The following is a 241,588-nucleotide window of genomic DNA, read 5'->3' on the forward strand; positions in this document are numbered from 1 at the left end:
CGCATTCAATAGGTGAAAGATTTTTATGTTGATGTCTAGTAGGTAGAGCCAAATATATAGTGGCTCACCTTTGACCCAAAGCTTTTTCTTTCGTCTAAGCAAGCGTACAGCAGAGACAACATATTGTTGTATATTACGTGGAGAGTAAGCAAGATTAAAAATTTATCAGTTGTTCCTTTTTTTTTTTTTTTTTTTAATTATTCAAAAGTTTCTAGGCTGAAGAAGTGCTCCATGTTGGTTCTGTTGATGTCACCCATGCTGTGAAGACTGGCTATCCTGTTCATCCTCGAAGAATCCAATCTCCTGGAAAGTAACTGTTCTAACTATACCTGAGAAGGTTCTGGAAAACAGGTCCTTGGTTGCAATAACACATTTTCCTGCAGAGAGCTTTAGATTCAACATTCAGTACCATATATATATATATAAAGTACCTACCACTGCATGGAATGCTAAATACAAAGAAAGGAGTTATTATGAGAGCATGAAGAGAACTGATTCATTCAGGAGTAGGTGAAATATACAAAATTTATACCTGACCTTCACATAATACTGTATGATGGTTTAGCCAGAAACCAACTGTGTGGCTCCAAAACCTTTTCCAGGATAGCATTATGCTTGGTATGACTGGGTAAAATTAGCAGTATGACCAGATGGGAAAATCTCATCTCATTCCCAAACCTACTGTCACTCTTCCAAATTAGGCAAGGCTGCATAAAATCAGCAACTCACCAGGAAGCAAAATAATGCAGAAGATAGTATTGTATGCAGTAGAAGTTACTAATTGGGGATTCTGCATGTACAACACCTTTTATATGCTTAGTATTCACTCTCAGTACTGGAGGGTCCCAGTAGGTCACGTTTTCAGGCTATCTTTAAAGGATACGTACAACAGAGATTTGCAAACAAAGGAGATAGTAATGATGCAGACATCTCTTATGTATATTCATTAGGGATATCCTGAAAACCTGATCTGCTGGCATCCTTTGACGGCCTGGAATCCAACTGCTAGGATGAAGAAGAAGTCGCTCTTGTCAAGCTTGGAAGTGATCGCTTTGTCTATGCAACACGGCTGCTCCTCTCCCTCCCATTGATGCTCTGCATACTCTGGTCTAGGGCTTAAACTGATAGCTTATGATGAGATTGGGAGAAATGTAGGCAAATGTTTACAATGTAGTGCTGGGAGACTTTACATGCGATAAGGAATACAACATACCCTTGAACCATTCCTTACATGACTGGAATGCATTCCAAGCAGCTTTCAGACATATTTGAGTGTGTATGGTTGTAATACATTTCAAACTCACTTCATGGAAAGCTAAATCTTTCATGTACATGAAAATGTGATCCTTCTGTCTTGAGTTTTGCCTCCCCCTCAGCGGGTGCAGTGCTTGGAGAGCAGCAAGTGGCAGAAAGATCAGAAGCAATTCCAAGGGGGAAGACTGAAATCCAAGACACAAGTCTTGCATTATTCTAAACATTACTTATCACAGCATTTTATTTTTAGATTGCATATAGACAACATATGCAAAGCAGTATAAAGTAAGTACAGAAACATCAAGACAAGGGCACAATGAAATGCTAGCATAAATCACATAGGTACAAACGGTATGGGCATCCCTTGGGCCTGAAGAGACTCGGTTATATTTAAGAAAAAAAGTAAAACATCTCTCTTATTACAAAGTAACCTACTTTTTTTTTAATACTACACATGCAAGTGCCTTTATATTAGCCAAAATGTTATTGCAGCAGTTAAATACAGCTTGAGGTGAAAGCATTTTGGCTAGATCAAGGCTTGCTGCCAAGGGTCTTTCTTTATTCATTCAATTTTCTATATCATTTTCCCAAGGGAGCTCAGAATGGTTTACATGAATTTATTCAGGTACTCAAGCATTTTTTCCCTGGGGCAGTGGGAAAATTAAGTGACTTGCCCAGGGTCACAAGGAGCAATGTGGGTTTGAACCCACAACCTCCGGGTGCTGAGGCTGTATTTAACCACTGCGTCACACTCTCCCCTAAGTCTAAGTGAATGCTGCGGCCTTTGGGATAGAAAACCCTGGAAAAAAAAAAAAGAGCAAATCAAACTGTGGTGGTACTCATGTGTCTCACCGCTTCTCTAGAATACAGATTCTCAACCTGGTCCTCGGGACACACCCAGCCAATCAGGTTTTCAGGATACCCACAATGCATGGGACAGATTTCATCCAATGGTGGCTTGCTGTGTCCCAGGGACTGGGCTAAGAACCAGTGCTCTGGAGCATTGGCATCCTGACCACTGCATGAAGCTAGTGCCTACCAGCTGTACACAGCACTTTCTAACATTTTCCTCGGAAAGGCTGAATGGCGCTAGTTTGTAGTGTTACATTGCTGTGAAGGTAAAGATAAATAAAATATGAAGTGATGCTTTAGGTATAATATAAATGAGTTAATCACAAGTGCCAAGAGATGAAGCCTTTTTCGCATGTTAACTCAGATCCTTCATAAAACAAAAATCTGGCCCACAAGTCATACAAAGCATTCTGTTCTAGTGCAAATTCTGTATTGCTGTTATATCTTCCTTTGTACACCATTGTGAAGAACTCTATGTACACAAAGGTTGAAAATAAACACAAAGAGACAATGATTACCTTCAGCATCAACACTTATCTACATAACAGAATATTCAGCTTCTCTATTGCCCCTACTGCCAGTTCCAGACCAGGTTATTTAGGGCTAGATTCACTAAGCAAACCGATCGGTTTGCAACCCCTTTGAGACCCGATTTCCCTCCAACCTGATTCACTAACCTGTGTCCCCGATCATCCTCTGATCCGCACATGCAAATGAGGGGGAACGGCATTCAAATGATGGCAGGCAGTGATTCACAAACAAAAACCCTGCAACACCGACTGGGCTGGATGATCGCAAACAAGCGCTGCTCAGGTCTATTCTGACTGCCCTGCCTTCTGCCCCGAACTCCTGCTTTCAGTCCCGATCTCCTGCAGCCCTGACTCTCCTGCCTGCACTGATCTCCTGCCTGTCCCGACTCTCCCGTCTGCCCCAACTCTCCCGTCTGCCCCAATCTCATGCAGCCCCGATCTCCTGCAGCCCGACTCTTCTGTCTGCCCCGATCTTCTGCAGCCCCGACTCTTCCACCTGCCCCGATCTCCTGCTGCCCTGATCTCCCGCCTATCCTGAACTCCTGCCTGCCCCGACTCTCCCGCCTGCCCCAATCTCATGCAGCCCTGATTCTCCCGCCTATCCCGATCTTCTGCAGCCCCGACTCTTCCACCTGCCCCGATCTCCTGCTGCCCTGATCTCCCGCCTATCCTGAACTCCTGCCTGCCCCGACTCTCCCGCCTGCCCCAATCTCATGCAGCCCCGATTCTCCCGCCTATCCCGATCTCCTGCAGCCCCGACTCTCCCGCCTGCCCCGAACTCCTGCAGGCCTGACTCTCCCACCCTTCCCTGCAGTGCAAGCTCGTGGTTTTAACCCATGGGCTTAAAGCGGGTTAAAACCACGGGCTCACAAAAATGTTAAAAACAGTTAAAAAAAAAAAAAAAAAGATTCTCTGCCGAGCTTGCGTTGGGATCGCTATAGAGCAATCCGGGCAGGAGGATGGGGGCGTGATTGTGGCGATTTGTGAAGCAGTCCCCCAGACATTGATCGGATCCGATCCGTGCCCTTAGTGAATCTAGCCCTAAGTCTAGTATTCTTCTGAGGAAGAACGTAGACCGCTGGCTGACAGAAGGTTGAAGGGTTTAATGCAAGCCCAATAGGGGCACTTCCTACCAGCCACTCATGAATACAAGTGACAGGCTGAAACACTGAATGGTGTTGGCACCAGGACATAAAAATATAGAAGGACCTCAACAAGCAAAGAATGGAATAAGTGCACAGAAAATAACCAATGCAGATCTGAAAGAAATGGCTAGATAAAGAGGCTTGTTTCATTATTCACAAAATTAGAAAACTCAGAACAGATATTAACCAAGGCAGTACCTGACGAATGGATTTGGAGCCCATGATATAGGGGTTCTAAAAGGCATGGTTCCCGGATGACCACAAAAGGAACAGTAAAATGGGGAGGGGTGTTAAGTCAGCAAGGACTACCGAGTGTGTGTGAGAAGGATAAAGTACCTGAACAGAAAGTTCCCAGCGTACATTTCTTAGGTAAGCTGCGGAAAGAATGTGGAATGCTATAGTATTTATAGACCTAACCTGGCACTTTCCTTCCCCCCAATCCGAATTAGCAGCATGCTCTTATTCATGTGCTATTATTTTCTTGTTTCAAGGCAATAATGGGGACATACTAAGAGCTGATTTATTTGATTTTTTTTTTCAATTCCAATTTTTCCTAAAAGCTCAATATATCAGGCCCCAAAGCCTTTTACTACCGACTCGCATTTTACTATGAAAAGCTATGAAGAATGTGTTTTCTGAGAATTTGTCATGACTGAATCTTTACTTTTCAGTGTTCTGTTCAGTTCTTTTGAAAATATGAAAAACACAAATTGTGGTTATTATATTTTACAGTACACAAAGTGTAGGAATGAGTGCTAGAACAGTGTTTCTCAACCCTTCCGCGAGGTGTTCCTAGCCTTATGCAGGAGACCTATTATATGCCAATTTCTCATGCCAATTCATTGTGGTAATTGCTGAAAACTTGGCTGGTTAGGTGTGCTCAAGGAGAGGGTTGAGAAGCATAGAGTATATTAATAAAGAACCATATTAATTTTTTTCTTTAAAGAAAAGTTACAGAATGTTACTGTAAATGAACCTACCATTTAGCAGAAGAGGCTGCATTTCCGGAAAGAGTAACTGTCATAAGTAAAGTCTTCCTGTCCTCTAGTCTGTAAAGTGGTCCTGTGATATCAAAACTGGGCACCTCACGCTAGCTGCTGCCACCAGTGGGTACCAGTAATCCTGCCACTAACAACGAGGGTGCCAGCTGCTGGTCCCTCATTTTAAAAGGGTCATATTCCATTTCAAAGTAAATATTTCAGCAGCTTCTTCAAGAATATGGCATTGCCAATGGCATGAAATAAAAAAAAATGCCTCCCACTGGTACACAAATGGCACTGAAGCAGCCCAGCCTTTTCAAACACATAAAGTTCCTTCCCTGGCACTGTGCAAAGCCCTCCTGCTGGATCCACAGGGCAGACACAGGAGAATGCTACCACTGTGAGAACCCAGATGAACAAATGCTCAGCCACGAGAAGGGACACGTACAATACAGCCATTATAATATAACGCTGAAAGAGCAAGGAGACCGAGCTTCGTCGTCTTTAGACCGGATGCCATTTTGAAATTCAAAATAAAAAAAAGAAAGAAAAGGAATGTCAGGAATGAGAAGAGAAAGCACTTTTTGATTAGACCACGTCAACTGTGTTGATGTTAATACAGAGTGGCAAAATCGTGTGCTACCTTTAATTTATGGAGAACTCTCGTCATAGTATCCCGATTTTCCTGCACAATCCAACATGTGGCCCAAAGAAAAGTAAGTAAATCTGGTATACAGTATGAAGGTGATATTATCACTTTTGTAATCTGTCCTATGAGGGGTGATACTGGCAACACTCCCATCTCCTGCCCACTGGGAAATCTATGATATACACTGTGGCATTGCAAACCTGAGGCATTTCAACAAACTACTGCAAGTGTAAGAGCTTTGTTCATTTCCTCCGTCTCTACTGGTCAGTTTAGGTAACAAGTTAGCTTTGATATAAGGCACAGTTTGATAGCAGGTGCTAAAAGTCAAGAGAAAGGAGGTAATAGCCAGCGGTCACTAGCCACAGTTCATTGCTAACCCAAGTGAGTTAGATGGGAACCTTCTGCTTCCAAATTACTGATTGGTTAGCGCAAGCTCTGCTGATTCTGGTCTGCACATGGGAAAGGTTGTCTTTTCTCACCGACAGACAGCTGGCTCTTGGCCTGCTTAGTTCATCTTTTCTCCCAGAGCGTTCTGGTTGGTCGACAGCAGGCCTCGACTCTCGGCATGCTCACTGATGGCCATGTAACAGAAGTAATACTGCTCAGGAGTTTGGATGGTAAAGGCCCTCTGGGTCCTCATCCTGCGTACTGTCTGATACACGTTTAATGTGCCAACATCCTGCAGCTGTGAAAGGCAGATATCCAGCGAGCAAAACGTACCTGAGAAAACACAGAAACATACGCTCCAGAAGTCCAGCCAGCACAGGAAGCACAAGTAGATGGGCCCTGCAGAACTCCAGAACAGGAAAGAAACACATAAAACCTGTCTAGAATTCTGGGGTGAGGACTGGTGGGATTCCTAGTGCTCAGCAGAAAAGAAATGGGAGTAGTGAGAGCAAATATATGAATAAAGAGAACTCTGCCTATTAACATATGAACAGACACAAGGCACAGAACATAAATACATAGAATGCCAATGCACAGAGAATCCTGTTCTTAGTTCAGGTCATTACTTTCTACTGTGGTATACAGTCCTACCACACCCCAAGTCTCTCCGTCATCAGTTTTGGTTGGTGACGTACCTGTCCTGCCAATTCCAGCACTGCAGTGCACCACCATGGGAGGCCCTCCTGGGTGACCCTTCCAACGCTGCCCAAGAGTTTTCACAGCTAGCTTCTGCTGGTGCTTAACTGCCCCAAGGAATTCAATGAGAGCAGCTGCCGAAGAGGGCACACCATAATCTGGCCAGCTCAGATACTGGAAATGGGATACCTGACGTCTTTCCCGGCTCTGTGTGCAGAATATGCATGTCATGTTATTTCATCTGGATTATCTGTAAGCTAAGAATCATTTAACTCTCTTTTCTATACTTTTAAAACTGTGAAGGCACACTGGTACAATAACTCTTTCAGGGATTTCTAATTAACTTTCGTTTGGCGGTACAACAGATCCTGAAAATCAGTGTTTTCCCAGGAGGGCACTGAAGAAACAAGAATGCACTTAAGAACTTCACATTAAGCAAACATGGAAATTGAATGTTCAAACTGTGAAAACAGAGAAAAAACAACAATTAAAAAAAAAGTTTATAGCACACCACCAGTATTTTAGCTCCACATCACCATTACCAATTATTCAGTCTACTGTTCAATTGGACATTATTCCGTGTCACGTTCTTTCACTTTGTAAAAATGTAATTGCATCCTTTGTCTGTCATGTCTTGAATGCTTCATTAACTAGTGGTATTGTGCCAGACCCTTTGAAGGAGGTAAATGTGATGCTAATAATTAAGCAAGTTTCAGACTTATTTCCAACTTACCATTTAAGGCCAAGGTATTGAAAAATCAGTTTTGGTTCAGCTAAGTTTCTTGATAAAAATAAAATTTTGCATCCTCATCAGTCAGGAGGATTTCAAAGTAATCACAATACAGAATCATTGTTATTAGAGATAACAGATACTATTCTAACCAAGGGAGATTTGGGGTTTGATACCCTTTGGGTTCAATTGGATCTAACTACAGCATTTGACACGGTTTCTCACAATAAGTTACTTCTTAGACTTTCTGATGTAATAAAATCAACAGTTCTCCAATGGTTTTTATCCTTCTCAAGATGTTCTTTCTCAGTACATTGGAAAAGCACTCTTGTCTCCTAAAGGTGCCTTTGTTTCAGGCATCCCACAAGGATCTTTACTATCTCCAGTTCTCTTTAATTTGCTCTCAAAACCTTTTGCGAGACTCCTGGGGAATAGACTTTCATTTCTTCATGGATGACAACCAGATTCTTGTGGTTTGGGATGACAATCAGGAGGTAGCCATGGCTGACTTTAATATCAGACTTGGTCAAAAAATTGACTGGCTGTCAGTGAAAAATCTTGTTCTAAATGTTAGCAAATCTTTAGCAACGTGGATTTCTCAGAAACAAAGGGTTTTGAAAGTTGTGCCTGTTTTAAATGGTCAACAACTTTCTCTTTTTTTCTCATTTAACTATTTTGGGTGCACAGTGTTATGACCAACTGAGTTTTAAGCCCCAAATTAGCCTTGTAGTAAGGGTTTATTTTTATCACTTACACTTGTTACGTCAATTAAGATCCCTTCTGACCAAAGAGAATCTGACCAAATTAATTCATACTTTCAAAACAAGTTGTCTTGACTTAGTCTTTTTCTTGGTCTTAGTAAATGCTTGCAGGTTGTCCAGAACTTTGCAGGTAGATTGCTTCTAGGGGGCTAAAAGATATTACCCCAGTTCTGTATGACCTATAGTTGTTGCCTATTTATAAATGTATGGAATTCAAATTGCTCTGCCTGATGTTCAAAGCATATAACATTGGTCAATCTGAATATCTGACAACAAACCAAAACAAAGGAAAAAAACCAAAGGTCCAACTGTCTGCAGTAAAAAACAATCCAGAACAAACAAACCGAAGACTGCAGACTTTGTACACGATGCAGGCAGACTTTATTATGACAAGTGAATCTTAAATTAAAAACCTTTTACCAGGCAAGGGACCCAACATGGTCCGTGTTTCGGACAACCTTCATCAGGGGTCCATTTTGATAAAAGGGGTCCATTTTGATAAAAGGAAAAAATATATGATATATCCATTTTGTCCAAGGCTTTTCTTTTGATATTTTTTCCTTTTATCAAAATGGACCCCTGATGAAGGTTGTCCGAAACACGGACCGTGTTGGGTCCCTTGCCTGGTAAAAGGTTTTTAATTTAAGATTCACTTGTCATAATAAAGTCTGCCTGCATCATGTACAAAGTCTGCAATCTGAATATCTGTCATAGAAACATGATGGCAGATAAAGGCCAAATGGCCCATTCAGTCTGCCCATCCGCAGTAACCATCATCTCTTCCTCTCTCTAAGAGATGCCACGTGCCTATTCCACACTTTCTTGAATTTAGACTCAGTTTCTGTTTCCACCACCTCTTCCGGGAGACTGTTCTACACATCTACCACCCTTTCTGTAAAAAAAGTATTTCCTTAGATTACTCCTGAGCCTATCACCTCTTAACTTCATCCTATGCCATCTCATTCCAGAGCTTCCTTTCAAATGAACGAGACTCAACTCATGCACATTTAATGTCACATAGATCAAATATATTGTCAAGATATCTACAAGCTAGACACTTGTGCTCTTCACAAAGGGATCTATTCAAACTGCCAGGTTTGAAATTAATGAAATTGTCACCTACAAATAGGGCTCTCTCTTATGCCAGTAGCAACATTGCATGTTACGGTGTCAGGTCAAAAGCGCGCCGGGACAAAGGCACGCCCAGACAATTGAGCGCAGCGCGGAGGCACGCGCCGCTCAAAATTACTGTTTTTAGGGCTCCAATGGGGGGGCGTGGGGGGGTACCCCCCCACTTTACTTAATAGACATCGCGCCGCGTTGTGGGGGCGTTGTGGAGGGTTGTAACCCCCCACATTTTACTGAAAACTTCACTTTTTCCCTGTTTATAGGGAAAAAGTTAAGTTTACAGTAAAATGTGGAGGATAACAAACCCCCAAACCCCCATAACGCCAGCGCGATGTCTATTAAGTAAAGTGGGGGGGTTCCCCAACAAAACCCCCCGTTGGAGCCCCTAAAAACTGTAATTTTCTTCGGCGCGCGCCTCCATCTTGCTCTCAGTTGTCGGTGTGCGCCTTTGTCTTTCGCGCCGTTGTCTATGAACCCATGTTACTGATCCCAGGGCAAGCACTGGCTTCTCCCATGTCTTCTGAAGAGAAGACTATGGACTTTCCTCCAAGAACTTGTCCAAACTTTTTTAAACCCAAATAGGAGAAGGACCCCAAGACACAAAAAAGCTATTCCAGCTACTAAAAGCTCTCACAAACACCACACCCTACCCAGCCAACAGCAACTCCCCCCTTCCTTCAGCCACCCTCTTAGCCACATACTTCAAAAACAAGATCGCAAACATCAGAGCCACATTCAATGGAATCCCCACTCAAATAGAAGAGACCTCATTTCCCCCCACAGAAAAAGAACCAGTCACAGCAGATAGAACCTGGTCCCATTTCTCACCCATACAATGGTCAGGCTTCAACAATCTATATAATAAATACAGCCATGCAGCATGCGACCTTAACCATTGCCCCCCATACCTACTGAAAGCCTCAAGTACACTATTCCGTTCCTTGCTTCTACAATGGATACAATCTTTACTATTAGAGGGTCATTTCCCACAAGAACTCAGCAAAATCTCCGATACTAAAAGATCCCAAAGGAGCAACAAACCAACCATCCAACTACAGACCCATAGCCTCAATCCCACTGTATGTCAAGCTGATGGAAGGCCTCGAAGCCAAAACCTTAACCCCATACCTAGATAAACACAACTTACTCCACCCTACACAGTCTGGCTTCAGAGTCAACTACAGCAAGGAGACCCTACTAGGAACACTAATGGACACTGCCAGATAACACCTCTGTACAGGCAAAAAAACCCTGCTCATACAACTAGACCTCTCTGCAGCCTTCGACCTGGTTGATCACAACATTCTCCTACAAACACTAGACTCCATAGGAATCTCAGGCAAGGTACTTTCATGGTTCAAAGGCTTCCTACAATCCAGAACCTACAGGGTTAAAACAAAGCAAGAAAAATCAGAACCATGGTTCAACCCCTGCGGAGTTCCCCAGGGATCACCCCTATCACCCACACTATTCAATATATACATAGCCCCCTCAGCTCCTACCTAGACAAACATGGCATAACCTCATACAGCTATGCAGATGTCATCACTATTCTCCTCCCCTTCGACCACCCAGAACCCACCATGACAAGCACAATACACTCGAAACAGTAGCAACATGGATGACAGTAAAAACATAGTAACATAGTAGATGACGGCAGATAAAGACCCCGAATGGTCCATCCAGTCTGCCCAACCTGATTCAACCTAAACCCTTCAATTTTTTTTCTTCTTAGCTATTTCTGGGCAAGAATCCAAAGCTTTACCCTGTACTGTGCTTGGGTTCCAACTGCCGAAATCTCTGTTAAGACTTACTCCAGCCCATCTACACCCTCCCAGCCATTGAAGCCCTCCCCAGCCCATCCTCCACCAAACGGCCATATACAGACACAGACCATGCAAGTCTGCCCAGTACTGGCCTTAGTTCAATATTTAATATTATTTTCTGATTCTAAATCCTCTGTGTTCATCCCACGCTTCTTTGAACTCAGTCACAGTTTTACTCTCCACCACCTCCTCCACCACCACCTGACAGAGCACAAACTAAAACTTAACCCTGACAAAACAAACTTCATCCTTCTGGAAAAAAGTAAAACTCCTACCTTAACAAATCTAGTAATAAACTCGATCTCATACCCCATCCAACCCACATTAAAACTTCTGGGAGTACTAATTGACAGAGGCTGTACCATGCAACCACAAATCAACAAAGTAATAAAAGCATCATTCGTGACCATGAGAAATCTAAGACAAATCTGAAAATTCTTCGACAGGAAACAATTTCAACTTTTGGTACAATCTCTTATCCTTGGACTAATAGACTACTGCAACATACTATACCTCCCATGCCCAGCGACCATGATAAAACAATTACAAACAATACAAAATACAGCCCTAAGACTCATCTATTCATTGAAAAAATATGACCACATCACAGAAGCATACCATGACTCACACTGGCTCCCAATACAAGCAAGAGTACACTTCAAATTCTACTGCTTACTATTCAAGGCTATGAATGGAGAAAGCCCAACCTACTGGAACAACCGACTAATTCAATCCTCCTCAACCAGGCACAGAAGAACCTACTCAGTATTCACACACCCACCATCCAAAAATGTCAAACGAAAAAATCTATATGACAATCTAATAGCCACCAAAGCAGCTAAACTGGACAGACAAATCACCATTCTGCTGTCCTTGACCACAGCCTACAAAACCTTCAAGAAAGAAACTAAAACCCTACTCTTCAAAAAAATACATAAAACCTATTTAACATGACCAGTTCCTACCCAAACCCCACCAACCCACTCTATACCCTTAATATACTCTAATATGCTTCTAATTACCCAACAAACTCTATTATGCTTCTAATTACCCAACATTTATCACTTCAAGATATCGACAAATCTTTGGTAATTCTTATGTAACTCTTATGACATCTTTTATACCATGTCACTATTCTTGTAACTCTTATGCTATGTCACAATTCTTGTAACTCTTATGACATCTCTTATGATATGTCACAATTCTTGTAACATCCTGAAAACTCTTATGTAATCCGCCTTGAACCGCAAGGTATTGGCGGAATAGAAATCACCAATGTAATGTAATGTAATATATTAATCACTGTTATCACATCCTGTGGCAACGTGTTCCAGAGCTTAACTATTCTCTGAGTGAAAAAATATTTCCTCTTATTGGTTTTAAATGTATTTTCCTGTAAATTCTTTGAGTGTCCCCTAGTCTTTGTAATTTTTGATGGAGTAAAAAGTCAATTCATTTGCACCTGTTCTCCAGCATTCAGTTGTCTCTTTTCCAAGATGAAGAGCCCAAACCTCTTTAGTCTTTCCTCATATGAGAGGATTTCCATCCCTTTTATCATTTTGTTACACATTTTAATATGCTGGGCCCTATCAGGGGACTTCAACCATATTTGAGGACTTATTGTCCTGCTTGTCCTTGGAGAACGTATCAAAACCATTCAAAAATAATAGATGTGTTTTCCAATAATGCTCTGTGCTCCTTTACCATCCTTATTCCATATACTTATTTTTGCTGCTGCAAAAGGAGAGATTTACTTAACAACTATAACCAAGACAAAAGTGAGATCGATAGTGTAGGACCAGCACTAAAGAAGATTCTCAGTTTGTTTTAATCTCACATAGCCTCCCGTAAGACAATAATTTAACTCCTTACCCTGTCCCCACCCAATCAAGAGGATTTTTATCCATGAGTTATTCAGCAGCAGGTATCTTCCTCCTTCTCAGAAAGGAAATTATTGTGGCTCTTAATTCCCAGGTATTCATCCCTCCTTCACCAGAACGTGCAAAGAATCTACCCCTTTTCAAGAAAGAGAGCGGGAAAGGGACACAACAGAAAAGTATGCTTGCAAACAATTCTAGAAATAGTTACAAGACTAAAAGTCATAAGATGAGGACAGCAATTAACCCTTTTCCTTGGGGGACACTCATCAATCCACCTCTATGTTACTGACATAAGGAAGAATTAACCTCTGCACATCTGACTTCTCTGTCCCCTGAGAAGAACTTACCTCTGCATTCCTCAGCTCTAGGGTGCTCTTCTTGTAATGTTTAAAGTTCTCAATTCCCAGGTTGGTTACAATGAGAGATCCGTATTTTCCTTGTGAGTCTGCTTCCAAAGGCCAGTACTGTCCACACTTCCTCCTGCCTCCCTCCTCAATCCTGCCATGATAAAAACAAAGAGAGGCAAAGAAAAAGAACAACATAGAAGGAATAAAATCATTAGATAGCTCACTTTTTTCTGCCCCCCCAACCGAAATTTTAAATATTATATATAAATTGTTTAAAAAAAAATTTTGGAAAGCAAATAATTTTAGAGGCTAACACATACAGCAGGATATCATTAAGGTAACTCTAAATGAACATAACCCTTTATTGTTTCAGACTATGGGCTCCTTTTACTAAGGTGCACTATCATTTTTAGCGCACGCAGGAAATTACCGAGTGCTACGTTTCTAGAACTAACGCCAGCTCATTGCTGGTGTTAAGGTCTAGCGCGCAGGGCAATGTAGCACGCGCTAAAGCTCTAGCGCACCTTAGTAAAAGGAGCCCTAGGTCTCCTGGGATCTTGCCAGGTACTCACGAGCTGGGTTGGCCTCAGGATACTCGGCTTGATGGACCTGCAGTTTGTTCTGTTATGGCAATTCTTAGGTTCTGATCTTTTTGCTATGTCATGTTATTCTCTTCTATTTTCCCTTGTCTAATATAATCTTAATCTTGGAGTGACCTTCAAATTACAGACTGCCCAAGTGGTATATGAAACCATAGTTGGATCTTACTGACTTGTGAACTGTGATGCAACACCTTGTTGGATCCCCCTCAATACTGTTAACTCCGTTTACCTTGGGCCAGGGGTGTCCAACCTTTTGGCTTCACTGGGCCGCATTGGTCGAAAAAAATGTTCCTGGGGCTGCAAAAACGTGCAAACTCTGCAGCAAGACAGAGGAGGGAGCTGGCAAGATGGTAAACACCTGGGGGGCAGCAGAGGAAAACACTGCATCGTTCTCGACCAGGGCCGCACAAAATACTTCCCTCCTCTGACGCTGATGTTCACACTGGCCCTCACCCATTGCGGCAATTGGCCTATGAAGCCGCATCCTGTCAGGACTGGGCAGTAGGGTCAGAGGAGTTGGAGAGTGTTCAAGCCATCTCATAGCTTAAGTTATAAGTTGGTGATGTCAAGGCACGAGGCGTTTGGTGCCCTTTAGTGCCGGTGCCCTGAGCCAGAGCCTCATCTGATCCACAGGTTAAGCTGCAGGTAAGCAATTTTGCTTTCTTCAAGGACAAGCAGGAGAATCGGCAGAGAACCAACATGTAAAAGTTTGCCTACGTTTAATCACAGCTAGTTATTCATCCTCCAGTCACTTGATCCAAGTATTTGAAAGAATAAGATCATGCATCATTATTTTGGATCTCTCCTCTTCTACTTTCTCCATCCCAACACTCACCGTGTTGTCATGACTATTACCAGCACATTCTGCTCCCATACCATGCGCCAGAAGTCAGAGTACGTGTTCTCCATAGGACCTGCGGAGATGGACATTTTCCATGAAAAATACAGTGACATCCCAAAACACAAGCCTAACTCCTGTTACACCACTCCTTCAGTCTTCCTTTGAAAACTCTTTATTTCTTTATGTATACTGAAAAGTACTTTTATACCGAGTGCTGACTCCAACATATACAGATATCTGATATAGTATAGTTACTCACCTGTGGCAGGTATTCTCCAAGGACAGTAGGCAGATATTTTCACATATGGGTCCACGAAGCCCAGCACAGACATGTACCAAAGTGTACTGTCACTTTAAAACTTTAGTACTGCCCAAACTGCTCATGCATGTGTGTCTTCCTGCCCGATGATGGCTCACGGGACTGTCAGTTCCATGCAAAAGCTAAGAAGCCAGCTAGTAGGAGGGTTGCGAGAATATCTCCCCGCTGTCCTCAGAGAACACCTGCTACAGGACAAGCAGGCAACATTTTCTCACATATGGGACTTCCAAGTTGCCAGGCTCATGCCTCTGGGAAGAGGGTTAAATATAACTGTCAATGAGGCTGATGAAATCCCCGAGAATAGAGGGAAAACAGCTTCTAAAGAGAAAACATTTTTGAGGACTGCCTGACCAAACTAACTGTCTCTTCTAGAGTGTTGATCTAAGCAGTAGTGAGTAGTTAAAGTATGGACTGAGGACCAAGTGGCAACTTTGTAGATGTCTTCAACAGGAGTGGGAAAAAGAATGGGCAATAGAAGTGGACATCTCTCATATTTTATGCAGTTAGCCCAGCTTGAGAATATGCAAAGGAGATATAGTCTGCTAGACAGCATGAGATAGTCCGCTTAGTAACTGGAACTCCTAGTCTGTTTGGGTTGTAGTTCAATGTGGTTTGGTGTGGTCCAGGTAGTAGGCAAGAACCCCCTTACAGTCCATGGTGTGGAGAGTTGACTCACCAGGAAGAGTAAGTGGTTTTGGAAAGAAAACAGGACTGGTTGAGTTGGAATTCAGAGACTATTTTAGGTAGGAACTTTGGATGAGTATGTAGGACAACCCTATTGTGGTAAAATCTGGTATAGGGTGGATTTGAGACTAGTGCTTGTAATTCGCTGACTTGACATGCAGAGGTAAGAGCAATGAGAAAAATCACTTTCCAGGTGAGATGTTTTAGTGAAGCAGATGAGAGAGGTTCAAAGGGAGGCTTCATCAGTATAGAAAGTACTACATTCAAATCACAAACAACAGGCGGTTGCCTGAGTGGAGCCTTGTTATGGTAAAGATCTAATCTGGAGACTAAAGGATGCACAGAGATGGGTTTACTGTCCAAGTGGGCTTGAAAAGCACTACTTGCAGCAAGGTGCACACATAACTGAAGAAGTTTGAAGTCCAGAATTGGAAAGGTAGAGGATAGGTGCTTGGATTAAGTGTATGGAGGTAACACCAGATAGTGAACTGTTTCCACTTGTAATGATAACAGGATCTAGTAGATGGGTTTCTGAAGGCTTCAAGGATGTCTAAAACTGGAGCTACAAGAGGGGTGGTAATTATGTCTGGGAAGCAGAGCTCCTTTGTTCTGAGTAAACAGAACTGTAAACAATCAGAGAGTGATAGGTTCTTGTTGACTGAGTTGCAGGAGGAGAGGAAACCAGGGTTGACATGGCCAATGTGGAGCAATGAGAATCATTGAGGCATGCTCTTGGCGAAGTTTGAGTAGTTTTCCCGATTAGCAGCAATGGAAGGAATGCTTCAGAAGGTGCCATTTTGGTCCTTTATCAATGTCTCAATGCTAGGTGTGGGGCCCTATTACCTTACATGAAGGTCTGGGAGTGGGATTTGGGACGAGGGCTCACTGATCTTGACTGGGAAGGGATATGGTCTCAGATGGTGTCTATGGGTATGTCAGCCCCTCATAGAAAATGGCTACTAGGTGCTTTTGTACGGTACTATACGCTTGTGTTATTTGTAAAGATGGGAAAGGGTGGTGCAGGGTTTTGTTGGAGGGACTGTGGGTTGCTGAGGACCTATATGTGGTAGGATGGCCCACGGGTTCAGGGTTACTTGGCATCTTGTTTTGTTTAGATTTTGAGGAGGGAAGTTTCAGCGTCATGGGAAGTGGCCCTTCTTTGTAGATTTGATCCTAATTTAACTGATGGGAAAGTGAGTTTTTGCAAATTGTTCTTTACAGCTGTAAGGCTTGTACTGGCCGCCGGTTGGAAGAGGCTAGACTCGCCTGACTGGCATTTGGTTGCATCATTGGTATACTATGTGTAAACTCACAGCCATTAAGCATGGCACTCTGCATAAATTTTACCACATTTGGCAGACATTTTAATCATGGGATATACATTGAAGATTTCCAAGCACTCCTCCTATTGTATGCAAATTCCTCGCATGCATATTCATTGTACTTATCCTGAACGCTTTACTGTCTAGGGGGTCCCCCCTTGACAGATTTAAGAACCACTGGTCTATAGAATGAAAGTGGCAGTTATATTTTTTTCACACATCCTTATGCTTCCTAGTGGTACGTCAGTGGTTATTTTCAGATTTGTCTAACATCGCAGGTGAAAACCGTGAAATGTAGTGGGATAGAACATAAACCAGTGGTCTCAAACTCGCAGCCTGGGGCCACATGCGGCCCATCAGGTACTATTTTGAGGCCCTCAGTAAAGTAAAACAGTTTCTTGATTATATGTCTCTTTAGCTATAAAAGATTTAGCCAAAAGGAAAGATTTATAAACTATAAAGAGTTTTACCTCATGCAACATTGCCATTTCTTTAATAAGACATTCACTATTTTTTCTGAGGCCCTCCAAGTACCTACAAATACAAAATGTGGCCCTGCAAAGGGTTTGAGTTGGAGACCACTGGCATAAGCCCAAGAGGGAATTAGACCGCAATTTATCTGCTTACTAAGGCACATGTGCTAATTACCTTGTGTGCCAATATAAGCATTCTTCTGTTTGTACCCGTCCATGAAGCTGGCGTTGATGTAATCTGTCTTCTACAAGAGAGAGAGAGAAACAGACAGATAGAGACATGGACAAACACCGTTACACAATGAAAGCTTGAATCCAGTTCTTGTTTTGCCTCATTTTATTAAGAAGTTTCAAGTTTATTAAAATTTTTGATTAATCACTTAATCTTGCTTCAAAGCGATGTACATACATAAAAGAAAATATTTAAATTACAACTTTAAGATAAAATTGCATTTTTTTAAAATTAATAATAAAACATTAATTAATATATAACCATTAAATAAAAGGAACCGTATACAAATTAACAAACATGAATGAAGGGAAAAAGGGGAAATGAAATACAATTTATAATAGAAAAGAAGGTAGGGAAAAACATAAGGATGGGAGTTCAAAGAAATGTCGAAAGCAGCATTATTGAATTCAATGGAAGAACTTGTTAATCAAATGCATCTTTAAAAAGGAATGTTTTTAAGTTAATCTTAAATTTCTCAATATCATGTTCTTTCCTTAAATATATTGAACATAAGAATTGCCACTGCTGGGTCAGACCACTGGTCCATCGTGCCCAGCAATGCTCTCACGCGGCGGCCCCTAGGTCAAAGACCAGTGTTTTAACAGAGACCAGCCCTACCTGCGTACGTTCCAGTTCAGCAGGAACTTGTTTGACTTTGTCTTGAATCCCTGGAGGGTGTTTTCCCCTATAACAGCCTCCGGAAGAGCGTTCCAGTTTTCCACCACTCCTGCCCCCGCCCTTTCTCTAGCTTTGCTTTAGGAGTTTTTGTACTGCTAGTCACCTATATGCAGGAATGTGGATGTTTATTATACTTTATCCTCTTTTCACTCCTCTACAAGAGCTGATAGTGTAGAAATGTACTGCTGATTTTTTTAGTTATTTTACGGTAACATTGGTTTTTTGCTCCAGCTTGGGTTATATGTATTAGCAATTCACTTTTTACTGAACATTTTTATGCTTGGTAAAATTGTGGAATTATCTCCCTGGCATCCTGAGGACCTGTTCTGACCGGTTACAGTTCAAGACAATGTTAAAGACCAAACTATATGCAGAGGCTTTTCTCTAAAATCTTGTTAATGGAATTTGAACTGTGATCATCGCGCTATAATTCAATGAAGAATGACACATAAGATGGAGGAGTTGCCGTACAGCGAAAGATTAGAGAAACTGGGCCTCTTCTCCCTCGAACAGAGGAGACTGAAAGGGGACATGATCGAAACATTCATGGTACTGAAGGGAATAGACTTAGTAGATAAGGACAGGTTATTCACCCTCTCCAAGGTAGGGAGAACGAGAGGGCACTCTCTAAAATTAAAAGGGGATTGATTTCGTACGAATATAAGGAAGTTCTTCTTCACCCAGAGAGTGGTAGAAAACTGGAACGCTTTTCCGGAGGCTGTTGTAGGGGAAAACACCCTCCAGGGATTCAAGACAAAGTTAAACAAGTTCCTGCTGAACCAGAACGTATGCAGGTAAGGCTAGTCTCGGTCAGGGCGCTGATCTTTGAACAGAGGGCCGCCGTGTGAGCGGACTGCTGGGAACGATGGACCACTGGTCTGATCCAGCAGTGGCAATTCTTATATTCTTATAGTTTTTGAGGTTACCTTTAGGCGGGTTGAGTTAGTATATGATTGTACTGTAATTGAAAGCGTTTTCCATTTATGCTGTCTTGAGAATGTTTTATTCTGTTAACCGCTTAGTTATAGGTGGTCTAGACATTTTAGAACTAAATAAATAAAATAGTGGCCCTTTAACTAAGCTGCGTTAGGCGCCTTCTCGTGCCTAACGCAGCAGAAACAGTCTAACACGGCGCTCCCTGTCCTGTGTTAGTTTTGCTATCTGCTTGCTAAGCAGGTGGCATTTATTTTTCCACGTTGTTTTTCAGAGGGAGTGTGGCATAGGTGGGGAATGGGTGGAGCGTGAGCATGGAAGTGGTAACTAATTAGCATGCGAGAACTGGTTACTAAAAAGTTAACGCAGGAGTCTTTAGCGCCTCCTAAACATTTTAAAAAAATTATTTTATTGATTATGACAGGAGTTTCCATGCAACATATTACTACAAATTGGAAAGATCACACAAGACTTAATTTTAATTTCTGGTGGAATTCACTATGTCACATATATAGAATGGAACGTTCAATAGCAATACAAAATGGAAATTATAAAAGGTTTAATGAAATATGGGGGCCATTGACATTGTTTTGTAATGAATAAACACCATTTTATTAACATTATTTATGATTAGAAGGGAAAGGGGAGGGTTTATATAAATGAAAAAAAAAAATAAAAATGTAAAAAAAGAAATATGACAAAGATTGATTCAATTAAATAATTGTATGGAAAGGGAGGGGGGAAGAAGGGTTTAGATATATATACCTTTGTTATGATCTTGATAGATTTATCAAGTGATGTTAGTAAATCTATGTATTACTTATATTGTACACTTGTTGAAAGTTTAAAAATGAATAAAGAATTATAAAAAAAAAAAAAAAAAAATTAATAAATTAGTGCAAAGTCATAGATGAAACTGAAAAAAAGGTTCTTTTTACAAATGCGCTAGAAATGGGATTATTGCGTGTGAAAGAGCCAGGCAAAGGTACACTAAGTCCATTTAGTAGCACAGTTTATTGCCTTTGTACTTTTTTTCATGTGATTTGGTCCCACCCACTGCAGATGTCATGCTATTGCCACTCTAACCATGGTAAAAGGACTTATAAAAAGATGCTGTTCCAGGCACTGGATTCCTTCATTTAACTTTTATCCAACTTGATTTGCGATTTCAAGTACTCAAATAAAGACAATAGCAATTTTAGATACATAGTAACATAGTAAATGACGACAGATAAAGACCTAAACGGTCTACCCAGTCTGTCTGCCAGTCATACCCATCAAACATTCATGATTAAATTAACTCGTCTCTTCTTTTATACGCCTGGAAAACAGACTGCAAACTGGCATTGTCCTAGGCTCCAAATGCTGAAGTTGCCATCCAAGCCCTCTCCAGCCTATCCAACCATCCAGCCCGCAGGATATCTTTCACAAGACTGGCCAACAAGTTGATAATGTGGTTTTTGAAATGTGTATTTCTGCTACATCTTTTTTTTACAAAACAGAATAGGTATTATCCAGCTCAGACTAGACTTGCAGGGCTAGGGAGGTTTTTTTCTCCTCCCTGCATGCTGATATAATAAAATGAATGGTAAATTTCCTTTCCCTAACTTTTTAAAAATCATTCATTGTCACACATTGGAGTTCCAGTTTATAAGTTCCCCTTAGAGGCATTCTAATGCTAAGATTAGATATGTTATTGTTGATTGACAGATTACAATGATTATCATTGTTTTTATCTTTCATATTAATAGTTCTAGTGCATAAGGCTTACGGGTCTTGAACCAGTGGGTTATTCACCTCTAGTCAAGAGTTGTGTAGAAGGAATAATCTATATTTTTTTCTCTCTCTTGTCTCCACCTCCTGCCTCACAGGGCTGTGCTGTAGCTCCTCAGGTTTTTTTTTTCCCTTCTACACGCAAATTGGAAGGTGTCTTTCTGCTCTGCTCTGATCGTGGTTTATTATTTTCTGTTTTTTTAAAATCTGGATTTGAAGGCTTCTTGATGTTGCCCAGGCAGGGTTACCATATTTTTCACACCACGCCCCATTTTGCCTCAAGCCCCACCCCCACAAAGCCTCCTCTCTTCTTCTGGATGAGCTCCAGCTGCGTCTGGAGGGCCTGGAGCATGCGCGGATGTGTGTGGCGTTATCCACGCATGCTCAGAGGCCCTCCAGATGCGGTTGGAGCTCATCAGGGCTTTCCAAAACCCGGACAAATGCCGGGTTTTGGAAAGTCCATCTGGGAGCCTGGACAGTCCTCTATAAAGAAGACATGTCCAGGTTTCCCCGGATGTCTGGTAAACCTATGCCCGGGAGAATACACAGATTCTCTTGGCAGAAGTCTGCAGCTGGGAGAGCAATCCTTTTACAGGGCATCTACCTTATCAGCCTGCACTAACACTTTTGGTGGCTCAGGGCCCATTCCCCTAGTTACAAGGCTCACTCCTGGTTGTTACCGGAGCTTGAGTGCAGGCTGTGTGGGGCCTCATGTTGGTCCTGAGGGTTCTATCTGGGGTCTCAGACTCTATCAGGGTATGACCGAGAGCCCGAAGACACAAGCATATGGATGATGTCTACATTCTAGTCTGAAGCAGAAGTCTTCTCCATTCCCCAATTTTAAATTGGGATGCTTTTGCTTTAAAAATTTATTTATTTATTCAATTTTCTATACCATTCTCCCAGGAGAGCTCAGAATGGTTTACATGGGTTTATTCAGGTACGCAAGCATTTATCCCTGTCTGTCCTGGGGGGCTCACAATCTATCTAATGTGCCTGAGGCAATAGGGCAGGAGCAGCTCTCTGGGAAGGAGGCAGAGTTGAAAACATGATTGACAGTTTTCTGCAAGCAACTTATGAGTTGAGATATTGAGCCCTATCGTTTCAGGACCACTAGACACATTGCACTAGAACAGCTTTTACTGCTTTATATAAGCATTAGGAGGTTTTCTGAAGTTCTCCTTAAAATTAAACAACTAAAAATTGAGTTTTTTTTGTTGGTTTTTGGTTGTTATACTTTTGCTATCTTTGTATTATTCTTCCAGGTTCCATACGATTACATGTTTTGGTTTTTTTATGGAAGTTTTGGTCTGCTCTCTTTTGCTCCTTCTTAACTCCTGCAATCTATGATTTCCTATGAGCATCGGAGCATCTGCCTTGCTGGCCCATGGTAGCAATCTCTAATACGGCTTTGTAAAAGGAGCCCTAAATCAATTACTGTATAAGCTCGGGCTAAAATTGCATTCCTTACTGCCAACAGGTCGCCTGACTAGGATATACATATTTTGAAAAAAATGCACAGAGATGTTATGGTTTTTCTTTCCTAAGAAATGGGAGAATGGTAATTAACACCCCCCACCCCCTTTTTATAAAACCGTGAAAGTGGTTTTTGGTGCCTGCCGGCACGCTGAATGTACTGCCCTGCTCCCGCAGCACGGAGTATTCAGCACGCTGACCAGCGTTAAAAACCGGTTTTGCGGTTTTGTAAAAAAAAAAAAAAAAAAAGGGGGGGGGGGTAAGTGAATTTGCTGGGATCTGTAATTGAAGACTGATCACCTGGTCTTGATGGTTCCTTTTAGGTCAATGTGTATATCATGCATATATAAAGAACTTCATAAGCCAGAAAAGGCTGAATTCAAACACACCCATGGCAGTTTTTCAACTTTTTCAGGGGAACTCTAATTAGGATCACTGATCATGCCAGATCTCTGCCTGTTTACCTCATATCGGTTCAGCTGCTTCATTTTCACCCTAGTTTGGTCAAGGCAAGGGACATCTCCATAACGGTTCTTTTCCTGGTTAAACGGTGCTCTATAAAAGAAAGAGAGTAGCTGGGCATCGTCCACATCTTTACTACAAGGCTCTTTTACTGAGGTGCATCAAGCAGCCAGCATGGGTTTTACCACAGTCAATGTTAGTGCAGATGTGCGCTAACATTTAATGTGCTATTAAACCAGCTGGCGTGGTGAAAAACGACTGCTGTCCGCTTAACGTGGGAGTAGGCTGTGACTGAGACAAAGCAGTGGAGTAGCCAGCTATGACAACCAGCATGCAGGTCATTATTGCACACTAGAGAATGACACGGGGACAAATTTTTCTCCGTCCCCGCGGGAACTCATTTTCCCGCCCTGTCCCCGCAAATTCTTTTCCTGTCCCTGTCCCATTCCTGCAATCTCCATCCTCATCTGCGCAAGCCTCAAACACTTTAAAATCATAAGTTTTCAAGGCTTGTATGGTCAAGGCAGAGCACATCTTTTTGATAATGCGGCCTCCAGAATTGTACACAGTATTCGAGACCCCATCTGGAATACTGTGTGCAATTCTGGAGGCCGCAATATCAAAAAGATGTGCGGAGAGTTGAGTCGGTTCAGCGAATGGCCACCAGGATGGTCTCAGGACTCAAGGATCTCCCGTATGAGGAACGACTGGGTAAGTTGCAGCTGTACTTGCTCGAGGAACGCAGAGAGAGGGGAGACGTTCAAATATGTCACGGGCTGTATCAAGGTGGAAGAGGATTTCTGTTTCCTTAAAGGACCCACGGCAACAAGAGGGCATCCGTTGAAAATCAGGGGTGGGAAATTTCATGGCAACACCAGAAAATATTTCTTCACCGAAAGGGTGGTTGATCGCTGGAATAATCTTCCACAACAGGTAATTGAGGCCAGCAGCGTGCCAGATTTTAAGAAAAGATGGGATTGGCATGTGGGATCTCTTCATGGAGGTAGTTAGGGGGTGGGCCATTAGTGTGGGCAGACTGGATGGGCCGTGGCCCTTTTCTGCCGTCATGTTCTATGTTTCTATGTTACAGGAATGGGGCAGGGACATGACAGCAACAAAACTTGTGGGGATGGGACGGGAAAATTGAGTTCCTGCGGGGACGGAGAAAAATTTGTCCCCGTGTCATTCTCTACTGCACACTAGGCATCATGACTGCTAACAGCATGGCTGCACTTACTGCCACATTTAGAGGAGGCAGTAAGTGCAGTCATGTTACTAGCAGTCCAGAAGTGCTGCCTGCTGTCACAAGTTCCCCAGCAGTGCCCCTCCTCCCGTCCCCATTGTCTGATTATCCTGAACACCAGCTGCACATCCAGTCTCCCTCCCGATACATCCCCCCCTGTCCCGACACTCCTTGATCACATTTCCCCTGATGTCCAAACTCTCCCCACAGTCAGGATCCCCCATCCCCCAACACCTCTCAGTCTGAGCCCCCCAGAGGGATTTTCTGCTTATATGGAAAGATGTCCCTTAGCACAGTACCACAAGACTACTACTAAGAGTCACAGTGACAATTTTGGATCCCAGCAGTCCCAGGTGGGAACAGAGGGGTACCATTCCTGCTCAGGGACAGATGTGGTTGCAGGGTCAGATGTGGAAAATATTTTTTAAAAATTAGACACCAATTTTAAAAATTCTTTACCAGCCAAGGAACAGATTTTTGTTTTACCGCTTCTTTTTTTATTTTTGTTTTCTTTGCTCTTTCCTCCCTCTAAAAGTTTCTTCCTCTGATCAATTTCTTAGACTAGGTGGCCAGTGATTTGGATAGAGGGGGAAGCGCTAGATGTGGTGTATTTACATTTTAGCGAAACCTTTGAAACTGTTCCACATAGGCGTCTAAAATATAATAAACCGAGTGCCCTTGGTATGGACCTCAAAGTGACGGATTGAGTCGGGAACTGGTTGAGTGGAAGGCAACAGAAGGTAGTGATAAGTGGAAATCGCTCTGAGGAAAGGGATGTTTACCTGGGGTATGCCGCACCTTCAAAAAATAATAAAAAGGATGAAGTCGATCCAGAGGGCTGCTACAAAATTGCTTAGGGGTCTTTGTCATAAAGCATATGGCATTCCAAGGCCTGCAAGCCAATGGCAGCCTGTACAATACACACTCTATAAGATATGCATATAATATATTTACGGAATAGCATAGACAGAATTTTGGTATTTCCACTTGTATATTGTTAGCTTTTATACCGCTACTAATGACTGGGATGTCAATTCAGAGTGGTTTGCATGAGCTTCTATAAAAGGTGTTATAATACTTGAACTTCTGTGGAGGTGTTATAATACGCGGGCTTTATACAGAGTTACAGGGGCTTCTGTAGCGGTGTTGCAATACAGTTATTAATACCAGCATAGTTATGGCATAATCAATCATCCTACTTATGTTACCGGCACTTTGATCGTCCTACTTATATGTATATGTTCATATCAAATCAATCGTCCTACCTATCTTCACATCTAATATTAGGTTTACTATTGCAGCTAAGTACACAATATTTACACACCTCCTAAGGAGTTTGGCCTATTCAACTAAATATAGTCTACATACATGTATCTGTATTGTGTTTTATTAGTATTATCTTCCTCAGTCTAGTTTTCTGGACTTCAGCCCTTGGTCTATTTATATCCTATTATGTTCTTCCTATTAAGTTCTTCCTATCGAGGGGGGGCTAGCCAACTGTCTCCTCTATGTAGTTTTATTGGCTAAAGTAGTCTATGAAGAGGATGGTCTTTATCCCTTTCTTGATCTTTTTCTAGTTTTAGTCCCTTCGGGAGGGCATTTCACCAGCTTGGGGCCATCACCGAGAACATTCTTTACCTGACGCTTTTGTATTTGTATATGTCATTATTCTAATCATTCAAGCCAGTAATCAGTATGTCAGTGTTACTGCCCACTTTACAGAATTACTTCCACAATGCCATCAGAAAGAAGAAAAACTGCAGATCTCGAGTGGGCAAATTACAGCTACGTCACCCCTACCTATGTATCATATATAATGAAACATTCACTTCAGCTGCATGTAATTATACACTGGTACTTGTTCACTTAACGTCCCCAGGGTCTGCTTGCAAAATGAAAAATCAAAGCACAAAGTCCCTCTGACAGGAATCTTTAGGACGCTGATTTACAACACTCCATCAGAACGAAGAACTTCGGCCTCCCATGCATGCATACTGTAAAGGAAACACTCACTTTGAATAATCAGGGTGCGTGAGTTCAAAACAAAGGAGATCAGTAAAGGATACTAGTTGAAAATAAAGTAAACTGACTCCAACAAAGATATAGTCTCTAGAGCAGGGGTGTCAAAGTCCCTCCTCGAGGGCTGCAATCCAGTCGGGTTTTCAGGATTTCCCAAATGAATATGCATGAGATCTATTAGCATACAATGAAAGCAATGCATGCAAATGGATCTCATGCATATTCATTGGGGGAAATCCTGAAAACCCGACTGGATTGTGGCCCTCGAGGAGGGACTTTGACACCCCTGCTCTAGAGACTATAGCTTTGTTGGAGTCAGTTTGCTTTACTGTAGAGGAAAGGCAGAATGTGAATAAGGCTTCGCTGCAGCCCCTTACTCTTATACTCACAGGGAGCAAGTGAAGGTACCAGCTGGTTTCTCTCTCCGGATATCTTCATACTCCTCGTGGAGTCCCTGTTTCTGCATGAGTGTGACATGCTCCAGCACTTCTTCCACAGTCATAGATTCAGGTCCCGGGACATGCACGGATCCGTTTTCACGGGCTGATGTCTGAGGCACCAGAATTAGTTCATCCAGTGGGTCTGGGTGGCCATTCTGCTGTGGGAGGAAACGATGGTTCCAGCATAGGGGATCGAGTTTGAGGGATCCACCAAGATATTCAGGCAAGCAATCCAACGGAAAGTACTGCTTCAGCTCCAGCATCTTTACCATCTGAACCTGCAACACGGGAGAGACAGAGGAATGTAAGGTCTCACAGCCTGGCTTGCTACTCCTTCCCAAGGTGGAGCTGCATGTCTTTACTCACTCTCTCCCGCAGCTTCTCCTTCAGTAAGAGGCTGATGATAGAGTATGGGACCCTGAACCACATAGGCGCACCCACAATGAAGACCTTCTTCAGGCGAGCAGGAAATGCGCCCTGTGAAAGGATAGTCATTCTTTAGGTCACCTGTGCTTTAAACATGCCCAACAATGAGTCACCAAACACTCTCTTCTCAAAGTAGAAGTGTTGGGGGTATCATAAAAAGAAGAATGCACTACATGCCAGAGATATTAAGAAAAATAAATCCTGATTGCTCTCTATTCTGGTCAATCTGAACAAATACAACCAATTCTTTTACTCCTATGTTTCTCAGAATTATTAAAAAATACTCGGGTGGGGGGGAAGGTCCAAGGGTTGGCTGTTTTCACCCACTCTTTCAGGCTGTCAGTCCAATTAAAACTGGGATTGAAGCCCAAGTTAAAAACACTTTTTACCAAATAATTTTTTTTTCCTGTATTTCGTATCCCATCCTACGTCTCCCAGGCCAGCCAATACAGCAGTAATACTTGTTTGGGGTCCATGCACCAGGGCTTCTTCTAAGTGTTACCATTGTGTATTTATTGGGCTTTTCTCTTTCTAGAGGTTCTGAATATACTTTCTACAGTATTCCTACTCTTTGGCAGCTGAGGAGCAGATCTGATTCAGAAATCAATCCAGGTCCTCCATATGATAGTATGCACAGCACTTCCCCTCAACCACTTGGCTGGTTCCAGTAGTTATTTTGGAAATTCCAATTAAGTTTAAACATGTCCACCAATGTACTCCACAGATTGTTACATTTCTAACTACATCTTCTCCTTTGTTTTTTAATACAGAATTTTTATTGGCTATAGGGCCACTGCAGATATGATAGGCAGAAATCAAAAAGTACTGTACACACACCTATTGGAGAAATTTCACCATAGTAGTTTTAAATTACTTATACACTTCCCCCTACCACTTCATGGTTTTAGGACTCGCGATTTTAATTATTCGCGATTTCCTAAATCCAGAATCACCTCCACCTCCCTGGACCTTACCTGGTGGTCTAGCGGTTTTTCGGGGTAGGAGCGATCTTCCTACACTCCTGCCCCATGCAGATTACTCATCCAAAATGGCTGCCATGAGTTCCCGTAGTCTCTCTGCCAGAGGGAAGGCAGGAGGGAGGCGGGGGTGGGTCAGAGTCAGCCCAAAAGTTATTTGCAAATTTTCAATATTTGCGGGCTGGCTCTGCCCCTAACCCCCGCAAATATTGAGGGAGGAGTGTACTGATACATACCCAAGTTAGATAAATATTTTTGTAATACAGGAAGATATCAAGACAATACATCTACATAACATTTAAATTTCAGCTTTGGTTAGTAAATTCCAGAGGGAAATAACCCTAATACAGTGCAGGCTAATACAGTGCAGGCTAAATAAGCCTGCACTGAGACAGGTTATTATAAATTCATCAGTGGGTATCTGAAAGCTCCTAACATAACTTCCCTATTTTCACCTATATAATATGAGTCATGTCACCATCCCATGAGGCTAAGCAGGGCTTTGGAGGTCAAAACAACAAGATAGAATCACACAGAGCAAGAGGCACATAGAGTATAACCAATGTGAATTACTAATCAAGTCAAGCTCTTTATATTTTAAAAAGGAGCTTTTCAACGCCAGGCACATTGCTCTCAACTTGTAAAATTCTGATTAGCTGCAGAGGTTACAAGATGAACTGTTCAGATACTTTACTGACTTCTTGCAGTATCTTGGAAAACTAGCTATGTCTCTCAGGGACATAAAAAACACTGGTTTACTTCACAGTCTAAGCTTCATCATCAGCTTTGAGACATTGACCCTGCACCCTTCAAACAAGGCACAATTTTTATAGGTGCAGTTCTGGACAAAATACTGCAAATGTTTGTTTGCAATCAACTGCAATCCCTGATGCTAGAGAATGACAGAGACAAAAATTAGTCCCCGTGGGATTTCAATATCCCTGTCCCGTCCCCGTGAGTTCTGTCCCTGTCCCATTCCTGCAAGCTCTGCCTTAACCACACATGCCTTGAACACTTGTGATTTTAAAATGTTCAAGGCTTGTGCAAATGAGGTCAGAGCTTGCAGGATTGGGGCAAGAACAGGGACAGAGTTTGTGGGGATGGGATAGAGAGATCCCGCAGGGATGGAGAAAATTTATCCCCATGTCATTCTCTACTTGATGCTTCATGTTCACAACATTCAAACTTCTATGACTGTTATAGCTAAGGCCTACTTACAAATGCTGGGTCATATGTCTGCTGCGGTACATATGTTCCTGTTTGCCTGCCTGAAAATGAGAAGGCCTCAATGGAATCTCAAGTTTCAAAGGAACAAGCATACCCAGTATATGTCTACTAAATTTCTCCCTTCAGCTCCACTAAGAACTGTGCTGCAGGGGTAGATTTTCCAACACAACTGACCACAGGTGTTCTGTTGTTCCATTGGGATAATCACAATGTCCTAAAAACAGATGCTTCCAATACTGTATGAGAAGCTTTGTCTCACTCACCACCCACCATACTCAAGAAACTTGGTTTTGACTTCTTCATATAAATCATATGGAACATCATTTCATTTTTCATCCACCTTCTTTGAGATTGCCTAGTATTAATTCAAATGGGCAACCAAGCTGCCATGTTTTACATCAACATACAAGAATCTTCTGCCCAAGGTTTTGGGACTTTGTCATCACCAATCACCGCCATACTTGGCCTCTGTTTTACACTTATCCCCCTATCCTGCTGTTTGCAATCTGAAGGCAAAAAGCTTTGATTTGTATTGTGTCCAGAACTGGTATCACAAAAGTGGCCTCTGGAGCCGTTTTGAATTTCAAGAGCTCATAGACGTCCACCCGTGGCTCCATTTCCTGCTGAAGCAGGAATGGTACTTCTCTTGCCATGTGCTGAATGCATCTTCAGTAGCAGATGTCCTCATGAAGGGACCCATTCCAAGCTGGAAGAAGGGACAAATTAGACAGAATTCCTGCAGAGTACTCCTCTGCTTCCAGGGAGGATTTAGGAGGGATCAAATCCAGATCTAGAAAGTTTTCTAGGGTATTTTACGAAATTTCATAATATGGGAAGGAACATGGCAACGAATAACCTCCTTGAGACTCTGCATCTGAAGTAAAAAGTAGATAAGACCATCAGATCCTGAGAACATATCTCTCTGCAAAGAAATTATGCCGGTGGATGAGATGGTGCTGGACTGTGTTGTGGATGCTGAAAATTTGACAAATCTCTGCAATTCATCTTAACAAATTCATTGAACATCTTTGTAGGAACAAATGAGGCTTTCTGGAAGCAACAATGACATGGAGATTTGTCTGTTAGCATTATCAGAACTGGAGGTAAAGACACTCTAAACTGGGTAACCATTCCCTATTTAAGTGTTCCACCCCATTCATGAACATAAGAATTGACGCTGCTGGGTCAGACCAGTGGTCCATCATGCCCAGCAGTCCTCTTACGTGGCGGCCCCCAGGTCAAAGACCAGTGCCCTTACCGAGACTAGCCCTACCTGTGTACGTTCTGGTTCAGCAGGAACTTGTCTAACTTTGTCTTGAATTCCTGGAAGGTGTTTTCCCCTATAACAGCCTCCAGAAGAGCGTTCCAGTTTTCCACCACTCTCTGGGTGAAGAAGAACTTCCTTACGTTTGTATGGAATCTATCCCCTTTTAACTTTAGAGAGTGCCCTCTCGTTCTCTCTACCTTGGAGAGGGTGAACAACCTGTCTTTATCTACTAAATATATTCCCTTCATTATCTTGAATGTTTCGATCATGTCCCCTCTCAGTTTCCTCTTTTCAAGGGAGAAGAGACCCAGTTTCTCCAATCTCTCACTGTACGGCAACTCCTCCAACCCCTTAACCATTTTAGTCGCTCTTCTCTGGACCCTTTCTACGCTGAAGTCCTAACCTGTTAAGCTTTCCTTCATCAGTGAGAAGTCCTTTTATCATTTCTGCTGCTCGTCACCAAATCTTTTCTAGTTACGCTATATCATTTATGAGATGAAGAGACAAGAACTGCACACAACACTCAAGGCACGGTTGCACTATGAACTTATACAGAGACAATTATATTCTCAATGTTCGCCACTCCTTTTTGAATAGTCTCTAAAATTTTATTTGCATTTTTGGCAGCAACTGCACACATGTACTGAAAAGTTCAATACGTTGCCCATGTTCTTTTTCTTGGGTGGCGATTTCTAACTCAGAGCCTAGCATTTTGTACCTGGAATTGGCATTGCTTTTTTTTTTCATTTGCACAACGCTTTGTACATGTCCACATTTCCCCTCCCCTTTTACAAAACTGCGCAAGAGGTTTTTAGTGCCAGCCAGTGCGCCGATAGCTCTGCTCTGCTCCGATGGTCATATTGGAGCAGTGCTGAGTATTCAGCGTGCCAGCCAGCACTAAAAAACTCTTGTGTGGTTTTGTAAAAACGTGAGGGGGGGGTGTTATTTCTTATTTAGCAAAGACTCCTAGTTCCAAGATCCTTCTGTAAATCCTTATAATACTGTCATTTTAATGACTTTAAATAATTGTGTTATCCACAAATTTGATCACCTCACTTATTATTCCTATCTCAACATCATTTGTGAATATGTTAAACAGCACAGGTCCCCCTACAGACCCTAGGGACACTACACTATTGATTCTTTTTTCATGTAGAGAGCTGATCATTTACTCTGTTTTCTGTCTTTTAAGCAGTTTCTGCTCCATGAAAGGGCATTGTCCCCTACTCCATCAATCTAATTTCCTAAGGAGTCTCCCATGAGAGATTTTGTCTAAGGAAACATTCTGCCCACTGTAAACTCTGGTCTCAATTTACTAAAGGCATTATCAGGTTAGTATATGCTAACTCACATTATTTACTGCTGGTCCCATTTTATGAACAGTGCATGTTAACTGCATTAGCATGTGCTGATGAGGTAGCATACTTTAGTAAACCTAACCTTCTGTTTGGTAATCTTTTTCCTGCCCTTCTATATGTTAACCAACAGAGGGAGTCTGTGGCTTGTTTTGGTCCACTATACAACCAGCTGCTACATAAAGATACATAATTAAAAGAATTTTGAAATATACTAACAAATAGCCCAACACTGACAAACCTAGAGAGCATATAGTCAGTGGCCCTTCTAGGATCAATATAAGTCAGCATTCATGAATCTTCCCTAGTTAAATCTCAATCAATTAAGATATTTGGGATAACATACTCACAGGGTTTGGTGGTTATGTAGATTGTGTGGGCATAGAGGAAGTCTGGATGCTGGACTGGATGTTGGTCTTATGGGAGGTGAATGAGTAAAAGACAAGGTCTGAGATGGCTCGTAAGTGGAAGGGGTAGAAACTGGTGCAGTGGAAGGTTTTAGAATTGCTTGGGAAGGATGAGTAAGAGCAAAGTTCGGATGTTGGGAAGGACACATTGGAGAGGAGAGAATCGGTTAGGATATAGGAAGCTGTAAGCCCAGTCATGGTACATGGGCTTGTTGTGCCACCGGGGCTTGTGCGCATCTGAGAAGCTGAAAGTTATGCCATCGGTAGTTTCACTATAAGCAGGGCCTCCCAAGGTGAACAGGTTTCAGTGGAGATGTCAGACTAACGATATACCCACCCTATCTGGGCAGTGATGGAGGCGGAGGACCACATCTGATGTGACAACGGCAACAACATCGAATTTATACTGTGCAGAAGAAAGGCCCAGCAATCTACTTCTGTATTCTGGCCACGAAAACTTGATGATGTTCATCAAGTTGCTAGGACTCGAATACAAGTCGATGGCACTTATCACGCTTGTATACATAGGATTGTAGATAGCTTAGCTTAAAAGGAAACATCTAAATCACTAGACTGGATGAGCTGTTTGATCTTTACCTGTCAGAAGAAATACATGTTCCCCTCCCCCCCTAAGACTGCCAAAGTGATAGAGTGGCCAGTTCTAAGGAAAGATGCAATGTTTTTGTTAGGAGTTGTGCACATCTATTGATAATTCATTCAGGGGTCCTTCAAGCAGCAGCCCCACTGCTAGAAGTCCCAATGAAAGGTACACTTTGAATAATTAAAGGCAGCGTTCACACATAAGAACATAAGCATTGCCTCTGCTGGGTCAGACCAGAGGTCCATCACGCCCAGCAGTCCGCTCATGTGGCGGCCCATCAGGTCCAGCCCTGTATAGTAATCCTCTATCTATACCCTTCAATCCCCTTTTCCTTCAGGAAATCATCTAATTCCTTCTTGAAACCCAATACTGTACACCAGTTCCAATTCTTGCACATCCCAATTTGAAGCACCATTCATAACCAATGATGATGTATCCAGATTTGCCATGAATACCACATTATCTTAGAGCAGGAGTCAGCAACCTTTGTAAAGCAAAGAGCCATTTTATCCTAAATGTTTTGACTCAAGATTTACAAAGAGTCACAATGGGTAGAGAAGGGGATTTGAGATATTCCAGGTCTCTCACTCTCTCTTCCCTCCTCAAGGTCTAGCTTTTCTCCCTTCTTTCTCCCCTCCAAACCTTCACAGGTCTCTGCACCTCTCATCCTTCCATTCCTCCCTCCCCCCAAACCATATCCTAGGCTCTTTCCCCTCTCTAGGTCTCGACCCTTTGATCTCCCATCCAACCCCATGATTCCCCCTCCCCCCAAGGGCCTGCCTAGGTACCAGGTTCGTTAAGACCAAATACAGGGACTGTCTATAAACAATAGTCAGTAAGGGACTATGTATATAATGAAAAACTGACTATGAAATAAAGTCATTACCAGTGAGCAGGAAGCGAAAGACTCATTAGATGTACGCTCAGAGAAGTGAAACTCTGAAGAGGGGGTGAAAACTCTCTGAACACTGGTAAAACATATATTAATGGATGAATTCTCTTGCAAGGTTGGCGTAAATTCTCAAATTTCTTATGCCAAAAATCTCACTGGAGTGCTGGTTTGAAACACTTATCTTGTAAGTATGACTCTTGGGGGTCTCAACGTGGCCCCATTTCATGTTCTGCTTCAGGAGACCCAGAAACCTTATTTAAACGATGTACTCATTGAGACTCTGTACAACAGTGGTAGCTTTCCAGCAGGGCAATTTTTGAGACTTACAATTGCACCTTGAAAATCCCACTCTCTTCATGTGATCAATTGTTGGTGCGCGCATTTGACAGAGTGGAATTGTCGGGGCGCAATTGTCCTGCATGCTATTGATGGTGTACTGGTTACCACAGTCAAAAATATGTAAATTTGATTCATGCATTCCCAACTTACCTTCAGCAGATTGAGAATTTTCTTGCTGAGGTCTAGTTCAAAGTTGGTGTACTGTGAGCCAGTCATATCATAAATGAACACCAGCCCATTTCTCTGAGTTTCAAAGCTGTGCGAGGAGATATAAAAGAAAGCATCACGGGTTGAACTCAGTCATAAGTTAATGAAGAAATAAGACTCGGAGATAGCGGGGGTGGCTGGTGAAAGAGCACATGACCACAGCCCTCCATCTATCACCACTTATTAATGAAGATCAGCAGAAAGCACGCTGCCTGAGATCTGGTGCTCCCTGGAGTATGAGGGGTATTCAAATTCTTGAGTTTCATTCTGTGACAAAACTCAGCTAAAAACAGGAGTCGCTCAAGTACCACCTCATTCTAATTAGCCAATTAACAGTACTCAGAAAACTAAAAGCTCACTGACTATTTCACATACCAATTCTAAATAAATCTCATTGTTTCTATTTTTTTTTTTTTTTTACGTTATTTTTATTGCATAAGAAAGGAGAAGGTTTCACTTTAACAAGATTATCATGGTAACAACTTGTAACTCTCATTATTATACCTGGGGTTCACCAGCTTTTTCTCAGCATTGGAGAAATAAATAAATATGTATGTATATGTACACACACATATTTATATAAAAGAATCCTTTTTGTAAATGAATGAAGCTGTTCTAGAATTACTGCAAGCACTGGATGAGCTGGCGTGACTTGGGGCATGTATGGCTTTGGCTCCACTGAGCCACAGCTCAGCCAGCTTGGAAAACCAAGAATGAGCACAAAGATTGCCATTTATGTTTGATCCTTATGTGACTGTCCTACTAGGCTTTCATTACAAAATACGCATAAGAATGCTTTATCTCACTGTACTTCTAAATAGCCTCTTTCTACATACAAACAAAGAGAGTGAACATAAGATGCGTCATGCCGGCCCCACGTCCTTTCTCAGACAGAGGCCAAAGTGGATCACGTGAAAGTGCCCAGCAGATTGCAATGGGAAAGTCCATTCTTTGCGGCTCACTCTGAGGTGTGGAGACACCTGACTCCAACAACACATAAATCAACCTGCCAAATATTTTTTGAAATTTACTCAAACTTTTAACCTCAATCATGTTCTCTGGCAACACAACACACAGCTGACTGAACAGATATTAAATTTTGAAAATATTTGGTAATAGCTTCATGGAATGAACATCGCTTTTCATACTGGGTCATGTGATCTTGTCTGAACCAATCAGAAGGGCTCTTTCAAAATTATAAGATGATCTCACCTCTCCACGGCTCTGTCCAGCAAGTAGAAGAGTGCCTGTAGCACTACATGCTGCACACTTTTGTGGGGGTTGTGCAACTTGGCAGTGAAAAGTGCGATGGAGGCTCCAGACGGATCTCGAACACTCTAAAACCAAAAGCCAAGAGACAAAAACCATATTAGGGAGAATTTAGGAACACACTGAGCAAGCATTGCTAATACTGTAAAGAGCAACTCGTATGAAATGGAAAATTCTGTACATGTCAGCTGAATAGAAGAATCCCCCAGCAGCATTGAACACAATGGGATCAAAGCAGTTTAGTGGGATCCCAGCATGCTTTTCACCTTGACTAGTTCTCCTCCACTGTTATGTTATACTATTTGTGGTCTTATATCCCGCCAAATCCTCCAAGATTGAGTTCAAGGTGGGTTACAAGAAAACAGTTTTTACATGATAAAGTACATTTTTATACAATTACAGTGGAATTTGTTATCAGTCCAAGCATGAATAAACATTGTGGAAAATAGTCCGATTTAGTGCCTTCTGGGCTTTTAATGTATTCAGTTTGTGAGCAGTGTATTTATATCATGAGTCCTGAAGTGTAAATTAACAATTGGGGTTGGGCTAGTCATCTGGCCATGATTTTTGGAAGAGCCATGTTTTCAGGTATTTCAGTGGTGGTGGAATGGATCTCTATGGGAAGTGACTGGTGGGACTGAAAGCAGAACTCCATTTATTTCCATCAGCAAATCAATCTTTAGCCTGAAACATTACCTTTTCAAATTACTATTAGGATGTTCCCATCATAACTATTATTATAATGCCACCACTTATTATGCTTCTTAAAAATTCATCACTGCTCCCCACCCCCCACTCATATGTTTCTATGTGAGAGAGTTTTCTTTTACTAAAACTCCAGGAATAAACTAGCCATTCAGGTCTACACACCCCTATCCATGCTACCCAATGATTTCCTTTTGAATACATAAAATCAGTTTAACTTGGGTTAGCGTCATCTTCTTAATATTCCTAAAAAGAGATTAGGTTCTTACCATGCTAATATCTTTTCTCAGTAATTGGCTTTGCAATAATCTACTCTCCCTCAATATCAGTAAATCAAAGGCCATGCTCGACTCGGTTTACAGCAATTAAATAAACAGGGAATAATTTATAAATTATAAATAGAAGATAATAGCAAAATTTCAAAAGAATTAATTTTCTAAATGTTTGGCAAATAGAGTAGTTTTTAAAGATTTACGGAAAAATTGAAATGAACTGGAACTCCTTAAAAAAACAAGGGGAGATTATTCCAGAGTTGAGAGAGTTTAAAGACCAAAGACTTCAAGGTAAAGCAGTTTTGGCAGAGAGTTTCACAAAAGACGTACCAGTATGTAAAATGCTAAATCCCTTGTGGATTCCAACTAATCACAGGAAGGGGGAGGAATAACACTGCGCAACAAATTTTTACTTTTTTTCTGGGGAAAGTAGAAAATGAGGTTTACTTTATAGAATTTGACCTCCTGTGTCTGAAAATAGCCTCAGTTTTCTCCTACCACGTATAGTTTTTGAGCAAATCATAAATATTTATAGCATGAGAAGTCATAATGTAACGCATGGCGCCGATTTAAGAGTTTCTATAAATATTATTTTCTAGAATCGTTTTGCTATTGAAGTGCGTTTATAAACGAGATTAGGAGCATCTCTAATTAATGTCCAACAATAGCCAGCCAGCATTGATGAATTCCATCTGCCCTGATATCGTTTCTCCTTCGTAGCAATGTCTTGGTGAAACCTTTCCCTGTGCTCATCACTAACACTACCAGGATTATCGGGGGGGGGGGGGGGAAATCCAGATGCGAGTGGCATCTGCGGATTCAGTTATTCACAATTTTTAAACAAAATTTTTTAAAATTTTCGGGCTATTTTAAGCCCTGTAAGCCCCCCCCCTTAAGCCCCCCCGGCTATTTTAAGCCCCGTAAGCCCCCCTTTAAGCCTTACCTGGTGGTCTAGCAGGTTTTCGGGGCAGGAGCGATCTTCCCACGTTCCTGCCCCGTGCAGATCGCTTATAGGAAATGGCTGCCTTGAGCTTCCGTAGTCTCTCAAGACTACGACGGGAGCTCAAGGCAGCCGTTTCCTATGAGCGATGTGCACGGGGCAGGAGCGTGGGAAGATCGCTTCTGCCCCGAAAATCCGCTAGACCACCAGGTAAGGCTTAAAGGGGGGCTTATGGGGCTTAAAATAGCCGGGGGGAAGCGGGGTTAGGGGCAAAACCAGCCCGAATATTATTCGCGGTTTTTTAATATTCGCGGGCTGGCTCTGCCCCTAATCCCCGTGGATACAGAGGGAGAAGTGTATTACAGTGATCAGTTGTGGATCAGAGCAGGACATAGGCTACTAGATATCCTTGTTATCAGAGCAGGGTTCAGCTCCATTGCAAAGAACGGTCACCCACAGCCAGCACACTGGCCTTACAAGTGTTTCTTTCTAGATTTCTTTGCTAATATTACTAAAGCTCTCTCATTGCTACTTACCAGAATGGTAAACTTCCCACTCAGAAGCTCCGAGCGCAGTGGCTCTTCATGGGGTTTAAGCCTCACAATCCCTTCCTTTAACCGTGTTATCTGGGGAATAAGAAAACAAATGCGCGATGAAAGGTTTTCTTCGTGGGCTCAGAAAGAAAGCACAGTTACCTACCTGGAAGAAGGGTTGCTCTGTAGACAGAAGGCCAAATCACACTAGTAGGCGAGTTATTTAAGAGCCCTGTAAAAGATCTGCTTTCTTAGAGCTTAGAAAAGCCAAAAGGAGTTCCTGTGCAGCCACCACCTCACATGGCCACTCAATCTACTTACAAAGCTTAGGTGTTAACTCCATGGAAAAGTGAGAGGGCTTGTAATTTATCCTATGGAGACCCTCCTGCAGACGTATACAACTGCACTTTGCCCATTGACAAGCAGAGTGAAATTAGCCACATTAGTGGAGACTCCCACAGTTGAAGGCTGTCTAAGAGTGATATGAGGGGCAACCTAGGGATTGTCAAGGGAACAGGTTTTATAGAAGTGCTTGTACAAATATGCTTTAGTGAACTTGCCAAAGTTTAGAGTGACAGACTTATAAGTGAGAGATAAATATATAATAGTAACATATAGTAACATAGTAGATGACGGCAGATAAAGACCCGAATGGTCCATCCAGTCTGCCCAACCTGATTCAATTTAAATTTGTTCTTCTTAGCTATTTCTGGGCAAGAATCCAAAGCTTTACCCGGTACTGTGCTTGGGTTCCAACTGCCGAAATCTCTGTTAAGACTTACTCCAGCCCATCCACACCCTCCCAGCCATTGAAGCCCTCCCCTGCCCATCCTCCACCAAACGGCCATACACAGACACAGACCGTGCAAGTCTGCCCAGTAACTGGCCTAGTTCAATATTTAATATTATTTTCTGATTCTAAATCTTCTGTGTTCATCCCACGCTTCTTTGAACTCAGTCACAGTTTTACTCTCCACCACCTCTCTCGGGAGCGCATTATAGGCATCCACTACCCTCTCCGTAAAGTAGAATTTCCTAACATTGCCCCTGAATCTACCACCCCTCAACCTCAAATTATGTCCTCTGGTTTTACCATTTTCCTTTCTCTGGAAAAGATTTTTGCATAATCCTTTGCATACTGAAATCTAACGATTTAGCCATTTCCTTCTGGCTTAAAGACTGTTCTGACTCTGTTGAAATCAATGTAGGTATGGAAAGGGGAAAGGAGGGGAGGGAGAAAGAAAGAACAAAAGCAAGCAATCTGGAACCCATCTCAAATTATACATAGGTCACAGCATTTTGGCCATTTTTAGTCCTAAAACTTCCCTTGACCTATGTACAAGACTGACTTATTGACAGCATATACATTAAAATAAGATAACCTACATAAACAACTAACTTATTGCACTTCTTCGAAGGGATCAACAAACGGATGGACAAAGGAGACCCCATAGACATCATATATCTAGATTTCCAAAAAGCCTTTGACAAGGTGCCCCATGAACGTCTACTCCGGAAACTGAAGAACCATGGGGTGGAAGGAGACGTACATAGATGGATCAGAAACTGGTTGGAGGGTAGAAAACAAAGGGTAGGAGTGAAGGGTCACTACTCCGACTGGAGGAGGGTCACGAGTGGTGTCCCGCAGGGCTCGGTGCTCGGGCCGCTGCTATTTAATATCTTCATAAATGATCTAGAAACAGGAACGAAGTGCGAGATAATAAAATTTGCGGACGACACCAAACTATTTAATGGAGCTCGGACTACAGAGGACTGCGAAAAGTTGCAAAGGGACTTGAACAAATTAGAAGAATGGGCGGCGAAATGGCAGATGAAGTTCAACATTGAAAAATGTAAAGTATTACATGTGGGGAGCAGAAACTCGAGGTACAACTATACAATGGGAGGGATGTTATTGAATAAGAGTACCCAGGAAAGGGACTTGGGGGTAATGGTGGACATGACAATGAAGCCGTCGGTACAGTGTGCAGCGGCCGCTAAGAGAGCGAATAGAATGCTTGGTATAATCAAAAAGGGTATTACAGCCAGAACGAAAGAAGTTATCCTGCCGTTGTATCGGGCGATGGTGCGCCCGCATTTGGAGTACTGCGTCCAATATTGGTCGCCGTATCTTAAGAAGGATATGGCATTAGTCGAGAGGGTTCAAAGGAGAGCAACACGTCTGATAATAGGTATGGAAAACCTGTCATATTCTGAGAGATTGGAGAAGCTGGGTCTCTTTTCCCTGGAGAAGAGGAGACTTAGAGGGGATATGATAGAGACTTACAAGATCATGAAGGGCATAGAGAGAGTAGAGAGGGACAGATTCTTCGAACTTTCGAAAAATAAGAGAACAAGAGGGCATTCGGAAAAGTTGAAAGGGGACAGATTCAAAACAAATGCTAGGAAGTTCTTCTTTACCCAACGTGTGGTGGACACCTGGAATGCGCTTCCAGAGGACGTTATAAGGCAGAGTACGGTACTGGGGTTCAAGAAAGGATTGGACAAATTCCTACTGGAAATGGGGATAGAGGGGTATAGATAGAAGATTACTGCACAGGTCCTGGACCTGTTGGGCCGCCGCGTGAGCGGACTGCTGGGCACGATGGACCTCGGGTCTGACCCAGCAGAGGCATTTCTTATGTTCTTATAACCAACACAACTTCAAAAGAAAATAAGAATAGCCTTACTGGGACAGATCAATGGTCCATCAAGCCCAGTAGCCCGTTCTCACAGTGGCCAATCAAGGTCACTAGTACTCAAGCATTTTTCTCCATCTGTCCTGGTGGGCTCACAGAGGACACTGACTAGGAGAGTAAAGGCACTGAAAGAGAGGCTTTTTCATCCCAGGCTTCACACATGGCACTGTTGTTGGGGAATTGTGCTCTATAGGGGGAAACCCCAGGTACCATCATGGCCGCAATCCCTGAGGGTTTCATGCGGCCCTTATTAATCATGAATTCAGGGGAAACCCCTGTCTAGAATGTCCAGACAGTCCCTGTGGATGCTCACGATCTCCTTTCTGGGGTTTTGCGGCAGCACCATAGCTGCCCTTTGCTTAAGACACACTCGTGCTGCTCCTTGGCTCAAACCTGAACTTTTTTCCTGGCCCTCACACCATCTGGGCACTAACACCCCCAAGGGCTAGAAGAGGCTAAGTCAGCGGCTAACGCCCCCCCTCCCACGTGCCACATAGGACATGGACAATTCTTAGATGGCCATCCATCGCAAATTAGGTATGGATCCAAGGTATCCTGGTCTGAGGAGTCCATCACACCTGTTTTTAAGCAAAATCAAGGTGTTTTGAGGCAGACAGAGGCTTTTATTTTCAAACTGGGAAATCCAAGATGGCTGTCAGAGCAGCAATTTTAGCGCCAAAAACGGCCCAGGGGAGCTAAAATGAAATTTTAAAAAACTAACAATTTGGGGATTTTAAAGGTGGGGGACTCTGACTCTAACCTCGGAAACCCTCAAAAAAACTGATTTTGGGTTTTTTTTAGCCTGTTACTCATTTTGCTATGCTGTGTCCTGGATGCTGCAAGTGATGAAGCTGCAAACAGCTTACAGGGAGAACTTCTGCCTCAACAAGCCTGGAATCCAGACTGCTTCTGTCTTCAGACTGCCTTTCGGGCCCAATGAATCGGCTAGAGACCTCAACCCCCAACGAACCTCGTGCACACAAATGGGGGGAGGAAAGCAGTAGGCCACAATCCTGGAAAAATCACCGTGGAGCCACTCAGCCTGCGCTCAAGCCCACTACGGATAAACCTGGGGCTAGCCAAGCGCCCAAGGGATCGGTCCCTGAGAACCCCAAACCTTTAGTGGAGGTTGTCCAATTGAGTGCACTGCAAAGCAGTCTGCCCCTTGGAAGCTGACCCTCGACATCAGAGTTTGAATTCTCTCACAGCCAGAGATGGTCCAAAGTTGAGATCTTCTGCAGCATCAAATTTAATTGATATATAGGAATTGGAGGACAGCCCAGAGGGATGGGAGGTGGAGTAAAAGAATGCTAATGAGGCTCTCTACCAGAATTTTTGCGAGATGGGATTGACTACCCACAGGTTCAGGAATAAAGAGTCTGTCATCATACTAGAATTATTGTTCCTTTACTTTGCCTGTTTTTTTCTGCTCTTACAGATGGCTTCCAGAAGAGTTAGAACTGACCGTAGTTAAGAGTTATGGGACCACAAGCCCTTTTGTCAACATTTATTGTAACCTGCCCAGGGCACAGTTGTAAGGATGGGATAAAATTGAATTAAATTCACAGCTCTCTTCCCTTTTATAACTCCCCCCCCCCAACTCCCACCTCAGTTCTTGCAGCTAGGTATCATTATTTGATGGCTTGGGCACCATCTCTCCCGGGGGCTGAAAATGTTGCCTCTGTACAATGTGTCAATGCTTCGGTTTCAGTTAAACAGTATCACGGAACTCAGAACAGCAGGAACTGGGCTGTCTCACTATAAGACAGTGAAGGAATATCTATTTACTTGTCTGTTCAAAATTATAGGCAGTTATACATATGAAAATCCTGTGTTCCATATGTGGCAAGACAAATTAGGATGTGCTGGAGAGAGCTTTGATGGTAACTCTAATAGTTGGGACATAAGGACAGTGCTGGGTGGGACGTCTTCGATCTATGTCCAGAAAATGGCAAAGAAAGAACAGGATCACGAATTTTAGATTTAATCATGAATTGATAATAAGTGTGACTGTTGGGCAAACTGGATCGACCTTTTAGGTCTTTATCTGCTGTCAAATACTATGTTATGTTACTATGATATCTTGGGCTGACATTAAGTTTCATGTTTCCAAGTCTAATCAATCCCGCCCATTCAGAAATCCATTTTGAGTGTTTACATTAATCTAATCTAAAGATAATGAATGATGAAATGACGTTAAATAGGAAAGACAGATAGAGAAAAAAAGTGTAGCTGAAGAGTGATGGTGCCCCCATTTACCAAATCGGAAGGCGGGCAAAAGCAGACAGTCACGAGTAGGGCAGGACATATGGCGATGTGACTCAAACTGGAGCTTGGCAACTCTTAAGAAACCTCAGTTAAGACATGTAAAGGTCCTCTTATGTAGAAGCCTAAATATCATCTGGGCTTCACAGCAGATCTTGCTATGATCAGTGAGAGCTGCCTCACTTCAAACTATTAACCCTTGAAAATTTGGGGTCTTAGAATCATTTGATTTCATTTGCTGATCCTCAGGAAGCATCGCTCAGACAAGGGCAAAGAATAATGCTTAAGAGAGGGGTGCTGGGCATTCTCTACATATAAGCCTAATGGAAAAGCTTGGTATGCTATGGTGCACCCACCCTGTAGGAGTGGAACAGCTCAATCGCTCGGAAGACGTCAAACTTCCTGGCCATGAGGAACTTGACAGCCACATTCCAGGAGAGGGGCGAAACATGGTGATGTGCCGTCCACTTGTTAATCTCTTCCAGAAATCGCTTAGTGGCCTGAAAGAAAGAAAGAAAGAAAAAAAAAAAAAGGACAGATTACATTAGAGAGAAAGCATTCTAAACCAGACAGAAGCCATTCTTGGAAACTGTCAGAAAGATCAGCATAAAACTCTCTCACAATGAAGTTACAGTTAATAACAAAAACCAGAGATAGAAAACAGACAGCATACGTCAAGGAGTGCTGGGCTTTTTCCTCAACTGATTCCTGTCACATTGGTTTACTAATCTTTTCTAAAGCCTTGCTTTACTAATAATTTGATGGGTACAGAGACTGACACCAAATCAAAAGAAAAAAAAAAAAGAAAGAGAGAGAAAGGTATTTTTAATCCTGCTGGGGGTAGAGGAAAGAAAAATTTATCAGCAGAAAACTACAGTAGATATTCATGCATGCTATGATTAGAGACACCCATAAAGCAGTTAAAGGAGGCCCATACACACTGCAGCATACTGCACACTCTGTTCTGTGCATGGTTCCCTTGTATTCTGAAATCACTCATATTCCAAAACAGTACTCTACTAGGACATTTTCATGCTTCTCTTCTTAGAAATTCTTTGTTAGAGGCAGCCCACTGCCATATGAAGGGATGTAGATTTGATTTCCAGCAGATACTCTGCTGACCAGATTGGTTAGGGCTAGGGATGCTGCAGAGCAGTGGCGTAGCAAGGGTAGGAAGTGCTCGGGGTGGTGGCTGCCCTCCCCCCCTCATCTCCCCTCCCTCTACCACTCCTTCTGCACCCCCTCCCCACTTGCGTTCGTCCTTTCCCACACGTATTTCTGTAAATCTTCGCCAGAGTGAGTGGCTTCTCCAGAATGCCGCTCTTGCCAGCGTTAGACTTCCCTCTAATATCACTTCCTGGTCCCCCGACAAGGAAGTGATTCAGAGGGGAACCAGGCCGGCATGAGCAACAGGCAGGAGAAGCCAGAAGTACGGGGTGGGGGGAGGGATGGTACGAAAGTGAGAGAGAGGTACTGGCACCCCCATCAGAGATGGCACCCAGGACGGTCCGCCCCCACCCCTTACTATGCCACTGATGCAGAGGCAGACTTTATTGTCCCATGGAGGAATGAGATGAAACAGGGAATCTGTCATTACATAACAGCGACACCTAGAGGCTGGATTCAGAAAGAACACTGGAGCACAGTTCCAAATTGAGGATTATTACTGCAATGACTAGACTAAAGTTCAGAGCAGGACATAAAATACTCATAATCTAACCTAATATAGCACTTATATTGCACTAACTCCCTGGAAGCAGAAAGCAGATTATAAGGTATTAGAAATATATAAGTCAGGTCATACATTGAGATCTGAAAAACATATGTTACTTGATGTGTGGTGCAGTGGTTAAACCCCACAATGCTCCTTGTGACCCTGGGCATGTCACTTAATCCTCCCATTAGATAGTACCCCAGGTACATTAGATAGATTGTGAACCCACCGGGACATATAGGAAAAAATGCTTGAGTTCCTGAATAAATTCATGTAAGCCGTTCTGAGCTCCCCGGAGAGAATGGTACAGAAAACTGAATAAATAAATGTGGGAATAAGAGGGAAGATACACTATGTACATACAGCAAAGTCCTCCTTTTCAGTGGTAGGTCCTGTCCTGTGGAATGGTATCTCTGGAACTTTACATTTCTGTGAGAATATGCTGAACTTTAGGAAGTTATTAAAAACTGCCTTTTTTATTCAGGCCTTTAATGGCTGGGTGAGTAGAGACCAGAGACCTTTTTGTTTGGGAAGCATCAAAGACACTGAGCCAATAACCAAAGCAGGGAACGACCGGCAAAGGAGCAAATAGATGGCCCTTGAGGATAAAACATACTTCACGTTATTATAGTTGTTTACCAAGGAGTCCCTGGTATTTCATGTCCCTCATAGTTATATGACTGTCTCTTTGGCTGCCACAAACACCACCGTTGCTTTTCAGATTGTGGACTAAAAGCAAGGTTTATCTTTCAAATCCTTTAGCTTTGAAATCTGATATGGTCAATGGTGAAGGAAACAGTATATTTGGGGGGCCAAAGACCTGGATAGAAGATAAAGAAACATGAGAAAAATCTGGGGAATGGCATTTAGAAATCATCAGCCTCTTTGGGCCAAACCAGTTCTGGTCAGGGAGGGATGTGAGGGGAGGGACATTCTTCTAAACATGACTAAATTCCTGGAAAGCAGGGTTTGAAGTATCATTGGTTGCAGGGTTGAGGCAGGATGTTATTATTGGCTCTGAGCTCAGAAGATTGGGAGGGGAGTATTGGCCTGTGTTAATCTTGTATATTTAAGAGTTAACTTCTATACCATAGCCACTAGCATGATATTACAAGTACAAAAATCCTACCCAACTCATTCAGTTTCACTGTGCTACTTTTTTTCAATTCAGCAGGTTCAGATGGAAAGATTTTTAGGAGAGCAGATATGACAAATACTGGGTTTGCATCACAAAATGGAGTAAGACTGATTATCAAATTCTTTTAGTGAAAGATAAATAAAATGCACTATAATCATTTAGCATGACTGCTGTCCTATTTGTATGTTCTGCCCTAAAGTGATATTCACATAGGTCATGTTCAGGAATGCCAACAGGCCGTGGCTTGAATACAACTGAACAGGAAATGTTTTCTACTGATGTCTGTTATTTTAATAAATTCAGGATTATGAGTACCGTATTTTCCCCTCCATAAGACGCACCTGACCATAAAACGCACCCTAGATTTAGAGGGAAACAAGACAAAAAAACATTCTGAACCAAATTCTCCCTTCCAGGCTCTGCACCCTGTCCCCTCTCTGGTCTAGTGATAGGCCAGGACAGGGCACAGAGCAAGCAGGCCTAGTGGCAGGCAGGCAGGACCCATACCCTCCACGTATCCCCCAGTACATTAAATCGTCCCCCCAATACCCCCCATGTACCTTAAATCATCCCCCCATAAAACCATATGCCCCCAGTACCTTAAATCATCTCTCCACCTATCCCCCATGTACCCCATCCCTTTTTTAATCATCCCCCCATACCTTTAATCATACCCCCTCGGTACCTTTTTAAAATCCTCCCTCCTTAGCTCTCATCTCTCCCAGCCAGCGGTGCACAGGTCAGAAGCGCAGAGATCAGGAGCAAGCCCTCTGCGCTCCCGCCTGGGCCCGCGCCGATCTCTGAATGGTTGCAGTCAGTTCTCGCGAGAGCTGACTGCAGCCATTCGGAGATCAGCGCAGGCCCAGGCAGGAGTGCGGAGGGTTTGCTCCTGATCTCTGCACTTCTGGCCTGTGGCGTCACTGGCCGGGAAATATGCTGGACCACCAGGTACGACAGCAGCGAGCAGGGGAGCGGGCAGGTTTTAAAGATGCAGCAGTGGCAGGGTTTAAAAAAAAAAAAAATGAGGTGGCGGCAGGGGTTTAAAAATATGCGGCGGCGGGGGAGTTAAAAATATACTGTGGCGGTACCGGGTTAAAAGATGCGGCGGCAGGGGGAGGTTTAAAAGTTGTGGCAGCAGTAGCGGGCTTAAATTTGTATCTTCGCTTCATAAGACGCACTTACATTTCCACCCCTTTTTAGGGGTGGAAAAAGTGCGTCTTATGAAGCAAAAAATACAGTATTACTCTGTGTTAATGTAATTTGAAAAAAAAAACCCCAAAACCTAGAAATGTCTTTACTGGACAATCAAGAGAATATATAAGTCAGTGGTCTCAAACTTGCGGCCCGTCAGGTACTATTTTGAGGCCCTCGGTATTATAAAGAATGATTCTTTACGGGAAACTTGTGCCTTAAGTGTCTGGCGGTTGTGTCCGGCGGTTGCATTCTGAAACATTGCCCACTTCACTGCTGTAACCTCACGCAAGCACTTTCCTGCGTTTGTACATGATTGTCCTCTCCACTCCACCTCACAATCACATACAGACGCAGGAAAGTGCTTGCGTGAGGTTACAGCAGTGAAGCGGGCAATGTTCCAGAACGTAAAGTAACCATTGGAGGCAGTGCAGCTTGTGCATGTGTCCAGTGCTGGAGAAGGTGAGAGCTGACGCAACCACAAGTTTAATGGCGCAACCACAAGTTTTCCATAAAGAATCATTCTTTATAAAACCGAGGGCCTCAAAATAGTTGGTCCAAAATCTTAACTCTTGCAGTTGATACTTTGATAGTTTTTCACTTTCTGTATGTTGCACTGCTTTAAGCTGCGTATAGCTGAAATTATCAGAAGCAATTAAGGAAAAAGATTTATAAACTACATTTCTCCCTCCGAATCTGCGGTTTCAGCATCCGTGGATTTGGTTTTCACGATTTTTTAATATTCGCGAGCTGGCTCTGCCCCTAACCCCCATGGATACAGAGGGGGAAGTGTATAGTTTATGAATATTTCCTTAATTGCTTCTGATAATCCACATTTTGGATTTGTAGGTACTTACCTCATGCAAAATTGTCATTTCTTTAATAAGACATTAACTATTTTTTTCTGCAGCCCTCCAAGTACCTACAAATCCAAAATGTGGCCCTGCAAAGGGTTTGAGTTTGAGACCACTGGCTTAACTGTAACCATGACATCCTGTTTGTCTTTGGGAAGCAGAGCTCAGCTTGTGATGTCATAATGTCTCATTCCACCAATAAGAGCCAGCCTCATCAGTGATGTCACAATGGCTTGATTGTCCTGTTCTCCCCTCTGGCCTCCAACCCAGCCAGCTGATTAAACGTTCCCCTTAACTCAGTGGTCTCAAACTCTTTAATAAGAAATTAACTATTTTTTTCTGAGGCCCTCCAAGTACCTTCAAATCCAAAATGTGGCCCTGCAAAGGGTTTGAGTTCGAGACCACCGATTTAAGTATACAAAGCATGTGAAACCATTTAATCAGAAACTGTTTAACATAGCTTACAATAGGCTAAATGAGGTGAAGCAAAACTAAATTCTCTTTGCAGCAAGGCTGTCTCTGGGTAAGAATTGTCTGGATACACTTATAGACTGTGTTAAAATCACCAAAATAAGAAAGCCCAAGTAGTAGATACTCCCCAGTACAGAACAGCCAGGGCCAGATGTACAGGATCCATTTTCCCCCTCGAACAAACCTTAAAAATACTGGGAGTCACACTGGACAAACATCTATCCCTCGAGAAACACACCGATATCACAGTCAGAAAAAGTATCTCGGTGCTCTGGAAACTCCGCACCATAAAAAAATATTTTGACGACACTTCATTCCGCCTGCTAGTACAATCCTCCATCCTCAGCATACTGGACTACTGCAATATCATTTACTTGAGCTCCACAAAGAAAACCATCAGGAGACTCGGAATGATCCAGAACACCGCCGTCCGCCTCATATTCAGCCTGAAAAAATGGGAACACATCACCCCTTTCTACCATAAACTCCACTGGCTACCATTCGAATCCAGAATCCTATTCAAATTTGCCTGCTTTTGTTACAAAACAGTTTTTGGTTTATTCCCAAGCTACATCACCCCTCACTTCACCCTGAATCACAGCATCAAGAACTTCCGCAGAATTCAACTTTTTGCCTTCCCCTCCTTACAACTATGTCACTCAAAAAAATTCCTTGACAAAACCTTCGCCTTCCAGGCCGCCAAGCTAAACCCATGGCTAGCCCAAATGGTCCTCAAGGCCCCCCAACTACCTCGGCTTTAGAAAATCACTCAAAGCCCACCTCTTCCAAGACCAGGACCCTTAATGCCCCTTCTTTATTAACCAACACCTCTCCCCCCCTACCAAACTACCCCCCCCCCGACCTACTCTCCCCTACTTCTACTTCGTTGTTCACAACTTTGAACATTTTGGTATTGAACCGCTTGTAACTCTGTTTAATTGATGTGAACCGCCTAGAACTCTTCTGGGTATGGCGATATACAAAAATAAAGTTATTATTATTATTATTAGAACTCCAAAAACCCAGTGGAAAACATCAGGTTGGGAGCGATTTCATTCGCTGGGCGACACTCAACACAAATGGCGTGCAAATTATATGCAGGCTATGTGTGTTAAGTATCCTGGTGAAAGGGGGAGGTAACTGTGAATGTACACAAAAGCTGAGCATTAGGCGCAGTAGAGTACAGGCAGTGGTGTAGTGAGGGCGAGTGCTGTCCCTCCCCCGCCCTATGCATGCCCCCTTCCCTCTTTAGCTTTCCTGGCACAAGCGGCATCACGCGCTTGCTGCCCGCGTCGGGTCTGTCCTTCCTCCGACGTCACTTTCTAGGCACGGGACCCAACAGTCACGTCAGAGAGAGCCGACACCGATGCAGGCAGAAACTTTGTGATGCCGCTCACGCTGGGAAATTTAAAGAGGTACGAGGAAAGGGAAGGGGGGCAGAGAGGAGGACATTGCCCAGGGCGGACCCCCCCCACCCCACTGAGTACAGGGCTGTGATCGTTGGAGTTCTGGCGGGTAGGAAAAAAAAAAAATACAAAACTTCCAGCTGCATCTGAAACCTCTTTTGTTACAGCATGTTTGGAAGATTTTGAGTTCCACACAGTGATTTTGGACAAAGCTGTTAGGTGTGGGACACACACACACACATCAGAATTTAAAATTCAAGCAAACTGCTCCTACCAGAGAAGTCACTAGAAGCTTAGATTTTGCTTTGGCATTTGATAAAATAAGGTTTCATCATTCACCACCCAGAGAGAGAGAGAGAGAGACAGTGACAGAGAGACATAAAATGAAAGACTTTTATAGGGAACAACTGATGAAAATTTTTTTGGGGGGGGAAGACAGCTTTAGCTCTATTACTAGTTCTCAGTGGAATGCAGAGTTTGGTGCAAGGATTAATGGTGGCAGAACCACTTGGCAATAGTGATCACAATGCAATCATATTTAAGATAATGTTATGCTATGTTAATCAGGTTTTCTATTCCAGCTCCAGACCTACCAGAAAAGTTTGCCCAGAGTGCTCATTTTAATACGACCGAGCTCCTTGTTATGTATTTGAATAGAATTCTCGGTGGCTGGTATTGCGATAGGCAGAAATGCACCCAAAGGCTGGCTAACTTGCAAGTGAGACTGGTTACAACCAATTTTACTTGCAGGATAAGCTTTTGGGCACTGGGGCCCCAGTGAGCGCCTTTAGCACTGAAGACCAAAAAGGAAAGCAGACATTTTCACTCTAAATTATACTTTTATGTCCAGTAACTATGATTGTAAGCATTAAGTGGAAATCACTCCTTACTGTGTTTTAAAAACTATTCACATGTTTCTCAAGGTCTGAGTCACTAAAAGTGTCCCTGAGGAAGGATGGTTAATGGAGTAGTTAACGATAATGGAGTAAATATTGAGCCAGCAGCATGAGCATTTTGCCGACCGCTATAGGCATTATTTCTGGATATTTAGTGCCGGGCCATGTCCAGGCTTTGGCACTGAATATCTGTTTTATATGGCTTTGGATTAAATTGGACTGAATTTATTACATTTGACATACCACTTGTACAAAAGTAATAACTACAAATGGAATATGACAGTCCTCTAGCAGCAAGTGGAATTACAAGATATTCAGAACTTAAACGGCCATGGGTTGCCACGTAAAGCTAGAACTTTATGTAATCCCATTTATTACCCTGGCTGAAAGTGCTGCATTATCGGCACTTAAGCAGCTAAGTGCCAATTCTACCTCTGGAACACCCCCAAAATAGATGGCTTTCACTTAAGTGCTAACCATGAAGCGACAACTTCTTAAGTGCTGTTGACAATTAGGGAATACGGTAGTCCCAAACAAGTGATTTAACCAGTCAGTGGCCATTCCTGATAGGATAAATCTTTTGAATATTGACCAGAATTTTTTTTTTTCCTAGTTTAAATAAATGAGCACTTTGCAGGAATAAATGATAAATAAATGGGGAAGTGTTTTTCAGCACAAAACAAATTCTGGCATAAGGGATCATGGTGTAAAGCACGGCTCCCTCTAAGTTGAGCGGAAGTCTTCCACCTACACTCTTGCCAGTAGAAGGTGCTGTTTCACTATCACGTTTTCAATAGCAAGGGTAGGGCAAGCTCTGCAGGACTCCAGGGAACTTGGCTGTCCCTAGTGACTGAAAACACAGTATTGGAGCAACACCCCCTACTGGCAGCAATGCAGTTGGAGGACTCCAACTCAGCTTAGAGAGAACAGTGAAAGACATTTGATAAATATAAAGGTAGATGACTACACAAAGAGCTTCCCAGTAAATGTGGTGGAAGCAGAAACAGTAATGGAATTTAAAAGATGCAGGCAACCAGCACAGAAAATTGTGGAAGCTGGTGTAAAGCCAGAAATCAAGTCAAGTCTGGAGAATTACAACAGGAAGGAAGAATGTGAAAGATCACAAGTCTACTCTTATCCACCATCATATTCTCTGTTTCCATGGTAAGATATTGACAATCATTAAACAAGAGAAGGTCCTGGGAGAGGGGGGCAATGGCAAAGATTAGAGAATGACACGGTAACAAAATTCATCACCGTTCCCGTCCCTGCGGATAACCGCGGGAAATAATCCCATGTTATTTTTTTGTGTCTATTTCAGCCTAAGTCCTTCTACACCAGCATTCTTCACAGCAAAGCTTGAGGGTCAGTGGTTGTGGCCATTCATACTCTGATTCTTATGGGAGCCAAGGATAATGAAGCCATTGTGACATCACTGATGTGATTGGCTCTTAGGCACTGGTGGAATGAGGCATTATGACATCACAGTATCTGCTCTGAAATGTTGCTGCTCAATCTCAGCATTCTTCAAAGCAAAGCTTGCGGGTCAGTGGTTGTGGCCATTTATACTCTGATTCTTCCCTCTCTCCTTAAAGAATGACATGAAGATGGTTTACCGCAGTTATCCGCAAGGACGGGAACGGTGATGAATTTTGTCACCGTGTCATTCTCTAGCAAAGATGACTTCACTGTTGCACAAATGTGTAAGGAAAACCAGAAGAATAGTATAATTAGAAAACAAAGATGAGGTGTGTATGTGTAAAGAAAAAGTAAAGCTGGTTTCTTAGTCTTGTATTTTACTCTATCCCCAGCACACCTACTAGGGTCCCACCCTCTGGAAGACTTGGCTAAAATGGGAACAAGACTGCTGGCATCTCAATAAGACTCTCCTTCCAAATTTCAGTCAAATCCATCCACGATATGAATGAATGACAGCAATGGGCTTATTTAAAAGGAAGTGCTCATACTTTTCTACAAATCTATAATCCTCATCTAGAGCAGGCTTGTCCAACCTACGCTCCATAGGCCAGAACCCAGCCTGCCAAATGACTCCTCATGGCCCGCAGAAACTCAGCCATTTTAGGAAAGGAAGCGAGACCGATTTTTACCTCAGGATCCAGGGCTGGTGCTAGTCATGATGGGGCTCAGAGCAGATTCTAGTGAGAGGGCCCCATAGCTTGCTTGAACGCTGCCCCCTCTTTCAATTTTAGGCAGGTCTGGGGTCCCCTGTGACAGGGGAGGTCGAGGGCAGTTGCCCTGTTTGCCCACCCCTAATTTCAGCCCTGGCAAGATCCCTGTTTCTCCACTGGAACTCATTCATCTGTGAACTTGAGCTGCATGGTGCTGGAAGTACAGGTTGGTCTTGCAGCTCCCTCTTTTGTCCTGTGTGTCCGTCATAATTAGATTGTAAGCTCTTTTGAGCAGGGACTGTCTCTTGCAGGTCCAATGTTCAGCGCTGCGTGCACCTGGTAGCGCTATAGAAATAAAAAATTGATCTTCTCTGACATTACAAGGTAAAGAATTCCCAAAATACTGGTCCAGTGATCATAAACATTTTTCCCTATACCTATCCAATCCGACTTATCCTTTTTTAATTCATTTATTTATTGATTTTATAATTTTTGACATTCTCAGTCAAAACACAGGAAAGAACAGGGGTCCTTTTACTGAGGCGCGCTGATTTAGCGCACGCTAATTGTTAGAATATAATGGGCGCCTTAGCTTTTAGCGTGCACTAAATTGGTTAGCGCGCCTTAGTAAAAAAGGACCCCATGCTGCCCATCAGGATAAAATCAAAGTGATTTACAATCTTAGTAAAATGAGAGTCAACTGGGACCTGTATTGAGTTTACTTTTCAAGGAACTAGACCCTGAATATGTGACTTGTCAGAAATTGTCTCGCTAACAGCAGAGCCTGAATCACTTGCCCATCAAATCAACTTCATCTGTGATCGTTCCTTCCTTTCTAGGCCTAGGGAACATAATAAAATGTTCCTTCACTGTTTGCCTGTATCCTCCAGTACGGGGACATTTCCTGTTTCTGACAAATAGCTCTTTGATTTGTGCTTGGTAGCAGGTTGTACATGCACACTTGCACACCCCCTTACATCACCCTTTTGGAAATACCCCACGTCGATCCCGTCTTCCTGGAGCAGGCTGTTCCGGATTCTGTAACTGCATTAGAATGTGACACTAAGTGCTGGGTTAGCTCCCCTGTGATTTCCCTTAATGAGGGCTGAGATCATGTTCAGGGAGGTGAGGTGATTACAGGAAGGAAGAGGATTATACCCCTCTGCTCTCCACCTCCTACCTCCAAAAGAAATGAAATCACCAGATGAGTTATGGGTGTCCCTCCACACTTGACACCTGACCCCCCCAGATTCAGAAGGTCGAGCATTTCTACACTGCTCTCTTTCTCTCTCTATTCGCTTCAGTACTGCCCTCTCACCACCATAGTTCCGACTGAAGTGAGCGGCCTAGTGGTTAGAGCAGCTGCCTCGGCACGCTGAGGTTGGGAGTGTGATCCTAGCCTGCTCCTTGTGACTCTAAATTTAACACAAGCATACAATTGAAATGGGCAGAATATTAAGTACGATCAAACAAAAGAAATCTTATTTCAACTATGTCCTTTGCCAGGTCCACTGTCCTGCCTGAAGATTGAGGATGAGGCAATTAAAACTCCCAGTCACTCCAGTATCTCTCCCTACCAGTTGAATTTATTGTTTGTCCAGCTGCAACATGTCCCTACTTAGTGCTGAATCCAGAAAAGGGGAAGTTGTGAGGCAAAGGATGTTGAGCACTCAGCGATGGGTTATTCCAAAGTATACTTTATTGGAAAACAGCACTGTATCAAACAAGTGGACGCGACGCTGGCAGTGTTTCGGCAATCCTGCCTTTGTCACGAGTCTATAATAGCTGTTCTGTCTTCTTAAACATGTGAATCAAACGTGGCTACGGCAAGCTTCCGAGTCACGCCTACTTATTGCTGATCATGCTATGGCCAAAATGATGTACACTTCCCCCTCCGTATTCGCACTTTCCGTATCTACGGATTCACGATTTTAAATCTAAAATTCCTTTTTTGGGCTATTTTAAGCCCTGTAAGCCCCCCCTTAAGCCTTACCTGGTGGTCTAGTGGGTTTTCGGGGCAGGAGCTATCTTCCCACGCACCTGCCCCATGCAGATCGCTCATAGGAAATGGCTGCCTTGAGCTCCTGTAGTCTCTCGAGCCATTTCCTGTGAGCGATCTGCATGGGGCAGGAGCGTGGGAAGATCGCTCCTGCCCCGAAAACCCGCTAGACCATCAGGTAAGGCTTAAGGAGGGGCTTTCAGGGCTTAAAATAGCTGGGGGGAAGCGGGGGTTAGAGGCAGAGCCGGCCCGCGAATATTAAAAAAAAACGTAAATAATATTCAGGCCGGTTCTGCCCCTAACCCCCGCTTCCCCCCAGCTATTTTAAGCCCTGAAAGCCCCTCCTTAAGCCTTACCTGATGGTCTAGCGGGTTTTCGGGGCAGGAGCGATCTTCCCACGCTCCTGCCCCATGCAGATCGCTCACAGGAAATGGCTCGAGAGACTACAGGAGCTCAAGGCAGCCATTTCCTATGAGCGATCTGCATGGGGCAGGTGCGTGGGAAGATAGCTCCTGCCCCGAAAACCCACTAGACCACCAGATAAGGCTTAAGGGGGGGCTTACAGGGCTTAAAATAGCCCAAAAAAGGAATTTTAGATTTAAAATCGTGAATCCGTAGATACGGAAAGTGCGAATACGGAGGGGGAAGTGTACATCATTTTGGCCATAGCATGACCAGCAATAAGTAGGCGTGACTCGGAAGCTTGCCGTAGCCACGTTTGATTCACATGTTTAAGAAGACAGAACAGCTATTATAGACTCGTGACAAAGGCAGGATTGCCGAAACACTGCCAGCGTCGCGTCCACTTGTTTGAGGGGGAAGTGTAATTCTCTTGTGAACAGGGTTACTGCCAGTTACCATCATTTTGCTTGTCCATGTGAGAAGGGAACATTAAACGAGGGATGTTAAATAAGAGTGAATGGTCACAGCCACTGTCCCACCCTTTATCTTTTTGACACTTCCCACATCCAAAGGCTTCCAATCTTCCACTCACATTCGGCAAAGTCTTATACGAGATGAAATTGATGTAATTCACGAGACAAACAAGTCATTTGCTTCTCAAAACCCCTTGCAATTGTAAATCTCCTGAATTCGACACCTATACTGTGACAATTTATTAAAACCTCTTTACAATTATCCTAAAAGACTGTAAGCCTCCCACAAGTACTGTCTGTGGTAAAATGATCTGTAGAGTAGCAGCAGTAGAACACCAGAGGAACCTCATATAGCTATTGCATATTTATCCCTGCTCATGCCATTCACCTCTCCTTCATTGAAGAACAGTCCCAAAACTTCCGACATAATTAGCAGGCTCTCTTCCTCAGCAAAACCACATGAGAGCACTGTCTTGGCCTAATTTCCACGTCAAAGGAATTCGGAACAACTGAACAGCACCGATTATACAGCTCCATTTCACCACGAAATCTGATCGTGGTGGAATGGAGCTGTACAATCTGCCTCCTGTATATACTGGTAAAGCAGTTACTTACCATAACAGGTGTTATCCAGGGACAGCAGGCAGATATTCTCACGTATGGGTGACATCACCGACGGAGCGCCGGTACGGACCACTTTAAAAGTGCATCGCCACTTTAAGAATTCAAAAAGTTTGCAATAGCCCAAACCATGCATGCACAAGTGCCTTCCCGCCCGATGAGGGCACGCGGTCCTTCAGTTAAGATACGCCAGCTAAGAAGCCAACCCGGGGAGGTGGGTGGATTGTGAGAATGGAGCTGTACAATCTGCCTCCTGTATATAATATGTAAACCACTTTGATTGTAACCATAGAGAGGCAGTATATCAAGTCCCATCCCCTTTCTCTTCTCTCAAGCCCTCCAACCAGGCCTTTCCCTCTTTATCTGTTAGCAAGTCGGTCCCCTTGCAGCTTGCTCTGCAGTTGATGTCTGTACCATCCTCATCAAAACAGCTGATACCTTATAATTGTACAATGTTGAGATTAACTGAGAGGAGTGCAGTGCTATAAAGCCTTGGATGGTGGTGGGGGGAAAAACCGTTAATATCAGAGCAAGGTGAGAGGAGACAGGTAGCCCAGAGAAGGGGGTTTGGAGAAGGACAGAAAAGTGAACTCCTGATATTACTCCTAAATCTAGTTGCTGTGTACAAAATTTAAGGTTTTGCTGATGATTACCCTAGGACAGGGGTAGGCAATTCCGGTCCTCGAGAGCCGGAGCCAGGTCAGGTTTTTAGGATCTCCACTATGAATATGTACGAGATGGATTTGCATGCACTGCCTCCTTGAGATGCAAATCTATCTCATGCCTATTTATTGTGGATATCCTGAAAACCTGACCTGGCTCCGGCTCTCGAGGACTGGAATTGCCTACCCTTGCCCTAGGAGGATCAAGTGCACTGCTCTGAACTAATTGATATCACAGCATACATAACTATACCCTTCTTTCACAGATTAAAATTTCCATCTGCAGTAGCACAGAACGTGGTACGTGATGGCAGATAAAGACTGGTGTAGCCCATCAGGTCTGCCCAGTATAGTGTCTAGAACTGTACCAGCTGGTTCATTCAAGTTTTACCTCTGTCGTTTTTGAAGTGTGAAAACCATTTAAGTTTTGTTTCTCAGAAGCCGTTACTTGCTTGCTTCTATTCCCTCTCTCTGTGGCAGGGTTTCCCATACTGCCCAGTATGATGGGGTACAGCACTGCTATACAGTCTCCTCTGACATCAGGTTTTAGTATGCATCCCTGGATGAGAAAGCAAGGAAGGAGGAGAAAAGGCAGGAGAGGGGAGATCCGATTGATATGTTTAAATACCCTGGCATAAATATACAGGAGGCGAGTCTCTTTCCATTGAAAGGAAGCTCTGGAATGAGGGGGAATAAGATGAAGGTAAAAGGGGACAGACTCAGGAGTAACAGAAAGGGTGATGAATTTGTGGAAACTTCCTGGTGGAAGTGGTGGAGATAAAGAACATAAAAACATAAGAATAGCCTTACTGGATCAGACCAATGGACCATTTAGTCCAGTATTCCACCTTCACGAAAACCCAAATAATAGCAGTATTCCATGCCACACTGATCCAAGGCAAGCAGTGGCTTCTCCCGTGTGTGTCTCAACAGCAGTTTATGGACTTTTCCTCTAGGTCCAAACCTCTTTTTAAAACTAGCTATATTAACCACTCTTACCACACCCTCTGGCAACTGTATCTGAATTCAAGAAAGCATGGGACAAGTATGTAGGGTCTCTAACGGAGAAAATGGGATAATAGATGGTATGAATAGGCAGACTGGATAAGCCAAATGGTCTGAGTCTATTTTTCCGTTTCTTTGTTTCTATGATGTAAAGCAGCAGCACCCACCAGTGTTTGACAGAATCAGATGACGCTTCCTGAGCTCCAACCAAAGAATACTAAAAATGAGAATTTTCCTCCTCCATCACTTGGATAAATACAGACACACAACTCAGACCTCTATCTGCTCTTAGACTTGACAATAAGCATGACTGTTATCAAAATACAGTACAAATTTTAAACTAAAGCTTGATTGATGGCAGCCTCAAGGCTGAATCTGATTAGGATGACTGATGGAGTTAACATCCATCCACAGGATGACCTGCTCTCATGGACAACAGCCAAACAAAATCTAACAGTGAAGATATCATAATTCTGTTCAGTGCTTCTGTCAAAAGTCTCCAATATCTCCAGATGGCCTTCTCTTTGAAATATCTGTTGCTTAAGGAAACAAGATGGCGTTGTAGCAAGATCGCTGTGTGTCTCTCTCTGAGCTTCTTTTCCAAACTTTATTTGGAATTGGTAGAATTTACTTACCGATTATGACTAAATGCAGAAGGAAGGTTCCCTCTTGCCCACCGTTCCTTCTTTGACTTCAGCAGGAGATCCAGACCATCACACAGTTGATGCCTGTTTCAGGCGTGCCTACTGTTCAGAGTGAGAGGAAGAGCCCCGAATTAGGGAGTGAAGTGTCGCAACCCAATTGGCCCAGCCATGCCTCCGGCAGTCAGCAACGTAATCACTGCCTGCAGCATCTGCAAGAGGTGTTTCATGCTACCCTGGAGGAGCCTCAGTACCCTGGGGTTGTGGGTTCAAACCCCGCACTGCTCCTTGTGACCCTGGGCAAGTAACTTAGTCCTCCACTGCCCCAGGTACATTAGATAGATTGTGAACCCACCGGGACTGATAGGTAAAATGCTTGAAATACCTATCTGTAAACTGCTTTAAGTGTGGTTGGAAAACTATAAAAAGACTGTATACAAGTCCTGGTCCCTGATGTCATAATGCCCCATTCCACCAATAAGAGCCAACCTCATCAGTGACATCATAATGGCTTCATTGTTCTATACTTGGCTCACTTCTGATATTGTATTGGCGGAGAGTGTGGTGCAGTGGTTAGAGCTATAGCCTTAGCACCCTGAGGTTGTGGGTTCATAATCCACGCTGCTCCTTGTGACCCTGGGCAAGTCACTTAGTCCTCCATAGCCCCAGGTACGTTAGATAGATTGTGAGCCCACCAGGACAGAGAAAATACTTGAGTACCTGATTGTAAAACCGCTTAGATACTCTTGATAGGCGGTATATAAAAAGCTAATAAACTTGAAATTTGAACTTGAATTGCTAGCGTCAGCACAGGCAGATTCAACTCCTGCTCCAAGGGAAGCCAAGAGGTCTCTGGGGGGAATGAAAATCTGTTAATTAGTGAGACCCCCCCCCCCATGATTTACTTACCTGAGAGCTTATACTCACCTGGGGGCTTTGATCACCCTGCCCCCATCACTTCTAGTTTAAAGCCAGCCTGCGGCTGAAGACACTTCTTCCCTTCTTTGAGAGATGCACACCATCCCTGCTCGGCAGCCCTTGGATGATCATCCCATGGTCCAGGAAGCCAAAACACTCTCGACGACACCATCTAGGAAGCCACGCATTCATCTTCAGGATGCATTTTTCTCTGACCTGGCCCCTCGACAGGGAGGATGGACGAGAATGCCACCCGACTTCTCCACCTTCTCTCCCAGATCCACATTTGGTGCTGGGAATCGTTCCTAGCTTTAAGCACGGCCATTTACACCAACTGAAACATGGCACAAATCCTCATTCCTAAATTAGGTGCGGATCACCCCCATATTCTATAACCACATGCTTAAATGGTCATACCCTCTTTAAGGAGCCATGCTTAAAATTTACACACTGATCCCACAACAAAAAATAATTCCAATTATTGGCAATTATTGGCAATTATTGGCAATTATTGGCAATTATTGGCAATTATTGGCAATTTTAATTCCAATTAGTGCCAAGAATTGCTTGTTAAGATCCCAATTATTGACGCTAATTGGCTCAGTTAAAGTGCATGCACACATTTGTAGCACGCCCAAATTTGCATGCACAATGTTTAAAGCTTTTTGTAGAATTAGAGGGTTAGAGACAAGATCTTCTGAGCAGAGACGGTCTATTGAATATTAAATGATTCATAGACAACGGCGCGAAAGACAAAGGCGCACCCGGACAATTGAGCGCAGCTCGGAGGCGTGTGCCGCTCAAAATTACTGTTTTTAGGGGCTCCGACGGGGGGGTTTGTTGGGGAACCCCCCCCACTTTACTTAATAGACATCGCGCCGGCGTTATGGGGGGTTTGGGGGGTTGTAACCCTCCACATTTTACTGCAAATTTAACTTTTTCCCTAAAAACAGGGAAAAAGTGAAGTTTTCAGTAAAATTTGGGGGGTTACAACCCCCCAAACCCCCCACAACGCGGCGCGATGTCTATTAAGTAAAGTGGGGGGGGGTTCCCCCCCACGCCTCCCATCGGAGCCCTAAAAACAGTAATTTTGAGCGGCGCGCACCTCCGCGCTGCGCTCAATTGTCTGGGCGCGCCTTTGTCCCGACGCCTGACACTATATTGGTTCATAGTTGTCCCGGCGCACTTTTGACCCGACACCATATTAAATGTATAGCCCTGTGTATGCCTTCAAAACAATAAACTGTTTCTGTACACCAACATAGTAATTTTATATGCCTATGAGTTCTGCACATACTTACAGATACTTTGCAGAGGAAAACTGTTTTGAAAATGAGCATCTACAAGTCCACATAATAAAAAAACCAGCTGCATACTTTGAACCTGTTATTTGTGCAGGCAGTGGAGGGTAAACCCATGCTTATGGCATGGGCATGCACTTTTTTTTTTTTTTTACATCAAATATAAATGACGGAACAAGGATCATAAAACATTCAAAAACCGCAACAGTAATAAACAGCTCTACCAGGAATTAACTAAGATATACTGTATGCTATTGGCAAAAACTACACACAGTTCAGAGCAATCAGATGGTATAAATAAAAGGCTCAGGCTCAGCAGGATTTAATCTTTATATATGTAGCTACATACAGATTTCTAAATTCCTTTACAGATATGACTCCTAATAAAATTTGCTACTGCTAAGAAAAATAAGCCAAAGTTAACCAAACAAATACCAATAATTGATATTTCCAGTTAAAAACAGTAACCTTTGCATGAAAATATATAATATCCAGTAAATTTCCCTAAATAACAACTTCCATATTACAAGTTTGTAGGATCATAGGGCAAAGCCCTAAACATCACTAATTGTTTTCTAGTACTAAACATATACTCAAAACATTTCAGGAGCTTATATTCATAACTCGTTTTTTAGCCCTTTACATTAACGGGTGCTAGAATAGATGTGTAGACTTAGGCATTTCTTTCTTTCTTTTTCTTTCTTTATTTCTGTCTCTCTCCCTGCCCCCTTTCTTTCTTTCTGTCTGTCTGTCTTTCTTTCTGTCTCTTTCCCTGGCCCCCTGTCTGTCTTTCTGTCGCTCTCCCTTCCCCCTGTCTGTCTTTCTTTCTTTGCGGCGGGGAAGGGGGGTCTTGCCTGGCTGGGGCCGGCCGAATCCTGGGCCTGCTCTCCTTCCCCTAAGTCCCGGCCCCTCACTCCGCACCATCTAGTGCATGCGCACTCTTGCTGCCACATCCCAACAGATCAGGGATCAGGGAACACGCGGCGAGAGTGCACATGCGCGCGTAGCGTTTTATTATTATAGATGGTTTAAGTAGGCAGCAGAGTCCCACCCGCTTAGACCATGCCGAGAGGCCTGGCAGTAGACATTCAGCAGTGCTGTTGAATACTGGCTCCGACTGTTAACAGTGCTTTGGCAATCCAGGGATTAAAGGCCCAAAACTCTAAAGTCACCATTAAAATCCTGTGCACTTTTGCAGTGCCGGTAAATTTTCCATATATATCTTTGTATGCAAATGAGGTTTACAGAAATCCCATAAGATCATGCGCATTCGTTAAAAGTGTATACTGGCAGGTCTGAAGCTATGTTCTCATGCAAATCGGTAGCTTCAGACCTGCCAGTATACACTTTTTAACGAATGCGCATGAGACATGCTTTTAACACACGTGCATGAGATGCACCTTCAACACGTGCCCGAGCCACATTTTAACACTACCAGCATCTCCAGACTTGCTAGTAATTTTGGAGCGTTAAAGGTTGATGCTTCACTTCCTGCATCATTCAGCGTGCACATTTTAATACTGAGGTAACTCGAATACAGCCTACGGCCTGGCTGCCCTGGGTAGGCCCGCTTTTACCATTGGAAACTAAGCATCCTAGCAACTGAAAACACAATATTGACACACCACCCCCTACTGGCAGAAATGCAATTGAAGGCCTCCCACTCAGTTTAGAGGGGACAGTGGTGCCTCCATAATTAATTAGGCAGATAGAAGTGTACAGTATAAAAGGCAGCCCTGTCTTTGTCCACTTAGCATTGAATATCAGCTGGCCCTGCATAAATTCTGGGTCATTGCCTAACCTGGATGTTCAATGCTGGTACCTGAACATGGCCCCAGCATGGAATAACTGGACTTAGTTCTGTCCACAGTTGTTAATGGCTTAAAAATTGCCAACTGCCGCAGGCTGAATATCAACCAATCTCTTGAGAACAAAACCAGCAGATGCAGGAGACTGATGAATTAAATTCATGTAGCTTTGCTGGGCTCCAAATTACTTTAGGAGGTAGACAAAGACACTCATGACAAATCCCTTTTACTTTCCCCTAAAAATATTTCCATTGCATTTCATTCAAAGATTTTTTGAGTTTGTGTTTCCACATACGTGTGCCTATATTTGAGTTTATTGACATTTGAATACCATGTCATACTTTACAAATTTATAACAATTAAAAGCAGAATAATCCTCATAAATCTAAATCACGTCACATTTATCAACCAACTCAAGAAGCTGTCTTCATTTGTTTTTTATTATTTTGATTTACGTATGTAGATCCTGTTAACCTGCCTAGATCTTTGGATAATGTAGGCAAGTGGTCTAAAACTCAAACCCTTTGCAGGGCCACATTTTGGATTTGTGGGTACTTGGAGGGCCTCAGAAAAAATAGTTAATGTCTTATTAAAGAAATGACAATTTTGCATGAGGTAAAATTCTTTATAGTTTATAAATATTTCCTTTTAGCTAAGTCTTAATAATAATATTGTAATTTATAGCTAAAGAGACCTATGGTCAAGAAACTGTTTTATTTTACTTTTGTGATTTTGATAAAACATACTGAGGGCCTCAAAATAGTACCTGGTGGGCCGCGAGTTTGAGACCACTGCTATAGGCTAAGGCTCTTTACACCTGCATTGTGATGTCATAGAACTTTATGGTTATAGAAACATAGTAACACGATGGCCATCCACAGCATCCACTATCTCCTCCTCTCCCTATTGGCTAAGGCTCTTAACATTTGCATCTCCTCTTCCTATAGGCCAGTGGTCTTCAACTCAAACCCTTTGTAGGGCCACATTTTGGATTTGTAGGTACTTGGAGGGCCTCAGAAAAAATAATTAATGTCTTATTAAAGAAATAACAGTTTTCCATGAGGCAAAACTCTTTATAGTTTATAAATCTTTCCTTTTGGCTATCTTAATAATAAGAAACTGTTTTATTTTACTTTTGTGATTATGATAAACATACTGAGGGCCTCAAAATAGGACCTGGCGGGCTGCGAGTTTGAGACCACTGCTATAGGCTAAGGCTCTTTACACCTGCATTGTGATGTCATAGAACTTTATGGTTATAGAAACATAGTTACACGATGGCCATCCACAGCATCCACTATCTCCTCCTCTCCCTATTGGCTAAGGCTCTTAACATTTGCATCTCCTCTTCCTATAGGCCAGTGGTCTTCAACTCAAACCCTTTGTAGGGCCACATTTTGGATTTGTAGGTACTTGGAGGGCCTCAGAAAAAATAATTAATGTCTTATTAAAGAAATAACAGTTTTCCATGAGGCAAAACTCTTTATAGTTTATAAATCTTTCCTTTTGGCTATCTTAATAATAAGAAACTGTTTTATTTTACTTTTGTGATTATGATAAAACATACCAAGGGCCTCAAAATAGTACCTGGTGGGCTGTGAGTTTGAGACCACTATAAAGAAATAAACAAACACCATCACTGATCTTTGCTATCATTATATCTAGCAAATCTCCAACGGAAAATCTTCTTAGGGGGGGGTTCATATTTCTATTTCTGACTTGTGGTCACTTATTCTATATTTGGTACTTCTGTTGTGTGTGTGACTGAGGCCAAGTGTTTTTGTTCATGTGAATTTCAGCAGCTCAAACTTTTTTTCAGCAGTAGGACAAAGTGGGTTGAGATTCAAAGTGGGTAGAACTTTGGACTCATCCACATTAAATATTATCTACCATATAACATAAGAGGTGCCATAGTGGGGCAGACCGAAGGTCCATCAAGCTCAGTATCCTGTTTCCAGCAGTGGCCAGTTCAGTCCCAAGTAGCTGGCAAAATCTCAGCTCTCCAATCTTGTTTAGTCTTCTTACAATTTTTCATAATCCACTCATGATTAGATAAATTTATTCAGAGTTATCTACAAATTGAATAATTTCACTTGTACTTTTCTTTTCCAGAACATATGTTAAAAAGAAGTTCTCAGTACGAGACCCGGAGCACTCCACTATTTTACCTTTTCCCACTGAGAAAACTGACATCTAGTCCTATTCCCCATTTCCTGTCTTTAGCCAGTTCCCAGCCCACAAAAGGATCTTGCCTTCTATTCCATTACTTTTTAATTTCCTCCACTGTCTCATGAGGGACTTTGCCATATGTCTTCTAAAAATCCAATTTTAGCAATGACCTGGAAGGCAGAAAACATTCTAATGTTCTCATTTCTATGATTGGATTTTCATGTACTATCTCCTTTCTAGTCTCTCTTGTTATGAATCTGCACACAATGGCAAAAAGGAAGATGGAGAGTGATTTGAGTGAATATTAAGAACATAAGAACTGTCATACTGGGAGAGACAAAAGATCCATCAAGCCCAGTATCAGTGGCCAACCCAGGACCTAAGTACCTAGTTAGATCCCAAGTAGTAAAACAGATTTTATGCTGCTTATTCTAGGAGTAAGCAGTGGATTTCCCCAAGCCATCTCAATAATGGGCAATGGACTTCTCTTTTAGGAAATTATCCAACCCTTTTTTAAACCCTGCTAAGCTAACTGATTATACCATTTGGGGAAAAAAAATGCTTGGGAAATAGTACACACATACAAAAAGAGTCCTCAGGCATATCTGTTAAAAGACATCAAGAAAGATTATCTTCAATTAATAAATCCAGTTTTATTCAACAATAAAATATTTTTAATAAAATGAAAAAAGGTCACACAGTAGAAACATCTAAGCCATTATTAAAGATGGAGTTGGGAAATGTACTGCTTATTGCTAGGATGGACAGCATAAAATCTATTTTACTCTTTTGGGATCTTGCCAGACTCTTGTGACCTTGATTGGACATTGTTAGAAACAGGATACTGGACATGATGGACCTTTGGTATGACCCAGTATGGCAATGCTTATGTTTGTACGTTCTTAGGAATGCCACCATACCATTTTATGTTTAGAAAAGCTCATCGTTAACTAGTGGCCTCTGAAATGCTTAACCTCTTTTGTGAAAACCAATTTAAAGAAAATTAATGTGGTCTCTAAACATAACATCAAAAATGAATCAAACAATTAGTCTTAACTGCACCCCTAGAACATAAGAAATGTCTTCATAAAGTATGATACCCCCAAAAGAGCAACCCTATGTGAAGCCTCCACAATCCCTGCTCTTCAGCCACATCAACAATGCTAAAAATTATGCATGCAGCTAGAAAGTAACTAAGTATTTATTTTCCCTAAAGACTATAATAGCACATACTCGTAATTTTATCTGCTTTCTGATTCTCCACAAATATTACCTGACCCAATCTAGTACAAAAAGCATAGAGGGAACATACTTTTAAGGTTATCTTAGGGCAGGGGAAAGAGCAAATTTCAGCACCACAAACGTCTTGGTTGAGGGAGTTAAAATTCTTCTTTTAAGCTGCTACACTTCACAATTACTGCAATGATGATCAGGACAAGCTGACCTAACCCAGAAATCCACCAGGACCCTTAATTAAAACATGCTGAGCTCTGGTTTTGGCTTCTCAGATACAATTAAATGCCTGCCTCCTCCTAATATTTTATATGTACAAAATCCCAGGTCAGATTGCTGTCAAATGATAAAATAATAAAAACAGAGAGTCCTTAATATTATTTTTTTTTTTTTAAATGTTCTACTTTAAGAGCTGCAAAAACACTAAGGACAAGAACAAATAACTAGATTCATTCTGCAGACTCAGCAGCTCTATGAACTAGAAAACTGAAGTACTTTGTCACTTCCAAAATGCAATCTATAATGTTTGGGGGGTTATAACTTGGAAACAGGGACATAGCTACCACTGAGCGAGCCCAGCAAAATGCCCAGCATGGCCCAATGGTAGAGGCCACTTGCAGCTGAACCCTCATTTACATGTCCCTAGGTCTGGCATCTTCCTCCCCCCCCCCCTCATTGCTTACCCACCCGCTGGGTCCTCCAGATGCTACAGCAACAGAGACAGCACTAAAAGCATCCTACTCACAGAAATGTGTCTGGCATTGAGAGGGCAGCTGCCCTGGGCCCCACAGCTCTAGGGGGCCCCGCAGTCCAGACATCTTTTCCCTTCTGTTCATCTCCCACACTTCCCCTTCACCTTCCCTGTCTTAACATGCAAATCTTCCTTTTCAGAGGGGCCCCAGCATGGCAGCCATTCTCACAAGCTGCTGGCGGCTGCCCCAAAGCTTTCCCTCAGCCATGATCCGCTCCTCTCTGACTCAACTTCCTGTTTCAGCCTGGGCAGTTCACGGCAGAGGGAAAGCTTTGGGGCAGCTGCCGGCAGTTTGTAAGAATGGCTGCCATGCTGGGGCCCCTCAGAAAAGGAAGATTTGGATGGTAAAAAGGAGACCAGGAAGATGAAGGGAAGCGAGGGAGATGAACAAAAGGGATGTCTGGACTGTGGACCTCTAGGAGCTGTTTTAAGTTGACCCAGGGGAGGGGGTGGGGAGGGACAAGAGAGACTGGAAACAGTTCTGGGGGTAGTTGATATACCGCTTAGCTAAATAAAAGATCAAAGCGGTTTAGAAAATACACAGACAGGGAGAGGGACCAGAAAAACAAATTATGAAACAGGGGTGGGAGAGAGAGATATGGTGGACAATGGAAGGAATTTCAAGGGCTTAGGGCAGCCCTCAAATTTGGATGAGGCAGAGGTAGATTGTGGGGTCAATACATTCCTCCTCCCAGTGGATAGACATGCATTTTTTTCTCTCCTACTTCCTGTGATCTGGTGTTTCTTTCCTCCCCACAGCCTGGCATGTCTTTCCCTTTCTGCACGGTCTGGTGTTGTTCAGAAAGAAAGCTTCTGGGTTGGCAAGAGGAGAAGCCAGACCCTGAGGAGGAAAGAAAGGAGAGAGATACTGGACTACATAATTTGTGGGATGGGGGGAATGCCAGACACTGCCAAGAATTAGGAGGGGGGCTGGGTCTACAGCCCCCCACCCTCATCGCTACTCCACTGAGAGGGAAGAGAATGGCAGCGATGGCAGAGAATACAGGCAGGCATGGAGGGGAGCAGGGGGATGAGATTGGGGGGGGGGATGAGATTGGGTGAGAAGGGAAATGTTGGACCCCCCTCTCTTACCACTTTTATTTGCCAAAGAGCCCAACAACAAAGAGAACAACAAGAACAGCAACTTCCCTCCCCCACCCATCCCCGTTCAGTGCCCACGTGCTGGCGGCTGCGGTGCTGATGTTCCTGCAGGATTTGCATAAGTCAGTTCAGGCCAATATTGGCCACGTCTCAGTCCTGCTTTCCCCTCCCCCCACCCCCATTTTCTGGTGAGCAGCTGTGGGGTTTCACCCCCCCCTCCCCAGTGTTATACCGGTACCAGTTCAGTAGCAGCGGGCTGGGGGTTACGAGGATGCAAATGTCCGACCCACTTGGCTTTCAAGAGTTGGGGGGGGGGAGAGGGTGGTAGCGAGAGTTCTTCTGACAAATTGCTCGCTTGCCCTGAAATCACTGGTTATTCGTGGTTTCTGTAGTAAAAATGGTGGCAGATCCCTAAAACCGCGAACAACATATTGAAGTTATTTGTGGGTTTTCCGTATTCGCGCCTATATCCGGAACGCATCCACCGTGAATACGGAGGGAGAAGTGTATAATTTCATGGGGTTCCCAGTTCAATTTCTATTTGCGATCCCTTGTTCAGTGTATTGGTAAAAGTCTGTCTGGGTTTTGCTGTGAAGAAGTCATTTAAAGTTGTATTATGTGTGTTAGTCATAGCAGGTGGGGAGATTGGTGGGGGGATGGAGGGAGAAGGGAACAGGGCCCCAGCATGTCTGAAACCAGCCCTGCACAGAAGTTGCAAGAGAGTGGTGGAAGGCCCCTCTGGCCACAGAGGCAGCCTTTAGTGCTGTCTTTTGCCAGGACACAGTGGGAATGTAAGCGGCTGGGTGTGTGGGCCTGGGATGAATGCGTATAAATAAGGAAAGTGCATTTTGGTCTTCCCACCCAGGGCCCACAGCTCAGAAGTTTCAAGTTTATTGAGATTTTGATTTAAACGCAATATCAAATATTTTCAATGCGTATAACAAAAATAAATTCGGGGAAATAAATAAAACCATTTGAAGAATAAACATACAAACATATCCATAGATGATTAAAAATACATAAGGAATACAAGGATAAACTACATTTGTTTAAAATAAAAGAAAAACCATTTAGGGAATAACAACATTAGGAAGGGTAAAAAAAAACCATTGATTTTTTGTGAAACTTGGTCTAAAAAACATATTTAAAAGAAAACAATCTAAGAGTTAGTAGGCGGATCATAAAAAGAGAAAAAATTATCTAATCTAAGATTCATATGCATCTTTATAAAGGTAGCTTTTTAAATTACTTTTAAATTTCTCTAGAGAGGTTTCGGCGCGTAAAGAGGTTGGAAGTTTGTACCAGATCTGAGGTCCCAAAATAGAAAAGGTTGTAGTTCTTCGAGTGCCAATCACTTTCAATGATGGAATGGTCAGCAAAATACTGATCTGCTGATCTAAGAGATCTAGCTGGGAAATAAGGTATTAAATATCGATATAAAACAAGGATCTCAAAGTCCCTCCTTGAGGGCCGCAATCCAGTCGGGTTTTCAGAATTTCCCAAATGAATGTGCATTGAAAGCAGTGCTTGCACATAGATCTCATGCATATTCATTGGGGAAATCCTGAAACCCCGACTGGATTGCGGCCCTCAAGGAGGGACTTTGAGACCCCTGGTATAGATGATTGCACCTAAAGTTACATCCTGGATTTTCTTAATTAGAATTCTAATTAATAAGATCTAGGGGATATGTGTGATGTGTATTAAGAGTAACCTTTGGGAATGTAGCCGTTGATTTTTGCGCCTAAACGTAGGCATGAGAATATAGATTTAAGCTTGTATTCTATAAAGGCACCTTATAGAGATTAGAGAAACTGGGCCTCTTCTCCCTTGAAAAGAGGAGACAGAGGGGACATGATCGAAACATTCAAGATACTGAAGGGAATAGACTTAGTCGATAAACTAAACTAAACCTTAAGTTTATATACCGCATCATCTCCACGGATGTGGAGCTCGGCACGGTTTACAAGAACTTAAAATATAGGAAGAGAAGGAAAAAAAAAGGTTTACATGAACTTATAAAGACAGGTTGTTCACCCTCTCCAAGGAAGGGAGCATGAGAGGGCACTCTCTGAAGTTGAAAGGGGATCAATTCCATACAAACGTAAGAAAGTTCTTCACCCAGAGAGTGGTGGATAACTGGAACGCTCTTCCGGAGGCTGTTATAGGGGAAAACACCCTCCAGGGATTCAAGACAAGGTTAGACAAATTCCTGCTGAACCAGAACGTACGCACTTAAGACTAGTCTGTTAGGGCAGGGGTAGGCAATTCCGGTCCTCGAGAGCAGGAGCTAGGTCAGGTTTTCAGGATATCCACAATGAATATGTATGAGATGGATTTGCATGCACTGTTTTCATCGTATGCTTATAGATCTCATGCATATTCATTGGGGAAATCCTGAAAACCCAACTGGATTGCGGCCCTCAAGGAGGGACTTTGAGACCCCCGATATAAAAATATTGGAGTATTAGTTTTCAGAATTTTGAATGTTAGCAGCGCAATTTTGTAAGTTTAGAGGAGAAAATACGCAAACAGAAAACTGTGCCTCTGAAAAACTAAAGTTCACATCAGTTCATGCTTAAAGTAACAAGAGCGGAACACTAGTATCACAGGAGTCTGGCAACAGATCGTTCGGGGAATGCAGAAAACATGTGTTTGAGCAACACTCTGGAATGTCTTTTAGGCAGCCGTGCATTCTATGCAGGCAAAGGCATCACAAAAAGGCCAGGTCTTAATACAGTGGGGAGCGGTGTAAATTCTGTTTGAACAAACCTTGCCGTGCAGACAGGTCCAGTGACCCTAGCATTTTCTTCACTGAACTTGGCCATACAACCCTACCCCTCCCCTTCGCTTCCAGTGCTTAGTTGTAAACCGCTTTTATTGATAAGGGATTACAAACAATAAAGTCGTTTTGTCACCATACATAGCGCAAACTGCAACAATACCAGTATAAAAGAGAAATATCATCAAATTTCGCAACTCAATAACTTCAACACATCCCCCCCCTCCCCATCCAGAAAAACGCAGCAAAGCTACAACAAATCCCAGCCGAGGTCTTACAGACCCCAGCCCTCCAAGAGGAGAAATGCAAAAACAACACAACACAAACCAGAGAAGTGCTTAAATGCATTATCTTCTGCTACTCACAGTGAAATCCACATGAAACACTGTTAACAGTAGGAACCGACTTTTTAAAGGTCTGTAGGTGAGTGAAGGTGACTTCAAGAAATCTACTGCTACATGGCCCCCTGGATTCTATATTTGATGCCCAAAATGTGCACACAGCTTTGGGCACGCTTCTGAGATGTGTACACACATAAATTGGATAAAGATCTCTAAACCAGTGTTATTCAACCTTTTTACACCTATGGACCGGCAGAAATAAAATAATTATTCTGTGAACCGGCATTGGTTCGTGGACCGGCATTGGTCCGTGGACCGGCGGTTGAAGAACACTGGGCTAAGTCGTGGGCCAGACCCCGCCCCCATAATAGTACTAATTGTAACACTATTTTTTCCATTCATTTTTCACAGATGCACAATATAATCTTATTAACAACGCATAATGGTTAACCACAAAATTAAACTATGTAAAGCACACTGACAGCAGATGTAAATTCTCAAAATTGACATAATTCAATCACTAAATTCAAAAATAAAATCATTCCCCCCTACCTTTGTTGTCTCCCTCCCTCCATGCTTTGCCTTACCTTCTGGCCTGCTCCCGCCTGGCCATTTTATGCCGCCCCCCAGTATTATCTTCAGGCCGGCTCCCTCTTCCTCACTGATGCAGTGCACAAAGCTGCGGGCAGCAGCTACTTTCACGTCCCGTGCCTCATCTGGAAGCCTTCCCTCTGACGTTGCAACGTCAGAGAGAAGGCTTCCGGGTTCAGGCGAAGGATGCGCGTAGGAGCCACTGCCCGTGGCTTTGTGCACTGAATCAGTGAGGAAGAGGGAGCTGGCTCGAAGATAATGCCGCATCGATCGCTCCGTGGACCGGCGGTTGAAGAACATTGTTTTGGGCCTAATGCACGTGCTGGCCCTGTGGACTGGCAGAAAATTTCTGTGGACCGGCGCTGGGCCATGGACCGGTGGTTGAAGAACACTGCTCTAAACCATCAGCAGAGTGCTAACAATTATTGATGTTAATTTGCATACACATCTGGCTGCATGTTATTCTATAAGGCAGGGCGCACAACTCCAGTAGTGAATGATACGAGGACAAATTTTTCCCCGTCCCCGCGGGGACTCATTTTTCCTGTCCTGTCCCCGCCCCATTCCTGCAAGCGCCATCCTCATCTGCACAAGCCACAAACACTTTAAAATCATAAGTGTTCGAGGCTTGTGCGGTTAAAGCAGAGCTTACAGGAATGGGGAAGAGACAGGGACAAAACTCACAGGGACAGAATGGGAAAATTGAGTTCCTGCGGGGACGGGAACAAATCTGTCCCCATGTCATTCTCTAATGTATCTCAAAAGGGAGCATAGCCATAAGTGTGTCAGCAGCATTCTGAAAAGATACACGAAGAATTACAGAATAATGCCTAAGTGCTCCTAACTTGGCCAATGGAATTTACATCAGGTTTCAATGGTGATGCGTCAAAACCATGGAGGACAACGGCATGTCAATAATCCCACGCTGACATTTGAGCGCAGGAAAAAGCGCACCGCCGCTTTGAGGCCTTCCCTTTTGCGCTCTAAGGGGGGTGTGGGGGAACCCCCCCACTACACTTAGAAGTTCTCGTGCTCCCACTGGGGGGGGGGGGAGTGTGTGTGGGGGGGCCCCCCCACTACACTGAAAACTCCTGAAGACTGAAAACAGGAAGGAGAACAGGAGTTTTCCGTGTACTTGGGGGTTCCCCCCAACTCCCCCCCCAATGGGAATGCGAGGACTTCTAAGTGTAGCCGGGGGGTTCCCCCCCCCCACTCCCTCAGAGCGTAAAATGGAACGCCTCAAAGCGGCGGAACGCTTTTCTCCTGCGCTCAAATGTCGGCATGTCGTTGTCCTCCGTGCTTTTGACAGCGTGCCAGTTTCAAAAGGCATAAGTCTGGCATCCAAAAGTTAGGTATGGGACCCATGCTATGTGTGATTCTGAGAAACCACCTCTGTTCCTGCACTAGTTTCGCCTCTTTAGTCTCCACTGAGCAGCTCTCCCATGTTGTTGCTACCCTCGGTATTGTTTCTAAATTCAATGGCACAAATCTATAAAATCATTTTCATGCAAGCCTCTCTATCATCTTTTCAAACTGCACTTCAGACTCGCTGCATCATAAAAATACAAGGTTTACTCTTGGGACAGTGCTGGATGTTAATGTACATTGTACAGTAAAGAGAAAAATCTATTGTGACAATAATACCTTAATCCTCATTGTACCCTCACTCTCTCTCATGCTGCTGAGCCAGGTAGCTAAAAGTTGATTTTTCTATTACTGTTATTACCCCTTCCAGGAAGTTTTACCAAAAAGATTTAAAAAACCACAACTTTAGAATAGTTGTACTAAGCATTTTCCTCTAGAGAGGTGGAAAGTACTTTCATCACATGCACCTAGTAAAAAAAACAACAACCCACATGAGTTTTAGTGCTTCCCTTAGCTGCTTGAATACTGACTTTTGAAAAGATAAGTATATTTGAAAAATATTATATGTTAAAAAATATTAAGGTAATAAGAGCTATGCTAGTTAAAGCAGACGTGAAAATTGAATATAAAGTTTAAGGGCAACCAATGACAAATATGCCCCCCCCCCTTTAATAAACCGCAATAGCGGTTATTAGGGCAAGGAGCCGCGTTGAATGCTCCGTACTGCTCCCAATGCTCATGGAGTTCCTATGAGCGTGCAGAGCATTCAGCGCGGCTCCCTGCGCTAATAACCGCTATCGCGGTTTAGTAAAAGGGGGGATTTGGTGCACTAAGTCTGCACAACATAAACGTTTATAGCCAAGCAGCGGCGCCGCTGAAGTCTTTGAATATCTTTATCTTCAGAGTGGTTTGTTTTGGGTTTTTTTTTAAATTATTGACAGCCTCTGACAATACAGTAAAACTTTGGTTTGCAAGCATAATTCGTTCCGAAAACATGCTTGTAATCTAAAACACTTGTATATAAAGCACAGTTACTTACCGTAACAGGTGTTATCCAGGGACAGCAGGCATATATTCTCACATGTGGGTGACGTCATCTACGGAGCCCCGGCGCGGACAGCTTTTCAAGCAAACTTGATACAAGTTTCAAGTTTGCACACTGCACCACGCATGTGCGTGCCTTCTCGCCCACTAGAGGGCGCATCCCACCTCGTGGTCCTCAGTTCCATAACTAGCAAGGAAGCCATCCCCGGGGAGGTGGGCGGGTTGTGAGAATATATGCCTGCTGTCCCTGGATAACACCTGTTACGGTAAGTAACTGTGCTTTATCCCAGGACAAGCAGGCATGATATTCTCACATGTGGGTGACCTCCAAGCCAACCAAAAAAGGGTAGGTGGGAGGATGGCAATTTATGAAAACAGGTTACGTAATACCGACTGGCCAAACCGGCCATCGTTTCTGGACAAGGTGTCCAGACAGTAATGAGAGGTGAATGTATGAACCGAAGACCAAGTGGCAGCCTTGCATATGTCCTCCATCGGGGTGGATCGGAGGAAAGCTATTGAAGCTGCCATCGCTCGGACCTTGTGCCCCGTGACTCGACCCGGGGGAGGAAGGCCAGCCTGAGCGTAGCAAAAGGAAATGCAAGCGGCCAACCAGTTAGACAGAGTGCGCTTGGAAACTGGGTGCCCTAATCGATTGGGATCGAAGGACAAAAACAATTGAGGAACCTTTCGATGAGGTCTGGTGCGTTGAAGATAAAATGCCAACGCCCTCTTACAGTCAAGCGTGTGAAGCGCCGTCTCGCCTGGATGGGAGTGGGGCTTCGGGAAGAACACAGGAAGGACAATGGACTGATTGAGGTGGAAGTCAGAAACAACTTTAGGTAGAAACTTAGGATGGGTGCGGAGGGCCACCTTGTCGTGATGAAAGACAGTGAAAGGAGGGTCCGCAACCAAGGCTTGCAACTCCCCAATCCGCCTGGCGGAGGTGAGGGCAATTAGAAACACCGCCTTCCAAGTCAGAAATTTCAAGAGGGACTTGTTGAGTGGCTCAAACGGGGGTTTCATCAGTTGAGCCAGAACCACATTCAAATTCCACACGACGGGCGGAGGCTTAAGAGGGGGGCAAACCCTGAGTAACCCTTTCATGAAGCGTGTCACCAAGGGATGGAGTGACAGAGGGCGTCCCTCCAGAGGTTGGTGGAAAGCAGAAATCGCACTGAGATGAACTCGCACCGAAGTGGTTTTCAAGCCGGAGCGCGACAAATGAAACAAATATTCTAAAACCGAGGATACCGGAACTGATACCGGATCCAGGTGAAAAGACGAGCACCAGGTGGAAAACCTGGTCCATTTCTGCGCATAGCACAGCCTCGTCGAGATCTTGCGGGAGGCTTCCAACACCTCCTTCACCGATTGAGACAGGTCCGGAGGAGTCAGGGAACAAGAAACCAGGCTGTCAGGTGCAATGACTGCAGATTGGGATGTAACATGGATCCTTGACTCTGAGACAGCAGAGAAGGAGAGACAGGCAGGGGAAGAGGCTCCCTGGCACTGAGTTGGAGCAGCAGGGAGAACCAGTGCTGACGCGGCCACCGAGGTGCTATGAGAATCATCGTGGCCGTGGACGATTTTAGGTGTACCAACGTTCGCATGATCAGAGGGAACGGAGGGAATGCATACAGGAACCTCCCTTCCCAGTCGAGTAGGAAGGCATCCGCTTCCAGACGGTCCTGCGAGTACATCCGAGAACAATATAGTGGTAGTTTGTGTGTCTCCGGAGAGGCAAACAGATCCACCTGTGGCGTTCCCCAGCGAGCGAAAACCTCGCGTAGAACTGCTGAGTGTAGAGTCCACTCGTGCGGTTGCAGAAGTCGACTCAGTTTGTCCGCCAGGCAATTCCGTTCTCCTTGGATGTAGACCGCCCGGAGGAAGATGTTCCGGGAGGCCGCCCACTCCCAGAGGCGAAGAGCCTCGGAGCAGAGGGGCCATGACCCCGTTCCTCCCTGCTTGTTCACATAATACATTGCCACCTGATTGTCCGTGCGGACGAGGACCACCTGGTCCAGCAACATGTGAACGAAGGCTCGAAGTGCTAGGAAGATGGCCCGCAGCTCTAGCACGTTGATATGACACCGCCGGTCTTCTGCCGACCACAGGCCCTGCGTGCGAAGACCGTCGAGATGGGCTCCCCACGCGTACTCCGAGGAGTCCGTGGTCAGGACCTTGTGAAAAGGCGGAGTGCGGAACAATAGCCCCCTGGACAGATTTGAAGAGTCTGTCCACCAGCGTAGCGATTTCCGCAAAAGCGGAGTCACCGAAATGAGGCGAGACACCGGGTCGCACTCCTGACGCCACTGGGATGCGAGGGTCCACTGGGGGATCCTCAGGTGTAGCCTCGCAAACGGCGTGACATGTACCGTCGAGGCCATATGGCCCAGCAGCATCATCATGTGCTTGGCCGACACCTTCGACAGTTGAGAGAACTGGCGACTCATCCGTACCAAGGCTTCCAACCGCTGGGTCGGCAGGTAGGAGCGTAGGCGCACCGTGTCCAGCACCGCACCTATGAATTGAAGAGACTGCGACGGCCTCAACTGAGACTTTGGGAAGTTTATCTCGAACCCGAGAGTTTGCAGGAAGGTAATAGACTGTCGGGTCGCTGAGATAACCCCCTCCCTGGTCGGGGCTTTGATGAGCCAATCGTCCAGGTAAGGGAACACGTGGAGTCCCCGTGACCTGAGGGCTGCTGCAACCACCACCATGCACTTCGTGAATACTCGTGGGGACGCGGCCAGGCCGAAGGGCAGTACCCTGTACTGGAGGTGGAGGTCCCCCACCTGGAATCGTAAGAATCTTCGACAGGCGGGGTGCACCGGAACATGGGTGTATGCTTCCTTCAGGTCGAGGGAGCACATCCAGTCCCCTTCCTCCAAGAGGGGATACAGAACCGGGAGAGATAGCATTCGAAACTTCTCCCGGGCCAGGAATTTGTTGAGCTTCCTGAGGTCCAATATGGGGCGCAGGTCCCCGGTCTTTTTTGGGACCAAAAAGTAGCGGGAGTAAAACCCCGTACCCCACTGGTCCTTGGGGACCGGCTCGACCGCCCGAAGCTTCAAGAGGGCTTTGGCTTCGGTTATAAGGGTCGGTAGCTGCGAACGGTTGCAGGGGACTAAACTCGGGGGACTGTCCGGCGGCGAGGACACAAAGTTGAGCGAGTAGCCCTCGGAGACGATCCGGAGCACCCAAGCGTCTGAGGTAATCCCGGTCCATGCCTCCCGGAAGGACCGGAGACGGCCCCCGATAGGAAGGGATTCCTGTGAAAGTGCGGAGGGGAACCCGCCCCGTCCGCTCAGCCCGTCAAAAGGAAGGCGCTGGCTTAGAAGGGCCCTGCGCCGGGGCTTGGGTTTGTCCCCCTCTGCCTCGCTGAGACGGACGTCTCGGAGGCGGTCTCGAGAAAGCCGGGGTCGACTTCTGAGGGTATCGGCGCGGCGGAGGCCGAAAGGGTTTCTGAGGCGGGGGCCTAGGTTTGGGGCGGACCAGGGATGCTAGAGAGCGCTCCTGTTCCGACAAGCGTTTGGTCGCCGCATCCAATGACTCGTCGAATAACTCGGACCCCACACAAGGCAAGTCTGCCAGGCGTTCCTGCAGGTTTGGGTCCATGTCGAGGGTGCGAAGCCAGGCCAAGCGGCGCATGGCCACCGCGAGGGCCGACACCCTCGAAACCAGCTCAAAGGCGTCGTACACTGCATGGAATAGGTACAATCGCAATTGAGACAGGTTGGACATAAACTTGTCGAATCCTGCTCTTTGGGAGTCCGGTAACGAGTTTCGATATTGAGGAAGATCCTTCACCATACCCCGCAAATAGGAGGAAAAGGTGAAGGCGTAATTTAGAACCCTGGTGGCCATCAGGGAATTTGAATAGAGGCGACGGCCAAACTTGTCCAGGGTCCGCCCTTCCCTGCCTGGTGGAACCGTCGCAGAAACCCGTGAGGGCTGTGATTTTTTAAGAGCTGACTCCACCAGAAGGGACTGGTGTGAGAGCTGCGCCTTATCGAACCCTTTAGGGGGAATCGTTCTATACTTCGATTCCATTTTTGAAGGTACAGACGTGACTGTAAGAGGGTTTGACAAGTTCTTCAGCCAGGTCTGCAGAAGGACGCTGTTGAGAGGGAGTCTAGGCACCTCTCTAGGAGGAGTGGGGAGGTCCTGTTCCTCCAAAAATTCTTTGGAATACCGAGAACATACCATCTGGTCAATCCCCAGGGCTTGGGCCATGTCCTGAACGAAGGATGAAAATGAGGATGGCCTAGCCTGGGGAGACGGGGTTCTCGACCGCCCCACCGAGGAGAGGGGGGAGGCCTCATGGGAATAATGAGGATCCCTAACCGATCCCGAATCCCAGGATCCCCTCTCGAGGGCCCTCGAGGGGGAAGGGGAAGTTGTCCTCCTCGCAGAACCCTTGGGTGAGGACCCCGGGGTTCGTGGGACACTCTCCCGTTTCCTCGGCGAGGCGGCCCGGGAAAACTTCCCACGAGGTGAGCGGAGGAGCCTCGGATTGTCGAGGCGCAACTCCGACACCTGCAGCGCCTCGCCCCCGAACGACGAGGAACGGTCGCGCCGAGGCGAGCCTCGAGGTCGCTTAGACTTCCTCGATCGACGCCCCGTCCGAGGTCGCGTCGAGGGCGAGGCGTGTCTGGAAGACCCGGAGGAAGAGGAGGAAAGACGGCGCACTCTGCGCAACTTTTCTTTGGGCCTTACACTCCGCTCAGGGGGTTCCCCCGAGGTCGAGGTCCGGGGCGGGGCCGAGACCGAGGTGAACGGGGTCACTGTACCCGAGACCGAGGTCGCCGAGGCCGGGGCTCCCGCGGTCGAGGGGGCCGAGGCCGGGGCCTCCGAGACCGAAGGCGCTCCGGCCGAGGTCGAGGCCGCCGGGACCGCAGCACGCTGTAACACTTCCAGGGCTCCCGATAGCTCCGATGAGATCAGAGCTCGGAGGAGATCCTGGAAGGCCGGAATCCCCACGAAGGTGGGGAGTTCCGAGTCCGGAGCACACTCCCTGGAGGGCGACCTCGGTCTCGAGTATTCCCTCGGGGTGTGCGGAGTCGAGGTCCGATGCGGGGCCGGGGTCGACCCACCCGCTTTGGCCTGACTCGAGGATGGCTTCTTTGCTGAAGGGGATGGAACAGAGGACTTACCCGAAGCTTGCTTCACTGACGACGCCTTCGAGGATGAGGGTCGGGGCGAGGCCGAGGCCCCTGAGGACGCCGAGGCCGAGGTCAAGGCCGGGGCCGAAGCCGGGGCCGACGTCGAGGCCTTAGGCGGTGCGTCGACGGCGAACAAATCCGCCATTCTGGCCTTGCGGCGACGTAGGGCCCTGTTTTGGAAGGTAGAGCAGCGATCACACGACTCTGTCGGATGTTCGGGCCCCAGACAGACAATGCACCACCGGTGAGGGTCAGTGATGGAAAGCAACCTCTCGCACCGGCTGCACTTTTTGAATCCCGTAACAGGACGGGACATCCACGAAGAAAAAGAAGAAGGCCGGGAACGTACCGACGTCCCCGGCCGCGGCTTCCGGGAGCCCCCGGAGCCAGACGAAAACGAAATACTTTTTTTTTTTTTTTTTTGAAAAGAACCGAAAAGAAAAAAGGCAGCACCGCGAACTAATTCGATGGAAAAACCAACTAAACGCGGCAGCTAGAAGGCAAAAACACTGGAGCTCAGATCCACAGGGCTTTCTTGCTCCGCGGAAAAATTTGAACTGAGGACCACGAGGTGGGATGCGCCCTCTAGTGGGCGAGAAGGCACGCACATGCGTGGTGCAGTGTGCAAACTTGAAACTTCTATCAAGTTTGCTTGAAAAGCTGTCCGCGCCGGGGCTCCGTAGATGACGTCACCCACATGTGAGAATATCATGCCTGCTTGTCCTGGGATAAAGCAAATTTCCCCATAAGAAATAATGGAAACTCCACAACCCAAAAACTTTAATACAAAATACTGTACGTATTCGTATTGCAAGACCTTGCTTGTTTAGAACAGTCACTACACTCCTGCAGTGTCAGAGAGAGAGAGAAGAGCCATTGGCTCAGTTGTGATGATGTGACGCATGTATACTGTATGTACTCGTATTGCAAGACTTTGCTCATTTAGAACAGTCACTACACTCTCGCAGCGTGAGAGAGAGAAGAACCATCAGCTTAGTTGTGATGGTGTGATGTGTGTATACTGTATGTACTTGTATTGCAAGACATTGCTTGTATATCAAGTTAAAATTTAATCAAATGTTTTGCTTGTCTTGCAAAACACTTGCAAACCACATTACTTGCAATCCAAGGTTTTACTGTATACTTTTTTTTTATTCTTTATTTATCATTTTAAAAATTTTAACAAAATCAAAACATTTTGTACAGAAAGATTGTCAGATCGAACACAAAATAATAAGTAAATCATTAACATAATATGGACAAAATTCTAATCGGACAATCTCAAGTCCTCAATAATTATATGATCCAAGATATATATAAGAGTGAACTTTTAAGGAAATCAATTTTAAATTCTATATAATAAAGAATAGTATCATGTGTCTGACTTGAGGAATTATTCTAATACCAAGTCCAATTAGTTGTTATTACAGTTACATAGTTGTTATTGTGGTAGTTGTTGTTATACCCTCTTTTTCCAGACGTTTCAGTGTCAGAAAAGCTGTAAGTTGAGATGGCTCGAAAAACACATACTTATTATCTCGATATCTTACTATACATTTACATGGGAAACGTAAAAAGAAAATGCCACCCAGCTGTGTAACTCCTGCTTTCAACAAAAGAAACTGACGTCTACGATTCTGAGTTTCTCTACTAACATCTGGAAACATTTGAATTTTCAAACCCAGGAACTCCTTACTCTTGTTCCTAAAAAACATTTTCAAAATCCAATCTTTATCCGGCAACAAAGCCACAGATAGTACAAGAGTTGCTGGTTTAACCAAATCTTTATCTGATGTTTCCAAAATTGCTGTCAAATTTTGTTGAAGGTCTTGTATTTCCTGTCTCTTATTCTCCGAATGCTGACATATGTGTGTCATAGGCAGCTAAAACATTCGGTAAAGAACAAATGCTTTTCCACAAACTTACACCTGCTCTAAGGTGGACCCAACTTTCTGCATGGGATCTGTGTATTCTAAAAGTACACATGTATCTTCCAGCAAAATCCAAACACTGCTCCCCATGAGCACCCCCAATTTTGAGTAAATTCATTTATTGTGACAAAGGAGCATTTTTACTAGTCAGCTGCTATTTACAATATATTAACTTGGACTGTATGTATAATCTGATAACAATTTGGTAACTTTACATAACATGTATAATTCTTTGTAATATATTTAACTCTATACAAAATTCTGTGTAATAATATGCCACCTATAACTCGCCCAGAACTCTAATAAGGATTCGGTGGTATATAATATTACACATAACATAATTCGCTTGTGTGGAGTTTGGCACCTAAAATCATAAAAACAGCCATACTGGGTAAGACTAATGGTCCATCTAGCCCAGTATCCTGTTTGCACAAGTACCCAGCAGAAAGCCAAATAGTAACAACATTCCATGCTACAAATCCCAGAGCAAGTAGTGGCTTCCTCCATGTATCTCTCAAAATAGCAGGTTCTGGACTTTTCCTTCAGGAACTTGTTCAAACCTTTTTTAAACCCGGACACACTAACCGCTGTTACCACATACTCTTGCAACAAGTTCCAGAGCGTAACTATTTGCCAAGTGAAAAAATAGTTCCTTCTATTTATTGTAAAAGTATTTCATTGTAACTTCATTCAGTCTTTGTACTTTTTGAAAGAGTAAAAAAAAAAAAATGGATTCACTTTTTTACTTGTTCTACACCACTCAGGATTTTGTAACCTTAATCATAGCCCCCCCACCAAATGTCTCTTTTCCAAGCTGAAGAGCTCTAACTTCTTTAGCCTTTCCTCATATGAGAGGCGTTCCATCCATCATTTTGGCACTCTTCTTTGAACCTTTTCTAATTCTGCTATATCCTTTTTTGAGAAAAGATAAGAATTGAATGCAATATTCAAGGTGAGGTCATGCCAAGAAGCAATATAGAGGCATTATAATATTCATGGTCTTGGGGACATCCACTGCTTATTCCTAGGATAAGCAGCATCAAATCTGTTCTATTCTTTGGGATCTTGCCAGGTACTTGTGACCTGGATTGGCCTTCAGTCTCTCCCAGTATGGCAACTCTTAAGTTCTTGTGTACTATCCCTTTTGAAAAGTTGGCCGCCCCCCCCCCCCCCCCCACTGGAACGCCAAAAATCAGACTGTTTAAAAACTACAAAGACACATGCACATAGTTTTATAAAGCACAACACATGAGAAATGCTTTATAAGATTACCCCCAAGACAGGAAAAACTGGGTGGATTTGGTCTTTTACTTTACAAACAAGAAATAGATCCCCTAAGTTGCAGGCATACATAAGGGACAAGATACTGTTAAGTCACATTAAAAGTCAGGATAAGTTTGTGCTCAATTTACTAACTGCATGAAATATAAGTCTCATTTTACATTTAAATTTACCACTTACCTTTCCCAACTAGCAGCTGCAACAAAGTGAGAATCCAAATAAATCAAAATTTGTATGAGTGATGCTAAGTGTTGCTTATTTTCTTTTAACACCTGCCTTGACTGAGGCAGAGAAGTTACTTATATGGGGGTATATGCGCTAACCAATTTAGTGCATGCTAAGTTGTCCATTATATTCCTATGGGTCTCTTAGCATTTACTGTAGCATGCTCTAATCATTAGCATCTGCTAAATCGGCACACTTTAGTGAAACAACCCCTAAGTTAGTAATACGAGCTTATTACTGATTTTGACTTTCCACATAAATGTTGACACCACAATACCTTACACCCGTGTTCCTCAACTCGGTCCTGGAGTACCCCCTTGCCAGTCAGGTTTTCAGGCCATCCACAATGAATATGCATAAACTTGATTTGCATACACTGCCTCCATTATATGTAAATTTCTTGCATATTCGTTGTGGATAGCATGAAAACCTGACTAGCATGGGGGTACTCCAGGATTGAGTTAAGGAACACTGCCTTACACTATAAATTGGTACCTAAATGTTAGCATTTAATCTCAAAAGTTAACAGCTAGATTTACTAAAGTGTTAATACTGCATATCCATAATGGGACTTATTTATCAATAAGATGTGCTAAATCAGGGACCTCAAACTTGCAGCCCGCCAGGTACTAGTTTGAGGCCCTCATTAGGTTTATCATAATCACAAAAGTAAAGTGAAACAGTTTCTTGATCATACGTCTCTTTAGCTTTAAATGACAATATTATTATTAAGACTTAGCCAAAAGGAAAGATTTATAAACTATAAAGAGTTTTACCTCATGCAAAATCGTCATTTCTTTAATAAGACATTAACTAATTTTTTCTGAGGCCGTCCAAGTACCTACAAATCCAAAATGTGGCCCTGCAAAGTTCTATGACATCACAATGCAGGTGTAAAGAGCCTTAGCCTATAGCAGTGATCTCAGACTCGCAGCCTGCCAGGTCCTATTTTGAGGCCCTCGGTATGTTTATCATAATCACAAAAGTAAAATAAAACCATTTCTTGATCATAGGTCTCTTTAGCTATAAATATCAATATTATTATTAAAACTTAGCTAAAAAGAAAGCTTTATAAAGAGTTTTATCTCATGCAAAATTGTCATTTCTTTAATAAAGACATTAACTATTTTTTTTATTGGCCCTCCAAGTACCTATAAATCCAAAATGTGGCCCTGCAAAGGGTTTGAGTTGGAGACCACTGTGCTATTCATGATATTCAAAATTCACAGCTGGGAGATCAGATAACTGGTTTTGGTTTCATTGACCAAACAATTTAAAAGAAAAGGCAACTAGAATGCAGGACCAGAATAAAAGCAAAGTTTAGTTATTGGGCGCTTTAACAACTCTGTACCTGAAATACCTAAATGCAATTTGCCTTGGAAATGTTTAAAATAAACATATAAATAAAAGCCACACTGTAAACAGAAAGAGCTATTAAGCAACCATGCAACATGGACAATTTGTTCTTAAAGCTTCCAGGTTTTAATTCTACCGATCTATAGTTTTGAGAATTAAGAAAGAAAACCTGGTCTTGTATATCCATAAGATTCAGGGTATTATAAAGAACGCACACTTCATAAATAAATGCTGCCCAGATTCAAATCCTATTTTTTTTTCCCCCTTACAGATGGAAAGATGCAAAGCAGGAGCAGCTTATCTAAAAGTTTCCTGCAACTACTCTACAAAACAGTATCTATAAGCAATCAGATCACATAACCTGCATAAAAATGAAGCGTTAAGGTAAACTAAATGCATCATATATCACACGAGATGAACAAGCAGGGGCTCCAATCTCTGCTTAGAATGCAACAGGCATAGCCACTTTTAACATCTGGGTTTTGGGGATTTTTTTTTTTTTTTTCTCCCAGTGAATGAATAATCTTTTGGCAGGAGTATTTTCACTAAAGCAGAGAACAAGGTTTAAAAATCCTCAAACGCGCCCCGTCACAAACAGGACAGAGAAAGTGAGAGGAAATGGGAAGGAACCCACGTCACTGGCCGCTGTCCTCCAACGCCAAACTTTCTTTTAGTGGCAAATTAGAGGAGGTTTCACACTGAGAAATCGCACATTAAAAAAAAAAAAAAAAATCAAGACAACCCGAAACGAAAGAGCGCGAGGAAAGGCAATCGAGAACGAAAAGTCGTTTCCGTTTCTCGAAAGCCTCGAAGCGCCCACACGGACTTGCCGCTGGGGGGGGGGGGGGGAAGGGCGGTCAGCTAGCTGGCTTATTCCAGGTTTCTTTACCTGCTCCTCTTCCGGGGTCAGTTGGTCGGCCATCCCCGCACCTCCCGCGGACAGAGGCAGTGGCCGAGCTCGCGGCGGCTAGGCCTCCTCCGGAGAACCGGAGCCAAACTCGCCCGATCCAACCTCGCCTCGGCGATGGCTAATTGTCGCTTCCTTTCCTTCCCCTCCCCCCCCCTGTCAGGCACTCTCGGGTCTTTAGTGCATCTCCATTGCGTGCATTTTAATCTTCCATGAAATCTGGAAGGGTGGAGGTAGGAAATCCTTCTGCCAACCAACAGTCTTCCAGCAACTATGTTATAAAAAATAAAAACATCCGTTTGTGTTATTGGACCTCAGGAAAAAATTTTTTTTTTCTTTTCAGCAACGCAATCGGGTTTTCTCTGGCGTTGCCATAAAACAAAAACAAACATTCCTTTTACAGGAAATTCTTCAAAAACGAAGGGGGGGGGGAAATGTCCGATATCAACACACGCACGATTGCACACACATGTCCCCCCCAAATAATAAGATTAAAGTAAAACCAGGAGTTGTCAGAGAATGGAATGTGATCTCGCCTCTGCACCCTTGATGCGGATCCAGATGTCCTCTAGTCGCTTCCTATCTGCCCAGAAAGAAGTGCGCTTTTGTCTTTACTTTTTTTTTGGCCTTGGGGAGTGGGGGAACGTTGCTTAAAAACTCCATCTCGGAGTCTCATGTCCTTTCCTGGAAGGCTGCATCTAGAGCGGAGAGCGACGCTCCCCCCCCCTCCTCCTCCCCCTGATGGGCAACTCCATTGAGGAAAAAAAAGAGAAGGGGGAAAGCCGCAGTCCCATTCACAAAACGGCGAGGAGGGAGGGCGGCTCAATCCCTGCGGGGCAAGCGAAAGCCAGATGTGTCGAAGCGGCAGAAGAGCCCCCCCCCCCCCCCCGGGTCTGAATCGGAAGGGAAGGAAAAAGGAGCCCGAGCGAACAAATCCACCAGAGCCGTTCAGTGGGGAGGGAAGGGAAGCAGAATGGGAGGGAGTCGGTTAGAGAAGAGGACATGATTTGTGCTGTGTCATTAGAATAGTGGTATGGAAGATTATTTCCCTTGGTTATGATATTCCTACGCTGAGGTGCCACCTTTGAAAGCAGGAGGGAAAAGGCTCTGAATAAGCCCAACAACCTTGAGATAATGGGAGTTAAAGACAACCAAGAAAAAGCGGCTAAAGAAAAGGGGGTGTGGCTACCGTGCCTACAAGATGGCCGCTTAAACTTCTTGTAGGCTCTCCCACGCGTCTTAAATATGCTTTAAAGCTCCCCCTGTTAGGTTTATCTAAATGCTTTCCCGGCTGTCAGAAACAAACTGGAGCTTTACAATATTCGCATCTTCAATGCTGGCTATCTGCTACGTCCGTTCTGTTAACTTTCTGGACAGACACCGACTGAATCTGCCTAGAAGGCACATTAGGGTGCTTGCTTCTCTGTCTCATATTACAGCTGACTATCTATAACTGCTGAAAGACAGATTTGTGTGGTGAAAGCCTTAGCTCTAAAGGAGAGGAAAAGCAGCATTACTGAGAGGATCAGTCTAATCCTCTGCCTGAGGACTGGAGGTTGGCCAGTGTAAAGCCCATTTTTAAAAAAAGTTCCAGGGGTGATCCAGAATAATACAGACCGGGTAAGCCTTTCTTCAGAGCCAGGCAAAATAGTGAAAATTATTATAAATAACATTAACCTAAACCTAAGAGAACAGAGTCAACATGGATTCAGGCAAGGGAAGTTTTTCCTCACCAATTTGCTTCATTTCTTTGAAGGTGTGAATCATGTTGACCTAGGTAATGTAGTGCATCTAGATTTTCAGAAATCTGACAGACTCACTCATCAGAAAATGAAAAGACGGGATATAGGAGGCAATGGTCTGGTGTGGATTAAGAACTATTTATAGACCGGAAACAAAGGGTAGGGTTAAATAGCTGTTTTTTTTACATTACATTCTGACATATTCCATTAATGTCCTTACATGTTCATGGCAAATAATATACAGTATTACCCCAAAATTCATGGGGGTTAAGTTCCTGGAGCATCCACAGATTTCAAAAAACCGCAAATACTGTACTGTATTGGATGCGGGGATTAGAGATGGGAAGGGGCTGCAGAACAGTGCTGGGGGGGTTGGCATTTCTCACTTCCTCATCCTGCTAAGCACAGAACCGAGCTGGAAAGAATTTTGGCACACTTTTTTTTTTGTCATTGGCTGTTAGTCTGTGTCTCCTGTAAGCCCCAGGACTTTATCTGGAATCATTCTAGTTTAAAAAAAGCACAAATGACTAAGTCTGTGAAGTTGGAACCGCATGCACATTTGCGGGGGGAATACTGTATTTCTATTACTGGAAACAAGCCCAGTTAAAATACAATGACAAATGTTCAAATAGAACATTAAAAGTACAAGATGATAAATTTAAAAATAAAAATTTTTAACAAGAATATCTTTACTGTTTTTAGAAAGCTTTTATATTGACCTATTGATCTTATTAAAATAGGGAGATAATTCCAAATTAAAAGAAGTCTGATTAAAAAAATGATGCCTTTCATTGGCTAAACAAATGATCTAATTGTCTTAGGTGAGGGAATTTGAAAACAGAATTGCTTCTGTCTTCTTGCTACCGTAGTAATGAAATCAGTTCCACTAAATATGGCACCTGGCCATATAGAATATTAAAAACCATAAAGCAAGGCTTTAAGCTTTGTATTTACTGGCAATGTAATTTAATGAAATATGGTGTAATTCTATCATACGTATTTAGAAATGGAAAAAATTATCCTCACCACAGTATTCTGCACAGTTTGTAACTTTTTCAACAATCCTTTACCACATCCTAAACAATTTTATAGTAGTCTATCTGAGAAAAAATAAGCGATTGAACCACAAGTGCAAAGACTGACATCAAAATATTTTCAAACTACCTGTAATCTCCTTAAAAGAAAAAAAATGATTTTTCACTAGCCAGTTTCTTGATGCTCCATGCTCAATAAATTATCTAATTGAATGCCCAAAACTCTAGATCAGGTGTCGGGAACCTATGGCTCTCTTGATGGCCACATCTGGCTCGCGGCAGATCCGGGTCCTCCTGCCCTACTACCCACCCGGGTCCTCCTGCCCTTCCTTTACCCCGGTCTGCGCCGCTGCTGCTAATCGCCGCCGACAATGTCTTCTTTCCGACGTCCCGGGCCAGCCAGGCAGTGATTGGCTGGCCCGGAACATCCTCTCTGACGTCAGAATTGAAGAGGGGTGGATGGCGAGAGAAAGGGCAGACATTGGATGGTAGTGGGGAGCCTATGCTGGATGGAAGTGCAGATGGGAGAGATAAGGGAGCAAATGCAGGAAGGAAATGGGAGGCGAGAAAGAGGGGAGCAGACGCTGGATGGAAGTAGACAGAGAGAGAAGGTACTAGATGGAAGGTTTGGAGAAAGAGGGTACATGATGGAAGGAGGGATAAATAAAAGGAGGGCGTATGATGGGGGTCACATGATGGGGAGAAAAGGATTGAGTTAGGGAAACACTGGAGGGGTAAGGGAAAGAGGTGGCAAGCTTTAGGTAGACAGTAAAAAAGAACGTAATCTAGACAGATGCAGAAAATAAATTGAAAAGGAAAATGAGGGAAGAAAGGGATTGCAGAGGAGAGGTGTAGGAGAGGAGAGAGATGCCAGACCAATGGGGGTGAAAGGAGAGAAGGAAGGGGGAGGCATACAGTTTCTGGAAGATGCCATATAGGGGAAGAGAGATGGCAGACAGTGGATGGAAGGAAGAGAGTTATAAGAAAATGAGGAAAGCAGAAACCACAGAAGACAAAGGTAGAAAAAAATTTTCTATTTATTTATTGCTTTAGGAGACATGTGTCACAGTTTCTGTGGTGCACTGTATGCAGAGTCCAGCTTCTTACTGGTTCAATTTAACCTTTGTCTATGTATTTCTATTTTATCGCAATATCCGGCTTCGGCATCGCAACATTCACAGGCGATCCATCGCCCTACGTTGCAGCATCCGCGGTAGAACGGGCCGCAGGCACAAACTGAGGCTTCGGTCTAGCTAAAGTTGGTAGCCCCCGCAGCCAACATACAGCCACAAATTGAGGCCCCCACTTCTGACTAGCTACAGTCAGTAAGCCGCCAGCAAAATGTACTGCCACAAACTTCGGCCTAGCTACAGTTGTGGCCCCCGCAGCATCCGTGGCCAAAAGGGCCTGAAGCCGCATCCACAAGTAGCCACAAATCATGCCACTTTCCACCAGTGGCCGAACATCAAGCCCCCGACTTGGGCCTAACCTGCCTTGACAACCTATAAGGGTCCATCCCACCAGCTATACCTGTAATTGACTACCCTGCCCTTTTATTGAAGAACCCTTTTATTGAAGAATATGGCTAAAAGAAAAAAAGATGAGGAGTATCGTACTTTTCAGCAGGAATGGATAGAGGCATTTGTCTTTGTGGAGAGAGCAGGTTCTGCAGTATGTCTAATATGCAATGATAAACTTGCATCGATGAAACGGTCAAATATAAAGCGGCACTTTGACACACACCATACTACATTTGCATCGAAATATCCTGCGGGGGACAGCAGGAAGAAAGCATGTCAAGAGCTACTGTGCAGAGTGCAAGCTAGTCAGCAGCAACTCCGTGTTTGGACCCAACAAGGTGACTGAAATTCGGCTAGCTTTGCTGGTGCTTTAGCAATTGTGAGAAACGGAAAGCCATTCATAGATGGGGAGTATGCCAAAACATTCATGCTTGATGTTGCCAATGGACTTTTTGACGACTTTTCAGATAAGACAAGATAATCAAATTTCAAGTCTAATAAAAAACTCATCCTTTCCTCTATGTAATATCCACTAGCTCTTCTTTTCCTAAAGAGAAAGGATCTGAATAGCCTTAATTGTGCTCTAATTTTCAATCACCCTGCAGTGCCCTATATTATGGGTTTGTCTCTGCAATGTTATCTAACTTGTTCAAGATACTGCTGCCAAACTTCTATACAACACAGATAAAATTTAACATTATACCACTGCTGATTGACTTTCACAAATTCCAAGTCATGTTCAGATTGAAATTAAAGATTTTAATCCCGACTTAGGGGCCCTTTTACCAAATGGCAGTAAACACTAACATGTGCTTACTGCTGCTTATAATCTGCAGCTGTGGGATACACTCAAGTACTACATGCTGATTTCAGGCTCAGCGTGCACCATCCTCGCACTTTTTAGGAGAAGAAATGGTGTGTCCGGTTCACTAAGTAAATGAGTTTGTGTGATTCTATTTTTAGGCACAGCAATGTCCCTGATGAAGATAGCAAAACGGGGTCCCTCGTCAGCTGGGTGTCAGTTGAAGTGGTGTTGCTAGAGTACAGCAAGCACTGTGTGTACTGTGGATGGACATCCGAGAGTGATCAACAGTATTTCATTGAAAGACTTTAAAAAATATCTCTAACCCCCCTCTTCTACAAAACTGCGCTAGCAGTTTCTAGCACCGGGAGCCGTACTGCTCCAGACACTCATAGGAACTCTACGAGCATCAGGAGCAACACGGGCCATTCAGCATGGCTCTCTGCACTAAAAACCGCTAGTGCAGTTTCGTAGAAGAGGGGATGACTGCATCGCAGTGAGATATGGGCTGTGTACACAAGACAGCAGAATAGGAGCTACTGTGAGGTGGTTATTTACATTTTTATTGCATATTTCAATAAAATTTAATTGAGGAACAGAATGATGTAGTCAGTGTGACTAGAACTTGTGCACAATTTGTCATTCCAAGGGGGTGCTGGTAAGCATTGTGTTCACCGATACCTCCTCTTACATTACATTAGTGATTTCTATTCTGCCAATGCCTTGCGGTTCAAGGCGGATTACAAAGTTATCAAGAATTACATTAAAAGATTGCAGGAATAGCATAAGCAATGTCATAATATTTACTTAAGAAGTACCAAAGAGAAGTCGAGATCTTAAGGTGATAAGTGTTGGGTAAATTAGAAACATTTGACTTTGTTGGGTAGTTAGAAGCAAGAGTGTATTAAGGGTATAGAGAGGGTTGGAGGGGATTGGTAGGGACTGGTCATGCTAGATAGGTTTTATGTATTTTTTGAAGAGTACGGATTTAATATCTTTCTTGAAGGTTTTGTAGCCTGTGGTCGATGATAACAGAATGGTGATTTATCTGTCCAGTTTAGCTGCTTTGGAGGCTATTAGGTTGTCATATAGTTTTTTTCGTTTGACATTTTTGGATGATGGGTGTGTGAATAGTGAGTGGGTTCTCCTGTGCCTGGTTGAAGAGGATTGAGTTAGTCGGTTATTCCAGTAGGTTGGACTTTCTCCGTTAATAGCCTTGAAAAGTAGGCAGTAGAATTTGAAGTATACTCTTGCTTGTATTGGATGCCAGTGTGAGTCATGGTATGCCTCTGTGATATGGTCATATTTTTTTAGTGAGTAGACGAGTCTCAGGTCTGTATTTTGCATTGTTTGTAATTGTTTTATCATGGTAGCTGGGCATGGGAGGTATAGTATGTTGCAGTAGTCTATTGTCCAAGGATAAGAGATTGTACCAAAAGTAGGAATTGTTTCCTGATGAAGAATTTTCGGATTTGTCTTAGATTTCTCATGGTCACGAACGATGCTTTTATTACTTTGTTGATTTGTGGTTGCATGGTACAGCCTCTGTCAATTATTACTCCAAGAAGTTTTAGTGTGGGTTGAATTGGGTATGAGATCGAATTTATTACTAGATTTGTTAAGGTTGGAGTTTTGTTGTTTTCTAGGAGGATGAAATTTGTTTTGTCAGGGTTAAGTTTTAATTTGTGCTCTGTCATCCATGTTGCTACCGTTTCGAGTGTTCTATGTATTGTGCTTGTCATGGTTGGTTCTGGGTGGTCGAAGGGGAGGAGAATAGTGATGTCATCTGCATAGCTGTATGAAGTTATGCCATGTTTGTCTAGGTAGGAGCTGAGGGAGGCTATGTATATATTGAATAGTGTGGGTGATAGGGGTGATTCTTGGGAACTCCACAGGGGTTGGACCATGGTTCTGATTTTTCTTGCATTGTTTTAACCCTGTAGGTTCTGGATTGTAGGAAGCCTTTGAACCATGCAAGTACTTTGCCTGAGATTCCTATGGAGTCTAGAGTTTGTAGAAGAATGTCGTGATCTACCAGGTCAAAGGCTGCAGAGAGATCTAGTTGTATGAGCAGGATTTTCTTGCCTGTACAGAGGTATTGTCTTGCAGTGTCCATTAGTGTTCCTAGTAGGGTCTCTGTGCTGTAGTTTATTATGCATGGGGCTCCTTTCTGGTGTCTCTATTGTGTCTCGTGGAGAATTATTTTTATATTTGTATTTTCTGCATTCTCTCCATATTTCAGGTATGCCTTAAAAAAATGAAATTCTTCAAAGAGAAAATAAGAGAGAAAAATACAATTTTTATTATTCCACTGTAGAAGAGGATGGCATGACAGATCTGGTCTTCCTAAAGCTCAGTCCTAAGCATTAGACTACTACATTATACATTTATTAAATTATGACCCCCTTTTATCAAGCTGCATTAGGATTTTTTTATATCGTAGGTCACTGCAGTAAAAGTTCTGATGCTCATAGGAATTCAATGAGCATCGGAGCTTTTACTGCAGCGGTCTGTGATTAAAAGCCCTAATGCAGCTTGATAAAAGGGGACCCATATTTTTATCACTGGAATATTAGAAATATTTAAAAAAACAAAAAACAAACAGTTTTATACAATTTTGCCTCTATTTTTTTCCCCTTTTTTGATAATGGGAAATTGCCTTAGTCATGTATTCACGATCTGTTCCAACACTTCCATATGTTCTTCCCGGTTATTGCCTTCTTGAGTTTTGGCAGGAATTATGATGCTGTGATCTTGCAGAAGCAAAAAGAGACCATATATATTTGAAAGGTCTTCCACTATCTCTGACTCTTGCTTAAATAGCATTGCAAAATTACCTTGAATTAAAACTCTCTCTCCCAAGAAAAATAAATGCCACAGCCTCCATATTTGTACAGCTGTTACATTTCTACTAGTCACATGTTTCACTTGTGCTCAAAAAGCATCATCTCATATTTGCAATGACTATCACTTCTCATATGCTTGAGGTTATTTAAAATGTTAAACTTTATATTAACTACTTTTTAAATTTTTCCTTTTAAGTTTGGCATACCAATTTGAAATCTCTAAGAGCCACTCAGATTTCAGCAGACAAGACATCACATGTAAGGTGAGCAGCTGAATATCTATGTGGCTATTCCGAAGTCCTACTCCAGTGAAGCATGTATGGGTGAGAAACACCCTTCCCCTGAGATTTGCTTTTCTTCCTTTCACAGGCAGCAACATATAAGAAAAAAAAATGACACATTAAAAACCCCTGCCCCTTCCTCTCTTCTCCAACAGTGAAGTCACAAACTCTTCAGCTCTCCAATCTTCCTGCTGTTGTAGCCTGGCAATCTAGAGACTCTTCTTTGGGGGTAGACAGGTGTTCTAACTCATAACGTCCATTCTCCACTGTTTCTGTGCTCCCAGTCTTGTTCTTTTTGTGTTCTATGATCTGCTGAAGCTGGTGTCCAGCATATGCTGGTTTGGTGGTTAGTGGGTTCACTGGCACATCTATGCCAAGGATGTCAGATACCATGTAGGGTCTGAGCCAGCCAACCAGTGGGGTACTTCCTGGAGTATAATGAGTTTGTTTGTGATAGAAAAGGAGACCATCAACCTAGAAAACAGAGAAAGAAGATTAAATGATAAAAAAATAAATTTTTAAAAGACATGCTTATTAAGGATACTTAATTTTGCCCACTACTCTTTTAGACCTACAGCTGAATTGGAATTTGTTGCAGCTGGGACTACAGCATCAAGTTACTTCAACTGCAGATACTCAAGATTTCCCTAATCTTTATTCTAGTGTAATAGGTGTGTCATTCTGGACTGTAGGGTATTCTCCCCATGCTCATAAACTGTGCAGAAAGAATCCACTGCAGGTTTTCAACTCCTCTTCCATCTCCAGAGGGCTTTGCTGCCTCCTTCAATTTTTCCTTGTGCATGCAAGCCAGAAGGTGTCTTTCTAATATGCTCTGTTTATTTCTCTATTATTTTCAGTGGGGTTTACTTGCAGTTTTTGTGGATTTCAGTGCACCAGAGCTCCCCAGTGTAGGGGTAAGCTCTGTCTGTGAGGAGACAAAGCAGACTTGGGTCTGGAACTGGCAGGTTAATCCCTTAGGAACCTGTATGGCCAGCCTGTAGAAAACTTTGTGGAGCTTGGGGTCTGTATCCCTAGTAGCTTAGCTCGCTTACTGAATCGCAGGGGCTTGAACGCAGGCTGTTAAGTACGTACAGGGAGTTCTTCAGCGTACTACTAGCTGTGATTTTGCCTCCCCCACTTTGTGTGCATGATTCTGTGGGATTTGAGTATCAGTCCGACTTTAGTCCAACTTGCAGCCCGAAGATTTCAGCATTAGGAGGACTAACTAATTGAGGCAGTGATTCTTCTCCCAGATCCAACACCTTCAGAGCACATGTCACAGTGCATAAGGCTATTACAGCCTATGACCAAAATCGGGGGAGGGGGGAATGAAGGTGTGAAAGAGCTGTTTTTAAACGGTTTCTGTCACTTCTTCCAGGTTCCTCACCTCTAAAATCCTGTTTCACAGGGGTTTTTTTTAAGGTTAGTTAAGGCGTTTGTGAGCCTTTTTTTGCACCAAAATGTTACTGTGATGGCCATCTTGGATGTCCCAATTTTGTTTCAAAACTCGTTTTGCCTCAAAACTGGCATGGATGGAGTCCTCAGGCTCTTTTATTCCTAATTCATGCCAAATTTGTGCTGGATGGATGCTGGAAGCGCACCCTTGGGCCATGTGCACTGCAGCGCATGAATGGGGCAGACAGGAGATGTCTGCAGGGAGAAAATCTCTTTCAGAACCCTGAAACAGTGGCTTACCTAAGCAAACAAGAGTAGAAGCCGCGAAGCCCAAGAAATGTAAGGTGGAGTTACCTAAAGGGGACACAGCACTGCCTAGTAAAGCCTTTTCTCCTGAATTTGTGAATTTGATGTGGAGAGCTTATTTGGCTTTTTTCAAAATTGTAAACTTCACTTCCCATGTGGTGGTGACTGGAGCTGGCCGATCCAAGGCAGCACTGCCGGAGGTGGCGTCCCTCCTCCAAGAGGAGAACTACTGACAGCAGCAGCTGCAGCGGTGGCCCCTCCCCGAGCCACGTCAGGCAGGAAGGGCCTTGCCTGACTGCCCTCAGGGCCTCCTACTGCCCGCTGCTGCCCAACCTAACTGCAACAAGTGGACTCTGGCAAAGCACAGGCACCATAACACCACACTCATCCATACCGTAATGGCCAACCTAGACCGGCGCAGGAAGCAGCATTGCGCAATATGCCGACACTCTTCAGCTCACCTGCGCTGGGAACCGCGACTATCCACCCTGCCGAAGCTCATGAAGAACAACGTAGCCCTTCCCTACGCAGGAAAGGTGTAAAAAAAAAAAACAACCAAAAAAAACCCTCCTCCTACCAGTGCCTCTCCGAAGAGAACGGTGACCTCTGTAGCTCCACGCCCACAGAATGAGTGAGCTTATGGGAGTATCTCTCCCCTGGGGCCTAGGTCACAGGAGTATCTCTCCCCTGGGGCCTGGGCCACAGGAATATTTCTCTTTTCTGATCCAGGAAACAGAAGCCACAGTGGTTCTGCCGCACTTCCCTTGGAGGACCAGACAAACAAACATCGAAGCTCCAGACAAGTCTTAACTGCCAGTACAGCCCACAAGCTGGTGACTGACTAACCCGGCAGCTTCCCCTCCGCAAGAAATAAGCATAAGCAGAAGGAGTGTAGGCCATAAGCTATACCGGAGACAATGTTACTACGGACTCCAGGCGAAATTATAAGCCATCTGTAGCTCCAAACATCCTGTCCCATACTGAAACAGCGACTACCACTACAAAAAACTAGTAGTATGAAATATGCCCGATTAGCAGCAATAGCTAAAATAATCTCATTCCATTAAGCACAGGGGAAACTTTCTAGTTGCTTGCAACTAAACCACGCTGAAAAGTGCCCGGCTCCTGAAACTTCCCACTGACTCGCAGTGCCCTAGAGCAGCCTGCCCTGTGGAAACCAGAACGTCTCATCAAGACTGTGCCAAAGCAGCAACTTGTTCGCCAAACAGCAAACTCACATTCCAACCACATGCCACTGACAAAAATCTGCATACCACCTGGCCGCTACCAGCAACTGAAAATGGCTGCGAGGCAGCAAGGAAAACTGCCTCAACACATCTGCGTGGAAAAGCGTCAGAAATCCTTGTCTCCACGTACCCCTCTTTCTTATGTGTTTCTATATAGGGCTGTCGCCTGCTTTGGTACAAACTGAAGGGGGCAGCAGAGCCTCCTAGAGAAGGAGGAGGAGTTGAAAGCCTGGAGTGGATTCCTTTTGCATGACTCATGAGAATATCCTACTGTCCAGAATGACACACCTAGCTACTAGCAAAGTATAAGCAAGGTAGGAACCTAATCTCTTTTTAAGTCTTCCCCCACTTCCATGTATATTAGTTATTGAAGTGAATGTGCTCTGGCTGCCACTGAAAAATGTCTTTGCAGTATTTCCAACCCTGACTGGCCTAAAGAACATAAGTTAGGCTAGAGAATTAAATTCAGATCTCCTGCTTAGGTACAAGTAGGGCCAGCCTCAGCAAATAAACACACTTCCTGCTACAACTTTCCATATATAGCAGTAAAAATCACATTTTAGTTTTGAAAATGGAAATGCAGTTACACCATCAAATATTTTCATTTTGACAGCATAGTTTATATCTAATGTTTATGAAAACATTAGATAAGAACAAACCGTGGTTTTCAAGATGTTCCACCGACAGCAGTGTTCCTTATTCCTAATAGGAGAATGTGAACCTAGAGCATAGTTCAAGGTTATTATGTAAATATATTTTTATTATTTAAATCCTCCCATACCTCATGCAACTCATGACATTTTCTTTTTATACAGATTTTGACATCCAAATTAGGACTGGCCCCTTGCTATTACAAGGCAACTTTCAAAATCACTCCTTTTTCCTCATCTGTAATAAAATATCTATAAAAAAAGTTTATGAAATCACAGCTCTGTTTGAAAATTGTATAAAAATATTCTGCTAGAGCGCTTTCAATATAAAACATCAAAGCCTTACTATATAAAAAAAACAACCCAACTGTCATTAAAGCCGAATTCCAATAATAAAAAGAGTTTGTAAAAAAATGAAGTCTCTGGTTTGTTAACAAAAAACCTTTCTATTGTTTATAAGGTTTATCTGCTCATTATTATTATTTTTTTTTTTCAAATGCAGCTGCTCACATCACTATACAGTAATGTCAGTTGAAATTATTTCCTGAAAGAATCATCTTGGATTCACATTCACCTGCAGACACATTTTTCCCTTAAGAATAATGGATAATCCCAAAAAATGGAGGGATGTGATTTATAATTAGATGGACTGGTCCACAATCCTAAACCAGAAACATCCAGAGTATGCTTGTCAACACCCCTCCTCCCCCCAAAAAAACACCTTTTATAAGGTAGCATCCAATGAGAATGGCATAGTAGACTCACTTTTTAAGCAAACAAAAGGTGGCATTATCCAATAATTGGCATACCTTGACCAAGAAGACAAAGCTGCAGTGGTTAATGCTGGTGGCCTGCCTTCAAACTTGGTTAGTGGTGAGAAATACATTAGATTTTGATGTGAGAGAAGTCCTAGATTACACGGGATGGAGGTCATACTGGACTTAGCACTTACAAATGGGGAAAGTGTTTCTGATGTTACAGTGGATGATCATATCTGGCAGATGTAGAGAGGGCTCATTCAAAAGTAAAGGTTCTAGGCTTTAAAAAAAAAAACCCAACAACTAATTTTGTTCAGATGGAAGATTCCACCAAGGAACTGATGTCTGGATAGGAACATCTGGAAGAAGTAGAAAAGCAGTAAGCAAAACTGAAAGGAGATATTGTAAGGACAACAAACCATTTTGTAAAGAAAATAAGAGAAAAAGGCCACCGCTTTAAAAGTAGTAGCTGAAAAGGTTGTGGTTTTTGGCCAGTTACTAGTGACCTGGAGTGGCCACCATGAGAATGGGCTACTGGGCTTGATGGACCATTGGTCTGACCCAGTAAGGCTATTCTTATGTTCTTATCTTAATACCCCCCTCCTTGAGTGCCCTTCCCAAGACTTAGTATCCTCTTTAGATCACTCTAGCCATCCCCCAAGTTCAAATCCTTTCTTCTTCAAAGATTCAAGGTAACCTCCACTAACCAGATTCAAATAACTCTCCAGTTCACTTTGTTTGTCCCAAGTTAGTCTCTCTGTCCATTTCATACTTGCTACCTTTTGGCTCCTACAGCAAGTAACTCCTTTCTGCTTGGGTCACTCCTATGCAGCTCAGCCACATGTGCAGGCCCAAGAGGCAGTGACTTCTGTTACTCCTCCTCTTTCCTGAGGCTGGACATGAGCCTAACCTGCAGCATGCTCCCCTCCATTCTGCCGCGGTACCAGCAGTGCACAACAGAAGACCCAGAAGCAGAGTCCTCTTCCTTTCAAGGGTAGCTGCCAGCTGGGCTTCTTTTCTATGCTGCAAGTCTCAAGAAAACAATAAATGATGGATACCAACAATGTCCATGCCCAACACGTTGCTACAAGAGCTGGACATTGGAATGGCTAAATGTGATGACTTCATCAAGGATCAGCAACTAGCCCCCCACCCCCTGAACCCTTCGGGCCTGAGACACGTATCTACTTTGCCTGGTGTTATGCCAAGACTAAATTCCCCGGAGCTGGAGGAGGAATAGGCCTCACTATGTACACCTTTCAGTGCTATATAAGTGATAAGTAGTAGTAGTAGTAAGGTGCTGAAAGCAAATATCTAGAATCTGTATCATAAAACTTAGACTAATGAATAGAAGGAATGAGTTAGAATCCACCATCAAAAGTCAACATAGAAACTGTTACCAGGTGTACGAAAATGGACTATTTTCTTATGCACACCTAAAACTAGCTGCACAGTGTGCACACATAAGAACATAAGCAGTGCCTCCACCGGGTCAGACCATAGGTCCATCCTGCCCGGCAGTCCGCTCCCGCGGCGGCCCAAACAGGTCACGACCTGTCTGAATCACCAGAAGGGGCTCCCTTGCCACCTTGGTTTCTCATTGAAGTCCTATCTTCCCATCGAAGTCCTAACCCTCCAGTCTTGCACATGCACGACCTGGTAGGGTTTCTATACTTATTACCTGGTTAGCTTTCTATACTTGTGTTATATCCCATGCATGTGTGCACAGCCCTAAACAGATCAAACCAGAAATCACAACAAAAATGAATAATGAATCATTGTTCAATACCTATAAGACTTATCTGATGTGGCACATGAGAACTTTCAAGCAGACACTCTTACCTCAAAAGGGAAATCCATGGCCAGCACATTATTGATACTCTCGAAGGAGCAGGAAAAACTTTGTAGATATACAAATTTAAACTGATGGAGAAACAAGGAGAGGTTAGGGCTTTGTGGTACTGTAAATGTTGTGGAGCATACACATACAACTAAACATAAACCAGTAGAATTAATATAGAGCAAAGTGCCGCTGCCTTAACTTGTTTTAATGAGCTTTTTTCATATTAAGCACTGAAAGCATAAACAATTTTAATCCTTAGAATACCGTATTTTTTGCTCCATAAGACGCACTTTTTCCACCCTCAAAAAGGAGGTGGAAAAGTGGGGGCGTCTTATGGAGCGAGTACACCTTCACCCCTCCCCCCCGGTACCTTTTTAAAATTGTGGTGGTCCAGTGCGCTCTCCTGCAACCACCACATTTTAATCTTTTATTTATGCAGATGTAGCATGACATATCACATAGTGGAACCACACTCTCCCAGTGGGCAAGTACATATTTGGTTTTCCATCATCTATTTTTAAATGACAGCTACAGGGGTGATTCAAGGAAATTACAGACCAGTAAGCTTGACATCAATATCAGCCAAAATAATAGAAATTGAGTATTATGAAAGAATATAATTATCCAACATAGACTAACATGGTTTAATGGGACAGATACCTTTAAAGCCCAAGTGTCTAAGAGGTCCCCAGGAGAGGTTTAGGAAGCCCCGACTATAGAACAAGTTTTGTTCCATTTTTGGGTGACCCCTTATGTTATTGATAACCTTTGCAGAATGGTCAGCAGGGGAGGTTTCACAAGAGCTCATGCTACTTTCTTTTAAAATCATGCTTTGTTACTAAAGCATCCTAATTGCTAAAAGAAAAATATCTTACGTATATATTTGTATAAATAAGCCTATCCTCCATCAGAAGATGATTCAAATTTTATCCCATCTTCTTAACTAAGCTGTGAACCTAAGCCACCCCATCCCTTCAGCATGAAAGAGGCTTACTGGATTTCGACGTGATGTTTCTGTCAAACCCTCCTCTTCTTGTAACTTTGAATGAATCCAATAGAACCGGAAATCTGTCTGCAGGCAAAAGAGAGGTTAGAGTCAGCTAACCTACCCTACCCTTATGTATAAACCTTAACTGTTAAAAATTATCCTATGACACAGTGATTTTTGGAATGTGTATGAGGGCCAAATGCCAAATATCTGCAGCAAACAATAAATTATTGTTGATTCTTACGGGAGTGGGAATTCAACAGATAACAACTAATTGGAAAGACTGTTCTAGATTGAATTGTAATTTTTGGTGGAACTCAGTTTGTCATATGTATAAGATGGAAAGATTTTTTGCGATACAGAGGGGGTATTTTAAAAGATTTCAAGAGGTGTGGAGGCCATTAATTGAATATTATAACGAGTAAAGTTTATTATTTTTCCTTAGGGGATAATATATAGAAATGGGATGGGATGGGAGGGATAGGGAGGGAAAAATATTGGAAAGATGTTGTTATGAAAAATAAGGAGATATATGTAATAGGATGGGATATTTATTGTTGTGCATTACTGGGTATAATAAAATGTTTAAAGTGTTTGAGGAAGAAGGATGGGGGAGGGACAGATTTCATGTCAGATTAATTGTATTATCAAAAAGGGATGTATAATTATATATAAATTTGGAAGGAATATTTTATTGATATGTAAAAGGGTGGGAGGTGGGGGGGAATAAAAACATGTATAATAATATTGTTTAAGAATGCCAAGTGTGTTATGTAAATTAATTGTAATAATACTGTACACTTGTTGAAAGAAATAAAAAGGAATAAAGATTTAAAAAAAAAAAATTTTTTTTTTTTTTTAAAAATTGTAATCCCATTTTTTCTTTACCCACTTTGTTTCAGTTTGTATTAATAATACATAATGATTTGTTTGTATAATTTTGTCTTATTTGTATTTGTCACCCTAGTTTTTTTTATTGTACATTTCAATTATGTAATACGCATTGAAATATTTGATATTGCGTAAAATCAAAATCTAATAAACTTGAACTTGAACTTGAAACTTGAACTTGAACTTAATATATATTAAAAAAAACCTCTCCTTCTTTAGCACTCTCCAGACCAGTAGAGGTTAACTTTACGATTGGGTATATATCTAATCATGACCAGCAGGTGGAGACTGAAAACAAAACTTTGGGACAGTATATCCTAGCCCCTCCTCTCTATTTCCCTCAGTCTTCTTTCAGTCTCCAGCAGGTGTTGAGTGATCTGTACCCATCTCCCTTGGTAGGGCTGTTGGAATTTGTTTAGAGGTTTATTGTCCCTGTTTTTAGCCGGACGGAGCTTGGACGGACTCTGTTTGGGGGTTCGTCCGACCTCGGGGGTGTCAAACCCGGCGGGTCACGAGCGGGGTCCCTCCCCCCACTTCCTCCACCTCCCCATATTTTTTTAGAGGAGCCTCAGCAGTAAGCCTTGCCCCCTAAATCAAGCAAGGCATATTGCTTCGAGAGCCTGTGGAGTCTGTTCTGTGTAAAAAAAAAAAAAAAAAAAAAATCCTGAGGTAGTGCTGGTCTGGAGGGTTGTATCCCTTTAAGAAAACTGTATTTTACTGTATTTTTTCAACTAACCGGCACTTTTTTACAGCTAGGTCGCGTATGGAGCAATGAGCACTTCTAAAGGGAAAAAGTGCTCATTGTGCTCCAGACGCGAGGCACTCGCGGCCGGCCTGTGCAAGCGGTGTTCAGGCCGGTGCGGTGGAGGAGCTCCGTCGGCAGCGGCTGCAGGCGCCCAGAGCTCCCCGCCGATGGTGCCTCGCGAGTCGGCAGGGAACGGTGGAGAAGCCCGGTCTTCTCCGTCCGCCCACGGAGGGATTCCCCGAGCCGCCGACGGTCGGGTTTTAGAGGATTCCCTCTCAGCTGATATTTTGACAGCTGATGCCGGCTTGCCTGTTTTAGCGGCTGAGACTATTCAGGTCTCTCAGCCGCTGCAGGCTATGGAGGGAGCTGTTTTGGCGGGAAAGACGCCATCTTCTCTGTCTGGCCCCTCCATTTTGTCTTCCACCTCAGGTGACCTTCCCCCTGTTTTGGCTAAGCAGGGGCAGGTTTCTGCTGGGTCCCCTGCTGTGGCAGGGAGTCCCTTGGGACCCTCGGGGGGTTTTTCCCCTGATTTTTTCTTTTCATTATGCAAAGCCTATTTTCAGGCGGCTGGGGGTCCCGGTTGCGCCCAGGGGGTCTCGGGGGGTGGGGTTTCCTCCGCGCTCCCTGCGGCTTTGCCTCTCTCGTCTGACGTGACGTCCCCTCCGCCGCCTCTCTTGTCCAAGCGTCCGCGGGTGTCGTGGGACGAGGATTTGTGGTCGGAGGAACGTGTCGGTCTGGAGGAGGACCTGGACCCTTCTGAGGAATTCCAGGACCCTCTGGAGGGGACGGAAGCTGGCGGCGGGTTGTCGGGTTTCCCGTTCTCCAGTGACGAGGCGTCCGTGGTGCGCCTTTTTCAGAGAGATGAGCTGCCTGACCTTATTCAACAGGTTTCTTCGGCTTTGCGTTTTGAGGACGCGCCGCCGGAGACTCCGCGTGTGGGGGACCCTCTGTTACGAGGGATCCGTTCCGTTTCCCACTCTTTTCCTATGCATCAGGATATTCGGGATATTATTCTTGAGCAGTGGAAAACGCCGGAGACGCCGTTTCGGCTGGCGCGCAGCATGGCTCGCCTGTATCCCATTCCTGAAGGGGATCGGGCTACGTTAGCTTCGCCAGTCGTGGATGCGGTGGTCTCGGCTATTTCCAAGCGGCATACCGTGCCTGTTGAGGGCGGTTCTGCCTTGCGGGACTCTGAGGAGCGCAAATTGGAGACCATCCTTAAGCAAAATTTTCAAGTCTCTGCCTTTGGGGTCCAGGCGGCTATTTGTGGGGGACTGGTCGCTCGCGCCGTGTTTCGGTGGGCGGAGCGGGTCTTGGATCGAGAGTCTGACGACTGGTCTCTGGTGGATCAGGAGGTAGCGAAGATTGAGATGGCTGCCTCATTCCTCTCGGATGCTCTGTATGACTTGGTGCGGATCTCGGCTAAGTCCATGGCTTTTGGCGTGGCCGCAAGGCGTGTGTTGTGGCTGCGCGCTTGGGCGGCGGATGCTGCGTCCAAAGCTAAGCTTACTAAATTTCCCTTTCGGGGGTCGTTTTTATTTGGAGAGGACTTGGATAAGTTGATTCAGACTCTGTCGGACTCGAAAGTTCCCCGTTTGCCGGAGGACCGTGCCCGCCCGGCGTCTCGGGGTGGTGCGGCCCGGGGGCGTTTGCGGGAATTTCGCAAGTATCGCCCTGGGCGTGGGGCTGCTTCTTTCCAGTCTCCGGGGTTTTCCCGGGGTCGGTTCTTCCAGCGCATGCAGCCCTTTCGGGGGGCCCGTCGGGGGGCAGGGAACCCCTCCGCCGGTTCCCCCGCTTCCCGTCCTGCACAATGACACCTTGCCGGCGCCCCCCTTGGTTCCGGTGGGGGCCCGGCTGCGCGATTTTTTTCCCAAATGGGCCGAGATCACGTCCGATCAGTGGGTCCTGGAGGTGGTGCGGGACGGTTATGCCCTGGAGTTCGCCCGCTCTCTGCCGGATTTTTTCCTCGCTTCTCCGTGTCAGACTCCGGGGAAGACGCAGGCTTTTCGCCAGACCCTTCAGCGCTTGCTAGATCTCAGGGCAGTAGTTCCAGTGCCCCCCCCGGAGTGGGGCACGGGCAGGTACTCCATTTACTTTGTGGTGCCCAAGAAGGAGGGGACTTTTCGGCCCATCCTCGATTTGAAAGGGGTCAACAGGGCTCTCAAGGTTCCCTCTTTCCGTATGGAAACGCTGCGGTCGGTCATTCTGGCGGTTCAGCCGGGGGAGTTTCTCACTTCTCTCGATCTGACGGAGGCCTACTTGCATGTTCCTATTCGGACCTCTCATCAGCGTTTCCTGCGCTTTGCGATCTTGGGTCGGCACTATCAGTTCTGTGCGCTTCCCTTTGGGCTGGCCACGGCTCCCCGGACGTTCACCAAGGTGATGGTGGTCGTCGCGGCAGCCTTGCGGTCGGAGGGCATTCTGGTACACCCCTACCTGGACGACTGGTTAATTCGGGCCAAGTCGTTGCAGGAAAGCTCCCGGGTTACGGCTCGGGTGGTGGAGTTTCTCCGGTCGCTGGGCTGGGTGGTCAACCTTTCCAAGAGTCGGTTGGTTCCGGCTCAGCGTCTGGAGTACCTCGGGGTGCTGTTCGACACCTCCTTGGGGAAGGTCTTCCTCCCAGAGGCCCGGGTGAGCAAATTGCAGTCTCAGATTCGCCTGCTTTTGGCGTCCCGGTGTCCTCGGGCGCGAGATTTCCTCCAGGTCCTGGGGTCGATGGCGGCGTCCCTGGACGTGGTGAGGTGGGCGCGGGCCCACATGCGTCCTCTCCAGTATGCTCTGCTCCGGAGGTGGTCTCCCCAGAGGCACGGGATGGATGTTCCGGTCCCCCTGCGAGGCTTGGCGCGCTGCAGTCTGCGTTGGTGGCTCCGGACCCCTCACCTAGTTCAGGGGGTGGGTCTGGATCTTCCGCAGTGGACGGTGCTCCTTACGGATGCGAGTCTCCTGGGTTGGGGGGCCCAGTGTCTGGGTCACTCAGCTCAGGGAACCTGGTCCACGGAGGAGGCCTCCTGGTCGATCAACGTGTTGGAGACCAGGGCGGTCCGGCTGGCGCTGTTGGCTTTCCACTCCCTTTTGTTGGGCAAGTCGGTCAGAGTCCTGTCGGACAATGCCACGGCGGTGGCTTATGTCAATCGTCAGGGGGGCACCAAGAGCACTCTGGTGGCGCAGGAGGCGGCTCGGCTCATGGTTTGGGCGGAGTCGCATCTTCTGGACCTCTCGGCCTCTCACATTGCCGGGGTAGAAAACGTTCAGGCGGACTTCCTCAGTCGTCACTTCTTGGATCCGGGAGAGTGGTGTCTCGGCGCCGAGGCGTTTCAGTTGCTAGTGCGTGCTTGGGGGCAGCCCCTGATGGATCTGATGGCTACAAGTGGCAACGCCAAAGTACCCCGCTTCTTCAGTCGTCGCAGGGACGGTCTGGCCGAGGGTCTGGATGCTCTGGTCCAACCGTGGCCAACGGAGGGGCTGTTGTATGTGTTCCCTCCTTGGCCATTAGTGGGCAGAGTACTGCTTCGCATTGTTCGCCATCCGGGGCTGGTGGTCTTGGTGGCTCCGGATTGGCCTCGTCGTCCGTGGTATGCGGATCTGGTGAGGCATCTGGTGGCGGATCCTCTTCCTCTGCCTCTCGAGTGCGATCTTCTGACGCAGGGTCCCATTCCCATGTTCGACCCGTCTCCCTTTTGTCTTACGGCTTGGCTCTTGAAAGGGGCCGCCTGAGTAAGAAGGGATATTCCGACAAGGTGATCTCTACACTTTTGGGGTCCCGGAGGCTTTCTACCTCTCGGGCTTATGTACGGGTTTGGCGTCTTTTTGAGGAATGGTGCCGAGCGCGGGGAGTGGTCTCCTTTCGCGCTTCTCTGCCTAACATTCTAGAGTTTTTGCAGGATGGCCTGGATAGGGGCCTGGCCTGGTCTTCTCTTCGGGTTCATCTGGCGGCCCTGTCGGCTTTTCGGGGGCTGGTGACAGGTCAGCGTTTGTCAGCCATTCCTGATGTGATTCGCTTTCTTAGGGCGGCCAAGTTGATCAGGCCTCCCATAAGGCCCTCGATTCCCTCTTGGGATCTCAATCTGGTTCTCTCTGTTCTAGTGCGCCCTCCTTTCGAGCCGTTGGATGGCTGTTCGTTGAAGGACCTTACGCTGAAGTCGGTCTTTTTGGTGGCCATTACTTCCGCTAGACGGGTGTCTGAGCTACAGGCTTTCTCTTGTAGGGCTCCCTTCCTGGAGTTTTCGAAGGAGCGGGTTGTTTTGCGGCCTGTTCCTTCCTTTCTGCCGAAGGTAGTTTCTCCTTTTCATGTCAATCAATCGGTGGTCCTCCCGGTCTTGGGTAGTCGGGAGGGTTCTTCTGAGCAACGACAGCTGCGCAAGTTGGATGTCGGTCGGGTCCTCCATGCTTATGTGCAGCGGACCCGGGATTTTCGGAGCTCCGATCATCTCTTTGTGCTTCTGGCGGGTCCTCGTCGGGGGGCTGGCGCTTCTAAGGCTACTATTGCGCGTTGGATCAAGGAGATGATTGCTTCCGCTTATCTTCTGAGTCAGAAGCCGGTTCCGGAGTTTCTCAAGGCTCATTCCACTAGGGGTCAGGCGGCTTCTTGGGCTGAGTCGTCGCTCGTGCCTCCGGTGGATATTTGTAAGGCTGCGGTTTGGTCCTCCTTGCATTCATTTGTTCGGCATTATCGGGTAGATGTTCAGGCGCGTCGGGACGCGGTGTTCGGTGAGCGTGTTCTGGTATCGGCCCTTCGGGGGTCCCGCCCGTGAGAGGGACTGCTTTGGTACGTCCCAATCGTAAAGTTAACCTCTACTGGTCTGGAGAGTGCTAAAGAAGGAGAAATTAGGTTCTTACCTGCTAATTTACTTTCTTTTAGCTTCTCCAGACCAGTAGAGGTCCCCACCCTGTCTGTTGTTGTTGTTGTTGGGGCTGTTGCGCGGGCAGTTTTTGGTTTTTGCTGCGGGTTCTAGTATTTTTCTAGGGCCGGGGAGAATTGAAGAACAGCGGCTGTGGCTCGGCTGGCTTAGCTGGCGAGCTGTGGGGACCTTATTCCTTCGGGAATTTCTCCTCTGCATTTTCCAACAGCATTTTTGGGTATGTTATTTGTTACTCCTTTCGGAGTATTGTTTTTTCTCTCTGTTGTTTTCCAGTTCTTGGTTCTGCTTGGCTATTCGGCAGACTGAGGGAAATAGAGAGGAGGGGCTAGGATATACTGTCCCAAAGTTTTGTTTTCAGTCTCCACCTGCTGGTCATGATTAGATATATACCCAATCGTAAAGTTAACCTCTACTGGTCTGGAGAAGCTAAAAGAAAGTAAATTAGCAGGTAAGAACCTAATTTCTCCTTAAGCATTAGTCTCTGATTTGCTTAGACTATACTCTGTGCTTCTGATCAACAGACTCTATGCTCTATCTGATGTTCTCAGCATTTGCATCTGTGTTAATATCTAGCTATCCTCACCCTGCTGCATTCTAGCAGGAAAATTAACAGCAACACAGGTGCTATGGTTCACCTTGCTCTGCAGTATGCTAGTATTGCATCTACTATAAATGATTTCTAAGTTGTAGTAAAAAAAAGGATTAAAGGATTTTAAAAAACACTTCCTTTTTAAATTTAATCTTTTTTATTATTAAACTGAAAGGTAACAAAGAAGAAACATCAAAACTATAATGAGACTGTGCGTTGAGTACATAGCACTCCAATATATCAATATGATATATTACAACATTTTTTTTTATAATTTCCCTTGTACTCTCCCCCCTGACCAGCTCCTTCTCTTCCCACATTCTAACAAATTCCTTTTTTAATGGTTCACTGAGATTATAGCTCTCAGTTATAGTAACATAGTAGATGACAGCAGATAAAGACCCAAATGCCCAACCCAATTCAATCTAAAAATTTGTTGGGTTTTTTTTTCCTTCTTCTTAGCTATTTCTGGGTAAGAATCCAAAGCTCTGCCTGGTACTGTTCTTAGGTTCCAACTACTGAGGTCTCTGTCAAAGCTCACTCCAGTCCATCTACACCCTCTCAGTCATTGAAACCCTCCCCAGTCCATCCTCCACCAAACGGCCATATACAGACACAAACCATGCAAGTCTGCCCAGTACTGGCCTTAGCTCAATATTTAATATTATTTTCTGATTCTAGATCCTCTGTGTTCATCCCACGTTTTTTTGAACTCTGTCACCGTTTTCCTCTCCACCACCTCTCTCGGGAGCGCATTCCAGGCATCCACCATCCTCTCCTTAAAGAAGAATTTCCTTACATTGCTCTTGCAATACATATTGTTTGAAAATATTCCATTGAAAGGTTTTCTATTGAATTTACAATTTGTATGGTCTTGTTAACACAAGTACCATCTTTCAAGGAACTGGAGTGAGAATAAATTGGATATGATTTTTGTGACAGAAATTTGGTTGGGAAAGATAAATGTATAGTTATAGTTCTGAATTTCTTGTTCCAGAGGGATATAGTGCGTGTTTGGGTGGGGGTAGGGGGTAAGGAGCAGAGTGGTGATTATTTTTAACACTTTTCAGACTTAAGAATAATTTTGGTTAGGGATATTCTTTCAGTTGAGTGTTATGTAGTATTTATGTTCAGAAGCATGCCCTCTACACACATTGATATTGTTAGTATTGTACAACACTCCAGGAGCAGATGAGTTAACAGCTTTGGCCAATCTGGTGCCTGAGTTATGGTTTTAGTGTAAAGAACTCACAGTTCTAAGAAACTTCAAAAAAAATATGCTAGTCAATCAACGCCTAAAAACTTGGTAATGTCTTTGTTTTAATATGTCTTTATAAAATGTCAAGTGGAACTGTGGGGCCTGGGGAAGTTCTTTAAAATCTCATAGTTTAAGCATATAAGAGTAATGAAAAAACAAAGGCTCCTTTTACTAAGGTGCACTAGCATTTTTAGCGCACGCAGGAAATTACTGCACGCTACGCTTCTAGAACTTATGCCAGCTCAATGCTGGCGTCAAGGTCTAGCGTGCGCTATTCCGCGCATTAAAGCCCTAGTGCACCTAAGTAAAAGGAGCCCTAAGTGAGGAAGAGCTGTGCACCACAGCCAAATCCTTGATGTCTAATGTGGTTGGAACTATACCATAGAATGGAAAATGGAACTCAGCACTGGGGCATTTAGCAGAAGAAATGATTATTTTCTGAATTTCAGAAAACTCCAAAACCTTGGCTTTTTGTTCAGTATTATGGGTCACTGTTTTCTGTCAACTATATTAGAAAATTACAAATTTGGGGGCATGGCTTGGGAGTGCACGCGAATGAATGGGTAATGCAGAGGCTCCGCATATGCAGACATTTATATTTTAAATTACTAAAACACAAAAATTTCACTTTTGGTCTAAAACGAAGGATATTGAAATTATAATGGCTTCAGGAAAGCAGAATAAGTCTGATATGGTGATTTCCAATACCGGCAGTGTCAAAAGATCCAAACCGGAACCGGCAACACCATCAAAGTGTCCGTTATCAAAGGATAAGAGTGATATGGATTTTTGGAAAGAGATTCAAGAAATAAAGGAAATTCTCTTAAAAAACGCTAAGAAATTAGATGACATACAGGAAGAAGTAACAAGTTTAAATAAACGTACAGAAGCGCTGGAGATTAAAACTACTAAGCTGGAAATGCGAATGGACAGTTCTGAATCTGAAAAAAGACAATATAAACTGGACAGAGATAAAATCTTTACACTTACCAGAGAGGTGGAGGACTGCCAGAACCGCATGAGGCGGAGTAACTTGAGACTTTTAGGGATACCGGAAGGGGTGGAGAAAAATAACCCTGTCTCATTTGTTGAAAATTTCTTGACGAAAGTCCTGCCTCTCAAATCCAAATACCCGATAGAAATTGAGCGTGCACACCGCATACCAATGAGAAGACCTGATACTTTAAAGGGTCCTCGCCCTATAATTTTCAAGTTGTTACGCCACCAACAAGTTTTAGAAATATTACGCATGGCTAAGGAACATGCAAATTTAAAATGTCAGGATGCCAGAGTTCATATCGTTCCTGATTTTGCCAAAGCAACGGCAGATAAAAGAAAGCAATTTTTGGATATGAGGCCAAAGTTGAGAGAAATCGGAGCTAAGTATGGTCTGATATACCCTGCGATTATGAAAGTTACTCTTGAAAATAAAACTATGAGTTTTGATGAACTGGTAAAGTTGGAAATGTATCTAAATCAAAGGGAACAACCAATGTCAGTCTAATTTGGCTTATTCTCTTTATGGAGTTAGAAATGGTTATTTTTTTTTTCTCTCTCTCTGATTTTTGGTCTTGATTTTTTTTTGTTGTTGTTGTTGTTTGATGGACTTGAGAAACTTCTAAATGGCGGTTTGGTCCTGTACTTATTTTGAATAATATTGGTGACATGGAATGCAGAAGTTGCTTTCAGTTAGGTTCTGTATGCACCCTTATTATTTTTACAGTTAGGTGGCTGTTAAAGTTAAGTCTATTTTTAAGATTTTTTTTTTTAAAAGTATGTGACTAGTTGCTCTGGAAAGCCCTGCTCTAAATTGTTTACCATATTTTACAATGACGATATATTGGTTTGCAGATCTTATAACTGCAGATCAAGACGTGTTTTAATATGAGACAGTGGAGAATGCTTCCTACAGTTAATGACTACTAGGCATAAATTATCTGCCAATATTTTAGGAACATCCATGAGGATATGACAATAGCTCTGAAAGAGTGAATTCTGCTGGAGGGAGTTTTCAACTGATTTCTAAAGTTTTGGTTTAATATTTTCTTTTAAAAATACATTGAAGAAATTTTCTTATGGAATGCAAATAAGAATGCAGGAATTATTCTTTTTTTTGAGACTTATGAACACATTCACCCTGAAATGTCACCCAGTCAACTCACCTTTGTCACTTAATTTCACCAGATGCTACTTAGTACATATGTTTTATTGTCATGTCTATATTGTAATTTATGTAAACTGTCATCTATATTGTAATTTATGTAAAATGTCATCTCTGCTCTGTCTGGATTATTATGGATGTACTTTGTAACCCGTTTTGGGCTCTTTTGGGAGGACGGGCTAAAAATCGAATAAATAAATAAATAAATAATAAAATATTATAGAATATAGCTGGAGATTGTATAATAGTCTCTATAGAGAAACTTGTCAGTAGTCACTTCATTTATACTAGAGTCAATTATTTTTAATGTGGGTATAAGAGATAAGAAATATGACTCAAATATAAGAAAAGATTATAATTGTCTCATAGTTTTCTTATAGGATAAATTGCTTTTATTTCTTATGTTGGTATTTGGTGTATTCTTGATACTAAGTTGAGGGGAAGGAAAGGAAAAGAAAAAAGAAAGAAAGAAAAGGGGGAAAAAAATGAATGATATCTGAGGTGATTGATCACCTTTTAATTACTTTTTATGGGTTTATTACTAATTTAACTCTTAAAACATTTATGAAGCATTTGATAATCTCTTATTATTAGAAACGGGTTTGAAAGATCTTATCTAGTTTACTTATTCTGGTTTTCAGGATTTAGAGTTTATATTATTTATTTATGTTAAATTTTATTTGATTTATCTTCATACAATATTGTTTTACAATTGAGATCTGTGTGGAACTTCTCTTGCTTTGCTTGATCTTGTATGTGCAGTTCCAGGTTTTCATTGTCGTTATTAAGGGTGGGAGAGGATGGGTTGGGTGGGGGTTTATGGGGATTTGAAGATTGGGATGGGTGTATATTGTGGATAGAAATAATTGGAAAAATGGTGTTTCTTCATTTCAGATTATCTCAATTTTTTTATAATAATTGGAAGAGATATGTAAAAGATATTTGGTTTGATGGAGATTAAAATCTTTTCTCTCAATGTTAATGGCCTTAATCACCCAGTAAAAAGGAAAAAAAGGTTGGCATTTTTGAAGAGACAACAGGCTAATGTATATTATATTCAAGAGACACATCTGTCTGTGACAGAATCCAAGAAACTCGAGGGTAATTGGGTGAAACATTGTTTTTTTGCTCCTGCTGTGGGGAAAAAAGCTGGAGTAGCTATCTTAGTAAACAATAAATGTTCTGCTTCATTTAAAATGATGGATTTTGATCCTTTAGGAAGATGGATAAAAGTGGAAATGAGCATGGGAAATAATACTTTGACTTTACTTAATATCTATGCCCCGAATTCGAATCAAAATGATTTTTTTAAAAATTTACAAAAATTAATACTCCCACTGGCTGCTTCTAATTTAGTAGTAGCTGGAGATTTTAAAGCTGTTATGGATCCTTTTATAGATAAAAAGCCTAGTAAAAATATAAGATCATTAGGGTTAGATAATTTGGTAAATGCTTGTAATTTGAAAGATATATGGCGTATTCTTCATTTTAATGATCAGGAATTCTCTTTTTGCTCACCAGTTCATAAGTCTTTTTCAAGAATTGATTATATTTTGGTTTCAAATTCAGTGGTGCAACAAGTGACACAAGCTTCCATTGATCCAATTATTCTGTCTGATCATGGAGGGGTGTGGATTAAACTTACAGTGGATAAAAATGATTATAATAGATCATTATGGAGATTTGATAATGCATTGGTGTCGGATTCAGCTTTTCTTGAGATTAAGTTAAAAATTTCTGATTTTTTCCAAATAAAAACTTCAGCAGATATTAATTCAGAAATTTTATGGGATGCGTTTAAAGCTACTATAAGAGGTAATATTATTTCATATGCTGCATATATTAAAAAACAACTTATTAAACAATATTCGGATTTGGAAAAAGAAATTAAATTGTCGGAGTCCAAATTAATTGAAAAATGGAATCAGGATACTTTGCAAGCTTTGTTAAAGGCTAAGGGTAAATATAATGAGATTTCTTCAAGAATGGCAAGGAAAGATTTGTTTTCTTTGGCAAACCTTGTATTATGGAAAATCTAATAAGGCAGGAAGTTTACTTGCAAATTATCTTAAAGCAAAGAAGAGAAGAATAAAAATAATAGCAATAAAGATGAGAAAGGAAATACTCATAATCAAATTAGTAATATTTTAAATCAATTTTTGATTTTTTATAAAGAGTTGTATTCTTCCGAGTCTTCTGTTGATAAAGTTCAAAAAGGTTTGGAATTTTTAAATCTTCTTGAGGGTCCAAAACTTCCTGATCATATAAAAAGAAGTTTAGAAGAACCTATATCATTAAAAGAATTAGAAACAGCGTTTAAGTCTCTTAGAGTTGGATCCGCTCCAGGTGGGGATTGTTTTCTGTGGAATTCTATAAAACATTTCAAAATTTATTATTACCCTATTTACTAAATTTATATCAGTTTCAACTTACTAAAGGTTGTATTAAGAGTACTATGGCAGAATCTTTGGTTATTGTTCTACCAAAGCCAAATAAAGATCCCACTTTGGTTTCAAATTACAGGCCAATATCATTAATTAATGTGGATGGAAAATTATTGGCTAAAACTCTGGCATTAAGGTTGGCTAAGGCTCTCCCTTACATAATTGATGTACATCAAACTGGTTTCATTGCGAACAGACATTCTTCTAATAATACGAGATTGGCATTTCATATTTTAAATTTAACAAAAATGATGAAGGAACCAGCTTTTGCTCTATCTTTAGATGCAGAAAAAGCTTTTAATAGGGTAGAATGGTCATTCATGCATCAGGCTTTGGATTGGTTTGGTATAGGCCCTGGATTTGTTCAAATGATTCAAACTTTGTATAGCTCCCCTATGGCAAGATTATATATTAATAATAATTTATCGGATTGTTTTAAATTGCATAGGGGAGTTAGACAGGGATGTCCATTGTCTCCTTTGCTTTTTGATATTGTTTTAGAACCCTTATTGATAGCTATTCAACAGGCAAAGGGGATACAGGGTATTCCCCTAAAGGAGTGGGAATATAAACTCTCTGCTTATGCAGATGACATTTTGCTTTATTTGCGCAATCTAGGTTCAACCATTCCGTGTCTGTTAGAATTGATTGAAATGTTTGGGTTACAAAATTAATTGGGATAAATCTGAAATTCTTCCACTTAATGTACACTGTATAAAAACTATGTTTGATTCATTTTCTTTTGTTTGGAAGGAAGATGGATTAAAATATTTAGGAATATGGATCAAAAATACAATGGATGATACAGTAAAAGAAAATGAAAAACTTTTATTAAAAAAGGTTTTGGAATTATGTGAACAATGGAATCCATTATATTTATCTTGGTGGGGGAGAGTTCAAACTGTGAAAATGATGGTGTTGCCTGTGATTTGTTATCAAATGGGTATGATTCCAGTGTTTTTTCAAAAATCTTTCTATAAAACATTGAATTCGATTATTATTAAATTTATTTGGCTTGGTAAAACTCCCAGAATTGCTTTAGTATCACTACAAAAGTCAATTAAGGAGGGAGGGGTAAATTTTCCAAACTTTTATAGGTACCATCAGGCCTATATTTTATGTCAAGGTATGTACTGGGTCCTCCCGGAGCTCATTGAGTACACTCCTGATTGGTTATATTTGGAATGGCGACTTCTGTGTCCTTTACATCTTTGTCACATTCTCAGTATCAAGATGCCCAGATTGTATAAAGAAAATAGAATTTTATTAGATACTTGGAAAACTGTAAGGTATGTCAGCAACTTAACTGAAAATCCTATTAATAAATCAACAAATCAATCTATATGGCTAAACTCCAAGATTCAAATTGGCAGATCTAAGATTGTCTGGAAGCATTGGTTAAGTGCAAGAATACAAACTTTAAGTGATGTTATTTCAAATGGAAAGCTGCTTGATTTTATACAACTGCAACATAAATTTGGGCTTAATAAATCACAATGTTTTCGTTGGTTGCAATTGAAGCAGGCCATTTAGGCAGGGTTCCCTGAATGGAAAAGTCTTAATTCCAAGTACGGTATGGAATTTTTATGCTTCCAGGCAAACTTTCTGGGCCACCAGGCCGCGCAGTGGTACAAAGTTATTAGTGAATTGGTTAAAAAAAAAGCCTAATAATGGACTTAGGGATATTTGGAGCATTGAGATTAAGCATCAGATTTCAGCATCTCAATGGCCACAAATTTGGTCTTGGAAAATAAGATGTACATTGTCAGTATTTATGAGGCAAACTTGGTTTTTTCTTTTGCATAGAGCATTTTGGACCCCAGTTAGAATACAAAAGTTGAATAGTTCATTATCTAATAGATGCTGGCATTGTAATCTTTTGATGTAGGGACTTTGGATCATCTTTTGTTTTATTGTCCTTATATCTTGGCCTTTTGGAAATTGATCTGGGATCAAATAAATTGTTTGTTAGAAAATCCTGTAGCGTTATCTTATGATACTGTGATATTTGGCATGTCTATGAGGAAAAAGAGTCAGATATTGGCGAATAACAACAAACTTTTATTGATCACGATAGGAGTTGCCATTCAACATATTTTTTTTTTTTTAAATATTTTTTATTCTTTTTTTAAATTCTTACATCAAGTGAAATACATGTAATACATTCAATTATGAAAAAACACTTGAAATTATTATTAAATGTTCTTACAATGTGAATTAAATAAACCCTTTATCAGAATTTTATATCATATTAATATTACAATAGTTTTCCCTCCCTACCCCTTCTATATGTTCTATACATGTGTTATTATATCTGATCAGTAGAATAATTTGTCAATGGTCCCCATATTTTATTAAATTTTTTAATATAACCTTGTTGTAATGCCAATACTTTTTCCATTTTATATATATGACAAATTGAATTCCACTAAAAAGTGTAATTCAATTTAGTGTAATCCTTCCAGTTCTGAGTAATTTTAATAATTGGAAAGATCATAGCAGACTTAACTTTAATTTTTGGTGGAATTCGCTATGTCATTTAGATAACATGGAACGTTCAATAGCGGTACAAAATGGAAATTATAAAAATTTTATTAAAATATGGGAGCCATTAACATTGTTTTGTAATGAATAGATACCATTTTTCTTTTGAAGATGCACCATTTAAGGAAGGGAGGGGGGAGGGGTTGTTTTGATAAAGTGATTGAATAAAATTACTAATAGGGATGGAGGGGGGTAGGGTAAGGATTCCTTTTATGTTTATATAATATAATGATAAGATTTTCAAGTGTTTAACTAAGTGTTGTTCTTATGATTCTTGTACACTTGATGAGAGGTTAAAAATGAATAAAGAAAAATAATGTTGGGAGGGAGGGGGGATTAGGGGTTTATATATATACAATTGTTATTTGATTTGATGGATTTTTCAAGTGTTGTTTCTGAGACTATGTATGGTTCTTTTTTCTTATACACTTGTTGAACGATTAAAAAAGAATAAAGAATTAAAAAAAAAAAAAATTTACAAATTTAAAAAAGCTAAGTTATTTTAGTGTTTCATTAAATTTTATTTTACACACTGTAATGTAGACAGTCCAGCTTTGAAGAGCGTTAGTTTGGTAATAAAGGCTCCGATTCTTTTTTTTTTTTCTTCAATTCTTTATTATTTTCAAACTTACAGTAAGTGTTACAATAAATACAACATTTTATACTTCAATATCACACTTAATATATCATTAATATCCATTTCAGAATTAGTCCCCCCTCCCCCCTAAACAATCATAATACCCAACATATAAAATTTATATAATAAACTTCATTACATTATATTTAAATTCATTATCCTAACAGATTTCCCCCCTCCCGGATGTGCACATTTATAGGGGAAAATAATACTTAGACGCTACAATACTTTGCTAATGGCTCCCAAGTCTCTTGAAATTTCTTAAAATTCCCTTTCTGGATGGCTAATGTTCGTTCCAATTTATACATATGACACAATTAATTCCACCAAAAGCTATAATTGAGCCGGCTCCAATTCTTCCAATTGCTCGTAATTTGTTGTATGGCCGATTCTATAAAAAGCAGCTGCAATTAAGCACCTAGATCGGTGCATCTAGCTATCTAGGTACCTCCTTTACTAACGCATAGCACGGGTTATAGCACCGATGCTCCTAGAATTCCTTTGAGTGTCAGAGCAGTTACTGCCAGTGCTAAAACCCACGCTACGCGTTAGAAAAGCAGGGGGGATAAATTGTATTTAACCCCATTTATTATGTATGGGTGGGGGGCGGGGTTTTTTTTTTTAAGTGTTGGATATTTAGAAAGATATATGTATGGGGTTGAGGGAGATAATTCTTGTGGTGTGAAATTTGTAATAATTTCAAGTGGAAATGTATATTATGAAGTGATTTATTGTACACTTGTTTGAAAATTTATAATGAATAAAGAAATTAAAAAAAGAAAAAAAGAAAAGCAGGGGGGTTAATTTTTTAATGGGTTCAATTGGCGCTGTTAATTGAACAGTGCCATAAAAAAAAACAACCTATGAATTAAAAAAAAAAAAAAATGTTTTCAGGTAGGCATTATGTAGGCGACTAAACTAAGGCAGCTACCTGAAAAGTAGGCGTGGTTAAGGGGCAGAGTTTGGTCATGGATAGAGTTAGGTACTGGTATTTTAGGCCAAGAAAACCCTGGCCTACTGTACCGGCGCCTAATATTATGATGCCTACCAGCACTTAACTTGATTTAGGCACCACTAAGTATGATTCTATAAATGGTGCCTAACTTGGAATGACATATGGTAGGTGCCATTTCTATAGGTGCCTACCGAGTTAGGCGCCATTTATATAATCAGGCCCAAGATGATTTTATAAATTTATTTTATTCCTATGGCCCCCAATTTCATAAACAGCACCTAAAACATAGGTGAGGAGGAACAGAGCGCATGTCAATCTTAAGTTAGGCACTTTTTATAGAATCACACCTTATTTATGCCATGGATTTTTTGGCCTAAATACCAGCGCCTAAGTCCAAAACAAGAGCCTACATGCCAACTTTCTGGTAGGCACCTTGGACTAGGCGCCTACCTGAAAGTGACAGGCACCTACTATCCATTTTAATTTAAGGTAATTATGAGGTTCTAATTGCTTGTTATCAGCACTGATTAAATGTTTTTAAATAATTAAGTTATGTACCAAACTTTAGGTTTTGGGGTTGTTGGGTTTTTTTAAGAACCTGGCCTTGATGTCTAGTGACAGACACCATCAGTATCAAATTAATAAATACTATCACATCTACCAAAGTACCAAAAACATCACTTACCTGACAGTCATAAACTGGGTGCCCTCTCCAGCACATCACATCCAGAATATAGAAGGTCCGTGCTACCTCACTATAAATGCAGTCCAGGATGGTGTAATCTAAACAAATCAATAAGGGATTAGTGTCATTCACTAGAGCTCATCAGGTTCCCATCCCAGGATCATGGGCATGCTATCCAGCCTTGCACTCCTTTCAGTCAATGTACTCATTAACAGTGCAAATTTCACTTCTAGGCTAGGTCTACATGCACTATGTACAAACCACTCTCCTATGCTCTGCAGTTCTCTCCCTCCCAGATCTACTTTCAAAACCAACCATACTAATGTGTTCCTGTAGGCAATGTAGTCCTTCCCTGATTTGTTTCTTTTCTCAAGAATACACTCCTCCCCCAAAATGTGCCAATTTCTTCCAGGATCAGGGTAGCCTCTTATTGTTTGCAGTCCTCCTCTTAAACACAGCATAGTCTATCCAACATTCCATCCTTCTTCCATTCAGTATATTCCCTACAACCATCTAGGGACAACATCATCCCTTCTGGTTGTTTGCCTTCTCCTAGTGTCAGTATGTCCCATGCAGTTCTCTAGCACCCTTCCTTTCTTTTCTACCAACTGCATCACTGGAAAAGTAGCCTAATAGTTAGAGCAGTGAGCTGAGAACCAGGGCAGCCCAATTAAAATACTTGTGCAGCTCCTTGGACAAGTCACTTAATCCTCCATTGCTCTCAAAAAGGGAGTACTGTGCCTGAACGGAAACCTCTTCAATAGCTTTCAGGCTTGTAGATGGTACATACATTTCTCCTATGGCTAGGACCTCTCAGGCCATATTTTCAATGTTCAATATGGAACTCAGAATTATACCTTTGCCTGTTACAGATTTGTGCCTGTTGCCCCCCGGCAGAAGAGAAGGAAACCTATTGACACAGAATCCACTCTTTGTATAAGCTGCTGTGGAGCCCTGCAGGAAATCAGGAGAGAGAGGAAGTGTCAGTGGCCCTCCAGTCAAAGTGCTGTCTGTACATCTGTTTTGATTTAATATTGTTTTGATATCTAGTTACATGCAGTGTTCCCGCTAAGCTGCGCTGGCATGCGCTGGCGCACAAAATATTACATCGCAGCGCACAAGTTTCTCGTCACAGCGCACGGCGTACGGCAGATGGCAGGGCGGCGAGAGGAGAATCGGGCGAGTTGGCTCATAACTTGCTGGCGCCCGATATTTTTAGCTCACAGCGAAAAAAGTTTGCTCACAACACCCGCCCGCTTAGAGGGAGCACTGGTTACATGTTATTTTGTGTTGTATTATACATCCTGCACCATAATTTCAATGCATGGTTGAGATGATGGTGAAGGGATGAGGGATTTAGATTTGTTAGGAACTGGGCAACCTTCTGGGAAGGAGGGAGCTTGTTCCAAAAGGACGGACTTCACCTTAGCCGGGATGGAACCAGGCTGCTAGCGCTGTTTAAAAAGGAAATAGAGCAGCTTTTAAACTGAGCTGTGGGAGAATGCCAAACCTTTTAAGAAAGGTTTGATCAAGTTCCTGGAGGAAAAGTCCATAGTCTGTTATTGAGAAAGACATGGGGGAAGCCATTGCTTGCCCTGTATTGGCAGCATGGAATATTGCTTCACCTTGGGTTTTGGCCAGGTACTAGTGACCTGGATTGGCCACCGTGAGAACGGGCTACTGAGCTTGATGGACCGTTGGTCTGACCCAGTAAAGCTATTCTTATGTTCTTATATCTCAAGGTGGCTCGACAAGGTTGAAAAATAAATGCTACACATGCTCTCAGTTTAAGGCAGTGTATCGCAAACTGTGTGCCACGAGATACTGGCAAAGAGGAGAGGCTCCGGCTGACTGCTTACATGATGTGCCTCTTGCGGCGAGAGGCATGTCCTGTATGATGTCAGCCAGCGCCGATGACTCCTCCCCGGCGCCTCTCCTCCTCTTCCCCACCGGCAAAGGGACAGGTTCAGGTTGTGGCCAGAGGGCCTCTGCGCATGCGCGGACGTCGATGCGATAACGTCCTTGCACTTCCGAGTGCCTTCTGGCCGTAGCATCGGGTTTAGTGTGCCCCGGTGCCAAAGAGTTTGCGGGACACTGGTTCTAAGAAATAGTTTACAACTGTAAAATGTAGGAAAAGATAGAATTTACTGCTAGCAGGAGTCATTGTGGGGAATCCTAGTTCTGAAATAGCTTTTCAGCCTGTCCCAACAGACTTGGAGGCAGCTCACAATCCTTCAACAGCTGGTCTTGTCCCAAGAGGAATCTAAATGAAGGTTTTGGGGTTTTTTTAAACAGGGGGATTGGACTGGGAATGCACATATGCATCAGTGTGCTTTTTATAGAACAGCCCTTCCAGAAAACAGGCCCAGACAATTTACACTTACTGCGATATATATATTAAATGCCACTCCTGCCCCATCTCTGCCCACTCTCTACTCCCAAGAGCATCTATATAGACACACTATGAACTCTATTTTACACAAAAAGTAGAGATCGGAATCTAGAAGTCCAGGTTGGGATGTGCTCATGTGATTGCCAGTGTGTGCAGTGGAAGCAATCATTTTACAGAGATACAGCTAAAAAAATGAACAGCATAGACTGACAGGCCAGCATTTCTACATACAGCTGCCCCATTTTACAAATCTACAAGTGCCACCAATTAAGTAGAAAGGTCATAGTTTTAACTTGCTGGTGGACAAACTATACGAGATAAAGGAGAATGGCGGCACATCGGTCTGGTTCTGGTGTCAAGAGGATCTGGTGCTGCGGTGGAGGCCCCTTGATCTGGTCAGGTGTTGGATGATCTGATGTTGCAGTGGAGGCCGACCGATGTTGATGCCAGCGGAGGGATTGCTGTTTGTCCTAGGGCCATTGAACTGGCTTGCAGCCAATGGCCATGGTGTAGGGCTTTGCCGGGTGGTCTTGGCTTGGAGCTGCATCAATTTGGTGATTCAACAGTCTTGCACAGAATGGAGATGGATGTGGTGCTATACTGGACTGAAGCTTTTTTTATTTGATTTTTTTGCTAGGCTATGTTTAATTTTTGCTTTTAGATACATATCATATACTCATATGTATATTCTATATTTATTACTCTTTTTTAGGCATTTTAGTTTAGACTGTGAGCCTATATGGGACAGAGAGGGAAGTTCAATGTGCCTTTAATACAATATATACAAATTGTAATCTGCTAGGGGGGGTTAAGAGGAATATAAATGTAAAAAATAAATAAATATAGGCAAACCCTTACACCCAAAAATGAATAATGAAAATACAAGTCCAAATGGAATGAGATATTCCTCAGCCGTAAGACCTGATACAAATGCAGCTGTGAAAGGTACGCTCTGAGAATTGTACGGTAATGACATTCTCTGTAGCTAGCATTGTGAACCATCAGGGGTACATTCTTTATTATTTATTTACCAATTCAATGTTCTGAGAAGCTCGTCTGTAACTCTGATGTCCAAGCTGTCAAAATCTGCTTATATTGCTTTTTGGATACAAGTATATAAAAGTTTTGTGCAAGAGAGAAACCTTTGCTCAATCAAAACCAGGAGTAGTAAAAACAGCAAGTAGTGCTTTATACATCTGACATAATGTGAGAATGGCAAGTAAGCAATACAATCCCAGGTTAATATACCAGGACCCTGTACCAAGGCATCAAAATATTTCATTTTATCATTTGTTGTTAAGAAATCAGCTACATGAGTTGATCCATGTTGATGCAAATCTGGGGTAAACTAAATTACCAGTAATGGGAATCAAGTCAGAGTTATTAGGACTCTGCTGCAACAAGAGTAATAAAAATTTCCATGCAGCCCACATTATATTTATGTTTCTGAGGTATCAATCTGAGGGGAGCATGTAGAAGATAGTGTGGGTGGAGGGGTTGAAATAGGTCTCTTTCCATGCTCCATGGAGTAAAATCCTCAGCATTCATTATCCAATCTAAGGAAACAGGCCATATTATAAAGCCTCATATTGGGTAAGCCTATCCCACCCGAGGACCAAGGGCCATAATGAAGCTCCATACACATCAAGTGGTTGAAGGCTCCTTTGATAAAGATTCATAAAAAGTTTATGCATCCTTATCTGGTCAAAAAAGTATGCCCAGCCCACATGAAATACACAAAGTCTAGCTAGGTAGATCAGAGTGAATCTGATCTGCTTTCTATATAATGCGTGACAAACAGGTGCAAAGGACTTGCGCTGTTGTTGAAGTAATTCTGAAAACACAGTAAGGATTTATTTTGAGATGTTAAAGTCTGACCTGAGTGAGTTGCTTGCAAAATCCGACGTTTGTGTTTGAATTTGAGGATTCAAAAGATCTCTATTTGAGGCCTGGTTGAATTTTCATGGCGAATTCCCAACGGTGAGCCATTTCAATGAATAAATTCAAAAGATTGGCCAGGCACTAGTGATCTGGGTTGGCCACCTTGAGAATGGGCAACTGGGCTTGATGGACTTTTGGTCTGACCTAGTAAGGCTATTAAGTTCTTATGCTGCTGCTCTGTGGCATGGCAACATATGACTCCATATCCACACATATTCTAATACATATTGCTGACATGCACAGGCATCATTAATTAGACAAAAATAATGCTATTTGGGTTTGGGTAGTAACTCTACATTCCTGTTCAGTACATTTTAGTTACCTCATGTTCATACAACTGACATTTCAGGAATCCTCTGACTATTCTGACGTCTCATGTCACAGATCCTGCATTATAACTTCAGATTTCTCCCCTTGAATCTAGCCTCTGCCTGGCAAAATAGTATGGGTCTTTTTAAGATGACAGCTATTCTTGCTGCAAGAAACAAGTAAGCTAAGATTCATACTAGATAGTCCTATCTCCAAATGACAGTTTAATGTTCCCACTCATATCCTTCATCAAAATTTCATCTTTATCTCTGCCTGACAGTGAAGAGAGTAGCCACAGGATACCCTAAAAAACAGGACTGGATTACTAAAGGACAGCAGTAGGAATAGAGCTAAGAGAACAGATAAACAAACACAGGGGAGGAGCTGACCTTTAATTTAAGCTTGGAAGAGAAAGACAACTTAGCAAACTCAATAAGCCAATTGGTCTTTATCTGCTGTCATTTGCTATGTTAATATACGTCTAATGCTCTAATGCACTTTACAGACACACCTGCACTTTGTCTCTCTTACCTGGGAAGCTATGATGAGTGACCTTTTGCCAACTGGAGAAACCACAAGAAGCCATTCCTGCACTAGATCTGGGGGCACTTCGATCAGCCACTCAGACAACATCAACTGCAGAATTGAAGTTAAAGAACAAAATGAATGCTGTTGATAATTATGCTGGATTGGGAGGTGGTAAACAGATGAGAGGTGGGATGGGGCTGCATACTTAGAATGGAAAGGTAGTAATGGGGAGTGGGTGAAAGACAGAAAAAAAATAAGAGGACAAAGGAGAGAGACGAGAAATTGAAAGTGGATAGGTAGAGCACTTTCCCTAGCTGCAAACTGATGAAAATGTTGGCACACGACTAATGGTAGCTGGGCATGTAAATGGCCCTATTCTAAAACATTCTGCCTAATTTCTGGCAATGCCCCTGACCTGCCCATGCTCCTCCTATGGCTACACGTCCTTTTGAGTTGAACATTAAAATTTAGGCTTGCATGTTATACAATACAATGCAGGACCGATGTGCATATAAATGTGTACCAATTAGTATCAATTATTGATTGTTCTTTAGCATCCCTCCAGACCGGCACAGAATGGATGGGTTTATGCCTCTCTGCCAGCAGGTGGAGAATGAGACATTGACTTTTGGCTGTAGTACAAGTGGACTGTGCAGTCCAATCTACAATCAGTCTGTTCTCAGTCTCCAGCAGGTGGAGGTGGTAAGCCTGTGTAGTCTTTCCTTTAGTTAGTTAGGGCCTGTTGGATGTGATTAGTGACTCTTTTAGTCCCCGTTTGTGGGTGCCAAATAGAGCTTGGGGGACCCTTTCGGGGGTCCGTCCAACCTCGGGGGTGCCACACTTGACTGGTCGAGTCCCTCCCCCCACCTTCCCAAATTTTTTCTCTTAGGAGGTGCCTCAAGTTTAAGTTTCAAGTTTATTAGGTTTTATACACCGCCTATCAAGATTATCTAAGCAGTTTTACAATCAGGTACTCAAGTATTTTCCCTATCTGTCCCGGCGGGCTCACAATCTACCAAATGTATCTGAGGCTATGGAGGACTGAGTGACTTGCCCAGGGTCACAAGGAGTAGTGCGAGGTTTGAACCCACAACCCCAGGGTGCTGAGGCTGTACTCAAACCACTGCGCCACGCACTCCTCCAAGCCTTGCCACAGTTTCAGGCAAAGCATATAGTTTTGAGAGCCTGTGGGGTCTGCTCATTTGTAAAAGTTGTACTTGGAAAAAAAAAAAATCCTGGAGGCAGTGCTGGTCTGAAGGGAAGCTTTTAATTAGCTTTAATTGAATTTTATTGTTAACCGGCGGTTTTGCATTTTCCTTGTAGAGGTTCACAATGAGCACTTTAAAGTAGCTCATTGTGTGCCCGACAAGCGGTGAATGCAGCCGATGTGTGCACAAAGTGCTTTGGCCACTGTGAGGGGGAATCCTCTTTGCGCATGCACTGCTCGTCAGCTGTAGGCAGTGGGGAAGCCTGGGCTTCCCCTACCTCCCCCACAGGGATTTCCCCAGCCACCAATAGTCAGGGAAATAAGGTTTCCCTTACCACCGATAGTGCTGGGGACTCCCTTTTCGCTACAACAGCTGCTGCCTGCAATTCTGCTTTAGCAGCTGGGTCTGTTCAGGCTCTGTGCCACTACAGGCCTCAGGAGAGGTTTTTTCGGCGGGCATTTTGGTTCATCTTGCTTAGCTGGCAACCTGTGAGGACATTTTTTTGAAGGTTCTTATTCTAATCCGTATCCAACAGTGTTACTTGGTATTCTCCTTATGGGAGTGCAGTTGGTGTTTTCTAGTTCACAGTTCTTCAGTTCCTGCTTGGCTATTCAGACTGCAGAGACCACTTGTGCTACAGCCAAAAGTCAATATCTCAGTCTCCACCCGAGATCATATGCAATTTATCAGCTTCCAGGCAACTTTTCAGAGATTGAAAACAATCCTCAAGCTGACCCAATACACAAGCGATGTCCATCTTTCAGGTTTTAAAAATGTGAATATTAATAAATATTGATAAAACAGGGGAAGTGTTTCTGAGCAACTCACTGAATCAGCTACTGTATTCTTGATTGTCTCTCACGTGAAACAACCAAATATGATGTATCGGGAAGAAACACACAAAACCAGCAGCTAGTGTCATAGTATCAGGAATTCCCAATTGATTAATAAAGCATCTCTATTAACCTCTGCTCTCTCTCTTCTCTGACTGATCAAATTTTCTCATTTCTTTTACAATGAAATATTGCAATACAGGCAAGATTTAAACAATAGACCTACCCCGCAAAAGCACATTATAATGTGAATTAACTTTTGGTGAGATGCAGGGCTTTTCTTCTTTTAATCAATCAATTTTATTCTCAAAGAATGAAAGCTACAAGATATTCCTTTTTCTAATCTGGTAATTTTGTTGAATGTCCTCAAAGCGCAGCATACCTCCTGGAATCTTTAGACCACTATCCCACAAACTTTGTCGAGCCACAGCACACTAAACGTAGTGGTTGCGGCTCGAGGCATCCGTAAGTGCGCGGATGATGCCATGATGTCACGTGCATGTGTGAAAGCCCTCCAGATGGGCCCTGAGCCGCCAGTGGGGGTGCCAACAGGGAAGAGGGCTGGAGAGGAGAGGCACTGGCTAATTGCCTACAGGACGTGCCTCTTGCCGCAAGAGGCACATCCTGTAGGCAGTCAGCCGGTGCCTGCGCCTCTCCTCCTCCCCAGTGTGTCACGGCACACCTGAAATCTAAGGAGGTACACTAGTGTGGCACAGCACACAGTTTGCGATACACTGCTTTAGACCAATGTATCCTTTATGTCTGAATTGGGTTTTGTTTCTGGTGACCAGATTTTTAGCCCAGACAGTGGGTTATTTAGTATTAATTACACCAACTTTGGAGAGGAAAGTTAGTCAAGTGTTTGGTGTACCAGCAGCTTGGAAATGGCAGATGACAGAATATTAGGTATGGTGTACACCTGAGATAAGATGTTGCACATCTCTCAAGAACAACCAGGCTAAGGACTTATTTTCTGCTGTGATCCCTCTCCAATAACAGTTTTGGGAGCTGAAAAGATCTACATTACCCCATCAGAGATGACCCCATCAGAGATGACCCACAGTTTTTTAATTTGATCCAGACTCTGGCCTGATAATGTGGGAACTATAACAATGTCACTTTCTTAGCATCAGAAAGCTGGAACCAGAAAATATCTCCCATTTTCAATTGAGGAAGCTTATGGACTCGAGGTAGTTTTTTCTTTATTAGAAAAAAAGTGAAAATATATTCTTAAGGAAAGAAAATACAAAACTACCAATAACACCAAACTTGATCCTCAAAATCCATTTAAAATAATAACTGCAAGTTAATCCTTCTGTTTTTATTAGTTATTTGAAAGACTGTACACATTTCCACAGAACCTTCACTTATTGCTCACCTGATTTGCATAGCGTTTTGGTAATTTCTTGGCATTTTCAACATCCATCTCTTCAACCCTGGATTTACTGTCATCATCCTCCTCTTCCTCACTGTCAGCTCCAGTCCAGTCATCCTCAGCCAGCCTCCGGGCATGGTTTACATAATCCAGCCGCTTCCTAAAGAACAGGCATAGAAGACAAGAGTGTCTTGACCATCATGACAGTGATGGGAAAACCAAGGTAACAAAAATGTTGGCACACTGGCAGATGGGATCTACCATATGAAAAGACAGAGGGAAATAGTTGAATTCAGTGCAGAAAAATAAAGGTCAGTTCTCTAAACAGCCTAATTTTTAGACGAGAGAGTTTTAAAACAGCCCCCCAAAATAAACGTAGTACACAAAAGCACCAAGAAAGTTATTAGACAGAAAAGATACCTTCATAAGCCAAAGGAACATTTAAAGGTGAAAAGTTTTGCGAACTGAAGCTTAGCACTCTTGAAACCTGCCAATTACTCCCCCATACCATCTATTTCAAACTACTCCTTTACCCTCCAATTTTTGGGAATAATTTCAGGGGCTCTCTTTTCAGCCTTATTATTGCTTGAAACTTGATTAACTGCTTGGCTAATTTGTTCCTTTTGGATACCAACAGTTTTATCCAATAAATGTTTTGCTCCACAGAAAACAGAATAGAAAGACATTTTGGAATAAGGCCCTATGCTGGAAAAGATTCATATCCCCAAACTAAGTACAATGGTACCTTGGAATCCAAACTTAATCCGTTCCAGAACCCCGTTGGAGTTCCAAAACGTTCGAGTTCCAAGACAATTTTTCCCATTGAAAATATTTTTTTTATTTTATAATTCTTTATTCATTTTCATATGTTACAACAAGTGTATCAAATAAACTCATATAAAACTTAAAGATACACACTTGATTAACTCACATATTAGCATTAAATTTAACATTTCATTAGAAAATTAGTATTCTATAATGTTAAAATATTATGTAAGAAATCTAAATTTATATCATTCTTATTGAATATAATAATCCCCCATCCCTCCCTCCCTCCCAATTCAATAATACATAAAATCATCTTTATTGTGAATTCATTCAAATATTGATATATTGTGTAATAATCAGAAATAAAATCCCACCCCTTTCCCCTCTAATCAAATATCTTATCATGGGAAAAGTTAATCATTCATTACAAAATTCTGTTAACGGTCCCCAGACTTTCTGAAATTTACTCACATAACCTTTTTGCGTTGCAATGGTGAGTTCCATTTTGTATATATGACATACAGAATTCCACCAGAAATTGTAATTTAACCTGTTATATTTTTTCCAATTGTATGTTATTTGTTGTATTGCTATTCCAGTTAAAATAAACAAAAGTTTGTTGTTACTTGACGAAATTTGACTTCTTGCTCTCATAGTTGTTCCAAATAAAATAGTATCATATGTCAAGGCTACCGGGTTTTCTAACATCCTATTAATTTGAGGCCAAATTGATTTCCAAAATGATAAAATAAATGGACAATAGAATAAAAGGTGATCTAATGTCCCAGCTTCAATATGACAATGCCAGCATCTATTAGACTTAGAACTATCTATCTTTTGTAAACGAACAGGGGTCCAAAAAGCTCTATGCAAAAGAAAACACCAAGTTTGTCTCATAGATGCTGACACTGTACATTTTAACCTCCAAGACCAAAGTCGTGGCCATTGAGATGCATTAATTTGATGCTTTATCTCAATGTTCCAAATGTCTCTAAGACCATTTTTTGAAAACAAAAACTGGATTAATCCGTTCCTTGGTCCACAAACTCAGATAGTAAGACCGGCATAGGGAGCAAGATCAGGACCCCCATCGGCAAAGGCAACAAGATCGGCAACTGAAAGCGGGGCTCAGCCCAAAGCTTCCCTCCCAGGCGGAAACAGGAAGCTGCGTCAGAGGGGAAGCTTTGGGCTGAGCACAGCTTACAATTTGGATTCCGGGACAAAAATTAAGGAAAAAAACAGTTCGGATTCCAAGTCGTTCAAGTTCTAGGGCATTCGGATTCTGAGGTACCACTGTACAAAGAAAATTTGCAAACTTTTGCTTCAAACATAAAAATTATGACAGATAACCATCAGACCACTATGTCCACCTGCTTTCCCTCTTGTATGAGTACCACAAAACCTACTTCTCTGGATTTACTCTTTCTTCCTCTACAATCAGAAATCTTCTAAGCTTGTTTTACACTTTTTTGACTTCCAGTAATGATTTCCCTCCATGGCCTCCAATAGAAAGTTGTTGTTCCAGCATCCTTCCCCCATCACACACATACTTTTTTTAAATTCTTTATATTTATTGAAATTTTTACATTATTCACAAGAATATTCCTCTTGTATAAGTAAAACAGAAAATGAAACAACACATTTGCATACTGCTACAAGAAAAATAGTCCATCTTTCTTAGAATATAAAAACATAAGAACTGCCATCTCTGGATCAGACCTTCGGTCCATCAAGTCTGGCGATCCAGCCAGGTGTACACCTGGCGTAATTTTAGTTACCCATATCCCTCTATGCCTCTCGTAAGGAGATGTGCATCTACTTTGCTTTTAAATCCTAGAACGGTGGATTCTGCAATAACCTCCTCTGGGAGAGCATTCCAGGTGTCCACCACTCGTTGCGTGAAGCAGAACTTCCTGATATTTGTCCTAGACTTGTCCCCCCTTAGCTTCAGTCCATGTCCTCTTGTCCGTGTCACATTGGACATTGTAAATAATTTTTTTTCTTGCTCTATTTTGTCGATTCCTTTCAGTATTTTGAAAGTCTCGATCATATCCCCTTACAGTCTCCTTTTCTCAAGGGAGAACAATCCCAGTCTCTTAAGTCGTTCTTAGACCACTAACACAGAGGGGAGAGGAGATTGAATAAATTGAAGAGACATCAAACTTAAGAAAATGACAATAAACTTGAAAGGTTTAACAGCATTTAACCCCCTCTTTCCTTCCTGCTCTTAAACATTCCCAGTAGCCAGACCTTTCAAATCTAAAAAAAGCTCGTAATTGTTTTGGTGTATTACTCAAACATTTACATGGATAGGCTAATAAGAATGTCACTTCAAGGGCCAAAGTCTCTACTCTCATAGCTAAGAATAGTTTTCTTCGCTCCTGCGTTGTTCTCGTGACGTCAGGTAACATCCATACTTTCTTTCCTAAAAACACTAGGTGAGGATTTCGAAAATACAATCGCATAATTGCATTCATATCTTGTTCGAAGACAAAAGATATAAACAATGTGGCTCTCTCTGTGGATTCAGAAACAGAGGTTTCTAATAATTCAGTGACATTGAGAGAGTCTGTTGGTAATAACGGTTCCTTCAATTTTCATTTTTGGCAAATAGTAAATTCTATTCAGTGGAGGTAAATGTTCAGGGGAAAACTTTAGTATTTCAGTTAAATACCTTTTCCACATATCAATAGGTGTAACCCCCAAGGCCTTCTGGAAATTCAACACACACATTTAATCTTCGGTTATAATTTTCCATTTGTTCAATCTTTTTACTCAAAATTGTTCGTTCCTTTATCAAATTGTTAGTTATAGCTTGACTATTTACCACATTGTCCTTAACTTCTTTTATCTCCGTTGAAAAGTCTCCTTTGGTTTTTTTTCAAGGATTTACACAAAGCATCTACGGTACTTACAAGTGTTGTCAGTTCTTGTGAAGATCTGGCCACCTGGATGTTTAACCGCTCGAGAGTCCCAAATCTTCTCCGGCTTTGTTGATTCAGAGCTAGCAACAATACTGGCTCTCACTGCTCTCTTTCCATTCTCGCGAGTCCAAGCTCCTGATATGGGGTCTCCCAGCGCTCACTTCTGTAGAAGGAACCTCCGATTGGACCGCAAGTTGAGCAGGGTGCGGGGGCAGCACAGGCTCCGGAGGGGAGAGAGAAACCTCCTGCTTGAAATCCCCAGCCGCTCTTCCAGTTGGAGAGAGCGCAAGCCTACCTCCTGGAGCATCGGGGCCAAAAGAAGCTGTGGCAAAGTCCAGGATAGAACGTTGGATAGGTGTAGAAGTCCGGGCCGCAGCGGGCTCAGCACAGACACTACCCTTCTGTTTAGAGTGAGGCATTGCAAGGTACGTTAAAGGAAAAAGCTCCTAGACCGCTGGTAAAACCACAAGCTTCACGCTGCCGCAATCTTGACTCCTCCTCCCAGACACACACATACTTTATGTGCAGAATGCTTCCTTACATTACTCCTGACTCAGGATCCTTGGTTCTAAACTTTCCTCTCTGATTTGCAATCCCATACTACAAGTGGAATAATAATTCCCTTAGCACGCATGCGCACTTCAAACCTTGTGGCTCCGTGCGTCCGTAGCTTCGCATGTGCAGTAGGAGGAGTCAGTGGTGGTTTCTTCTGTGCATGCAGATGCACGTGAAGCAGGGATGCACGGAGGCGACTCCACCCTCCTGCTCTCATTCCGTCTAACAGCGGTGTCAAACTCGCGGCCCCCCCAGGTACTGTTCTGCGGCCTGCGGTCTGGCCAGCTCCCTTGCCAAAGTTATTTTTAAGTTCAAAGCCGCCATGGCGGCTCCTCTCATGAGCCACACCTGCGTCTGAAGCCTCTCTGACGTCACATCAGAGAGAAGGCTTCCGATGCAGGTGCGGATCGTGAGATGAGCCGCTACAGCAGCTTTAAACTCAAAAATAACTTTGGCAAGGGTAAGGGAGCCGGCCAGAAATGCTGCTGCACAGGAAAGTGGGGTGGGAGGAGGGAAATGATGCTGCTGCTGCACAGGGAAATGGAGGCAGAGGGAATGCTGCTGCTGCACAGGGAAGTAGGGTGGGAGGAGGGAAATGTTACTGCTGCACAGGGAAATGGAGGGGGAGGGAATGCTGCTGCTGCTGCACAGGGAAGTGGGGTGGAGGGAGGGAAATGCTGCTGCTGCACAGAGAAATGGAGGGGGAGAGAATGCTGCTGCTGCACAGGGAAGTGGGGGGAGGGAAAGGGGGCTAGGGAGCAAACTTGCTTTGCTTTGGAGGGAGGGGTGTGCTGGGGGGCAGGGAACAATCTTGGTTTGCTTTGGAGGGAAGACAGAAGGGGGCCACAGAAAAAGACAAAGAAAGGCAGGCAGGCAGGGGGCCATGGAGAGAGACAGAAAGACAGGCAGGCAGCGCACGAGAACGAAGAGGGCAAGGAGAGAGACAGAAAGGCAGACAGACAGGGGGCCAGGGAGAGAGACAGACAGAAAGAAAGAAAGACAAAGGGGGCCAGGGAGAGAGAAAAATACACAAACAGGGGGCAAGGAGAAAGACAGACAGAAAGAAAGACAGGCAGACGGCGGGAGGGAGACAAAAAGATCTCCAAGGCAGAAGAAAGGGAAGGGATTTTGGAGTTAGCTCACATCTTTTTCAGAGGCAATGAAAGTTTGGTGACTTGCCCAAGATCACATACTTCACTGGTCCTTGGCTAACTGCTCTAAGATTTAGGGTATTTCTCCACTGTAGCTGTAAAGCTGAATAGTTGGTGTGGATGGAAGAACAATACAACATATACATATGTAGCAGTGCTTACCAATCCTTTTTGTGGCTGCGACCCAGTGATCTTGGCCAAATAAAATCATATGATCCTCCTTCCCCTGGAGGTACAGAGTAAGTATGTACCTGAAGACAGCCTACCCAGGTTGTGACCCCCCCCAAATGTGGCTTTTGACACCATTGATGTCTCAACTCACAGTTTAACAAGCTCCACCATATGGTCTTCTCCTATCATATTCTATGTTTCTATGACCTTTACTTTCCTTAAAGATTGTAGTTCACCCCTCTTCCCTTATGAATCGCTAATTACTTGTGTACATGCATTGTATGTTTACTTGTACAAATTGTTTTATTTTGTCTCCCAATTTTTTATTGTCATACGCACTGAACATTGCGTGTACAACAAACTTTTAATAAACTTAATAATAAACTTAATCCGCTATTTACCTCTCTAACAAGGAATATCACTATTTACTGTAGTTTTAGGCCATGACCCTTTACCCTCTTTACTTCCTACCTTTCAATCCATTTCTAGTCAAATGAAAGGACATTTTCTCTTATTCTATGACAATCTGGTTTCAATAAAAGCTTTTGGTGAGGAGCCTTATAGAAAGCTGTTCAAAAAAAACCATAAATATTTTACATGAACTGGATCTCCCTGAAGGATGTGCTTCTTAAGAACATTTAGTATTAAGATAGGACTAAAGCTATTCAATTTCTAAAATTCAAATGCAGAAATACAGCAGAAGTTCCCTTACAACTTCTGTAGCTCAAGCAGTTTGCGCCTCCGTTCTGCCTGCTCCAAGGAACTGTACTTGGTCTTGTATTGTGCCAGTCGAGGATGAGGTGCTGCTGTGCTGTTCAGTTCCTGGGACACTGAAAAACTGCCTGCCAGGGCCTGACTTAATTCATCCATTCCAATACCTTAAAAAAAGAATAAGGAAATATGTTAAACTGTATCTCACAGTAATACAGTAGGTAACAGCAGAAAAAGGCCAAACTATTCCTGCCTATATTGCCAAGGCCATATTCCAGCTACAGAAGGTAACCATCTGGACACCTGGAATGTGCTTCCAGAGGGTGTGATACGACAGAGTACGCTACAGGGTTTCAAGAAGGGTTTGGATGAATTCTTGAAGGATAAGGGGATTGAAGGATATAGATAGAGGAGCGGATGATTTCCTGCAGGAAAAATGGATCAAGAGTTACCAATAGAGAATTACTATGCAGGTCCTTGACCTGAATGGTCCGCCGCACGAGCGAACTGCTGGGCGGGATGGACCTCTGGTCTGACCCAGCAGAGGCACTGCTCATGTCCTTATGTAGGCTATTACTTCCTATTCAGAACACTTTTTTGTCATCTTCCTCCTCTTTCCTCTAGGACAGTTGAGCATGTAAGATTCTCATTACAGTTCACACCCAGTACCTCTTCCCTTTCACTTCTAACAGTCACAACATCAGTAAGACTATTACCCAAACATCCAGCCTCCAAGTACCCTGTGGCCTTTACAGAATGTTCCATTAGGCCATCTACCCATTGCATTTATCTGGTCAATACAAGAAGTGCATATCTTGTCCAACTGACCTGGCTATTTGAATACTAGCATTCCTACCTATTTCTAATAGCCTTGCTCTGCAGCCTTAGGGCCAGGGGTGTAAACAGAAGTCCATTAACGAGTGCATGTATTGCTATGAACCCCCCACCCCCAGCTTCATTAAAACATATATTTGCTGGTGGAGATGCCCACACTCCAACATCTGAAGATGTATCCTATACTAGCAGATTACCCAGCATTGCCCAGATATTTATTTATCCCAAAATGAATGGCCCACAGGAATGTCCCTCTCTATGGGGCTGAACTTGGAGTTAAATGGCATTGGGAGTTGTCAATATTCATCTCAGTGAGCCTGAAAACTATGGGTTAGACACTAATATCTGTCAGACACTAATATCTGTCATTTTTGATCATTTCTACGTCACCCCTTTCCCACCCTCAGAGTATTTTCCCCCCTCCCCCCACAGTATTTGTGCCCAGATAGTAAGTCTTATGTTTGGTTGAAATCTGTCCATACATTTCAGAGTTATGCTGGAACATACATACACACATCCGATTTCAGATAGATAGATAAGTCCTGGCACATGCTGCCAAAGCACAGTTTAAGTCAAAGGGTGCACTTCAGCCTCCAAAGCCACTTCTGTGCATGCCCGAAAAGCATACATACACAAGTGTGCTGACTGAAATGAGCATGGCGAGTTAAGCACCGCTCAGACAGCATATGTGGAGACTCATGCAGGAAACCTCTTCAGCTGGTGAAGCTTAGATATCTCTGTAGCAGAGGGGGGCTTGAGGCTGGGGAGGGGGTCAGATCCCCTTAGAACACCTGCAGTTCTGATTTCAAAGGGTAGAATCAAGGAACATAAATGGCACACTGCAGTGGGATGTAAGTTCCAAACTAAGAAGTGGCCAAAAAGTCTCCCTCCTAGAGCAGCTTAACAGACAGAACCAGACCTAGTTGGCTGAAACGTCGGTTCTACCACCAAGAATTTGGAAAGTCCCGCAACAATCATGCCACCAGCCGCAGAACCCTAAGAGAACAGACCTAGATTTGACACACTGCATAGAGTTTGGGCACTCTTAGAGAAATAAATAAGGAAAAGTCTGAACTACAACTCCATAGAGGCACCAGGGCAGAATCTTCACACCAAGTGCATTAAGCTGTTGGTGAGGTGTCGGAGGAAGAGCTCCCTCGTTCCTTCATTGGCGTTCGACTGCTTTCACACAGCGAGCACCCCCAGCACGCGCATTCGGGAACTACAATTCCTCTCCCTCGACCCCGCCCCCCCATCAAACTCATACCTAAGCTCGCCCACCACGAGACCCGCCGCTTTCTTTCTCCGGTGTCCCGTCCCCTCTGACGCAACTTCCTGCTTCCGGCAAGGCGGGACGAATCAACTTATGTCAGGGAGGGGGGGGGGCTCACTCGCGCAAGCAACGGAGGGGCCATAGCCTTAGAGATCACCTGATCTTTTGGCGCATGCGTATGACTACCTTCACGAACCGTCAAATCGCTGCACGAGGGCGCAGCTAAGGAGTGTTGCTATATAAACCCGCAACGGCGGTGCATTGTTGAAGTGGGAACTCGTTGTGGGGAATAATGCAATGGGAGTTGTAAGACGCTGATGTAAAAGGTCTTTCCGTTATTTTTTTTAATTCGTACCGGTTCAACAAATAAATTTATGCATAAGGCAAATGCATAAATTTAGAAGCAGCGTTATCACTTTATTCTTTTTATGAACGTCTGCTTCCACTCTTTTAAAATAGGTTAACACATAATCACACCACTTTATCCATGTACACTGAGTATAGCAACTGAATATGAGCATAAAGGGCTAGCGGTATGAAAAAAAACCCCAACAACTTATAAAATAATAGTAAAGCAAAATGCATTTATAAAGGCAAAAAAAAAATGCTAGATTCTGTCCATGGTAATTATTGTTCTCAAGATTATAGGGCCCCTTTTACAAAGCTGCAGTAGCAAATACCGTGCGGCAAATGCAACTGTATAGCGTTTGCCATGCCTAAGGTGACCATATGTCCTGTTTTGAATGGGACTGTCCCGTTTTTAAATCCCCTGTTCCGTTGTCCCTGTGCACGGGGCCAAAGGGACAGGCGATCGCTTCCCTTCCCTCCCTGCTGTTCCAAAGCCAGCCTCCCTCCAGTGCCTGATTCAACCCCACCCCCCGGGTCTGCAGCCTCTCTTACCTCTCTTCAGCATCGATTCAACTACTTCCCCTGGTCCGCCGCCGCTGCTACTTGCCGCCCAGAGGCCTTCTTCCCGATGTCAATTCTGATGTCGGAGAGGAAGTTCTGGGCCAACCAGACAGCGATTGGCTGGCCTGGAACTTCCTCTCCAATGTAAGAATTGATGTTGGGAAGAAGGCTTTTGGATGGCAAGCAGCTGCAGTGATGGACTGAGGGAGAAGGGGTTGAATCGGCACTGGAGGGAAGCTGGCTTTGGTGCGGCAGGGAAGGAGGGAAGGAGGCTGGCTTCGGGGGAGGGGGTGGGACAAAGGCTGGAAGGCACTGGGGGCATTAAGGACGTGGGAAGGAGGCACTGGGGGCACTAAGGACATGGGAAGGAGGCACTGGGTGCACTAAGGACACGGGAAGGGGCACTTAGGACATAGGAAGGAGCACTGGGAGGGAGGGAAGCAGGCTGGCTTCGGGGGAGGGGGTGGGACAAAGGCTGGAAGGCACTGGGGGCATTAAGGACGTGGGAAGGAGGCACTGGGGGCACTAAGGACATGGGAAGGAGGCACTGGGGGCACTAAGGACACGGGAAGGGGCACTTAGGACATAGGAAGGAGCACTGGGGGCACTAAGGACATAGGAAGGAGGCACTGGGGGCACTAAGGACATAGGAAGGAAGGAGGGAGGGAATAGAAAGGGACAATTGTTGGGCCCGAGTGCAGAAAGAAATGAAAGAAAGGATGCACAGTCAGAAGGAAACGCAACCAGAGACTCATGAAATCACCAGACAGCAAAGGTAGGAAAATGATTTTATTTTCAATTTAGTGATCAAAATGTATCAGTTTTGAGAATTTATATCTGCTGTCTATATTTTGCACTATATTTGTCTATTTTTCTATAGTTACTGAGGTGTGACATTGCATATTTTAATGTCATCTTCCTTGACATCTTTGAAACCCCCCAAATGTAAATGATAATTAACATTTTCTCTGCATATAGTGTGCTTTGTGGTTTTTTAACATTTATTTTATGGTTACCATTATGAATTAATAAGATATTATGTGTACAGTGCTCCCCCGGTCATTCGCGGTCAGTGATTCCCGGTCATTCGCAGTATTTTCTGACCGCGAATGACCGGGCAGCCGGAGAGGCAGGAGAGAGCAGCCTTAGCACTTGCACTCTTTCAGCATTTTGTTTCTGAAGTTATTGCCTAAGATGTTTTATTACTATACCTGGATTGTTATAATTTGTTGTATGGAGAGTTTACCATGACGTTATCTAAGAGGCTGCAGTTTTTACAAAATACTGCAGCAAGATTAATTTTCCAATTGGGAAGATCTGATAGAGCTTCACCATTATTGAAAACGCATCATCATTGGCTTCTGTAAACTTGAATATAATTCAAACTAGTTTATTTTAATTTTTAAATCAGATCATAGAGGTGATTTATTTCATTCGGTCCATATCTTAAATTTCCCATCAACATTTTATTACAGCTTAGAAAGAGAAGTCCAAAATTAAATTTTACATCAGGAAAGCTAGTTCACACTAAGAGGCTCATTTTCAAAAAAGAAAAACATCCAAAATGTGGCATCCATCCCCTTTGATGTAACATGTTAAGAGTATACTGTAACCTATTTGTAACCTGTAATCACTGACTACTCAGTGTCTTCCTACCTGTTCTTACCTTGTAATTCGCTGATTGTACAGCTCTCTTCACTGTAAACCGCCTAGAAGTTGCAAGATTATGGCAGTATAGAAAAAATAAAGTTATTATTTTGATTATTATTATTAAAGGGCAGGTGGGCATCTTTTTCACCAAATCTTTCCAATTTACTATTTTGGAAATCTGTTTTATAGATGGATTTTTATGGTGCCCGTCTGCAGTGTGTCTAAATCGCAAGGGGGCATGTTGGAGGCATGGTCTGAGCGGGACTAAGGCAGACATGATTTGGACATTTTTCTGTCATAATCAAACATTTAACAATATGTCCAGGGCATAGTATAGATGTTTGAGGCTAGTCTTATTTTAATAACGAGTATTGTGGAAATTCACTATCTGATCTTGACTCAGTAAGGACATAACACCATGAATCAATGAAAAGTTTGAGTGGGTAAAAAGGTTTGAAAGCAGGAAGAACAGGTGTAACCGATGAAGGTTGTTCTGGTTGCCCATCAACATTGTGTACACAAGAGCACACTGACAGGCAGGGCAGGATTAATTTGTCAAGGGCCCCTAGGCACACAAGTACACTGGGCCCCCTGTCCCGCCCCCATGTATTTACCCATTTTCTTATTTACTTCTTTTTTCTTTTATTTTAAAATTCAAAACAAACAACAAAGATTACCATACCAGTGTACAGTTTTTCTTCTATGCAACATCCAAATATCTCTTAACAAATCTCCCCTTCCTTCCTAGAGGAAGAGATCTTCAGCTGGCAAGGCTTTGGGAATTCCACCAATTTATACCTTGCATATGGGTAGGAGGCATGGGGCATGGCGGGAAGAAAATTTAGTGGCCATCATTTTATTGGACTAATATTTCTCACTTAGCTTTCAGAGGTTAAAACCTCTTTCTTCAGGTCAGTAAACTTTACTGCTGTTAACAGTATCCCTGTCCTGACCTGAGGAAAGCAGTTATTGTCTCTGAATTAGTAAAAAATGTATTAAAATTAGTCCAATAAACAGGATCACCTTATTTCCATTTTCTATTAATAAATGATTATTTACACAGCTATAATAATACTTTATCCTAAAGCAAAAAGAAATAAATAAAACAAATTGCATTTTTTTTTCTACCTTTGTTGTCTGGTTTCTGCTTTCCTCATCTTCTCATCATTCTCTTCCTTCCATCCACTGTCTGCCCTTTCTCTGCCTCTTCCATATGGCATCTGCTCTTTCTATGCCTCTTTAGAAATTGTCTGCCTCTCCCTTCCATCTCTTCCCCCCATATTGGTGTGGCATCTATCTTCCCTTCTCTCCTCCAATAGTTTGGTATCTCTCTCCTTCCCTTCCCCCCCACTTCCATCAGCATCTGCCACCTTTCTTTCCCTCCAACCAGATTGCATCCAGTATCCTTCCCCCTTATGTCTCTCGCCCCTTTCCCTTCCCCCCACTTCCATCAGCCCCTTTCTCTGCCTCCACCACCCTTCCATGCTCCTTTCTCTCTCTCCCTCCAAACAAATGCAGAACAGCTGGCGGCAACGGCATCAATGGCAACACCCCCCCCTCCCCAGCGGCATCAACGGCAACATGCTCCCCCATCAACGGCAACGCAGCCAGCTGCTGCAGGAAGGTCCTGCGATGACTGTGTCTGCCGTCTCTGCTATGGAAGAAGTTAGTGAAGTCGGAGGGGGATGAACCGGTAGAAGCAGTCATCGCAGGACCTTCCTGCAGCAGCCGGCTGCGTTGCTGTTGATGCTGGGGGGGGTCCGCCGTTGCCGTTGATGTCAGGAAAGGGGTCCGCCGTTGCCATTTGGAAAAAAAAAAATTGGCAAGGTAAATTGCTCGTCTGTTTGTCCTCCTTCAGCGGGCCCCCCTGACTATTTTGGGCCCTGGGCACATGCCTACTGGGCCTACCCATTAATTCAGCCCTGCTGACAGGTGCATGATTTGATTAGAGAAGACCACCGGATAATGGTGTCTCGATTTGCATTTGCCATAATGCAAAATGACTTTGGATACACGAAAGTCTCCGCACAATTGTTACCCAAACAGCTTACTGATCTGCAACAGCATGTGGAAGTTGTAACTCAGTTCCTGAGATGGTATGAAGAAATCGGAGTATTCTGGAGAGAACTGTCACCAGTGACAAGGTATGGGTGCATCACTGTGACCCAGAGGGCAAAAAACAAAGCATGATGCAGTAAAGGAAGCAGTGCTCACTTGGGTATGGGAGCAGCTGAGAAATTTCTCTGCAGGATGGCAGAAGCTATTTGGAACAATACAACAAATGCATCATCTTGCATGGGGGTCTATGTGGAAGAGTGATATGTTCAATTGCCTTTACTTTTTGATTTACACTCGTATATAAATTTTACCTTATATAGCTAATTAGAAGTCAAGCAGTGTTTTACACTGGGATATATATCTTTTTGCTGGCTGCATTTAATATTAATTTTCTGTCTCTAGGATGCCCTGTAGAATGGTGGAAGTGATGGACTAGGATAAATTGTGTTGGCGTATCTCAGATGAAGGTCCACATCTCCCAAGGGATGCACTCGAGGTCAATGTGAACTTGACCATTGATCAAGAACAACAGATATGCTGGAAGAAGATGGGTGAGAAACATGGTGAAAAGATCAACAGTGTGGAAGTGATGATAAACGGGAATGGATTCCTGCCATAATGCCGCTACAGTCAGAGATGGACTGTTTGTTGTTTTGGTTTTTTTCTTAAATTTATGCAACTTACATATTACATTTTGCTTATACAGAAAAATATTAAAAATATAAATTATAAATTAAATTTCTTATAATAGAGAAAGATGCTGAAGGACAAAGGGATTGAGGGGTACAGATAGAAGTAGAGGTAGGTATAGGATTAGAGGCAGTTACAAAATTAGTCAGGGGCACTGTTCAGGCAATTAGGCCTGATGGGCCGCCGCGAGAGCGGACCACTGGGCAGGATGGACCTCTGGTCTGCCCCAGCGGAGGCAACTTCTTATGTTCTTATGTTCTTATGCTATTGAGATAAATGACTTGATCATGGCTGCAAAGCCAAGATGGTTTCTATTTTTTTATTGTCTGGAAAATGATAATATCTGCTGTGGTTTAAGACTATAGATACTAACTAATGTTCAAAAATATAGTTATTTCTATTCTTCTTTTATCCAAGTGACTTACAAATATTGTATACATAGTTCTATCATGTAAATCTTGCAGTCATACTGTATGCCTGGTTTAGAATGCTGTATTTGCTTTAAACCAGACATGAGACCTGTGTTGTCAGTTCCACTTTCGACTCATCTGCCATATAAAATTATCCCATCATGCTTGGGGGTCATCCAGGTGTGTTTTTGCAAATAGTGAGACAAGCATTAAGACTACATTTTTAAAAATCCTTTTTGCCCAGTCTTTTTTTATTGTATAGTCATAAACACTGACCTTAGCTGAGGCTGGAAAGGCTTGAAGTTCTCTGGATATTTTTCTGGGAAGTTTTGTGACTTCCCAGATAAATTGTTGCTGTGCCTTTAGAGTAATTTGGCAGGACAGTCTCTCCTGGGAATATTCACCATATCTTCTTTAAGTGGAAATAATGGCTGTCACTGTGGTTCAGTAGAATCCCAGACCTTTAGAAATTGCTTTGAAATTCTTTACTGAACTATATTCCAACAACTGTTTTCTCATTTTTTTTTCTAGACTTTCCTTTGCTCAAGGCATAGCCTTTTTGTAGAAATTTTTTTTTATTTGTAATTAAGCAATTTTTATTAACTAGACTAATAAATATACAATAAAATGCAGTATAATATGTAGTTTAAATGTTGTAAGGATCCTGGCAGCCAGTGCAACATTGTCACTACCAGAGTGCCCCCTCTGGTTATAGTGATGGTACCTTCCTCTAATATGGGGGTATCTCCAACACTTTTTTGGACCTCTCCTTATACGTCAAAGACTGAGGACTACCTTAGACTATGCTCGTTCTTTGTTTAGTCCAAATATAAATCAACAAAGAAAAACAATATTCTGCTACATTATAGGAGTGATACTCAACCACCTTGTGAATGCTTCTGACAGCTTAAATACTTTCATTCAGGTCACGATTCCAGATTTGATTTTCTATTTTACAGAGCTCAATGTTAGACCAGCTGTGGTGGTTTTCCTATTATATGTCCTTTATCCCACTTATTTACAATATTCTCTTAATTACTAGTAACCCAACAACTGTCAGACTCCCATATGTATTTAGATTCTCTCCGCCCTTTACATACAGAAGAACAAACATGCACTACCAGTCTGGGACTCACCCTTAATCCTGGCACTTATCCAGATTTTCACCTTCCTTATTAAGGCCAAACCTTCCCTTCCCTAGACCATGTAAAGAGGACAAAGTGTGCCAAAGACCCGGGGGGGGGGGGGGGGGAATAAAAATTTGCAGTTAACTATTTATAATTATGCATACAATATAACAGGTCATCAATTGTCCACTGGATAACATAATTAACAATAGTGATCTTCTGTATACCAGGGCTAGGGCTACAAGGAAAAGGAAAAAAAATAGTAATAATGACAAAGGGTGCAAGGTGGAGGGATAAGAGGGAGCGGTACATACCTCACTGTACAGCTTCTCCTCTAGCAGTAGGGGGGTGGGGTGGGTGAATGAATAAGCATTGAAGTCCCTGCTCCAACCACAAGTAAATAAACATTTGAGGTTGGTAATAGAGCATGACACAGTGACTGTTACCCGCAGCTAGCCGCGGGTAACCCGCTGGAACGGGGAGGACAAAAACCTGGTTGCCTTGTCCCCACAGTATCTTGCATGCGTTGCCTCACTTCTCACCCCTCATGGTCAGCAGCCCTTGTGATTGCACGGTCCAGCGGCCTCCTCTCTCCTGATCATCATGGTCTGGGCACCTCCCTCCCTTCCCCTTCGCTGGAAATTTTCAGTTTTCTCTCTCTGAGCGACCTGAGCCTTTTCACAAGTCACGTGCGGCTACCCAAAACTTTTCTGACATAAGCCGCCCAGGTGGAAATAGGAAGTTGCGTCAGAGGAGAAGTTTCGGGGCAGACGCACTTGTGACTTGTGAAAAGGCTTGGGCTGCATGGAGAGAGAACTGATAATCGCCAGCGAAGATGAGGGGAAGGGATGCCCGGACTGCGGGGATCGGGAGGGACTGTCTTCGGGACACACCCACCAGTCAGATTTTCAGGATACCTGTCGTGAATGTGCATGAGATAAATTTTAATGTACTATCTCCACTGTATTCAAACTTACTTCATTCATATTCATTGTGGGTATCCTGAAAACTTGACTGGTTCGGTCCATCCCAAGAACTGTTCTAGTCCTACAGCATAATTGTTGATGGGCTTGGTGAATGCCTCTTAGTTAGGGAATGGTTCTCCCCATTAGAATATGTAGATATTGCCAAGAGACCTGCCAACTCCTCAAACCTAACCCCCAAAATCATATTCAGAAACCTAAACAATCTACCTCCAACTGTAACCAGAATATTTCTCCCCTCAACGCTATATAAGCAACCTCCATCTGTAACCAGAATATTTCTTCCCTCAATGTTATGTAATAATCTTCCTAACCTGAATGTATTGCTCTTCTTACCTAATATGTAAACTTGTTATGTACCTGATATGTAAACTTCCTGGAAATGTCCAGTTTTCTTCCAATTTTGTAATCCGCTTAGAACCGCAAGGCACAGGCGGAATAGAAATCTCTAATGTAATGTAATGTAATATAATGGATAAGCCACTCTTGTAACAAGGATGCTGGAATCAATGTCTGATCCAGTATGGTAAAGGGGATGGAACTCCTCTCGTATGAGGAAAGATTAAAACGGTTAGGGCTCTTCAGCTTGGAAAAGAGTCGGCTGAGGGGAGATATGATTGAAGTCCACACAATCCTGAGTGGAGTAGAACGGGTACAAGTGGATCGATTTTTCACTCCATCAAAAATTACAAAGACTAGGGGGACACTCGATGAAGTTACAGGGAAATACTTTTAAAACCAATTGGAGGAAATTATTTTTTCACTCGGAGAATAGTTAAGCTCTGGAACACGTTGCCAGAGGATGTGGTAAGAGCGGATAACATAGCTGGTTTTAAGAAAGGAAAAGTCCACAGGCTGTTATTGAGAAAGTCACAAGGGAAGCCACTGCTTGCTCTGTATTGGTAGCATGGAATTTTGCTACTCTTTGGGTTTGGGCCAGGTACTGGTGACCTGGATTGGCCACCGTGAGAACGGGCTACTGGGCTTGATGGACCATTGGTCTGACCCAGTGAGGCTATTCTTATGTTCTTAGATATGTGTGAATGGTTCAATGGTTATATGTTTTTAAATGATTTATATGATTCCCAAGAGAAAGTTATTCATATCCTGTTCTTTCTGTGTCTTTAAAAAGACAGGAAGTAATATGACTAACAGAGTCAATTACAGACAATTATGAAACTTGTATCAAAAAGGGAGCATGTGAAAAGAGAGAGGATAAGACCCTATGGATGAGCAGAGTTTGAGCTATGAAAAGTTTAGGTTTCTCATCAGCAGGGTGGTGAAAAGGTATTGAGCCCCCTAGTCAAACCTTCAGTTTTGTGCCCCGCTCTCCCCAATTAAATTTCTAGCCCCTAGCACAGTGCATCGCAAACTGTGTGCCGCGGCAGATTCCAGGTGTGCCGCAAGATGCCAGCAAGGAAGACAGGCGCCAGCACCAGCTACTGCTTATAGGACGTGCCTCGCACAGCGTGAGGCACGTTCTGTAGTTAGCCTGCACCTCTCCTCTTCACCGGTGCCTCTGCTCCTTCTCACCTCTCCTTCTGCAGCACACCCCCCCCCTTCCCCCACCGGCGGTAATAGGAGGCTCAGGACCATGGCTGGAGGAGATCTGCATATGTGCTTACATTGATGACATGTGCGTGACATCATCACGTTGAAATCTGCGCATTTCCAGGTGCCCTTCAGCCGCGGCCCTGAGATTAATGTGCCGCAGCTTAAAGGTTTGCGAAACACTGCCCTGGCACCTCCTGCTAGGATTTTGATAATCATGCTCAACAATCCCAGTGAATCCTGAACATCACTCTTTTAAGATCACTCCTTAAAATGCATCATTAGGCATCATAATTTAAATTATCAACAGATTAATATTCAAAATGATTTAAACGGGTAAGAGAGGCTCCTGGCTGCTTAAATTGCTCATTTGGGGCTCTCTGCTGATATCCAGTGGCAGTTAACTGGTTAGCACTAACTGCTAAATTGATTTTGTAGAGCTGAGGGGCGTGGAGTTGGCATTTATACAGTTAAATGCCTGTATTTGAGTTTTAGCCAGTAGCGGTGTTGTGCTTGGATATTCAATGCTAGACTAGAGAATGACACGATGGTTGTTACCCGCGGCTAGCTGCGGGTGTGACAAAAAAAGGTCACCACGAGTACGGAGACAAGGCCATTCACCGCCCCATGGAGGGGTGAATGGTCTTGTCTCTGCAGCTGGAGTGAGCAAGCGCGGTGAATGAGCATGCGGTGCAGCAGCCCCTCTTTCCCGCCGAGCATCTCCCCCACCCTCCCTTTCCCTTACCTTCTCTTCGTGGCAATTTCTATAAGGCTATGCGTTGTATTACAGCTGAAGCCTTGAAGTCACGTCGCATGTGGCTGCTGGAAAAGTCTCCTCTGACGCATCAGAGGAGACTTTTCCAGCAGCCAACGCGATGCGACTTCAAGGCTCCGGCTGCAATATAACACATAGCCTTATAGAAATTGCCACGAAGAGAAGGTAAGGGGAAGAGAGGAAGGGAGCTGCTGGACTGCACAAAGGGTGCTGGGGTGGGGGGATGGAGAGGCAAAGATGCTGAAGCAGCCTGACGGGAACTGGGGATGAAAGAGTGGGGAGAACACGCTGGGAAAGAGGATAGATTAAGAATATTTGAATCGCTATCCCCTTTTGACTCTTCCCTATCAATCAACCCTGCCTTTTCTCCTTACCTCCCCACCTCCCTTCCCCAATCCCATCCACTTTGGTTAACTCCTTCTACTTAAAGAACAATCTTCTCTCTAGGTTTTGCGGGGACGGGGTGGTGACGGGGACCAAGTCCATGGTGACGGTGGCGAGCTCGCGGAGACCAGGACAAATTTTTTCCCCATGTCATTCTCTATGGGAGACCACTTCCGGGCACTGGCATTGAATGTTCAGTTATGCATAGCTGATTATCCTTTAGTAGTTAAGTGTGAAGCCTAAGTGAAACTGGACAAAGATAGGACTAAGTTTTATGGAGTCTAATTTGTCCAGTTAACTTATTCACTTAAGTGTTGGCACTTAACCATGTAAGTTCTGACTGAACCCAGACCACCCACAAAATAGCTTGTCTTAGTAGTTAGTACTGATATGTAGTGGCATTAATGGGTTAAGTGCCACTGAATATCGGCAGATAGCCTCACACAAGCGCTTTAACCAGTAAGGAACCTCTCCTAGCCAATTAGATCGCTTTGAATATCAACCCCCTTTGTTAATTTTTTAATAAACCCACAAAATCTGCTTTGACTCGGTTCAAAACGAGTAGCTGATGCATACCCTCTGGAACAGTGCTTGATAACACAGCCCTCAGGACATACCCAGTCTAGTTTTCAGGATATTCAAAGTGAATATCATAGGAGAGATTTGCATGCAATCTTTCTGTTTGCAAATCTGTCTCATTATTTATTAACTACCTTTTTCATGAAGAGATTCGCCCAAAGTGATTTACAATGCACTGAATAGTAATCGGGTACGAATATGCAAGTATTTTTCCTATCTGTCTTAGTAGGCTGAAAATCTAACTGTGGTACCTGGGGCACTGGAGGTTTAAGTGACTTGCCCAGAATCACAAAGAGCAGGCTAGGCTTGAGCTCGCAACTAGAGAATGACACGGTGACAAAATTCATCACTGTTCCCGTCCCCGCGGATAACCGCGGGAAACCATCTTAATGTTATTCTTTAAGGAGAGAGGGAACAATCAGAGTATAATTGGGCACAACCACTGACCCACAAGCTTTGCTTTGAAGAATGTTGGTGTAGAAGGACTGAGGATGAAATAGACACTAGGAAATGACATGGGATTATTTCCCGCGGTTATCTGCGGGGACGGGAACGGGAACGGTGATGAATTTTGTCACCGTGTCATTCTCTACTCGCAACCTCAGGGTGCTGAGGCAGCAGGTCTAACTACTATGGCTCCAGAAAGAAAATAGGATGGATTAAGACATCTGGGTTTTACTTCCATTGCTTTTACTAGAGGTAAAACACAGATGTCTGTATCAGTCCTCCTTATTTCCATTGCTTTCAATTGGAAGTAAAACCCAGATGCCTCACTCCGTCCTCCTTTTTCTGGAGCCGATAACCCTACTCCTATGCATATTCCTCCTCTCTCATTGCATGTTCATCACGGATGTTCTGAGAACCCGACCAACAGGTTTTGCCCTGAGCGTTGTATTGAGAACCAGCGCTCAGTGGGCTGTCAATCCTATCAGTTTGTTATCAAGCATAGAACAAATCTCTCTTCCCTGCAAGAAGATGGGGAAGGGCCAAGACAGTTTAAATTGGATCTCAGCATCTGGTGGTTTCCTGCCTGTGGCGCCAGAGCTTTGCTGCATGCTGCGGTCATGGATCCTTGTTCCTTAGTGAGAGAAGGTAACCATTTACTGTTACTTTTTTCAATGGCCCAGGAAAGAAAAACAGTGTGGCCTATTACATCAGCAGATTCCTTCAGCATTGCAAAAGCAGTCTTTAAAATGCCACATTGCCTTTGATTTTGTTGCCATCTTCAAGACAGAACAGATTAAAGGTAAGGAAATATAATGTCCTGTGGAAAAATAGCTACATTCATTAACTGGAACAATATGCATTAGCATTCTGTAAGCAATGTGTACAAAAAATGGTGTAGATTAGTGGTCTCAAACTCACGGGCTGCATGCGGCCCGCCAGGTATTATTTTGAGGCCCTCAGTATCATAAAGAATGATTCTTTATGGAAAACTTGTGCCTTAAGTGTCCGACGGTCGCATCCGCAACAGTCTTCAGCTCTCACCTCCTAGTGGGGCTTGAATGTCAGAGTTTCCCTTCCTCTACACCAGCGGTCTCAAACTCAAACCCTTTGCAAGGCCACATTTTGGACTTGTAGGTACTTGGAGGGCCGCAGAAAAAAAATAGTTAATGTCTTATTAAAGAAATGACAACTTTGCATGAGGTAAAACTCGTTATAGTTTTATAAATCTTTCCTTAATTGCTTCTGCTAATTTCAGCTATGCACAACTGAAAGCAGTGCAACATGCAGAAAGTGAAAAACTATCAAAGTATCAACTGCAAGAGACAAGATTTTGGATCAACAATTTTGAGGCCCTCAGTATTATAAAGAATGATTCTTTATGGAAAACTTGTGCCTTAAGTGTCCAGCGATCGCATCCGCTACTGCCTTTAGCTCTCACCTCCTCCAGCACTGGACACACCCACAAGCTGCATTGCCTCGAATGGTTACCTTACGTTCTGGAACGTTGCCCGCCTCACTGCTGTAACCTCATGCAAGCGCTTTCCTGTATGCGATTTTGAGATGGAGTGGAGAGGACAATCGCGTACAGACGCAGGAAAGCGCTTGCGTGAGCTTACGGCAGCGAGGTGACCTGGTTAGTGATCTGTAACCTGTCGCTAAAATCATCTGTACTACCTGAAGATTGGAGGGTGGCCAATGTTATGCCAATTTTTAAAAGGGATTCCAAGGGAGACCCAGGAAATTACAGACCGGTAAGCCTGACTTCAGTGCTGGGCAAAATGGTGGAAACAATTATAAAAAATAAAATTGTGAAACACATAGACAAACGGTCCATGTTTCAATCAACACACATTCATCAGGGGTCCATATAATGGTGGCAAAGGATATATACGCAACAATTTGCCTGGTTTATGAGCTGTGGTTTTTGGTAAGGTGTGTCACTGCTGTGACCACAGCTTTTCCGGCAGTGATGAGCTTTACCAAAAATCACAGCTCATAGACCAAGCAAATTGTTGCGTATATAGCCACCATTATATGGACCCCTGATGAAGATGTGTTGATCGAAACACAGACCGTGTTGGGTCCCTTTATCTACCTATGGTGGTCTATTTGTGTGCAACAAATTGTTTATTGTAACAAACATTGCCTGCATCTTGTACAGTGCTCTGCGGTTTTTTCTTGTCTTGGAATGAATTTAAAAAAATGCATGGGATAGACACAGGGGATGCCTAAACAGAAAGAGGATGGAAATATAACATGGCTGTTGAGGTCTACAGCAAGAGTACATAAGAACATAAGAATTGCCGCTGCTGGGTCAGACCAGTGGTCCATCGTGCCCAGCAGTCTGCTCATGCGGCGGCCCTTAGGTCAAAGACCAGTGCCCTATTTTAGTCTAGCCTTTCCTGCGTTCATTCTAGTTCGGCAGGAACTTATCTAACCCTTTCTTGAATCCCTGGAGGGTGTTTTCCCCTATAACAGCCTCCGGAAGAGCATTCCAGATTTCTACCACTCTTTGGGTGAAGAAGAACTTCCTTACTTTTGTATGGAATCCATCCCCTTTTAACTTTAGCGAGTGCTCTCTCGTTCTCTCCATCTTGGAGTGGATGAACAATCTCTCTTTCTCTACTAAGTCAATTCCCTTCAATATCTTGAATGTTTTGATCATGTCCCCTCTCTGCTCCTCTTTTCAAGGGACAAGAGGCCCAGTTTCTCTAGCCTCTCATTGTATGGCAACTCCTCCAGTCCCTTAATCATTTTTGTCGCTCTTTTCTGGACCCTTTCGAGTAGTACTAAGTCCTTTTTCATGTATGGCGACCAGTGTTGAACGCAGTATTCCAGGTGGGGGTGCACCATGGCCCGGCACAGCAGCATGATAACTGAAGTCAATCCCAGATATACTTCTATGTTCTATGTGCCATATATGGCAAGAGTCTGAAAGAAGGTTGGCCAAAACCAGAAAAGGAAAAATGAGGTCGATGCTGGACAGACTTAGTTATTTTATTTAGTATACTGTATCACCATTATTAAATAAAAATTAAAAAAAGTCAAATCAAAGTGGTTAACAATAGATAAAAATCAAAGGGAAATCATTTTTAAAAAAACAATAAAATAAACACAACAGGGAAATGTGTGCTATACAATTAACAATATTAGACAAAATGCAAGGGTAGGAAAGGTTTACAATATCAAAAGGTAAGAACAAATAAGGTGAAAACAGAAGGATGGGGCGGGGGGGAATGCTAGAAGAAGAAAGCAAAGGAAGAACTAAACTGAAGTGTTAAGAACTAGGGTCAAACACTAGTTTGAAATAATAGGCTTTCAAATGTGTTTTAAATGATGTAAGAGATTTTTCTGTGCACAGATATAGCGGAAGGAGAGCTTTGGGGCCAAAAACTAGAATCCCTGTAAATGTCTAGAAAAAGCTGCCTTACTGATGGGATAGTCAGTAAGGATTGATTGGAGGAAGGCAGCTCCCTTCTAGGAGAGTATGGAATTAGATGAGAAAATTAAAAATAGAGGAGATCCAGAATCCAGTATCTGAAAAGTAAGTAGGTTATATTTATTAAAATATCCTGAAGGAGATGGGAAGCATGTGCTCAGTTTTGAGAAGCGGAGTAAAATGGTTGAATTTTGAGTGACGGTAGAGAAGCTGAGTGCAGTGTTTTGTACTAGTTGGAGTCGACGTATTCGGTACTGCCGAAGGCCAACTAGTAATGAATTGCAATAATCAAAAGAGAAATAACCAGTGAATGAAGAAGGATTCACAAAGAATTCTGATTTAACAGTGACTGACCGAGCGAAGCTGATGAAGCCATAGATAGGTGAAGTTAGACCATTCTATTGTCACATCAAGTGGGGGTGCTACTCAGCTTTGAGGAGGGGGTGGAGTGAAGGGGAAGGCATCTTGACTGATAAGTAGAATACTGGTCAGAAAACTTGGTTAGTTTCTGGAGGAAAAGTTCATGAACGGTTATTAGTTAAATATACTGAGGGATAAGCAACAACAACCAAAAAAATGGACCTACTCTTTGGGACCTGCCAGGGACTTTCTAGAAATTTGGACTGACCATTCTTGGAGGTAGGATGCCATTGCCCGGTTTAATGGACTCTTGTTGGTTATGACCCAGCATGGCATGAGGGAAAAGCTGAGTGCAGGGCTTCCCAAACCTGTCCTGGGGACTTCATAGGCAGTGGGAGTTTAGGCATCTCCACAATGAATATACAAGAAATAATTTGCATGGATGAGAGACCTCTTGCAATGCTGTTTCTAAGGTACTTATGCTCAAATCTTTTCTGCTTTCATACTTTACTTATCAACTATATGCAATGTTATGCCAAAGACCTCAGAAACACCCCTCCTCCGTAACTATGTGGATCCCTGACAAAGCTAAGGCAAAACATGTTGGGTCCAACCGCTTAGTCATTGAGTAATTGAGAAATTGAGTAATTGAGAAAACAGATGACTACTATTAAGATAAGTACAAAACATAAAATGATAAAGAGTTATTAAAAACCAAAAATTAAAAATCGAGAAAATTGAGCCTAGACCAGTGAGGATTGAACACATTGTCCTCCCTGGAAAATAAGACCTATATGGGACGGAGGAGGGGTGTTTCTGAGGTCTTTGGCATAACATTGCACATAGTTGATAAGTAAAGTATGAAAGCAGAAGAGAATCTAATATAATAAAACGCTAGGCTGCGCATGCGCACTTCCTAAGGTGTGCCGGTTTTCCATGAGCTGTAGCGACACATAGGAAGTGCGCATGCGCAGCTTACGATCTGTCCTGCTCCCTGTTGAAAGACATGCGCACTTGTGCCGCGTGTTCGCGCATCACAAAAGCTTCCCTGCTCTCCACTTCACAATACGGCCCTACCGGCCGAAGCGCGAGCGAGCTTCGGAAGTGGTGGTGGTGGTGGGCGCCCTCAGGTATCAGTTTGACGTTAAGATGGTGGGGTGGGGAGGCCTGCGGAGCCCAACAACTTTCCGTTGCCCGGGACCCGAGCCATTTGCCGTCTCCCCCTTCCCTTCCCGCGGGCCCGACTGGCGATTTAAGCAGCGTGTGCAACAGTCTTCACACGCTGCTTCGGGCCCTTCTACTGCCCTGACTTGCTCTGGACGTGCCAGAGTAAATCAGGGCAGTAGAAGGACCCGAAGCAGCGTGTGAAGACTTCGGCACACGCTGCATGAATCGCCATGTGTAGTCGGGCCCAAGGGAAGGGCAGGGGGGGGCGGCAAAGGACTCGGGTCCGTGTTTGTAGTCGCCACTGTGGGAAGGGAAAGGGGGTAGAGGAAACGCTAATGCTGCTGCACAGGGAACTGGTGTGGGGGGAGGGAAATGGAAGGGGGAGGGAATGCTGCTTTGGACACACAGACAGAGGGAGGAAGGGAGACAGAAAGACACAGGGGCAGGTGCACAGGGAACTGGTGTGGAGGGAGGGAAATGGAGGGGGAGGGAATGCTGCTTTGGACAGACAGACAGAGGGAGGAAGGGAGACAGAAAGAAAAGAAGAAAGACACAGGGGCAGGGAGATATACAGAAAGACAAACAGACAAAGGGGGCCAGGGACAGAGACAGACAGAAAGAAAGACAGCGGGAGTCGCGTCAGGAGGGGTGCAGGATGGTAGTGGACAGTCAAGGAAAAAGAAAGACAGAAATACAGAGAGCGGCTAAGGAGAGAGAGAGAAAGAAATAAAGATAGACACACACACATATATTCTAGCACCCGTTAATGTAACGGGCTATAAGACTAGTTGATTATAAGTACCTTAGAAACAGCACTGCAAGTGATCTATTGAAATTCTGAGGTATCAACATTAGCCATTGACATCTATTTCTGAACTGTGGATGAGAGACCTAGCATCTGCAAAGTTATTCTCTACACATTGATTGCAAAAGTCCTGTTCATATGCTCCTGATTGTTACGGTCCAAATTAAAGCTGATACCCTTTAATGTTCTCCATTCACCTCATGGCTCTCCCAGCTTATCGTGAGCCTCACCCCAGCAGTTCCCCTTTCTTCAACTTCCTGAACCACTAGAGGGTGGTGGATGCCTGGAATGTGCTCCCGAGAGAGGTGGTGAAGATGACAACGGTGACGGAGTTCAAAAAGGCGTGGGATGAACACAGAGGATCTAGAATCAGAAAATAATAGTAAATATTGAAGAACTAAGGCCAGTCCTGGGCAGACTTGCACGGTCTGTGTCTGTATATGGCCGTTTGGTGGAGGATGGGCTGGGGAGGGCTTCAATGTCTGGGAGGGTATAGATGGACTGGAGTGAGCTTTGACGGAAACTTCAGTAGTTGGAACCTAAGAACAGTACCGGGCAGAGCTTTGGATTCTTGCCCAAAAATAGCTAAGAAGAAGAAGGAAAAAAACCCAATTAATTTTTAGATTAAATCGGGTTGGGCAGACTAGATGGGTTCATAGACAAAATCGCGCGAGACAACGGCGCGCTGACAACTGAGCGCAAGGTTGACGGCGCGCCGAAGAAAAGCACTATTTTAAAGGGTTCCGACGGGGGGTGTTGGTGGGGAACCCCCCTATTTTACTTAACAGACATCGCGCTGGCGTTGTGGGGGGTTGTAACCCCCCTCATTATACTTGAAACCAAACTTTTTGCTTGTTTTTTAGGGAAAAAGTTCAGTTTTAAGTATAATGTGGGGGGGGGTTACAACCCCTCAAACCTCCCACAACGCCAGCGCAATGTCTGTTAAGTAAAGTGGGGGGGGGGGTTCCCCCCCCACGCCCCCCGTCGGAGCCCTTTAAAATAGTGCTTTTCTTCGGCGCGCCGTCAACCTTGCGCTCAGTTGTCTGTGCTCAGTAGTTGGCACGCTGTTGTCTCGTCACCGACTAGATGGACCATTCGGGTCTTTATCTGCCATCATCTACTATGTTACTATGTATTGTGTGCAAGATTAATAGCGTACACTCATGAAGGGAGGGGGCCCTGGCGGCAGGTGCTCACACATAGCCAATCCACTGAAAGAGAAATAGCATAGCAGGTGGATGGGGCTGCTAGCTCTAGATGGCAGTCTGGCGCTTCTTCCATCATTAGCCCTGAGTTTTCGTGTCTCTGGAAGGGTTTTTCAAACTTTCAGGCTGCCCCTTTGCGTCACGGAAAGGTTTTGATTTCATTGTGGTAGGGCGAGAGCAGAGCCGTGCAGGCCGGGAGCAGGCGGGAAAGGAAGTGGACAGAAGAACGCACAAGTTGCAAAGAAGGCTTTTGAGCAGAGGCCGCACCACCGCCTCATCTGACGTGCAAGGGAGGCCCCTCCCCAGGGAGGTTGGGAGACCTCGCCGGGGCTGCCGCGTTGAGCCCTGGCATGGAGGGAAGCGGATCCGGGAGCTGGGCGAGATCCGAAGAGCAAACCTGTCGTCCCCGGCCCCCGGGCTCCCTCCCCCCAACGGAAGTTGGAGCCCTTTCTTCTCTGTTGTGCTAAATTGGGGGAGGTGGCTCCCCTGGACCCAGGCAAAGAAAAGAGCGTTTGGGGGGGGGGGGGGGTTTGTTTTTGTTTCGCAAACGCCACCAGGAACTTTAGGGTGGCTCTCGGGTTGGCCTGGGAATTAATTTTTGCCTGAAATCGGAAATCGCAACGCCAGCCTTTAGGATTTTGCAAACCAAACCAGAGGGATCTCACAAGGACCGTGCAAACAATAAGTCTTAAGTCTAGCCATTTTGCAGGTATTCATGCCAGGGTACATTTTTGTTCGAATTAATTCAATATTAAAAAAAAAAAAGAAAGAAATTAATTCCCTTTCCGACTCCCTGTCAATTGTGTGTTGTCTTCACCTTTTTCTCTCTTATGCCAGGTTTAAACGCATGGAAACTAACCTGGAACACAACGGCTCCCGAAAAGGGGTTTGAGGCTAGATGGTTGGACGCGATCCCAGCCGTAAAACCCCGAAATAAGCTCCTGGTCGCAGCAATCGAGCTGTCTTTGGGGGGGGGGGGAGGAAAAACCCCCCAAACCACCTAACTTTGGTGAGTTGGAATTGTCTTGCCTTATCCGCGCTGCCATTTGCTGGGAAAAGTCAGTTTGCAGGAAACAAACTTGATCTTTTGATTGTCGTGTAATTCATGACCTTGTATGTTTAGGAGGGGGGGGGGTCCCCCCGACGTGTGTCTGTTTTTAAAAACTTATTTTGAGGTTTTAGCCCAGTGGTCTCAAACTCGCGGCCCGGGGGCCACATGTGGCCCGCCAGGTACTATTTTGAGGCCCTCGGTATGTTTATCATAATCACAGAAGTAAAATAAAACAGTTTCTTGATCATAGGTCTCTTTAGCTATAAATTACAATATTATTATTAATGCTTTGATTAGTCACCCATCAGCAATCTATAAATCTTTGTATATATAAAAAATGAATACACAAAATATGATGGTCTCTTTACACAGCTTCTCTGTGATATTTCACTGGGATATAGTTGTGGGTCTGAGCGTTCACTATTAAGCACATATCATATTTTGGGTGTTCATTTTTTATATGTACAAAGATTTATAGATTGCTGATGGGTGACTAATCAAAGCAGTATTTTCAGTATCACCCTTGTTTTGTCATTATAATTCCCTCTCATAATAAGTTTAATATTATTATTAAGACTTAGCCGAAAGGAAAGATTTATAAACTATAAAGAGTTTTACCTCATGCAAAATTGTCATTTCTTTAATAAGACATTAACTCTTTTTTTCTGAGGCCCTCCAAGTACCGACAAATCCAAAATGTGGCCCTGCAAAGGGTTCGAGTTTGAGACCACTGTTTTAGCCTGTCCCCTTTTCTCTCTTGTTTGCCTTCCTCTCACGTGCTAGATTTTGTCAGGAACCACGTAAGGAATTTTGTCAAAAGAATATCAAATGCCTTAAGCACACAAGTTACATTTTGATTAGAGTTGGAGGCCCTTTTTTCATGGAAACACTAAAATATCTGAAAGCAGGTGTGATATGGGAGGCGGCTTTGTGATTTTTTTTTGTTGTTGTTCAAAATAAGATTTAATTGGGTAATTATTTGATGTAGCAGGTTTGTTGACTAGATGTAATAGCAAAGACAGGCCAGGGAGGGATATCCTGTCAGGAAGAAGTCTGACTGATGAAAGTTCTCTGCATCACTGCTGTGATGATTTCCCTGCTACTAGGTATGAGCCAGCCAGAGAGAATTACGCCATCAAGAAAAGAAAGACTCCATTCCAACAGGAAAAACATTTATGCCTTTGAGGTTGACTGTTGTGTTAGAGAAATATCACCTAAGACTTTTTCACCTGGAAAGTTTTCTTTTCTCTTTCCTTTAGCAGAGTTCAGAATCAGATCTTTGAAGAGAGATGGTTGGCAATTTTTAATATTCAGGCCTTAATTTTTTTTTTTTTAAACTCATAAGAACATAAGCAATGCCTCTGCTGGGTCAGACCTGAGGTCCATCGTGCCCAGCAGTCCGCTCACGCGGCGGCCCAACAGGTCCAGGACCTGTGCAGTAATCCTCTATCCCCTTTTCCAGCAGGAAATTGTCCAATCCTTTCTTGAACCCCAGTACCGTAGTCTGCCCTATTACGCTCTCTGAAAGTGCATTCCAGGTGTCCACCACACGGGTAAAGAAGAGCTCGCTAAAAATAACCTGTGTAGTTTGCCTTCTTCAATACAGCTGTTTATTTCTAGTACTCTTTAAGGGCTTATTTTCAAGCTATATCTAATGTAATACTTGTATGCTATCTCCAGGCCCTAAGCCTTAGTGAGATTTCCTCCTCCTGCTGATCCCATACACTGCCAGCCCTAGATCAGAATGGCTATTTGGGTGCCAGAAACAAGGAACCAAAGTATGAACTGTGTAGTGCTCCCAAACCATGTTGTTTCCACATCCTGCAACCCCTCCCTTCTCAAGGGACTAGTTGGCAGGGCTATTGGATTTCTAGGTCTTCAGGGGATAAAGAGAGTGACAGGAGGGAGGATGCCCAGCTCTCTTAAGGATGAATGGGGGGAAGGGGTTCTAGCTGGATATTGAGCCCTTCGCTAGAGAGAGAGAGGGAGCCCATCAAATGTTTCTTGGGAGGGAGGGAGGCGGCAAAGGCATCCCTTCTCTATGCTCACCATATGCTTTGTCCATTTACCTTCTCATCCCATTCCTGGCCCTCCTACTTATCACTGATGTTGATCTGAATCCAGAGGAGGAGAAAACATTTTGCAGATTGTCCCATCCCATTTGGGCTGATCAACACCAACTAGAGTTGGGAGGTTGGGAACCAAATTTTGCATATATAGCAACTATCCATCACTGTTCAGCTGATTGATGCTAATCAGAGTTGGGGGGTAGGGAGAAAAGTTTGCATTTGTATCCCTGACCCCACTAATCTCCTTCCTTCTCCCCTTTGTGATCTCATTGGTTTTGGGGATGACCATCTCTGATTTCATTGGCACTGGAGGGAGCCCCTAGAAGTCTTTTGCTCTCTGGACCTTAAGGCAATTTAAAATGGCACCGATTATTGCTAGCATTGTTTGCAGCTGAAGTTCTTATCCAAATAGTGAGTATCCTTCAATCCTAAGTGGATTGAAAAGAAAATATGTTAACTTCTAATGAAGCATATTCCCCTCCCCAAGATATATATAAAAAATATATAACCATGATGCTTGGAGATCCCACCTCTGTCCCTCATGACTGAGAAAATTGAATACCACTCAATCTGTTATGCTTAGTTTTGGAATTAGTATAGTGTGTTTTAGGCCTTAAAGAGCAGAAGTCTCAGTCCATTCTTTGCAAGTTCTTTTTAATAAATAAATAAATATTATAAGCAGATAGGAGACTGGAAATCATGGACAAAATCAGTTGCATGAAACAGTTCCAAATTTTAAAAGTGCAGATATAGACAAACCAAATCAAAATGTTGATGTGTGATGTAAAAATATATAGTTTGTTTCACCTTGTCCTTCCTCACTCAAAATTCCTCCTGTCGAGTACAGTTTTCCCTTTGCTTTCATCCAGTCTCCCTGCTAGTTGCTCCTTAGAAGTTCACACAATCCACAAACAATGCTGACCCCCCCCCCCACTTTTTTTAATATAATTAAAAGGACATGACTAGTGCCTTTTGCAATCAGTCAAGCATCTTGCCTTGTTGATCAACACATACGCTGATAGCTTTCTATAAATAATAGATACTACTGCTATTTAAATTGGCCATCTGCATAGCTGATTGCAAAGTCAAAGTACTTCCTTAGGCTTTTATTTTTAAAGCTAAATTAAAATGTGTTTACTACCTCTTGATGAGACCCCCCCCCCCACACACACTCATCTCCTATATCGGAGATTTTTTGGGATAGCTGTTTATGGAGTACAGCAGTGTAACGCAAATTGTGTACCACGGAACACTGGGGAGAGAGGTGCTGGCGCCGGCTGACTGCCTACTGGACGTGCCTCTCGTGGCGAGAGGCATGTCCTGTAGGCAGTCAGCTGGCACCATCCCTTCTCCTCTCCGGCTTTGTTCCCTGCAGGTACCCCCCACTTGCATCTCAGAGTCCTTTTATAGGGCCTTCGTGCAAGCACGGGTGTCGATGTGATGTCATGCGTGTGTGTGATGTCATCATGGCGACATCCGCGCACTTACGGATGCCTCGAGCCACGGCCACTACGTCTAGTATGCTGCAACTCGAGAAAGTTTGCAGGACACTGGAGTACAGCCTGTCCAGTGGGCCTAGGACAGGGTCAAGGAGGGAACAGAGCTCCATTGCCTCTAACTAGCTAATCATTTCTATAGGGCTACTTAGGGTTAAGAACATAAGAATAGCCTTACTGGGTCAGACCATCAAGCCCAGTAGCCTGTTCTCCCGGTGGCCAATCCAGGTCACTAATACCTGGCCAAAACCCAAGGAATAGCAATATTCCATGCTACCAATCCAGGGCAAACAGTGGCCATTTTGGAACATCATCACTCCACAGAGTTTTTTTTAGTTTTCTTGGTTTTCTCTGGATTTTCTTCTCTGTGAATATTTTGGGGTCAATTCCTTTGTTTTTAAACAGTGGCTTTCCCCGTTTCTTTCTCAATAACAGACTATGGACTTTTCCTCCAGGAATTTGTCTAAACCATCTACAACATTATCTGCTCTTACCACAACCTCTGGCAATGTGAAACAATATTTCCTCCTATTGGTTTTAAAAGTATTTCCCTGTAACTTTGAGTGTCCCCTAGCCTTTGTAATTTTTGACAGAGTGAAAAATCGATCCACTTGTACCCGTTCTACTCCACTCAGGAATTTGTAGACTTCAATCATATCTCCCCTCAGCCATCTCTTTTCCAAGCTAAAGAGCCCTAACCATTTTAGTCTTTCCTCATATGAGAGGTGTTCATCCCCTTTATCATCTTGGTTGCTCTTTGAACCTTTTCTAGCGCCACTGTATCTTTCTTGAGATAAGGAGACCAGAATTGAACACAAATAAGAACATACCTTATGGCTCTAGAAAAAGGAGGATGGATTGCTTTCATTGGAACTAAAACGCAGATGTCTACAAGATGTGTCCCTAGAGAGCTAGATGACTTGCCCAGAGTCACAAGGAACTGCAGTGGGACTCAAAGCTGGTTCCCAAGGATCAAAGCCCACTGCACTAACCACTAGGCTATTCCTCATCACATATATTCCGGAACTTGGAGGCGAGGAGGATGGCAGTTTGAGTGCAGAGCTCCTCTCCCTGGACAATCTGCCTGCTTTTAAATATCAGCAGCAGTGGGAGATCAATTGCTTTTACACCTAAGCAGCAACGGGACCAACCCACCAAAAACCCACAGTCCCGGTCCTGCAAAAATATGAGCTCCACCCTCCCTGCAGTTCGCTAGGAAAATCAACTGCTTTTACACCTAAGCAGCAGCAGGACCGATCCAGCCAGGCATGTGAGCTCCTCCCTCTGCAGTCCATTGGAGAGATCAATCTACCTGCTTTTAAATATCAGCAACAGTGGGAAATCAACTGCTTTTACACCTCAGCAGCAGCGGAACTATCCGCAACTACCAAGAGCACACAGACCCGATCCAGCCAAGAGTGTGAGCTCCACCTCCCCCTGCATCAACTGTTTTTTACACCTAAGCAGCAACAGGACCAGCCACCACTACCGAGAGCCCTTTGCCCTGATCCAGCCAAACAAGTAAGCTCTTCCCCCAGCATTCCGTTGGAAAAATCAATATGCTTGCTTTTAAATATTATCAGAAGTAGGAGATCAACTGCTTTTACACCTAAGCAGCCTATAATAGGAGCCCTTGCCCCGATCCAACCAGGCATGTGAGCTCCTCCCCCTATATCCCATTTAAGAGATCAATCTACCTGCTTTAAATATCAGCAGCAGTAGAAAAACAACTGCTTTTACATACAAGCAGCAGCGAGACCTACCGCAACCACCAAGAGCCCACAGACCCGATCCTGCCAGGAGTGTGAACTCCTCCCCCTGCAGTCCATTGGAGAGATCAGTCTGCCTGCTTTTAAATATCAGCAGCAGTGGAGATCAACTGCTTTTACACCTAAGCAGCAACAAGACCAGCCACAACCACCGAGAGCACACAGACCCGATCCTACCAAGAGTGTGAACTCTTCCCCCCATGCAATCCGCTAAGAAGATCGACTGTCGGCTCCGGGCGGCTTTCCCGCAGAGGAGAGAATCCTGCATTCACCGTGGGCCTCATCTGGGGCAGCCTCCTTGGAGCGGCTGGGGCACGGGCAGTGTGTCTGGGAGGGAATGCATGGATGGGAGAACATCACAGGGGAGGAGACATAGGCATCCTGGGACTGTCTGCCAAGTCTCTTCCCTGAAGAAGCCCTTTCTGGAAACGTCAATCGCTCCTCCTAAACTTACTTGCTCCACTTCATCACTGACGCTGAAACCGTGGATTGAAGACAAAGTTTTATTTTATTTTTCTTTCCAGCTTATGATTTATCTTTAATCTTATCTATTGTTTTGCCTTTTGTCTTTGTTTTGTTCTATTTCTATCATTTAAATTTCTCCAGAATTCTACTGTTCAACGGCTCCCCCTTCTGCTTCTATTCCTTTCTCTCCTCTCTTCTACCTTCCAAAGTATTTAGATCAATGCTGTCTTGTTAAAATGTTTATTTTATTTTTATTTTTCCTCTAACTCTACTTTTCACTTCTCTATTACCCTCCAGGTACTTTAGTTAGATTGTGAGCCTTTGGGACAGTAAGGGAATTTTTCAAGTACCTTTCTTATTTCTAATCTTAATGTATATTTTCTGTAAACCGCTTAGAACCTAACGGATGTAGCGGTATATAAGAAATAAATTACATTACATTACATATATATTGGCAATGCTTTTAATTTTTCCGGGGTAGGGTTTATGCTTTGCTTTACAATTTAGTAATGTCATTCTGGAGCATTTCAAGACTGCCCATTCTTGAGCATTAAGAAAACCACAGACAGCAGAGTGTGTGCAGACTGGTATCGCTGTGCCAAGTACAGATCCCTTTACCTCAGAAGGAGATGCTTGTGGAATGGAAACATATCTCAACATGAATATAAAGTCTCTTTATTACAGAAATCTGGGTGAAGGTAGATACATCTGTATAGCTGAGTCCTGGGCTTATACCCCTGTAGTGTTAATCATTTTAAACGGGATCTGACTTATAAATATTCTATTGATCTAATTTAGCAGAGATATAAATTATGGATACTTGTTTTTTTTTTTTAAATAGAAGGTTTCCTTATATGTCTTCTCTGGGTAGTATGCTAAACTTACCTTTCCATGTGTTATACTAAAGTGGCTTCTTAATATTTTCTTCTTTTTTTTTTGGGGGGGGGGGTGGTATCGGTGCTTGAGAGTGGTACAGTTGTTTACCCCTACTAATGTCAGGAATTTAGCCATATTTTATAGTCTATATTTCATGGTCTTTTTGTTTTGCTTTTAATTTTCCATTCTTAGGGGCCCTTTTACCAAACACTGGTAAAAGGTGGCCTTAGTTGCCGTTATGCTGGTCTTTCCTGCGTGCTAAGGCCATTTTTACCACTGGGGTAAAACGGTGGAATTTCCTATTTTTTTGTATTAATGGTCACACGCTCATTTTACCATGAGCGTGTGAGCCATTACCACCACCCATTTTGTAGGCAGTGAGGGCTCATATTTGGTTAGCACGGGGTAGCATAGGTGTGCTAACTAATTAGTGCAGAACATACCCACTCTCCATCCCAGACATGCTCCCACTACGACATTTCATTTTATTTTTTAGTTATGTTATGTGCAGTCTTATATTCCAGCAAATCCTCATTAATTAGAGTTCTGGGCAGGTTACAAGCAGCATATTGCTGCATAGAATTCTGTATAGAGTTGAACGTGGTACAAAGAATTATACATGCTATAAAGAATTATATTTTTAGTACAATGTGTCTGGCGGTTCTGAACTGTAGGGTCTTGTATCTGAACCTGCAAGTTGCTTGCAGAAAACTATCAATCATGTTTTCAACTCCATCTCCTTTCCAGGGAGCTGCTCCTGCCCCCTCAGTTTGTTTTCTGCAAACAAGTAGCTCAGAAGTGTTTCTGATCTCCTCTGCTGTTTTATTATTTTCAGACAGCCGTAGAGGTGGTCCCTTGGGCGAGAGTGCACATGAGACCTCTCCAAGACTCTCTTCACTCTCAGATGGACTCGTTTCAGCAACCGCTTCCATGGTTGACGGTGGCTGCAGATGGCTGTCTTTTTCAAGGGCATACCTCTTTGTATTTCTTCCTGGCAGACATTAACAACTGATGCCAGTCTTTACAGCTGGGGGGGGGGAGTCATTGGACACTGACGTCCATAAATTGCCTGGTACTCGGAGCCATTTGACTAGCATTTCAGACGCTGGAGAAGTCTCTGGAAGGCAAGGCGGTCAGAGTCTTCTTGGACAATGTGTCAGCAGTTGCTTATGTCAGCAGGTTCAACTCCTCTTCCAGTGGGCAGAAGGTCATTTGCAGGCTCTCTTGGCCGCGCACGTGGCGGGAGTAGAAAATGTGCAGACCGACTTTCTCAGTCAGCAGACACTCGACCCTGGAAAATGGTCTCTGTTCCCCCAGGCATTCAACGCCATAGTTTGGCGGTGGGGGACCGCCCCCAGATGGATCTGATAGCCTCGGCGGTAAACACAAAGATGATTCGCTTCTACGGCTGGAGACACGAGCCTGGAAGCGAGGGGTTGGATGCATTGGCCCAGCTGTAGCTGGAGAAAGAACTCTTAAACATGTTTCCCCTGTGGCCCATGCTCAGGCGAGTCATTTGCAGGATTGCGAAGCATCTGGGGTTGATAGCCTTTGTTGCATCCGATTGGTCCTGCAGGCTGTTGTATGCAGACCTAGTCTGTCTCCAGAAGGCCTCAGGCTGCCAGTTCAAGTGGACCTTCTCTCTCAAGATCCAGTTTCTATAGAGATTCTGGAACACTTTGGGTATACGACATGGCTCTTGAGCAGGCGGCCCTGATGAGCAAGGGATATTCAGACATGGTGGTCACCACTTTTTTCACTGATAATAGGCTTTCCATGGTAGCAACCTATGCTAAGGCCTGGAACTCCTTTCGGCAATGGCGCGCTGTGGAGGAGATAGAGCCCTTCTAAGCTCCAGTTTCAGTAGTATTGGACTTTTTGCAGGAAGGAGTTCAGAAAGACCTGTCGGTCAGTTCACTGTTTCCAAGTGCGGTGGGGGGGGTGGACGGCGGACAGAGGCTCTCTGGCTTCTCATCCAAATATCACCTGGTTATTAAAGGGGCTGTTTGGTTGCGTCTTCTGGTTTGCCCCCACTTTACCTTCTTGGAATCTTAACACCATATTGCAGGGTCTTGGTAGTTCTCTGTATGAGCCCTTGTGGAACACTTCCCTTCTGGATCTTGCTGTTAATATCCCAGGATGCACCGGGAAGGGGAAGGCCTGCCATTTTGAAGAGGCAGGCCTGACAGCTGAAGGAACTGAGCATCCCTCCTGCTAGCCTTCTTAAGATATGGGGGTGCGGTGTCGGGGGCCGCACTAGACTACTAGGGTGGGAAACACTTTTGGCAGGAGAAAGTGGGCATCCCTCCTGTCAGTCTTCGGTATGGGGGGTGGGGGGAGAGGGCATCTCTTCTACCGATTTAATTTAATGGTAGGGGTTAGGGGCTCGGGGCAGAGGGTCTTGGCCTGGTGGGGGAGAGGGGGATTATCTCCGAGGGTGGATGGAAGGGAGGAATGGGGTGCTCTCCCTGAAGTAGGGGGAGCTGCGGTTAGCGGAGCCAGCAGGGAGAGCAGCAGCCGTGGGCATGGGTTTTTGGTTTTTTTTTCTATTTTGATAGGAGGGAGGAGCTGTGGCTAGCGATTGTTCTTCTGAACAAGTGCCAGGCACAGTTATTCTCTGTACAAATAGCATGCATATAATTTGCATTCTATTGTGCTGAGAATCTCCATTAAACAAATCGCTCCCATCATGGTGTTTTTTTCATGGTGTCAGAGCTTAGAGAATCTGGTTCCGAGTCTCTTTGGACCCCTGTTATGGATTTCTTTAAAAAAACATGTTTTTAGATTTCTGCAAAACAGTTTATATGCTGTGGTTGTTCAAATTACAATAGGAAGTGAGTTCCACACATTTGCTATTTGTCAGAGTTGAGAATGATAAGACCAGGCTTAATCAGCAGATCTACCCAATAGTTGTATATCTGGTTGAATCTATTAGAAACATCACTATACACTGCAGGACGCCTCAGTGCACCCTGTAGTAAGCCATTTTTTTTGCTATGGTAAGCCTGCATTAGTGCTTACCGCACCTATGTAAATGAGCCCCTTGATTTGTTGTATCATGGAATTTCCTGCCTTTCTCTCTGCACCACTTAGAGCATCTTTTACTAAGCTGCAATAGCGTTTTTAGCGTGCGCAGAATTTTAGCACGCGCTAAACCCATGCTACGTGGCTAGAACTAACGCCAGCTCAAAGCTGGTGTTAGCGCGAGCTAAAACCGCTATTGCAGCTTAGTAAAAGGAGCCCTGAGCCAAACCCCATCTATCTATATCGATCTATATACACTATAGGATTATATATATACTAGTCATTAAGCCTGTTACATTAACGGGTGCTAGAATATGTCTATCTGTCTTTTTTTCTTTCCCCTGTCTCTTTCTTCCTTTCTTTGTCTCTCTCCCTCCCACTGTCTGTCTGTCTTTCTTTCTGTCTGTCTCTCTTCCTGGCCCCCTTTGTCTGTGTTTATTTCTTTCTGTCTCTCTCCCTGCCTGCTGTCTTTCATTCTCGTGTGCTGCCTGCCTGGTCCTCTTTTGTCTCCCCCCCCCCCAAAGCAAACCAAGATTGCTCCCTGGCCCCCTTTCCCTTCCCCCCCACTTCCCTGTGCAGCAACAGCAGCATTCCCCTCCTTCTCTGTGTAGCAGCAACAGCATTCCCCCCCTTCCCTGTACAGCAGCATTCCCCCTTCCCAGTACAGTAGCATTCCCCCACACTTCCCTGTACAGAAGCAGCATTCTCTCCTTCCCTGAGCAGCAACATTCCCCCTTTTCCCTGTGTAGCAGCAGCATTCCCCCCTTCCCTGTGCATCCACCCCTTGCCTGCTCCCCCTGTTCCCTTCCCCCGTCCATCAGCATTCATTTCCTGCATACGCTCTACTTGCCTCAAAGGAAAGCGCTGCACCGCGCTGTTGCTGGCCTCGGTGTCTTCTCTACACTGCGGCCAACTCTAGCGGAAACAGGAAGTTGTGAAAGGGTGGGCCGCAGTGGAGAGAAGATAGTGAGGCCAGTGATTAAATGCTGTGAGTAGGCGAGAGGGAAGAGGGGAAAAAATAAGATGGCGGCAGGGGGGTTTGGAGGTCGGGGCGCGTGCGGCAAGCCGCCTCTCGCGTCTGAAGATTTAAAAAAGGCGCTTTGCATTGGGGCGCGTGCGGCAAGCCGGCGCTCGCGCCTGAAGATTTTAAAAGCTCCCCTGGATTGGTCCGCCCAGCTCCTTACCTTAGTTGAAAGACGCGGAGGCGGCGCCTCTTCGCAGGAGCAGGGCAGACCAAAGAACAGCACGGCCGACAGCCGCCGCGTCCGACATCCGCCTTGGGGGAGGAGAGAATGTTTCGCGCGCATGCGCACTCCTATCTGAGGTGCCCTACAGCGCACGGAAAACGGAACATGCGATGGGAGTGCGCATGCGCGGCTTAGCTTTTTATTATATTAGATATATAATATATAATGATTTGTTATATGTATGTGTGTGTAAATATATACACATAAATTCTATAATGTTACCTTCCTCCTTTTGGCCTTGGTTCAATCAGGACCAGCCCTGGTATACCGGTTTCATTGTCCTTCATTCATACCTATCTGGAGATTTTACCCTAGAGGCTATGAGTACTGTCCTCTCCATCTATCCGAGCCAACCCAGGGGGTGAAAGACCTGAGAACCCTTACTTTAAACTTATCTAACTTGCTCCAGAGATACGTTTCAAGTTTCAAACCCAGAACCCTGTACTTACAGCATGCTATCTAGAAATGTCTATTTTTACTAGCAAATAACCGTAGAAGCTTCTCCCCCAGGCATGGGCATTATAAGAGTTGCTACCCAGGGATTTTTGTGCATGCACTTGTGGCTTCCCAACAGGAATTTTAATGAGGTATTCACTAAATAGAGTTTTAAGAAAGAGCTAGTAGAATGGAGTTTCTTTGTAAGGGGAAAGTGAAGAATGAAGGCCTGAAGATTGATGCAGGGAAAGATCGTAAGAATGTCCTGCAGGGATTTTAAAAGGATAGGGCTCAAGAAACACTTATTGTGCTAGAATGGACTTGATGGTAACAAATTTAATCTCAAGGGTAGAAAACATAAGCAGTTCTCATTTCCTTACTTTTTTTTTTTTTTTTGTAGCAGGGATAACCATGGTGTTAAAAGCAAGAGCACTTTACAGCTTCCAGAGTGAAAACAAAGAGGAGATCAACATCCAGGAGAATGAGGAGCTGCTCATCTTCAGTGAGAACTCCTTGGATGGATGGCTGCAAGGACAGAACAGCCGCGGGGAGACTGGTCTCTTTCCTGCCTCTTATGTGGAAATCCTGCGCTCGCGGACAAGCTCCAGCTACACAGACTATTCCAACAGCACCTCCAGCTCGCCAGGGATGGACTCTTCCTTCTGCTCGCCCTCCTCTAGCGCTAGCTTCTGCCACCAGGGGAGCTTTGAGGAGGAGGAGGATGATGATTGGGATGACTGGGATGATGCGTCCACAGTGGTGGATGAGCCCAGGAGCGGCCCTGGCACTAATGGGCACCCTATTCCACGTCAGCCCTATCGAAATCCCAATATGAATTATCATCCAAAGCCGTCCTTAGAAAGGCAGGACAGCATAGCGGGCTCTAAGAGGGGCAGTGTTGTGGGGAGAAACCTTAACCGGTTCTCCAACTTTGTGCGCTCAGGGGTGGAAGCCTTCATCTTGGGTGATGTACCTCTGAATTCCAAGAACTCTGAGATTTACTGTATTGAGATGGGCTCTAAGGGCCCCCAGTGGAGGCCTAATCCTTGCCCTTTTGGATGCTCTGTGGAAGATCCTACCAAGCAAACCAAATTCAAGGGTATCAAAAGTTATATCTCCTACAGACTGACTCCTGGTCACACTAATACACCGGTGTACCGGCGGTATAAGCATTTTGACTGGCTTTACAATCGCCTTCTGCATAAGTTCACAGTCATCTCGGTGCCACACCTGCCAGAGAAGCAGGCTACGGGGCGCTTTGAGGAAGACTTCATTGAGAAACGAAAGCGAAGGCTTATTCTCTGGATGGACCACATGACTAGCCACCCAGTACTGTCACAGTATGAAGGCTTCCAACACTTCTTAACCTGTTCTGATGACAAGCAATGGAAATTGGGCAAGCGCCGTGCAGAAAAGGATGAGATGGTGGGTGCTAGCTTCTTACTGACATTTCAGATTCCTACAGAGCATCAGGACCTACAGGATGTAGAGGACAGAGTGGATTCTTTCAAGATGTTTAGCAAGAAAATGGATGACAGTGTTCTGCAGCTGACCAATGTGGCATCAGAGTTGGTACGCAAGCACTTAGGTGGCTTCCGGAAAGAGTTCCAGAAACTAGGCAATGCTTTCCAAGCTATTAGTCACTCATTTCAGCTTGACCCACCTTACAGTTCTGACCCGCTCATTGGTGCCATCTCGCACACGGGAAAGACATATGAGGTAGTTGGGGAAATGTTTGCAGAGCAGCCCAAGAATGATCTCTTTCAGTTGCTGGACACACTCTCATTGTACCAGGGACTCCTTTCTAACTTTCCAGATATCATTCATCTTCAGAAAGGTAAGCTATGCACAAACTATCCATGCAATTTGCTGGGTCTCCTTTAATAGTAAACAAATAATCGGGTGCTGTAAATGTGTATTAATCAAATCAATAGACTGGGCTTTAAATGGTAAAATAGTGCACATGGGATGAGAAGAATTGATGGACTTCTGTGAGCAACGGCAGTGGCGTAGCTAGGGAGGTTGAGGCCCAGCATCGCAACACCATGTACCCCTCCTGCTCTTCCCTGCTGTGATGTGTGCCCCCCCTGCCCCTCCCTGCTTGAGCGCCTTTCCCCGCGTACCTCTTTAAATCACAAGAAGCATCTTCCACTTGCTGTTCACACCAGCCTCGGCTTCCTTCTGATGTCACTTCCTGGTCAAGGGACCAGGATGTGACATCAGAAGAGAGCTGAGGGCAGCATGAGCAGCAGGTAGAAGATGCTGCTCGTGCCGGTGAACACGTCAAGAGGTACGCAGGGGGCACTCAAGCAGCGGAAAGAGTGGGGGGGGTGGCACATGGCTTGGCAGGTAAGAGTGGGGGGAGGAGCATGGTGGAGCAGCAATGCCAGGCGCCATCCTGTCCTCGCTATGCCGCTGCTTATTCTTAATTCCAAATCTCCCTAATTTCCCCTCAATTCCTTTTCATGCCATTAAACCTACGTTTCCCCACTAATCTTTTATCTCTTGATGCAATGAGGAGATTGCTCAGAAGCATCTCTCTGGGATTTGCTCAGTACTGTACACTGGTCTCACACTTTGTGTTATTGATGTTGCCATTTAAAGATGAATATGGGGTTGCTTTGAGCAATTTGCTTATGCTGAACTGCTTCCTTCGCGATTTGCAGTACCCTCTTTGGTGTCTTGTGCTGTTTACTCTGCAATTTTGCAGTTTCCTCTTTTTGCTCTCTTCAAATCTGACCCTGTTTTCGTGGCTGCATCCGCTTTGTGGGTCACTCCTCGGGGGACAGTGGATTTTTCGTATGAGTTATAACTTGATGTTGATAAATCATATACCCTTTCCGTCCTTGCTGTTGAATCTACGCAGTCATTTTGTAAGGATAAGAGAGTATAAATTTATCCTATTCTTATCGAGCCTTCACATTTGTTTCAGAAGACCCTCAAATTTGAGGTTACATCTCCCAGCAGGCACTTTGCCTCCCATTTCCAGTCTGACTGTAAAAGTTCCAGATTTAGATATTCAGGGCTGACGTAGTAGAAGAATTTGTGTCTTATGGTGCCATTATTTTATGTCTCTTACATGATTTATCAACATCATGTTGTGTAGAGATCCCCGTCGTATGCAACAGTATGGACAATAATGATTATGTGTTAACATTACACTTGCTTCCTTTCCCAAAAAAAAAAAAAAGTGCGCATTGTTTAGCCACATAAAATTAGATTTTACACAAGCACAAAACCTTTTGCCACGTCCACAAGATCAAATTCGAGGGCTAGTTAAAATGCTGGGAAATTTGTGGCTGGGTAATTTAAAGCATCTTGTCAAATGGGTAACGCCAGGTGCCTTACTGCCGAGTATCCAGCGCCACTAACTGGGAAACTCGAGTTTGAGCTTGTGGGATGAATTAACCCTTGCAGGCATGAGGGAGGAAGCTGCATTAATTATTGTTCTGTTCAAAACAACATTGTAAGTAAAGGGAGCTACTTTCTGCTTGAATGCAGGTTATTACAGGGCTTTGACTCGCATTTGGAAGGCCATGTAGTTGATTTCTTAAGAGAATCAGATGGGAAAGAAGAAAAATGGATGGATTAGGAAAGGACAACCTTGCCTTCCATGCATAGAGGCCGGGGATCATTTCCAACTGGTGCAAAAAAGATAATCTGCAGAGAACATAGCATTATTTAGACCTTTTTTGCATTTCTATTGTGTTTCGATGAATAAACTGCACCCAAAGGTTAACATTGTAAGGATGTAATTCAATCTATGGTTTCTGGTAACACAAGGAACTCTCAGCCTTCAGTTTGCTGCTTTTTCAAACCAGCTGAACACCTTGATAGAGTTACCTCCCTGTATTTTACAGCTGGGTGGCTTGGCCCTTATTCCCTGTATAATCCTGTCTTTGAAAGTTTGGTTTCTGTATTTTGGTGTGGAGAAGGGGGCAGAAGTCTCTTCCTGCTCATTTGGGACCAAGATGATAAAGGGGATGGAACTCCTCTCATATGAGGAAAAACTAAAAACGTTAGGGCTCTTCAGCTTGGAAAAGAAATGGCTGAGGGGAGATATGATTGAAGTCTACAAAATCTTGAGTGGAGTAGTATAAGTGGATCGATTTTTCACTCCGTCAAAAATTACAAAGACTAAGGGACACTCAATGAAGTTACAGGGAAATACTTTTAAAACCAATTGGAGGAATTTTTTTTTTCACTCAGAGAATAGTTAAGCTCTGGAACACGTTGCCAGAGAATGTGGTAAGAGCGGATAGCGTAGCTGGTTTTAAGAAAGGTTTGGGCAAGTTCTGGAGGAAAAGTCCGTAGTCTGTTATTGAGAAACACATTGGGGAAGCCACTGTTTGCCGTGGATCAGTAGCATGGGATGTTGCTACTCCTAGGGACCTGGATTGGCCACCATGAGAATGGGCTACAGGGCTTGATGGACCCAGGGCTTGATGGACCCAGTAAGGCTATTCTTATGTTCTTATGGTGCAATCTATATTGTCAATACAAAGATTCATATGAGGTCTGTTCAAAAAGATCCAGGATTGATTTTATAAAAATTAATTAAACAATTTTACAACTTATTCCATTGGGTCCCCTTCAAAGTACTCCCCTTCCCTTCATATACACTTTTCCCAATGTCGTTTCCATTTCTGGAAACATTTTATTTATTTGCTCAATTATTCAGCCTGTCCTCCCAAAGGAGCCCAGAACGGGTTACAAAGTACATCCACAATATAATCGAGACAGAACGAAGATTACATAATTTACAATATAGACATGACAAAAACCATATCCACTAAGCAGATTTGGGGCAAATAGGTGGCATAGGTGCATTGACTCTGAATGGCATTTCTGGGTGTATGTCCTTAAGGCGCTGGGTTTGCCAAAAGTTGCTGTGTTGAATTTTGCTTTGTCTTCAATGGTGTCAAATCGCTTTCTTTTCAGCATGAATTTAAGTTTAGGAAAGAAGTCAGCAGAGGCCAAGTCAGGAGAGTAAGTTGGCTGAAGAAGAACTGTTATTGCGTTTTTTTTGCACAAAATTTGTGGTTGTTCTGATCGTCGGTCATTAACCGTGGAATGAACTTCGCCGCATCGCGAGATATCCACAACTTCTCTGTTAGAAGGTTGTGGCATGAACCGGTGGAGATGTTGCGTTCCTCTGCCAGTTCTCTAACAATTAATCGCCAATTAGCGTGCTCAAGAACCCTCACCAGTTAATGTTGGCGGTCTTCCAGTCCGCGAATCATCTTCCACTGATTCATGACCACTTTTGAAGCATGAATGCCATTCAAAACACCTTCCACGACTCATGACATGTTCCCTATAAGCCACTTTTAACATTTCATAAGTTCCTGTAGCGACCTTACCCAATTTAAAACAGGACTTTACACTGTAGCGCTGGATTTGGAGTATGCGAGTAAATCAAAGAATTTAAATAAACTTGAAACTTGAAAATAAATAAACTCATTGAGGTCGCACGTGATGAAAAATAGCTGATCACAAAAACACACTTTCCCAAAAACTGCTGTAGCTCGGAGATGAAAACAGGTACCTGTCAGAAACCCAAATAGTAGCGACATTCCATGGTACCAAACCCAGTCCATGGAATGTTGCTGCTATTTGGGTTTTTCCTAATGAATTACAAGTATACGCCAGCCATTACTCCATATCTCGGTCTCCTACCTTGTGGCCAGCGGTGGATGTGAAAGGCGACATTAGAAAGCCTTATATGAAAAACCTTAAGAATTCATTTGGAAGCTGGTGAAGGGGATTCAAGAGACTTGTGCTAGTCTGCACATTCCTGAGGAAAGGCAAGGGAACATTTAGTGAGCTGAGGCAATGACTCACCTAACCGGTCTGGATTTTAGCTTATCCAAAATGAATAGGCATGAACTGCTTTTTGCATACTTTGGAAGCAGTGTATGCAAATCTGTCTCACGGAAGTTCATTGTGATATCCTGAAGCTAGACTAGTTATAATGCCTTGCTAAAGTCTTCACACTCCGTTTTTCACATTCTGCTGTCTAAAATATACTGTTCAAATTGCATTCAAGTAAAAGGTTGTTCCACTGAACTCTAAAAGAGACATTATAGACCAGTGGTCTCCAAATCAAACCCTTTGCAGGGCCACATTTTGGACTTGGAGGGCCTCAGAAAAAAATAGTTAATTTCTTATTAAAGAGTTTGAGACCACTGAGTTAAGGGGAACGGTTAATCAGCTGGCTGGGTTGGAGGCCAGAGGGGAGAACAGGACAATCAAGCCATTGTGACATCACTGATGAGGCTGGCTCTTATTGGTGGAATGAGGCATTATGACATCACAAGCTGAGCTCTGCTTCCCAAAGACAAACAGGATGTCATGGTTACAGTTAAGCCAGTGGTCTCAAAGTCAAACCCTTCGGCAGGGCCACATTTTGGATTTGTAGGTGCTTGGAGGGCCGCAGAAAAAATAGTTAATGTCTTATTAAACAAATGACAACTTAGCATGAGGTAAAACTCATTATTTAATTTAATTTAATTCTTATATACCGCTAATAACCGTGAGGTTTCTAAGCGGTTTACAAAAATGATGCATTAAAAGATACAATAAATAAAAATAAATAAGATAGGTACTTGGAAATTCCCTAACTGTCCCAAAGGCTCACAATCTAACTAAAGTACCTGAAGAAACAATTTATGAATAGTAAAGATAAAAATATAAAGACAGAGGTAGAGAGAGAGATAGAAATGAATATTCCAACAAGATGGCGGCCAGTTAGGTCATCTTCTGTGCTGTCTCCCTTGTCCTGCTTTTGTTTTTATTTTATTTTGCCTTTGTTGATTTTTCTTTTAAATTTCTTTTTTGTTGGTTTTTTTGTTCTGTCTCTGCTGTTTTCATTTGGGACTTATAGTTTATAACAGAACTAGCTTTATTCTTAATCGCCGAGTATTTGGATCAGTTTAGCTACTGTGACTGGACACATGTGGACTTGTATTTAACTCGTTTTGAGCTTTGCTAAGGCAGTTATTGGAAGCGGAGCTAATTTGAATTGGTTGTGGTGAAGGGTATAAAGACTTATGCAGTTAAAAGTCTTTGCTTTCCTACTACTAATTTCTCCTTGAATAATTTGATAATTGTTGGCGAAATAGTCCTGTGAAAAGCTAGTAAAGTCAAAAAAGCATCCTTTAAAAATGGGAAGGAGGACCAATTTAGAAAAATAGGAAGGTACATAAAAACTAGCAAATTAGATATAAAACATTAATAAAGCGGGCCAAGAGAGAATTTTGAGAAGCCCCGCTCGCCGCCCTCTCCTGCCTGCTCGCCCTGAATCGCCACATCGCCGCCCCAGTTTTCTCCTACCCTTCTTCCCCGAATCTCTCCTGTATTTCCCCACTAAAAACTAATAATAAAAAAGTTAAAGTTAAAAAAAAAAAGATCGCAGCTCTGGCGGGCATGCGCAGACCATCTACAGATGGTCTACGCATGCGTGTGATCGCAGAAAAGCGATCGGGCAGGTTGGTGAATCTGGACCTTAAAGAGAGAAGAGAGCAGATCGGAATAAGAAGGAATCAAGTCATTGTCCTGTCTCATTTTTATTGCACTTCTTTCCTCGTTCTGCTGTATCTTTTTTTTTTTTTTTTGTCCAGATGGGAGCTAGCAGACTCACGATACAATATTCAAGATGCAATCGCATCCCGGATCTATAACATTCTCTATTCCTATCTGAATAATTCCCAGCATTCTGACCACCGCCATAACCTGAGCTGAGAATTTCAAGGTATTGTCCACAGTGGTCTTCTTTATAAACCATTAGACACTTGATAATTCTCAATTTTCAACAGTCGATCAATCATATAACAATCAATCCCACAATTTCTTCGTGATAACAAACAGCAAAAAAAAAATATTTTTTTTAAATTTTTTTATTTGAAATAATTTTTATTAAACAGAAAAGCACTGAACAGCCAAAGAAAACAGTACAATACAGACATGGCAGGGAAATAGCGAAGTAGCAGATCAGTCAGGGGAGCTCCCCCCCCAAGGAAGGAGAGACAAGCCCCACAAGACCCCTAAAAGAGCAAACCAAAAGCCAGCACAGTCTGCATAAGAGGGAAGCACAGAATGCAATCAAGCTGGGCAGTACAATTCAACATTTTGCAATAAACAAATGCAACAAAAAATAAAAAATGAAACCCCCAACATCCAGCCAACTCACCCACCGCAACATCCATACCCCAGTCATACCGACCCAGGGATCCTCAGACCTCCGTGCAAGTAGTGTCACTTGCAACGGTCTTAATCCTCATTAGTCCCAACGACATTAATATTTAATAAATGCTGACATTTCTTTTATTTTGTTTTTATTTATACGCTTACTCATTTATTAATTTCATCCTAGACATGTGCTACTTAGCTTTTTCTTAGGGCTCCTTTTACTAAGGTGTGCTAGTGTTTATCCCAGGACAAGCAGGCATGATATTCTCACATGTGGGTGACGTCATCTACGGAGCCCCAGCGCGGACAGCTTTTCAAGCAAACTTGCTAGAAGTTTCAAGTTTGCACACTGCACCACGCATGTGCTAGCCTTCTTGCCACTAGAGGGCGCATCCCCACCTCGTGGTCCTCAGTTCTTTTTCATCCGCGGAGCCAGAAGCCCTGTGGAGAATTTGTGCTAATTGTGCCTTCTGTCGCCGCGGCTGTGTAGGGTTTTTCGCACGGTCGCTGCGTTTTTTCGTCTTTTTTCTTGCTTTATTTCTTTCTTTTTCTAAAAAAAAAAAAAAAAAAATTCTTTCGTATCCGTTGCTACCGGGGGCTCCCGGTAGCCGTGGCCGAGGAACCTCGCTTGTTCCCGGCTCTCTTGTGGGCCCATGTCCCGGCCCGTAACGGGCTTTAAAAAGTGCGGGCGCTGTGAAAGACTCCTTTCGATTACTGACCCGCACGGGTGCTGTTTGCGGTGTTTGGGGCCCCAACACCCGACGGCATCCTGCGATAAGTGTGCCACTTTTCAGAAGCGGGCACTTAAACGCCGCAAGGCCCGCATGGCGGAACTTTTCTCGGTAGAGTCCCCGCCGGGGAAGGCCTCGAGTTCGGCCTCGGCTTCGGCCCCGGCCTTGACCTCGGCCTCGACATCGGCCTCGACCCCAGCTTCGGGACCGTCGGCTTCGCCTCGGGCCTCGGTGCCTTCGAAGCAGCTGGCCTCTTCCAAGGCCTCGGGTAAGTCTCCGCTTCCCTCCTCAGCTCCATCCAAGAAGCCATCCTCGGGCTCGTCGGCGGGTGGGTCCGCCTCAGTGAAGCCCAAGTTGCCAGCGTCCGCTGCCCCGAGGGAATACTCGAGACCGAGGTCGCCCTCTGAGGAGCAGCGGCAGGTCTTGCCGCAGGGAATGTCAATCCCCGTGTTCCAGGAATTGCTCCGGGCGTTAATCGCCTCGGAGCTCACCGGGGCCATTGACCAGCTGCACCAGGCTTCGGCCTCGGCAGCTTCGGCCTCGGAGGCTTCGGCCCCGGTGGCCCCGCAGTTGGCGACCTCGGTCTCGGGTACCAGGGCCTCGGCTCCCGAGGCGCCCACGGCCTCGACCTCGGTAGTTCCCTCGGACCCGGCTTCGCGAGATCCGCCGGAGCGTAGTGTGCGCCCGAAGGACAAGGGGCGCCGAGTACGAAGACTTTCGTCTTCGTCCTCGGGGTCCTCGAGGGGTTCATCTCCCTCGGGCAGGTCTCGAGCGAGGCGCAGGCCGAGGAAGGCTAAGCGGTCTCGGACCTCGCCTCGGCGGCGTGGTCGCTCGTCACCGGCCGGGGGCGGTGCCTTGCAGGTACGGGACTTGCGTGTTGATAACCCCATTTTGTTCCGGTCTCCGGCCAGGGAGAGCTCTCGGGCTTCCTCGCCCGGGCCGAAGGGTCGGGCCTCGGTGCCTCGGACCCCGGGGGGATCCCCGAGGGGTTCCTCCAGGCGCACCCGGTCTCCGACTCCGTCGAGGTCGCAGGACTGTGCCTCGTTGGGGTCGGGGTCGGGTAGGGAGCCCAGATACTCCAACCAGGCCTCTCCCTTCGGCTCTGCCGGGAAGTCTCGGTCTCCCTCTCCTCCTGCTAAACCCTCATCCTTTACGAGGTTTGTGCAGGATATGGCTGCGGCTTTGGGTGTTGACTTGTCTGAAGGGTCCACATACACCAAGGAGTTTTTGGAGGAGCAGGATCTTCCTGCCCCCCCCAGGGAGTCGCCGCGCCTTCCGATTAACAAGGTCCTCTGTCAGACCTTTCTGAGGAATCTTGAGGCTCCATTGACGGTCGCTGTGGTCCCCGCCAAAATGGAGTCTAAGTATCGCACCCTTCCCATCAAGGGGTTTGAGAAGGGCCAACTTTCCCATACTTCGCTCCTGGTGGAATCGGCGGTCAAGAAATCTCAGCCTTCCCGGGTCTCGGCGACGGTCCCGCCTAGTAGGGAGGGCCGGACCCTTGACAAATTTGGGCGCCGTCTCTATGCGAACTCTCTGATGGCTACCAGGGTCCTGAACTATGCCTTCTCGTACTCTTCCTTCCTCCGTACGATGGTGAAGGACCTCCCCTCCTTTCGTGAGGTGATGCCTGAGTCGCATAGGGACCGGTTCGCCACCTTTAGTACCAACCTGACCCAGCTGCGCCTATATTTATTCCACGCGGTTTATGATGCATTTGAACTCGCCTCGAGGGTGTCCGCCTGTGCAGTGGCCATGCGCCGGCTGGCGTGGCTTCGTACCCTCGAAATGGAGTCCAATTTGCAGGAACGCTTGGCTAATTTGCCTTGCGTTGGGGTGGAACTGTTTGATGACACTTTGGATGCGGCGACGGAGCGGCTTTCCAAACAGGAACGCTCCCTGGCCTCTCTGGTGAAGCCGAAGCCTAGGGCTCCTGCCCAGCGTCCCTTCAGACAGCCTCCGAGGAGATACCCCCAGAAGTCCACACCGGCCTTCTCCAGACCGCCCCCTCGAAGACAGCCCCAGCAGAGTAGAGGCGGCCCCTCTAAACCTGCCGCGCAGGGGGCCGCCAAGGCCGCGCCGTCCTTTTGACGGGATAGGCGGTTGGGGGCGGGCCCTCACCGCAATATCGAGCCACCCCCTCCCCATCGGGGGTCGGCTGACGGCCTTTGCCGGGGCCTGGTCGGTGATCACGTCGGACGCCTGGGTGCTCGGGATAATCTCAGACGGCTATTCGCTGAACTTCTCCTGTACGCCTCCGGACTTGCCCCCCGGGGCTTGCCCTCCCAATCGGAACCAGCTGGCCCTTCTCCTGGAGGAAGCCAGGGCCTTGTTGAACCTCAGGGCGGTCGAGGTGGTGCCTCGCGATCAGAGGGGCCTGGGGTTTTACTCCCGTTACTTTTTGATCCCAAAAAAGACCGGGGACTTGCGCCCCATTTTGGACCTCCGGAAGCTCAACAAGTTCCTGGTCCGGGAGAAGTTCCGTATGTTATCGCTCCCGGTTCTCTATCCTCTTTTGGAGGAGGGGGATTGGATGTGCTCCCTGGACTTGAAGGAAGCTTACACCCATGTTCCGGTGCATCCCGCTTGCCGCAGGTTCTTGCGTTTTCAGGTCGGGGATTTGCACCTGCAGTATCGGGTTCTTCCCTTCGGGCTGGCATCTTCCCCTCGGGTATTCACCAAGTGTATGGTGGTGGTGGCGGCGGCCCTGCGCTCGCGGGGTCTACAGGTCTTTCCCTATCTGGACGATTGGCTGATCAAAGCCCCGTCCGGGGAGGGGGTTATTTTAGCGACCCGACAGACTATCAGTCTTTTACAGGACCTGGGGTTCGAAGTGAACTTCCCCAAGTCCCAATTGCGTCCGGCGCAGTCTCTCCAGTTCATTGGAGCCGTGCTGGACACGGTTCGCCTTCGCGCTTTTCTCCCCCCGCCCCGGCGGGAGACTCTGCTTCGGTGGAGTCGTCATTGTCGAGGGCAATCGCAGGTGTCGGCCCAGCACATGATGGTTTTGCTGGGTCACATGGCGTCGACGGTTCACGTCACGCCGTTCGCTCGCTTGCACCTGAGAATCGCGCAATGGACTCTGGCGTCGCAGTGGCGCCAGGATCGCGATCCGGTGTCTTCCCGGATATCAGTAACTCCTTGTTTACGTCGATCGCTCCGTTGGTGGACCGACTCTTCCACTTTGTCAGGGGGTTTGCTGTTTCGCGTTCCTCCTCACACCAAGGTTTTGACGACGGACTCTTCCGAGTACGCGTGGGGAGCGCACCTGGACGGTCTGAGGACGCAGGGTCTGTGGTCGGTCGAGGACCGTCGGTGCCACATCAATGTGCTGGAGCTTCGCGCCATTTTTCTGGCTGCGCGAGCTTTTGTCCACCTGCTGCACGACCAGGTAGTACTCGTGCGGACGGACAATCAGGTAGCGATGTACTATGTCAACAAACAGGGGGGTACGGGTTCTTGGCCTCTATGCCGAGAGGCTCTCCGTCTTTGGGACTGGGCAATTTCCCAGAACATATTCCTGCGGGCGGTCTACATTCAGGGAGAGCAGAACCAGCTGGCAGACAAACTCAGTCGTCTTCTCCAGCCGCACGAATGGTCTCTGAACTCCCGAGTACTTCGCGAGGTTTTCGACCGCTGGGGAACTCCTCAAGTGGACCTGTTTGCCTCTCCGGAGAATCGCAAGTTACCCCTCTATTGCTCTCGGATCTACACTCCGGATCGTCTCGAAGCGGATGCCTTCCTCCTCGAATGGGAGGGGAGGTTCCTTTATGCGTTTCCGCCGTTCCCTCTGATTTTGAGAACGCTGGTTCATCTCAGATCGACCGGAGCCTCCATGATCCTCATTGCACCTCGGTGGCCGAGGCAGCCCTGGTTCTCCCTACTTCTTCAACTCAGTACCAGGGAACCTCTGCTTCTACCGGTGTTTCCCTCTCTGCTGTCTCAGAGTCGGGGTTCGCTGTTACATCCCAATCTTCAGTCTTTACATCTGACTGCTTGGTTTCTCTCCCTCTGACTTCGTTTCCGGTCTCTCGGGCCGTGAGGGATGTTTTGGAGGCCTCGCGTAAGGTCTCGACTCGGCTTTGCTATACTCAGAAATGGACCAGGTTTACATCCTGGTGTTCTTTGAATAGTTTGCGACCAGATTCGGTGCCTGTGGCTTCGATTCTGGAATACCTTTTGCATTTGTCTGAGTCTGGCCTGAAAACGACTTCCATTCGGGTGCATCTCAGTGCCATTGCAGCATTCCATCGGCATCTTGAGGGTCGTTCTCTCTCTCTTCATCCTCTGGTGACACGTTTCATGAAGGGGCTAGTGAATATCCATCCTCCTCTGAAACCTCCTCCGGTGGTGTGGGATCTTAATGTGGTCTTGGCTCAGCTTATGAAGCCTCCCTTTGAACCCATCGACAAGTCGCATCTTAAGTTTCTTACTTGGAAAGTAGTCTTTTTGATTGCACTCACATCTGCTCGTCGAATCAGTGAGTTACAGTCCTTGGTTGCAGATCCTCCTTTCACGGTTTTTCATCATGATAAGGTGGTTCTTCGCACCCATCCCAAATTTTTACCTAAGGTTGTGTCTGATTTCCACCTCAATCAGTCTATTGTCCTTCCGGTGTTTTTTCCGAAGCCCCATTCTCATCCTGGTGAGGCGGCGCTTCATACCCTTGACTGTAAGAGGGCGTTGGCCTTTTATCTCCAACGCTCCAAGTCTTATCGGAAGGTTCCTCAATTATTTTTGTCCTTTGATCCTAATCGTTTGGGACACCCGGTTTCAAAGCGCACCTTGTCCAACTGGTTAGCTGCTTGCATTTCTTTTTGCTACGCTCAGGCTGGTCTCCCGCTTGCGGGTCGCGTTACGGGTCATAAAGTTCGGGCGATGGCAGCTTCTGTGGCTTTCCTCCGATCTACACCTATGGAGGACATTTGTAAAGCTGCCACTTGGTCTTCGGTTCATACGTTCACCTCCCACTACTGTCTGGATACTTTGTCCAGAAGCGACGGCCGGTTTGGCCAGTCGGTGTTACGTAATTTGTTTTCATAATTGCCATCCTCCCACCTGCCCTTTTTTGGTTGGCTTGGAGGTCACCCACATGTGAGAATATCATGCCTGCTTGTCCTGGGATAAAGCACAGTTACTTACCGTAACAGGTGTTATCCAGGGACAGCAGGCATATATTCTCACAACCCGCCCACCTCCCCGGGGATGGCTTTTCTTTGCTATGTTATGGAACTGAGGACCACGAGGTGGGGATGCGCCCTCTAGTGGCAAGAAGGCTAGCACATGCGTGGTGCAGTGTGCAAACTTGAAACTTCTAGCAAGTTTGCTTGAAAAGCTGTCCGCGCTGGGGCTCCGTAGATGACGTCACCCACATGTGAGAATATATGCCTGCTGTCCCTGGATAACACCTGTTACGGTAAGTAACTGTGCTTTTTAGCGCACGCAGGAAATTACCGTGCGCTATGCTTCTAGAACTAATGCCAGCTCAGTGCTGGCGTTAAGGTCTAGCGCGCGCGGCAGTTTTAGTGCATGCTAAAATGCCCCGCGCGCTAGCCGCTACCGCCTCCTCTTGAGTAAGGTGGTAGTTTTTTGGGTAGCATGCGCTAATCCAGTGCCTGCGCTAAAAACGCTAGTGCACCTTTGTAAAAGGAGCCCTTAGTTTTCTTTATTTTCTTTTGTGGGGTTATAGAATAAGGCGCATGTAAACTAATCAGCCTAATTGGCTTTAAGAGGCTGTGGTCTCAAAGTCCCTCCTTGAGGGCTGCAATCCAGTTGGGTTTTCAGGATTTCCCCAATGAATACGCATGAGATCTATGTGCATGCACTGTTTTCAATGATGGGAGGGCTGGTAATGGGTGAAAGTACCGTAGAAAAGGACTTGGGGGTAATAGAGGACAAGATAATGAAGCCGTCGGCATAGTGCGCATCGGCCTCTAAGAAGGCGAACAGAATGCTAGGTATTATCAAGAAAGGTATTACAACCAGAACGAAATAAGTTATCCTGCCATTGTATCAGGTGATAGTGTGCCTGCATCTGGAGTACTGCGTCTAATATTGGTCGCCGTACCTTAAGAAGGATATGGCGATACTCGAGAGGGTCCAGAAAAAAGCGACACGATTGATAAAAGATATGGAAAACCTTTCATATGCTGAAAGATTAGAGAAACTGGGGCTCTTTTCCCTGGAAAAGCGGAGACTTAGAGGGGACATGATAGAGATGTACAAGATCATGAAGGGCATGGAGAAAGTGGAGAGGGACAGATTCTTCAAACTTTCAGAAACTACAAGAATGAGAGGGCATTCGGAAAAATTAAGAGGGGACAGATTCAGAACCAATACTAGGAAGTTCTTCTTCACCCAAAGGGTGGTGGACACCTGGAATGCGCTTCCAGAGGGTGTGATAGGACAGAGTACAGTACTGGGGTTCAAGAAAGGATTAGATAATTTCCTGAAGGAAAAGGGGATAGAAGGGTATAGATAGAGGAATACTACACAGGTCCTGGACCTGATGGGCTGCCGTGTGAGCAGACTGCTGGGCATGATGGACCTCTGGTCTGACCCAGCAGAGGCACTGCTTATGTTCTTATGGTCTAAGCTGAGCGGAAGACCTCCAACTGCATTGCTGCCTGTGGGGGATGGTGCTTCAGTGTTGTGTTTTCAGTCACTGGAGACAGGCAGGTTGCCTGGAATCCAGCAGAATTTGCCTATCGCTCACTATTGGAAATATGATAGTGAAATCTTTTCAGTAACTGCACCACAAACACGGAACCACTTACCATCCTTCATCAGAGAAGAAACACGATTAGACAGATTCAAAAGTTCCCTTAAAAGTTTTCTTTATAACGACGCCTTTGAGACGTAAATTCAGAGATAAACTACAGATCCTTAGCACTGTCACAGGTACAAACTTGCCTTCCCTAGGCAACTACTAATCCTTCCCTAATGTTTTTACCCATTTTAGGTTACTTTCCTATCACAATTGTAGTTCTAGCCTCCTTCTTTAATTCTCCAGTAGGCGATTATTATGTATCAATCTGGTTATTTGTTTTTTTTTGCCCTAACTTTTTAATGTAAATCGCTTAGAAATTTTTATAAGCGTTTTATCAAATTTTAAATAAAACTTGGAAACAGCACCCCTATTGGCAGGATTGTAGGTGTAAGACCCCTGCTCATTTTTGAGGGAACAGTGGTTAGGAGCCTCCCAGCATTTAGGCACAGTTTTCTAGAATATTTGAATTTACATGCCTAAATGCCAGTAGGTAAGTAGATGAAAACAAGTGGATATAGGCTAGTATTCTATGATGGTAGTTCCATGTGGGTATTTCAGTGCCTCTATTTTAGGTGCCTTTTACTGAACATATCAAGATCCAAGTTTATTTAAGCTTGATATACCGCTTTAATTCCAAAGCGGTATACATTATACAAAATTCAAAATATAAGTAAAAATGAGGAAATGCCAACACAAATTACAAGATATAACTGACAATACATGCTACAAAAGGGAAATGGATGGGATACATTTCATAAAAATAAAAAGGAAGGGGAGAAGGGAATTGTCCGCTATGTGTCCTTTGAGTCTCGTACTCCATGTTTCCATGGCATCTAGCATAGGTGGGTTAATTTAACAGAGGTTTAGTCTGGCTGCACGTTAGGTCAACAGGAAGTGTTTTGTGAAAGTCTGGCACCAGTTTATGATATAACTTCCTCCACAACGTCATAATGAGAGACTTCATGCTCTTAGTGGTTACTGATTGTTTTTACTGGGAGACGTCTCAAGTTATTGTGATTCTGGATTTTTCAATCTGTCGAATGGCATGTTGATAGTTCAATATGTATTCTTTTGTGATCAGGAAGAGAGATTTGGACAGATTCCTAGAGGAGACGTCCAGAAGTAATGATTAACCAGATAGAGCATGGAATGCTACTCTCCTCCCTGGGAGAGAGCTACATGAAATGGGGTCTGTTAGGTGCTTCTTAGTCACTCAGATTGGCTGCTGTCGGAGAAAGTATGGTGGGCTTGATGGACATTTTGGTTTGCTCCAACATAGCATATTTTATTGTTTTATGTTCATTGAAAGCATTGCAAATGTTATGCAGCTCAGTGTAAAATCTCCTACTTTAATGTATTTTTGAATTGTGTATTTTATTAATATTTAGCTCAACACTTTTCCGATAGTAGCTTGAGGTAAGTTACATTCAGGTACACAAGGTATTTTCCCTGTCCACAGAAGGGTCAAAAATCTATGTTTGTATATGAGGCAGTGGAGGGTTAAGCAATTTGCCCAAGTTCATAAGGAGTAAGGTTACTAGATTTTCTCGTTAAAAACAAGAGGGACACGTGGCCCCACCCCCACACGAACCTCGTCTCTTCTTCCCCGAGCTGTGTTTGGAGGGCCTCCGAGCGTGCCCTAAAAAGAGGACCTGTCCGGGTTTTCCTGAACATCTGGTAACCCTAATAAGTAGCAGCAGGATTTGGACCCTGGTTGTCATCCCACTGGTCTGGCCACTAGGCTCCTCTTCTATTCTTAGATAGCAGAATGTAAACAAATAAGCAAAACCTTTACACGGCACTTTAGGTGTGTCTCTATGATGGGGAAGAGAACTACTGATACGTAGCCAATCCACATCTCTTCACCATACACACCGTCTAAGACAGATTTACTCGCACGCCATTCGTATTTTTATTTATTGGGATTTATTAACTGCCTTGACGAAGAGATTCACCCAAGGCGGCGGACAGCAAGTACAGTTCAAGCGAACTAAACAGCCTAAAGAACAAGGACAAAGAGAGCGTCGCAATCTTATTTTATTACAAGTCAAGCAAGTCGGGGGTGTGATCGGGTTTGCGAGACTTTGCTCCTTACGGATCTTTCTAAACAAGAGGCTTAGGGATCCTTTTACTAAGATGCGCTAGCCGTTTTAGCGCGCTAAATGCTAACGCGTCCATTATATTCTAAATCAGCTAGCGCACCTTAGTAAAAGAGGAGAGGGGGTTGTGATTCCAAGATCCCGGATGCAGGCTTTATGCCGAAACATGGGCCTTGTCGGGTCGCATGTATTAAATTCAACTTTGTGAGGCTCTCTCGGAGATGTTTAGTTTGTCTGCACAGCAACTGATTCCTCTTCGCTTTCATCATCTGGGCATTCGAGACTGCCAATCAAGCCCTAACTTTACCGTTTTAGCAGCGACTTGGGCCAAGGATCTTCCATGTGTTCTTACCGCCCACCAGGTGCAGCAAGTGGTGAAAAACTTGAGGAAGGCGTCCTCTAATATTCTACACTGGGAAGTGCAGCTTAAGTTTGTTCTCCGCCTTTATATCTCACCCATGCGATCCTGCCGGATGGGCATCGCCCAGGTACATCACTGTCCTAAATGCGTTCAGGCACACGCCTCCCTGGGGCATATGTTTTGGTCCTGCCCTCGCATTCTTCAGTTCTGGCATCGTTTGGGTCACTTCACGACCTCTCTCTGGGGTCGGCTGTGGACTCCGACTCCCAGAGCACTATTTGGATTTTTTTGCTATTGCATCTCCCAAACCTAAAGGACTTTCAGCTTTTGTGGCCAGAGTGGTGTTGCTTGGCAAGAAGGCAATTTTGTCTCGGTGGCTGGCCAGTGAACCCCCGCCTTTCAGTCAGTGGAGATCACTGATGATCATCCATGCCTCTTTGGAGCGTAGACATTTTACAGATCTAGAAACTGGTCCTGGCCAACGATTCTGTTTGATTTGGGAGCGCTTTCGGCTGAGTTTTACTCCTATTGCCAGGAGTAGACTACTGAACTTGTAACTTGATTTATTCTTTTGCTTCCTGTACTCGGGGATTCCTCTGTTTTTGTATAGGGAGATGGGGGGGGGGGGTGAAGGTATATATTATGCATAAATGTAAGTGCACAGTTTTGTTTTGCTGCAGTTTGCACATTGAAAATTAATAAATAACATTTACACATAAATTCAACTTTGTCCTTGTTCTTCAGGCTCTTTGTGCTCTTGTTTGTTTGCATTGTTTTGTTTTGTTTTTGCACTTATGGGATCCCTTTCGTTTTTTTGGTTGTGGACAGCAAGAACAATTCAACATAAAGCTTACAATTTTATTAGCAGCTTAACAGTAGCAAAATGGCCAAATATAAACATCACTACAATGAATGAGGTAAACTCAAAATCAGCAAACCGAAACTTAATAAGAGGGCTATCATGAAACAGTTAAAAAAAATACACTGACATTCAAGTAAGAGAGAGGTTTACCAAGTATTTGTTGTTATTAACATGTTTCAAATTGTTCATGTATTTATTGTAAATCGCTTAGTAAACTACGGATAAGCGATCCATCAAATGAAAATAAACATAAACACATAAACATAAACGTAATACAATGTCGGCATCGTATTTATGAAACGCCTAATAAGCACACATCCAGAACATTCAAAAAACATAGAAATGACACTAATGCTTTTCTACAATACAGCTTATCGTATAGCCAAGGGGGCCACGTGTAGATATTAGATGGGGACAAGATGGGAGGTACAGAGTCCGTCGAGATGAACAGATGGGGAGTCTAAACTCAAGGCAAGTTTCAGTTAAACAATTTATAAGGAACCGATTTAGTTGCAGTGTGTGTATCAAGCTAGTCCTGGTGCAGAATGAGTGTACAGTACTCCCCCAATATTCGCGGGGGTTCCGTTCCAGGAACCCCCATGAATCTTGAAAAACCGCAAATACGGTTTTTCATGGGGGAGACTGGAGAGGGCAGGAGAGAGCAGCCGGAGCGCTGGCAAGTGAAGGAAGTCACTCACGGTATGCTCCGACCGCCTCTTCCTGCACTAAAGTCAGGAGTTGCGTTTAAAAGACCCGACTTTAGTGCAGGAAGAGGCGGTCGGAGCATACTGCGAGTGATTTCCTTCACTTGCTGGCCCTCCGGCTGCTCTCTCCTGCCTCTCCAGCTGTCCTCTTCTGGTCAGCGGTTCGTGGTCGGAAAATACTGCGAATGACCGGGACCGCCAACGGCCAACTGCAAATGACCGGGGGAACACTGTATTGTCAAATCACCCTATATGTTAAAGGCTTGGGTGAAGTGCTAGCTTTCACCTGCCCATACTTCTCATGTTAACATTATGATTTGTTTTCATTGTGGTTCCTTTGGCATCTGAGAAGTCAGGCTGTGTGTGCACAGCTTTGATTTCCTCTCGGGCAAATGTTGGAAGCTTGGAACGGATGGGACTGGGTTTGACGTTAGCTGTGGGCCTTTCTGACTATTATCCTGTGAGACTAACAGATAGAATACGCAAAACAGGCAGGACTTGGGTCAGCTGATAGCCTGTGGAAATATGAATCATACCTAGAAGGAGAGAGGGCGAATGAGGTGTGTTGTGTACATACACTCCACCAGGAAAAATGTGAAAGCCAAGAGCCTCTCTGCTAGTTCATTCTTGTGGCTTCAGTGCCTCCTAAGTCGAAATCCACACGATAAAAAACCAGATCCATACTAGAGTTTATATTTTTGTTATGTTCAGTTTTAGGGATTTATTATAATGCAAAAGGAAAAGGGAAGAGACTTGTATACCACCTTCTTGTGGTTACACATTCAGAGTTGATTGTATATACAGGCATTTATTTTGTACCTGAGACAATGAAGGATTGTGACTTGTCCAGGGTCGCAAGGAGCAACACCTGAGTGCAGAGGTTTCCAAGTTTATTAAAATTTTTGATAAAACGCCAATCATACATTCTAAGCGTTTAACAGTTAAAAAATTAAAAAGGAGGGACAATTAACAGATTTATTAATGACACGACCAGATTTACATGGAAACAACAGGATAGTAGGGAGAAATACAATTTTTAAAGAAAAGAGAACAACTAAGGTTAAAAACAAGAGGAAAAGGGAGGGATCATGTCAGAGTTAGGTGGTGGAGAGTAAAACTGTGACTGAGTTCAAAGAAGCGTGGGATGAACACAGAAGATTTAGAATCAGAAAATAATATTAAATATTGAACTAGGCCAGTTACTGGGCAGACTTGCACGGTCTGTGTCTGTGTATGGCCGTTTGGTGGAGGATGGGCAGGGGAGGGCTTCAATGGCTGGGAGGGTGTAGATGGGCTGGAGTAAGTCTTAACAGAGATTTCGGCAGGTGGAACCCAAGCATAGTACCGGGTAAAGCTTTGGATTCTTGCCCAGAAATAGCTAAGAAGAAAAAAAAAAAAAATTTTAAATTGAATCAGGTTGGGCAGACTGGATGGACCATTCGGGTCTTTATCTGCCGTCATCTACTATGTTACTATGTATATGTTAAATATAAATAAACAGCATTTGGCATTCATAAGTGTCTTGAAATAAGAAGCTTTTAAGACCGCCTTTAAATTTATCAAGATTTTTCTCAGACCTTAAATGTGGTGGTAACGAATTCCATGTTGTAGGGGCTATTGTGGCGAATGAGGTTGCCATGCGTGTACTGATGATTTTTAAGGAAGGGACATAAAGAAGGTGCTGAGGAGCAGCTCTACCAAGTTTATGGAATACATAAGAATATAAGAATTGCCATTTCCGGATCAGACCCTGGATCCATCAAGTTCAATGATCCGCACACGCGGAGGCCCCGCCAAGTGTACCCTGGCATAGTTTTAGTCCCCATATCACTCAATGCCACTCTTAAGGAGATGTGCATCTAATTTACCCTTACCCGTATCACTCTATGCCACTCTTAAGGAGATGCGCATCTAATTTACCCTTACCCGTATCACTCTATGCCACTCTTAAGGAGATGCGCATCTAATTTACCCTTACCCGTATCACTCTATGCCACTCTTAAGGAGATGTGCATCTAGTTTACCTTTAAATCCTAGAACGGTGGATTCTGCAATTACTTCCTCTGGGAGAGCATTCCAGGTGTCCACCACTCGCTGCGTGATACAGAACTTCCTGATATTCGTGAAACAGAACTTCCTGATATTCGTGATAGGTTTCTGTTTTTCTCACTTTGCTTGGCTGGTGTCCTTTTGATTTGAGCATCCGGGCTGAGATTTCTAAGAAGTCAAAAAAAGTTGTTAGTTTACCAGAAAAACTCATTCACATTCAATCATTAATCAACAGACAGAAAATCAAAATCATTATAAAAATATAAAAAAATGGGACTCAGTACCCTAAGTCAGTGGTTCCCAACCCTGTCCTGGAGGACCACCAGGCCAATTGGGTTTTCAGGCTAGCCCTAATGAATATGCATGAGAGAGATTTGCATAGAATGGAAGTGACAGGCAGACAAATCTGCTCCATGCATATTCATTAGGGCTAGACTGAAAACCCGATTGGCCTGGTGGTCCTCCAGGACAGGGTTGGGAATCACTGCCCTAAGTCACTTGTTTCATCACTGGTCCAAAAAAAAACTCCTTACAAATATATTATAGCAGTCAAACTCTCATTTCAAAAATTATTTCCTTCACTATCTCAGGGAGTTTTGGGAAGAGCAATGCCGAATTAAATTTAATTTTTCCCCTGAAGTAGCCCTGTTTAGGGCGAAACAAAAAGTGCTTTCTGTCGGGAACATTGGGAACAAGTTCCAGCGGCCTTTGGATGAACAGTTGCATTTAGAGAAACGCTCCCTGAGATAAGTTTTGCTATTCCTTTATTTGGTCTATACATTTCAATTTTGAACTAAGGGTTTGCCTCCAACTGTAGCCATCTCAATGTGTTTTACACAGAATTAATTATTTATTCAAACATATTTGAGAGATTTGACAGAAGAAGAAATTCGGAGAAATAATTTTTGAAATGAGAGTGACTTAGGGTACTGTTGAGTCCCGGTCACTCGTGGATGAGACCCGTTTTCTTTTATATTTTTATTATGATTTTGATTTTCTGTCTGTTGATTAATGATTGAGTGTGAATGAGTTTTTCTGGTAAACTAAGTACGTATTGTGACTTTTTTTTTTTAGATTTCTAAGAGTCATGTTCTCAATTTTCACTCTGAAGGGATTTCGCAGGGTGATTAAGGTTAAATTCAGAATGCTAACAAAGTACAGGAGCAGACATGTGGCTATTAAAAGTACCTGCTGTCATTAGCTAAATTCTTTTCGTACTTGGACGTTGCTGTGCTATCTCAGTGATTTTAAGTCCTGGAACTTGAATCGGGGCACCTGGATGTAGGCTTCTTGATTTTCAAGTGGTGTCTGGGTTCTGGTAACATAAGTTTTTTTTTCAATAGCCACCATTGCATAGGTGAGCATGAGGCGTGGCCTAGGAGTAGAGCTGCTGTCTCACCACCCCGAGGTTGCAGGATCAATCCCAGCGCTGCTTCTTTTGACCCTGAGCAAGTCACTTAGGGCAAGATTCTCAAAACTTTTAACGCCGTCGTTAAAACTGTTTTCCGGTGGTTTAGCCTGCACACATTTTTTAAGTGTCAGATTATCAAAACGGATGACCTTCTTTTAGCGAGGTTTCTAGCAGTCTCCGACAATGGCATGCGAATGGGCTCTTTAAACACTGAAATGAGGATTCTTAAAAATCTCCGAGGCATTTTTGGGTTTTTAGATTCGGTATCGAAACAGCTGCGTTAGCAGACAATCGCTTTTTAACGCGGGTTTTTGAAAATCCTGGCCTTAACTCTCCATTGCCCCAGGTACAAAATAAATACCCATATACATGCTTTGAATGTGTAACCACAAAAAGGCAATACACTTCTCCCTCTGAATTCGCGGTTTCAGCAATTGTGATTTCTATTATTCATGTTTTTTAGCTTGCTGGCTCCTCCCTCCCACCCCCAATTTACATCAGTTTGCAAAGAGAAATTGCTGATTCCAAGTGTTTACAGAGAAAATCGCCAATTCCCAGCACTTTCTTCACCGTGTTTTGCCTCTCCCTCAGGAACAGGCCAGGTCTCCCACCATGTTATTCGCGGTTTCACCATATTCACGATGGCTTTTAACAGAAAACCGCGAATAACATGAAAAAGTTATTCATGGTTTTTCTGTATTTGCGGTTCTGTTAATCCCCCTATCACAGAGAATACGGAGGGAGAAGTGTATACAAGTCCCATTTCCCTGTACACCCAGAGCTCAGTTTGTAGACAAAAAAGGAAGTGGAGCTGGGAGATTGAGGGGTGGGTGGTGGAGGGCAAGAGCAACAGGGGACGAACTGGATGAGGAGGAAGAATGACTGACTGTTCTTGGCTGTGCTTTAGTTTCACCCTTCCTCCTTTTCTCTGTGGTCTGTCTGGGTGGGAGGGGCTGCTCTGGAGTCTGAAAAGAATTGATGGAACTGGGTTCAGTTAAGGCCTAGTTACTTTAGTCATCCAAATGCTTGAAACGACAGTCTGTAAAATAAAAATGGCTCTTTTGAGTGTCCAGATGCATTCTAAATTCTTCACTTTGGACTAAATAAGAGTGACGGGAATTTCATATGTATCTAGACCCTTTCTATTCCAGTGTTTTCTGCCGAGTGCCATTCATTGATAGGGAAGTAGTCAAGCGTGTATGAAGAAGAGCGCACCAGTGATAGTCACTAGCACCAAATGAACTGTAGAGGAGCTGAAGCAGAGCAAAAAAAAAATTTGTCACAGGACCATATTTAATAGCATAAAATTTAATCCATAATTAACGTACATGACCTTTCACAATGACATAGATCCATTTTTCAAATTGCTGTTTGCGAGTATCTCGAGAAGGATTCTCTTGAAACCATCATCTTCCGATAAAACATTTCACAGAGAAGAGCGAAAATAGCTTTCCATAAGCAAACTCTATGATTTTCCTTTTCACATCTTTCAGATTGTTTCGCCAAATTTTACACATATTTGTTACCTGCCAGGCAGTGGAAGGAACCTACAGAGGCAGTCACAAACATGTGGAGAAAAGAAGCCTCAAACTTAAGTAGCAGCATAACTAGAGAAACTTCTAGCTGCTTTCAATCTTATCACTGGGACTGTGTGGTGCAGTGGTGAGAGCTACAGCCTTGGTACCCCGAGGTTGTGGGTTCGAATCCCGCACTGCTCCTTAGGACCTTGGGCAAGTCACTTAATCCCCATTGCCCCAGCTATGTTAGATAGAGTGGGAGCCCGCCGGGACAGTTAGGGAAAAATGCTTGAGTACCTGAATAATTTGTAATCCGCATAGAATTGTAGGATAGGTAGAATATAAATTATAAAAATAAACTCGCTCCATATCTTATAGAGGTCCGAACCACTGTCTGTGCACAGGAATGTTAGAGAAATACAGTCAAACCTCGGTTTGCGAGTGTTTTGCAAGACGAGCAAAACATTCTCGCAAAATGTGTCTCGCTCGATTTGCGAGCACCCCCCGATAACCGGCATCGCTTCCCTGCTCGCAAAGGGCCCCCTCCCGCTCAAATCGCCCCCCCCCCCCCGCGAGAACAGGAACCCCCCGCCCGACCAACTTTAACTCTCCCCCCCCCCCATCCCCCCTTTGGCACCGGCACGCAGCCCACAAGAGCCGGTGCCGCTTGAAGATCTTCTTCCCAGTCTCTGCCGGCTTTGAGCATGCATCTGCGCATGCTCAAGCCCTTCTAATTCTCCCTCTCGCCGAGAATCCATTATTTCCTATGGGGAAACTCACTTTGATAAAACAGCAATTTGGATTACGAGCATGCTCCTGGAACGGATTATGCTCATAATCCAAGGTACCAGTGTACTTATCTTTAGCTGGAAAATCAAACACTCAGTTCATACTCCCCAGTTGTTCACAAAATCTTCAGTTCTTTAAATTGGTGTATCGCAAACTGTGTGCTGCGGCGAGATTCCAGGTGTGCTGCGAGACGCCGGCGAAGAGGAGAGGCGCTAGCTGGCTGCCTACAGGACATGCTTCTCGCAGTGAAAGGCACGTCCTATAGGCAGTCGGCCTGTGACGGCACCTCTTTTCTCTGCGCCTCTTCTCCTCATGCATCTCGCACCCCTCCCCCCCCCCCACTGGCATAGTAATAGCAAGCTCTGGGCCACATCTGCTGAAGGGCCTCCGCGCGTGCGCGGACGTTGACATGATGACATCGCACATTCACGCAATGTCATCACATCAACGTCCGCGCCCTCCAGACGCGGGCCCCGAGTTTAGTGTGCCGCGGTTTCAAAATGTTTGCGAGACACAGCTTTAAGTCATCCAACACTCCAGTAGTTCCGGAAGCTTCACTGCTCCAGCAGAAGGACTCATAATCCCGATGAGGATCCTTGTTTCGCCAGATCACCAGGCTGCGTCAGGGGAAGTCCTTCAAATCCGTGCACTGTTGGCTTTTGTTACCTTTTATATTGGGTTAATTCTACACATACCAGAACAATAATGAACCTCTCTCCTAAGCCAGTGTTGGATATGTCTCAGATTTACTGTTAGTGCTCGTCTTATGCTTGTATCGTGCAAAGAGAGCTGCTTGCTGGTGTTTCATAAGATATAATGTGTGGCAACTTATCAAAATGCATTTGAAAATTACTTTCAGACAAGTCTATGGCACCCAGCACGACGGGAAATATTTATGTCACATTTTCTTGGTCTCTGATGATCGTGTGTGTTTTCCTGTGATGTACATTTAGCACTGACACTTCTATTATCAGTCATTCTTGTGTTTTTCTCCCCCTTAACCATTATGTCCACTTTTCTTATATCCAACTTTCTATCTGTTGGAATCAAGGTGGTCACAACTCCTTCGGTTCTCCTGGGTCACGATCTCGGTGCATTTCTGGTCTAGCAAATGTCATGTTTACACAGTTTCTTGTGGATGACACATACCACTTCATTGTGTTTTCTGTATACAGTTTTCTCCCATCAGAAATTTGCAGATAGCAATAAGATGAGTAACCGTTTCCAGCCCTTTCTTGCAGAATCTGCATTTGTCTTTCTTACCAGTCTTTTTCCATGTTTGCTGTATAATCTCTTGATTATTGTAATTATTGATTCTTAACCCTTCCTTTGTACATTGTTTGCTCAATGAAAGGTTCCTGAAGGAACACTGTTGTGTTTTCCACAGTATTCACATTTCTTCTTTCTTGTTTGCTGTTCTGGTTCTTTAAAGAGAGATTTGTCTTGTTTTACAAATTCTCATCTTGGCAGGCTGGATTCCGGCATGTCACATGAGCAGTTTAAGGAAGTACTTATAAGGATAGGGACAAAGTTTTTGCTTACCTTTGATGAATCAGTCCCATTTATCTTGCCTCCTTGGAACACTCCTCTTTGAAAGCTGGTTCATAGCAATGACTCTGCGCCTAAGGTATAGAACAATGTATTGGGTGTTTGCTTGGCCTGTACTGCTGTATTGAGGTTCTGCTGACAGAGATAACGACCGGCTCTTTCACGGGGGAGTGCTAAAGAGGTTTCTCTCCCAGAAGTTAATGTGGCCCTTAAACAAATGGTTTCTGTAGAAACAACAATAAAGAAAGAGCTCTTATTGGTATGCTAACAACTATACAGGCAGTATAAGACCGAGACAAGACTGTACTTCTGTCCCTTGATCTTTCAGCCATTTTAGATTTGGTCAACCACCAGCTTTTACTAGATAGGTATAACTGATAAGACACGGCAGTGGGTCTACTCCTACCTTTCTGGTAGGACCTATCAAGTTTTTGGAAAGATACGATTTCAAACTCTTTACCCTTACATGTGGATTACCTCAGGATTCACTTTTGGCCACTGTCCAATATATTTATGGCTTCCACCCAATATTTTTGTGCCCGGGGTGAGCAGCTATGGTTCTCGAAGGCTACAACTCAGTTGGGTTTTCAGGATTTCCGTAATGAATATGCATGAGATTGATTTGCATGCACTGCTTCTGTTGTATGCAAATAGACCTCAAGCGCAATCATTGTGGAAATCTTGAAAACCCGACTGGATTGTGGTTGTTGAGGACTGTGGTTGCCCACCCCTGTTCTTGCAGGCCTAGATCAGTGAGAGAACTTTGCTATACTCGGTTCTAAATTAATAGCCATCTCTCATTGGTTAAAATCTAATAGGAAGCAGCTCAATCTAGGTAAAACAAGGGCATTATTATTTTTGAGGAAGTAGAGAAGACCTTAGAACAGTGATCTCCAACTCAAACCCTTTGCCGGATCACATTATGGATTTGTAGGTTCTTGGAGGGCCTCAGAAAAAAAAATAGTTAAACGGCTTATTAAAGAAATGACAATTTTGCATGAGGTAAAAAAACTATTTATAGTTTATAAATCTTTCCTTTTGGCTAAGTCTTTATAATAATATTGTCATTTATAGCTAAAGAGGCATATGATCAAGAAACGGTTATATTTTACTTTTGTGATTATGATAAACATACCGAGGGCCTCAAAATATTCCCTGGCAGGCCGCAAGTTTGAGACCACTGCCTTAGAATGCATTGATATTGCAGATACAAAATCCTGGGCCATTGCTGACCAGTTAAATAGTGCTGAATATTGGTGGGTCAGTGTTTAATATCATTGGGCCTATGCTTTGCAATGAACTTCCAATGTCCCTGCATCTGGAAACCTAGATCAGAGATTTTAAATCTCTCCTATGTTCTTCAGAAAGCATTTGGCCCATAAACCGCTTCCCCCTCTTGCTGGAATGTTTGTTTGTTTGTTTGTGGCAATCGGTGGCATAGTAAGGGGGGTGGGGTGGCGGTCCATCCCGGGCGCCAGTACGCGTCCTCCTCTCTGCCTCCCCCCAATACCACATGCACCTCTTCCCTTCCCTTGTGCCTCTTAACGTTCAGGGCGCAAGCAGCAGCAACCCCAACCTGCTGCTCGCTTCAGCGTCGGCTCTTTCTCTGACGTCAGAGGAAGAGCCGCCGCTGGTGCGAGCAGCAGTTTGGGGTTGCTGTTTGCACCGTGAACATTAAAGAGGTATGGGGGAAGGGAAAGGGCACGCGAGCGTGGCAAGAAAGGAGCGGGTGGGGGCATCTTTTTGTTCTCTCTCTTTTCTCTCTCGCTCTCTCTCTCTCTTCGCTCTCTCTCTTGTTCTCTCTGTTCACTCTCTCTCTTGTTCTCTCTTTTTCGCTTTCTCTCTCGTTCTCTTTCTCCTCCTTTCTTTTTTTCTCTCTTGTTCTCTCTCTCTTCTCTCTCTCATTCTCTCTTTGTTCTCTCTCTCTCTGTTCTCTCTCTTGTTCTCTCTCTCTCTAGTTCACTGATATTTCTTCATTTTTACTATGTCTGTTGTAATTATTTTTATTGTGAACCATTTTGATGTTTTGACCTTGAAGCATGAAACTTAATGTATCTTCTGCTTACTGTTCTTAGAAGTTTCCTCAACTTTTTTTTGTCAATATTATGATGAGCGTGCATGTGTGAAAGATTTCACTGGACTACTACACAGATAAACCATTAAAGTGAAACATCTGCTTTCCCCCAGGGTCATCTGTCATCTATCCCCAGGCAGGACTTCACATAAACAGAGCAATTTCAAAAGCCTCAGCCTGGTAAAGAGAAGTGGCAATTTCACCCTCCCATGTGGGAGTTTGTGCACTGTGTAGTTTGCATAACTGTGGTTGACTTGAGCTAGGCAGTTGACAGAGCTTGTGAGTGAAAGGATAGGGCTGCTTTTTCCCATTTTGTGCAAACCTTTGGTGTTGGGGAGGATCACAGGTTATAGGGTTGAGCACACTGGGGTGCAAATTCAGTAAGCTGTGCTGTCCGTTATTGCAGTGGGTGCACAGAAAGATTTAGTGCAGGAAAAACATTGTAAAATGGGATGCATAGTGGGCATGCCAAATACATGCGTATTAAGTGCAGGGTCAAGGTGCTGACGTTTCTCAAGATGGCGGTGTGGAGGCAGGATGAAGTGGGCGTTGCTCATGCCTCCCAACTTACAGGTGCACAGAAAGGGGGCAAGGGAGGTCCTTGAGGTGGATCCAATTCAACACCCCCCCCGGGGGGTGGTACAGAGTCAGTTGGGATAAAAAGATGGGTGGCTAAAACTCAAGGCAAGTTGTTTGTACAGGAGCTGATCTAAGTTAGCCCAGGTGCAGAATGAGTGTAAAGTCAGTCACCCTTTGGGGCTCATTTTCAAAGAAAACATAGATGTCCAAAAGACGGCATAAACTGACACTTGGTCTTACTAGTCAAAGCGTCTAAGTGGGAATTTTTGAAATTGGCTTTTTAGATGTCTTTCTGGCCATCTTGTCTCCAGTGTGACTGAATCTTAATGGGGCATGTTAGAGGTGTGTTTTGAGGGGGACTAGGGTGGGCTTAGCACTTGGACATTTTACAGCAATAAACATTTTACAAAATGTCCAGGATACAATTTGAAAATTTGGGGCTAGACCCTCTCCTCCCCCTGTGCCACCAGCTTTCCTTCCTAAAGTTCTTTCACTCCTTCCCTCCCCCTGCGCCACCAACTTCCTTCCGCCTGTGCCACCATCTTTTCTTCTTCTCCTCCCCTGTATGTCAAGGTTTGCTTCTTCAGGTTGCGGTATCAGCAGTAACTCTCATGCTGCCTGCTGCCGTGGAGAGACTTCCGGGTCAGCAGCAGGCAGCATATGAGAATTGCTGCCGATACCGTGACATGGCGAGATTCGATGCTGAGACAGTGAGATTCTGCATGGGAAAACGGAATTCCATTCCTCCCTCCCATCCCCCTGTGAAGCACTTTCCAATCGACACCCCCCCCACCATTCCGTGAGACTTCAACTTTTTGGCCTCCTAAAGCAGCAGTGAAAAGGCTGCTTGTGGCCTACCCACCAGGGCTTCCTTCTGCCGCATCATCAATGATGTCATCAGTGACGCGACAGAGGGAAGGCCCCCGGCATGCAGGCCAGGAGCAGCCTCTTCACCATTGCTGCTGCTTTAGGAGATCCGGAGGAGACTTGGGACTGACTTATTTATTCATTCAGTTTTCTATAAAGTTCTCCCAAGGGAGCTCAGAACAGTTTACATGAATTTATTCAGGTACGCAAGCATTTTCCCTGTCTGTCCCGATGGGCTCACAATCTATCTAATGTACCTGGGGCAATGGGGGGATTAAGTGACTTGCCCAGGGTCACAAGGAGCAGCGTGGGTTTGAACCCACAACCTCAGAGTGCTGAGGCTGTAACTTTAACCACTGCGCCACACTCTCACTGAATTGGTGAATTGGGCTGCACTAGTGCAGAGGAGAGACTAGAGTTGTACAGTGAGTCAGCCTCGTTGATAGACTTGGATAATATAAAAAAGTCGAAGAGAGGTGAAACAGTGGTAGAGAGCGTTGAAAGATCGAGGGCATTAATTTTTTTGAAACCTGTTAGTGATGACTGGGTGTGGCTGAGGGGGAGTAATTGTGATTGTTAACAGATGATGATCAGAGATGGGGAGCAGTGAGGTGGAGAAGTTAGAGAGGGAGCTGTTGGAAAAGAAGACAATACTAAGGCAGTGACCATGCCAGCGAGTAGGGGTAGTGGAGCATAGATGGAGGTCAAATGAGGAGATTAAGGCAAGAAACTTAGAGGCATAAGTGTCAGAGGGATCATCGGCCTGGATGTTAAAATCCCCAAGAAGGAGGGAGGGAGAAAATGAATCAAGGAAGATGGGAAAACCAGGAGTCAAACATGGCGAGAAAGGAGGAAGGAGACTTGTCCGCTATTTGGAGAGATAGAGTTTACTTCAAATGAGGAAGGGTGGTATGATTGGGTGGGAGAAGAGGTTGAAATCTGGAAGAAGGAGAGAGAAGAAGCCCAACACCTCTGCCTCGACCAGTAGGGCGTGGTATGTAGGAGAAGGCAGCAGCTGCAATGGAGTCTTCAGGATGAATCCACATCTCAGAGCAAGCAGGTGAAGGGACTGGGAGATGACGAGGTCGTGAATGTAAGTTAATTTGTTGGAGGCAGAGTGAACATTCTATAGGAATAAGTTTGGGACGGTTGCACATGTAGTGAAGCATATGGCGTAGAGGGCCAGGGCTAGGATTGACGTCCCCTGAGGTGAGCAGAAGAAGGAGTAGAAGAGTGCGTCGAATCAAAGGGGAATAGTGACGGCAATAATGAAGATGGGAGGTACTCAAAGAGAAAGGAGATGGATGAATGGAAGGGAGCCTGCAGCCATTAGGGCTATTGGGGTGGTAGACAGGTGGGTGTAGTAGGTTTAGGGGAGTTTTGGAGGGCTCCCACTAGAAGGGAGTTATGGTGAGATTTACTTCTGGCACTCTTTATGTGAAGTTCACAGCAGTGCCCTCTAAGGTGCCCCACTGCTCTGTTGGTATGTCACTGCCGGCCCCTCCCACATCTAAATGGTCTAGATATGGATGTTTTGAACGCGAACGGTTTTGTGACTGAAAATGGTGAATAAAGTTGGACGTCCTGGTGGCCAAAATGTCTAAGTAGGCGATTTAAAAAAAAAAAATAATAATATTGATGTCATGTGGTGTTGCTGGTTTCGAAAATGGCTGTTTTTCCACCTCCGACTTTGGATATTTTCCGCAAGACTTCCAAAGTAGGACTTAGATGTCCTATCAAAAATGGCTTTCCACGTGTGTAATTGCCACGTGTGTAATTGCCAATTAGGGGTGCCAGTCACACACATAAATGCTCTTATTTTGTAACTTGGTTGCACAGTTGGTATCTTAGTTTAGGCACCAGTGTATATTGATGCCTTGGTGTACATTTTTAATGGTTTTGCTAACAGAATTTTCTGATCCTAGAATCCCTCTGTAATAGGAGACATTTGATACTGGCTATGCACCTTTTGCTTCGGCTTGCAGTACTTAGATCCTGTTCTCTGAGTGAAATATGATATTCCTTTTTTGGGTTTTTCTTTTATTCCACTTTGGCACACTGACTTGTCCCTTTTGTAAATTTTTGCCCAGTATAGTTTGGTGAAATCACTGAAGGGTGCATCTTTTTAGAATTTTCTGTACTTTGTTGTTACAGCACTGTCCATATCAGTTGATTGTAGGCAGTGAACAAACAGGACTCGGAGATAATGAAAACAAACAGCACGAAAGCACTTGCGAGACACGTAAGGAATTAAGCTTTGTCTTGCAGAAATGGTATTTTTCAGATAGTGCTGGATTGAACTGTGATTGATAAGATCTACCCAGTCAACTGCAGTCAATTTTATTTTGGTTGTGTTTGAACACTCCCACAGATGTGGTACATAGCATGCTCAGATTAACCCTTTAACAAAAATGCTATTTTCTCTGTAAATCTGAGGCTTGGTGTTCTTTCTCTACTATGGCTTCATCCTGTATTTGAGTATCTTGGGGACCCCAAACAGCTGGGACAGCACATAGGCCAAGAAGAAGTGGTCCTTTTGACTCTTTTCTAGAGACCATTGCCAATATTCCCCAGACTCTGCCTCCCTTCCTCTCAATCGGAGACAAATTGATCTACTAATATTTTCACCAATGTTGGACTTTTGTCAGTGGCTTCTTCGAGTCATCACTCAGGGCTATGCCATTTGATTGATCAGAAAACCTCCAAGCCACCTACTAAGAGTCAGGGTTTTGTTTTGTTTTCATCTCCCTACAGAAGACCCTCCTTCACCAAAAGCTCTTCCCCTTTCTCCAGCTAAACACAATAGAATCTGTCCCTCTGCAGGAGAGGAGCCGGGGGTTCTACTCAAAGTATTTCCTGATACCAAAAAAGACTGGAGGCCTTTGACCTATTCTAGACCTCCAAGGCCTAAACACATTTTTGCTCTCTCTGGGAGCCCTTATACCTCTACTGGAAAAAGGAGATTGACTTTGCTCTCCAGATCTCAAAGAAGCATACACTCACATTTCCAACCTACCTGCTCCCAGGAAGTATCTCCGCTTCTGCAAAGGTTCCCGACACTTCCAATGCAAGGTCTTGCCTATCAAACTAGCCCCTGTTCCTCAAAGTCTTTGCAAAATGCCTAGTGGTAGTTGGGACTCATGACATGTTCACGTCTCTCCCTATGTAGATGACTGGTTGATCAATACTTCATTATCGCAAGCAGCTCAGCATGTCATTAACTCAACATTTCATGTCCTTGAGCTTCTAGAGTTTGCTGTCAGCTATCAGAAGTCGCACCTACAGCCGTCCCAAAGCTTGGAGTTCATAGGAGCACTCTTGAATACCATTCAGGGTTGGGCTTTTCTACACAAGCAGAGAACCCACAACCTCATTCACCTTTGTCAAACAATCTCCATCCTCAAGTGCAGTTCTTCATGCCAGATGTTACGCCTTCTCGATCATATGCCATTGATGGTTCAAGTGACTCCATTTGCATGTCTTCATTTCAGGATCCCACAATGGACCTTATCAACTCATTGGTCCCAAGCCTTGGGATCCCTATCTGCTCCAGTACAAGTGCCTCCAAATCTATTTCACTCTTTCTAGTGATGGATGGTAGCACACAATCTTATATGGGGGTCTCCATTTCCAGCTCCTCCCCACCAGAACATCTAACCACAGATGCTTCACCGCTGGGCTGGGGAGCTCGTCTAGATGTTCTCCATACTCAAGGAGTGTGGTCTCACCATGAACAGACCTTCCATATCAGTGTTCTAGAACTACAAACGATAGGGAATTTTCTCAGAACATTTCAGGACTGCCTCTTTCAACAAGTCATACTTGTTCATAAGGACAGCTACGTTGGCGTGTTCTATTTGAACAAATGAGAAGGCATGGGATCTTATCCCCTTTGGAGGCAATTGAGATTTGGACTTGGGCAACTGCTCATGGAATACTTCTCAGTGGTCTATTTAGCGAGGAAGCAGAATGTATTGGCAGACAAAATGAGCAGACTTCTTCAGCTTCATGAATGATCTCATCACGACAGTCTTGCATTTCATTTTTCTCGATGGGAATACCAGACATAGACCTTTTTGCTTCCACAATTCTGTTCCGGTCTTTGACCTCAATCACATTGCGTGGGACACCTTTCTACTTCACTTGGGGGACAAGTTCCTCTATGTATTTCCTCCAATCCCTCTCATAGGGAAAACCCTATACAAACTTTTTCTAAGATCGGGCACCATGATTCTCATAGCACCCCTTTGGCCACTCCTGGTTTGGTTTCCATTCCATCCAATTTTTGATGAAAATTGCAACTGTTTCCAGCATTGCTAACTCAGAACAAAAGATCCCTACTTCATCCCAACCCCCCACTCGTTAGCATAAACAGCATGGTTTCTTTCCCTAGACAAATAAATGCTTTCTGCTTCTTGGCTGCAGTATCTGCTGTCTTATAAGCATCTAGGAAACCTTCCTTTCAGTGCTGTTATCGCTTCAAGTGAACACAATTTTCTTCCGGGTGTGCATTGCATTCTCTGGAGCCTGTCACGTGTTCACTTCTGTCCATCCTTGACTACATTCTCCGCCCACGCCCATTCCATGGTTATACCCTCTTTTTGGATCTGTGTGTAAAGTTTACACGCAGATCCCAGCACCTAAAGATGTACACACAAATTTGAAGCAATGCTAATTAGCATCAATCATTTTTTTAGCACACAATTATTGATTTGTTTATCATTTAAATAGCTCGCCCAAATTTCTGTGTGAAATTTTGAGCACCATATATAGAATTAGGGCGATAACGCTGCTGAAAATTTCTGATTAGCGCCCAATATGAAGCTGGTTATTTTGGGGGGCATTCCGAGAATGGAGTCAGCACTTGGCCGGTTAAGTCCTGAAATTCAGCACTTGACCAGCCAAGGTAACCTTGTAAATAGGACCACTTAAAAGTAAGTCCTGCCTTTATGTGGTAATCCACATATGTTTTTGTCAGCTCTTTATGCCTGGAAATTCAGTGCTGGAGCCCAGACTTGACCCAGCATGGAATTTCTGGGGATAATGCCAGCAGTGGCCCACAAAATACTGATCACTGTTGGCTGACTGTCAGGTCCTAGGATTATTTGAGCCTTTCCAGTCACATTTGTAAGCGGGAAGGAGATGAGGAGGGACCCTTATAGATTACCTATGATAAAGGGGTTCAAATCCCACTTGTTCCGTTCACACATGCTTTATAAATGATTGGGTTTGCTAATGTATTACCCCTAGTAGACACCATGAAGAAGATTGCCCAATATTGGGGATATTAGAACTAGAGAATGACACGGTGACAAAATTCATCACCGTTTCCGTTCGCGCGGGAAACCATCTTCATGTCATTCTTTAAGGAGAGAGGGAAGAATCAGAGTATGAATGGCCACAACCACTGACCCGCAAGCTTTGCTTTGAAGAATGCTGGTGTAGAAGGACTGAGGTTGAAATAGACACTACAGAATGACAGTCTCTGGTATCCAGAGCAGATATTGTGATGTCATAATGCCTCATTCCACCAGTGCCTAAGAGCCAATCACATCAGTGATGTCACAATGGCTTCATTATCCTTGGCTGACATAAGAATCAGAGTATGAATGGCCACAACCACTGACCCTCAATCTTTGCGTTGAAGAATGCTGGGGTAGAAGGACTGAGGTTGAAATAGACACTACAAAATTACATGGGATTATTTCCCGCGGTTATCCATGGGGACGGGGACGGTGATGAATTTTGTCACCGTGTCATTCTCTAATTAGAACCCACAAGGCTGACTCCTGTGCTTTCATTGACAGTCTTCTGACTGAGCAAGTCCTTTTTCTCTTAGTACCTCAGGTATTCTCATACTTGATAAATGGTGTAAACTGCTTGGAGCTAAAATTGAAAACAACCTGTAAATATCAAACACATCAAAGTGATATATCATAATTTCACAGCAATTTGCAATAAGAAATTATTATTTACATGCTAATTTGAAGGATACTTTGAGATATAGGCAGAGATATTTGGTCACCATTGAAAATCATTGTATTGGATGGAGTTAATGTTAATATTTAGCATGAATGAGGGGGAAAAAATGGTCACCTATGAGTACGGTTACCAGACGTCCAGGAAAACGTGGACATGTCCTCTTTTTTTAGAGGACCGTCCAGGTGCCTGGATGGATTTTCCAAAACTCGGCAGTTTATCCGGGTTTTGGAAAACCCCAACGAGCTCTGGCTGCATTTGGAGGGCCTCTGAGCATGAGCGGATGATGTCGCACACATCCTTGCTTGCTCCAGACCCTCCAGAAGCAGCTGAGCTCGTCAGGGAAGATGAGGAGGCTTTGTGGGGCTGGGCGGAATGGAGCAGGGGTAGGACTGGAGGCAAAACTGGGCGGGGCCATGTGTCCGGGGTTTGGCATCCCAAAATATGGTAACCTCATCTATGAGTAATGGAAAAGAGGGGGGTGTCCCTTCTAGTACAGGAGAGCTAATCGGCATTCTTTTACCCGCTTCCCATAGCTCAGAACACTTATTTGCTTGTCATCTGTCCGTCTCCCTTCTGTCACTAGTATCTAGTAACCAGACAGATAAAGGGACCTGAGGAGAGGAATGACTGTGAGCCTGCAGCCATACTGGTTTTCTTTGAACAATGGCATACAATACTGTAGCACTATTTCTATATATGTGGGCAGTAATTTGAAGGGCTTATTTCCAAAACCTGCTACGTCTTCCCAGAGCAAACCAGAAGCTATTGGTACTAGTTTGGGAAAAAGACTGCCGTTGGGACCACATGGAAGAGCCATCTTTTGATTGTCTGGCTGCCAGTTAAGAAGCCAGGACCCTCAGTTGGCTCAGGGCATTTCTCTGCCACTGAGCAGTATCTAGGCGAAGAAGCAGGCAAGGAAATAGCATGGACGAGAAAGGGATGAGAGACTGCAGGAAGGAAAGATTCAAGAAAAGCTTGACTTTTTGAAACCTATCCCGCAATAATGAGAACAGCAGTAAAAAAAATTTAAAAAAAAAACATTAGACAAATCTTATAAACTTGGCAAAGAAAAAAGTAAACAAGCTTAAAAGAATTTTTCCCTGACTCTTAAAAATGTTGGCCTGGTGCCTAAGGTTTTGAAATAGTTTTCCAGCCCTGACTGCCTGAGTTTTCCTCAGCACGTCCAGTCTGCATGAGAAACTGATCTCATATCCTGTACTTTAGAAAGATCAGCTGTAACCCAGTAGTGTAGCCAGAACCAATTTTATTTGTTGGCGGGGTTAGTGGTCAATATGGCTGAGCCCTGGGTACTGTTGAGACCTTCTAAAGATCTATTGGACAAGCTGGCGATTTTCTGCTATAAAGTATGATTCCTCCATTATGCTAATCGCTAAGAATAGGGTTCCTGGATTTTACTACTGTAAAATCAAGACCCATGGCCTGCCACCAGGCCCATTCCATTCACCCGAGTCGCAACCGTTCCGCCCAAGCCTCGCCTCCCCCCCAACGTGTTCTCGTGCTCGCAGCCGTGTCGGGAGGACATCCCACACCTCTTCAGGTGTGACGTGATGATGTCGCATGCAGGCGCCTGATGTCACCGTGTTGCATCTGCAGATGCACTTCCGACGCGGTCCCTAGCTGGAAGCTTTTCAAAACCTGGACAAAGTGCCGGGTTTTGAAAAGCTGTCCAGAAGCCCGGACATGTCTGGGTAAATCCGGACCAAGAACATATTTCATTAACACACAAGCTGCGTCTGTATTATTTTGCTGCCTAATTACATGCTTATTTTGTCTTACCCCTGAATTAATACTATGCATTTAATATACCTTCACTGTGCTTGTATTGTTGCCAGATTAGGTTCTTATATTGTCTCTGACCTTTACTGTGTGTATGTACTCCTGTAACCCGTTCTAGGCTCTTTTGGGAGGACGAGCTAAAAATTGAATAAATAAGTGATTTGTCAGTGATTTTCAAGTCTATGAGCAGTAAAGACTATTGTAATAATCGAGAGGTCGATATTCAGAGTGATTTAACTAGCCAGGAGAGGTTCCTGGCTACTTAAGATGCTTGGGAAGGGTTATCAATTGATATTTAGTGGCACTAACCACTAAACTGAAAAACCATCTATTTTGTTGGCAGTCTAGGGGCAGAGTCGGCACTTAGGTTATGTGTCAATATCCATCACTTACCCACCTAAGTTAATTGGATAAGTTGGACTAGATTAAATAGAGTCCTATCTTTATCTGGTTTCACTGAAGCACTTAAGTGCTGGATATCGCACTTAAGTGCTAGATATCGCACTTAGCCTGAGAAAAGAGAGCCAGACACCCTTGTGGCCTCTACTGTTTATCATTTCTATAGTGCAGAAAGGCATATTCAGTGCTGTATATTCAACATGTAATAGATAGTCCCTTCTCAGTAGAGCTTACGATCTAAATTAGGACAGACAGACAGAACCAATCATACAGATAAGGGTTGGAGAGTTTCTTGCAGAGAGAATAATGGGTATCATAAGGTGAGTGGGAGTTAGGAGTTGAAAGCGGCCTTGAAAACTTGGCTTGTGGCTTGGGTTTAAATACTGCTAGAGAAGCATGATGAGCTTCTCTATGAGTGTCGGGAGCAGCGCGGGGCATTCAGTGCGGGTCCGTGCGCTAAAAACTGCTAGCACAGTTTAATAAAAGGGGGTCTTTATTTGTAAATTTTTCAAAATATTAATAACAAGCACAGTAACCACAAATAGCTTCAATAATATTATAATGCGCAAACATCTATAAACAATTAAACTATGAAAATATGGGTAAAGGAGAGATAGTGAGAGATTTTGGTTCTATGGTAATTAACACTTGGTGTTTTGTGTCCCTTTGTCAGGAGCATTTGCAAAGGTGAAGGAGAGCCAGAGGATGAGCGATGAAGGGAAGATGGATCAGAGTGAGGCGGATGACATTCGGAAGCGTTGCCGTGTGGTGGGTTTTGCTCTTCAGGCAGAGATGAACCATTTCCACGAGCAACGCATTGAGGATTTCAAGCACATGATGCAAGATTATCTGAAACAACAGATTATTTTCTATCAGCGAGTGAGCCAGCAATTAGAGAAGACCCTACGCATGTACGATTCCCTTTAGCGCCTCTTGTCAGCTCTCTGCTGTCGCACCACCTCCATCCTCAGCCCATGGTCTTTGCCAGAGTGGACTGAGAACAAACCTGAATTCGTTAACACTAGAGACAAATTTTCACTTTCCCTGTTTTCTAATCATTTACCCCCACTTTTAATAAGCCACGGTAGAGGTTTCTATCCCATCCCAGAGCGCTAAATGCTTCGACGCTCTTAGAATTCCTATGAGCGTCGGAGCATTTAGTGCTCCGAGTCATGGTAGAAACCTTTATTGTGGCTTAGAAAAAGGGTGGGGGTGGGGGGGGATTAATTTGCTAAAACCAAATGGGAATCCCCAGGATCTAAAGACTTCTGCACATTGGTGTCTTCCCTTTTCGTGATACAGGATCTCAGCTTTCCAAGGAGCACATCTCTTTTGCGATAAAGCCACGGCGAAAATTTGATTCAGATACACAGCCTTTGGATTGCAGATGGGATCAATCATGTGAAAAAAAATATATGTAAAATGTATGTTCTTGTTTGTTAGTGGAGAACAACAGCATTCAGATAATGGATTGGGGGCAGCTTATTGGTTCTAGGGCTAACATTTGGCCTCTTATCCAAGATGGGAGGAGTGTGTGGCGCAGTGGTTGAATCTACAGCCTCAGCACCCTGGGGTTGTGGGTTCAAACCCCGCGCTGCTCCTTGTGACCCTGGGCAAGTCACTCAGTCCTCCAAAGCCCCAGGTACGTTAGATAGATTGTGAGCCCACCGGGACAGAGAGGGAAAATGCTTGAGTACCTGATTGTAAAAACCGCTTAGATAACCTTGATAGGCGGTATATAAAATCCTAATAATAATATAAGATGTATTGGAAATCCTAAATGTTCTCTTGCCACTTTAGAATCTAGCATGAGAGATGATTTAGTTGCTGAAAGTTGTAATAGGAAAATTGATTAAATATTGGAGCTTAGCAGCTCATGCTGAATGCCAGGTGCCCTTGTTCTTCCTGGGTGGAATGGCATATTGGGGAAATAAGGGATATTCAGGCAGGAATTTTAGAGGTGGAGGATGGTACCCAGCCCTGACATGCAGTTTATCATACTTTTTTGCCAAGGTCCTGCTCTGTTCCATAAGCCTAAGCCCCACTCAAGTTACTTTTCAACTTTTCTTCTCCAAAACTTCCAACTTACCAAATTCCACTCGGGTCACTCCTGATTTTCAGCTTACATCCTCAAAGTACTGTGATATTTGTAGTCTCTGATTCTGTCCACTGAAATCTGTAAGCTGTCTGTCCCATAATGCATCGGGATAGGGTTGTCTAAAATGTCCCTCCTTAACAGGGTAAGTTGGCAGCTATACATCTTACATTACTTCAAGATAGTACTGTAGTGTAAATTATTGCTTCACGTTCTCCTTCCTCGCTGTCAGCTTCTCTGTCAACCTGCAGTGCATTCCAGTAGAATCCTTCCTTTCATCCACCCCTACGTTTATGCTGTTTGTTAGGTTGAGCAATTCATTCTTTTCTAAAGTATGAGGCTGCTTTACTTTTTTTTTAAAGCTGATGCTCCCACCCAGCCTGCTTGTTTGGCTTAAATGTCTATCTCTTGGAAGCTCTACAATTATCGAGACCCAATTGTGAGACTGGGGGCTTTTACAATGTAAAATAGTCAAGAATCAAGCACATCAGTAACCAAGAAGGCCTTGAATGATGGGAATTGGAGCACCTGGATTCCAGGGTGGCAGACTCGCCTATAGTTGAGCTCTTGCTTGAACTTTGAAGTATCTGTGATCTTTAGATTAAGCTCAAGGATACCAGTGGGGCCCCACTACAGAAGAATGGCATTGGCCTTTATTATAAGATTGTGTTAGGGTCTAGTTTTATATGTGGGAACTATTCCAGTTGGCCAGTTTGTGTACCATGCAAGCTCTGCCTGGATTGCCTGAACCTATGTGGCTCCTTTCTTCAGTGGAGGCTGTGAAAGACCTGAGAGAGCCTCAGTCACTTGAGAGACACCTTATCTCTGGGGATTTCAGTGAACATTTATATTTTTGTATTCTTGTATGAACAGCTGTGTGTGTGGGGGGGGGGGGAATTGATTTCTTTCATCTTAGAAAATATATTTTTAATGAGGTGCTGCTAAAACAAAAGAAAAATGAAATGGATTTGAGTTTTACATATGTTTTAGAAGATGTTTTAAGAGAAATAGAAATAAATCCATTTCCAACTCGATGGCAGTCCACAGGTTTTTGTTAAGAGAGTGAATATTTTTCCTGTGTCAGAACATAAGAGGTTGATAAGAAACACGTAGCTTACAGGAACTAAGAAAACCATGAACACCTAAGTGACAGTGTAGGGTTGAGATAAATACTTTCTCATGCAGTTAGCTAAGGTAAATGTGAAACAGCTTGCTGATAACTCCTGTCCTCCTCTGGAGAGCAGCCATTTGCTTATTTTCGCTTTGTCCACTCTTAAAGTGGTGTCAGGTCAAAAGCGCGCCGGGACAAAGGCGCGCCCAGACAATTGAGCGCAGCGCGGAGGCGCGCGCCACTCAAACTTACTGTTTTTAGGGCTCCTGTGGAGGGTTACAACCCCCCAAACCCCCCATAACGCCGGCGCGATGTCTATTAAGTAAAGGGGGGGGTTCCCCAACAAAAACCCCCGTCGGAGCCCCTAAAAACAGTAATTTTGAGTGGCGCGCGCCTCCGCGCTGCGCTCAATTGTCCGGGCGCGCCTTTGTCTTTCGCGCCATTGTCTATGAACCCTTAAAGTCAATAGTACAGCTGTTCATTAAAAGTGCAACATAGCATTTCTCAGACCTGTCCTGGGAACCTCTTAGCCAGTCAGGTTTGCTGAATATCCACAATGAATATGCATCAGATACACTTACAGCTCTTTAACTTGATATACCAGCTAGCGCAATAAAAATTGCATTAAAAACAATAAATCATACTATGAGTGAAAACAGTTGTTGGGATAAAGGAAGCGGAGGCCTAGATATTATAAAATTGCTAGAATATAATAAACGGACAAATATAAAATTATCAGTTAACATTATCAATTAGTACTAAGATGCAAAAGGAGGGAAATGTAAAATCTCAACACAACACTGACAGCTGTGTATCTACCTACCGTGCCTAACCCATCAAGATTTGGAGACTAAACTAAACTAAACCTTGGGTTTATATACCGCACCATCTCCATAGATGCAGAGCTCGGCACGGTTTACAGGAAATAGGATGAGAGAGGAACTCCAGTGGAGGGTTTAAGAGTTAGGTGTAAAAGGGTGGGGATGGTGGGAGAGGCCTAAGAGGAGGGGGGAAGTGTTACAGTTTTGAGAATAGCCAGGTTTTAGGTGTTTACGGAAAAGTTGGAGGGAGTTGAGGTTCGGAGCGGGGAGGTAAGGTTATTCCAGATCTCAGTGATTCTAAAGGGGAGGGATGACCCAAGTTTGCCTGCATGAGAAATACCTTTTGTGGAAGGGAAGGATAGTTTAAGAGTTTGGGAGGATCTGGAGGAGGTAGGGGTTGGGGACCCAGCATATGTTGATGCATGGATACTGTGGATATCCTGAAAACCGAACTAGCATTGGGGCCCCTAGGGTATTTTATTTATTTATTTAGTATTTATACACTACTTATAGCCTAAGTGGTTAATATTCAAATATTTTTATGGTTCATAGACAACGGCGCGAAAGACAAAAGCGCGCGCCGACAATTGAGAGCAGCGCACGCCGCCGCGCCGCTCTAAATGACAGTTTTTAGGGGCTCCGATGGGGGGTTTTGTTAGGGAACCCCCCCCAGTTTACTTAATAGACATCGCGCCGGCGTTATGGGGGGTTTGGGGGGTTGTAACCCTCCACATTTTACTGTAAACTGAACTTTTTCCCTAAAAACAGGGAAAAAGTGAAGTTTTCAGTAAAATGTGGGGGGGTTACAACCCCCCACACCCCCCACGACGCCCCCCACAACGCGGCGCAATGTCTATTAAGTAAAGTGGGGGGGGTTTCCCCCTCACGCCCCCCCGTCGGAGCACTAAAAACAGTAATTTAGAGCGGTGCAGCGGCGCGCGCTGCGCTCAATTGTCTGGGCACGCCTTTGTCCCGGCGCGCTTTTGACCTGACACCATCTCAGGGTGCTGTGGCTGCAGCCCTAACCTCCAGGCCACTCCTCCACTCTGTCTTCATCCTTATTAAAAAAATAATTTCATATGCACAGAATGGGAAACACTCCTTTTAGAAAATGGCACTGGGGGGGGGGTCTGTTTTATTGTCCAAATAACTTGTGTTAATGCACATTGGGGCCCTTTTACTAATGCCTGTCAGCGCTCACTAATCACACGCTATTTGTTTGTTATTGCCTCGGGAGAGGGTGGGGAATGAGTGTGGCAACATCCAAATAGCGCAGTGAATCGCAAATTGTATGCCATGGCGAGATTTGAAGCGTGCTGCGAGACTCTGGCGAGGAGGAAAGGCACTGGCTGACTGCATACAGGATGTGCCTTTCACCTCTACGCCTCTATGCGCCTCTCCTCCCTCCCTGCCGGCTCAATGCCCCATCTGCAGGGCTTTCCCACCTGCGCAGACGTTGACGTGATGCTGTCGCATGTGTGCGTGATGTCATCACATTGATGTCCATGCGCTTCTGGGTGCCCTCACGCTGCGGCCAATATTTAGTGTGCCGCGGCTGGTTATAGATTGCGAGACACACTAGTACGTGCTAACTGGATAATGCAATCAATCCTCCTCAATCAGACACAGAAGAACCCATTCACTGTTCTATTACCCACCATCCAAAAATGTCAAACGAAAAAAACTTTATGACAACCTAATAGCCTCCAAAGCAGCTAAGTTGGACAAACAACTCCCCACTCTGTTATCTTCATCCACAGATTACAAAACCTTCAAGAAAGAAATTAAAACCGTACTCTTCAAAAAACACGCTAAACCTATCCAGCACAACAATCTTAACCCAACACCCAACACTCTATAAACTCTTAGTACTCTCTACTTTTTCTAGTTACCAAACATTATCTAAAACCCATAATTCTCCCTTAAAATTTTATCTCATCGTTTAATCTATTACTTCAAAGTTGAAATGTAATTCTTGTTTTAGTTTGGATGTAATCCGCCTTGAACCGCAAGGTAATGGCGGAATAGAAATCACTAATGTAATGTAATGTAATTTCTATGTTAATCTGGGAACACTTAGGCCCTGATTCTATAAAAGATGCCTACAGTTAGGCACCTAGCCAATTAAAAAAAAATAAGTTAATCAGCACTAATTGAAAGCACTGTTACCAAATATGAATGATTAAAAAAATTAATTTGCTGGTAGGCACCTAGCTTGGTAGGCGCCTACCACTTTGAGGTAGTTGTCTATTGACGTCTAAACAGAAAGTAGGCCTGGGTAGAGGTGGAGTTTGAGTGTGGTGTGACTTAGGCACCTACCTTAAATGCACTCATTTAGGCCAAGAAAACTCTGTCCTAAATGGCAGTGCTAAAGATTTAACTCCTACTGGAGCCTAAGACTGCTTAGGCACTGTTCTGTAAATGGCACCTAATGGTTGATTGACAACTACACCAAGGACCAAGGTGCCAAGGACTTACTGTAGAGTCAGGGTCTTAGTGCCTCCTAAATAGTGCCCTTGCATTGCCATAAATAGTTGACTATAAGTCAAGAAATGTTGACTAAAAAATCCCCTTTAAGACAACAGTGTCATCTTTTCTGTGAGGCTAACAAAATTTAGCATGATCCTAAGCCAGCACATCTCTCTCTTCATCCTGTTCACCTTCGGAATCCAGAATCGCTCCCTCCCTCCCTTCCCTCCGCCAGCTTGCGGGTTCGACAAAAAAGAAAAAGCCCTATTTTTTGGACTGTGATATAAGGTGCTAAAGTGCGTTACAAGGTTGAAGTTGCTAGCAGCAAGAGAGTTTAGTGCCTGCGCCATTCCACCACCTGTGATAAAGCTTGCTGTAGTTGGTAATTGAAGAAGGAATTGGTGTTCGATACCAGATCCTAGGCTGGAACTTTTTCACTGATCCCCTGAAGAAGCCTAGGGTGAAATGGATCCAGTTGGGATCAGGACCTTTCCAACTAAGGTAAGTCTTTCTTGATTTTGAGTTTGTATTTCTGTTTGGCATCAAGAAACAAGAAAACCAGATGAAAAGATTGAGGGTTTGTTGGGAACGTTGATTAAATGGATGTCCCGTTCAATTGATCAGCTTTTGCTGTGAGACATTATTTGAAGGGTGTTGGATGCCTTTTTCCCTCTTTTTATTGTACAGAACTATAGCCAATATTCATAGAGGGCCATAATCAAAAGAAATGTCTGTCAGATTTAGGGCAATGGCAGAATGTCCATTCTCGAAAACTATGTCCAAAATATTTTTTTTCCGAAAATTGTCTACTTCTACGTCCAGCCATTTGATCATCCAGACCACTAGTACGTCTATGTTTATAACACATTCTCATCCAAAAAATTGTTCAAGTCCCAAACGCCTAGAACAAGACCTTTTGGAGGTGGGAAGGGCCAGCAAAGTGATGGCCCTTACACAGCAGTGGGTCACCTTACATGGCACTGCAGTGAACTTCACAAAAAGGGTGCCACATAAACACCACAATTCCCATATAAGTAATGTTGAGCCCCCCCCAACCTCCCTCACTATACCTACCTGTCTATAATCCCAAAAGCCCTTATGGTTGCAGGTGCCACCTATATGACTGTACAGTATGGGGGGGAGTTGGTAGCCTCACATTTTCCACCATAAATGTAGTGGTTAGAGTGGCTTATGGGCCTGGGTCATCCTCTCTATGGTTCACTAGCCTCTCTCCCCCACCAGACTACATAAGCCACCTCTGTGCAACTCTGCTAGGCTTTCCTATTCCAGGTGCTGATGTTTTGGAGGCAGGTATGTACATTTTTTAGACATATTTCTATTTTGATTATGAGCCCCATAGTGAATAAGTTCATGGTTTACTGATATTTACATTGCAGATGCCATTATTTGAGATTGGAATTTTTTGTAACTCTACTTTTTATGTTATCGAGTGATTTGAATTTGTAGAGTTTTTGTGCTTAGTGCTAAACTGCTAAGCTCACGTCTTAATGCTCGTGAGAGAAAGGGCCCCATTATTTTCTGCAGCTCTCGCTTGCGTTCATTAATACGGCATGCTTCACCTTAGTAAATGACCTCCCCATCTGTTACCTTTCTGAATGGAAAAGAGCCCCATTCATGATATCATCACAATTAATCAACCAATAGGTTGACTACCAGACTATGACTTTGGGATACATGGCCATTAATAGTTCTTATCGGTCCTTTTGTCTTTATTTTAAGACCTTTTTTTATTGAATATTTTGATAATGTATCCCTTCATAATTTGTTGATTCTGGTTAGTGTACCAGCCTTCTTATCCACTTAGGACCCTTAACGGAGTTAGTTGAGTAGATTAGATTGGCGGCAAGAAGATTAAAGCATCACTTTCTGAATAAAAGGGCATCCTCTTCAGAGGAACCTTTGGTGATATAAAGGTTCTTATGTCTTATCCTGTAGTGTGGGATGTTGGATATGAGACTGATCATGAGTATCACTCATAGAAATTTGGTGGGGGTGGGGTTATCGCCTCCTGCTACAGTCTTTGGAAATCTGTCTAAGGGCTATCTAAAGCCTCTTATTCATCCAGTCAGCAGGCATAGAAGCGGCTCTGCATTGTTGGATTCTGTCTCGTGCCATCACTTGTGTTCAACAATAGCAGCATTCATAGCTAGTGCATCAGAGTGAAGCCTGGAGCGACAAAGACGCTCTACATAATGTGGTTTAAGAAAGCCAGTGATCGAAGGGGGCTGGAGAAGATACAAGCTGCCCTAAATTATTCCCTACGGTGACCCCTGTTCTAAGAGTTGTAAATCTCCCCAGAATCATTCCTTTTAATGATTTGAAATTACCATCTTCTCCCACTCAGTGAAATGGAGGGGGGGTAGTTTATGTTTATTGTACATTTGATATTCTTCTTAATGCAAAAAAAGTCAAAGTGGCTTTACAAATTTTTTTTTTAAAAAACCACACCCCATATAGAAAAGAACGCTAATAATAATAGGAAAGATATAATAGTCAATCATAAAATCCATACAATTAAAACAAACAATAAATAAGTACCAACTAAGATACACACAGTAGTGCCTGGTATTCTATTCAGCCTACCCTGTCATAGGAAATGTTTTCTGGGAAAAATAAGCTTTCAATAATGATATGAACATAGAATTAGTTACCCATTGAACATAGAATTAGTTACAAAATCTTACTTTTAACTTTTACAACACGTTCAAACAATCAACCAGGTTCATTGATAGACTCTTACAGTCCTTCTAAATCACTTCGTTCAATGTCATAGAATCTTCTTATCGTACCATCACTAAGATCAATCAACACGTTGAGATCCAATAATTTTGCTGTCACTGCACTTTCTCTTTGGAATTCGCTGCCTAATCATTTACGCATTAAATCCGTATTAAATCGATTCAAATCAAAATTAAAAACATTCTTGTTCCAGGATGCTTTTGGACAATAACTGTCCTTTTAAAGACCAAAACTAGCTTTATAGCTTTTTACCCTTACCTATTAATTTTTCCCCTTTAACTGTGCTCTTTTCCTCAAAGATTGTAGTTCTTACCCTTCTTCCCCAATTGTGTGAAGTTAGTCCATATGTTTTGTTTTGTTGTGTGTTTTATTAACCGATTCTGGTTTTGTTTAGTACCTCTAATTTTAACTTGTTTTTATAGAATTTTTTACATTGTGCACTACCTAGAAACTTGATTAAGCGGTAAAAAAAATTTTTTAATAAACTTTGAAACTTGAAAAGATCGCTCTGCCTGAATAGTAGGTGGAAGATCATTCCAAAATAAAAGGGCACTAAATATGCAGAAGATCTAGTAGGTTCATAATGAGCTATTTTTGGTGACGGAAGAACAAGCCTATTGGAATCGAGGGACCGCAAGGGGGGGTATAGGGTACTGTTACAGAAGCTAAGTAAGTTGGTTGTAAAAAAAATTAAAGAGCTTTGAATGCTAAACATAAAATTGCCATCTCATAGAGATTTGCAGCAGCTCATTTTGCCATGGACTGACCTGAAACCTCTTTTCTTACTTGCACAGTTCACTAATCAACTGTTGGAACAGCACAGTAGTGCATTCATAGGCAGCAGAATGCTTTTTTGGTTGGGGGGGGAGGCAAAAGTTCCACCCTAGACCCTGCCCAACCTCCACCCCAGATCCCACCCCCTTAATGCCATTTCTTCCATTCATTCTTCATATAAACATAGAAACATAGAAATAGACGGCAGATAAGGGCCCACGGCCCATCTAGTCTGCCCACCTTAATGTCCCTCCCCTACCTTTGCCCTGTGAAGAGATCCCATGTGCCGATCCCATTTGGCCTTAAAATCAGGCACGCTGCTGGCCTCAATCACCTGTAGTGGAAGACTATTCCAGCGATCAACCACTCTTTCAGTGAAAAAGAATTTCCTGGTGAAAGAGTGGTTGATCGCTGGAATAGTCTTCCACTACAGGTGATTGAGGCCAGCAGCGTGCCTGATTTTAAGGCCAAATGGGATCGGCACATGGGATCTCTTCACAGGGCAAAGGTAGGGGAGGGACATTAAGGTGGGCAGACTAGATGGGCCGTGGGCCCTTATCTGCCGTCTATTTCTATGTTTCTATGAAGAATGAATATATACACAATATAATTTTGTTAACAATACTTAATGGCAACCATATCATTAAACTACACTGTATGTAGAGAAAATTTTAATTTAATTGTCATGTATATTCTGCTTTTTTCAGAGAGGTCAAGGCAGATCAATGTCACCTCAGTAACCGCTATAGAAAACTCCCCTTCAGTTCCAAAGAAGTACATCAAGAAGTAATACAAAACCCGGCAAAGAGCATAAGAACAGCAATACTGGGTCAAACCAATGGTCTATCTAGCACAGTGTCCAGTTTCCTTATTTTTGTAACTATTTCATCTTAATGAGCAATATACATTGCACCAACTGCGAAGCGTTGCGAGCTCTTCAATGTCCACGCTCGACGCTCCAGTGACCACAACATGGTATGGTTCAATCTCAAGAAAGGTTTCACTAAATCTACCACACTGACCAAGGTCCTCAAATTCAAGGACACAAACTTCAAAGAAATGGGAGACTTCGTTCGTCAGGCGCTACAAAGCCAAGCAGAAACCGATAACGTGGAAGAAATGTGGTCGACTTTGAAAGCCACCATACAAGAAGCGACTAACCGCTATGTTAAATCAGTAAGTAAACGGCGAAGGAACAATAAGCCACAGTGGTTCTCTGTGGAGATTTCGGACCTCATCAAGGAGAAGAAAAAAGCTTTCATCTCTTACAAACAATCAGGGAAACAGGACTCTAGGGAAGTCTATCTGGCCAAGTCAAAAGATGTCAAAACAGCAGTAAGGGAGGCCAAATTCCGCATGGAGGAGTCTCTAGCGAAGAACATCCAGAAAGGAGATAAATCCTTCTTCAGGTATATCAGTGACAGAAATAAGAACTCAGGCGGGATAGTACGTCTTAGGAAACCAGACGGAGACTATGTAGAAACAGACTCGGAAAAAGCCCAACTATTAAATGAATACTTCAGCTCAGTCTTCACCCGCGAGGCGCCAGAACTCGGCCCTCAGCTACAGACAAGGGCTGACTCAGTTGACCCGTTTAGTAATTTCGAGTTTACACCCAGCGGTGTCTACTGCGAGCTGTCAAAGCTTAAGGTTAACAAGGCAATGGGGCCTGACAACCTACACCCCAGGGTGCTCAGGGAGTTGTGTGATGTCTTGGCGGAACCGTTATCTGCGCTCTTCAATCTCTCCCTTAGTACGGGTAATGTCCCGTTGGACTGGAAGACGGCTAACGTCATTCCACTCCACAAGAAAGGCTCCAAGATGGAGACAGCAAACTACAGACCAATGAGTCTCACATCAATAGTGTGCAAACTAATGGAAACTCTAATCAAACGCCAATTGGACACGATCCTGAACGAGGAGAATCTACGGGACCCCCATCAACATGGATTTACTAAGGGGAGATCCTGCCAATCCAACTTGATAAGCTTCTTTGACTGGGTGACGAGGAAGCTGGATGTTGGGGAGTCCCTGGACATCGTATACCTGGACTTCAGTAAAGCATTCGATAGTGTACCACAACGCAGGTTGCTGAGCAAGATGAGTTCTATAGGATTAGGCGACACATTGACAAAATGGGTTGGGAACTGGCTTGGAGGTAGGCTTCAGAGGGTGGTGATGAATGGCACCTCCTTCGAAACGACGGAGGTGATCAGTGGAGTGCCGCAGGGCTCAGTCCTGGGCCCGATCCTATTCAACATCTTTATAAGAGACTTGACTGAAGGGCTGCGAGGCAAAATAACATTATTCGCCGATGACGCCAAACTAAGCAACGTAGTGGGCAAAAGCATAACAGACATAAATTCAATGCCTGAAAACATGACACACGACCTACTCCTACTGGAACACTGGTCTAGGTCCTGGCAACTCAACTTCAATGCCAAAAAATGCAAAGTCATGCACCGGGGCAGCCAAAATCCATGCAAGACTTAATGGTGAGATCCTGACAAGAATTGAAGCAGAACGAGACTTAGGGGTGATGGTCAGTGAGAACATGAAGACTACCAATCAAGTGGAGCAAGCTTCATCCAAGGCAAGGCAAATCATAGGTTGCATACGCAGGAGTTTCGTCAGCCGTAAGCTTGAAGTCATTATGCCATTGTATAGATCCATGGTGAGACCCCACCTGGAGTACTGTGTGCAATTCTGGAGGCCGCATTACCGTAAGGATGTGCTGAGACTTGAGTCGGTCCAGAGAATGGCCACCCAGATGGTCTCAGGACTCAAGGAACTCCCGTACGAGGAATGGCTGGATAAATTGTAGCTGTACTCACTCGAGGAACGCAGAGAGAGGGGTGACATGATTGAGACATTCAAGTATCTCACGGGCCGCATCGAGGTGGAAGAAGATATCATCTTTTTCAAGGGTCCCGTGGCAACAAAGGGGCATCCGTGGAAAATCAGGGGCGGGAAACTGCATGGGGACACCAGGAAGTTCTTTTTCACTGAAAGGGTGGTTGATCGCTGGAATAGTCTTCCACTAGAGGTTATAGAGGCCAGCAGCGTGCCTGATTTTAAGGCCAAATGGGATAGACACGTGGGATCTATTCACAGAGAAAGGTGGTTCATTGAGGTGGGCAGACTAGATGGGCCGTGGCCCTTATCTGCCATCTGTTTCTATGTTTCTATGACGCAGATCACCGCAAAAATACAGTAGGTGATAGAACAGTAGACTTCCATCATTTTTATGTTGGGGCCATTTTGAGTCCAAAAAAAAAGCTGAAGGAGGGCCGACAAATATCTTTCTACTTGGGGCCACGACACCAAAGTTTCTGGACTTCCATCGCCACCAGAACACCTGGCCTCAGTCACACATGCAGAAAACAGGAAAAAAAATATACCATTTTTCAAATACAAATCCACAAACTAAAGTCCTATTGTACACAAATGAAACCCTAATAGGCCAGACTCTGCACACAGTACACCTCAAAAGAAATAGAAATGCATTTCTTCCTGAACAGTCCAAAATATAAAAACAACAAATGTATGTTTTCAAAACTGACATATTTCAATCACTAAATTGAAAATAACAAAGGTAGGAAAATGTTTTTATCTACCAATTTAATGGGTTTTTAAAAAAATCATCTTGTTCCCTCTGTGCTGTTTGTTTTCAAGGCCTCTTTATGCATTTGCTGTTTCTTTCCTTCACTTTTTGCTCTATATCCATCTTTGGCACTGATTTTCATATTCAGTTTTCTTCCATTTTTCTTTCTTCATTTCAAACCTATCTACATTTTCATCTCTTCCCCTCTCCTCCATTCATGTGCGCCCATCTCTTCCTCACTTCTCCGCCCCTTCCATTCAGCATCTCTCCCTTCTTCCTCTCTCCTTTCCCACCCCCCGTTCCATCGAATGACCTCCCCGTCTAGTTCTGAAGTCCCGCTCACCACAAAAACTCCAAGGAGGTCACTGGCATGGCAGCAGTTCTCTAGCATTGCCCATGGCCTCCTCTGCACAGTTCCTTTGTTGCAATCCGCAACTTGATTCACAGGGGGTGGACCGTAGCAGAAGAACATTGTAGAGGAGAACTACTACTACTATTAATTATTTCTATAGTGCTACCAGTCGCACGCAGTGCTGTACAGTCACAACGAGAAAACAGTCCCTGCTTGAAAGAGCATACAATCTAAACAGGCAAGACAGACAAACAAGATGTCATGGATACAGTTAAAGGGAACAGTGCTGGAGAATTGCTGCCATGCCAGTATCCCTTGTAGTTTTTGAAGTAAAGGGGCTTTGGAACCTGGTAGGGAGCTGCGAGCCACACAAGAGGTCCTACCGCCATGCCCCCCCCTCCCCCCATTCCAACACCTAAGGCTCTCACGTATGAAGAAAGACTAAAGAAGTTGCGGCTGTACTCACTTGAGGAAAGAAGAGAACGGGGAGATATGATTGAAACGTATAAGTACATCACGGGACGCATTGAGTCAGAAGATGATATCTTCTGGCTCATGGGACCCTCAACCACCAGAGGGCATCCGCTGAAAATCAGGGGAGGGAAGTTTCATGGCGATCCCAGGAAGTACTTCTTCACCGAGAGAGCGGTGGACCATTGGAACAGACTCCCACCCCAGGTGATAAAGGCCAGTAGCGTAACAGATTTTAAGAAAAAATGGGATACTCACGTGGGATCTTTAAGGGAGTAAACTCAGGGGGGGGATACTTGGAATGGGCAGACTTGGTGGGCAATAGCCCTTTTCTGCCGCTTTTTCTATGTTTCTATGTATCTACTAAATACTGTGCAGTTTAAACAACTTATCATCAGTGAACACTGGCAGGAAAGACAGGAGGGAGGAATCAAGTTGGCCTGTAGCTAGATGAACAGCTGCGATGCAAATTGCGGCAGCTTTGGTTGGTGGTATATGTGTGCTGCCATGCACTAATGATGCCACACCCATGATGGTATGTGGGGCTAAACACCCAAAGATGGAGCAAGTACCTTTCTCCTGTTTTTGCTTTTTTGTTTGGGAACTCAGTTGAGTAGTGCTGAGGTGTGTGTGTGTGGGGGGGGAGGGTAGGTGAGAGTGCAGAGATCAAAAATGGGTAGAATAGGGGAGTGCTGCAATCAAGAAAGGACAAGAGGACTGTTAGGCTCAGGGGTTGAGGAAGAGTGCTGGAGTCATATGTGGAGGAGTTTAGAAGAATATGTGTAAGAGAGGCAGACCAGACTGGGAGGAATGGAAGACAGAAAGGGGACATGATGCTAGACCTGCAGGGGGAGAGGAGGAGATGGATGCTAGACCCATAAGTAGAGGGGAAAGGGGGTAAAAAGGAAACTCAGGCCAGAAAGAAGGAAGAGATGCTTGATTGTAGAGAGAGGGAGAGAGAGATGCCAGATCATGGGGAGGGGGGAAGAGATTCAGGGTGCAAGCAAGAGAGGGCGGGGTGAGGGGATATGGATACTGGATCTGCAAGTGTGTGTGGGGGCGAGGAGGGGGGTAGAGAGAGTGACCAGGACCCGAAAGGGAAGGGAGGAAGATATTCCATAGTCTTATTGGGAAAGACATGGGGGGAACCCACTGCTTGCCCTGGATCGGTAGCATGGAATGTTGCTACTCTTTGGGGGGTTCCGGAATCTTTTGTTACTCTTTGGGATTCCAAAATTTTGCTATTCTTTAAGATTCTGAATGGAATGTTGCTACTCCTTGAGTTTTGGCCAGGTACTAGGGACCTGGATTGGCCCCCCATGAGAATGGACTACTTGATTTGATGGACAATTGATCTGACCCAGTAAGGCTATTCTTAGGTTCTTTATTCTTAGCCAGTGGAGAGAGGGAGAGAGATGGCAGATTATAGGAGCCAAGAAAGGGATTCAGGGTGCAACTGAGAGAGGAGTGGGATTTAGAGGGAGACAAGTGCAGTTGGAGTGAGAGAGGGAACGGAGGAGGCTGGAACCTGAGAAAAGGCAGGAAGGAATTTCAGGCCTCGGAATAGGAGAATTCTACCAAAACACTACAAATAAACTTTGCAGAAATTTTGAAATACTGTGTGCAGAATTTTCAAAACTTTTGCACAGAATTCTGCCAGGAGTTGTTAATGCTCTTATTGATGACCCATACGACTTCTGGCTTTCTTCACGGCTCTCTACTGAAGACCATTCAAGGAGGTGCTTTCTGTGCTATTATCAGAAAGCAGCCAGCTTCAGTAAGACGTTTACCTCACTGATTTGCCAAACTTCATTCTGTATAATTTCACAATATTTTCAGGTCCTCAGCGGGCCACCACACACTCAAACCATCTCATTGTGCGGGGCTTTATGCTCCCACTCGTCACTGGACCCAATGTATATTTTTTATATATTTTTATCTGTGCATGTTTCATAAATATTGATTTTTTTTAAAGAAATTTTTATATAAATATATGCTAAAAGTACTTAGCTTGTGAATTCGACGCTAATCACCCAACATGTTTCGCCCATGTGATTCAAGGGCTTTATCAAGGCTCCCTCTCCCGTTCCTAACCACTGTCTCCCACCATTGCGTCATGGGCGAAACATGTTGGGTGATTGATGTTTCTACCCTCCCGATTAGCGTCGAATTCACAAGCTAAGTACTTTAGGCATATATTTATATAAAAATTTCTTTAAAAAAATCAATATTTATGAAACATGCACAGATAAAAATATATAAAAAATATACATTGGGTCCAGTGACGAGTGGGAGCATAAAGCCCCGCACAATGAGATGGTTTGAGTGTGTGGTGGCCCGCTGAGGACCTGAAAATATTGTGAAATTATACAGAATGAAGTTTGGCAAATCAGTGAGGTAACGTCTTACTGAAGCTGGCTGATATATGAGAATATTCTTCATTCAAATTGGCTATATTTAGTGCCTAGGTTTTCATTATCAGAAAGCAAGCACTAAGCATTGTGATTTTTGGTCTAGTAAGATAAAAGAACTGTGATATGATTGCCTGACAATCGTTCACCCCATCAAAAAACCCCAAAAACTGAAAGACAAGGTTGAGATTATTCAAAGGGATAGTTAAAGCAAATGAGAAAATAAAACAAATTTCATCCCTCCTGAGTCATTTCAGCTTAATTCTGGTAAACTCCGTACTTCGGGCAAGGAAGGGCTGAGGCTGCCAGATGCATGACTCTCTGCCCCTATGGGCTGGGCCTGGAAGAAGGCCGGAATGTTAATGCACAACAGATTTTCTTTTTGTTGTGCGGGCTTTCTGGCAGGACTTATGGAATTTTTGCCATTTTCAGGGAAAATCGTTAGAGAACTTGAGCTCAAACTCAAATGAGACCAGACCGGAACCTGCCACCGCTGCCCTGAGCTTTGCATAAACCGAGAGATCATTGGAGACAGTTCCAGAAAAAAAAAAAAAAAGTGAGGCCTGCTGCCAACATCACCTTCATGAATCATCCCCGTACTGAATAAGCTGAGCCTGAGTACCCCTGACACAATGAAGTGGCAGGGAGCATGAACAGTGCCACTCGAGCATTTTCCCTGATTAAATGCACTAGGCCTGGCAATGCTACGATTCTGCCTGAGAATCATTGGCTCCAGCAACTTTAGAAACATAGAAATAGACGGCAGATAAGGGCCACGGCCCATCTAGTCTGCCCACCCTAATGTCCCTCCCCTACCTTTGCCCTGTGAATAGATCCCATGTGCCGATCCCATTTGGCCTTAAAATCAGGCACACTGCTGGCCTCAATCACCTGTAGTGGAAGACTATTCCACTATTCCACTATACCTTTGATTATATTTGATGAAGATGTCACCAGGCCCTAGCAACTGACTATTGTAAAATATCTAGAAAAGTGCAGTTTGATGGAGGGAGCACTAGCAAGCACCCTGCTCTATGTCTGTGCCCCAGAAACCCAGATGAGACAGTCTATCTAAGAAAAATGAACGTTGACCTAAGATGCTTTGTTGTTTCTTTCCTTGCTGAACACTGGTGGCCAGATTCTCAAAACTCACTGGACCAGCAATACATACTTGAGTGTGCAGCCTAGAAAACAGTAACTAAACATGTGTGCGAGCATGCAGTGCACGTCAGATTGTGCATTAGTGACTGGTAGCCCATGGAGGTGTGCAGTGTGTTAACAAATTCTGCATTAGTGACTAGCAGTGCGTGTATGCATGCATGTGGCTGTTTTCTGGATGGGTTGCATAGCTAAGCTCTGATGTAATGCTCTTCATGGCACTTGGGGCCTGGAATGTGCAAAACAAACAGCCTGAGCTGGTTTGCAGCCCTGCCCCTTTGCTCACAAAGCACATAACAAGAACTCAGCTGTCAGCTGCTAAAGGCTTGGCTGAATATTATTAATGGAGGAAAACAAGATGGCAGAGCTGCTCACTCACACATGCTACTAGTGGTCACTAGTGTAGAAATCAGGAAGTTTGTGAGGAACAGGTCTTCTTTTTCCTTTCATGGTGTGCTGGAAGTTGGTGAGAAGATCACTTTTTAGACATTCTTAAGATGACGTGCTAGAACTTTTATGTTAATGCTGGTCTTCATTCATACCCTTTTTATTCTTTCCAACCTAATAGAAGTTGAAAAGAATTAGACAAAAGGTGTTGAATGTCCATCTATCAGTTTGGGGGCAAAATAACTCACAGAGGCCCTGATCACTCTATGCTAGGGTTACCAGATGTCCGGAAAAATCCAGACATGTCCTCTTTTTAGAGGGCTGCCCAGGGTTCTGGATGGACCTTCCAAAACCTGGGATGGCATCTGAGTATGTAACACACATCCGCACACGGTCCAGGCTCTCCAGACATGACCGGAGCTTCTCGGGGAAGAAGAGAGGAGGTTTGTGAGGGCGAGGCTGAACTGGGAGGGTCTGGGGTGGAATGGGGTGGGGCCTGAAGTGGAACAGGGCGGGGCCATGTGTCTGGATTTTTGCATCCCGAAAAATGGTAATCCTACTCTAAGATGAGCAGGAGTCCTCCACCTACAGTCCTACTAGTGGGTGGTGCTGTTTCACCATTGAATTTTCAATAGTGAGGGACAGGCAACAGCAGGATTCCAGAGAACAGCCTATCTCTAGTGATTGAAAACACAATATTGAAGCACTACCTCTAGATGTTACCAGATTTGGTAAGTCAAAAAATAGGACCCCTGACCCCATCCCGTCCCACCCATATCCCATCCATTCCCCACCCTGGCCCACCCACAGTGCCCTGCCCCACCCCTGTCTCCCCCTAGTTTCACCTCAAAATCACCCATCCCCCCAGTGCAGCCTCTCTCTCTTTCCAGTCTCCTACTTGGGCCACCCTAGAATCGGAGATGGCTTTTTGAGTTTCCTCTATTCCCCATACCTCCTCCAGCACTACTATTTCAAAACTTCGGGGGCATCTGGCAACATTAGAAAGTGATCCTGCTCCCATCGGCCTGTCTCAGAAGCCTTCGCTCTGCAGCACTTCCTGTTCCCGCATAGGCAGGGGCTACAGAGTGAAGGCTTCTGGGGCAGATCGATGGCAGCAGGATCACTCGCTAGCATTGCCGGCTGCCCGACGTTTTGAAGTTGCAGCGCAAGAGGAGGTACGTTGGGACAAGGGAGACTCATGACAGCCATCCCCAACTCCAAGGTGTGGGCTCGACTGGAGAAAGTGAGTCCAAAACCCAGACAAACTCCTTCCAATCCAGGAAACCGTCTGGATGCCCGGACAGTCCTCTAAAAGTGGACATGTCTGGGTAAATCCAGACATCTGGTTACCCTATTACCCAATGGAAGCAATGCAGTTGGAGGACTCCCGCTCAGCTTAGGGGGAAAAGTGGTCCTGATGCTCAAAAGCTTTCTGTGCTAGTAAGACTCACTAAACTAATCTTATGTGGCACAGAAGCTCAGCCTCTGATGCTCAAAAGGGTTCTCAGGGGCTTCTATCGATCCTCAGTAGCAGCCACCACCAAGAACCCTATGCAAATGCATTACAAGGGAGCTCATTGGTATTTTAAATGAGCTCTCCTTGTGATGCACAAAAGGGAATGCCCCCCCCCCCTTATATTTGGCAAGATTTTCTAGCAGGTCTGGACCTGTTGGTAGCTGTTGTGCATGTGTTGAGTGAGGGTATGTATGTCCTCTCTAGAGTTACCATATTTTTGACCTGAAAAAAGAGGACATATGACCCACTCTCGCCCCCCCCCCCTGGCCCAGTGCCCCCAGAAGCTAGTTTGGCAGGACCGGCTTACAAAGAATCCAGTGGTTCTTCCCATCTTACCTCGGCGTGGCAATTCTATTTTCTTCTGGACACTGGCAGCTTGGTGCCGTGAGCCGGTTGCCGTTGGCCTACCCCCGGAAGCCGCCTCTCTGCAGCGACTTCCTGTTCCCACAGAGGCAGCATCCGGGGCAGGCTAACAGCAGCAGGATTACGTCGCTAAGTTGCTTGCGACCCCCCCCCCCCAAATAGAATTGCGGTAAGAGAGGGAGAGCCACCAGATTCTTTGTAAGTCGGCCGTGCCAAACCCAGACAGATTCCACAATTTATATATAACAATTTTTATTGAAAGAATCAAATAATTGTACAATAGGATAATACAAAAACTTGTCTGGACAGACCTCTAAAAAGAGGACATGTCCGGGTTTTCCTGGACATATGTTAACCCTAGTCCTGCAGGACACACATGCACACAGCACATGCAAAACAGATGCACACGCTTTGAACTTATGGTATAGCGGTATATAAGAAATAAAATTATTATTATTATTATTATAGGTTTAACCCCTTCCCCCACAAAAAATGCCAAACCTCTTCTCCCCTGTCCACAATCAACTGAGCGGGCAGGGGAGAAGAACTGTGATCAGCTGAGCTAGCACCTGACCTAAGATCAAGCCTGCACAACTCTGGTCCTCGAGGGCCGAATCCAGTCGGGTTTTTGAGATTACCCTAATGAATATGCATTGAAAGCAGTGCATGCAAATAGCTCTCATGCATATTCATTGAATAAATCCTGTGAACAAATCCTGAGAACCTGGCCTGGCGAGGGCCGAAGTTGTGCAGGCCTGCCCAAGATGATGAAGAAAATAAAATAACAGATCTCCACTCCCCCTCCTGTCTTACAATCCTCCTATTCAATGCATGACTAAGCCAGTGGTGATGGCAACAGTATCAGCAGTTAGAACAAGGCCCTGTAGAGTAGACTCTGCTTGGTTTCCAGTTTAACAGAAAGTCTACTCCAAAACAAGAGAGGGGGCAGGTAGGGTTACCAGATTTTCCATCTGATAAAAGAGGATGCATGACCCCGCCCTCTTCTGGCCTGGGACCGCCACAGGACCGCCCCCAGGGCCGCCCCTGGGACTGCCCCGTTCTGCCCCCTAAACCCAGCCCCACACAAACCTCATCTCTTCAGGCTGGGGCTGGAGTGCATTTGTATTTTTAGTCATTCTTATATATATTCCTTTTATTCTACTGTGACAACTACTGACTAAATCATACAGTTTTCATGTTAGTTACTATGTGCACTGCCAAGTAAAATCGTTGGCTAGGAGCAGGGTCATATTAAGGCCCTGGCAAACTAGGCCTATACTTAGGATCCAAAGCTTAGGGAAGCCCTGGCAGATATGCTCAGGACTCAGGATTGAAAATTGTGTCTTTTTCTGACTTCTACAAATTTGTACATTAGTGCCCAGAATCTAAAAGGATAACTAACATGTCTGGACATTTTTCAGACTTTAAATCTCTCCCCCCCCCCCCCCAGCTCCACTTGTTTCCGGTGTAACTAGTATCAGAGCAATTTAATGCGAAGGCACTGGAGGTGGAAATAGTGGGAAACTGCTCTAGTCGTAGGGTAGCAATCGGCCAGTACAACGGAGGTGGTGCCCTCGAAGGGTACTTTAATCGCAGGGCCGGAGGAGGTGATCTGGGGAAGTTCTTGTGCAGTGGTGTCTGGATGTGGTGAGGGAGAAATGAAGTACTCTCTGAAAATGCCCATTTGTATGGGGAAAACCGAGTTGCAACAGCTGCAGCGCACAAACACTGCTTCACTGTAACACAGAAACGAAGGACCTTTCAATCGGCCATCCTCTCTCATCTCCTCGCCTGACCAGACACCCGGAGAACCAACACAGATATAAATACACACACGCTCTTTCTCTCAATTCTCATGTCCTGGCTTTTGATATCCTCTGGTTTTCTGAAACAACAACAAAAAAATCATCAGTATTATCCTCCTGATCTAACACCTATTTAATTTTTCCAAAGCGTCTATAAAATCTTGGTGGTCAACACTATATACCATATTCCTTTTTTTAATTTTTATTCTCTTTATTGATTTTCAAACAGCAACCGTACAAAACAAATATATATATATATTTATTTTGTACGGTTGCTGTTTGAAAATCAATAAACATTATACTTGTACTATTATATACATACATATGCATACATTATATATACATACATTATATATACATACATTAAGAACATAAGAAGTTGCCTCCACTGGGTCAGACCAGAGGTCTATCGCGCCCAGCGGTCCGCTCCCGTGGCGGCCCATCAGGCCTATGGCCTGTGAAGTGGTCCCTGACTATTGCTATGCTCTACTTCTATCTGTACCCCTCAATCCCCCTATCCTTTAGGAACCTATCTAAACCTTCCTTGAACCCCTGTAGTGTGCTCTGGCTTATCACAATAATCATTATACTTGTACTATTATATACATACATATAATAGTACAAGAAAAGCACATTGATCTTACAGATATATATGAGTAAACATTTTAACCCTCCCACCCACCTAATAATTAATCAAGAAAAACAAATACATAGAATCTTTCAATAATTTTACCCAATTTAAAATAGTAATCTTTTGAACTGAGGGTGGTGTGGGTTGGGGTTAGTTTAGGTCAGACCATTGGGGAGAAAAGGGGGCTGTTAGAGTATTGGGGGCTGATACAGGTATCCGGGGCAGGATAGCCAGCTTGGGGACAGACACCCTTTCCTATCAACCAATTCTGCCCTGGACTCTGATATAAATTTTCCCATGGTAGTCCGAAGGCCAAAGCTTGTTAAAATTTTTGCATACCACGGGATAGCAAATACACCACATTTGCATTTACTTCAATGCAGTTTGCATTCAGGGTTTCCATGCAAGGTAACACCCATGAAGAAACCCTTTCTGTATTGCGATCCCAGGTAAAACTTTCCAAGGAAGCTTTCTGCATTGGACCATTTATTTCAGAACCCAGAAGGGTAGAGGTACTCTTGTGAACCAGCCCTGGAGGTTCTAGTCAGTCTGGAGAAACAAACAAAAACTCGTCTGCTTTAAACAGCGGAAGAAGGGAAGATAGTTGATCAAGTATAATCAATTCATCAATTCTAATGTCATTCACAACTCCTGTACAAAATAATGGCGTCCGGAGTTTCTTCACTGCATCAATGTTGATGGTGGCAGGCTTCACCATAAAGCAAGCGGTTAAGGGCAGGGAGGTTTGTCGGACCGGGGCTGTTGTCGGTCGGTCGGTCGGGGAAGCGCCACAAAAGTAAGGGGACCTGACCGGCTGTGCTGCACCCGGGGCGGGAGAGAATGAGGGGGGGGGGAGAGAAGGACACTGAAAGCACTGGGGAAGACAAAGGGGTGGAGAAGGACGCTGAAAGGCCATGGGGAAGATGGGGTGGGGGGAGAAGGACGCTGAAAGAACATGGGGAAGACAGAGGGGGGGAGAAGGATGCTGACAGGACATGGGGAAGACGGGGGGAGAAGGACGCTGAAAGGCCATGGGGAAGACGGGGGGGGAGAAGGACACTGAAAGCACTTGTGGAAGACAGAGGGGGAGAAGGACGCTGACAGGACATGGGGAAGACGGGGGGGGGAGAAAAGGACGCTGAAAGGCCATGGGGAAGACAGGGGGTAGAAGGACACTGAAAGCACATGTGGAAGACAGAGGGGGGAGAAGGAAGCTGACAGGACATGGGGAAGATGGGGGGAGAAGGACACTGAAAGGAAATGGGGAAGAGAGAGTGGGGAGAAGATGCTGGCAGGGAAGAAGACAGAGATGCCAGACTATGGGGGGAGCGGAGGGAAGAAGATGGGTGCCAGACCAATTTGGAAGGGGGGAGAAAGGGAGAGGCACAGTAACAGAGCAAATGGAAGACGCAGAAGGAAGAGAGATAGTGGATGGAAGGAATTGAATGAGAACATGAGGAAAGCAGAAACCAGGCAACAAAGGTAGGAAAATAATTCTATTTCTTTTTTCTTTTTTTTGCTTCAGGATAAAGTAGTATATTAGTTGTGTTGATAAAAATTTATAAACATTAGAGGCTCTGGTAGAAACCCGTTTACAAAGTATGTATTCTTCCCAATTAATATTTCCCAATTAATAGTCTTTTTGCTTATTTGTAAATGTGTTTCTACCAGAGCCTTTAATTCAGTAGCATAATTAAATGAAATAACTATTTCTGAAGTTTATAGGGACGGGCGGGGACGAAGGGATTCCTCACGGGGACGGGTGGGAATGGTGGGACTTTGGCGGGGACGGGTGGGATTTCTGTCCCCACGCAACTCTCTAGTGGGGAGGCTCCATGCCCATTTTGCTGCGAGGGAAGTTTTACAAGATGGAAGATAAGAGTAGGAGGTGGGAGTTTGAGATCACCAGGCCACAAGAAAAGTTTTACAAAACTTTCAACTAGAACGAGAAGTTTGATTCTTAATGAATTACATTGAAACTTTTTATGTTTTCACGGTATCCCAAAATCTAGCAATCTATGGCTACCAATGGAAGCGTGAATACAGTTCAAATTTGCATGCATCTGCTTCAAACAAATCTGGGGCCTAGCACCTTCCTACTTGCAAACATACTTTACTCTACACAACCCCACACGAACTACCAGAAACAAAAACATCTTCGCCTATCCTAAAATTACTGGCTGCAAATACAAATCCTACCTTGACAGAACCTTCATGTTCCAAGCAAACAGACAACAATCCTGGCTGGGAAACTAGAAACATAGAAACATAGAAAAAAAGTGGCAGAAAAGGGCTATAGCCCACCAAGTCTGCCCATTCCAAGTATCCCCCCCCTGAATTTACTCCCTTAAAGATCCCACAAGAGTATCCCATTTTTTCTTAAAATCCGTCATGCTGCTGGCCTTTATCACCTGGAGTGGGAGTCTGTTCCAATGATCCACCACTCTTTCGGTGAAAAAGTACTTCTTGGAGTCGCCATGAAACTTCCCTCCCCTGATTTTCAGCGGATGCCCTCTGGTGGTCGAGGGTCCCATGAGCCAGAAGATATCATCTTCTGACTCGATGCGTCCCGTGATGTATTTATTCGTTTCAATCATATCTCCCCGTTCTCTTCTTTCCTCGAGTGAGTACAGTCGCAATTTCTTTAGTCTTTCTTCATACGTGAGATCCTTGAGCCCCATGACCATCCTGGTGGCCATTCGCTGAACCGACTCGATCCTCAGCACGTTCTTTCGGTAGTGTGGTCTCCAAAACTGAACACAGTACTCCAAGTGTGGCCTTACCATGGCTCTGTACAACGGCATCATAACTTCAGGTCTCCTGCTGACGAAACTTCTGCGGATACACCCCAACATTTGTTTTGCCCTGGAGGAAGCCTTCTCCACTTGATTGGCAACTTTCATGTCCTCGCTAATGATCACTCCTACATAAATAAAACCAGACAGACCTACAACGCATTCTGAAAATCTATCAAAACCTCCCTGTTTGACAAATTCATCACCTAAACAGACCATTCCGTGCTCACTACACTTGTTTCCCCTCAACTCGAAGCAAGCCTCAGGCAATTCCTTCCCCTCTCACTTTCCCTCCCAACTTTCTACCCCTATTACACTTCCCTACACTACAACCCTTTCTTCTGTAACTTCCCCCCATGCATTTGTAATTCGCTGAATGTGCAGCCTTCTTTTGATGTCAAACCGCCTAGAAGTCGTCTGACTATGACGGTATAGAAAAATAAAGTTATTATTATTAAAGTTATTATCCTGGGGGAAAGAGGGGAATGGGAAGGAGGGAGGGAAGAAAGGGAAGGGGGGGTGAAGGAGGGGTTAGGGTTGATTATATATAAAACTTTGGGAGGAATTTAATAGAATATTTGGATTGGACTTTTCAAATTTGTGATATCATTTGTTATGAATATATATTTGTAATGTACATTTACTTTCTTCCTTCAATAAAAATGTTAGAAAGTAAGAATTAAAAAAAAAAAAAAGACGGAGTGGGGCAAGGGTAGGAGTCAGACAATTTGGCCTTTTATAATGTCTCCTTGGCAGGAGTTCATGCACTAACAGGAAATCACCATGGTGGTATCACTCATTCTTCTGTCAGCTCATATCTTTTAATGCTGCAGTAATTTGCATGCCATTAGTTTACGTACTTATGGGGGAGTAAAAGCTTGTGTGCGTATGTGTTTGAAAGCTGTGCACTGAACTTTAGTACATTGTTCTTAAACGTGACTTATTAACATCAAGCTGTGAGTGAGAGAGAAAGAGTCTGAGAGCGAAGAAAGTACGTGTGAGTGTGTGTAAGAAGGAGAATTTGTACATATTAAAGATTAAGTGTCAGAGGCAGAGAACTACTCTAGGAACATGGAGATACCATTAATCCAACTAATTATAAATGGATTTGTGCTTACAGCAGTATTAGCAAACTGTTCCTAGAGTCCTCAGCAAAAGAATATTTCAGTTCCTAATGCTCCAATGTTCCTGCTCCAACGTCAAATTGCATTTCTGATAACCAAGATGGCAGCTTATGGGGAGGATGTGGCAAGAGCAACTCAATGATTTTCCCCAGTATAGGGAAAAAGTAGAGACTTCCCCTTTGAGTCCCAATAAGCTTCACTTTACTGTCAAACAATGTTATCAAAACTCTTTGCTGTAGAGATCCATAAGGTTGTGTTTTAGGTAGAACACTAGGTGTTCTAGTGGCTCTACTAAAATATTGTATTATGACTTTTGTACCTACACAGGCGTAACTATGGCGGGCCTGGGGGCGGGGCTAGAGGTCCAGATTTTCCAAAAGGAAAATATGGCAACCCGGCCCCAAACTCAGGGACTTCCAAAACCCGGACAAACTGCCGAGTTTTGGAAATCCCTCTGGGCACCTGGACAAGTCCTCTAAAAAGAGGACTTTTCCGGATATTCATGGACATTTGGTAACCTTACCCCTAGGTCACAGGTAGGCAATTCCAGTCCTCGAGAGCCAGAGCCAGGTCAGGTTTTCAGGATATCCACAATAAATATGCATGAGATAGATTTGCATCTCAAGGAGGCAGTGCATGTAAATCCATCTCATACATATTCATTGTGGATATCCTGAAAACCTGACCTGGCTCCGACTCTCAAGGACCGGAATTGCCTACCCCTGCCCTAGGTGATTGTAAGTGTCTGATTTTTTGTTCGCCACTTGTATTATTGTTGTGAGTCTGTCCATTTTCTCGATAACTATTTTTTTTTTTAGTACACTATAGAATCCCTTTTCTGGCCTGGACTGAGTTAAATGCTGATGAAGAGTGGAGATTGTGGATTAATTTGCCAACATCCCAGTAATATTAATCTTGACTCAGACCTAAACACGATATCCAAAGAAAATAATGCTGCATGTCATTGTTACCTCCTGAAGATGTACCCCCCAGTCCATGTATAATCCTGTGAGGAAACCTCCAAGGTTGCATCGAAATCTAGCAATCTGAACGCATGGAATGAGCAAGAGGATGGTTGAAGTTTCAAACAGACACAGTTTGGAGATATGTCTGTTCAAACACACTATCATTCTTTAATGATTGATCTCTACAGTAGTGCTTAATAAAAGTATGAATTGATGACCACATTGCCACCATAAACAGTCATGTGAAAAAATTAAGATATCCCATGAAATATTCAGTTCTTTCTTAAGAAATGTTCATATATCGATGTCAAAAGTGATGTAATTGCAGATAAACAACAAAAATTGTCCTTGATTTACTCATGAAACAAAAGATATCCACAAAAATGTGTGCTCTAACTGAGGGATAAATTAGGACACCCTACACCCTGATAGCTTGTGTTACCCCCTTTGGATGAAATAAATGCAGTGAGACGCTTCTTGTAGCCATCTACCATCGGTCTCAGGAAAGTTTGGCCCACTCCTCAATGCAGAATTCTTTAAGCTGTGAGATGTTTGAGGGGTTTCTTGCATGTACAGCCCGTTTCAAATCACCCCACAGCATCTCAATGGGATTAAGATCAGGGCTTTGACTCGGTCACTCCAGGACTCTCCATTTCTTAGTTTTCAGCCAGTCCTCGGTGGATTTACTGGTATGCTTTAGGTCGTTGTCGTGTTGCAGGGTCCAGTTCTGCTTCGGCTTTAATTTTCATACAGATGGTCTACTTTGGTAATATTTCGCTTTTCTCCCATAGGCAGCATTGGGAAGTTTATTCCTCAATACACTAATACTAACAACTGGGAAATTTTTTTCCTCGATACACCTGTGCTATTTTGCAAAGGCAGGACCCAGAAGCTTGGCTTCATCCGTATGGGTACTTTTCCTGGAAATTTTCTACTACTAGGTGCAATTGTGATAAAGGGAACCAGAAACTTCTGACCTCATTTGGATCTTGAAAGAATGAAGGTATTTGTTGGAGGGCATCATGATTCTGAGAGACCACAAAAACTGGGCATCTGAACCCTCTGCAAGCCTGCTGGGTCATGTTGTTTTCTTGATTACAGTTTTATCATTTCTTATCATTCTAGCTCAAAAAACATCAAAGCTGATGTGCTTTCTCAACAGCTCCCTTCCGATGACACCCTAGATTCAGTTGACCTAAGGATCATTATACCTGCTTTCAAGATTGTTGTAAAATATTATGAATTAGAACTTCTGAAGAACATTTCTCAAGAATCCCAGGGTGTGGATCTCCTGGGTCCTGTCTCTGATCAGACCTACTATTTAGCAAAACAACCACATAAACAATCAACTTCCTGTTTGCCTTCCTTCCTCCACTTCAGCCACAGAAACTCCAGCAGCTGACAACTGGACTCAGAATGATACGGGGACAAATTTGTCCCTGTCTCCTGATCTCAATATCCCTGTCCCGTCCAGGCAAATTCTGTCCTTGCCCCGCCCCATTCCTGCATGCTCTGTCCTCATCTGCACAAGCCTCGAACACTTTAAAATCATAAGTTGGTCTTTTTCACCTTTGTTCACAGACGTTTTCATTTATCACATTAGTCCACTATTCATCACTGTTTATATTTATGATTTTATTCACATTGATTCATTCACTTTTAATTATGCACATACACACTCTTTATATCCAGGATAGAATTGACTGTCCAGCAATGGCCAGGGGGGTCCAGTGTACTTGTGTGTTAGGGCCTATCGAAGGATTAATCCTGTCCTGGGAATGTGTGTGTTTGAAGCTCCCATGTGGTAAACTGGATCCATTAAAAGTGTGTTCACAGCTTCCAGACTCTTTAAAGGGACTCTTTACCTTTACCTTCCATGTGGCTTTATTGAACCCCATCATGCCTGATACTTTTGGTGGAGAAGATTCTGAACTCAAGAGTATTTGCAAAACCTAGTGCGCTGGAAAGGCTTTAATCAGAAGGACCAATATGGCTGACATCATGCTCCTGCTGTCCTGATGAAATTTTTGGCCACCAGACACCATTTCTGATAGAGAGTAATGTGAGTTTCAGTTGCCAGCCTACAGGTAATTCAACTCCTGGGAGAGTCCTGGGAGCAAGTGTCAGCAGGTTTCTCTACGATGACAGGCTGCCTTGATCCACTTTAGCTTCTGGAAAGAATTAGTGGGCATATCTTCTTCCTGTGGTTTGGTCTCTTTGCCAGAGGTTGGTCTGCACTTTTTTAGCATTACGTAGTGCTGTTGGCTTCTCTCCGTATTTCTGATTCTGAACCTTCTCTGTGGAATCCTCTTCAATCTAGTGCCCCTGCTGGGTTTCAGCCTTGCTTTGGTACCAAGCCTTCTTGATGAGTTCCTATGTGCCTGGTTTCAGACAGCTAACGCCTAAAGCAAAGCAGGGCTGCACTCCAAGGAAAGGTGGCCACTATACATGGAACACCCTGCCCAATATCCCCTGTACCTGGGGGTGCCCTTTTCAGTGGAGAACAGCAGTCACAAAAGAGATCATCAGATAGGTCAAATAAGCATCAATCCATGACGTCCCCATTCCCAAGGAAAGACACAGCAATGGTTAATTCCTAGAGCTAACAGAGAGGAGTGGCGTGGGACTTTAAGAAAAAAAAAAAAAAACCATCAACAAATATCAGCATCCTTCATCTACATTAGATAGAGTGTGAGCCCGCTGGGACAGATAGGGAAAAATGCTTGAGTACCGGAATAATTTGTAATCCAAAAAGAATTGCAGGATATGCGGAATATAAATAATTAAATAAATAAAATATTACCCTGACATTGGGATGGCATCTGTCCTCTCATTTTCCCCCTCTCTTTTCTCTTCTGTAGCTTAGCAGGCAGAGGCAGCTGGGGGCTGTCACAGTTCTGAAATAAACTCGCCATTCATTGCAAAGTTGACCTCCACAGCCTTGTTTCCTGGAGTGATGGACACCACATCCAGTACTATGTTCTCCGGAAACGCAGCTCTGGCCCCAAGCTTCTTCCTATTCTCATGCCTGGGTTGATAGCTGGGCAGATGCTTTTGTATCCTCTCGGTTGTGTAAGATGATGATGTGGAATGCACTCCTGACCTTTTACATTTAAGTAAATGGGAACACTGCTATTACCAGACTCTCACAAAGACATCATAGAAATGCATGATAAATAGTCTTACACCACTTCATATAGGATGTTGCCACCATGATGCCTAATGTGGACGGTGGAACTCGACATTAATTTCATCTTGCTCTTCTGTATTAGTTTATGAATCCTCCTTTTGTAGTAATATATGGGTCATGAGAATGACCCTGAGAGCCTGCTGAGCAATGTCTTTGCGCTGACAGAGTTCATCCAGTGCAATGGTGCATAATGTTACTGCCCTCTTGAAAAAGCAAATAAGATAACCTATAACCCAGGTTCCTGATCTCCTGTAACAAATCAGAGCAAGATTCTGTAGTGAAGTATTATGGCAATTAAGTCTTATATTAATATACATTTTCTATACTTTTACATACATTAATATGCACAAAGCTAATATTTATGCGGTGGACCTGTCAGATTGGGGGGTGGGTGGGTTGAGAGATACCACAGGGGCAGGTACATACCAAACAAACTTGGATTTCACTCCCGAAACAACTGAGGGAAGAAAAGTCATTAGATAAATTCTAAAGATGTTTAAAAACCTTTCTATTTGAAGTTGCCTTTGATGGTTAAAATTTCTAAGAGGCTCTGATATCTTCTTTTCCCTGTTCTTCTGTGTTAGCCTTTAACTCTCTTTTCTATCACAATTGTAGTTCTCCCTTCAACCCTTTGCATCTATTCAGTTTTACCTGTCATCCTCAAATTTTATTGTACATCGCTTTGAATTTTTGAAATTGCAATTTTATCCAATTTTATTCTACTTGAACTTGATTTATAGAAGCATCTATGGCCAAAAATACTCAAAATTTCTTCCCAACTTCTCTCTCATGACACACAGACTGTAAAAGGTCCCTTGATACTGAGTGACTGTGTTAAATTGTTTGATGATAATTAAGCTCAATAAAGTTAAAGGCAAAAAAGGACTGGGAAAATGTTCTTAGTTTATAACAAAAACTTCCTTTTTTGAGGAGGCAAGATAGCAGTATGACTCTGAGTTTGTGCAGTGAGCTCTGTGTGGTTTCTTCAGCATTTGTTTCCTTCAGGCCCCTAAACCTAATAATACTTACCTGGCTCCAGCAAGTTCATAGCCATGTCTTTATACCTTTACTCAGAGACTTTTCAGCGATGTAGTAGCATGTCCTTTGCTGGAGCTGCTTGGAAATGAGGCTTCCCTCAGCCTGTGCAACCACTCGAATCTTTGCCCCTGGCCAGGCTCCGATGATTACATGGATGTCCTATTCAGTTTATCAGCTTATGCTGTGAGACAATATTTGAAGGGTGTCTGAGGTATTTTTCCCCCTCGATATTTTAGTATAATTGCAACTAAGATGTACAGTGATTGAATATTTTTATTGGGAAATTTATGTTGCTCTACTTTGGATGTTATCTTGAGATTTGCATTTGTAGAGGGTTTTGTTATTTGCTTGTCCCTGGAGGTAGAACCAGTGTCAGTGCTTCTTTCCACAGGTACTGAAGAGAGACAATGCTGCCACAGCCTCATCATGTCCAGAAGGGTTAGCCATAGAAGCTATGTGTACGCAAATGGTTTAATTCAGCAACAGGACTCTGCTGTGAGTCGATCTATCTGTCCAAGGTACTGTGGTGGAGAGCTTAACTGGGGCTGCTGATGCAGGGAGTATGTACCATCAATTCCTAGCTCTGAGGTCTCTTTGCAAACCATCTGGGCCTCTGCGGTTGCAAAACGTTCTTCAGATGTGAGTGCCTTAGTACAAACTGTAGCATTGATTCAAAAGTAAAATAGTCTTGGAGAAGAATATCTTGTTGGCCTGGAGCAAGATGTCTGTGAATCAAAGACAGATATCTAAGTGTTAGCTCAAGGTAAGATTGTTATCCATAGAAAATTGAACCACTTGGAAAACCATGCTAGGTGTCTGAGCCAAAAAGTATTGAACTTCTGGAATGCGCTCCCGAGAGAGGTGGTGGAGAGGAAAACGGTAACGGAGTCAAAGAAGTATGGGATGAACACAGAGGATCTAGAATCAGAAAATAATATTAAATATTGAACTAAGGCCAGTACTGGGCAGTCTTGCACGGTCTGTATATGGCCATTTGGGGGGAGGATGAGTAGGAGAGGGCTTCAATGGCTGGGAGGGTGTAGATGGGCTGGAGTAGGTTTTGACGGAGATTTTGGCAGTTGGAACCCAAGCACAGTACAGGGTAGAGCTTTGGATTCTTGCCCAGAAATAACTAAGAAGGAAAAATTAAAAAAATTTAAATTGAATCAAGTTGGGCAGACTGGATGGACCATTCGGGTCTTTATCTGCCGTCATCTACTATGTTACTATGTATCTTTCCCAGACACATGGAAGAAATATTTGGTTGAAGGTCTGGGCACATTGACATTAATACATTAATGTTATCCCCTTTACCCCCCCCCCCCCCCCCACACACACATTTAATAAGATTTATTTTTTGATATTGAGAGGTAATCAGAGAGAGAGGGAAGGATAGACAACTTGGACATCTGTGCTATATTGAACTCATCAGGTAAAGAGGTCCAAGATAGAGCTATTCTTCAAATCATTCTAGTCTTTGAACAAGTCTTGAAAATGCTCATTTATTGACAGGAAAGCTATCAGGACTGGGGTGTCAGATTGGGCTAAGCAGCCCTGGATCTGGATCATTTTAATGCACTGTACCCATATTTTCTGTGCAAGTTAATACCTGACTCAACCCCTCTCAGCACTGCTTGGCCAGTAACATCCTTCATTTTATACTTATTGTAAACAGCTTAGATTTTAGCATTTTTGTTTTACATTTGTGGTATATTAAATAAACTGAACTTGAACTTGTCAGAAATCCAGGACTGGCCTACAATCCCCCTCCCGAAACTGGGTGGCTTGCCAGCTCTGCCATGGTGTGGTCCCCTTAAGCATTTTCCTATGTTGCCTGATGCCAAATCCAGTCCCAGATAAAAGGGTGCACTACCTATCCTCAACCCATCAGGAAAAAGGAACAGTGCTTATGTAGCCTCTGTTTTCATCTTGCTTGCAACATCTCGCATTAACACTTTAATTACGAGGAGACTCCTGGGGACCGGGGAAGCCACAAGAAATGCATTTCACAAGCTAATAAAAAAAATACAGATGAAGTCATTTCATTGGGGCCCAACTAAATGGAATATTTGGTTAACTGGGACCCTCATTAAGGAACAAGGGTTTTTCTGTTTAAGGAGCAACCACTGTTAACTTTATTGTTACTTCACTTGCTGCTGGGAACCCTTATTATATAGGCAGATTTATTTATCAGTCCAATAAACTGAAATTTGATGTGCTATTACTTTTGCTTTTATTATTTCTTTTGATTTCCATTTGTATTTTCTGAGTGTGCCTCTAATAAAATGGACTCACACATTTAGGGACTGTTCTTCCTTGTACATGGAATATCCTATCAATGGGGGACAAATGCTTCTCTACTTAGCTTAATCGGAGCGGACCCGCGCAGTCTTACCTAGATGTCCGAATTTACCCGGACACGTCCTCTTTTTAGAGGGCATGTCCGGGTGTCCGAATGGCTTTTCAAAACCTGGCACTTTGTCCGGGTTTTGAAAAGCAGTTTGTGGCGGGAGGGGCATCCGCGCATGCGCGGATGCAATGTGGTGACATCATAGACAAGCGCACGTGACATCATCACATCACATCCACGCATGTGGGGATGCCCCCCTGACTGATGAGGACAGGCTGGGGTGTGGGGCGGGTGTAAAGGGGCAGGGATGGGTGGAACCGAGTGGGCCTGGGGATCGTCTTACTGATCCTGTTTAGTGCATCTAGTCCTTAGGTAGGACTGCAGGACCTGTGGCAGAAGGTCATCTAGTCCTTAAGTAGGACTGCAGGACCTGTGGCAGAAGGTCATCTAGTCCTTAGGTAGGACTGCAGGACCTGTGGCAGAAGGTCATCTAGTCCTTAGGTAGGTCTGCAGGACCTGTGAGAGAAGGTCATCTAGTGCTTAGGTAGGACTGCAGGACCTGTGGCAGAAGGTCATTTAGTCCTTAGGTAGGACTGCAGGACCTGTGGCAGAAGGTTATCTAGTCCTTAGGTAGGACTGCAGGACCTGTGGCAGAAGGTCTTGTTGCCAGTGCTCTAGGACTGGCTCACGTTTTGCTTCAATCAGCAGTTTCACAAATGCAGTGCAATGCATCTCTTTGCAAATAATGCCCAATTCCAAAGAGATTGTTCATACATAGGGCCAGGGCAGGATTAACCAATAGGCCAAGTAGGCACATGCCTAGGGCCCGAAATGGTCAGAGGGGCCCGATGAAGGAAGGCATCAACATTGTATTTTTCAAACGGCGATGAGCCCCTCCAGCATTGATCGGCAACACGGCCCCCCCCAGATTGGCAACGCGGCCCCCCCCTTGATTTAAAGTAAGACAAGCAAGCAACGCAGGTAAGAAAGGCAACGGGAACTGTAATTGTGCAAGCGGTGCTGCTTGCCCAAAGCTTCCCTCTGACGCAGCTTCCTGTTTCCGCCTGGGCGCATGGTGGGGCGGGGCGGGGCAGGGGGGACCTAGCGTACTTGGGTGCCTAGGGGCCCTCGACGAATTAATCCTGCCCTGCATAGGGCTGTAAAATTTTATGATGGTAAAACCCAGACCCATGGCCCTGCCCCTAGCCCTGCGCTATTCTGCCTCAGCCCCGCCCCCCAACCTCTTCTCATGCTCAGAGCCGAATCGGGAGATCATCTGCGCATGTGACTGACATCAATGCGTTCCGCACAGATGCCTTCCCGATGTGATCCCGAGCTGGAAGCTTTTCAAAACCTTAAGTGCCGGGTTTTGGAAAAGCTGTCAGGATGCCTGGTAACCCTAGTCATACAGGAAAAAAATGTTTTTTATAGACCATTAGGTGGTGTACTCATATATCAATATCAAATCACAAAGATACATTAAATTCCATCTCTCATCTTCACCAGTCCAAATGAGTTTTTGTTAAATTTTTATACTTGCATTACAAAATATCAAAAAAATGAACTTTCTCCCCCAAAGCTCTCAGACATAAGAACATAAGAAATGCCTTCACCGGATCAGACCGAGGTCCATCTTGTCCGGTGATCCGCGCACGCGGTGGCCCATTTAGGTACTCCTTTTTGGAGACCCGGATTTCCCGTATCCCTCAATATGATTTTCAAGAAGGTATGCATCCAACTTGCGCTTGAAACTCAGAACAGTAATCTCCGCCACAACCTCCTCCAGGAGAGCATTCCAAGCGCCAACCACTCGCTGTGTGAAACAGAACTTCCTAACATTTGTCCTAAACCTGCTGCCACTCAGTTTCAGGCTATGATCCCGTGTCCGTGTCACCTCCGAAAATGTTAGTAATGCTGTTTCCTGGTCTATTTTATCAAATCCTTTTAATATTTTAAAAGTCTCTATCAAATCCCCTCGCAATCTTCTCTTCTCGAGGGTGAATAGTCCCAGTTTTCTGAGGCGTTCTTTGTAGCTCAAATTTTCCATACCTTTGACTAGTTTCGTGGCTCGCCTCTGCACCCTCTCCAGCAGAATTATATCCTTCTTAAGATATGGAGACCAGTGTTGGACACAGTATTCCAAGTGAGGTCTGACCATTGCTCTGTAAAGTGGCATTATGACCTCTTCCGATCTACTCGTGATCCCCTTCTTAATCATGCCCAACATCCTGTTTGCTTTCTTCGCCGCCGCCGCACATTGAGCCGAAGGCATTTCAGTCTTCTACATACTGGTGTTTCTAATTGTACACAAAAGTTGTACTTATCTCAGATGCAATTAATCAGCATTCACAGCATTCACACAGAAGAAGCCTCTGACAGCATCATGATTTGCAAAAAGGCTTGCATCAAGGAACCAAGTTTATTTAAACATACTGCAACAACTCCTCACATCTCGACTCATCTCCCCATAGGGGTGAGGTAATCGGATCACTCTATGGATTATCATAGCACAGTGATGACAATATAACAGGGAAGAAGGAGAGGTGCCAGCTACAAATGGATCTCGGCAGTTTTCTGGTTCTACAAACAGACTAGTTGCAGAGTTGCCAAGTCTCACTCATGATAAACA

General features: G+C 43.9%; 3 protein-coding genes across 7 annotated transcripts; 1 reads left to right on the forward strand and 2 right to left on the reverse strand.

Moving 5' to 3' along the window:
- Positions 1-1,465: 1,465 nt before the first annotated feature.
- Positions 1,466-85,770, reverse strand: PTPN9 (protein tyrosine phosphatase non-receptor type 9). The gene is made up of 13 exons (XM_033920301.1): positions 84,900-85,770; positions 43,400-43,543; positions 38,083-38,172; positions 35,573-35,697; positions 34,304-34,409; positions 27,029-27,139; positions 26,612-26,940; positions 22,963-23,053; positions 17,582-17,651; positions 14,603-14,681; positions 13,166-13,316; positions 6,493-6,700; positions 1,466-6,130 (listed from the first exon to the last, which is right to left on the reverse strand). Exons 1-13 carry the CDS (start codon positions 84,930-84,932, stop codon positions 5,916-5,918), a joined length of 1,752 nt encoding a protein of 583 aa, XP_033776192.1. The 5' UTR covers positions 84,933-85,770; the 3' UTR covers positions 1,466-5,915.
- A 6,524-nt stretch (positions 85,771-92,294) lies between these two features.
- On the reverse strand, positions 92,295-135,200 carry SNUPN (snurportin 1). Of its 4 annotated transcripts, none has more exons than XM_033920956.1 (9): positions 135,065-135,200; positions 132,965-133,130; positions 126,687-126,843; positions 123,271-123,375; positions 118,955-119,051; positions 118,098-118,195; positions 100,336-100,413; positions 99,341-99,421; positions 92,295-93,616 (listed from the first exon to the last, which is right to left on the reverse strand). In XM_033920956.1, the coding sequence occupies exons 2-9, from the start codon at positions 133,120-133,122 to the stop codon at positions 93,314-93,316; spliced, it is 1,077 nt and encodes a 358-aa protein (XP_033776847.1). In that variant the 5' UTR covers positions 133,123-133,130; positions 135,065-135,200; the 3' UTR covers positions 92,295-93,313. The 4 variants fall into 4 exon arrangements, with proteins under 4 accessions (XP_033776847.1, XP_033776850.1, XP_033776849.1 ...); XM_033920959.1 differs by lacking the exon at positions 135,065-135,200 and adding an exon at positions 134,911-135,000; XM_033920958.1 differs by lacking the exon at positions 135,065-135,200 and adding an exon at positions 134,808-134,925.
- An 18,464-nt stretch (positions 135,201-153,664) lies between these two features.
- SNX33 (sorting nexin 33) lies at positions 153,665-206,646 on the forward strand. 2 transcript variants are annotated; one of them, XM_033920635.1, is made up of 4 exons: positions 153,665-154,318; positions 154,447-154,618; positions 166,445-167,878; positions 205,443-206,646. In XM_033920635.1, the coding sequence occupies exons 3-4, from the start codon at positions 166,453-166,455 to the stop codon at positions 205,694-205,696; spliced, it is 1,680 nt and encodes a 559-aa protein (XP_033776526.1). In that variant the 5' UTR covers positions 153,665-154,318; positions 154,447-154,618; positions 166,445-166,452; the 3' UTR covers positions 205,697-206,646. The 2 variants fall into 2 exon arrangements, with proteins under 2 accessions (XP_033776526.1, XP_033776525.1); XM_033920634.1 differs by having other exon boundaries at positions 153,666-154,318; positions 166,442-167,878.
- Positions 206,647-241,588: the final 34,942 nt, after the last annotated feature.

Source organism: Geotrypetes seraphini, chromosome 14 (genome assembly GCF_902459505.1).
Source record: "Geotrypetes seraphini chromosome 14, aGeoSer1.1, whole genome shotgun sequence".
NCBI classification, from domain to species: domain Eukaryota; kingdom Metazoa; phylum Chordata; class Amphibia; order Gymnophiona; family Dermophiidae; genus Geotrypetes; species Geotrypetes seraphini.

Bases quoted from the DNA above. Each gene is read 5' to 3' on its own strand.
- PTPN9 (XM_033920301.1), bottom strand. From the start codon at position 84,932: ATGGCCGACCAACTGACCCCGGAAGAGGAGCAG. The intron at 43,544-84,899 runs GTAAAGAAACCT...TCTTTCTTTCAG, and splicing joins TGACCCCGGAAGAGGAGCAG to GCCACTAAGCGATTTCTGGA. The intron at 14,682-17,581 runs GTAATTAGCACA...CCATCTCCGCAG, and splicing joins TGCTTATATTGGCACACAAG to GTCCTATGGAGAACACGTAC.
- SNX33 (XM_033920635.1), top strand. From the start codon at position 166,453: ATGGTGTTAAAAGCAAGAGCACTTTACAGCTTCCAGAGTGAAAACAAA. The intron at 167,879-205,442 runs GTAAGCTATGCA...TCCCTTTGTCAG, and splicing joins TATCATTCATCTTCAGAAAG to GAGCATTTGCAAAGGTGAAG.
- SNUPN (XM_033920956.1), bottom strand. From the start codon at position 133,122: ATGGATGAATTAAGTCAGGCCCTGGCAGGCAGTTTTTCAGTGTCCCAG. The intron at 119,052-123,270 runs GTAAGAGAGACA...GATTTCCTGCAG, and splicing joins CACTCATCATAGCTTCCCAG to GGCTCCACAGCAGCTTATAC. The intron at 100,414-118,097 runs GTAAGTGATGTT...TTTTGCCTGCAG, and splicing joins ACCCAGTTTATGACTGTCAG to ACAGATTTCCGGTTCTATTG.